At 41.8% G+C, this 271969-nt stretch overlaps 2 protein-coding genes and 2 long non-coding RNA genes across 4 annotated transcripts; 2 read left to right on the plus strand and 2 right to left on the minus strand.

Moving 5' to 3' along the window:
• The first annotated feature begins 86596 nt into the window (after positions 1–86596).
• Positions 86597–91456, plus strand: LOC148981388 (uncharacterized). Its single transcript, XM_089131679.1, has 2 exons — positions 86597–86757; positions 87033–91456. The coding sequence occupies exon 2, from the start codon at positions 87122–87124 to the stop codon at positions 91454–91456; it is 4335 nt and encodes a 1444-aa protein (XP_088987805.1). The 5' UTR covers positions 86597–86757; positions 87033–87121.
• An 8764-nt stretch (positions 91457–100220) lies between these two features.
• Positions 100221–243175, minus strand: acap2a (ArfGAP with coiled-coil, ankyrin repeat and PH domains 2a). Its single transcript, XM_089130965.1, has 24 exons — positions 242866–243175; positions 238431–238488; positions 218721–218840; positions 218341–218394; positions 205442–205500; positions 205169–205352; positions 202608–202652; positions 202404–202499; positions 202239–202313; positions 202114–202125; positions 201504–201616; positions 189712–189763; positions 189527–189627; positions 189331–189439; positions 165902–166107; positions 151541–151610; positions 151359–151453; positions 122130–122323; positions 121885–121986; positions 116514–116600; positions 103229–103446; positions 102960–103069; positions 102259–102369; positions 100221–102141 (listed from the first exon to the last, which is right to left on the minus strand). The coding sequence occupies exons 1-24, from the start codon at positions 242916–242918 to the stop codon at positions 101991–101993; spliced, it is 2475 nt and encodes an 824-aa protein (XP_088987091.1). The 5' UTR covers positions 242919–243175; the 3' UTR covers positions 100221–101990.
• Positions 226994–227645, minus strand: LOC148981389 (uncharacterized). The gene is made up of 2 exons (XR_016168492.1): positions 227483–227645; positions 226994–227376 (listed from the first exon to the last, which is right to left on the minus strand). It is a non-coding gene; the product is annotated as an uncharacterized LOC148981389 (long non-coding RNA).
• On the plus strand, positions 227263–228481 carry LOC120461408 (uncharacterized). Its single transcript, XR_005618158.2, has 2 exons — positions 227263–227387; positions 227634–228481. It is a non-coding gene; the product is annotated as an uncharacterized LOC120461408 (long non-coding RNA).
• Positions 243176–271969: the final 28794 nt, after the last annotated feature.

A 271969-nucleotide genomic window follows, 5' to 3' on the forward strand; every position in this document is an offset into this window, starting at 1 on the left:
ATGTATGGAAAGTTCAAGATCTAGTACTTTTGGGCCAGAAACATGTTTAGTAGGTAAAATATTTTTCTGGCTGAAATGACATCATGAGAAATAAATCTCCAACCAACCAGAACACCCTAGCAACCACCAAGCAACAGCATAGCAACCACCCAGAACACCCTAGAAACAAACTAAAACAACCCAGCAACCACCCAAAACACCTTCGCAACCACCCAGAATACCCTAGCAACCGCCTAGCAACACCCTAGCAACCACCCCGAACAGCTTCGCAACCACCCAGAATACCCTAGCAACCACATAGCAACACCCTAGCAACCAACCAGAACACCTTCGCAACCACCCAGAACACCGTAGCAACCTCCCAGAACACCCTAGCAACCGGGTGCTGAGATTTGCCACTTCACATTTTCTTCAGGAAATGTGCCATAAATGTGTTCATGGAGGTCAAATTGGACCTATGTATATCTAATTTAACATCAGAAGGAGTCTAAAAGTCTATATTGTTTTAAACTTTTTGAGAAACCTTTGACCCGAAATGAGTTCAATATGTCAGATATGGACTTCTCTGTGGCTTAGGAATCATCTGTTGGAGTCTATGAGTATGTTTGGAAAGTTCAAGATCAAGTACTTTTGGGCAAGAAACATGTTCAGTAGGTCAAATATTTGTCTGGCTGAAATGACATCATGAGATGTAAATCTCTTGGTATATTAACCAACAGATCCAAGTACCTGTGGGCCATAAAAGTGTTCATGGAGGTCAAAAATTGACCTATGTAATATAACATCAGAATGTTATATTACATAGTCTGTGAGTATGTGTGGAAAGTTCAAGATCAAGTATTTTTGGACCAGAAACATGTTCACTAGGTAAAATATTTTTCTGGCTAAAATGACATCATGAGAAGTAAATCTCCAACCAACCAGAACACCCTAGCAACCACCAAGCAACAGCCTAGCAACCATCCAGAACACCCTATAAACAAACCAGAACACCCCAGCAACCATCTGGCAACATCCTAGCAACCACCATTAACACCCCAGCAATCGCCTAGCAACGACCTAGCAACCACATAGCAACACCATAGCAACCACCCAGAATACCCCAGCAACCGCCTAGCAACACCCTAGCAACCACCCAGAACACCTTAGCAACCACCCAGAATACCCTAGCAACCGCATAGCAACACCATAGCAACCACCCAGAATACCCTAAAAAAACACCTAGCAACCACCCAGAACACCGTAGCAACCTCCCAGAACACCCTAGCAACCGGTTGGATTTAGCTCTACTAATAAACTAATAACTAATAGCTAGCTAATAAATTCTTTTGTAATATAATGTAATATGATATAAACTAATCAATATGTTTATATTGTTTGAAACCTTTTGAGGACCCTTTTACCATAACAATATAAACTTCTAGAGTCCATCTGATGTTGTATTAGCTATACATGGGTCAATTTTTGACCTATGTAACACATTTATGGCACATTTCCAGAAGAAATTGTGAAGTACTGCTTGCAGTGGCAAATCTCACCACCCGGTTGCTAGGGTGTTCCCGGTGGTTTTTACAGTGTTCTGGGTGGTTGCTAGGTGGTTGTTAGGGTATTCCGGGTGGTTGCTAGGGTGTTGCTAGGGTGTTCTGGGTGGTTACTAGGGTGTTGCTAGGTGGTTGCTAGGGTGTTCTGGGTGGTTGCTTGGGTGTTGCTAGGGTTGGTTGCTTGGTAGGGTGTTGCTAAGGTGTTCTGGGTGGTTGCTAGGTGGTTGCTAGAGTGTTGCTAAGGTGTTCTGGGTGGTTGCTAGGGTGATTTAGGTGGTTACTATGGTAGTCTGTGTGGTTCCTATGGTGTTTCTAGGTGGTTGGTAGTGTCCAAATTACTATAGAGTTTTTTATAATGTTTTTGGCAATTGATTACTATATCATCAAAAGGAGCCCATAAGTTTTTCAGAAATAATTTCAATAGGTCAGATGTGGACAATTGTATATGGCCCAGGAACCATCAAAAGGAGTCTATGAGTATGTAGAAGTTCAAGATCAAGTACACATGGGCAAGAAATACAGTCTTTAGGTCAAATAGCTGTCTGGCTAAAATAACATGATAAGAGGTCATTCTGTATAGTATCCTGATTTTCAAAGAACACCTTAGCCAGAAATATGTTCAGTAGTTAAAATAAGGACTCTTGTATGGCTTCAGTAACATCAAAAGGAGTTAATGAGTATGTTTAGAATGTTCAAGATCAAGTACTCGTGGGCCAGAACTATATTCAGTAGGTCAAAAAGGAACCTATCTATAGCTCATGTAATATCAGAAGGAGTCTAAAAGTTTTTCTTGTTTAAAAACTTTTGAGGACCCTTTGACCAGACATGAGTTAAATACTTAAGATATGGACATTCTATATGCCTTAAGAAGCATCAAAAGGAGTCTATGAGAATTTATACAAAAAGTTCGAGACCTAGTACTCGTCGGCAAGGACTGTGTTTGTGGGTCAATGAGGAACCTCTAGGCCTAGAAAGCAGTCTAAGAAGTAGCATAAGAAGTAGTCTATTTTTTATGTATAGAAAGTTCAATATCAGGTACTCGTGGGACAGATAAATGTTCAGTATATGTTCAAATATCTTCCTGCTCATAAAACATCATAAGTGGTAAATATCAATGTATAGTAACCTAATGATATAGTAACCTATGTTCAGTAGGTCAAATAGGAACCTTTGTATAGCTTATCATCAAAAGGTGTCTAATAAGCTTATATTGCTTAAAAACTTTTGAGGTCCCTTTTACCAGAAATGAGTTCAATAGCTATACTATGCACTGTAAAGCTCATGTGTTGTTTTCTCGTCTGTGCACAAATAAATTAGTTTGTAAAATAGAAATGCATGCAAAATCACGTTATATCTTTTCATTGCAACGAGGAACAAGTTAGATATGTCATGCAATGCGACGAATTACATCTCAGGTGTTTTCTTTTCATTGCACAGAGGATAGTTATTGCATGCATACATAACGAGGAACAAGTTAGATATGTCATGCAATGCACTGAAACACATCTTAGGTGTTTTCTTTTCACTGCACAGAGCGAGTTATTGCGTGTATATGCATAACGAGAAACAAGTTAGATCTGTCATGCAATGCACTGAAACACATCTTAGGTGTTTTCTTTTCACTGCACAGAGCGAGTTATTGCGTGCATATGCATAACGAGAAACAAGTTAGATCTTTCATGCAATGCACTGAAACACATCTTAGGTGTTTTCTTTTCACTGCACAGAGGTTAGTTATTGCGTGCATATGCATAACGAGGAACAGGTTAGATAGGTCATGCAATTCGATGAAACACATCTTAGGTGTTTTCTTTTCATTGCACAGATGATAGTTATTGCATGCATACATAACGAGGAACAAGTTAGATTAGGTCATGCAATGCATTGAAACACATCTTAGTTGTTTTCTTTTCATTGCACAGAGGTTATTGCGTGCATATGCATAACGAGGAACAAGTTAGATATGTCATGCAATGCAATGAAACACATTTTAGGTGTTTTCTTTTCATTGCACAGAGGTTAGTTATTGCGTGCATATGCATAACGAGGAACAAGTTAGATATGTCATGCAATGCAATGAAACACATTTTAGGTGTTTTCTTTTCATTGCACAGAGGTTAGTTATTGCGTGCATATGCATAACGAGAAACAAGTTAGATCTGTCATGTAATGCACTGAAACACATCTTAGGTGTTTTCTTTTCACTGCACAGAGCGAGTTATTGCGTGTATATGCATAACGAAAAACAAGTTAGATCTGTCATGCAATGCACTGAAACACATCTTAGGTGTTTTCTTTTCTCTGCACAGAGGTTAGTTATTGCTTGCATATGCATAACGAGGAACAAGTTAGATAGGTCATGCAATGCGATGAAACACATCTTAGGTGTTTTCTTTTCATTGCACAGAGGATAGTTATTGCATGCATACATAACGATGAACAAGTTAGATAGGTCATGCAATGCATTGAAACACATCTTAGTTGTTTTCTTTTCACTGCACAGAGCGAGTTATTGCGTGCATATGCATAACGAGAAACAAGTTAGATCTGTCATGCAATGCACTGAAACACAGCTTAGGTGTTTCTTTTCACTGCACAGAGCGAGTTATTGCGTGTATATGCATAACGAGAAACAAGTTAGATCTGTCATGCAATGCACTGAAACACATCTTAGGTGTTTTCTTTTCACTGCACAGAGGTTAGTTATTGCGTGCATATGCATAACGAGGAACAAGTTAGATGTGTCATGCACTGCAATGAAACACATCTTAGGTGTTTTCTTTTCATTGGACAGAGGTTAGTTATCGTGTGCATGTGCATTGCAATCCTAAAGCACAAGCATTGCAAATCTCTTCGTTGCACAAGGAACAAGTTAGTGTGTGCATTGTAAAGCGATCGCTCTTTTGATGTTTTCTCGTCAAAACAGAAATTAATTAGTTGTAGAATGGAAGTGCATGGAAAAGCACGCGTGTTTTATCTTTTCTTTTCATTGCAAAGAAAAATAAGTTAGAAAATGTAAGAATTGCAATGAAAAAACACACGTTATCCAGTCAAAGCAGAAGGAAGGGTTTAGTTCTTGAATGCAATAAAGTACATATTACATATATGGTATTTTTGATGCACAACGTTCTTCATTGCACAAAAGCAACGAGTGTTGTTTTATTGCAATGCATAAAATATCGAACTTGTTCCTCATTGCAATGAAAAGAAAATGTATGCATGTGCTTTCGCATGCATTTCTATTTTACAAACTAGATTGTTTGTGCACAGACAAGAAAACATCACGTTATGCCTTTTCATTGCAACGAAGAACAAGTTAGATTGTTATGCAATCCAAGGAAACTAGATATTAGGTGTTTTCTTTTCATTGCACAGAGAAACATGTTAGTTATTGCGTGCATATTCTTTAATGCACAACGTTAGACGTTAGATGTGTTTTCGTTGAATATTGGAATGAGTTAGATATTGAATGCGTTCCTCTGTTGCACAAAGGAACGAGTAAGTTATTGCATTGCACGACCGCTCAAGTGATGTTTTTTCGTCAGTGCACAAAAGAATTAGTAGTAGAATCCATGCGAAAGAGTCAAAGGGTCTTCAAAGGTTTTAATAAATATTAACTTATTGACTTTTGATGATTTGTAAGCTATAGATAGGTTCCTTTTTGTCCTAGTGAACATATTTCTGGCTCACGGGTACTTGATTCTAAGCCATAGAGAAGTCCATATCTGACCTATTGTACTAATTTCTGCTCTATGTTTCCTCAAATGTTTTTAAATAATATCAACTGATAGACTCAATCTGATGTTATATACATAGGTTCCTTTTTGACCTACAGAACATGTTTCTAGCCTATGGGTAATTAATTGATCATTCTCATGATATTATTTCAGCCAGAAAGATATTTGACCTACTGAACATATTTCTGGCCCAAAAGTACTTGATCTTGAACTTTCCATACATACTACATACTCATAGACTCCAATAAATGCTTCCTAAGCCATGGACAAGTCCATATCTGACCTTTTGAACTAATTTCTGGTCAAAGGTTCCTCAAAAACTTAAAAACGATATATACTTATAGACTCCTTCTGATGTTATATTACATAGGTCAATTTTTGACCTCCAGGAACACTTTTATGGCCCACGGGTCCTTGGTATGTGGGTTATTATACCGAGAGATTTACTTCTCATGATGTCATTTCAGCCAGACAAAAATTTGACCTACTGAACATGTTTCTGGCCCAAAAGTACTTGATCTTGAACTTTCCAAACATACTCATAGACTCCAACAGATGCTTTCTAAGCCATAGAGAAGTCCATATCTGACCTATTGAACTCATTTCTGGTCAAAGGATCCTCAAAAGGTTTTAAACAATATAAACTTATAGACTCCTGATGTTACATTAGCTATACATAGGTCAATTTTTGACCTTCAGAAACACATTTATGGTCCACGGGTATTTGATGTTTGGGTTAATGTACCGAGAGCTTTGCTTCTCATGATGTAATTTCAGCCATAAATATATTTGACCTACTGAACATATATCTGGCCCAAAAGTACTTGACCTTGTACTTTCCATTCATACTCATAGACTCCAAAAGATGCTTCCTAAGCCATAGAGAAGTCCATATCTGACATATTGAACTAATTTCTGGTCAAAGATTTCTCAAAAAGTTTAAAACAATATAAACTTTTAGACTCCTTCTGATGTTATATTAGATATACATAGGTCAATTTTGACCTCCATGAACACATTTATGGCACATTTCCAGAAGAAAATGTGAAGTGCTTGAAGCGGCAAATCTCAGCACCCGGTTGCTAGGGTGTTCTGGGAGGTTGCTAGGTGTTTTTTTTAGGGTATTCTTGGTGGTTGCTATGGCGTTGCTATGCGGTTGTTAGTGTATTCTGGGTGGTTGCGAAGGTGTTCTGGGTGGTTGCTAGGGTGTTGCTAGGCGGTTAATGGGGTGTTAATGGTGGTTGCTAGGGTGTTGCCAGATGGTTGCTGGGTTGTTCTGGTTTGTTTCTAGGGTGTTCTGGATGGTTGCCTGGCTGTTGCTTGGTGGTTGCTAGGGTGGTCTGGTTGGTTGGAGATTTACTTCTCATGATGTCATTTCAGCCAGAAAAATATTTTACCCACTGAACATGTTTCGGGTCCAAAAATACTTGATCTTGAACTTTCCACACATACTCACAGACTATGTAATATAACATTCTGATGTTATATGACATAGGTCAATTTTTGACCTCCATGAACACTTTTATGGCCCACGGGTACTTGGATCTGTTGGTTAATATACCGAGAGATTTACATCTCATGATGTCATTTCAGCCAGACAAATATTTGACCTACTGAACATGTTTCTGGCCCAAAAGTACTTGATCTTGAACTTTCCATACATACTCATAGACCACGCAATATAACATTCTGATGTTATATTACACAGGTCAATTTTTGACCTCCATGAACACTTTTATGGCCCACGGGTACTTGGATCTGTTGGTTAATATACCGAGAGATTTACCTCTCATGATGTCATTTCAGCCAGACAAATATTTGACCTACTGAACATGTTTCTGGCCCAAAAGTACTTGATCTTGAACTTTCCAAACATACTCATAAACTCCAACAGATGCTTCTTAAGCCACAGAGAAGTCCATATCTGACATATTGAACTCATTTCTGGTCAAAGGTTTCTCAAAAAGTTTAAAACAATATAGACTTTTAGACTCCTTCTGATGTTATATTAGATATACATAGGTCAATTTTGACCTCCATGAACACATTTATGGCACATTTCCTGAAGAAAATGTGAAGTGGAGCTTGAAGCGGCAAATCTCAGCACCCGGTTGCTAGGGTGTTCTGGGAGGTTGCTACCATGTTTTGGGTGGTTGGTAGTTTTTTTTTAGGGTATTCTGGGTAGTTGCTATGGTGTTGCTATGCGGTTGCTAGGGTATTCTGGGTGGTTGCGAAGGTGTTCTGGGTGGTTGCTAGGGTGTTGCTATGTGGTTGCTAGGGTATTCTGGGTGGTTGTGAAGCTGTTCTGGGTGGTTGCTAGGGTGTTGCAAGGCGGTTGCTAGGGTATTCTGGGTGGTTGCGAAGGTGTTCTGGGTGGTTGCTGGGTTGTTCTGGGTGGTTGCTATGCTGTTGCTTGGTGGTTGCTAGGGTGTTCTGGTTGGTTGGAGATTTATTTTTCATGATGTCATTTCAGCCAGAAAAATATTTTACCTACTAAACATGTTTCTGGTCCAAAAGTTCTTGATCTTGAACTTTCCATACAGACTCATAGACTCCAATAGATGCTTCCTAAGAAGCCATAGAGAAGTCAATATCTGACATATTGAACTCATTTCTGGTCAAGGGTTTCTCAAATAGTTTAAAACAATATAGACTTTTAGACTCCTTCTGATGTTATATTAGATATACATAGGTCATTTTTGACCTCCATGAACACATTTATGGCACATTTCCTGAAGAAAATGTGAAGTGGAGCTTGAAGCGGCAAATCTCAGCACCCGGTTGCTAGGGTGTTCTGGGAGGTTGCTACGGTGTTCTGGGTGGTTGGTAGGTTTTTTTTAGGGTATTCTGGGTGGTTGCTATGGTGTTGCTATGTGGTTGCTAGGGTATTCTGGGTGGTTGCGAAGGTGTTCTGGGTGGTTGCTAGGGTGTTGCTATGTGGTTGCTAGGGTATTCTGGGTGGTTGTGAAGCTGTTCTGGGTGGTTGCTAGGGTGTTGCAAGGCGGTTGCTAGGGTATTCTGGGTGGTTGCGAAGTTGTTCTGGGTGGTTGCTGGGTTGTTCTGGGTGGTTGCTATGCTGTTGCTTGGTGGTTGCTAGGGTGTTCTGGTTGGTTGGAGATTTATTTTTCATGATGTCATTTCAGCCAGAAAAATATTTTACCTACTAAACATGTTTCTGGCCCAAAAGTACTAGATCTTGAACTTTCCATACATATTCATAGACTATGTAATATAACATTCTGATGTTATATTACATAGGTCAATTTTTGACCTCCATGAATACTTTTGTGGCCCACGGGTACTTGATCTGTGGGTTAATATACAGAGAGATTTACATCTCATGATGTCATTTCAGCCAGAGAAATATTTGACCTACTGAACATGTTTCTGGCCCAAAAGTTCTTGATCTTGAACTTTCCATACAGACTCATAGACTCCAATAGATGAACCTGGCAACCGCCTAGCAACATTAGCACCTAGCAACCACATAAAAATACCATAGCAACCACCCAGAATACCCTAACAACCACCTAGCAACCACACAGAACACCCTGGTAACCGGGTGGTGAGATTTGCCACTTCAGGCTCAACTTCACATTTTCTTCTGGAAATGTGCCATAAATGTGTTCCTGGTGGTCAAAAATGTATCTATGTATATCTAATCTAACATCAGAAGAAGTCTAAAAGTTTACATTGTTTTAAACTTTTTGAGGAACCTTTGACCAGAAATGAGTTCAATGACATCACGAGAAGTAAATCTATCGGTATATTAACTCACAGATCAAGTACCCGTGGGACATAAATGTGTTCCTGGAGGTCAAAAATTGACCTATATATATCTAATATAATTGACCAATGTATATCTTATATAACATCAGAAGGAGGTAAAATATTTGTCTGGCTGAAATTACATCATGAGAAGTAAATCTCTCGGTATACTCACCCATAGATCAAGTACCCGTGGGCCATAAATGTGTTCCTGGAGGTCAAAAATTGACCTATGTATAGCTAATATAACATCAGAAGGAATCTATAAGTTTATATTGTTTTAAACTATTTTGAGGAACTTTTCACCAGAAATGAGTTCAATAGGTCAGATATGGACTTCTCTATGGCTTCTTAGGAAGCGTCTATTGGAGTCTATGAGTCTGTATGGAAAGTTCAAGATCAAGAACTTTTGGGCCAGAAACATGTTCAGTAGGTCAAATATTTGTCTGGCTGAAATGACATCATGAGATGTAAATCTCTCTGTATATTAACCCACAGATCAAGTACCAGTGAGCCATAAAAGTATTCATGGAGGTCAAAAATTGACCTATGTAGTATAACATCAGAATGTTATATTATATAGTCTATGAATATGTATGGAAAGTTCAAGATCTAGTACTTTTGGGCCAGAAACATGTTTAGTAGGTAAAATATTTTTCTGGCTGAAATGACATCATGAGAAATAAATCTCCAACCAACCAGAACACCCTAGCAACCACCAAGCAACAGCATAGCAACCACCCAGAACACCCTAGAAACAAACTAAAACAACCCAGCAACCACCCAAAACACCTTCGCAACCACCCAGAATACCCTAGCAACCGCCTAGCAACACCCTAGCAACCACCCCGAACAGCTTCGCAACCACCCAGAATACCCTAGCAACCACATAGCAACACCCTAGCAACCAACCAGAACACCTTCGCAACCACCCAGAACACCGTAGCAACCTCCCAGAACACCCTAGCAACCGGGTGCTGAGATTTGCCACTTCACATTTTCTTCAGGAAATGTGCCATAAATGTGTTCATGGAGGTCAAATTGGACCTATGTATATCTAATTTAACATCAGAAGGAGTCTAAAAGTCTATATTGTTTTAAACTTTTTGAGAAACCTTTGACCCGAAATGAGTTCAATATGTCAGATATGGACTTCTCTGTGGCTTAGGAATCATCTGTTGGAGTCTATGAGTATGTTTGGAAAGTTCAAGATCAAGTACTTTTGGGCAAGAAACATGTTCAGTAGGTCAAATATTTGTCTGGCTGAAATGACATCATGAGATGTAAATCTCTTGGTATATTAACCAACAGATCCAAGTACCTGTGGGCCATAAAAGTGTTCATGGAGGTCAAAAATTGACCTATGTAATATAACATCAGAATGTTATATTACATAGTCTGTGAGTATGTGTGGAAAGTTCAAGATCAAGTATTTTTGGACCAGAAACATGTTCACTAGGTAAAATATTTTTCTGGCTAAAATGACATCATGAGAAGTAAATCTCCAACCAACCAGAACACCCTAGCAACCACCAAGCAACAGCCTAGCAACCATCCAGAACACCCTATAAACAAACCAGAACACCCCAGCAACCATCTGGCAACATCCTAGCAACCACCATTAACACCCCAGCAATCGCCTAGCAACGACCTAGCAACCACATAGCAACACCATAGCAACCACCCAGAATACCCCAGCAACCGCCTAGCAACACCCTAGCAACCACCCAGAACACCTTAGCAACCACCCAGAATACCCTAGCAACCGCATAGCAACACCATAGCAACCACCCAGAATACCCTAAAAAAACACCTAGCAACCACCCAGAACACCGTAGCAACCTCCCAGAACACCCTAGCAACCGGTTGGATTTAGCTCTACTAATAAACTAATAACTAATAGCTAGCTAATAAATTCTTTTGTAATATAATGTAATATGATATAAACTAATCAATATGTTTATATTGTTTGAAACCTTTTGAGGACCCTTTTACCATAACAATATAAACTTCTAGAGTCCATCTGATGTTGTATTAGCTATACATGGGTCAATTTTTGACCTATGTAACACATTTATGGCACATTTCCAGAAGAAATTGTGAAGTACTGCTTGCAGTGGCAAATCTCACCACCCGGTTGCTAGGGTGTTCCCGGTGGTTTTTACAGTGTTCTGGGTGGTTGCTAGGTGGTTGTTAGGGTATTCCGGGTGGTTGCTAGGGTGTTGCTAGGGTGTTCTGGGTGGTTACTAGGGTGTTGCTAGGTGGTTGCTAGGGTGTTCTGGGTGGTTGCTTGGGTGTTGCTAGGGTTGGTTGCTTGGTAGGGTGTTGCTAAGGTGTTCTGGGTGGTTGCTAGGTGGTTGCTAGAGTGTTGCTAAGGTGTTCTGGGTGGTTGCTAGGGTGATTTAGGTGGTTACTATGGTAGTCTGTGTGGTTCCTATGGTGTTTCTAGGTGGTTGGTAGTGTCCAAATTACTATAGAGTTTTTATAATGTTTTTGGCAATTGATTACTATATCATCAAAAGGAGCCCATAAGTTTTTCAGAAATAATTTCAATAGGTCAGATGTGGACAATTGTATATGGCCCAGGAACCATCAAAAGGAGTCTATGAGTATGTAGAAGTTCAAGATCAAGTACACATGGGCAAGAAATACAGTCTTTAGGTCAAATAGCTGTCTGGCTAAAATAACATGATAAGAGGTCATTCTGTATAGTATCCTGATTTTCAAAGAACACCTTAGCCAGAAATATGTTCAGTAGTTAAAATAAGGACTCTTGTATGGCTTCAGTAACATCAAAAGGAGTTAATGAGTATGTTTAGAATGTTCAAGATCAAGTACTCGTGGGCCAGAACTATATTCAGTAGGTCAAAAAGGAACCTATCTATAGCTCATGTAATATCAGAAGGAGTCTAAAAGTTTTTCTTGTTTAAAAACTTTTGAGGACCCTTTGACCAGACATGAGTTAAATACTTAAGATATGGACATTCTATATGCCTTAAGAAGCATCAAAAGGAGTCTATGAGAATTTATACAAAAAGTTCGAGACCTAGTACTCGTCGGCAAGGACTGTGTTTGTGGGTCAATGAGAAACCTCTAGGCCTAGAAAGCAGTCTAAGAAGTAGCATAAGAAGTAGTCTATTTTTTATGTATAGAAAGTTCAATATCAGGTACTCGTGGGACAGATAAATGTTCAGTATATGTTCAAATATCTTCCTGCTCATAAAACATCATAAGTAGTAAATATCAATGTATAGTAACCTAATGATATAGTAACCTATGTTCAGTAGGTCAAATAGGAACCTTTGTATAGCTTATCATCAAAAGGTGTCTAATAAGCTTATATTGCTTAAAAACTTTTGAGGTCCCTTTTACCAGAAATGAGTTCAATAGCTATACTATGCACTGTAAAGCTCATGTGTTGTTTTCTCGTCTGTGCACAAATAAATTAGTTTGTAAAATAGAAATGCATGCAAAATCACGTTATATCTTTTCATTGCAACGAGGAACAAGTTAGATATGTCATGCAATGCGACGAATTACATCTCAGGTGTTTTCTTTTCATTGCACAGAGGATAGTTATTGCATGCATACATAACGAGGAACAAGTTAGATATGTCATGCAATGCACTGAAACACATCTTAGGTGTTTTCTTTTCACTGCACAGAGCGAGTTATTGCGTGTATATGCATAACGAGAAACAAGTTAGATCTGTCATGCAATGCACTGAAACACATCTTAGGTGTTTTCTTTTCACTGCACAGAGCGAGTTATTGCGTGCATATGCATAACGAGAAACAAGTTAGATCTTTCATGCAATGCACTGAAACACATCTTAGGTGTTTTCTTTTCATTGCACAGAGGTTAGTTATTGCGTGCATATGCATAACGAGGAACAAGTTAGATATGTCATGCAATGCAATGAAACACATTTTAGGTGTTTTCTTTTCATTGCACAGAGGTTAGTTATTGCGTGCATATGCATAACGAGAAACAAGTTAGATCTGTCATGTAATGCACTGAAACACATCTTAGGTGTTTTCTTTTCACTGCACAGAGCGAGTTATTGCGTGTATATGCATAACGAAAAACAAGTTAGATCTGTCATGCAATGCACTGAAACACATCTTAGGTGTTTTCTTTTCTCTGCACAGAGGTTAGTTATTGCTTGCATATGCATAACGAGGAACAAGTTAGATAGGTCATGCAATGCGATGAAACACATCTTAGGTGTTTTCTTTTCATTGCACAGAGGATAGTTATTGCATGCATACATAACGATGAACAAGTTAGATAGGTCATGCAATGCATTGAAACACATCTTAGTTGTTTTCTTTTCACTGCACAGAGCGAGTTATTGCGTGCATATGCATAACGAGAAACAAGTTAGATCTGTCATGCAATGCACTGAAACACATCTTAGGTGTTTCTTTTCACTGCACAGAGCGAGTTATTGCGTGTATATGCATAACGAGAAACAAGTTAGATCTGTCATGCAATGCACTGAAACACATCTTAGGTGTTTTCTTTTCACTGCACAGAGGTTGGGTGGTGAGATTTGCCACTTCAGGCTCAACTTCACATTTTCTTCTGGAAATGTGCCATAAATGTGTTCCTGGTGGTCAAAAATGTATCTATGTATATCTAATCTAACATCAGAAGAAGTCTAAAAGTTTACATTGTTTTAAACTTTTTGAGGAACCTTTGACCAGAAATGAGTTCAATGACATCACGAGAAGTAAATCTATCGGTATATTAACTCACAGATCAAGTACCCGTGGGACATAAATGTGTTCCTGGAGGTCAAAAATTGACCTATATATATCTAATATAATTGACCAATGTATATCTTATATAACATCAGAAGGAGGTAAAATATTTGTCTGGCTGAAATTACATCATGAGAAGTAAATCTCTCGGTATACTCACCCATAGATCAAGTACCCGTGGGCCATAAATGTGTTCCTGGAGGTCAAAAATTGACCTATGTATAGCTAATATAACATCAGAAGGAATCTATAAGTTTATATTGTTTTAAACTATTTTGAGGAACTTTTCACCAGAAATGAGTTCAATAGGTCAGATGGCTTCTTAGGAAGCGTCTATTGGAGTCTATGAGTCTGTATGGAAAGTTCAAGATCAAGAACTTTTGGGCCAGAAACATACTCAGTAGGTCAAATATTTGTCTGGCTGAAATGACATCATGAGATGTAAATCTCTCTGTATATTAACCCACAGATCAAGTACCTGTGAGCCATAAAAGTATTCATGGAGGTCAAAAATTGACCTATGTAGTATAACATCAGAATGTTATATTACACAGTCTATGAATATGTATGGAAAGTTCAAGATCTAGTACTTTTGGGCCAGAAACATGTTTAGTAGGTAAAATATTTTTCTGGCTGAAATGACATCATGAGAAATAAATCTCCAACCAACCAGAACACCCTAGCAACCACCAAGCAACAGCATAGCAACCACCCAGAACACCCTAGAAACAAACCAAAACAACCCAGCAACCACCCAAAACACCTTCACAACCACCCAGAATACCCTAGCAACCGCCTAGCAACACCCTAGCAACCACCCCGAACAGCTTCGCAACCACCCAGAATACCCTAGCAACCACATAGCAACACCCTAGCAACCAACCAGAACACCTTCGCAACCACCCAGAATACCCTAGCAACCGCATAGCAACACCTTAGCAACCACCCAGAATACCCTAAAAAAACCTACCAACCACCCAGAACACCGTAGCAACCTCCCAGAACACCCTAGCAACCGGGTGCTGAGATTTGCCACTTCACATTTTCTTCAGGAAATGTGCCATAAATGTGTTCATGGAGGTCAAATTTGACCTATGTATATCTAATTTAACATCAGAAGGAGTCTAAAAGTCTATATTGTTTTAAACTTTTTGAGAAACCTTTGACCCGAAATGAGTTCAATATGTCAGATATGGACTTCTCTGTGGCTTAGGAATCATCTGTTGGAGTCTATGAGTATGTTTGGAAAGTTCAAGATCAAGTACTTTTGGGCAAGAAACATGTTCAGTAGGTCAAATATTTGTCTGGCTGAAATGACATCATGAGATGTAAATCTCTTGGTATATTAACCAACAGATCCAAGTACCCGTGGGCCATAAAAGTGTTCATGGAGGTCAAAAATTGACCTATGTAATATAACATCAGAATGTTATATTACATAGTCTGTGAGTATGTGTGGAAAGTTCAAGATCAAGTATTTTTGGACCAGAAACATGTTCACTAGGTAAAATATTTTTCTGGCCTAAATGACATCATGAGAAGTAAATCTCCAACCAACCAGAACACCCTAGCAACCACCAAGCAACAGCCTAGCAACCATCCAGAACACCCTATAAACAAACCAGAACACCCCAGCAACCATCTGGCAACATCCTAGCAACCACCATTAACACCCCAGCAATCGCCTAGCAACACCCTAGCAACCACATAGCAACACCATAGCAACCACCCAGAATACCCCAGCAACACCCTAGCAACCACCCAGAACACCTTAGCAACCACCCAGAATACCCTAGCAACCGCATAGCAACACCATAGCAACCACCCAGAATACCCTAAAAAAACACCTAGCAACCACCCAGAACACTAATAACTAATAAATTCTTTTGTAATATAATGTAATATGATATAAACTAATCAATATGTTTATATTGTTTGAAACCTTTTGAGGACCCTTTTACCATAACAATATAAACTTCTAGAGTCCATCTGATGTTGTATTAGCTATACATGGGCCAATTTTTGACCTATGTAACACATTTATGGCACATTTCCAGAAGAAATTGTGAAGTACTGCTTGCAGTGGCAAATCTCACCACCCGGTTGCTAGGGTGTTCCCGGTGGTTGCTACACTGTTCTGGGTGGTTGCTAGTTGGTTGTTAGGCTATTCCGGGTGGTTGCTAGAGTGTTGCTAGGGTGTTCTGGGTGGTTACTAGGGTGTTGCTAGGTGGTTTCTAGGGTGTTCTGGGTGGTTGCTTGGGTGTTGCTAGGGTTGGTTGCTTGGTAGGGTGTTGCTAAGGTGTTCTGGGTGGTTGCTAGGTGGTTGCTAGAGTGTTGCTAAGGTGTTCTGGGTGGTTGCTAGGGTGATTTAGGTGGTTACTATGGTAGTCTGTGTGGTTCCTATGGTGTTTCTAGGTGGTTGGTAGTGTCCAAATTACTATAGAGTTTTTATAATGTTTTTGGCAATTGATTTATACATCATCAAAAGGAGCCCATAAGTTTTTCGGTTTTTAGGTCAGATGTGGACAATTCTATATGGCCTAGGAACCATCAAAAGGAGTCTATGAGTATGTAGAAAGTTCAAGATCAAGTACACATGGGCAAGAAATACAGTCTTTAGGTCAAATATCTGTCTGGCTAAAATAACATGATAAGAGGTCATTCTGTATAGTATCCTGATTTTCAAAGAACACCTTAGCCAGAAATCAGTAGTTAAAATAAGGACTCTTGTATGGCTTCAGTAACATCAAAAGGAGTTAATGAGTATGTTTAGAATGTTCAAGATCAAGTACTCGTGGGCCAGAACTATATTCAGTAGGTCAAAAAGGAACCTATCTATAGCTCATGTAATATCAGAAGGAGTCTAAAAGTTTTTCTTGTTTAAAAACTTTTGAGGACCCTTTGACCAGACATGAGTTAAATACTTAAGATATGGACATTCTATATGCCTTAAGAAGCATCAAAAGGAGTCTATGAGAATTTATACAAAAAGTTCGAGACCTAGTACTCGTCGGCAAGGACTATGTTTGTGGGTCAATGAGGAACCTCTAGGCCTAGAAAGCAGTCTAAGAAGTAGCATAAGAAGTAGTCTATTTTTTATGTATAGAAAGTTCAATATCAGGTACTCGTGGGACAGATATATGTTCAGTATATGTTCAAATATCTTCCTGCTCATAAAACATCATAAGTAGTAAATATCAATGTATAGTAACCTAATGATATAGTAACCTATGTTCAGTAGGTCAAATAGGAACCTTTGTATAGCTTATCATCAAAAGGTGTCTAATAAGCTTTTATATTGCTTAAAAACTTTTGAGGTCCCTTTTACCAGAAATGAGTTCAATAGCTATACTATGCACTGTAAAGCTCATGTGTTGTTTTCTCGTCTGTGCACAAATAAATTAGTTTGTAAAATAGAAATGCATGCAAAATCACGTTATATCTTTTCATTGCAACGAGGAACAAGTTAGATATGTCATGCAATGCGACGAAACACATCTCAGGTGTTTTCTTTTCATTGCACAGAGGTTAGTTAAAGCGTGCATACGCATAACGAGGAACAAGTTAGATATGTCATGCAATGCACTGAAACCCATGTTAGGTGTTTTCTTTTCACTGCAGAAAGGTTAGCTATTTGCGTGCATATGCATAACGAGAAACAAGTTATATCTATCTTGCAATGCAATGAAACACATCTTAGGTGTTTTCTTTTCATTGCACAGAGGATAGTTATTGCATGCATACATAACGAGGAACAAGTTAGATATGTCATGCAATGCAATGAAACACATCTTAGGTATTTTCTTTTCATTGCACAGAGGTTAGTTATTCCGTGCATATGCATAACGAGTAACAAGTTAGATATGTCATGTAATGCACTGAAACACATCTTAGGTGTTTTCTGTTCACTGCACAGAGCGAGTTATTGCGTGCATATGCATAACGAGGAACAAGTTAGATAGGTCATGCAATGCGATGAAACACATCTAAGGTGTTTTCTTTTCATTGCACAGAGGATAGTTATTGCATGCATACATAACGAGGAACAAGTTAGATAGGTCATGCAATGCATTGAAACACATCTTAGTTGTTTTCTTTTCACTGCACAGAGCGAGTTATTGCGTGCATATGCATAACGAGAAACAAGTTAGATCTGTCATGCAATGCACTGAAACACATCTTAGGTGTTTTCTTTTCACTGCACAGAGCGAGTTATTGCGTGTATATGCATAACGAGAAACAAGTTAGATCTGTCATGCAATGCACTGAAAAACATCTTAGGTGTTTTCTTTTCACTGCACAGAGCGAGTAAATGCGTGCATATGCATAACGAGAAACAAGTTAGATCTGTCATGCAATGCACTGAAACACATCTTAGGTATTTTCTTTTCATTGCACAGAGGTTAGTTATTCCGTGCATATGAATAACGAGTAACAAGTTAGATATGTCATGTAATGCACTGAAAAACATCTTAGGTGTTTTCTTTTCACTGCACAGAGCGAGTTATTGCGTGCATATGCATAACGAGAAACAAGTTAGATCTGTCATGCAATTCACTGAAACACATCTTAGGTGTTTTCTTTTCACTGCACAGAGCGAGTTATTGCGTGCATATGCATAACGAGAAACAAGTTAGATCTTTCATGCAATGCACTGAAACACATCTTAGGTGTTTTCTTTTCACTGCACAGAGCGAGTTATTGCGTGTATATGCATAACGAGAAACAAGTTAGATATGTCATGCAATGCACTGAAACACATCTTAGGTGTTTTCTTTTCACTGCACAGAGGTTAGTTATTGCGTGCATATGCATAACGAGGAACAAGTTAGATAGGTCATGCAATTCGATGAAACACATCTTAGGTGTTTTCTTTTCATTGCACAGATGATAGTTATTGCATGCATACATAACGAGGAACAAGTTAGATTAGGTCATGCAATGCATTGAAACACATCTTAGTTGTTTTCTTTTCATTGCACAGAGGTTATTGCGTGCATATGCATAACGAGGAACAAGTTAGATATGTCATGTAATGCACTGAAACACATCTTAGGTGTTTTCTTTTCACTGCACATAGCGAGTTATTGCGTGCATATGCATCACGAGAAACAAGTTAGATCTGTCATGTAATGCATTGAAACACATCTTAGGTGTTTTCTTTTCACTGCACAGAGCGAGTTATTGCGTGCATATGCATAACGAAAAACAAGTTAGATCTGTCATGCAATGCACTGAAACACATCTTAGGTGTTTTCTTTTCACTGCACAAAGGTTAGTTATTGCTTGCATATGCATAACGAGGAACAAGTTAGATAGGTCATGCAATGCGATGTAACACATCTTAGGTGTTTTCTTTTCATTGCACAGAGGATAGTTATTGCATGCATACATAACGAGGAACAAGTTAGATAGGTCATGCAATGCATTGAAACACATCTTAGTTGTTTTCTTTTCACTGCACAGAGCGAGTTATTGCGTGCATATGCATAACGAGAAACAAGTTAGATCTGTCATGCAATGCACTGAAACACATCTTAGGTGTTTTCTTTTCACTGCACAGAGCGAGTTATTGCGTGTATATGCATAACGAGTTAGATCTGTCATACACTGAAACACATCTTAGGTGTTTTCTTTTCACTGCACAGAGGTTAGTTATTGCGTGCATATGCATAACGAGGAACAAGTTAGATAGGTCATGCAATTCGATGAAACACATCTTAGGTGTTTTCTTTTCATTGCACAGATGATAGTTATTGCATGCATACATAACGAGGAACAAGTTAGATTAGGTCATGCAATGCATTGAAACACATCTTAGTTGTTTTCTTTTCATTGCACAGAGGTTATTGCGTGCATATGCATAACGAGGAACAAGTTAGATATGTCATGTAATGCACTGAAACACATCTTAGGTGTTTTCTTTTCACTGCACATAGCGAGTTATTGCGTGCATATGCATAACGAGAAACAAGTTAGATCTGTCATGTAATGCACTGAAACACATCTTAGGTGTTTTCTTTTCACTGCACAGAGCGAGTTATTGCGTGCATATGCATAACGAAAAACAAGTTAGATCTGTCATGCAATGCACTGAAACACATCTTAGGTGTTTTCTTTTCACTGCACAAAGGTTAGTTATTGCGTGCATATGCATAACGAGAAACAAGTTAGATCTGTCATGCAATGCACTGAAACACATCTTAGGTGTTTTCTTTTCACTGCACAGAGCGAGTTATTGCGTGTATATGCATAACGAGTTAGATCTGTCATGCAATGCACTGAAACACATCTTAGGTGTTTTCTTTTCATTGCACAGAGGATAGTTATTGCATGCATACATAACGAGGAACAAGTTAGATAGGTCATGCAATGCATTGAATCACATCTTAGTTGTTTTCTTTTCACTGCACAGAGCGAGTTATTGCGTGCATATGCATAACGAGAAACAAGTTAGATCTGTCATGCAATGCACTGAAACACATCCTAGGTGTTTTCTTTTCACTGCACAGAGCGAGTTATTGCGTGTATATGCATAACGAGAAACAAGTTAGATCTGTCATGCAATGCACTGAAACATGCACAACGTTCTTCATTGCACAAAAGCAACGAGTGTTGTTTTATTGCAATGCATAAAATATCGAACTTGTTCCTCATTGCAATGAAAAGAAAATGTATGCATGTGCTTTCGCATGCATTTCTATTTTACAAACTAGATTGTTTGTGCACAGACAAGAAAACATCACGTTATGCCTTTTCATTGCAACGAAGAACAAGTTAGATTGTTATGCAATCCAAGGAAACTAGATATTAGGTGTTTTCTTTTCATTGCACAGAGAAACATGTTAGTTATTGCGTGCATATTCTTTAATGCACAACGTTAGACGTTAGATGTGTTTTCGTTGAATATTGGAATGAGTTAGATATTGAATGCGTTCCTCTGTTGCACAAAGGAACGAGTAAGTTATTGCATTGCACGACCGCTCAAGTGATGTTTTTTCGTCAGTGCACAAAAGAATTAGTAGTAGAATCCATGCGAAAGAGTCAAAGGGTCTTCAAAGGTTTTAATAAATATTAACTTATTGACTTTTGATGATTTGTAAGCTATAGATAGGTTCCTTTTTGTCCTAGTGAACATATTTCTGGCTCACGGGTACTTGATTCTAAGCCATAGAGAAGTCCATATCTGACCTATTGTACTAATTTCTGCTCTATGTTTCCTCAAATGTTTTTAAATAATATCAACTGATAGACTCAATCTGATGTTATATACATAGGTTCCTTTTTGACCTACAGAACATGTTTCTAGCCTATGGGTAATTAATTGATCCTTCTCATGATATTATTTCAGCCAGAAAGATATTTGACCTACTGAACATATTTCTGGCCCAAAAGTACTTGATCTTGAACTTTCCATACATACTACATACTCATAGACTCCAATAAATGCTTCCTAAGCCATGGACAAGTCCATATCTGACCTTTTGAACTAATTTCTGGTCAAAGGTTCCTCAAAAACTTAAAAACGATATATACTTATAGACTCCTTCTGATGTTATATTACATAGGTCAATTTTTGACCTCCAGGAACACTTTTATGGCCCACGGGTCCTTGGTATGTGGGTTATTATACCGAGAGATTTACTTCTCATGATGTCATTTCAGCCAGACAAAAATTTGACCTACTGAACATGTTTCTGGCCCAAAAGTACTTGATCTTGAACTTTCCAAACATACTCATAGACTCCAACAGATGCTTTCTAAGCCATAGAGAAGTCCATATCTGACCTATTGAACTCATTTCTGGTCAAAGGATCCTCAAAAGGTTTTAAACAATATAAACTTATAGACTCCTGATGTTACATTAGCTATACATAGGTCAATTTTTGACCTTCAGAAACACATTTATGGTCCACGGGTATTTGATGTTTGGGTTAATGTACCGAGAGCTTTGCTTCTCATGATGTAATTTCAGCCATAAATATATTTGACCTACTGAACATATATCTGGCCCAAAAGTACTTGACCTTGTACTTTCCATTCATACTCATAGACTCCAAAAGATGCTTCCTAAGCCATAGAGAAGTCCATATCTGACATATTGAACTAATTTCTGGTCAAAGATTTCTCAAAAAGTTTAAAACAATATAAACTTTTAGACTCCTTCTGATGTTATATTAGATATACATAGGTCAATTTTGACCTCCATGAACACATTTATGGCACATTTCCAGAAGAAAATGTGAAGTGCTTGAAGCGGCAAATCTCAGCACCCGGTTGCTAGGGTGTTCTGGGAGGTTGCTACGGTGTTCTGGGAGGTTGCTACGGTGTTCTGGGTGGTTGCTAGGTGTTTTTTTAGGGTATTCTTGGTGGTTGCTATGGCGTTGCTATGCGGTTGTTAGGGTATTCTGGGTGGTTGCGAAGGTGTTCTGGGTGGTTGCTAGGGTGTTGCTAGGCGGTTAATGGGGTGTTAATGGTGGTTGCTAGGGTGTTGCCAGATGGTTGCTGGGTTGTTCTGGTTTGTTTCTAGGGTGTTCTGGATGGTTGCTAGGCTGTTGCTTGGTGGTTGCTAGGGTGGTCTGGTTGGTTGGAGATTTACTTCTCATGATGTCATTTCAGCCAGAAAAATATTTTACCTACTGAACATGTTTCTGGTCCAAAAATACTTGATCTTGAACTTTCCACACATACTCACAGACTATGTAATATAACATTCTGATGTTATATGACATAGGTCAATTTTTGACCTCCATGAACACTTTTATGGCCCACGGGTACTTGGATCTGTTGGTTAATATACCGAGAGATTTGCATCTCATGATGTCATTTCAGCCAGACAAATATTTGACCTACTGAACATGTTTCTGGCCCAAAAGTACTTGATCTTGAACTTTCCATACATACTCATAGACCACGCAATATAACATTCTGATGTTATATTACACAGGTCAATTTTTGACCTCCATGAACACTTTTATGGCCCACGGGTACTTGGATCTGTTGGTTAATATACCGAGAGATTTACCTCTCATGATGTCATTTCAGCCAGACAAATATTTGACCTACTGAACATGTTTCTGGCCCAAAAGTACTTGATCTTGAACTTTCCAAACATACTCATAAACTCCAACAGATGCTTCTTAAGCCACAGAGAAGTCCATATCTGACATATTGAACTCATTTCTGGTCAAAGGTTTCTCAAAAAGTTTAAAACAACATAGACTTTTAGACTCCTTCTGATGTTATATTAGATATACATAGGTCAATTTTGACCTCCATGAACACATTTATGGCACATTTCCTGAAGAAAATGTGAAGTGGAGCTTGAAGCGGCAAATCTCAGCACCCGGTTGCTAGGGTGTTCTGGGAGGTTGCTACCGTGTTCTGGGTGGTTGGTAGTTTTTTTTTTAGGGTATTCTGGGTAGTTGCTATGGTGTTGCTATGCGGTTGCTAGGGTATTCTGGGTGGTTGCTAGGGTATTCTGGGTGGTTGCGAAGGTGTTCTGGGTGGTTGCTGGGTTGTTCTGGTTTGTTTCTAGGGTGTTCTGGGTGGTTGCTATGATGTTGATTGGTGGTTGCTAGGGTGTTCTGGTTGGTGGGAGATTTATTTCTCATGATGTCATTTCAGCCAGAAAAATATTTTACCTACTAAACATGTTTCTAGCCCAAAAGTACTAGATCTTGAACTTTCCATACATATTCATAGACTATGTAATAAAACATTCTGATGTTATATTACATAGGTCAATTTTTGACCTCCATGAATACTTTTATGGCCCACGGGTACTTGATCTGTGTGTTAATGTACCGAGAGATTTACATCTCATGGTGTCATTTCAGCCAGACAAATTTTTGACCTACTGAACATGTTTCTGGTCCAAAAGTTCTTGATCTTGAACTTTCCATAGAGACTCATAGACTCCAATAGATGCTTCCTAAGAAGCCATAGAGAAGTCCATATCTGACATATTGAACTCATTTCTGGTCAAAGGTTTCTCAAATAGTTTAAAACAATATAAACTTATAGATTCCTTCTGATGTTATATTAGCTATACATAGGTCAATTTTTGACCTCCAGGAACACATTTATGTCCCACGGGTACTTGATCTGTGGGTTAATATACCGATAGATTTACTTCTCGTGATCTCATTGAACTCATTTCTTGTCAAAGGTTCCTCAAAAAGTTTAAAACAATGTCAACTTTTAGACTTCTGATGTTATATTAGATATACATAGATCAATTTTTGACCACCAGGAACACATTTATGGCACATTTCCAGAAGAAAATATGAAGTGGAGCTTGAAGCGGCAAATCTCAGCACCCGGTTGCTAGAGTGTTCTGGGAGGTTGCTACGGTGTTCTGGGTGGTTGCTAGGTGGTTTTTTTTAGGGTATTCTGGGTGGTTGCTATGGTGTTGCTATGCGGTTGCTAGGGTATTCTTGGTGGTTGCGAAGGTGTTCTGGGTGGTTGCTAGGGTGTTGCTATGTGGTTGCTAGGGTGTTGCTAGGCGATTGCTGGGGTGTTAATGGTGGTTGCTAGGGTGTTGCCAGATGGTTGCTGGGCTGTTCTGGTTTGTTTATAGGGTGTTCTGGATGGTTGCTAGGCTGTTGCTTGGTGGTTGCTAGGGTGTTCTGGTTGGTTGGAGATTTACTTCTCATGATGTCATTTCAGCCAGAAAAATATTTTACCTACTGAACATGTTTTTGGTCCAAAAATACTTGATCTTGAACTTTCCACACATACTCACAGACTAACATTCAGATGTTATATTACATAGGTCAATTTTTGACCTCCATGAACACTTTTATGGCCCACGGGTACTTGGATCTGTTGGTTAATATACCAAGAGATTTACAGATGAACTGGTTGCTAGGGTGTTGCTATGTGGTTGCTAGGGTATTCTGGGTGGTTGTGAAGCTGTTCTGGGTGGTTGCTAGGGTGTTGCAAGGCGGTTGCTAGGGTATTCTGGGTGGTTGCGAAGGTGTTCTGGGTGGTTGCTGGGTTGTTCTGGGTGGTTGCTATGCTGTTGCTTGGTGGTTGCTAGGGTGTTCTGGTTGGTTGGAGATTTATTTTTCATGATGTCATTTCAGCCAGAAAAATATTTTACCTACTAAACATGTTTCTGGCCCAAAAGTACTAGATCTTGAACTTTCCATACATATTCATAGACTATGTAATATAACATTCTGATGTTATATTACATAGGTCAATTTTTGACCTCCATGAATACTTTTATGGCCCACGGGTACTTGATCTGTGGGTTAATATACAGAGAGATTTACATCTCATGATGTCATTTCAGCCAGAGAAATATTTGACCTACTGAACATGTTTCTGGCCCAAAAGTTCTTGATCTTGAACTTTCCATACAGACTCATAGACTCCAATAGATGAACCTGGCAACCACCTAGCAACATTAGCACCTAGCAACCACATAAAAATACCATAGCAACCACCAAGAATACCCTAACAACCACCTAGCAACCACACAGAACACCCTGGTAACCGGGTGGTGAGATTTGCCACTTCAGGCTCAACTTCACATTTTCTTCTGGAAATGTGCCATAAATGTGTTCCTGGTGGTCAAAAATGTATCTATGTATATCTAATCTAACATCAGAAGAAGTCTAAAAGTTTACATTGTTTTAAACTTTTTGAGGAACCTTTGACCAGAAATGAGTTCAATGACATCACGAGAAGTAAATCTATCGGTATATTAACTCACAGATCAAGTACCCGTGGGACATAAATGTGTTCCTGGAGGTCAAAAATTGACCTATATATATCTAATATAATTGACCAATGTATATCTTATATAACATCAGAAGGAGGTAAAATATTTGTCTGGCTGAAATTACATCATGAGAAGTAAATCTCTCGGTATACTCACCCATAGATCAAGTACCCGTGGGCCATAAATGTGTTCCTGGAGGTAAAAAATTGACCTATGTATAGCTAATATAACATCAGAAGGAATCTATAAGTTTATATTGTTTTAAACTATTTTGAGGAACTTTTCACCAGAAATGAGTTCAATAGGTCAGATATGGACTTCTCTATGGCTTCTTAGGAAGCGTCTATTGGAGTCTATGAGTCTGTATGGAAAGTTCAAGATCAAGAACTTTTGGGCCAGAAACATGTTCAGTAGGTCAAATATTTGTCTGGCTGAAATGACATCATGAGATGTAAATCTCTCTGTATATTAACCCACAGATCAAGTACCTGTGAGCCATAAAAGTATTCATGGAGGTCAAAAATTGACCTATGTAGTATAACATCAGAATGTTATATTACACAGTCTATGAATATGTATGGAAAGTTCAAGATCTAGTACTTTTGGGCCAGAAACATGTTTAGTAGGTAAAATATTTTTCTGGCTGAAATGACATCATGAGAAATAAATCTCCAACCAACCAGAACACCCTAGCAACCACCAAGCAACAGCATAGCAACCACCCAGAACACCCTAGAAACAAACCAAAACAACCCAGCAACCACCCAAAACACATTCGCAACCACCCAGAATACCCTAGCAACCGCCTAGCAACACCCTAGCAACCACCCCGAACAGCTTCGCAACCACCCAGAATACCCTAGCAACCACATAGCAACACCCTAGCAACCAACCAGAACACCTTCGCAACCACCCAGAATACCCTAGCAACCGCATAGCAACACCTTAGCAACCACCCAGAATACCCTAAAAAACCCTACCAACCACCCAGAACACCGTAGCAACCTCCCAGAACACCCTAGCAACCGGGTGCTGAGATTTGCCACTTCACATTTTCTTCAGGAAATGTGCCATAAATGTGTTCATGGAGGTCAAATTTGACCTATGTATATCTAATTTAACATCAGAAGAGTCTAAAAGTCTATATTGTTTTAAACTTTTTGAGAAACCTTTGACCCGAAATGAGTTCAATATGTCAGATATGGACTTCTCTGTGGCTTAGGAATCATCTGTTGGAGTCTATGAGTATGTTTGGAAAGTTCAAGATCAAGTACTTTTGGGCAAGAAACATGTTCAGTAGGTCAAATATTTGTCTGGCTGAAATGACATCATGAGATGTAAATCTCTTGGTATATTAACCAACAGATCCAAGTACCCGTGGGCCATAAAAGTGTTCATGGAGGTCAAAAATTGACCTATGTAATATAACATCAGAATGTTATATTACATAGTCTGTGAGTATGTGTGGAAAGTTCAAGATCAAGTATTTTTGGACCAGAAACATGTTCACTAGGTAAAATATTTTTCTGGCCTAAATGACATCATGAGAAGTAAATCTCCAACCAACCAGAACACCCTAGCAACCACCAAGCAACAGCCTAGCAACCATCCAGAACACCCTATAAACAAACCAGAACACCCCAGCAACCATCTGGCAACATCCTAGCAACCACCATTAACACCCCAGCAATCGCCTAGCAACACCCTAGCAACCACATAGCAACACCATAGCAACCACCCAGAATACCCCAGCAACACCCTAGCAACCACCCAGAACACCTTAGCAACCACCCAGAATACCCTAGCAACCGCATAGCAACACCATAGCAACCACCCATAATACCCTAAAAAAACACCTAGCAACCACCCAGAACACCGTAGCAACCTCCCAGAACACCCTAGCAACCGGTTGGATTTAGCTCTTAACTAATAAATTCTTTTGTAATATAATGTAATATGATATAAACTAATCAATATGTTTATATTGTTTGAAACCTTTTGAGGACCCTTTTACCATAACAATATAAACTTCTAGAGTCCATCTGATGTTGTATTAGCTATACATGGGTCAATTTTTGACATTTATGGCACATTTCCAGAAGAAATTGTGAAGTACTGCTTGCAGTGGCAAATCTCACCACCCGGTTGCTAGGGTGTTCCCGGTGGTTGCTACAGTGTTCTGGGTGGTTGCTAGTTGGTTGTTAGGCTATTCCGGGTGGTTGCTAGAGTGTTGCTAGGGTGTTCTGGGTGGTTACTAGGGTGTTGCTAGGTGGTTGCTAGGGTGTTCTGGGTGGTTGCTTGGGTGTTGCTAGGGTTGGTTGCTTGGTAGGGTGTTGCTAAGGTGTTCTGGGTGGTTGCTAGGTGGTTGCTAGAGTGTTGCTAAGGTGTTCTGGGTGGTTGCTAGGGTGATTTAGGTGGTTACTATGGTAGTCTGTGTGGTTCCTATGGTGTTTCTAGGTGGTTGGTAGTGTCCAAATTACTATAGAGTTTTTATAATGTTTTTGGCAATTGATTTATACATCATCAAAAGGTGCCCATAAGTTTTTCGGTTTTTAGGTCAGATGTGGACAATTCTATATGGCCTAGGAACCATCAAAAGGAGTCTATGAGTATGTAGAAAGTTCAAGATCAAGTACACATGGGCAAGAAATACAGTCTTTAGGTCAAATATCTGTCTGGCTAAAATAACATGATAAGAGGTCATTCTGTATAGTATCCTGATTTTCAAAGAACACCTTAGCCAGAAATATGTTCAGTAGTTAAAATAAGGACTCTTGTATGGCTTCAGTAACATCAAAAGGAGTTAATGAGTAGGTTTAGAATGTTCAAGATCAAGTACTCGTGGGCCAGAACTATATTCAGTAGGTCAAAAAGGAACCTATCTATAGCTCATGTAATATCAGAAGGAGTCTAAAAGTTTTTCTTGTTTAAAAACTTTTGAGGACCCTTTGACCAGACATGAGTTAAATACTTAAGATATGGACATTCTATATGCCTTAAGAAGCATCAAAAGGAGTCTATGAGAATTTATACAAAAAGTTCGAGACCTAGTACTCGTCGGCAAGGACTATGTTTGTGGGTCAATGAGGAACCTCTAGGCCTAGAAAGCAGTCTAAGAAGTAGCATAAGAAGTAGTCTATTTTTTATGTATAGAAAGTTCAATATCAGGTACTCGTGGGACAGATATATGTTCAGTATATGTTCAAATATCTTCCTGCTCATAAAACATCATAAGTAGTAAATATCAATGTATAGTAACCTAATGATATAGTAACCTATGTTCAGTAGGTCAAATAGGAACCTTTGTATAGCTTATCATCAAAAGGTGTCTAATAAGCTTTTATATTGCTTAAAAACTTTTGAGGTCCCTTTTACCAGAAATGAGTTCAATAGCTATACTATGCACTGTAAAGCTCATGTGTTGTTTTCTCGTCTGTGCACAAATAAATTAGTTTGTAAAATAGAAATGCATGCAAAATCACGTTATATCTTTTCATTGCAACGAGGAACAAGTTAGATATGTCATGCAATGCGACGAAACACATCTCAGGTGTTTTCTTTTCATTGCACAGAGGTTAGTTAAAGCGTGCATACGCATAACGAGGAACAAGTTAGATATGTCATGCAATGCACTGAAACCCATGTTAGGTGTTTTCTTTTCACTGCAGAGAGGTTTTTGCGTGGATATGCATAACGAGAAACAAGTTATATCTATCATGCAATGCAATGAAACACATCTTAGGTGTTTTCTTTTCACTGCAGAGAGGTTACTTATTTGCGTGCATATGCATAACGAGAAACAAGTTATATCTATCATGCAATGCAATGAAACACAGATGTGATTAGGATTAGGTGTTTTCTTTTTACAGACAGGATTAGGTGTTTTAATCTTACAGACTAAGATTAGGTGTTTTCTTTTTATTACACAGAGGTTAGTTATTACGTGCATATGCATTACGAGGAACAAATTAGATATGTCATGCAATGCACTGAAACCCATGTTAGGTGTTTTCTTTTCAATGCAGAAAGGTTAGATATTTGCGTGCATATGCATAACGAGAAACAAGTTATATCTATCTTGCAATGCAATGAAACACATCTTAGGTGTTTTCTTTTCATTGCACAGAGGATAGTTATTGCATGCATACAAAACGAGGAACAAGTTAGATATGTCATGCAATGCAATGAAACACATCTTAGGTATTTTCTTTTCATTGCACAGAAGTTAGTTATTCCGTGCATATGAATAACGAGTAACAAGTTAGATATGTCATGTTATGCACTGAAACACATCTTAGGTGTTTTCTTTTCACTGCACAGAGGTTAGTTATTGCGTGCATATGCATAACGAGGAACAAGTTAGATAGGTCATGCAATTCGATGAAACACATCTTAGGTGTTTTCTTTTCATTGCACAGATGATAGTTATTGCATGCATACATAACGAGGAACAAGTTAGATTAGGTCATGCAATGCATTGAAACACATCTTAGTTGTTTTCTTTTCATTGCACAGAGGTTATTGCGTGCATATGCATAACGAGGAACAAGTTAGATATGTCATGCAATGCAATGAAACACGTCTTAGGTGTTTTCTTTTCATTGCACAGAGGTTAGTTATTCCGTGCATATGAATAACGAGTAACAAGTTAGATATGTCATGTAATGCACTGAAACACATCTTAGGTGTTTTCTTTTCACTGCACAGAGCGAGTTATTGCGTGCATATGCATAACGAGAAACAAGTTAGATCTGTCATGCAATGCACTGAAACACATCTTAGGTGTTTTCTTTTCACTACACAGATCGAGTTATTGCGTGTATATGCATAACGAGAAACAAGTTAGATCTTTCATGCAATGCACTGAAACACATCTTAGGTGTTTTCTTTTCACTGCACAGAGGTTAGTTATTGCGTCCATATGCATAACGAGGAACAAGTTAGATAGGTCATGCAATGCGATGAAACACATCTTAGGTGTTTTCTTTTCATTGCACAGAGGATAGTTATTGCATGCATACATATCGAGGAACAAGTTAGATTAGGTCATGCAATGCATTGAAACACATCTTAGTTGTTTTCTTTTCATTGCACAGAGCGAGTTATTGCGTGCATATGCATAACGAGGAACAAGTTAGATATGTCATGCAATGCAATGAAACACATTTTAGGTGTTTTCTTTTCATTGCACAGAGGTTAGTTATTGTGTGCATATGCATAACGAGTAACAAGTTAGATATGTCATGTAATGCACTGAAACACATCTTAGGTGTTTTCTTTTCACTGCACATAGCGAGTTATTGCGTGCATATGCATAACGAGAAACAAGTTAGATCTGTCATGTAATGCACTGAAACACATCCTAGGTGTTTTCTTTTCACTGCACAGAGCGAGTTATTGCGTGCATATGCATAACGAAAAACAAGTTAGATCTGTCATGCAATGCACTGAAACACATCTTATGTGTTTTCTTTTCACTGCACAGAGGTTAGTTATTGCTTGCATATGCATAACGAGGAACAAGTTAGATAGGTCATGCAATGCGATGAAACACATCTTAGGTGTTTTCTTTTCATTGCACAGAGGATAGTTATTGCATGCATACATAACGAGGAACAAGTTAGATAGGTCATGCAATGCATTGAAACACATCTTAGTTGTTTTCTTTTCACTGCACAGAGCGAGTATTGCGTGCATATGCATAACGAGAAACAAGTTAGATCTGTCATGCAATGCACTGAAACACATCTTAGGTGTTTTCTTTTCACTGCACAGAGCGAGTTATTGCGTGTATATGCATAACGAGAAACAAGTTAGATCTGTCATGCAATGCACTGAAACACATCTTAGGTGTTTTCTTTTCACTGCACAGAGGTTAGTTATTGCGTGCATATGCATAACGAGGAACAAGTTAGATATGTCATGCAATGCGATGAAACACATCTTAGGTGTTTTCTTTTCACTGCACAGAGGTTAGTTATTGCGTGCATATGCATAACGAGGAACAAGTTAGATATGTCATGCAATGCAATGAAACACATCTTAGGTGTTTTCTTTTCATTGGACAGAGGTTAGTTATCGTGTGCATGTGCAATGCAATCCTAAAGCACAAGCATTGCAAATCTCTTCGTTGCACAAGGAACAAGTTAGTGTGTGCATTGTAAAGCGATCGCTCTATTGATGTTTTCTCGTCAAAACAGAAATTAATTAGTTGTAGAATGGAAGTGCATGGAAAAGCACGCGTGTTTTATCTTTTCTTTTCATTGCAAAGAAAAATAAGTTAGAAAATGTAAGAATTGCAATGAAACAACACACGTTATCCAGTCAAAGCCGAAAGAAGGGTTTAGTTCTTGAATGCAATAAAGTGCATATTACATATTTGGTATTTTTGATGCACAACGTTCTTCATGCACAATCCACATCTCTTCATTGCACAAAGCAACGAGTGTTGTTTTATTGCAACGCATAAAATATCGAACTTGTTCCTCATTGCAATGAAAAGAAAATGTATGCATGTGCTTTCGCATGCATTTCTATTTTACAAACTAGATTGTTTGTGCACAGACAAGAAAACATCACGTTATGCCTTTTCATTGCAACGAAGAACAAGTTAGATTGTTATGCAATCCAAGGAAACTAGATATTAGGTGTTTTCTTTTCATTGCACAGAGAAACATGTTAGTTATTGCGTGCATATTCTTTAATGCACAACGTTAGACGTTAGATGTGTTTTCGTTGAACAACGGAATGAGTTAGATATTGAATGCGTTCCTCTGTTGCACAAAGGAACGAGTACGTTTTTGCATTGCACGACCGCTCAAGTGATGTTTTTTCGTCAGTGCACAAAAGAATTAGTAGTAGAATCCATGCGAAAGAGTCAAAGAGTCTTCAAAGGTTTTAATAAATATTAACTTATTGACTTTTGATGATTTGTAAGCTATAGATAGGTTCCTTTTTGTCCTAGTGAACATATTTCTGGCTCACGGGTACTTGATTCTAAGCCATAGAGAAGTCCATATCTGACCTATTGTACTAATTTCTGGTCTATGTTTCCTCAAATGTTTTTAAATAATATCAACTGATAGACTCAATCTGATGTTATATACACAGGTTCCTTTTTGACCTACAGAACATGTTTCTAGCCTATGGGTAATTAATTGATCCTTCTCATGATATTATTTCAGCCAGAAAGATATTTGACCTACTGAACATATTTCTGGCCCAAAAGTACATCTTTTTTTTTTTATTTGATCTTGAACTTTCCATACATACTCATAGACTCCAATAAATGCTTCCTAAGCCATGGACAAGTCCATATCTGACCTTTTGAACTAATTTCTGGTCAAAGGTTCCTCAAAAACTTTAAAACGATATAAACTTATAGACTCCTTCTGATGTTATATTACATAGGTCAATTTTTGACCTCCAGGAACACTTTTATGGCCCACGGGTCCTTGGTATGTGGGTTATTATACCGAGAGATTTACTTCTCATGATGTCATTTCAGCCAGACAAAAATTTGACCTACTGAACATGTTTCTGGCCCAAAAGTACTTGATCTTGAACTTTCCAAACATACTCATAGACTCCAACAGATGCTTTCTAAGCCATAGAGAAGTCCATATCTGACCTATTGAACTCATTTCTGGTCAAAGGATCCTCAAAAGGTTTAAACAATATAAACTTATAGACTCCTGATGTTACATTAGCTATACATAGGTCAATTTTTGACCTTCAGAAACACATTTATGGTCCACGGGTATTTGATGTTTGGGTTAATGTACCGAGAGCTTTGCTTCTCATGATGTAATTTCAGCCATAAATATATTTGACCTACTGAACATATATCTGGCCCAAAAGTACTTGACCTTGTACTTTCCATTCATACTCATAGACTCCAACAGATGCTTCCAAAGCCATAGAGAAGTCCATATCTGACATATTGAACTAATTTCTGGTCAAAGATTTCTCAAAAAGTTTAAAACAATATAAACTTTTAGACTCCTTCTGATGTTATATTAGATATACATAGGTCAATTTTGACCTCCATGAACACATTTATGGCACATTTCCAGAAGAAAATGTGAAGTGCTTGAAGCGGCAAATCTCAGCACCTGGTTGCTAGGGTATTCTTGGTGGTTGCTATGGCGTTGCTATGCGGTTGTTAGGGTATTCTGGGTGGTTGCGAAGGTGTTCTGGGTGGTTGCTAGGGTGTTGCTAGGCGGTTAATGGGGTGTTTGTTAATGGTGGTTGCTAGGGTGTTGCCAGATGGTTGCTGGGTTGTTCTGGTTTGTTTCTAGGGTGTTCTGGATGGTTGCTAGGCTGTTGCTTGGTGGTTGCTAGGGTGGTCTGGTTGGTTGGAGATTTACTTCTCATGATGTCATTTCAGCCAGAAAAATATTTTACCTACTGAACATGTTTCTGGTCCAAAAATACTTGATCTTGAACTTTCCACACATACTCACAGACTATGTAATATAACATTCTGATGTTATATGACATAGGTCAATTTTTGACTTCCATGAACACTTTTATGGCCCACGGGTACTTGGATCTGTTGGTTAATATACCGAGAGATTTACATCTCATGATGTCATTTCAGCCAGACAAATATTTGATCTACTGAACATGTTTCTGGCCCAAAAGTACTTGATCTTGAACTTTCCAAACATACTCATAGACTCCAACAGATGCTTCCTAAGCCACAGAGAAGTCCATATTTGACATATTGTTCTCATTTCTGGTCAAAGGTTTCTCAAAAAGTTTAAAACAATAGAGACTTTTAGACTCCTTCTGATGTTATATTAGATATACAGTACATAGGTCAATTTTGACCTCCATGAACACATTTATGGCACATTTCCTGAAAAAAATGTGAATTGTCGCTTGAAGCGGCAAATCTCAGCACCCGGTTGCTACGGTGTTCTGGGTGGTTGCTAGGTGTTTTTTTTAGGGTATTCTGGGTGGTTGCTATGGTATTGCTATGCGGTTGTTAGGGTATTCTGGGTGGTTGCGAAGGTGTTCTGGGTGGTTGCTAGGGTGTTGCTAGGCGGTTGCTGGGGTGTTAATGGTGGTTGCTAGGGTGTTGCCAGATGGTTGCTGGGGTGTTCTAGTTAGTTTCTAGGGTGTTCTGGATGGTTGCTAGGCTGTTGCTTGGTGATTGCTAGGGTGTTCTGGTTGGTTGGAGATTTACTTCTCATGATGTCATTTCAGCCAGAAAAATATTTTACCTACTGAACATGTTTCTGGTCCAAAAATACTTGATCTTGAACTTTCCACACATACTCACAGACTATGTAATAATAATTTCAAATCTCAGCACCCGGTTGCTAGGGTGTTCTGGGAGGTTGCTACCGTGTTCTGGGTGGTTGGTAGTTTTTGTTTAGAGTATTCTGGGTAGTTGCTATGGTGCTGCTATGCGGTTGCTAGGGTATTCTGGGTGGTTGCGAAGGTGTTCTGGGTGGTTGCTAGGGTGTTGCTAGGCGGTTGCTAGGGTATTCTGGGTGGTTGCGAAGCTGTTCTGGGTGGTTGCTAGGGTGTTGCTAGGCGGTTGCTAGGGTATTCTGGGTGGTTGCGAAGGTGTTCTGGGTGGTTGCTGGGTTGTTCTGGTTGGTTGGAGATGTATTTCTCATGATGTCATTTCAGCCAGAAAAATATTTTACCTACTAAACATGTTTCTGGCCCAAAAGTACTAGATCTTGAACTTTCCATACATATTCATAGACTATGTAATATAACATTCTGATGTTATATTACATAGGTCAATTTTTGACCTCCATGAATACTTTTATGGCCCACGGGTACTTGATCTGTGTGTTAATGTACCGAGAGATTTACATCTCATGATGTCATTTCAGCCAGACAAATATTTGACCTACTGAACATGTATCTGGTCCAAAAGTTCTTGATCTTGAACGTTCCATACAGACTCATAGACTCCAATAGATGCTTCCTAAGAAGCCATATCTGACATATTGAATTAATTTATGGTCAAAGGTTTCTCAAAAAGTTTAAAACAATATAGACTTTTAGACTCCTTCTGATGTTATATTAGATATACATAGGTCAATTTTGACCTCCATGAACACATTTATGGCACATTTCCTGAAGAAAATGTGAAGTGGAGCTTGAAGCGGCAAATCTCAGCACCCGGTTGCTACGGTGTTCTGGGAGGTTGCTACGGTGTTCTGGGTGGTTGGTAGGTTTTTTTTAGGGTATTCTGGGTGGTTGCTATGGTGTTGCTATGCGGTTGCTAGGGTATTCTGGGTGGTTGCGAAGGTGTTCTGGGTTGTTGCTAGGGTGTTGCTATGTGGTTGCTAGGGTATTCTGGGTGGTTGTGAAGCTGTTCTGGGTGGTTGCTAGAGGTATTCTGGGTGGTTGCGAAGGTTGTTCTGGGTGGTTGCTGGGTTGTTCTGGTTTGTGTCTAGGGTGTTCTGGGTGGTTGCTATGCTGTTGCTTGGTGGTTGCTAGGATGTTCTGGATGGTTGGAGATTTTTTTCTCATGATGTCATTTCAGCCAGAAAAATATTATACCTACTAAACATGTTTCTGGCCCAAAAGTACTAGATCTTGAACTTTCCATACATATTCATAGACTATGTAATATAACATTCTGATGTTATATTACATAGGTCAATTTTTGACCTCCATGAATACTTTTATGGCCCACGGGTACTTGATCTGTGGGTTAATATACAGAGAGATTTACATCTCATGATGTCATTTCAGCCAGAGAAATATTTGACCTACTGAACATGTTTCTGGCCCAAAAGTTCTTGATCTTGAACTTTCCATACAGACTCATAGACTCCAATAGATGCTTCCTAAGAAGCCATAGAGAAGTCCATATCTGACCTATTGAACTCATTTCTGGTGAAAAGTTCCTCAAAATAGTTTAAAACAATATAAACTTATAGATTCCTTCTGATGTTATATTAGCTATACATAGGTCAATTTTTGACCTCCAGGAACACATTTATGGCCCACGGGTACTTGATCTATGGGTGAGTATACCGAGAGATTTACTTCTCATGATGTAATTTCATCCAGACACAAATATTTGACCTCCTTCTGATGTTATATAAGATATACATTGGTCAATTATATTAGATATACATAGGTCAATTTTTGACCTCCAGGAACACATTTATGTCCCACGGGTACTTGATCTGTGGGTTAATATACCGATAGATTTACTTCTCGTGATCTCATTGAACTCATTTCTTGTCAAAGGTTCCTCAAAAAGTTTAAAAAAATGTAAACTTTTAGACTTCTTCTGATGTTATTATAGATATACATAGATCAATTTTTGACCACCAGGAACACATTTATGGCACATTTCCAGAAGAAAATATGAAGTGGAGCTTGAAGCGGAAAATCTCAGCACCCGGTTGCTAGGGTGTTCTGGGAGGTTGCTACCGTGTTCTGGGTGGTTGTTAGTTTTTTTTTAGGGTATTCTGGGTAGTTGCTATGGTGTTGCTATGCGGTTGCTAGGGTATTCTGGGTGGTTGCGAAGGTGTTCTGGGTGGTTGCTAGGGTGTTGATATGTGGTTTGCTAGTGTATTCTGGGTGGTTGCGACCACATCACTTTTGGGCCAGAAACATGTTTAGTAGGTAAAATATTTTTCTGGCTGAAATGACATCATGAGAAATAAATCTCCAACCAACCAGAACACCCTAGCAACCACCAAGCAACATCATCACCTAGAACACCCTAGAAACAAACCAGAACAACCCAGCAACCACCCAGAACACCTTCGCAACCACCCAGAATACCCTAGCAACCGCCTAGCAACACCCTAGCAACCACCCAGAACAGAACTTCTCATGATGTAATTTCAGCCAGACAAATATTTGACCTCCTTCTGATGTTATATAAGATATACATTGGTCAATTATATTAGATATACATAGGTCAATTTTTGACCTCCAGGAACACATTTATGTCCCACGGGTACTTGATCTGTGGGTTAATATACCGATAGATTTACTTCTCGTGATCTCATTGAACTCATTTCTTGTCAAAGGTTCCTCAAAAAGTTTAAAAAAATGTAAACTTTTAGATTTCTTTTGATGTTATATTAGATATACATAGATCAATTTTTGACCACCAGGAACACATTTATGGCACATTTCCAGAAGAAAATATGAAGTGGAGCTTGAAGCGGCAAATCTCAGCACCCGGTTGCTAGGGTGTTCTGGGAGGTTGCTACCGTGTTCTGGGTGGTTGCTAGGTGTTTTTTTTTTGGGGTATTCTGGGTGGTTGCTATGGTGTTGCTATGCGGTTGCTAGGGTATTCTGGGTGGTTGCGAAGGTGTTCTGGGTGGTTGCTAGTGTGTTGCTAGGCGGTTGCTGGGGTATTCTGGGTGGTTGCTATGGTGTTGCTATGTGGTTGCTAGGGTGTTGCTAGGCGATTGCTGGGGTGTTAATGGTGGTTGCTAGGGTGTTGCCAGATGGTTGCTGGGGTGTTCTGGTTTGTTTATAGGGTGTTCTGGATGGTTGCTAGGCTGTTGCTTGGTGGTTGCTAGGGTGTTCTGGTTGGTTGGAGATTTACTTCTCATGATGTCATTTCAGCCAGAAAAATATTTTACCTACTGAATATGTTTCTGGTCCAAAAATACTTGATCTTGAACTTTCCACACATACTCACAGACTATGTAATATAACATTCTGACGTTATATTACATAGGTCAATTTTTGACCTCCATGAACACTTTTATGGCCCACAGGTACTTGGATCTGTTGGTTAATATACCAAGAGATTTACATCTCATGATGTCATTTCAGCCAGACAAATATTTGACCTACTGAACTGTTCTTGCCCAAAAGAACTTGATCTTGAACTTTCCAAACATACTCGAGAAGTCCATATCTGACATATTGAACTCATTTCGGGTCAAAGGTTTCTCAAAAAGTTTAATACAATATAGACTTTTAGACTCCTTCTGATGTTATATTAGATATACATAGGTCAATTTTGACCTCCATGAACACATTTATGGCAATTTTCCTGAAGAAAATGTGAAGTGGAGCTTGAAGCGGCAAATCTCAGCACCCGGTTGCTAGGGTGTTCTGGGAGGTTGCTACGGTGTTCTGGGTGGTTGGTAGGTTTTTTTTAAGGGTATTCTGGGTGGTTGCTAAGGTGTTGCTATGCGGTTGCTAGGGTATTCTGGGTGGTTGCGAAGGTGTTCTGGGTGGTTGCTAGGGTGTTGCTATGTGGTTGCTAGGGTATTCTGGGTGGTTGCGAAGCTGTTCGGGGTGGTTGCTAGGGTGTTGCTAGGCGGTTGCTAGGGTATTCTGGGTGGTTGCGAAGGTGTTCTGGGTGGTTGCTGGGTGGTTTTGGTTTGTTTCTAGGGTGTTCTGGATGGTTGCTAGGCTGTTGCTTGGTGGTTGCTAGGGTGTTCTGGTTGGTTGGAGATTTACTTCTCATGATGTCATTTCAGCCAGAAAAATATTTTACCTACTGAACATGTTTCTGGTCCAAAAATACTTGATCTTGAACTTTCCACACATACTCACAGACTTTGTAATATAACATTCTGATGTTATATGACATAGGTCAATTTTTGACCTCCATGAACACTTTTATGGTCCACGGGTACTTGGATCTGTTGGTTAATATACCGAGAGATTTACATCTCATGATGTCATTTCAGCCAGACAAATATTTGCCCTACTGAACATGTTTCTGGCCCAAAAGTACTTGATCTTGAACTTTCCATACATACTCATAGACCATGCAATATAACATTCTGATGTTATATTACACAGGTCAATTTTTGACCTCCATGAACACTTTTATGGCCCACGGGTACTTGGATCTGTTGGTTAATATACCGAGAGATTTACATCTCATGATGTCATTTCAGCCAGACAAATATTTGACCTACTGAACATGTTTCTGGCCCAAAAGTACTTGATCTTGAACTTTCCAAACATACTCATAGACTCCAACAGATGCTTCCTAAGCCACAGAGAAGTCCTTATCTGACATATTGAACTCATTTCTGGTCAAAGGTTTCTCAAAAAGTTTAAAACAATATAGACTTTTAGACTCCTTCTGATGTTATATTAGATATACATAGGTCAATTTTGACCTCCATGAACACATTTATGGCACATTTCCTGAAGAAAATGTGAAGTGGAGCTTGAAGCGGCAAATCTCAGCACCCGGTTTCTAGGGTGTTCTGGGAGGTTGCTACCGTGTTCTGGGTGGTTGGTAGTTTTTTTTTTAGGGTATTCTGGGTAGTTGCTATGGTGTTGCTATGCGGTTGCTAGGGTATTCTGGGTGGTTGCGAAGGTGTTCTGGGTGGTTGCTAGGGTGTTGATATGTGGTTTGCTAGTGTATTCTGGGTGGTTGCGACCACATCACTTTTGGGCCAGAAACATGTTTAGTAGGTAAAATATTTTTCTGGCTGAAATGACATCATGAGAAATAAATCTCCAACCAACCAGAACACCCTAGCAACCACCAAGCAACATCATAGCAACCACCTAGAACACCCTAGAAACAAACCAGAACAACCCAGCAACCACCCAGAACACCTTCGCAACCACCCAGAATACCCTAGCAACCGCCTAGCAACACCCTAGCAACCACCCAGAACAGAACTTCTCATGATGTAATTTCAGCCAGACAAATATTTGACCTCCTTCTGATGTTATATAAGATATACATTGGTCAATTATATTAGATATACATAGGTCAATTTTTGACCTCCAGGAACACATTTATGTCCCACGGGTACTTGATCTGTGGGTTAATATACCGATAGATTTACTTCTCGTGATCTCATTGAACTCATTTCTTGTCAAAGGTTCCTCAAAAAGTTTAAAAAAATGTAAACTTTTAGATTTCTTTTGATGTTATATTAGATATACATAGATCAATTTTTGACCACCAGGAACACATTTATGGCACATTTCCAGAAGAAAATATGAAGTGGAGCTTGAAGCGGCAAATCTCAGCACCCGGTTGCTAGGGTGTTCTGGGAGGTTGCTACGGTGTTCTGGGTGGTTGCTAGGTGTTTTTTTTAGGGTATTCTGGGTGGTTGCTATGGTGTTGCTATGCGGTTGCTAGGGTATTCTGGGTGGTTGCGAAGGTGTTCTGGGTGGTTGCTAGTGTGTTGCTAGGCGGTTGCTGTGGTATTCTGGGTGGTTGCTATGGTGTTGCTATGTGGTTGCTAGGGTGTTGCTAGGCGATTGCTGGGGTGTTAATGGTGGTTGCTAGGGTGTTGCCAGATGGTTGCTGGGGTGTTCTGGTTTGTTTATAGGGTGTTCCCGATGGTTGCTAGGCTGTTGCTAGGTGGTTGCTAGGGTGTTCTGGTTGGTTGGAGATTTACTTCTCATGATGTCATTTCAGCCAGAAAAATATTTTACCTACTGAACATGTTTCTGGTCCAAAAATAATTGATCTTGAACTTTCCACACATACTCACAGACTATGTAATATAACATTCTGATGTTATATTACATAGGTCAATTTTTGACCTCCATGAACACTTTCATGGCCCACGGGTACTTGGATCTGTTGGTTAATATACCAAGAGATTTACATCTCATGATGTCATTTCAGCCAGACAAATATTTGACCTACTGAACATGTTTCTGGCCCAAAAGTACTTGATCTTGAACGTTCCAAACATACTCATAGACTCCAACAGATGATTCCTAAGCCACAGAGAAGTCCATATCTGACATATTGAACTCATTTCGGGTCAAAGGTTTCTCAAAAAGTTTAAAACAATATAGACTTTTAGACTCCTTCTGATGTTATATTAGATATACATAGGTCAATTTTGACCTCCATGAACACATTTATGGCACATTTCCTGAAGAAAATGTGAAGTGGAGCTTGAAGCGGCAAATCTCAGCACCCGGTTGCTAGGGTGTTCTGGGAGGTTGCTACGGTGTTCTGGGTGGTTGGTAGTTTTTTTTTTAGGGTATTCTGGGTGGTTGCTAAGGTGTTGCTATGCGGTTGCTAGGGTATTCTGGGTGGTTGCGAAGGTGTTCTGGGTGGTTGCTAGGGTGTTGCTATGTGGTTGCTAGGGTATTCTGGGTGGTTGCGAAGCTGTTCGGGGTGGTTGCTAGGGTGTTGCTATAGGCGGCTGCTAGGGTATTCTGGGTGGTTGCGAAGGTGTTCTGGGTGGTTGCTGGGTTGTTTTGGTTTGTTTATAGAGTGTTCTGGGTGGTTGCTATGCTGTTGCTTGGTGGTTGCTAGGGTGTTCTGGTTGGTTGGTGATTTATTTCTCATGATGTCATTTCAGCCAGAAAAATATTTTACCTACTAAACATGTTTCTGGCCCAAAAGTAATAGATCTTGAACTTTCCATACATATTCATAGACTATGTAATATAACATTCTGATGTTATATTACATAGGTCAATTTTTGACCTCCATGAACACTTTTATGGCCCACAGGTACTTGATCTGTGGGTTAATATACTGAGAGATTTACATCTCATGATGTAATTTCAGCCAGACAAATATTTGACCTACTGAACATGTTTCTGGCCCAAAAGTTCTTGATCTTAAACTTTCCATACAGACTCATAGACTCCAATAGACGCTTCCTAAGAAGCCATAGAGAAGTCCATATCTGACCTATTGAACTCATTTCTGGTGAAAAGTTCCTCAAAATAGTTTAAAACAATATAAACTTATAGATTCCTTCTGATGTTATATTAGCTATACATAGGTCAATTTTTGACCTCCAGGAACACATTTATTTCCCACGGGTACTTGATCTATGGGTGAGTATACCGAGAGATTTACTTCTCATGATGTAATTTCAGCCAGACAAATATTTGACCTTCTTCTGATGTTATATAAGATATACATTGGTCAATTATATTAGATATACATAGGTCAATTTTTGACCTCCAGGAACACATTTATGTCCCACGGGTACTTGATCTGTGAGTTAATGTACCGATAGATTTACTTCTCGTGATGTCATTGAACTCATTTCTGGTCAAAGGTTCCTCAAAAAGTTTAAAACAATGTAAACTTTTAGACTTCTTCTGATGTTAGATTAGATATACATAGATACATTTTTGACCACCAGGAACACATTTATGGCACATTTCCAGAAGAAAATGTGAAGTTGAGTCTGAAGTGGCAAATCTCACCACCCGGTTACTAGGGTGTTCTGTGTGGTTGCTAGGTGGTTGTTAGGGTATTCTTGGTGGTTGCTATGGTGTTTTTATGTGGTTGCTAGGTGCTAATGTTGCTAGGCGGTTGCCAGGTTGTTCTGGATGGTTGCTAGGGTGTTGCTAGGTGGTTGCTGGGGTGTTCTTGTTTGTTGGTGTTGGTTGCTGGGTGGTTGCTAGGGTGTTTTAGGTCGTTACTATGGTATTCTGGGTTGTTGCTATGGTGTTACCAGGTGGTTGGTAGTGTTTACATATGGTTACTAAAGAGTTTCTGTAATATTTTTGGGCATGATTTAGCTCTTAACTAATAAATTCTTTTGTAATATAATGTAATATGATATAAACTAATCAATATGTTTATATTGTTTGAAACCTTTTGAGGACCCTTTTACCATAACAATATAAACTTCTAGAGTCCATCTGATGTTGTATTAGCTATACATGGGTCAATTTTTGACCTATGTAACACATTTATGGCACATTTCCAGAAGAAATTGTGAAGTACTGCTTGCAGTGGCAAATCTCACCACCCGGTTGCTAGGGTGTTCCCGGTGGTTGCTACAGTGTTCTGGGTGGTTGCTAGGTGGTTGTTAGGGTATTCCGGGTGGTTGCTAGGGTGTTGCTAGGGTGTTCTGGGTGGTTACTAGGGTGTTGCTAGGTGGTTGCTAGGGTGTTCTGGGTGGTTGCTTGGGTGTTGCTAGGGTTGGTTGCTTGCTAGGGTGTTGCTAAGGTGTTCTGGGTGGTTGCTAGGTGGTTGCTAGAGTGTTGCTAAGGTGTTCTGGGTGGTTGCTAGGGTGATTTAGGTGGTTACTATGGTAGTCTGTGTGGTTCCTATGGTGTTTCTAGGTGGTTGGTAGTGTCCAAATTACTATAGAGTTTTTATAATGTTTTTGGCAATTGATTTATATATCATCAAAAGGAGCCCATAAGTTTTTCAGAAATAATTTCAATAGGTCAGATGTGGACAATTCTATATGGCCTAGGAACCATCAAAAGGAGTCTATGAGTATGTAGAAAGTTCAAGATCAAGTACACATGGGCAAGAAATACAGTCTGTAGGTCAAATATCTGTCTGGCTAAAATAACATGATAAGAGGTCATTCTGTATAGTATCCTGATTTTCAAAGAACACCTTAGCCAGAAATATGTTCAGTAGTTAAAATAAGGACTCTTGTATGGCTTCAGTAACATCAAAAGGAGTTAATGAGTATGTTTAGAATGTTCAAGATCAAGTACTCGTGGGCCAGAACTATGTTCAGTAGGTCAAAAAGGAACCTATCTATAGCTCATGTAATATCAGAAGGAGTCTAAAAGTTTTTCTTGTTTAAAAACTTTTGAGGACCCTTTGACCAGACATGAGTTAAATACTTAAGATATGGACATTCTATATGCCTTAAGAAGCATCAAAAGGAGTCTAAGAGAATTTATACAAAAAGTTCGAGACCTAGTACTCGTCGGCAAGGACTATGTTTGTGGGTCAATGAGGAACCTCTAGGCCTAGAAAGTAGTCTAAGAAGTAGCATAAGAAGTAGTCTATTTTTTTATGTATAGAAAGTTCAATATCAGGTACTCGTGGGACAGATATATGTTCAGTAAATGTTCAAATATCTTCCTGCTCATAAAACATCATAAGTAGTATGATGTATAGTAATGTATATAGTAATGGATGGATATAGTAACCTATGTTCAGTAGGTCAAATAGGAACCTTTGTATAGCTTATATATAATCAAAGGGTGTCTAATAAGCTTATATTGCTTAAAAACTTTTGAGGTCCCTTTTACCAGAAATGAGTTCAATAGCTATACTACGCACTGTAAAGCTCATGTGTTGTTTTCTCGTCTGTGCACAAATAAATTAGTTTGTAAAATAGAAATGCATGCAAAATCACGTTATATCTTTTCATTGCAACGAGGAACAAGTTAGATATGTCATGCAATGCGACGAAACACATCTCAGGTGTTTTCTTTTCATTGCACAGAGGTTAGTTAAAGCGTGCATATGCATAACGAGGAACAAGTTAGATATGTCATGCAATGCACTGAAACCCATGTTAGGTGTTTTCTTTTCACTGCAGAGAGGTTTTTGCGTGCATTTGCGTCCATATGCATAAGGAGAAACAAGTTATATCTATCATGCAATGCGACGAAACACATCTCAGGTTTTTTCTTTTATTACACAGAGGTTAGTTATTGCGTGCATAATCATAACAAGGAACAAGTTAGATATGTCATGCAGTGCGATCAAACACATCTTAGGTGTTTTCTTTTCATTGCACAGAGGTTAGTTATAGCGTGCATAAGCATAACGAGGAACAAGTTAGATATATCATGCAACGCACTGAAACCCATGTTAGGTGTTTTCTTTTCACTGCAGAGAGGTTTTTGCGTGGATATGCATAACGAGAAACAAGTTATATCTATCATGCAATGCAATGAAACACATCTTAGGTGTTTTCTTTTTATTGCACAGAGGTTAGTTATTGAGTGCATATGCATAACGAGGAACAAGTTAGATATGTCAGGCAATGCACTGAAACCCATGTTAGGTGTTTTCTTTTCACTGCAGAGAGGTTACTTATTTGCGTGCATATGCATAACGAGAAACAAGTTATATCTATCATGCAATGCAATGAAACACATCTTAGGTGTTTTCTTTTTATTACACAGAGGTTAGTTATTACGTGCATATGCATTACGAGGAACAAATTAGATATGTCATGCAATGCACTGAAACCCATGTTAGGTGTTTTCTTTTCACTGCTGATAGGTTAGCTATTTGCGTGCATATGCATAACGAGAAACAAGTTATATCTATCTTGCAATGCAATGAAACAAATCTTAGGTGTTTTCTTTTCATTGCACAGAGGATAGTTATTGCATGCATACATAACGAGGAACAAGTTAGATATGTCATGCAATGCAATGAAACACATCTTAGGTGTTTTCTTTTCACTGCACAGAGCGAGTTATTGCGTGCATATGCATAACGAGAAACAAGTTAGATCTGTCATGCAATGCACTGAAACACATCTTAGGTGTTTTCTTTTCACTGCACAGAGCGAGTTATTGCGTGTATATGCATAACGAGAAACAAGTTAGATCTGTCATGCAATGCACTGAAACACATCTTAGGTGTTTTCTTTTCACTGCACAGAGGTTAGTTATTGCGTGCATATGCATAACGAGGAACAAGTTAGATAGGTCATGCAATGCGATGAAACACATCTTAGGTGTTTTCTTTTCATTGCACAGAGGATAGTTATTGCGTGCATATGCATAACGAGTAACAAGTTAGATATGTCATGCAATGCACTGAAACACATCTTAGGTGTTTTCTTTTCACTGCACAGAGGTTAGTTATTGCGTGCATATGCATAACGAGGAACAAGTTAGATAGGTCATGCAAAGCGATGAAACACATCTTAGGTGTTTTCTTTTCATTGCACAGAGGATAGTTATTGCATGTATACATAACGAGGAACAAGTTAGATTAGGTCATGCAATGCATTGAAACACATCTTAGTTGTTTTCTTTTCATTGCACAGAGGTTATTGCGTGCATATGCATAACGAGTAACAAGTTAGATATGTCATGCAATGCAATGAAACACATCTTAGGTGTTTTCTTTTCATTGCACAGAGGTTAGTTATTGCGTGCATTTGCATAACGAGTAACAAGTTAGATCTGTCATGTAATGCACTGAAACACATCTTAGGTGTTTTCTTTTCACTGCACATAGCGAGTTATTGCGTGCATATGCATAACGAGGAACAAGTTAGATCTGTCATGTAATGCACTGAAACACATCTTAGTTGTTTTCTTTTCACTGCACAGAGCGAGTTATTGCGTGCATATGCATAACGAGAAACAAGTTAGATCTGTCATGCAATGCACTGAAACACATCTTAGGTGTTTTCTTTTCACTGCACAGAGCGAGTTATTGCGTGTATATGCATAACGAGAAACAAGTTAGATCTGTCATGCAATGCACTGAAACACATCTTAGGTATTTTCTTTTCACTGCACAGAGCGAGTTATTGCGTGTATATGCATAACGAGAAACAAGTTAGATCTGTCATGCAATGCACTGAAACACATCTTAGGTGTTTTCTTTTCACTGCACAGAGCGAGTTATTGCGTGTATATGCATAACGAGAAACAAGTTAGATCTGTCATGCAATGCACTGAAACACATCTTAGGTATTTTCTTTTCACTGCACAGAGCGAGTTATTGCGTGTATATGCATAACGAGAAACAAGTTAGATCTGTCATGCAATGCACTGAAACACATCCTAGGTGTTTTCTTTTCACTGCACAGAGGTTAGTTATTGCGTGCATATGCATAGCGAGGAACAAGTTAGATAGGTCATGCAATGCGATCAAACACATCTTAGGTGTTTTCTTTTCATTGCACAGAGGATAGTTATTGCATGCATACATAACGAGGAACAAGTTAGATTAGGTCATGCAATGCATTGAAACACATCTTAGTTGTTTTCTTTTCATTGCACAGAGGTTATTGCGTGCATATGCATAACGAGGAACAAGTTAGATATGTCATGCAATGCAATGAAACACATCTTAGGTGTTTTCTTTACATTGCACAGAGGTTAGTTATTGCGTGCATATGCATAACGAGTAACAAGTTAGATATGTCATGTAATGCACTGAAACACATCTTAGGTGTTTTCTTTTCACTGCACATAGCGAGTTATTGCGTGCATATGCATAACGAGGAACAAGTTAGATAGGTCATGCAATGCGATGAAACACATCTTAGGTGTTTTCTTTTCACTGCACAGAGGATAGTTATTGCATAACGAATAACAAGTTAGATTAGGTCATGCAATGCATTGCAACACATCTGAGTTGTTTTCTTTTCATTGCACAGAGGTTATTGCGTGTATATGCATAACGAGAAACAAGTAAGATCTGTCATGCAATGCACTGAAACACATCTTAGGTGTTTTCTTTTGACTGCACAGAGCGAGTTATTGCGTGTATATGCATAACGAGAAACAAGTTAGATCTGTCATGCAATGCACTGAAACACATCTTAGGTGTTTTCTTTTCACTGCACAGAGGTTAGTTATTGCGTGCATATGCATAAAGAGAAACAAGTTAGATCTGTCATGCAATGCACTGAAACACATCTTAGGTGTTTTCTTTTCACTGCACAGAGCGAGTTATTGCGTGTATATGCATAACGAGAAACAAGTTAGATCTGTCATGCAATGCACTGAAACACATCTTAGGTGTTTTCTTTTCACTGCACAGAGGTTAGTTATTGCGTGCATATGCATAACGAGGAACAAGTTAGATAGGTCATGCAATGCGATAAAACACATCTTAGGTGTTTTCTTTTCATTGCACAGAGGATAGTTATTGCAAGCATACATAACGCGGAACAAGTTAGATAGGTCATGCAATGTATTGAAACACATCTTAGTTGTTTTCTTTTCACTGCACAGAGCGAGTTATTGCGTGCATATGCATAACGAGAAACAAGTTAGATCTGTCATGCAATGCACTGAAACACATCTTAGGTGTTTTCTTTTCACTGCACAGAGCGAGTTATTGCGTGTATACGCATAACGAGAAACAAGTTAGATCTGTCATGCAATGCACTGAAACACATCCTAGGTGTTTTCTTTTCACTGCACAGAGGTTAGTTATTGCGTGCATATGCATAACGAGGAACAAGTTAGATAGGTCATGCAATGCGATCAAACACATCTTAGGTGTTTTCTTTTCATTGCACAGAGGATAGATATTGCATGCATACATAACGAGAAACAAGTTAGATTAGGTCATTCAATGCATTGAAACACATCTTAGTTGTTTTCTTTTCATTGCACAGAGGTTATTGCGTGCATATGCATAACGAGGAACAAGTTAGATATGTCATGCAATGCAATGAAACACATCTTAGGTGTTTTCTTTTCATTGCACAGAGGTTAGTTATTGCGTGCATATGCATAACAAGTAACAAGTTAGATATGTCATGTAATGCACTGAAACACATCTTAGGTGTTTTGTTTTCACTGCACATAGCGAGTTATTGCGTGCATATGCATAACGAGGAACAAGTTAGATAGGTCATGCAATGCGATGAAACACATCTTAGGTGTTTTCTTTTCATTGCACAGAGGATAGTTATTGCATGCATACATAACGAATAACAAGTTAGATTAGGTCATGCAATGCATTGCAACACATCTGAGTTGTTTTCTTTTCATTGCACAGAGGTTATTGCTTGTATATGCATAACGAGAAACAAGTTAGATCTGTCATGCAATGCAGTGAAACACATCTTAGGTGTTTTCTTTTCACTGCACAGAGGATAGTTATTGCATGCATACATAACGAGGAACAAGTTAGATAGGTTATGCAATGCATTGAAACACAACTTAGTTGTTTTCTTTTCACTGCACAGAGCGAGTTATTGCGTGCATATGCATAACGAGAAACAAGTTAGATCTGTCATGCAATGCACTGAAACACACCTAAGGTGTTCTTTTCACTGCACAGAGGTTAGTTATTGCGTGCATATGCATAACGAGAAACAAGTTAGATCTGTCATGCAATGCACTGAAACACATCTTAGGTGTTTTCTTTTCACTGCACAGAGCGAGTTATTGCGTGTATATGCATAACGAGGAACAAGTTAGATATGTCATGCAATGCAATGAAACACATCTTAGGTGTTTTCTTTTCATTGCACAGAGGTTAGTTATTCCGTGCATATGAATAACGAGTAACAAGTTAGATATGCCATGTAATGCACTGAAACACATCTTAGGTGTTTTCTTTTCACTGCTCAGAGCGAGATATTGCGTGCATATGCATAACGAGAAACAAGTTAGATCTGTCATGCAATGCACTGAAACACATCCTAGGTGTTTTCTTTTCACTGCACAGAGCGAGTTATTGCGTGCCTAAGGAGAAACAAGTTAGATCTGTCATGCAATGCACTGAAACACATCTTAGGTGTTTTCTTTTCACTGCACAGAGGTTAGTTATTGCGTGCATATGCATAACGAGGAACAAGTTAGATAGCTCATGCAATGCGATCAAACACATCTTAGGTGTTTTCTTTTCATTGCACAGAGGATAGTTATTGCATGCATACATAACGAGAAACAAGTTAGATCTGTCATGCAATGCATTGAAACACATCTTAGTTGTTTTCTTTTCATTGCACAGAGGATAGTTATTGCATGCATACATAACGAGAAACAAGTTAGATCTGTCATGCAATGCATTGAAACACATCTTAGTTGTTTTCTTTTCACTGCACAGAGGTTAGTTATTGCGTGCATATGCATAACGAGGAACAAGTTAGATATGTCATGCAATGCGATGAAACACATCTTAGGTGTTTTCTTTTCACTGCACAGAGGTTAGTTATTGCGTGCATATGCATAACGAGTAACAAGTTAGATATGTCATGCAATGCAATGAAACACATCTTAGGTGTTTTCTTTTCACTGCACAGAGCGAGTTATTGCGTGCATATGCATAACGAAAAACAAGTTAGATCTGTCATGCAATGCACTGAAACACATCTTAGGTGATTTCTTTTCACTGCACAGAGGTTAGTTATTGCGTGCATATGCATAACGAGGAACAAGTTAGATAGGTCATGCAATGCGATGAAACACATCTTAGGTGTTTTCTTTTCATTGCACAGAGGATAGTTATTGCATGCATACATAACGAGGAACAAGTTAGATAGGTCATGCAATGCATTGAAACACATCTTAGTTGTTTTCTTTTCATTGCACAGAGGATAGTTATTGCATGCATACATAACGAGGAACAAGTTAGATAGGTCATGCAATGCATTGAAACACATCTTAGTTGTTTTCTTTTCACTGCACAGAGGTTAGTTATTGCGTGCATATGCATAACGAGGAACAAGTTAGATATGTCATGCAATGCGATGAAACACATCTTAGGTGTTTTCTTTTCACTGCACATAGGTTAGTTATTGCGTGCATATGCATAACGAGGAACAAGTTAGATATGTCATGCAATGCAATGAAACACATCTTAGGTGTTTTCTTTTCATTGGACAGAGGTTAGTTATTGCGTGCATATGCATAACGAGGAACAAGTTAGATAGGTCATGCAATGCGATGAAACACATCTTAGGTGTTTTATTTTCATTGCACAGAGGATAGTTATTGCATGCAAACATAACGAGGAACAAGTTAGATTAGGTCATGCAATGCATTGAAACACATCTTAGTTGTTTTCTTTTCATTGCACAGAGGTTATTGCGTGCATAGCATAACGAGGAACAAGTTAGATATGTCATGCAATGCAATGAAACACATCTTAGGTGTTTTCTTTTCATTGCACAGAGGTTAGTTATTCCGTGCAAATGAATAACGAGTAACAAGTTAGATATGTCATGTAATGCACTGAAACCCATCTTAGGTGTTTTCTTTTCACTGCACATAGCGAGTTATTGCGTGCATATGCATAACGAAAAACAAGTTAGATCTGTCATGCAATGCATTGAAACACATCTTAGTTGTTTTCTTTTCACTGCACAGAGCGAGTTATTGCGTGCATATGCATAACGAGAAACAAGTTAGATCAGTCATGCAATGCACTGAAACACATCTTAGGTGTTTTCTTTTCACTGCATAGAGCGAGTTATTGCGTGCATATGCTTAACGAGAAACAAGTTGGATCTGTCATGCAATGCACTGAAACACATCTTAGGTGTTTTCTTTTCACTGCACAGAGGTTAGTTATTGCGTGCATATGCATAACGAGGAACAAGTTAGATATGTCATGCAATGCGATGAAACACATCTTAGGTGTTTTCTTTTCACTGCACAGAGGTTAGTTATTGCGTGCATATGCATAACGAAAAACAAGTTAGATCTGTCATGCAATGCACTGAAACACATCTTAGGTGTTTTCTTTTCACTGCACAAAGGTTAGTTATTGCTTGCTTATGCATAACGAGGAACAAGTTAGATAGGTCATGCAATGCGATGTAACACATCTTAGGTGTTTTCTTTTCATTGCACAGAGGATAGTTATTGCATGCATACATAACGAGGAACAAGTTAGATCTGTCATGCAATGCATTGAAACACATCTTAGTTGTTTTCTTTTCATTGCACAGAGGATAGTTATTGCATGCATACATAACGAGAAACAAGTTAGATCTGTCATGCAATGCATTGAAACACATCTTAGTTGTTTTCTTTTCACTGCACAGAGGTTAGTTATTGCGTGCATATGCATAACGAGGAACAAGTTAGATATGTCTTGCAATGCGATGAAACACATCTTAGGTGTTTTCTTTTCACTGCACAGAGGTTAGTTATTGCGTGCATATGCATAACGAGTAACAAGTTAGATATGTCATGCAATGCAATGAAACACATCTTAGGTGTTTTCTTTTCACTGCACAGAGCGAGTTATTGCGTGCATATGCATAACGAAAAACAAGTTAGATCTGTCATGCAATGCACTGAAACACATCTTAGGTGATTTCTTTTCACTGCACAGAGGTTAGTTATTGCGTGCATATGCATAACGAGGAACAAGTTAGATAGGTCATGCAATGCGATGAAACACATCTTAGGTGTTTTCTTTTCATTGCACAGAGGATAGTTATTGCATGCATACATAACGAGGAACAAGTTAGATAGGTCATGCAATGCATTGAAACACATCTTAGTTGTTTTCTTTTCATTGCACAGAGGATAGTTATTGCATGCATACATAACGAGGAACAAGTTAGATAGGTCATGCAATGCATTGAAACACATCTTAGTTGTTTTCTTTTCACTGCACAGAGGTTAGTTATTGCGTGCATATGCATAACGAGGAACAAGTTAGATATGTCATGCAATGCGATGAAACACATCTTAGGTGTTTTCTTTTCACTGCACATAGGTTAGTTATTGCGTGCATATGCATAACGAGGAACAAGTTAGATATGTCATGCAATGCAATGAAACACATCTTAGGTGTTTTCTTTTCATTGGACAGAGGTTAGTTATTGCGTGCATATGCATAACGAGGAACAAGTTAGATAGGTCATGCAATGCGATGAAACACATCTTAGGTGTTTTATTTTCATTGCACAGAGGATAGTTATTGCATGCAAACATAACGAGGAACAAGTTAGATTAGGTCATGCAATGCATTGAAACACATCTTAGTTGTTTTCTTTTCATTGCACAGAGGTTATTGCGTGCATAGCATAACGAGGAACAAGTTAGATATGTCATGCAATGCAATGAAACACATCTTAGGTGTTTTCTTTTCATTGCACAGAGGTTAGTTATTCCGTGCAAATGAATAACGAGTAACAAGTTAGATATGTCATGTAATGCACTGAAACCCATCTTAGGTGTTTTCTTTTCACTGCACATAGCGAGTTATTGCGTGCATATGCATAACGAAAAACAAGTTAGATCTGTCATGCAATGCATTGAAACACATCTTAGTTGTTTTCTTTTCACTGCACAGAGCGAGTTATTGCGTGCATATGCATAACGAGAAACAAGTTAGATCAGTCATGCAATGCACTGAAACACATCTTAGGTGTTTTCTTTTTACTGCATAGAGCGAGTTATTGCGTGCATATGCTTAACGAGAAACAAGTTGGATCTGTCATGCAATGCACTGAAACACATCTTAGGTGTTTTCTTTTCACTGCACAGAGGTTAGTTATTGCGTGCATATGCATAACGAGGAACAAGTTAGATATGTCATGCAATGCGATGAAACACATCTTAGGTGTTTTCTTTTCACTGCACAGAGGTTAGTTATTGCGTGCATATGCATAACGAAAAACAAGTTAGATCTGTCATGCAATGCACTGAAACACATCTTAGGTGTTTTCTTTTCACTGCACAAAGGTTAGTTATTGCTTGCTTATGCATAACGAGGAACAAGTTAGATAGGTCATGCAATGCGATGTAACACATCTTAGGTGTTTTCTTTTCATTGCACAGAGGATAGTTATTGCATGCATACATAACGAGGAACAAGTTAGATAGGTCATGCAATGCATTGAAACACATCTTAGTTGTTTTCTTTTCACTGCACAGAGCGAGTTATTGCGTGCATATGCATAACGAGAAACAAGTTAGATCTGTCATGCAATGCACTGAAACACATCTTAGGTGTTTTCTTTTCACTGCACAGAGCGAGTTATTGCGTGTATATGCATAACGAGGAACAAGTTAGATATGTCATGCAATGCAATGAAACACATCTTAGGTGTTTTCTTTTCATTGCACAGAGGTTAGTTATTCCGTGCATATGAATAACGAGTAACAAGTTAGATATGCCATGTAATGCACTGAAACACATCTTAGGTGTTTTCTTTTCACTGCTCAGAGCGAGATATTGCGTGCATATGCATAACGAGAAACAAGTTAGATCTGTCATGCAATGCACTGAAACACATCCTAGGTGTTTTCTTTTCACTGCACAGAGCGAGTTATTGCGTGCCTAAGGAGAAACAAGTTAGATCTGTCATGCAATGCACTGAAACACATCTTAGGTGTTTTCTTTTCACTGCACAGAGGTTAGTTATTGCGTGCATATGCATAACGAGGAACAAGTTAGATAGCTCATGCAATGCGATCAAACACATCTTAGGTGTTTTCTTTTCATTGCACAGAGGATAGTTATTGCATGCATACATAACGAGAAACAAGTTAGATCTGTCATGCAATGCATTGAAACACATCTTAGTTGTTTTCTTTTCATTGCACAGAGGATAGTTATTGCATGCATACATAACGAGAAACAAGTCAGATCTGTCATGCAATGCATTGAAACACATCTTAGTTGTTTTCTTTTCACTGCACAGAGGTTAGTTATTGCGTGCATATGCATAACGAGGAACAAGTTAGATAGGTCATGCAATGCGATCAAACACATCTTAGGTGTTTTCTTTTCATTGCACAGAGGATAGTTATTGCATGCATACATAACGAGAAACAAGTTAGATCTGTCATGCAATGCACTGAAACACATCTTAGGTGATTTCTTTTCACTGCACAGAGGTTAGTTATTGCGTGCATATGCATAACGAGGAACAAGTTAGATAGGTCATGCAATGCGATGAAACACATCTTAGGTGTTTTCTTTTCATTGCACAGAGGATAGTTATTGCATGCATACATAACGAGGAACAAGTTAGATAGGTCATGCAATGCATTGAAACACATCTTAGTTGTTTTCTTTTCATTGCACAGAGGATAGTTATTGCATGCATACATAACGAGGAACAAGTTAGATAGGTCATGCAATGCATTGAAACACATCTTAGTTGTTTTCTTTTCACTGCACAGAGGTTAGTTATTGCGTGCATATGCATAACGAGGAACAAGTTAGATATGTCATGCAATGCGATGAAACACATCTTAGGTGTTTTCTTTTCACTGCACAGAGGTTAGTTATTGCGTGCATATGCATAACGAGGAACAAGTTAGATAGGTCATGCAATGCGATGAAACACATCTTAGGTGTTTTATTTTCATTGCACAGAGGATAGTTATTGCATGCAAACATAACGAGGAACAAGTTAGATTAGGTCATGCAATGCATTGAAACACATCTTAGTTGTTTTCTTTTCATTGCACAGAGGTTATTGCGTGCATAGCATAACGAGGAACAAGTTAGATATGTCATGCAATGCAATGAAACACATCTTAGGTGTTTTCTTTTCATTGCACAGAGGTTAGTTATTCCGTGCAAATGAATAACGAGTAACAAGTTAGATATGTCATGTAATGCACTGAAACCCATCTTAGGTGTTTTCTTTTCACTGCACATAGCGAGTTATTGCGTGCATATGCATAACGAAAAACAAGTTAGATCTGTCATGCAATGCATTGAAACACATCTTAGTTGTTTTCTTTTCACTGCACAGAGCGAGTTATTGCGTGCATATGCATAACGAGAAACAAGTTAGATCAGTCATGCAATGCACTGAAACACATCTTAGGTGTTTTCTTTTCACTGCACAGAGCGAGTTATTGCGTGCATATGCTTAACGAGAAACAAGTTAGATCTGTCATGCAATGCACTGAAACACATCTTAGGTGTTTTCTTTTCACTGCACAGAGGTTAGTTATTGCGTGCATATGCATAACGAGGAACAAGTTAGATATGTCATGCAATGCGATGAAACACATCTTAGGTGTTTTCTTTTCACTGCACAGAGGTTAGTTATTGCGTGCATATGCATAACGAGGAACAAGTTAGATATGTCATGCAATGCAATGAAACACAGCTTATGTGTTTTCTTTTCATTGGACAGAGGTTAGTTATCGTGTGCATGTGCAATGCAATCCTAAAGCACAAGCATTGCAAATCTCTTCGTTGCACAAGGAACAAGTTAGTGTGTGCATTGTAAAGCGATCGCTCTTTTAATGTTTTCTCGTCAAAACAGAAATTAATTAGTTGTAGAATGGAAATGCATGGAAAAGCACGCGTGTTTTATCTTTTCTTTTCATTGCAAAGAAAAATAAGCTAGAAAATGTAAGAACTGCAATGAAACAACACGTTATCCAGTCAAAGCAGAAGGAAGGGTTTAGTTCTTGAATGCAATAAAGTGCATATTACATATATGGTATTTTTTGATGCACAACGTTCTTCATGCACAATCCACATCTCTTCATTGCACAAAGTAACGAGTGTTGTTTTATCGCAATGCATAAAATATCGAACTTGTTCCTCATTGCAATGAAAAGAAAATGTATGCATGTGCTTTCGCATGCATTTCTATTTTACAAACTAGATTGTTTGTGCACAGACAAGAAAACATCACGTTATGCATTTTCATTGCAACGAAGAACAAGTTAGATTGTTATGCAATCCAATGAAACTAGATATTAGGTGTTTTCTTTTCATTGGTCCTCAAAGGTTTTAATAAATATTAACTTATTGACTTTTGATGATTTGTAAGCTATAGATAGGTTCCTTTTTGTCCTAGTGAACATATTTCTGGCTCACGGGTACTTGATTCTAAGCCATAGAGAAGTCCATATCTGACCTATTGTACTAATTTCTGGTCTATGTTTCCTCAAATGTTTTTAAATTATATCAACTGATAGACTCAATCTGATGTTATATACATAGGTTCCTTTTTGACCTACTGAACATGTTTCTAGCATATGGGTAATTAATTGATCCTTCTCATGATGTTATTTCAGCCAGAAAGATATTTGACCTACTGAACATATTTCTGGCCCAAAAGTACTTGATCTTGAACTTTCCATACATACTCATAGACTCCAATAAATGCTTCCTAAGCCATGGACAAGTCCATATCTGACCTTTTGAACTAATTTCTGGTCAAAGGTTCCTCAAAAACTTTAAAACGATATAAACTTATAGACTCCTTCTGATGTTATATTACATAGGTCAATTTTTGACGTCCAGGAACACTTTTATGGCCACGGGTCCTTGGTATGTGGGTTATTATACCGAGAGATTTACTTCTCATGATGTCATTTCAGCCAGACAAAAATTTGACCTACTGAACATGTTTCTGGCCCAAAAGTACTTGATCTTGAACTTTCCAAACATACTCATAGACTCCAACAGATGCTTTCTAAGCCATAGAGAAGTCCAAATCTGACATATTGAACTCATTTCTGGTCAAAGGTTTCTCAAAAAGTTTAAAACAATATAGACTTTTAGACTCTTTCTGATGTTATATTAGATACACATAGGTCAATTTTGACCTCCATGAACACATTTATGGCACATTTCCTGAAGAAAAGGTGAAGTGGAGCTTGAAGCGGCAAATCTCAGCAGCCGGTTGGCTAGGGTGTTCTGGGAGGTTGCTACGGTGTTCTGGGTGGTAGGTAGTTTTTTTTTTATAGGGTATTCTGGGTAGTTGCTATGGTGTTGCTATGCGGTTGCTAGGGTATTCTGGGTGGTTGCGAAGGTGTTCTGGGTGGTTGCTAGGGTGTTGATATGTGGTTGCTAGTGTATTCTGGGTGGTTGCGAAGCTGTTCTGGGTGGTTGCTAGGGTGTTGCTAGGCGGTTGCTAGGGTATTCTGGGTGGTTGCGAAGGTGTTCTGGGTGGTTGCTGGGTTGTTTTGGATTGTTTCTAGGGTGTTCTGCGTGGTTGCTATGCTGTTGCTTGGTGGTTGCTAGGGTGTTCTGGTTGGTTGGAGATTTATTTCTCATGATGTCATTTCAGCCAGACAAATATTTGACCTACTGAACATGTTTCTGGCCCAAAAGTACTTGATCTTGAACTTTCCAAACATACTCATAGACTCCAACAGATGCTTCCTAAGCCACAGAGAAGTCCATATCTGACATATTGAACTCATTTCTGGTCAAAGGTTTCTCAAAAAGTTTAAAACAATATAGACTTTTAGACTCCTTCTGATGTTATATTAGATATCATAGGTCAATTTTAACCTCCATGAACACATTTATGGCACATTTCCTGAAGAAAATGTGAAGTGTCGCTTGAAGCGGCAAATCTCAGCTCCCGGTTGCTAGGGTGTTCTGGGAGGTTGCTACGGTGTTCTGAGTGGTTGCTAGGTGTTTTTTTTTAGGGTATTCTGGGTGGTTGCTATGGTGTTGCTATGCGGTTGTTAGGGTATTCTGGGTGGTTGCTAGGGTGTTGCTAGGCGGTTGCTGGGGTGTTAATGGTGGTTGCTAGGGTGTTGCCAGATGGTTGCTGGGGTGTTCTGGTTTGTTTCTAGGGTGTTCTGGATGGTTGCTAGGGTGTTGATATGTGGTTGCTAGTGTATTCTGGGTGGTTGCGAAGCTGTTCTGGTTGGTTGCTAGGGTGTTGCAGGCGGTTGCTAGGGTATTCTGGGTGGTTGCGAAGGTGTTCTGGGTGGTTGCTGGGTTGTTCTGGTTTGTTTCTAGGGTGTTCTGGGTGGTTGCTATGATGTTGCTTGGTGGTTGCTAGGGTGTTCTGGTTGGTTGGAGATTTATTTCTCATGATGTCATTTCAGCCAGAAAAATATTTTACCTACTAAACATGTTTCTGGCCCAAAAGTACTAGATCTTGAACTTTCCATACATATTCATAGACTATGTAATATAACATTCTGATGTTATATTACATAGGTCAATTTTTGACCTCCATGAATACTTTTATGGCCCACGGGTACTTGATCTGTGTGTTAATGTACCGAGAGATTTACATCTCATGATGTCATTTCAGCCAGACAAATATTTGACCTACTGAACATGTTTCTTGCCCAAAAGTACTTGATCTTGAACTTTCCAAACATACTCATAGACTCCAACAGATGAGTCCTAAGCCACAGAGAAGTCCATATCTGACATATTGAACTCATTTCGGGTCAAACGTTTCTCAAAAAGTTTAAAACAATATAGACTTTTAGACACCTTCTGATGTTATATTAGATACACCTAGGTCAATTTTGACCTCCATGAACACATTTATGGCACATTTCCTGAAGAAAATGTGAAGTGGAGCTTGAAGCGGCAAATCTCAGCACCCGGTTGCTAGGGTGTTCTGGGAGGTTGCTACGGTGTTCTGGGTGGTTGGTAGGTTTTTTTTTTTTTAGGGTATTCTGGGTGGTTGCTAGGGTGTTGCTATGTGGTTGCTAGGGTATTCTGGGTGGTTGCGAAGCTGTTCGGGGTGGTTGCTAGGGTGTTGCTAGGCGGTTGCTAGGGTATTCTGGGTGGTTGCGAAGGTGTTCTGGCTGGTTGCTGGGTTGTTTTGGTTTGTTTCTAGGGTGTTCTGGGTGGTTGCTATGCTGTTGCTTGGTGGTTGCTAGGGTGTTCTGGTTGGTTGGAGATTTATTTCTCATGATGTCATTTCAGCCAGACAAATATTTGACCTACTGAACATGTTTCTGGCCCAAAAGTACTTGATCTTGAACTTTCCAAACATACTCATAGACTCCAACAGATGCTTCCTAAGCCACAGAGAAGTCCATATCTGACATATTGAACTCATTTCTGGTCAAAGGTTCCTCAAAAAGTTTAAAACAATATAGACTTTTAGACTCCTTCTGATGTTATATTAGATATACATAGGTCAATTTTGACCTCCATGAACACATTTATGGCACATTTCCTGAAGAAAATGTGAAGTGTCGCTTGAAGCGGCAAATCTCAGCACCCGGTTGCTAGTGTGTTCTGGGAGGTTGCTACGGTGTTCTGGGTGGTTGCTAGGTGTTTTTTTTAGGGTATTCTGGGTGGTTGCTATGGTGTTGCTATGCGGTTGTTAGGGTATTCTGGGTGGTTGCGAAGGTGTTCTGGGTGGTTGCTAGGGTGTTGCTAGGCGGTTGCTGGGGTGTTAATTGTGGTTGCTAGGGTGTTTCCAGATGGTTGCTGGGGTGTTCTGGTTTGTTTCTAGGGTGTTCTAGGGTTGCTAGGCTGTTGCTTGGTGGTTGCTAGGGTGTTCTGGTTGGTTGGAGATTTACTTCTCATGATGTCATTTCAGCCAGAAAAATATTTTACCTACTGAACATGTTTCTGGTCCAAAAATACTTGATCTTGAACTTTCCACACATACTCACAGAATATGTAATATAACGTTCTGATGTTATATGACATAGGTCAATTTTTGACCTCCATGAACACTTTTATGGCCCACGGGTACTTTATCTGTGGGTTAATATACCGAGAGATTTACATCTCATGATGTCATTTCAGCCAGACAAATATTTGACCTACTGAACATGTTTCTGGCCCAAAAGTACTTGATCTTGAACTTTCCAAACATACTCATAGACTCCAATAGACGCTTCCTAAGAAGCCATAGAGAAGTCCATATCTGACCTATTTAACTCATTTCTGGTGAAAAGTTCCTCAAAATAGTTTAAAACAATATAAACTTTTAGACTCCTTCTGATGTTATATTAGACATACATAGGTCAATTTTGACCTCCATGAACACATTTATGGCACATTTCCAGAAGAAAATGTGAAGTGGAGCTTGAAGCAGCAAATCTCAGCACCCGGTTGCTAGGGTGTTCTGGGAGGTTGCTACGGTGTTCTGGGTGGTTGCTAGGTGTTTTTTTTAGGGTATTCTGGGTGGTTGCTATGGTGTTGCTATGCGGTTGCTAGGGTATTCTGGGTGGTTGCGAAGGTGTTCTGGGTGGTTGCTAGGGTGTTGCTAGGCAGTTGCTGGGGTATTCTGGGTGGTTGCTATGGTGTTGCTATGCGGTTGCTAGGGTGTTGCTAGGCGATTGCTGGGGTGTTAATGGTGGTTAATAGGGTGTTGCCAGATGGTTGCTGGGGTGTTCTGGTTTGTTTATAGGGTGTTCTGGATGGTTGCTACGCTGTTGCTTGGTGGTTGCTAGGGTGTTCTGGTTGGTTGGAGATTTACTTCTCATGATGTCATTTCAGCCAGAAAAATATTTTACCTACTGAACATGTTTCTGGTCCAAAAATACTTGATATTGAACTTTCCACACATACTCACAGACTATGTAATATAACATTCTGATGTTATATTACATAGGTCAATTTTTGACCTCCATGAACACTTTTATGGCCCACGGGTACTTGGATCTGTTGGTTAATATACCGAGAGATTTACATCTCATGATGTCATTTCAGCCAGACAAATATTTGACCTACTGAACATGTTTCTGGCCCAAAAGTACTTGATCTTGAACTTTCCATACATACTAATAGACCATGCAATGTAACATTCTGATGTTATATTACATAGGTCAATTTTTGACCTCCATGAACACTTTTATGGCCCAGGGGTACTTGGATCTGTTGGTTAATATACAGAGAGATTTACATCTCATGATGTCATTTCAGCCAGACAAATATTTGACCTACTGAACATGTTTCTGGCCCAAAAGTACTTGTTCTTGAACTTTCCAAACATAGTCATAGACTCCAACAGATGCTTCCTAAGCCACAAAGAAGTCCATATCTGACATATTGAACTCATTTCTGGTCAAAGGTTTCTCATAAAGTTTAAAACAATATAGACTTTTAGACTCCTTCTGATGTTATATTAGATATACATAGGTCAATTTTGACCTCCATGAACACATTTATGGCACATTTCCTGAAGAAAATGTGAAGTGGAGCTTGAATCGGCAAATCTCAGCACCCGGTTGCTAGGGTGTTCTGGGAGGTTGCTACGGTGTTCTGGGTGGTTGGTAGTTTTTTTTTAGGGTATTCTGGGTGGTTGCTATGGTGTTGCTTTGCGGTTGCTAGGGTATTCTGGGTGGTTGCGAAGCTGTTCTGGGTGGTTGCTAGGGTGTTGCTAGGCGGTTGCTAGGTTATTCTGGGTGGTTGCGAAGGTGTTCTGGGTGGTTGCTGGGTTGTTCTGGTTTGTTTCTAGGGTGTTCTGGGTGGTTGCTATGCTGTTGGCTTGGTGGTTGCTAGGGTGTTCTGGTTGGTTGGAGATTTATTTCTCATGATGTCATTTCAGCCAGAAAAATATTTTACCTACTAAACATGTTTCTGGGCCAAAAGTACTAGATCTTGAACTTTCCATACATATTCATAGACTATGTAATATAACATTCTGATGTTATATTACATAGGTCAATTTTTGACCTCCATGAATACTTTTATGGCCCACGGGTACTTGATCTGTGTGTTAATATACCGAGAGATTTACATCTCATGATGTCATTTCAGCCAGACAAATATTTGACCTACTGAACATGTTTCTGGCCCAAAAGTACTTGATCTTGAACTTTCCAAACATACTCATAGACTCCAACAGATGATTCCTAAGCCACAGAGAAGTCCATATCTGACATATTGAACTCATTTCTGGTCAAAGGTTTCTCAAAAAGTTTAAAACAATATAGACTTTTAGACTCCTTCTGATGTTATATTAGATATACATAGGTCAATTTTGACCTCCATGAACACATTTATGGCACATTTCCTGAAGAAAATGTGAAGTGGAGCTTGAAGCGGCAAATCTCAGCACCCGGTTGCTAGGGTGTTCTGGGAGGTTGCTATGGTGTTCTGGGTGGTTGGTAGTTTTTTTTTAGGGTATTCTGGGTGGTTGCGATGGTGTTGCTATGCGGTTGCTAGGGTATTCTCGGTGGTTGCGAAGGTGTTCTGGGTGGTTGCTAGAGTATTCCGGGTGGTTGCGAAGCTGTTATGGGTGGTTGCTAGGGTGTTGCTAGGCGGTTGCTAGGGTATTCTGGGTGGTTGCAAAGGTATTCTGGGTGGTTGATGGGTTGTTCTGGTTTGTTTCTAGGGTGTTCTGGGTGGTTGCTATGCGGTTGCTTGGTGGTTGCTAGGGTGTTCTGGTTGGTTGGAGATTTATTTCTCATGATATCATTTCAGCCAGAAAAATATTTTACCTACTAAACATGTTTCTGGCCCAAAAGTACCAGATCTTGAACTTTCCATATATATTCATAGACTATGTAATATAACATTCTGATGTAATATTACATAGGTCAATTTTTGACCTCCATGAATACTTTTATGGCCCACGGGTACTTGATCTGTGGGTTAATATACAGAGTGATTTACATCTCATGATGTCATTTCAGCCAGAAAAATATTTGACCTACTGAACATGTTTCTGGCCCAAAAGTTCTTGATCTTGAACTTTCCATACAGACTCATAGACTCCAATAGACGCTTCCTAAGAAGCCATAGAGAAGTCCATATCTGACCTATTGAACTCATTTCTGGTGAAAAGTTCCTCAAAATAGTTTAAAACAATAAAAACTTATAGATTCCTTCTGATGTTATATTAGCTATACATAGGTCAATTTTTGACCTCCAGGAACACATTTATGGCCCACGGGTACTTGATATTCATATTATACATGGGTATGGGTGAGTATACCGAGAGATTTACTTCTCATGATGTAATTTCAGCCAGACAAATATTTGACCTCCTTCTGATGTTATATAAGATATATATTGGTCAATTATATTAGATATACATAGGACAATTTTTGACCTTCAGGAACACATTTATGTCCCACGGGTACTTGATCTGTGAGTTAATATACCGATAGATTTACTTCTCGTGATGTCATTGAACTCATTTCTGGTCAAAGGTTCCTCAAAAAGTTTAAAACAATGTAAACTTTTAGACTTCTTCTGATGTTATATTAGATATACATAGATACATTTTTGACCACCAGGAACACATTTATGGCACATTTCCAGAAGAAAATGTGAAGTTGAGCCTGAAGTGGAAAATCTCACCACCCGGTTGCTAGGGTGTTCTGTGTGGTTGCTAGGTGGTTGTTAGGGTATTCTGGGTGGTTGCTATGGTGTTTTTATGTGGTTGCTGGGTGCTAATGTTGCTAGGCGGTTGCCAGGTTGTTCTGGATGGTTGCTAGGGTGTTGCTAGGTGGTTGCTGGGGTGTTCTTGTTTGTTGGTGTTGGTTGCTGGGTGGTTGCTAGGGTGTTTTAGGTCGTTACTATGGTATTCTGGGTTGTTGCTATGGTGTTACCAGGTGGTTGGTAGTGTTCACATATGGTTACTAAAGAGTTTCTGTAATGTTTTTGGGCATGATTTAGCTCTTAACTAATAAATTCTTTTTGTAATATAATGTAATCTGATATAAACTAATCAATATGTTTATATTGTTTGAAACCTTTTGAGGACCCTTTTACCATAACAATATAAACTTATAGAGTCCTTCTGATGTTGTATTAGCTATACATGGGTCAATTTTTGACCTATGTAACACATTTTGGCACATTTCCAGAAGAAAATGTGAAGTGCTGCTTGCAGTGGCAAATCTCACCACCCGGTTGCTAGGGTGTTCCCGGTGGTTGCTACAGTGTTCTGGGTGGTTGCTAGGTGGTTGTTAGGGTATTCCGGGTGGTTGCTAGGGTGTTGCTAGGGTGTTCTGGGTGGTTACTAGGGTGTTGCTAGGTGGTTGCTAGGGTGTTGCTTGGGTGTTGCTAGGTGGTTGCTAGGGTTGGTTGCTTGCTAGGGTGTTGCTAGGTGGTTGCTAGGGTTGGTTGCTTGCTAGGGTGTTGCTAAGGTGTTCTGGGTGGTTGCTAGGGTGATTTAGATGGTTACTAAGGTAGTCTGTGTGGTTCCTGTGGTGTTTCTAGGTGGTTGGTAGTGTCCAAATTACTATAGAGTTTTTATAATGTTTTTGGCAATTGATTTATATATCATCAAAAGGAGCCCATAAGTTTTTCAGAAATAATTTCAATAGGTCAGATGTGGACAATTCTATATGGCCTAGGAATCATCAAAAGGAGTCTATGAGTATGTAGAACGTTCAAGATCAAGTACACATGGGCAAGAAATACAGTCTGTAGGTCAAATATCTGTCTGGCTAAAATAAGACAGATATTTGTCTCAGAAGAGGTCATTCTGTATAGTATCCTGATTTTCAAAGAACACCTTAAGCCAGAAATATGTTCAGTAGTTAAAATAAGGACTCTTGTATGGCTTCAGTAACATCAAAAGGAGTTAATGAGTATGTTTAGAATGCTCAAGATCAAGTACTCGTGGGCCAGAACTATGTTCAGTAGGTCAAAAAGGAACCTATCTATAGCTCATGTAATATCAGAAGGAGTCTAAAAGTTTTTCTTGTTTAAAAACTTTTGAGGACCCTTTGACCAGATATGAGTTAAATACTTAAGATATGGACATTCTATATGCCTTAAGAAGCATCAAAAGGAGTTTATGAGAATTTATACACAAAGTTCGAGACCTAGTACTCGTCGGCAAGGACTATGTTCAGTAGGTCAAATAGGAACCTTTGTATAGCTTATATATCATCAAAAGGTGTCTAATAAGCTTATATTGTTTAAAAACTTCTGAGGTCCCTTTTACCAGAAATGAGTTCAATAGCTATACTATGCACTGTAAAGCTCATGTGTTGTTTTCTCGTCTGTGCACAAATAAATTAGTTTGTAATTTTACTATTTAGAAATGCATGCAAAATCACGTAAATATCTTTTCATTGCAACGAGGAACAATTTAGATATGTCATGCAATGCGACGAAACATCTCAGGTGTTTTCTTTTCATTGCACAGAGGTTAGTTATTGCGTGCATAATCATAACAAGGAACAAGTTAGATATGTCATGCAGTGCGATAAAACACATCTTAGGTATTTCTTTTCATTGCACAGAGGTTAGTTATAGCGTGCATATGCATAACGAGGAACAAGTTAGATAGGTCATGCCATGCAATGAAACACATCTTAGGTGCTTTCTTTTCATTGCACAGAGGTTAGTTTTTGCGTGCATATGCAACGAGGAACAAGTTAGATATGTCATGCAATGCACTGAAACCCATGTTAGGTGTTTTCTTTTCACTGCTGAGAGGTTACTTATTTGCGTGCATGCATAACGAGAAACAAGTTATATCTATCATGCAATGAAACACATCTTAGGTGTTTTCTTTTTATTGCACAGAGGTTAGTTATTACGTGCATATGCATAACGAGGAACAAACTAGATATGTCATGCAATGCACTGAAACCCATGTTAGGTGTTTTCTTTTCACTGCAGAGAGGTTAGCTATTTGCATGCATATGTATAACGAGAAACAAGTTATATCTATCTTGCAATGCAATGAAACACATCTTAGGTGTTTTCTTTTCATTGCACAGAGTATAGTTATTTTTGTTAGTAGTAGTTATTGTTGTAACAGTTGTTTCTTAGTTGTTTTCTTTTCATAGCACAGAGGTTATTGCGTGCATATGCATAACGAGGAACAAGTTAGATATGTCAATGCAATGCAATGAAACACATCTTAGGTGTTTTTTTTCACTGCACAGACCGAGTTATTGTGTGCATATGCATAACGAGGAACAAGTTAGATAGATCATGCAATGCGATGAAACACATCTTAGGTGTTTTCTTTTCATTGCACAGAGGATAGTTATTGCATGCATATATGCAATAACGAGGAACAAGTTAGATAGGTCATGCAATGCATTGAAACACATCTTAGTTGTTTTCTTTTCATTGCACAGAGGTTATTGCGTGCATATGCATAACGAGGAACAAGTTAGATATGTCATGCAATGCAATGAAACACATCTTAGGTGTTTTATTTTCATTGCACAGAGCGAGTTATTGCGTGCATATGCATAACGAAAAACAAGTTTGATATGTCATGCAATGCACTGAAACCCATGTTAGGTGTTTTCTTTTCACTGCAGAGAGGTTAGTTATTTGCGTGCATATGCATAACGAGAAACAAGTTAGATATGTCATGCAATGCACTGAAAAACATCTTAGGTGTTTTCTTTTCACTGGACAGGGGTCAGTTATTGCGTGCATATGCATAACGAGTAACAACTTAGATATGTCATGCAATGCACTGAAACACATCTTAGGTGTTTCTTTTCACTGCACAGAGGTTAGTTATTGCGTGCATATGCATAATAGTTATAACGAGGAACATTTTAGATCATGCAATGCAATGAAACACATCTTAGTTGTTTTCTTTTCATTGCACAGAAGTTAGTTATTGCGTGAATAGTTATAACGAGGAACATTTTAGATCATGCAATGCAATGAAACACATCTTAGTTGTTTTCTTTTCATTGCACAGAGGTTAGTTATTGCGTGAATAGTTATAATGAGGAACATTTTAGATCATGCAATGCAATGAAACACATCTTAGTTGTTTTCTTTTCATTGCACAGAGGTTAGTTATTGCGTGCATATGCATAACGACAACGCATTCTCACCCCAAGGCGTCACCTTTGACCATGCTTCAATATTTGACGTTTTAGGCGCCCTTTAGCGTCACTTACATGACGCGATCCTATGGCGTCATCTAACTGACGCTAAAGGAAAGCGTCTGTTAGAGGACGCGGTTAGGTTTAGGTGTGGGGTGGGGGTAGGGTACACGCGATCCTAGGGCGTCATCTAATTGACGCTAAAGGGCGCCTAAAGCGTCAGATATTGAAGCATGTCCAAATGCTTCCCAAGGCGTCAGTTAGGTGATGCCTTGGGAGTGAGAATGGGCTGATAACGAGGAACAAGTCAGATATGTCATGCAATGCACTGAAACACATCTTAGGTGTTTTCTTTTCACTGCCCCGGGGTTATTTATTGTGTGCTTATGCATAACGAGGAACAAGTTAGATATATCATGCAATGCACTGAAACACATGTTAGTTGTTTTCTTTTCATTGCACAGAGGTTAGTTATTGCGTGAATAGTTATAACGAGGAACATTTTAGATCATGCAATGCAATGAAACACATCTTAGTTGTTTTCTTTTCATTGCACAGAGGTTAGTTATTGCGTGAATAGTTATAACGAGGAACATTTTAGATCATGCAGTGCAATGAAACACATCTTAGTCGTTTTCTTTTCATTGCACAGAGGTTAGTTATTGCGTGAATATGTATAACGAGGAACAAGTTAGATATGTCATGCAATGCAATAAAACACATCTTAGGTGTTTTCTTTTCATTGCACAGAGGTTAGTTATTGCGTGTATATGCATAACGAGAAACAAGTTAGATATGTCATGCAATGCACTGAAACACATCTTAGGTGTTTTCTTTTCACTGCACAGAGGTCAGTTATTGCGTGCTTATGCATAACGAGGAACAATTTAGATATGTCATGCAATGCAATGAAACACATCTTAGGTGTTTTCTTTTCATTGGACAGAGGTTAGTTATTGCGTGCATAAGCATAACGAGGAACAAGTTAGATAGGCCATACAATGCAATGAAGCACATCTTAGGTGTTTTCTTTTCATTGCACAGAGGTTAGTTATTGCGTGCATATGCATAACGAGGAACAGAACAAGTTAGATATGTCATGCAATGCACTGAAACACATATTAGGTGTTTTCTTTTCACTGCACAGGGGTTAGTTATTGCGTGCATACACTGTCCGAAAAAAAGGTACAAAAGCTGTCACTGGGGCGGTACCTTTTCAAAAAGGTACACTTTTGTACCTAAAGGGTGCATATTGGTACCATAATTGTACAAATATGTACCATGAAGGTATGCACCAATATGCCTTTAGGTACAAAAGTGTACCTTTTGAAAAGGTACCGCCCCAGTGACAGCTTTCGTACCTTTTTTTCTGAGAGTGTATGCATAACGAGGAACAAGTTAGATTATGTCATGCAATGCAATGAAACACATGTTAGATGTTTTCTTTTCACTGCACAGAGGTTAGTTATTGCGTGCTTATGCATAACGAGGAGCAAGTTAGATATATCATGCAATGCACTGAAACACATGTTAGGTGTTTTCTTTTCATTGCGCAGAGGTTAGTTATTGCGTGCATGTGCAATGCACAAGCATTGCAAATCTCTTCGTTGCACAAAGGAACAAGTTAGTGTGTGCATTGTAAAGCGATCGCTCTTGAGATGTTTTCTCGTCAAAACACAAATTAATTAGTTGTAGAATGGAAATGCATGAAATGCACGCGTGTTTTATCTTTTCTTTTCAATCCAAAGAAGAATAAGTTAGAAAATATAAGCATTGCCATGAAACAACACACGTTATCCAGTCAAAGCACTAAGGAAGGGTTTAGTTCTTGAATGCAATAAAGTGCATATTATGTATATGGTATTTTTGATGCACAACGTTCTTCATGCACAATCCACATCTCTTCATTACACAAAGCAACGGGTGTTGTTTTACAGTTTTTTTTCAATTGTTTACACGCAATTTTGAAAACCGGGTTCTTTTTTTCAAAATATAATGACAATTATCCAAACACCACACTCAATTTGCATAATTCCTAGATTGTTTGCAAAATGACACACTTCTGTCAAAACATACACACTTCAGTCAAAAGATATACACATATTTGTGAAAATGCTATTAGTTTTCATTTAACCAACACAATCCTCAATGATCAGACACTATTGCACCCAGTTTCACACTGCTGTGATAAATAAAAACATATTTGTAAAAAACTATTTTTAGGAAATAGCATGTGCTAGATTTTTTGGCCAGACATTGTAAGGAATAATTGAAAAAAAGATGAAAATGAAAAAAAAAAAAAGTGACAAACTCAACATTCTGATTAGTTTGAGATATAGGGAGATTGTACACGAATATATAAACGTAACAAGCACTGCACAACACTGATGCTGCAGACTGAATATTTCAAGTATTTATTACAATACTTACAGTATTTCTTAGCATAATCAGTTACAGCAATTAACCAAAAATGAAATCAATGAAACAAATAATATCTGTAAACAAATTACAATTACTCCATGAAGTACATACTTGACTCTGAACTAATGTAAAAGCATCAAGAATATTGTAACTATTCAGTTACAGTATCAACCAGAGATTTGGTTGATCTCTTTGTCCAGCTTCCATCAGTGTCAGTCCATGGTTGATAACATGGTCAATAAGTGTTGCACGGATTTCTTGAGTCAAATTTGGTCCTCGTCTTCTTTGTTCAGGTTCTATCAACTCTTCAAGTCATTCTCTATCTCTACCTCTACCTAGGCCTCTTTCTCTATCTCCTTCTTTTCCTCTTCTTCTATACCTCTTTCTCCTGTTCTTCATCCTCTACCCCCTTCTCCTCATCCTCTTCCTCCTTCTCGTCCTCCTCCCCCTTACGAAAAAGAAGTTTATTCAAGTGTGCTATTAGTATACTTCTTTTAAACTAAAAATAAGAAAGTATACTTTCAGTTTATTTTTCCTGTACTTCTCAGAAGTATACTATATGTACTTCTCAGAAATATACTTCAAATTACACTTACGTAAATGTACTTGACTTATACTGAGAGAAAAGCAAGTATATTTGTCCTGTTCTTGTACTCAATCTTTTGATCCAGAAATACTTAAAAGTATAATTAAGTATTCAAAGTATACTTGTATAAGTATTACAGTAAAAAAGTAAACTACTAGTATACCCATAAATTCACTTGCAGTACACATGAGATACAATTATGAACTAGTTGTGCACTTACTGTTACACTTACAGTACACTTAAACATATACTTTTATGTACTAAAAGTGGGCCAATTTAGTCCCAAGTGGACGCGGTATTAAAATAGTACACTTACAAGTTTACTACTAGTACATAGTGACATTAGTATACTTACTACATAATGTATACTTAAAAATATACTTGAACATTACTTAAGTATACTACATAAAATGAACTTGAATATACTTCTTTTTCGTAAGGGCCTTCATGTCCTCTTTGAGCTCCCCCTCTTATTCTCACTCTTCTTCTTCTTCTAGATCCTTCTTTTTTTGTTGAAGACTCATCTGCTGCCTTTTATAGCACACCTGAGTGCTGCGTTTTCAAATTAGCACATCTGTGCTTCCACACCTGGTGGATGTGAATATCCAATTCGTTCATTAGTGTGGTCAATGGCAAACTGGGGCTTTGTTATGACAAGGAAGTAACCTCACAATCCTCATCTGTGTCTAAGGTGTGAAAATGTGTGTAGAGTTTTACAAATCACTGAGTGTAATGTTTTGCAAAAAGGGTGAAGCTGACAATGTGCTTACAATTGTGCAAATCTAGGCCGGTGTTTTGCTCCTTGAGTGTAAGGTTTGCTAATAGTGGGAAAGTTTTAATTTTTAGTGTGTAAGCAATTGAAAAAAATCTGTAACTATAAAATGATGCAACTTTGTTAAGATATTTTCTTTGTTTTATTCTGTTGGCAAGGCTCCGAAATTTGTATTTTTACTATTTTTTTTTTTTTTTTTTTACCAGATGGTGCCAGTTGTCCAGGTTTGGCCTATAAGACAAATATTGCTTTATTCCTGTTTTCTGCTTATTACAGTTTTTTTCTGAATGCTTAAGCGCTAATCGTGATTCTTGTTGCACAATTTCTAAAACTATTTATACGTATAGCAAAACCACTCACTGAGTTTGCAAAACTAAGAGCACAAAAACTGCTTTGCACTCAGTTTGCAATTTTTTAACACACACTTTGCAAAACTGTAGGCAGAATTCACTGCACAACACTCTTTTTGCAGAACTTTAAACACAACTCAATGCTTACACTCAATTACCAAATTTCCAACACACTTCTAGCAAAATTATACACATGTATGGCTATCATTAACGCTATTTTGCCAACTGTCTGGCTCACTTTCATATGTGAAAACTGTTTTAGAAAATGAGTTCACTTTGCAATCAGCCTAAGCACTATAAATAAGCCACAGGTAAGCTGTCTGTGTGGAGTACAATGGAAGGAGCAGTAAGAGTGAGAAGAGTGAGAATCAGAGGAGGCTGAGGGGAGGATGTGGAGGTGAAGAAGTTGGAGGAAGGAGCTAGAAAAGGACAAAGAGGCAGAGGGAGAGGATGTGGAGTTGAAGAGCATACCCGATATGTCATCATATGGGACAATCCGCAACTGGTTTACAGACCACACATTCTTCATGGCACTCAACCTCCCTCCATACTCTCCCTTCTTACGTACAGTAAATCCCATTGAGGAGTTCTGGAAAGTGTACGACCGTCATCCTCATCAACAGGTAGCCCTTTTCCAGGCAATGGAGGAGGCATGTGGAGATATTGACCAGGCATCATGTCAGGCCTGGATACGGCATTCAAGGACATATTTTCCCCGGTGCCTTGGACCGGAGGATATTGCATGCGATGTGGACGGAATTTTGCGGCCGAACCCAGAAAGACGACATGATGTAGGCTGATTTTTTTTTTTTTTTTTTAATTACTATTTTGTGTTCTGACTTTGTCTTAGTTTTTATGAGTGTGAATAAACACCAATACTTGAAGTTTGTATGTTTACATGACACTATGACAAAAGTATGACCTCAAATTGACATCTGTACACAGAGACAGCAAAAGCCAGATGTGTTTTGTATTCATACCATCAGTGTGTAGTTGGCACATTGTGTGCTTAGTAGTTGATGGCTTGTGTTTACTGTTTAATACGAAAACACAATTTTTCCGAAGGTGTTTAGAGTTAATCTCTAAACAGTGTTTGCTTTTACAAGAGAACTACAATGTTTTGATAATTGGGTGAAAGGTTTTCTTATTTGTGTGTAGAGTTTTGCAAAACTAGCCAATAGTTACAAAAAATGTGCTTAAGCAATCAGAAAAAACTGTAACAATAATTGTGAGGGTGGATGTCAGAGTGTGGTTTGTATGTGTGTAATACATTTTTTGTGTGTGTATATGTGTTTGTGTACTTGTAATATTTGAGAGAGAAAAACTCATTTGCAAATCTAAAATCCAATCACTGTGTGGACCAGTGGAGTTTTGCTGGCACCCAATGGGGAAAATCTGTTACTGCACCCAAACAAACTCTTACCGAAAGCTAATTTTTTTTTTTTTGAGATAGGCCCATCCAACTCAAAATTGGAACACAACCTATTCAGATGCATTGTTTTGATTTTGGAAGGAAGGAAGGAAATTATTTATTTGAAACAGGGACAATGCACAATAAACATTAAACTTGTTAAAACAAGAGAATATGTCTTGGGCCAGGTTGTAGCAACATTTGCTAATTTCCACCTGTAGTCCCTGGGCAGGTATAACAAATTAAAATTAAGTTTAAAATTGCACATGATTCTGAAAACACATGATTATGATACAGGTATACAGGTAGCAATAATGACATAGGGAGACCATCTTAACAATGTGTGCAAACTTGCTTACTTAGCAACCAACTCTTTAACAAACCCGTAAATGTGTTAAAATCTGTGCATAAAATAAGTTCCGTGGGGAGCGTATTCCACTGACTCATAGAGATGTTTGAGAAAGAGGAGCTCCCAAATTTAGTTTTACGGTGAGGGAGGTTACACTCCCCTCTTGTGACACTTCTAGTTAATCGCTCTGTTTTTTCAGAGCAAAGTGTTATAAACTTTTTCAGAGGGGGAGCAGTAGCACTATAAATGATTTTATGTATCAAAGACACATTGGAGTGTTTTATTAAATTATTTAGACTAAGTAACTCATATTTGACCAATATATTACAGTGATGATAATGACGAGTTTTTTTGTTTTTTTTACAGTTTTAGATTTTTTACAGTTTTACAATTTTCTTGCAGTTTTAGGGTTCAACCTGTTTTATAAAATATATATTTATAAAATATATATTTTATAAATCAGATTTTTTTTTATAAATAATTTTCATAAACTTATACCTATATAACTTTTTTTTGGATTTACTTATTATTTTAATTAAGCTTTAGTTTACTTCAGCAATAATCTAAATAGGAGTAATAATAAAAAAAAAAAATAAATAAAAAAAATAAATAAAAAAAATTATGACAGTTTTTTGACACGGACATTTTTGTCAATCAATTATACGGACCTCAATATAATTGATGCACAAGGGTTAAACATATTTAATCTACTTAACTAACATAATAATATTACACTGGAGAAAAATGCAAAGGAAAAATAAAAAGTTTTAAAACTTTCTAGATTTGTTTTGGAAGAGTTTTGTTTTGACACAGAAGGGGTAACAGTAGATGGTGGAAGCTAAGAGTTTTTAGCAGCTATAGTGCTATAGTATAGGTATAGAAAGGGGAGCTGGAAGGCAGGTGAAGTTCAGTTTTTTATTTAAAAAAAATATGATTTATGAAATATATATTTTATAAATTATGTTTTTGCACAGTGACATCCTGGCTCTGGCTAAATCTACATCTGTCCACTGCAGAGGCTAATAACCACAACCTGGAGGAGGAACTATAAATGTATACAAGTATAATATAACCTTATAACATTTAGCTACAGTAGATTTTAGTCTTCACTCACCCACTATGCTTGTAAAACATTTTAGGCCATATATGCTAGCGAAAGAGTTGCAATGCAGAGCCCTGCTCATAGTATGGATACGGCATTTTGATACAGCTGTAGGCCCTATTCACCAATGTTTTTTTTTTTTTTTTTTTTTTACAAATGTTTAATTCTCCCTAACAGCCAGAGTTATTATTTTATTAGTTTTAATTTTTATTTCAGTTAACTAAAGTGTTATTCACACCCAGTGCTACTTTAGTTGTACTAAAAAAAGTTATATTAGTTCAGTTTTAGTCTACAATCATCTCTGTAGTTACTTTTATTTTGAAAGTGTTTCCGGTTACAGTCGCTTCCAAAAAAGGAATGGACCACGTGACTTCCGTTTTTGGTTTATAAACGAAAAACGAATTGACAGAAGTTCAAAGACTCTCTTCATTCTTTGTTCAAAAAGGAATAACGATAAAATGATCTCCAAAAAAAAAACCCGAAAAACGGGCAGTTTTTAATTGGTTTTTCGTTTTTTGATTCTGACACCAAAAACGGTTATTTGGTTTTTCTATTTGAAACAAAAAACAGAAAAACGGTATTTTCGTTTTATAATTACAAACGAATTACGGATTATCCAGAGATCCCCTGACCTTGAAGACAGTTTCTGTTCATGTGCGCTATGTTAGTTTACCCTATATAGCCTACCCTACATAGGCTACAGTTAAAGGCTATTAAGGTCTTTAAGGGTTAAAGGCTACCTTTAGGGTGATACAAATGACTTAAATGTCATATTGCCTGCACAGCTCTTGCGTTTCGTTTGGTCAAACACCACAAGGTGTCACTGTGGCCTCAAAGCTTCAGCACTGCCACTCTGAGCTCGATTGCTTATGTCTGAGTTAAAACACGCCCCCCTCATTAACATACGGAGAAAGAAATGTTGGAATAAAGAAATGTTGGAATAAATAAATGTGGAAATAATTAAATGTGGAAATAAATAAATGTAGAAATAAATAAATGTGAAAATAAATAAATGTAGACATAAAAACATAAATGAATGTGGAAATAAATAAAAGTGGAAATAAATAAATGAAAAAATGTAGAAATAAATAAATAAATGTGTGAAAAAATACAATTATACATAAATATGGAAATAAAAGTATAAATACTCATTTATTTGTACTTTTTTACATGTCTTCGTATATTTATTTATGTATTTATTTTTGTATTTTTACATTTCTTCGTATATTTATTTATGTATATATTTATTTTTGATTAAGTCAGCTTTGGCATTCCATACTTATGGGGGTAACAGGGATACCTAATAAAAGAGGAAGGAAAGGGAAGGAAGGAAGAGATAAAACAAAACAAAGCAGTTGAGTATGGGTACTGTTGTGCAGTGACAGGTGTCACAATGTAATGAGAGGTGTTGTACTTGTTGGGTGGAATGCTATATGTTTCCTATATAAAGGGTAGCTAAGTCAGTGTTGCGCTTTCAGTGTCTACATGTGGGGAAGAACATGTTTGTTGAATGTTTTTCATGGTAGATGTGTTTAACTTGTGTATGTTAGTACAGTGTATTTTTGATTTGATTTGATTTACTTTATTAATCCCAGGGGGGAAATTTATATGTCACAGCAGCACATAAATACAATAAAAATAAAATAAAAACATAACAACAACATACACAACAACAACAGGTCTTGTACTCAAATATAAATTTTTCAAAGCATTATGACCATGATTATATATATGACCATCATCTGCATCATCTTATATAGCACTGATTGTAAAATCTAATTGCAGTTGGAAAAAAAGATTTTCTAAAACGCTCTTTGTAACAGCGTGGATGAATTAATCTTGAGCTGTGGGTACTCGCATAGGCTTGAGAGATATTTCATTACGAGGATGATGGTCATGATTAATCATAAGAGAAAGTTTTCCAATCATTCTATCCTGCATTATCTTGTCTACAGTGGGTAACACACTCCCCACGACAGAGCCTGCCTTCTTTATAAGTTTGTTTAACTTATTCTTCTCCTTTTCCAACAATCCCCCTCCCCAACATGTAATGGAGAACAAAATAACAGATGAGACTACAGAATCATAGAATGTCTTAAGTAGTACCTGACGTACCCCAAAGGATCTCAGCCGTCGTAACAAATGAATACGACTCTGATCTTCTTATAGACATACATCGTGTTATCCGACCAAGCTTGTTGTTCAGATATACACCCAGATACTTGTGAGTTGTTACAATCTCAACCTCTGATTCTTTTATGTTTACTGGTACCACTTTCTGAGGATGTCTACTAAAATCAACCACTATTTCCTTTGTCTTACAAGCATTTAGCCTGAGATCGTTTTCAGGCCCGGTGTTGTGCCGAATTTCGACCCCCGCCAAATTATTACCCCCCTAGTATTGGTAGGTTTAGGATTAGTTGTGGGGGAGGGGTTAAGATTAGGGGCGGGGTTGGGATTAGGCAATCAGGTACTGACTTCAACGAGGGGGGTAATAATTTGGCAGGGGGTCGAAATTAGGCACAACACCGGCATTATTCTTCTCGCAGTTTACCGGCCACTTTCTTACATATATCTCGGGAGAAACTGATGATGACTGACAGGACTCTGAACTGCGGCGCAAATAAACGTTGTGTCGTCCATCTCACGTTATAGATCAAGATCAAGATTATTTATAAAGGTTTTAATCGACCAACCACACTCACTTACACATTTTTGACAATCGGAATATCCAACATCAGATAGTCGATGACATGGTAAGCAAGTTTGTGAATATTTTAAATAAAAAAAGGAAAAACGAAATAAAAGCGATACACATCAATTCATTATTGTGGCTATGGTGTCACGTGACAAATATGACGCGTTGCCATGGAAACATTAAGGGGGAACGTTCTAAAATAAAAACTCACTCTGGGGAGTAAGTCAGATATTTTAAACTTAAAGTGTGTATGTCAGGTTAATTTTTTTTTTAGATATATTAAATAATGTTTAGATGTATGAGTGAAAATGTAATTATCATTAAAATTATTACTGTAATTGCCCTACATTAAGCTTTATAGCCATTTCTGTTAAGATCATATTTTTAAATCACAGTGGAGCTGCCTGTGATGTCATAAGAGGGAGATCTGACAAAAACGTTCTATTCAAGTATGGAGAGTTTTGAGTCTGAGGAGATCCAAAATCCCCCTCAAACCTCCGATGGGCCACAACCTTACAATTTTGAGCCTCCCAGGCGTGAGACAGATGAGGAACCAAACAGAAATTTAAATAATTCCTATCGAAGAAACATAAATATCTGGTGTGAAGAGAACCAGTGGAGAGTTGGTCAGGTGTCTTGGTAAGTATAGGCATAACTTAGAGGTGGGACGGTACATGTATTCGTATTGAACCCGAAACGTACGGCCGTCACCGTCACGGTTTGGTGCATGAATTTAAACGGAGAATACGGGGTTAAAATAAATAAATCTCGCGTGCAAATTAATTAATTGCGGTTGGCAAACCTGTTTCCTGCGTATACCTAACTAACTACCTAACTTAAATAACTAAATAAATAAATGTCCTAATCAAATAATTCTCTCGCTCTATCATTCGTACAATTACCAACACAGCTCACTAACTCACTCTCAGCGACCTGGGAAGACGTCTCCCTCTTATGACGTCAAGTGATTCGATTGGGGGGAGGAGCAGTTTTAAGTGAGTACTGAAAATAACGAACTTTTTCATCTTATATTCTGCCTTTAGGTATCGAAAAACATACAAAACAATACACCAACTTGACAAACGTGTTTTTCCCCTAACTATTTTGTGTTAATCACAATTACAAATTTAACCTGACATACACACTTTGAGCATGAAAGAGTTATGAATAAAAAATTATGCTGGCTTATCTTTTTATTACGTGGTTGCATATGGAGTGTGTTATGGAGCACTGCATTTAAAAATCTGTTGTTCCAAAGCGAGGTGTGTATATTGATTGTTCATTGATGGTATAAAGTTAAGCCCCCTTAACAATTTCACATGCCCCCGCCCTCAGTCATTTCATCCTGCAGCCGGGCCTGTTTTTATCACACCAGTCCACGAAACTCTTTATTAGCTCCCTATATTCACTCTCATCATGGTGCTTAATACAGCCAACTATTACAGAATCATCAGAAAATTTCTGGAAATGACAAGATTTTGAATTATACTGAAAATCTGATGTATAAAAAGTGAACAAAAATGGTGCTAAAACAGTTCCTTGAGGGACTCCAGTGCTGCACTTCACTACTTGAGACACACAGTGCATGTGCATGTACTAGTGCATGTACTGTATGTATGCTGTATGTATGTCAGATCTGTCTCAGTCTGTTTTGCTCCCCCCCTTTGCTTGATGGCTTAGCTTTGTCACCAAGATGTCATCATCTTCTGTGATCTGCTGAGGGTCAGTCCAGTAAGGCAGGAAGTTCTCTGGCAGACATTGGGAGGTGGTTTGGCATGGATGCGTGAAGCTGTAGTGCAAAACGTGGTCTCCTTTGTTGCCTTCCTCTTCTGGTTGTGACAGACTTTCTGACTTCTGTGCTTACTGTTGTTGCTGTAGCACACACATGGTTCTTGAGTTTGGAGGTTGTGGTGTGATGGGTAACCAGGATGGTGTTTCCTGGTACCTCTGGGTGTTTGTCAGTGGTTGACTGAGAGACCACTTTGTTCTGTGTTGTTGTAGAAAAGGTGGTCGTCTCAGGAAGGTGTACAAGGTGATCACTGGTCTTCTGTGTTCAGCTTGTCTTCGATGAACACTTGCAGTTGCCTCAGTAGTTGCTCCATGTCTTCTGAGGGGAGACTGTCTTGTTCTTGAGCACACTCAGTGTGGTGTGGAGGTGGGTTTCGTTGTCGCTTACCCACATAGAATGCTTTTGGATGCACTCGTTGATTCCAGGTGTTTCCTTCTTGTGGGTTTCTTGAGAAGCGTGGCTGGTCCCATGACTTTTCCATGCGGTTGGAGTGGTAGCTGTCATCGGCATAGGAGTCACGTTCTCTGTGCTCCTTATAAGGGACTGTGGAGTTGTCATGCCACTGGGCATCTTCCAGTGCAAGGCTTGGCTGGTGGAGTTTGACACTGTGGATGTTTTCAAACCTTTCTTTGAAGTTATCTTTTGTTTGATGTAGGCCTTGTGTGTCAGGTCACGTTGGAAGAAGATCAGCCCGAGACTTACTGAACACCTCCTTCAGGTCCCGATACGTTAGATAAATCCACTGTCTTCTCCTGAAACATTGGAACAGAAACAGATGGACAGGCAGACAAAAGACAGGACTTATGACAAAAACTGATCCACGCCGCCACAGACTTCAGCCGCCAGTCTATTTTGAGGTTGTGACGGGTGAGCCATGGATGAGCAAGAACGATGGGTGCAAGAGGAATGTCCAGAATGTAAAAGCAGATAGTTTCAGTATGATTGCCAGATGTGATGAGGGTGATGTTTTCAGTGATCAGTGAAATGGTGGGGAGTCTTTGACCATTGAGGGCATGTACATCAATCTGGTGTGAAAGGGGTCGGAGGGGAATCTTCGTGCAAATGAGTGGTCCATGAAATTACCTTCCGACCCTCTATCCAGTAGGGCCTGACAGTCGTGGAGGTGAGTTGACCATCGGAGTCTTACCGGAAGGAAGGTAGATGTAGATGAGGTCTTGTCCTCGTTCCATTGGCTCTAAGCTTGCCAGGGTTTGAAATCCAATCGAAAAGTCAGATACGGACCTCTCTCTTTGACGTAATTCAGCCAGCACCGTAGCAGCTTCTCTACCCGTCACAGCCCGTTCAAAGACCCGCCGCATCTCGTCAGAGAGCCACTGGAACGAGCAACAGCATTCGTCTTGGTTTTCCCACACCGCCGTTTCCCATAGTGCCGCTTTCCCAGTCAGAAGAGTCGGCACAAACACGACCTTGGTTTGGTCCTCTTGAAAAGTTCTGGGTTGGAGAGAGAAATGCATTGAACGTCTGGTTAAGAACGCTCGACAGTAGTTGGATTCACCTGAATAAGACTCGGGGACCGGCAGACGAGGCTCAGACTGGGATGGGTCCGCTGGTGGCGGTGGGGGAATTGGCGGTGCGGGTGACACGGTGGGAAAACAAAGATGTTAAATCTGTTGGGTGAGCCCAGACACCTGCGCCACTAAAACCTGGACAGCACGATCAGTATCATTGAGATGCTTTTCCTGAGTGTCCATTCTCTGTATGCTGCTACTTAAGAAGGCATCCAATGAGCTTGAGGAGTCTCCCTCTGGTTCCATGCTTGTTCTGTCATGATTGAACGACGAAAGAAAGTGCAAGTAAACTCTTTTATTGAATAAGTTTCAATTCAACAGGGATTAAAGTTCTCCGTCACTACGACAGATTTCCGTTAATTGCAGCAAGTCTATGACGGATATCCGTCAATTGCAGGGTTCCCGTCTGTCCTTATGTCTTAAATTAACTTTTCATAATTTTAAAGCCGTACATAGGCTTTCATTTTGCAAACAGTGTGATAAATGTCTTAATTTTAGTTTGAATAGGTCTTAAATTAAGGAAAGATGATGCGTATTCACCCTGCTGAGGGGGGATGTGATAAAGCCTGGAGTGGAGCGAAAGCACGTTCCTCTCTCCACTCTAAGCATTCTTTAATCACTTTGCTCATGGTCCACTCCGGTTTTTCAATTCCCGCTCACGGAAAAACTGCTCCCTGGACCCTGTTCACTCAGTCTTGTCAGGCGAGGCCACAGCTCGTTTGCTGCGGTCCCATGATAGAAAACAGAACGCGGGTCAATATTGGTCGTTTCTGAATACCAAGTACGCAAACTTCGAACTTGCGTCCTTGGAAGTTCGGACTTGCCAAGTTCGACTCGGGAGAACAAACTCCCGAAGACGAGAGGACGCTGCTAACAGCGCGTTCTTGATCGCGTCACTCAGCACGCGGCTACTCCGGTTATCAACTCTGCCTTTTTTCATCAACACCACTGTGCCTCTTTTCATTTATAAATGAACATAATTATTATCATAAACATATAAATGGCCACATAAATGTGGTTCAGGCAACGCACATTGATTATCATATATTTATAACAACACGAAATATAGCTAAAACACAAACCTGATTCTTTTTGTTTTCATTTTAAAAATATGAAACATTATTTATCATTAAAACTGACATTTAACAAAGAGACAGGGTTGTATCATTTTATTGTATTATGCACACACATACAGTGAAGAGAATGCATAGTAATATAATATTTTATATATTTTAGAATATATAAAATTACACAACCATGTCTCTTTTTTGTTAAATGTCAGTTTTAATGCTAATATCCCGTTCAAAAGTATAAGTAGCCTAATAGGTAGGCTATAATAAGTTATACAATGAGAAATAAAGCAAACAATTCAGTTAAACATAAGTCAGCTCTCTAATAGGCTACAAAGTTAAAGTTAAATAGCCTACATAATAAAGTTATAAAACTTCACTTTGCCCTCAGCCAAAACAATTTGCCATGGCACAAACTATATATTAATATAGTTTAGCATTGTTTGGTCTCATAAGATAAATAAAAACATGCACTGAAAAGTTATGTATATGGTTGATTATTTGTCAAGATAAGTAATTGTTTTTCATAGATTAAAATAGCTTTTAAATTACACAAACTGGCAATATTAGATCGGTTTTAAACATCTCCCCTTAAAACGCTATTGGTCTCTACTATTTAAATAAAGTTACAGGAATATGACTTGAATATTTCAGTCAGAAGATTTTTTTTCACTTTAATCCCTGATTCAAGAGTTTACTTGAATAAGACAGAGAGGAAGTCCAAAAACAGACAGACAGGTAGCGCAGGGACTCCGATGGTCAGACGAATAAGGTGCAGAGTGCGGTGAAGTGAGTACAATGACAAAATTATATCCAGAGTAATCCACAGAAACAAGAACCGGACCAGGGAAGGCACAAGACTCGAACGCAACTGGAAATACACACACCGGGGAAACCACAAACAACAGTCTGACAAGGAAGATGAGAAGGTGATGATTATATGTACACATGATGAGATCAGCTGCAACTGGTGATAGAATTGAGTCGATGGCTGATGAGCACTTATGAGCGGGCATGCCCATCTAATCAGCGCACACACACAACAACTGTCATGGTGCAATATATCACAGGAAGCAATAGCAAGTGAATACAGTATTTATTGTAAACTCAGTCCAATGGCGCACGGTGACACAGGGACTTTGTGGTCAACCCGATGAAGTGAAGACAGGCGGTGAGACGAATCCACAGGTGACGAAGAACATAAACTCCAAGCACAATCGAACTCCACGAAACTTGAGACGATTAGGAACACGGGACCCAGACACGGATACACCAAACAATGATCTGACATGAGAGAACAGAGGTGAGTATATATAGATATAGTGTGGTGGTGATCAACTGCAGCTGGTGATGAGATGATGAGCAGATCAGGAGATCTGGAGCGGATCAGGTAATGCCATACAGACACACCCCTCACGCACGTGCATTCATACAACAACATAAACACGAGACTAAAAGGAAGCAGAGGAACTGTCCACCGTGACAGTACCCCTCCTCCTAAGAGAACGCCTCCTGGCGTTCTCAGACTCCCTTACCTGTCGATTGTAATCATCGATAAGAGAGTGATCCAGAATGTCTCTAGCAGGAACCCAACTTCTCTCCTCCGGACCGTAACCTTCCCAGTCCACCAAGTACTGGAACCCGCGTTCCCTCCGTCTAGAATCCAGAATGCGATTGACCGAATAGGATGGTCCCCATCTACGAGTCGCGGCGGTGGGGGAACCGGGACTGTAACCCATCAGGAGATTGATTGGAAGACTTATCAATAGCACAAACTGAGCAAGCCAAAACAAAATCGTGAATGTCGCGAGCCATACGTGGCCACCAAAACCTTTGTCTGACTGAAAAACCAGTGCGATTAACTCCTGGATGACAAATTATGTTGGAACTGTGACCCCACTGAATAACGTCGGCACAAACAAACGGTTCGGTGGGCAACCGGGCGGAGGCGTTACCCCTTCTAAGGCTCTCTTGACCTTCGCTTCGATCTCCCATGTGAGTGTTGAAACAAATATGGTTTCGGGTTAAATACACTCGGGAGTTGACGGGTGATCGGAAAAATCAAATATGCGAGATAAAGAGTCTGGTTTAATGTTCTTAGAACCTAGACGGTAAGAGAGAGTGAAATCAAAGCGACCGAAAAAAAGTGCCCACCGAGCCTGCCTGGAGATCAATCTTTTGGCAGTTCTGATGTATTCGAGATTCTTATGATCAGTCCAGACGATAAAAGGTACCCCCGACCCTTCTAACCAGTGACGCCACTCTTCCAACGCCAGCTTGACTGCCAACAACTCTCTGTTACCAATGTCATAATTGCGTTCGGCTGGGGATAATCGATGTGAAAAAAACGCGCAAGGATGCATCCTGTTGTCCGCAGGTGAATGCTGGGATAACACCGCTCCTACTCCCATGCGTCGACCTCCACCACGAACTGACGTGATGAATCAGGGGCTATCAGAGAGCTGGGAAATGAAGCGGCTCTTCAGTTTAACGAACACAGCTTCGGCTGAGTCGGTCCACCTGAACGCAGTTCGAGGGGAGGTCAAGGCAGTCAGAGGTGCGACAAGCTGGCTGAAATTGGGAATGAAACGCCGGTAAAAATTGGCGAACCCCAGAAACCTCAACAGGGCCTTGCGGGAATCTGGACTTGGCCAATCAACCACAGCCTTGATCTTCTCAGGGTCCATTCGCATCCCCTCGGACGACACGATGTATCCTAAAAAGGGAACAGACTGTGCATGAAAATCGCATTTCTCCACCTTGACAAAAAGCCCATTCTCTAGCAGCCTCTGAAGCACTCGACGGACGTGCTGCACATGCTCCTGGAGAGACGAAGAAAAAATCAATATGTCATCCAGGTAGACATATATGAATTGATCGATCATGTCTCGCAGCACGTCATTGACCAGTGCCTGGAAAACTGCTGGGGAGTTGGACAGACCGAACAGCATGACCAAATATTCAAAGTGCCCCCTAGGGGTGTTAAAAGCAGTTTTCCATTCATCTCCCTCCCTGATGCGAACCAAATGATAAGCGTTACGTAAATCCTATTTTGTGAAGATAGATGCTCCCTGCAACCTCTCGAAGGCTGAAGACATCAACGGCAAAGGATAAGTATTCTTTACTGTGATGTTATTCAACCCACGGTAATCAATGCAAGGTCACAACGATCCATCTTTCTTCCCCACAAAAAAGAACCCCGCCCCCGCTGGAAAAGAGGAAGGGTGAATGAACTTGGCTGCTAGAGAATCAGAAATATATTTCTCCATAGCCTCTCTTTCAGGAATTGAAAGTGAATATAACTTGCCTTTAGGCGGAGACTTACCTGGCAGTAAATCTATAGCACAGTCATAGGGACGATGCGGAGGGAGAGAAGCAGCACGAGACTTACTGAACACTTCCTTCAGATCCAGATACTCCGCGGGCATGTAAGACAAATCCCCTGCTTCCTCCTGCAACACAGAAACAGGTACAGACGAACAAGCAGACACGAGACAAGACTTATGACATTCCTTATTCCACTCCAGCACAGCTTTATGAATCCAGTCCACACAGGGGTTGTGTTTGATCAGCCAAGGATGTCCGAGAACGACAGGTGCCAAGGGTGAGTCCAGAATAAGAAGAGAAATAGTCTCGGGATGGTTGCCAGAGGTGATGAGTGTGATTTCTTCAGTACTGTGTGAGATGGTGGGAAGTTCTTGACCGTTTAATGCATGAACTGAAATCCGGTGAATGAGGGGTCGGAGGGGAATCTGAAAGGTGCGTGCAAAATTAGAATCCATAAAATTACCTTCCGCCCCGGAGTCCAGCAGTGCAAAACAGTCGTGCTGATTAGTTGACCATCTCAGTCTTACCGAGAGGAGGGTGGAGGTAGATGTAGCTGATGAGGTCTTCCTGGCGGAGATCCCATCCGACAGTAGCCTCACGTTTACTATCGGGCTTGGCCTTTTACCGGACAGTTGTATGTCCACCCGCAGGGCAAGGTTGATCAACCCGTTGAGAGTGGTGGGAAGATCCAGGGCATAGATCTCCTTCTGGACATGGTCAGCCAGCCCATGCAGGAACATGTCCCACTGCGCCTCCTCGTTCCAGCCACACTCCGCCGCCAGGGTACTGAACTCCATCGAGAAATCTGACGCAGAACGTCCTCCCTGACGGAGCTCAGCCAACGTCCTGGCCGTCTCTCTTCCTGACACTGCTCGGTCGAAGACCTTCTTCATCTCGTCTGATAGGGTCTGGAACGAGGCACAGCATGGGTTCTGGTTCTCCCACACCGCCGTTCCCCAGAGTGCCGCTCTCCCAGTCAACAGTGTCAGCACAAACGCGACCTTCGTTTGTTCGTTAAAAAAAGTGCGTGGCTGTAAGGCAAAATGCATAGAACATCGGGTGCTCACATTGCAGAACAATGCTCTGCAATATGAGGGCTCATCAGAATATGCCTCTGGAACTGGTAACCAGGGCTCTGACTGGGAGGGGCTTCCAGATGGTGCGAGAGGAATGGCTGGTGTGGTGGGCGCAGTGGGAACACGTAGGCGCTGGATCTGCTGGGTGAGCTCGGACACCTGCGTCACCAAGGCTTGAACTGCGCGACTCGTGTCGCCGATCTCCTTCTCTTGGATGCTGTGATGGATGCTTGGATGCTTCTTTGAATGCTGTGATGTACAAATTCCTCGATGTACGAAGCTGATGCACTCGCTGCTCCCATTTGACTGTCAGATCGTTCTGTCATGGTGCAATATATCACAAGCAATGAAGCAATAGCGAGTGAATACAGTATTTATTGTAAACTCAGTCCAATGCAGTAAGCCTGAAGCGCACAGTGACACAGTGACTTCGATGGTCAACCCGATGAAGTGAAGACAGACAGTGAGACGAATCCACAGGTGACGAAGAACATACTCCAAGCACGATCGAACTCCATGAAACTTGAGACGATCAGGAACACGGGACCGAGACACGGACACATCAAACACCAAACAACGATCTGACAAAGATGAGAGAACAGAGGTGAGTATATATAGTGTGGTGGTGATCAACTGCAGCTTGTGATGAGATGATGAGCAGCTGGAGCAGATCAGGTAATGGCATACAGACACGCCCCTCACGCACGTGCATTCATACAACATAAACACGAGACTAAAAGGAAGCAGAGGAACTGTCCACCGTGACAACAACAGAAACACGAGTGTACTGCCCATTGTGAGAAGAGGTATTTGGGTTTTGAGTTTCTTGTGTTTTGTCCACTCAGAGTTTCCGTAGCTCAGTTGTTCTCATAACATTTCCCCTGCAAGTCGATCTCCAGAGTGTTAAAGTTTCTGAACTGTCATTTTGGTCTCTGACGAATATCTGTCTGTAAGTATTTGTTTCTTAGAGATCTTAGCCTACTTTTGTAATCTTTTTTTAAACATTTTAGCATTTTTCTGTTTGTAATTTGTAAGGAAATATGTGACGCTAATAGCGTTAGCTTCTCTATGGCATTTTCTATGTAAATTAGCATTGTGCTATTTGTTTGCCATACAATCGTGATTTGAAAGTTTAGTTATTTCTAGACTACATATTTATTTTTGTATTGTATATTCTTCATATTGAGATTGTAATATGCTTTTCTTTGTTTTTGTATGTTACAGTTTTACAGTCCTTTCAGTAAAACACCACAATACAGCAAGAAGCTTCTGGTACTTTATTGGAAACTGTTAGCTATCTGTAAAGCTAGTTTATGCACACTAGTGAAGGCAGAATAGTAAAAAGACACATGGAAAGTCAGCCAAAAGTCGACACGGAAGACTACACTGCTGTCTCTGATCGCCAAAGTTCAGCCAGCAACGTTGGTGACTTGTGGGAAACGAGCTCGAACAGTTCCAACAACTCACGTGCCAGTCAGCGGTCACACGCCAGTCAGCGGTCACACGCCAGTCAGCGGTCACACACCAGTCAGTGGTCTAATGCAAGCGTTTTGGCTGCTAGAGCACGTGCTAAAGCAGCAGCCGCTCAAGCAAAGGCATCATACGCTGAACGAGAAGCAGAGGTGTTAAAAGAAAAGGCCCACATCAAGGCTGAGGCTACAAAAAAGAAAGCAGAGCTCAGCGCTGACCTCCTCAAATTGCGTCTACAGAGTGCAGCTGCTGCTGCCAACGCCGAAGCAGAGGTCCTGGAAGCAGCCGCTGGGGAAGAAGGTGGAGAACCCTGGTTTCTAGAAAGCAGCGACAAAGTAGTTGACTCCATACCAGCTCCACCTCCGCAGACTATTTATCGCTCTAATTACCCTCAAGCTAGCACAGTGACACTTCCAGCAGCTCAGCGAGTGAAATACAGCGGCGATATTGAGCAACATAAAGATAAAGAGCATAACATATCAAACAGCGAGATTAGTGAATATGGGTTTCAAGAGCTACCAGTGACGCACTCTCCACAGTATGACATCAGCAGCGGAGCAACTCATCCTTATGCCCAAAGCTCGTTCAAAAATGCCCTTTTCACGTCCCACTCACAGTATCCTACCCCAGCTACTACAGACCACAGATTTCAGCAACATCTAATGAACCAGTCAGTTCCTTTGCAGCCTAGGCTGACGTCACCTCGCCCTGTACCCAGTGCAAACGAGTCCAATTCCCCAGCCACATCGGACTTAGCCAAATATTTGGTGCGCAGAGAGTTGGTCAGCTCAGGGCTCCTGACGTTTGATGATAAGCCTGAAAATTATTGGGCTTGGAAGGCATCCTTTTTGAACGCTACAGCAGGTCTCTATTTATCCCCAAAAGAAGAGTTAGATCTCCTCTGCAAGTGGTTAGGCCCCAAATCATCAGACCAAGCCAAACGATTAAGGGCTGTGCACACTTACGATGCCGCAGCTGGTGTAAAAATGGTATGGCAAAGACTGGAAGACATCTATGGGTCCCCTGAAGCGATCGAGAATGCTCTCCTGAAAAAGTTGGAAGATTTTCCCAAAATCGCAAACAGAGAAAACGGCAAGTTAAGGGAGTTAGGTGATCTCATCTCAGAGCTTGATGCTGCCCGGGTAGATGGATTCCTGCCTGGTCTGAGTTACCTAGACACGTCCCGGGGCATCACACCCATTGTTCAGAAACTCCCATTTCACCTTCAAGAAAAATGGATTACCACAGCATCCTACTATAAAGAGCAACACCATGCTTCATACCCGCCATTTCCTGTTTTCGTGAAGTTTGTGTGCGACAAAGCTAAAACTTTAAATGACCCAAGCTTTGCTCCCTTGCTTTCTACCAGTGGTCCAAGTGTTTGTAGGCCTGAAAGAATGATCAAGCCCAATTTCAAAACCGCAGTATCTGTTCGAAAAACTGAAATACTTGCTCCAAAAGGCAATCGTGAATCCTCTGACCAAAAGGTGGTTGACCCGGATAAACTGTGCCCGCTCCACAATAAACCACATTCCCTTCGCAAGTGTCGTGGTTTCAGAGCAAAGACTTTGGATCAGAGGAAAGTCATTCTGAAAGAATTGGCCATTTGTTACAAGTGCTGTTCCTCCGTCAACCACATGGCAAAAGATTGCGACGCAAGTGTACATTGCAATGAGTGCAAAAGTGACCAACACGTTACCGCACTGCACCCTGGACCACCAACCTGGAAAACTGAAACTCCAGGATCTGAATCTCCTAACGTGCATGGCGGGGAGGAAGCAGAATGTCCTATACGCGCCATTGTCTCCAAATGTACTGAGGTATGTGGAAAGGGTAACAGCTCACGCTCATGCTCCAAAATCTGCTTAGTAAACATTTATCCTGTTGGGCACAAGGAAAAGGCAGTGAAAGCTTATGTTGTCTTAGACGAGCAAAGCAATAGGTCTTTAGCAAAAACAGAATTCTTTGAGATCTTTAACGTTAACACAGACACCAAAATTTACACTCTAAAGACTTGTTCAGGCGTAGGAGAGACAAAAGCACGCCAAGCTGACGGGTTCATTCTGGAGTCTCTTGATGGCAACACTAGCGTCCGGCTGCCCACATTAATCGAGTGCAACATGCTCCCAGATGATCGATCTGAGATCCCCACACCGGAGGCTGCAAGACAACACGCTCACCTCAAGCATTTGGCAGCCAAGATTCCTGATTTGGACCCTAATGCTTCAATACTGGTCCTCCTTGGTCGGGACATACCAAGACTGCACAAGGTCAGAGAACATTACAACGGCCCTCACGATGCTCCTTACGCCCAACGCCTCGACCTCGGCTGGGTGATAATAGGTGATGTTTGCCTTGGAGGTGCTCATGTGCCTAGCAATCTCAGTGTTTACCGCACATCAGTGTTGATCAATGGACGCACATCTCTGTTGGACTCTTGCACCAATTCATTCCATGTTAAAGAAAAGATTCTGAGCTCTGACGGCCCATTTAATTCTGGGAACATGTGCAGCTTGATGGACATAGATGAAAATGACTGTCTAACCAACAAATTGTTCAAGAGAACCCCACATGATGACAAACCTGCCATGTCAGTCGAGGATGAACTCTTCTTGGAGATCATGGATGAACAAATGTGCATGGACGAGTCTAACAGCTGGGTGGCACCACTGCCCTTCAAAACGAATAGACACAGATTACCCAACAATCGAGACCAAGCAGTCAAACGTCTCAACTCACTGCGTCGAGCGCTTGACAAAAAGCCCCAAATGAAAGAACATTTCTTGAACTTCATGGAAAAAATGTTTGAGTCAGGACATGCTGAACCCGTTCCGCCACCCACCAAAGATCAAGAGTGTTGGTACCTACCGTTTTTTGGTGTGTACCATCCACGCAAACCTGATCAGATACGGGTAGTGTTTGATTCTAGTGCAACTTACAAAGACACGTCTTTGAACGATGTTTTGTTGAGTGGTCCAGACATGAACAACACACTTATTGGGGTCCTTTTGCGCTTCCGAAAAGAACCTGTGGCAATAACTGCGGACATACAGCAAATGTTCTACTGTTTTGTCATTCGCGAGGACCACCGCGACTTTGTGCGTTTCCTGTGGTACGAAGGTAACGATCTCACAAGGGCAATCAGAGAGTACAGGATGACCGTACACGTGTTTGGAAATAGCCCGTCTCCTGCCATAGCTATATATGGTCTCCGGAGGGCGGCGCTGGCCACACAGGATGAGTACAGTGAAGAGGCCAAACAGTTTGTCCTTAAAAACTTTTACGTTGATGATGGACTGGCTTCTTTTTCTTCAGACGTTAGCGCCATTCAAACTCTGAAAAGTGCCAAAGAAATGCTGGCGGACTCTAACATTCGTTTGCACAAAATAGCCTCCAATAACCCAGACGTAATGGAAGCATTTCCATCTGAGGAACGTGCAAAAGAACTGAAAAGTCTTGACCTTGGTGCAGAGCCTCTGCCCTTACAGAGAAGTTTAGGGCTTAACTGGGACTTGCAACATGACTGTTTCACCTTTCTCGTATCAAGAGAAGACAAGCCGTTCACAAGAAGAGGCATCCTTTCTGCTGTTAACAGCTTGTACGATCCTCTTGGGTTTGCTGCCCCCATCATCATGCAAGGTAAAGCTCTCATTAGAGAATTGTGCTCAGAGAACTGTGAATGGGACACTCAATTGCCAGCAGAAAAAGAGGCACAATGGAAATCTTGGAAAGATTCGCTTGTAGACCTTGAGAAACTTCAAATTCCTAGACAGTATGTGCACACGTCACTGCAATCTACCTGTCAAAGGGAGTTGTGTGTCTTTGCGGATGCTTCTACATCAGCTATTTCAGCGGTTGCATACCTCCGAGCCATAGATTCTGAAGGTCAAGTCCACGTAGGCTTCTGCATGGGCAAGTCCAAATTAGCTCCTAGACAAGTCCACACAGTACCTCGCTTGGAGTTATGTGCTTCCGTTCTGGCGGTGGAGTTAGCAGACATGTTGCTGAATCAACTTGACATAGAAATTCACAATGTGAAGTACTACACTGACAGTCGAGTAGTCTTAGGCTATATCAATAACATCAGCCGAAGGTTCTATGTCTACGTAGCAAACCGTGTTGCTCGCATCAGGAACATCCGATCCCAGTCAGTGGCACTTTGTGAGCACGGAAATTAATCCTGCCGATCATGGAACACGGCATGTGCCAGCTTCCTTATTGAGTTCTACAAATTGGTTCACTGGTCCCGACTTCTTGAGGGAAAGAGATGGAGAGTGTCCTGTGCAGCAGAATGACTTTCAGCTTGTTGAACCCTCCACGGACATTGAAGTCCGCCCACAAGTCTCTACGTTTGCAACTACAATCGTGGCAAATTCACTCGGGTCACACAGGTTTGAGCGATTCTCCAGTTGGAAACGCCTCACTCAAGCTATAGCGAAGCTCATTGAAAAGGCCAGATCTATCTCAAAAGCTACTGATTCAGATGAAGCAAAGATGGACGCTTTAATTCAAGCAAAGTTAGTCATTGTCCGAACTGTTCAAGGTGAGTCCTTTGAAGAAGAATTGAGAACTTTGAACAAAGGCGAGGACATAATAAAACACAGTCCATTGAAGAATCTCAATGTGTTTTTGGACAAGGAAGGTCTGCTGCGAGTAGGAGGGCGTGTGACTTCTGCTGAAATAACTCAAGAACAAAGTCAGCCTATTGTGATTTCGAAGAAGCATCACATTGCTGCCTTGCTGGTCCAGTTCTACCACGAACAGGTTGCGCATCAAGGCAGACATATCACTGAAGGAGCCGTCAGGTCTGCTGGACTGTGGATCCTTGGAGGAAAAAGGTTGGTTTCAAATCTACTCAACAAATGCACAACCTGCCGCAGGTTAAGAGGGAATGTTCAACAACAAAAAATGGCAGACCTTCCGGCTGATCGTCTTTTCCAATCTCCTCCTTTTACACATGTCGGAGTAGACGTGTTTGGACCGTGGAACATATGCATCCGTCGTACAAGAGGTGGAGTGGTAGAAAATAAACGATGGGCAGTAATGTTCACTTGTTTGGTCACACGAGGAGTTCACATCGAGGTTGTGGAGTCTCTCTCTACTTCAAGTTTCATAAACGCGCTCAGAAGGTTCCTGGCCATAAGAGGACCCACCAAACTTTTCCGTTCAGATTGTGGAACGAACTTTGTAGGAGCATGCAAGGAGCTTCAGATAAGTTCAGACCCAGAGCTTCAATCCTACCTCAAAAAGGAGGCATGCACTTGGAAGTTTAACCCACCTCACTCTTCTCACATGGGAGGGGTGTGGGAAAGAATGATTGGTGTGGCTCGACGTATCTTGGATGCTATGATGCTGAAGGTTCATTCTCCAAATCTGACTCATGAAGTACTTGTGACGCTCATGGCAGAGGTAACAGCCATAATGAATGGTCGTCCATTAGTACCTGTGTCATCTGATCCTCAACAACCTGATTTACTGACTCCAGGGGCTCTTCTCACTCAGAAAATCTGTCCCGCTTCTATTCCTCCTGGGGACTTCGATCCAAAAGACTTGTACCGGAAGCAATGGAAACAGGTGCAAAGTCTGGCTAACTCATTCTGGAAACGATGGCGAGAAGAGTATCTTGCTACCCTTCAACCAAGAAGAAAATGGCAAGCAGATCAACCAAACTTAGCCATTGGTGACGTTGTCCTCTTAAAGGACTCTCAGGTCAAAAGAAACGAATGGCCTACTGGACTTATTGTGAACACTTATCCTGGGAGAGATAAAAGAGTACGTAAAGTAGATGTCCGCATAGTTAAAGAAGGTACTCCTAAGGTGTACTCAAGACCTGTTTCGGAAATTGTGTTATTAGTAAAGGGTTAATAGTGTAATAGTAGTATTCCAGGCGGGGAGTGTACTGCCCATTGTGAGAAGAGGTATTTGGGTTTTGAGTTTCTTGTGTTTTGTCCACTCAGAGTTTCCGTAGCTCAGTTGTTCTCATAACATTTCCCCTGCAAGTCGATCTCCAGAGTGTTAAAGTTTCTGAACTGTCATTTTGGTCTCTGACGAATATCTGTCTGTAAGTATTTGTTTCTTAGAGATCTTAGCCTACTTTTGTAATCTTTTTTTAAACATTTTAGCATTTTTCTGTTTGTAATTTGTAAGGAAATATGTGACGCTAATAGCGTTAGCTTCTCTATGGCATTTTCTATGTAAATTAGCATTGTGCTATTTGTTTGCCATACAATCGTGATTTGAAAGTTTAGTTATTTCTAGACTACATATTTATTTTTGTATTGTATATTCTTCATATTGAGATTGTAATATGCTTTTCTTTGTTTTTGTATGTTACAGTTTTACAGTCCTTTCAGTAAAACACCACAATACAGCAAGAAGCTTCTGATACTTTATTGGAAACTGTTAGCTATCTGTAAAGCTAGTTTATGCACACTAGTGAAGGCAGAATAACGAGACAAGAAGAAGATTTACCAACCGATTTACCAACCGTGACAGCATGACCCTAAAGAGTCATCTGATATTCTATCTATTTTCCCATGATTCCTGGATATACCAGGCTTGGTATGCGAGACTTAAAATCTTTAAACATGAAACATATAAATATGAAATTAAGTGCTACTGTTGTTCTCTAGTAACCCAGACTCATTAGGTAAACATGAGTTTCTTCTGTGGTACCTACTTTAATTATCTTTGGCATTTTGTATTTTCATAGCATTATAGACGTTACAGCACCATAAACACAATCACCCTGGTTGACAGTTGTTATGCATTATGATTAGTTTGAATTGTAAAGATTTGTCTGCTCAGACAAAAAAAAAGAAAGAAAAAAAGTACTGCTGTAACATTAAAGCAATGCAAGACTATGTTTAAAGGTAAAGCATTGAATTGGTCCAAAAATTCCTATTGAGTATACTGGTTACCAATATACTGGTTTCTGTTTACTTAACTAGTCCAGCAACTTTAAAGTTTGCTTCATAAAACGAGTATATGTTAGGTTATACAATGACTCATGATGGTTTTATTTACTATAATTCTCAATCATATAACTGTATGTAGGATTACTATAAATGAATTAATTAGTATATCTGGCCAGAGGTTGTGATTATATCGTCTCGGTTACGTATGTAACCCTCGTTCCCTGAGTAGGGAACGGAGACGTTACGTCAGGAGTGACGGAGAATGGGGGTTTCGCCTAGAAAGCAAATCCTCTTCGAGTATTAAAAAACGAGCCAATGGCAAAGAAATGCCATGGGTCTGCGGAATTTGCATAGCGTATCTCCGCCTCACCCCGTGAGTATAAAAGGAGGAAGCGGACGCCACCGCAATATGTCTTCGCTGAGGAGCCGAGACTAAACTCAGGCGTCTACCCAGTGGTACAGCGGAAGTGGCAGGGAGACGTAACGTCTCCGTTCCCTACTCAGGGAACGAGGGTTACATACGTAACCGAGACGTTCCCTTTTGTAGTCACTCCGAGTTACGTCAGGAGTGACGGAGAATGGGGGTCCCCCGTGTAATCACGCCACCTTCACAGCTGTCTTTCAGTGCCCTGCGCAAGTCTGACCCCTGATGCACTTACTGACGAGGAGTCCTACTTGACACAGGAATACCAAGGTACACTGGGGAGCATATCCCAGAGGAAATATGCCGCTGTACGCCTACCCGTGGGGAGGACTTAGGGATACACATACGGCCCAGGGGGCTTCGTATGGAGGAACACTGGAGTCACCAACCCGTAGGGTGGCTAGAATCTTAACTCCAGGGGTGGCAAGGTGGCTTGCCGAGGGAAGACACATGCTCCGAGAGTCTTACAGTGGAAATACACATGTGGGGGCTACTAGCAGGAACCATGCACACGGAGGCACCTAACCGACATCCAAGCAATACACTGGCGTCAGCGTCAACAGTGGTGGAGGAACTCAGCTGAGAAAAATCGCACTTATCCAGTCGGTGGAGTGGAATGGCGAGCAAGCGAAGACACCTGAGCGGGTCCAGTACTGGCCGGGTGAGCAAGTACAAGAGAGGACACAGGCTCCACTCGGAGGTTATAGAATCTAGCGAATGTGTTGGGTGTCGCCCAGCCTGCAGCTCTGCAGATGTCTGCTAGGGAGGCACCATGCGCTAGAGCCCAAGAGGAAGCCACACTCCGGGTGGAGTGGGCTGTCACACCAAGGGGGCACGGTCGACCTTGCTGCTGGTAATCCAAAGCAATGGTGACCACTAACCAGTGAGACAACCTTTGCTTTGAGAGAGTCCTTCCCTTCTGGCTCCCACCAGAACAGACAAAGAGCTGGTCTGAGGTCCTGAAACACCGCGTTCTGTCTACGTAAGCACGGAGGGCGTGTACTGGACAGAGCAGTGCCAAGGCTGGGCCTGCCTCCTCCAGGGGCAGCGCTTGCAGGATCACTACCTGGTCCCGGAAGGGAGTGGTAGGAACCTTGGCCATATATCCAGGCCGGGGTCTCAGGATCACATGAGAGTAGCCCGGCCCGAATTCCAGGCATGCTTCGTCAACGGAAAATGCGTGCAGGTCCCCTACCCTCTTGATGGAGGCCAGTGCAACCAGGAGCGCTGTCTTAAGCGACAGGAACTTAATCTCGACTGATTGCAGAGGCTCAAAGGGAGGCCTCTGGAGGGCGCTTAAAACCACTGAGAGGTCCCAAGAGGGTAAGAGAGGAGGGCGTGGAGGATTCAGTCTCCTCGCTCCTCTCAGGAACCTGATGATCAGGTCGTGCTTCCCCAGAGACTTACCTTCAACTGCTTCGTGATATGCGGCAATGGCAGCCACATACACCTTCAGGGTGGAGGGAGACAGCCTTCGCTCAACCCATCTTGCAGGAAGGAAAGTACGACACTGATCGAGCATCTCCGGGGGTCTTCTCGGCGAGAAGAACGCCAATTGACAAAGAGGTTCCACTTCAGCACATAGACGTGTCTCGTGGACGACGCTCTAGCGGAAGTGATAGTAGCCGCCACCGCAGGTGGTAGGGTACTTAACCCTGCCTCGACCCGTCCAGGAGCCACACATGTAGTCTTCAAGATCGGGTCGAGGGTGCCACAGGGTGCCCTGTCCCTGAGAAAGGAGGTCCTTCCTCAGAGGAATTGGCCAAGGAGGTGCTGTCGCGAGGAGTATCAGTTCGGAGAACCAGGTCTTGGTGGGCCAGTATGGGGCGACCAAAATGACCTGCTCCTCGTCCTCCTAGATCTTGCACAGGGTACGTGCAAGAAGGCTCACTGGGGGAAACGCATATTTGCGTGGGCCCCGCGGCCAGCTGTGCGCCAGTGCGTCTGCGCCGAGCGTGCCCTCGGTCAGAGAGTAATACAGGGCGCAATGGGATGAGTCGTGGGAGGCAAACAGATCTATCTGTGCGTCCCCGAACTGATCCCATATCAGCTGGACCGACTGGGGATGGAGTCGCCATTCGCCAGAGATTGGACGGAGCCGTGACAGCTCGCCGGCTGCACAGTTCCGAACTCCTGGAATGTGGATAGCATGAAGGGACCTCAGGTGCTTCTGACTCCATAAGATGAGGTGGCGTGCGAGTTGCGACATACGGCGAGAGCGTAGACCCCCCTGGTGGTTGATGTACGCTACAGTCGCGGTATTGTCTGAACGGACTAGTACGTGTTGACCCTTGAGCAACGCACGGAAGCGGTGCAGGGCAAGGCGTACTGCCAGCAACTCGAGGCAATTGACATGCATGAGGCGCTGGGGGCCTGACCAGGAGCCTGCGGCTGCATGCCCATTGCACATGGCGCCCCAACCCGTGGCAGAGGCATCTGTGGAGACAACAACATGCCTGGAAACTCGTTCTAGGGGAACACCGGCCCGTAGAAAGCTGAGGTTCCTTCACGGGGTGAAGGTCTGATGGCAGGTCGGAGTCACTGGAACTCTGAGCGTACCGTGATGCCATGCCCACCTCGGGACTCGATCGCGAAGCCACAGCTGAAACGGTCTCATATGAAGAAATCCTAGTGGCGTTGCCGCGGCTGCGGATGCCATATGCCCCAGGAGCCTCTGAAAAAGTTTCAGTGGAACCGCACTCTTGCCCTCGAACTGTCGAAGACAAGTCAGCAGTGAGTGTGCGCGCTCGCTCGTAAGCTGCGCGGACATGGCGACCGAATCTATCTCCATACCGAGAAAAGAGATCCTCTGCACGGGGCAAAGTTTGCTCTTCTCCCAGTTGACCCGAAGGCCCAGACGGGCTAGGTGCCGGAGCACAAGGTCTCTGAGTTCGCAGACCTGATCTCGAGAGAGTGCTAGGATCAGTCATTCGTCAAGATAGTTCAGGACGCGAACCCCTTGTTCGCGAAGGGGAACAAGGGCTTCCTCGACAATCTTCGTAAAGACGCGAGGAGACAGAGCCAACCCGAATGGCGTACTGATATGCCTGCCCCTCGAAAGTAAACTGAAGAAACGGTCTGTGTCGAGGTAAAATGGAGACATGAAAGTAGGCATCCTTCAGGTCTATCGCTGCAAACCAATCCTGGGGCCACACACATTTGAAAATGCGTTTGGCCGTGAGCATCTTGAACGGCAGCCGGTGAAGGGTGCGGTTCAAAACGCGCAAGTCCAGAATCGATCGTAACCCAGCGGTTTTCTTGGGGACAATAAAGTAGGGGCTGTAAAACCCTGACTTCATCTCGGTTGGAGGGACGGCCTCGACTGCACCCTTCGCCAGCAGGGTGGCAACCTCCGCTCTCATGATCGGGGCATTGCCACAGACCACCGTAAAGCGGACTCCCCTGAAGCGGGGAGGAGACCGTGCGAACTGAATCGCATAGCCGAGCCTGATAGTTCGGGCGACCCAACAGGCCAGATTGGGGAGCTCCAACCAAGCCCCCAAAACTGATCCAATGGAATCATCCGAGCCACAGGCGGACGCCTGTGGCTCGGATGATTCCATTGGATCAGTTTTGGAGGGGCAGCGGGGCAGAGAGATTGGCACAGGCGAGGGTGGCATAGCGACCCTGCGCGTGTGCGTCACGCTCCGCACCCTGACAGAGGAGACCAGGGAAGGACTAGCGTTCCCGCAGGGGTCTGCTCTGTCAGGGGTCTGGCGATAGAGGGGGATGAGAGTGGTGTGGTCCGGAGACGGCACGCACTGTCATCCGCGCCCTCAGAGACAGAGGAGGATGAGAGTGGCGAGGCACGGGGGTGTTCAGAGATGGAATGCAGCTCTTTGGAGAAAAGATTCTCCCCCAGCCCTCCACCGGGGGAAGGAGTGGGCCTGCAACCACTCCCTGAAAGAACTGCAAGCCATATCTGAGCTGCCCGTAACGGGAGCGGCGCATAGCCTGGCGTACAGCGGGGCTGCAGGGCTGGTACGGGCAGGGGCGCCTCCCTGCGACCACCTCCACGGCACGGCCCGGCCCTGAATCAGCCCTACCCTCGTGCATGTCACTGAACACCCATAAGGATGCCAATAACATACAGTGAGGTGGCAGTCTGCCCCGCAGCTCTACAGGTCCCCGCCACCGGAGTAGACAAGAACCTACAGGCATTGGAGGGGTGCTTAGGGTTGCCACGCCAGGTGGAGGCGCTGTGGGGACACATAAGTGTTGCCACAGAACACTCCATAGGGGGGAACCCCAGTGTACCCTAGACTGCTGCCTCTACGAGGGCAGGGAAGGCGGAAGAGGCCGCTGAGTGATCGTGAAAAGTCAAAGGAGACTTCCACGATCTCACAGCCTCTTCATGCACATCCGGGAAGAAAGGATTTGGGTTCGCCACCCCCAAAAAACAATCATCAGCCTTAAGTGCTCGGGACATGGCAGAATTTTCCACACAAACCCGACACTCGTGGCAGCCCGGGAAAGCATAGCTGTGAACCCTGAATCAAACTCACTATGCTAGCACATCCGAGGACAGCAGCACAGACGAGCTATCTCCAGAGGACTCCAGCTCACCTTGTGATGCGGCGATAAACATGATTTCATCAGCTGGGGGACCGAATGAGAAAGCGGGCCCGCGGACGGGCCCCGCCCACTCACTCTGGACCACGTGGAAAGACGTGACGTGCAACGTGAAAGACGGGGTGTGGACCGAGGAATTTTCGTCGGTTTAGTTCCAGACCTGACGTCTTTTGGTCACCCTGGCCACTAGCCGAAGTATTATCTCACGTGGAGAAAATAGTTTGGGTAGTGGATGAGGGGACTCTCACTCTATTGAGCTCACGGAGTCTCAACCGTATACATTGCGATGATCACGTCCCCACTGAGAGAACGTGACACACCCACGAGCGCTGTCTGAGCGTGATCAAAGCCCAAACACGTCAAACAGCGCTCGCGCCCATCAGCTGACTCTTTCAGAATACCGCACTCAGAAATATACGGGCAAATCGTCTTTAAAAAGACGCGTCTTTAAAAAGACGTGCCGCGTGCACACTCTTTCAGTGAGAGGAGAAAACTCTGCGGATGTTGAAGCGACCAGGGAGAGACACACACACTGGCAGACCACTGCTCAGATCGCAGGCAATGTGAAACTCGCTGGGTACCGCCGTCAAACCAACACCAGAGAGTTTGCTCGTCTCGAAGAGTCACAATAGTAAACTCAGATTGTGTGGCTTGTGGAGTGAAGAAGTTCTCTTGGCTCCGAAGCGAAAACATACTGCGGTGGCGTCAGCTTCCTCCTTTTATACTCACGGGGTGAGGCGGAGATACGCTATGCAAATTCCGCAGATCCATGGCATTTCTTTGCCATTGGCTCGTTTTTTAATACTCGAAGAGGATTGGCTTTCTAGGCGAAACCCCCATTCTCCGTCACTCCTGACGTAACTCGGAGTGACTACGAAAGGGAACTATGGATATGTATAATCTTTCAAGCACATGCACCATAACAAAACTACAACTGATGGTAAGCATCAGTTCCTGACTGAGCCCATAAATATTAAAGATGCAATTATTATTATTATTATTTTGACAACACATGAAAAACAACTGGGATTTGATGCTGGTTAGTTTAATTTCAGATAGTAGCAGATGCTGGCAGAACTTATCTTTAAAGACCTTGCACATAAATCAGAATTTTCTGAAATTGTGATAAAAGTGTCTTTCCTTGAAATCTTAAAAAACATATTTTGTATTAGCACGAGGTAGTTTTTAAACCAGCATTCACAAGACATGAGACACATTGTAATTTCATATTAAATCCAATCCATTGAATAATAATACAAGTGGAGACACTCGGAACAGAACAGAAATGACAGGTATATAAACTAAATGAAAGTGCACTCAACCAATGTGTACAGTGAATAAATTACCATGTTTACATGCACACTGTTTTAGCTTTAATGTTCATATATGCTTCACAGCTACTGTTATGTTCTGAACCAAAATCATATTCAAATAAACATATATAAAGACAATAGCTTGATTTTTTCCTTCAATAGCTTGATTTTTACAAGGTATTCTTCAATGTTTTAATCTGCCCTCACTCACTGGCCTCACATAGGTACATCTGTTGAACTGCACATTAACACAAATATCTAATCAGCCAATCACATGGCAGAAACTCAATTCATTTAGGCATGTAGACATGATCAATATGATTTGCTGAAGTTCAAACTGAGCATCAGAATGAGGAAGAAAAGTGACTTTGAACTTAGGTAGTAGGTGCCAGACGGGCTGGTCTGAGTATTTCAGAAACTGCTGATCTACTGGGATTTTCACACACAACCTGTTTAGGGTTTACAGAGAATGGGCAGAAAAGGATAAAAAATCCAGTGAGAGGCAGTTCTGTGGGTGAAAATGCCTTGATGAGATCAGAGGTGAATGGCCAGACTGATTTGAGCTGACAGAAAGGTAACAGTAACTCAAATAACCACTTGCTACAACTGAGGTCTGCGGAAGAGCATGTCTGAACGCACAACTCGTTGAAGCTTGAAGGAGATAGGCAACAGCAGCAGAAGAAACACACCGCTGTCATTCCTGTCAGCTGAGAACATGAACATGAGGATACAATTCACACAGGCTCACCAAAACTAGACAATAGAGGATTGGAAAAACGTTGCCTGAGTCTCAATTTCTGCTGTGACATTCAGATGTTAGGGTACAAATTTGGCCTAAACAACTTGAAACCATGGACCACAAAGCTTAAATTATCTAAAACTGGTTACTTGAGCATGACAATGAGTTCACTAAACTCAAATGGCCTCCACAGTCTCCAGATCTCAATCTGATAAAGCAGCTTTGGGATGTGGTAGAAAGGGAGATTCGCATCATGGATGTGGAGCTGACAAATCTACAGCAACTGTGTGACGCTATCATGACAATACGGATCCTAAAGAATTGTTCCAGCACCTTGTTGAATTTATGTCACAAAGAATTAAGGCAGTTCAAAAAGGCAAGTCAAAAGGGGGTATAAACCGGTACTAGAAAGATGTACCTAAAAAAGTGGCCAGTGAGTGTATATGAACTTATTTCAGTGGTTCCATTCTGAATGGAACTCAAGGCCATGTTGATGCACGGGCATGTTACGTTGTCTATAGCACGTGTTTACACACGCCAATCTGTGATTGGCTGAACGTGGTGACTTGGAGACGCGACGTAATACATTACTACATTTTAATATAAATAAATATGGCTTGGATGCTACAAAGACTAAAAGATGAAAAATAAAAGATGCTTGTACAGTCTACAATAGTAACATTCCTATCCACATCAGCTGTGGCAACCAGTGTTCAGTGGTCTGCAGAAGATCTAAAGAGCGAAAGTTTATGACTCCTGTAATTGTAAAGTTATAAATTCTTGAATGCATTTTTTATACTGTTGCTCGGTGTGACTCTGAGGGTGAGGGTATTGACCTGACTGGCCAAGAGCTCCCTCAGACTCTTTCATCTCCTCGTTCATCTTGGCCAAACGTAACCTTAGAGTCGAAGGATAGAAAAACAATATTTGAAGTTAGGATCCATCACACATTTGATTTTATTTATTTTTATTCTTTGATAAAGAAGCAAAAAGCAGTTTATGGTGTGAGACGTACAGAGTGACAATATCTGCATTGGCGGCCTCCACTGCAATGGACAGCGGACTTCTGTTATCAGCATCCACAGTGTTTTGTTTGGCCCCTCGTTTTAGGAACAGACATACTTGACTGACACCACATCAACACAGGAAAAGACTGTAAGTTATTTTAATAAGATAAAATTAGGGCAGTCAATAGATTCAATTAATTGATCATATAGTTTTTTATTTGTACAGTAGTTTTGTTTTTTTATCTATTTATTTATATTAGAGATGTAAAAAGTACCACTACTTCAAGATCCACATTAAAAATGTAAAAAAATGTGATGTTACTGGGACTCATTTCAGTATCCATGTGCTGTCACTGCAGTCTCAAATGCAATCCAGCCATTACTCTAGTGTCCGGTATCACAGACAAGGCTTAAGGCTAGTCCCAGACTAAAATGCATGTTTGAGCTGTTTTAACTGAAAGCAACTTGCACTGACATATGGCAGTGCCTTGGTTTTGTCTCAAGAAGGACACAAGTAAAGTTATTTTAGAAAGCAGTAAACTGCAAAATTTGCAAAGTTTGAACAGTAAAGTATATATTTGTCATTTAACTTTTTAAATAAAAGAGTGTGAAAATGGTCCACAAGTTTACTGCATTATCTATTTTGCATCATAATTATGTTTTTTTTTAGCTTTTAAAAAGTTATAGATAGATAGCTATAGATAACTACCCAGTATGACCCAGTATGGTGGCATGATGCAGTGGTCCTCTGCCACGAGTGTCCTGCTGGTCCACACTGGCAGCATTTTGAAGTAGGAACTCACATGTGATCATAGAACCCTGGACACACAAATATATAAAGACATATTCAGTAGAAGTTTAAGTTCATTCAAGTGTTTAACAGTACTCTAACCGAACTACTGGATGCATGCCTACAGATCCCTTTAGTCTAGACTCTAAATTATCTTTATGTATTGTCATTTGTCCCCAATTACCAACCCCTTGTACGGCTTGTATTAGTGGAGTACGATTGCTGTCTTCCCCATTGACCCAGTTGACATCAGCTCCATGAGCCAGTGCCTGAACCATGTCTGTAAGGCTGCAGGCACAGGATGCCCAGTACAGTAGACTACCAGCAGAGGAATCAGTCAGCTCAGACAACGCAGTAGGACGGTCTGCCTGATTCATGGACATGGGTGACTCAGACTCTTGGAGCTCTAAAAAACAGAAACACAAAATATTAATGGTACCTGTATTTTAAAAAGCATTGACTCCGGAAATGTTGAAATGACAGAAAGAAGAATTGACTTTTTGTAGTCACATTAGTTTATAGATTTTTGTCTACATACATATAATTTTATAAATAGAGGATATAGGATTTTTTAAAGCCACAATATGTATTTTTTCTGCTTTAAAAATAGCAAAAAAAAAAAAAAACGTATCTATGTTATATATTTCTATTAGATGTGTACTTACATTATTCCGACAGTTTCCACCAACTTTCAAATACGGAGAAATTTATAGTTTAATTCGAAGACACGAGACGTTTCTTTTGCTGCGTCCCAATTCGCTTACTTATACTACGCCCTAAAAGTATGTACTCTTTTTGTGAGGAAAAAGTACATACTTTTGAGTGTGTAGCAAAAGAGTAGGCAAGCTTTGGGACATACTATCACGTCATCTTTAACGGACAGCTCTGTCGCGTGCTGCGTGCATCCTGTCACCGTAAACTGCCCTGTCAATCATCTTGTCACAGTTAAAATCCTCCATTCTATCTAATTTTATTTCCTACCGTTTTGGAGAGCACGTTCATCTGCCAGTTGCGGGTCTTTCATGCTCTCCTCATGTGTTTGCAATTTGAATATAATGATGCATTTAAAACGTAATGGCTAAACGTGTCTTTACAAAAGTTCACAATGCTGCTGCAAATGCAATATAATGTGGACAATATTGAATAAATTAATTTTCGTCAGGTTAGATACTGATAATTAAACACTCAAAGCACTTTATCTAAACCTCTCTACACAACCGCGGGCACTCGCGCGTCCTCCGTATCGACTACGTGTCTGTGGTTTTTTTAACACATTTTACTCGTGTTTGTAGTTCTAACCGAATCCTCGTCCAACGCGCAATGGTTTGTGGGCAATATCAGCCGTTAGAGTGTGCATCGATCTACACTTCGGATTCTGACCGGAAAAAGTAGACCATCCGGCTATCTGTGAAACACTCATTTCAACATACTACGATTTGGGACATACTAATTCTATTTTCGAATACTATTTAGGACGGATAGTATGCGAATTGGGACGCAGGCTTTATTTCCGTTTCGTCGCCCGTCTATGGCGTCATATAACCTTTGACTCCTCTATTTTCTCTAACTTCCTTGCGGAACCAGGCGAAACCGCCAAACACAAAGGGGAACACTAGACTACCGCCAATAAAGCAAAGAAAATGACGAAGAAAAAAAAGTAGTACGTATTTTTATGTGTGTAAATCACGTGCCCGCTCACGAGCGCTCACTCTTAACAGACACTGTCCCCGGTGCTGCTCGCGTATAAAGCGCTCCCCGTTCACAGTAGCCGGTTCGTCTCATTCAAAACAGCCAACTGTTGCTGTTAGCGAGCCGCGAACATTGAATACTCATATGAGTCAGGCTGCGAATGTACGTGCCCGCTTCAGCGCGCTCATGCTTAGTAAATAAACGCCTCACCTCCGGCTCCGCGCACTCGCTACATTCCCTTTAGCCCATAGTGGATGCATAACGCAAACCCAGTCAAACGTTTGACTGCAGTATCTTATGTGCTTTATAATCCGGTGCGCCCTATATCAATCAATCAATCAATCAATCAATCAATCAATCAATCAATCAATCAATCAATCAATCAATCAATCAATCAATCAATCAATCAACTTTATTCCAGACACAAAGGTCCATAGAGACAACACAGTACAGATATTTAAATAAATAAATAACAATACAAACAGATAAAAACAATAAAATTGAAGAGGCATCATTTATAAAACACGTACAGGCTTCGAGTCCAATGTTTCCAAAAGCAAGATGTATACCTTGTGTCACTCTTAGAAACATCAGTTATAGACACAATGATCATATTCTTAGACCCTGTCAGTCTGCACATGAAACAATACATACGCTTTCTTAAAACAGCCTTAAAAGTGGGCACATTGTTAGCCACAAACATTTCACTGGTGTAACAGGTACATAAAGTGTACTGTTAAATGTATTTATAGTTTATTAGAATTTCCACAAAATTGTTTGTTGACATATACCTGATATTACTGCCTAAGTGAAGTTGAGTGTCTTTTCCTTTAATTGATGTGATGTCATGAGTCAATATAATTTCCTGTTCTGTCTCCTCCTCTTCCTCTTTGCACTGGTGATGCAGTGAGAGGTGAGGTTATTTTGGGCTCCTGATAATCATCTTTAATCTACATATTATGTGTTGCTTTTATGTCTAAATTTTCATTCTAATTCCTTTGTGCAATATTATTTTATTTATCTGTGTGGCTATTTTCGTAAATTTTGTCCCGATTAAGTGATGTTTTAACATCTGGGCCTAAATGTAAAATGAGAACACGTGTGACAAGTGTACATCATATTTGTTTTATAGAGCTAGAGAGGGCGCTTCTCACTAAGAGGCTGATTATGTTTCATTTGTCTATCAGGTATGTCTTCTGTTATATGTTTATGCATTTTATTGTGATTCTCTCCTCTTTGCACTGGTGATGCAGTGAGAGAGCTAGAGAGGGCCCTTCTCACTAAGAGGCTGATTACGTTTCATTTGTCTATCAGAGTAAACCAGTGAAATCGCCGCCTGTGGTCCAGTGTCTTCTTTATCTACACAACGCAGACAAGTATAACTGGTGTCGCGAGCCACCGGTTACACGTGGTGCTGTGAACCTTCGGATTTCGCAAGATCGGTTGATTGCTGATCGCCGGAGTTGCTGCTTCATCAGATGGCGGTGTGCTGTGGTGAATTACTGGAGGAGTGTCTCGCTGATTGCGGAGGCCGCAGCTCGTTTCATCTCGCTTTCAGCGCTCGTCTCTGCTGCTCATATCACGTATTGAACGCTTGCTTTTTATGAGGTATGATGAAAAACTGTTTTGGTTTCTATTAATGACTTGCGCCGTAGATGCGCTTTGAAGTGTTGATTTTTGAAAAAAAAATTTTTGCACTGCTGCACGGACTTAAATGACGGGATGTTTTTGTGATCATCACATGAGGAACTTTGTTTCGTTTTTCGCAGTGCAACGCTGTACTGGACTGTTATTTGTGCTACTGTCACGTTCCCAGTAGGCAGGGGTATTGGGGCTGTACTTAACCGTCCTGACAATATGTCTGGAGTTTCACCTCAATGTTTTGGAAGGGGGAGGGCACTCTTTAATTCAGAAATTGACCGTGGGCATGCATCTGATTCAGCTATTGGTTCTTCAGGAAGCCCAGCTGCTTGCTCTACTCCTTTTTCACGCCCAAATGTTGATCACATCATTACCCCTGAGTCTCTAGGAGGTATTATTTCTGATTTGGCACAGAAAATTGGTGAGAGTATTTCAGCCAGTCTGAATTTAACACAACATCCCAGCCCAGTGCAGCCCAAGTCAAATGTCCAGCACTCAAGCGATTGTGTTGATGCTTCTAATTTGAACATCATTGTCCAACACGATGTTAAACCCCCACCATTATTTAGAGGTGACCAGAGTGATTCATTTACTGTGCATGAATGGGAAGACATGATGTACAGTTATATGAACAGAAAGAAATGCACTGAGGAAACTGCCTCTGATCTAATCCTGAGCAGGTTAGCTGGAAAAGCGAGGGATGTAGTGAAAGTGTCCTTACGCAGCTTCCCAGGACCGACTGCTGCAGTGCTCCCCACCACAGTGTTTGACATACTGAAGCGAAATTTCAGTGAGTTGATGTATTCAAACATGCCTATGGCTGATTTTTATAACACTCTACCCAGGGCAGACGAGAGCCCAATGGACTACTGGATCAGACTGAACAAGGCGATTGATGTGGCTGATGAGTGCTTGCGTAGGCGCAACAAGTCTGTTGAGGATCCTGTTACTGAAGCTGTTATGATGTTTATCTCACACTGTCCAGATCCTGGTCTTGCTTTGTCTTTTCAGTTCAAGCCTGCTGAACAGTGGAGTGCTGCTGAAGTTCAAGAGCGACTGGATAGTCATTACAGGAACCTGAAGAGAGCTTTTGCCAGACCTGCACGCTCATTGCCTGTGTCAGCTTGCCATCAGAACACTGTGACTGTCTGTGACGATCCTGTACCCAGCCCTTTCAAACAGCCTGAACTCTCCTCAAGCCAGATGTCAAGTTTAACTGGTCAGCTGAACCCCAACGCTGCTCCTTTTACTCCTGATGGTAGTATGCAACAGTTGGTTGGCATGATGGATAAAGTTTTATCTCTCTGCACTGCCTCACTGTCCTCGTCCAACCCAAACTGTCCTGGCAGAACCTCAGACCCCAAGCCCAGTTTGAGCCCAGCATGTAGAGTATGTCGATCTAAAGAGCACACTACACATACTTATTGTATGCGCCAGAGGCTTTGTCGTAACTGCTTTAAACCTGGACACTTTAAGAGCAATTGTCCTAAGACGACGGGCCTTGAGCTTCCTTCTCCTGCCACCCAGTTAAACTAAGTAGCCCATGTGCAGAGGGGGATAGCATGGGCAGTAGCATATTTCCCCTAAAAGATGAGTCAGACCCACAAGAGATTTTTGTAAATAGTTGCAAATTGTTGCCACCCGACAAAACAGTGCTGTATGTGGGATCTCAGAAAATTGATGGAGCCAGTGAACTCTTTTATGCTCCTGTAACTGTCCGTAGCCAGTCAGTACTGCACGGTTTGCTTGATTCTGGGAGTATGGCTTGTAACCTGAGCACGGAAGGTGAATCGAAGTTGTGTGCTGACGGAGTTCTCCCTCAACCCTCAATGATTCCTGGTAACGTGGTCATGGTGGGCTGTGGTGGCCTTACTACTCAGCCTAAGTGCGCGTATGACCTGGAAATCGAAGTCTACGGGTTCAAGTTCATTGTACCAACCTTGGTAGTTGCCGGACAGAGGGATGAGTTCATTATCGGCAGTAACGTCATCAAATGTGTGCTTAAGAAGATGAAAGCCGAGAAGAAGTACTGGGATCTGATTTCCTGCCAAAATAGCAACCCTGAGTGTGAAGAGTTTCTTGAGCTTTTGAGTTGTGTTTCTCGTTGGTCTGGTCCTCAACAGCCTGCTAAGCTCGGCACAGTTAGGCTTTGTCAGGCAGTTACTTTACTTCCCAGATGTGAGCATCTTGTCTGGGGAAAACTACCAGCTAACACTAATGTCTCCCCAGGAAGCTCTGTCATCGTCGAGCCCACTACGTCTCGCTCAGCGCCTCAACATGTGCTTGTAGGACGTCTAGTGACTCCTATGTGGGGTGATCGATGGGTGCCGATGAAGATCTTAAATCCCTCTCCAATAACTCTTAGACGCAACACTAAGCTAGCTGATGTGTCTCCTTGTCTGGCGGTGGAGGATGTTACGTTTTCTCAAGATGTCTGCAGACCTCAAGTTTCTGATGCTACTTTCAACAAGTCTATTCCACCTGTTGACCCTGTGCGGTTACTGCATGAGTATGGTTTGGAGGACATAGATATTGAAGGATGTGAGGTATCCAAGTCATGGAAGGAGGAGTTGGCAAGTCTTATCGTGTCCTATAATGATGTTTTCTCCAAAGACAGACTCGATTGTGGAAAGGTGAGAGACTTTGTACACCGAATTCATCTGAGTGACGAGCGTCCGTTTCGCCTGCCTTATCGCCGAACCCCTCCCGCTCACTACCAAAAGTTGAGAGAGGTACTGTCTGAAATGGAAGAGAAGGGCATCATTAGCAAATCAGTCAACGAGTATGCGTCTCCTTTGGTAATGGCATGGAAGAAGGATGGGTCTCTCAGAGTCTGTACGGACTTTCGCTGGCTTAATGCAAAGACAATCAAGGATGCTCACCCTTTGCCCCATCAGGCGGATTGTCTTTCTGCTCTTGGTGGCAATCTTCTCTTCAGCTCAGTTGATTTGACTTCGGGTTTTTACAACGTTCCGCTCCATGTATCTGATCGTCACTACACGGCATTCACAACACCGATGGGCTTGTACGAATACAACCGTCTTCCCCAGGGCCTGTGTAACAGTCCGGCATCTTTCATGCACATGATGCTCAGCGTATTTGGAGATCTCAACTTTTCCAGCCTCCTTTGCTATCTCGATGATTTGCTGGTGTTCGCCGGTTCTGAGCAAGAAGCCTTGAAACGTTTGGAAGTGGTGTTTTCACGGATGAGAGCTAGTAATTTGAAGTTGGCTCCAAAGAAGTGCCACTTTCTCAGGCGCTCCATCAAGTTTCTAGGCCATGTGATCAGCGGGTCTGGAGTGTCTGTAGATGAGGGCAAAGTTGCAGTCATTTCAGCCTTTCAGAAGAATGACCTGATGAAAGAAGATGGTGTCACACCTTCACCGAAGAAATTAAGATCGTTTCTGGGCATGGTTCTCTATTACCAGAGCTTCATTCCTGGCTGTACGCGTGTCGCGAAGCCATTGTTCGATTTGACAGCCGGTCAAAAACGTTTGATGAAAGGCACAGGTAGTCGTAAAAGATCTGGTACTTACCGAGAGTTGTCTCCCCAGGACTGGACTCCAGCTTGTGATGTCGCCTTTGAGGAGTTAAAGAGAGCCCTTGTTGAGAGCGTAGTCTTGGCACACCCCGACTTTGAGCGTCCCTTTATTCTCTGCACTGATGCATCATTGGACGGCCTAGGTGCAGTGCTTTCTCAAGTTCCCAGTGGTGAGGACAAAGCACGTCCTATAGCCTTCGCCAGCAAGTCTTTGAGCCGTAGCCAAGCCAATTACCCGGCACACAGATTAGAATTCTTAGCTCTGAAGTGGGCAGTGTGTGACAAGTTCAGCCACTGGCTCAAAGGCCACGAGTTTACCGCGTGGACGGATAATAATCCGCTCACGTACATCTTGACAAAACCAAAATTGGACGCTTGTGAGCAGCGCTGGGTTTCAAAACTTGCCCCGTACAACTTTAAGATCAAGTACGTTCCTGGAAGATTGAATGTTGTGGCGGATGCGCTCAGTCGTGACCCGTTTGTCAACCCAGTGAGTCAGCGACTTTTGTCTGAGCCTTACTCTGAACTGTTGAAGTCTGTACACAGTGTGGAAGATGATTCTGTCCAAAAGACCTTCCGTCTCACGTGCCACTCTCAGACGGTTGATAGTGCACTCAATCTGAGCTCTGAGATTAACTTCTCTATGACTACTGAGGATGTGTCGTCTGTCTTGTCTTCTTGTGAGGATTGGGATTCAGGAGCTGTATCCAGAGCAACATCCCTGGCTGATCACTTGACTTCTTTGATTCCTGACTGTCAAGACGTAAACCATGCCTTTTCATTGTCTGAATTGCAGTGTCAGCAGAACAATGACGCAGTTGTTTCGAGGGTGGCTTTCTATGTCAGCAGGAAGCGAAGACCTAACAGGTGTGAGCGTGCGAATGAGGATTTGCGGGTTTTAAGGATTTTGAGGCAGTGGGAAAAACTGTTTTTGCTTCATGGAATTCTGTATAGAGCTGTCAAAGATCCGCTCACTAAGCACAAGAAGTTTCAGTTCGTCCTGCCTGGTTCCCTGAAACAGCAAGCACTCTCTGGTGTTCATGATTTGGCCGGTCACCAAGGTCAGCCACGTACCCTGTCTCTAGCACGCCAGAGGTTCTATTGGCCTGAGATGGAACGTGATGTGCGTGATTACGTTAAGACTTGTACCCGTTGTGTCCTGAGTAAAACTCCTGAGCCAGCAGCAAGAGCGCCTTTGGAGAGCATCAAGACCACTGCCCCATTGGAGCTTGTCTGTATTGATTTCTGGTCAGCTGAAGATAAGCACAATAAATCTGTGGATGTCTTAGTAATTACAGATCATTTCACCAAGCTAGCTCATGCTTTTCCATGCCGGAATCAATGTGCTAAAAGTGTCGCTAAGAAACTTTGGGATGGCTTCTTCTGTATATATGGATTTCCCCAGCGTATCCATTCAGACCAGGGAGCAAATTTTGAGAGTGAGCTGATAGCAGAGCTTCTTGATGTTGCTGGTGTTGACAAGTCACGGACTTCCCCGTACCATCCAATGGGGAATGGTGGAACTGAAAGGTTCAACAGAACGTTAGGTAACATGCTGAGGTCGCTTCCACCCAGATCTAAGCAAAGGTGGCCACAGTTGGTTCAAACAATGACATTCATGTATAACTGCACTGCCCATGAGACAACTTGGTTTGCCCCTTTTTATGTTCGGGAGGGTGCCGAGATTACCTGTTGACCTTATGTTTCAAAGTGTGCTTCGTGATGAGTCAATCTGTGATTACAGTGACTATGTTCAATCCCTTGTTGGTGATCTACAGTCTGCTATGGCGCTGGCTCAAAAGAACTCTACTGCAGAACAAAAACACCAGTCTGATCAGTACAATAAGAGAGTCAAAGGATTGCCTCTGTCAGTCGGTGATCATGTTCTTGTTGCCAACAAAGGCTGTAGGGGTAAACGGAAGCTTGCCGATAAATGGGAACCCACCATGTATTCCGTTGTTGCCTCAGAACCTTCCCTGCAAATTTACAAGATCCGTGACAGATCTGGTCATGAGAAAGTGGTACATCGGAATCTATTGTTGCCAGTTAACTTCCTCCCTTTGCCTTCAACTGACATTTCTGTTGATGACAGTGCTACTGGTGGTCCTTGTTCCACTTCATCTCAATCTGTTTGTGATGTGGCTGAATCAACATTACCTGTCACTGATGATTTGTCTCACATAGCTGTTTCTGATGATGATCGTACTGCTTCTTGGGTTTCGTCCCATTCTTCTCAGTCTGTTTCTGAAGCACATAATGACTTACCTGTTGACCATGACACTGTAGCTAGTGCTTCTTTTTCTACTGTTCCTGTTCCTAGTAGTTCACATGATCCTATGGTTGACAATCACCCTGATGACCGTTACACTACCAGGCTTGGTAGGGTAATTAAACCTGTTCGTAGGTTAATTGAGTCTATGGTTCAACTCGAAACCTTACTTGGGATAGATTCTGTATCTTCTGTTATTCATGTGTAAGTCTATGTATGGTATTGCACAGACTCTGGTAATTATGTGTATAATTGCCTGAAAATGTTTTTTTTTTTCCCTGTGTTTATTAATCCTGTTTGTATAATTGGTCTGAATTTATCAAGGTGTAATGGGCACTTTGCTTATGCCTGCAAGATGTGTGGAAGTTTGGCCAACTTTCGCCATTTTTTGTATCCCTTGGTTGGGTAACTTTTAAGATGGAGTCTTTACGGTAGACCATGTAATTCAAGTGACCAGTGTATTCTCTTGTTCTACTTTTTCAGGATTTTGTGTAAATTCTGGGGGGTGAGTGTAACAGGTACATAAAGTGTACTGTTAAATGTATTTATAGTTTATTAGAATTTCCACAAAATTGTTTGTTGACATATACCTGATATTACTGCCTAAGTGAAGTTGAGTGTCTTTTCCTTTAATTGATGTGATGTCATGAGTCAATATAATTTCCTGTTCTGTCTCCTCCTCTTCCTCTTTGCACTGGTAATGCAGTGAGAGGTGAGGTTATTTTGGGCTCCTGATAATCATCTTTAATCTATATATTAGGTGTTGCTTTTACTGTATGTCTAAATTTTCATTCTAATTCCTTTGTGCAATATTATTTTATTTATCTGTGTGGCTATTTTTGTAAATTTTGTCCCGATTAAGTGATGTTTTAACATCTGGGCCTAAATGTGAAATTAAAACACGTGTGACAAGTGTACGTCATATTTGTTTTATAGAGCTAGAGAGGGCGCTTCTCACTAAGAGGCTGATTATGTTTCATTTGTCTATCAGGTATGTCTTCTGTTATATGTTTATGCATTTTATTGTATTTATATTTAATATTTATTTATATTTATTTATATTTATATTTAATATTTATATTTAAACAATATGAATGTAAGCCAGAGGAGAACTGGCCCCCGACTGAGCCTGGGTTCTCCCAAGGTTTTTTTTCCATCCAATCTGATGGAGTTTGGTTCCTTGCCACTGTCGCCTTGCTTTTGGCTTGCTTTGAGCTTGCTCAGTTGGGGTTATTTAGTGTTTAGCAATGTTGTTGATCTGTGTTGTGCTACTTTCATGTTATCACTGTGAAGCTGCTTTGATACAATCTGTATTGTGAAAAGCGCTATATAAATAAATGTGACTTGACTTGACTTGACTATTGTGATTCTCTCCGCTTTGCACTGGTGATGCAGTGAGAGAGCTAGAGAGGGCGCTTCTCACTAAGAGGCTGATTACGTTTCATTTGTCTATCAGAGTAAACCAGTGAAATCGCCGCCTGTGGTCCAGTGTCTTCTTTATCTACACAACGCAGACAAGTATAACTGGTGTCGCGAGCCACCGGTTACACTGGCACTACTCCCCCTAGGAATTTTAAGCACAATCCTCAGCGCATCATTATAAGCCACGTTAAGTTTTTTCATTTTTGACTCACTAAAATTACACCACAGGTGGGCTGTATACAGTGAAGTGCAATAGGTTATGAAGAGTGAGATTTTAACATCAGGAGTGCACATGTGGAATTTGCATGCCAGCATGTTAGCCTGCCCACACAGTTTTCCACACTGACGCTGCACATCATCATCATCACAGAGGTCATCTCTTCACATGGCCCAGGTATTTCACTTTCTTTACAACCTCTAGGGGTTCACCAGCCAATAAAAAAGAAGGATAGACACATTTCATATCCTCCCTGGTTCTGGCGATCAGTACCACACTCTTCATTAAGTTAAATTTTATATCAAACATTAGACCGTATTGAGAACATATTCCAAGAAGTTGCTGAAGGCCAGCACTGGAGGGAGACAGTATCACCAAATCATCAGCATAAAGCATATTATTGATGAGACTATCCCCCACCAAGCACCCAGTTCCACAGCCCTTCAGCTCCCTAGATAGATTATCCATGTACAGATTAAACAGCAACGGAGACAGAATTCCACCCTGCCGCACTCCATTGGAGACATAGAAAGGTGTTGACAAACTCACCCCCCACATGACTTGCATAGTTTGATGAGAGTACCAAAACTGCAGTATCCTAATTAAGTAAGAGGGGACACCACGCTCAAGTAGTTTACCAAACAGTTTCCCATGGTATACGATCAAAAGCCTTTGACGCATCCAGGAAACACATGAAGACTGTGCTATTGTGAGATCTGTACCTATGGACAATTTCTTTTAGAGCATAAATACACAGATCAGTTCCATGCTTGTTCTTAAAACCAAACTGATTATCTGTTGAAGCTATGTGTTCTGCAAGCCTATCCAAAAGAATCCCTTCCAGCACCTTAGATAGTGTATTTGCAAGTGCAATAGGTCTATAGTTATCAATACTAGTTAATTTACCAGTCTTATTTTTAACTACAGGAACTAACAAGACAGACAACATGGATCCAGGAAGTATGCCATGCATCATTAACCCAGAAAAACATACAGCGAGTAAAACTGAAATACTTTGACTAGCGTATTTCAGATGTTCTGCTGCTATTCTATCTTGCCCACAGGCTTTGTTCATTTTAAGTTTGTTAATAGCATAAAATACTTCCTCTGGCCTAATGACTACATGATCACTGTGAGGTATCTCTCCTATGTTAAACACATCACTCTTCACACAGTTAAAAATGTTCTCATAGTGTCTCCTCCATAGCTCTGCAATGTTTTCAGGTTCAGAAATGCCCTCAATACTAGAAGACAGTGGCATTTTGCTGTTGTTAACCACTTTCACCTACTTCCAGAACTCATAAACATTATTAGTATGTAAATTTCTCGCCATAGAGTTTGCCCTCATAGTCTGCTCATTTCTTTTTATAAAATGCACAGCATATTTAAACCTAGCATTGGACCGTACCTTGTGCTCACAGACTGGGCCATGTCTAGGTTTACCAGCTAAGACCCATCTTCTAAACGCATCTCTTGCCTCCATATGAACATCATGGACATAGTCATTCCACCCTGGTCTTACAATATGATGTTTCACCACTTTACTTCTTAGTGATTGACATCCATCAACTAAACTTTTCACAATTCTATCATACATTACACATAGGTCATTATTGTGACTTACATTCTTACAGCAGCTATCCACACACATAATTGCATCGACCGGTAACTCAATATTTCTCAAGTACACATCAGATCAGTATCACATCAGTAACTTGTAATATTGCAGATCATCTTCTGTAAGCCTTGTCCAGTCCAATATCTCACCTAATTTATGGCTATCACTATAGACAAGCTCAGGTAAACCCTTAATATTATATATATGAAAAATGTTCTAAAATAGGTCATTCATTGAAGGAGCGTAATATAAATATTTATATTCGTCTGTATTATAGTTATGGACCACGATTACGCTTTGCCTGCACGTTCTGCTGCTACAGCCAGCTTAGTAAAGCTCAAACGTACGGGTGAAAAATATCACCCGAGAAGGGTTTGGGACAGGAGAAGCATGACACAGGTAAACATTGGGGTAGCATTTAAAGCTTCTCGACAAGCTAAACCTACAGAGAGATGCCGTATATCCGTATATTTTGTGAAACGATGATGTCATGCCATGAGCTGAGCTGGTTGTCATTGACAGCGACAACAACTCCCGTGAGCCCACGCTCTTTCCCGACGTCATCAAAGTACGTCTTTTGTTATTATTTTAAATAAGTGAAAATATAGCCCTGGTGGCCAAAAATCGCATACTGTACGTTTAAGGTAGCACTTTATTTTATAGTCAAGTCACATGTATTAAAGGGTTAGTTCACCCAAAAATGAAAATTAAGTCATTAATTACTCACCCCCATGCTGTACCAACCCCGTAAGACCTTCGTTCATCTTCGGAACACAAATGAAGATATTTTTGATTAAATTTGAGAGCTGTATAACTACCACATAGACTTCCGGGACTGGCTCTTGACGGCCCAGAAAGTCAATGAAGAAAATGTTTAAATATTCCATGTGACTACAGTGGCTCAACTATAAGTTTATCAAGCGACGAGAATACTTTTTGTGCGAAAAAACAAACAAAAATAACAAGTTTATTCGACTATTCCTTTTCTTCGTCACCTTTACGAATCTTTTGTTTTGTTGAAGAAGATGAGAAGAACTTTGCTTGTGCGTCTTTGCTTTGGCATTGCTTTGGCTCACCTGTTTCACTTGAGCTGGAGGGGGTAGAGGCCAACATCTCTCTGCTCCCATCTGCACTGTTCTGAATCCCGCTGTCTTTACTCCTCACTGCCATTACAAGAACACAATCAAAACATGCATGAGCCATGAGAATATTGCAGCAATATAACCTGGCATGCCATAGTGTTGTTACGGTGGGGAAAATAAAAAACTTAATACAAACCATCAGATATGTAATTATAGTCCATGAGCCAGAGGGGTTGATCGGTATCATCGGGGGACAAATGCTATCATTTTTTTTTTTTTTTTGGCAAGGTAAACAGCCCTCGTATTAGAAATATCACAATAGAGGTGCAGGGGTGGTTGCGAAATCACTTTTTCCAGCTCATGATACTAACAACCTAAAATAAATTCCGTTTTTGAAATCTGGTGTATATCTGGTTTAGGCACATGCTAGGGATATTGTCAATATTCTATACGGAGCTTGGTATCATTGGAAAGGGGACCTTTTAGGCTTTCATTTAAGTCTAGTACTGAATCTGTCTGACGAACACAGAGGTCACATGACTTCTTTAAACCAGAAATAACATACATTTTGGTAACACTTTAGAATACTGTATCTTACTTACTGCATAACTAATAAGGAATTAATGAAGAACTAATAGGTAATTCTTTGTTAACACTTAAGTCACTACTGTTAACTACTAAGGAAGATGTGTTAACTAATCAGTATGTAATATAATTTTATGATTGTGTTAAGTATCAGTTAGTTAATCAATAGCTATGAATTCTGTCATACCTCCTGAAGAACTACTATTAATTATCTATTAATTAAGGTTCAAGAAAAATAACTATGAAGTAACTACTAATTAACAGTCATGCACAGTAGTCAGTTTGTCATTCTTCAGCACTAATAAGAAAGATAAGTGCAGACATTTACCTATAGGCTATGATCTGCAAATAAGCAAAAACATAGCATATATATTACACCTTATTATTATGCTTAGTTCTTATACATTTTAAACTTCTTGTGCACTATTCAAGTTCCGGCAATATCACGGTAGCCACATAAACTGAGCCTGGGTTCTCCCAAAGTTTTTTTCTCCATTCTGTCACCTGATGGAGTTTTGGTTCCTTGCCACTGTTGCCTTTTTCGCCTCTCTTCGCCTTTGTCACCATTGGCATTTGGCTTGCTTAGTTGGGGACATTTAACATTTAATTTTGAATTTAACAATACTATTACAACATTGTTTTCCTGTTATCTATGTGAAGCTGCTTTGAAACAATTTGTATTTTAAAAAGCGCTATATAAATAAAGGTGACTTGACTTAACAGTGATTTGGTGACGCAAGAGCGCGGGCATTTGCATCTTCCAGAGAGTTCTCAGCGCTGCCGATTTGGTGCATTTCTTTAGCGAAATACAGATTTGTGTACGTTTTATTTAATCCATAAAATCATGACTGTGCTGTAAATCATTTTGTTTTATGCAAGGCAACATACAAGGACACAATGTCAGTTACCCTATAGCTAGCTAAATCTATTTACATCAGATGTTAAAATCTGTTCTCAGCGCTGTGCACTGTTATGGGCAGGTTATTGAGTCAAGTATTATTTTTTTTTTATTCTAAAATGTTTGTTAAATGAGTTTTAATGTAGGCAGTATTATACATGTTAAAACGAAATAAAATTTTTGCTGTATTAAAAAATGTTCTCATCTGAAATAAAGGAAGATATCATGTAAACAAGTAATTGTCGTGTATTTTACAAAGGTTCAGATGATTACGTTAATATATATAGGCTATATATATATATATACTGTATATATATATATATATATATTAACGTAATCATCTAAACCTTTGTAAAATGGGTTTTAGATGATTACGTATATATATATATATATATATATATATATATATATATATATATATATATATATATTTTTTTTTTTTACAGTAACTTTGATTTGAGTCAGAAGTATGTGGTAATTCTGTATTAATTACTAATGGGTTCCCTATATTGTCACTTTAGAATACTGTTTCAGGTTCTAAGTAATTCCTGAAGGAGTATCTAATAATTATTTATTAATTACTAATAAGTTCCTTATATTTTCACTTTAGAAGACTGTTTCAGATTATAAGTAGCCTAATTCCTGGATAATTATTTGATAATTCTTTATTAATTATTTAGGGGTTCCCTATATTTTCACTTTAGAATACTGTTCCAGCTTCTAAGTAATTCCTGCAGAATTATTTGATAATTATTTATTAATTACTAATAAGTTCCCTATATTTTCAGTTTCCCTCAGTCGTTGCCTCAAATACATGAATTTACTCAATAGCATTCTATGCTGAGGAAAACAGACACACACAGTACTGTATATAAAATATAAAACTCATCTGAGGTTAGTTTTGTATGACTGTTTAGTAGTTATTTCTTAGTTATTTAATTACCTTAATTAGTAGATAATTAGTAGTAGTTCTTCAGGAGGTATGACAGAATTCATTAGTTATTCATTAGTGATTAACTAACTGATACTTAACACAATCATAAAATTATATCACATACTGATTAGTTAATACATGTTCCTTAGTAGTTAACAGTAGTGAAGAAGTAGTTAATGAAGAATTACCTATTAGTTCGTCAATAATTCCTTATTAATTCTGCAGTAAGTAAGATACAGTATTCTAAAGTGTTACCTACATTTTTTCACAATTTCCGCCTAAACTGTATGCTTTCTTTTGTCCCTGCGGCATGAAAGAACACCAGGGACACAAAACTCAACCACTTCAATACTCAAGGCACTCTGATTACTCAGAAAATGAAATGTATAATATACCCATATTTATTTCTGAGAGCTTTAAATTAGACTTGTGCAACCAGCACAAAAATAGAGTCTTCAATAGATAGAATAGAGCTAATAGCTTGTTTTCATATGACGTCACGCCACTACCACAAGGAGTTTTTATCCTGTACCAAAAGTTGGTGTTCATAAGGGGGGAAAATGCAAGAAATTGACCAAAAAAAACAGCTAGCGGGAGGAGCCGAATTGGAAAATGCCCGTGTGTGTAACGTTAGTGATCACTTCATCAAAGGTGAGTTAATACAACTTAAGTGACTGTTTGTGTAACGTGTAACATTTCCAAACTTTGTAAAGGCAAAGGATGTCTGTAAAACAAGGTTAGTTGCTGATATCTACCGCCTCGATGGCAGGAAAATATTTAAATTCAGTTGAAAAATCGCTCCTCTTTATATCGTAAGATCACAACTAACATTATATTTGATTTTTTTTGTTTATATCTTTCTCTTGTAATATCGTGTAAAATAGTACAGTACGGACTTTCCTCCATCTCGTCCATTGCGCTCTTCACTCCCTGCCCTCCATCTGAATTCCGCGCGTCATCATAATCTGTAACGATGAGGAGGCAAGGAGGAATCCAAATGCAGAAAATAGTTTTAATAATAATAATAAACAAACAAAAAGGGAAATCCACGGTCCGGAAGACAAAGAAACTTCGAAACAGGAACTCAGAACACAACTCAGAAACAAGAACTCAAAACAACGCTACAGTGAAACATCGACCGACCCCCAACAACTGAAACACAGGGGTTTAAATACACAGACAAACAAGCTAAACGAGGGAACAAGGGGGCGTGGTAAATCAGAAACACCTGGGGAAACTTATAAAACAAGAAAGACTACAAAGGACTACAAAACATGGCACAGAAATAGGAAATAACTAAAGTCCACACAAGACAAGGAAAACACAAGACAGGAATCGTGACATAGCCCCCCACCTAAGAAGCGGATTCCAGACGCTCAAAAAACAAAACTGTCCAGGTGGGAGGTGGAGCGGAGGCGGATCTGGGGGCAGGATGGAGGGCCAGGTCCGTGGAGCAGAAGAGGAATGGAACCAGGAGGTAGCAAAGGCGGACCTGGGCCGCAGAACGTGGCCGGAGTAGGATGAGGCGAAGGCCAGGGCGGAGCTGTCAGGTGGCACCCGAGCAGGACCATGTTCGCCATACTCCTCCTGATGGTTCTCCTGCCGGTTCCATAATGAGACCGCCACAGACATTTTGGGCACTGCGGCATATTAAATATATTATAAATAGTTATTCCACGTAAGAAATACAATGTCTGGCGAGAGGGCGTGACAAAAGACCGAAATGAGTAGTTACATAGTTGGTAGTGTTGTTATAACCAGTTAACTGATCCAACAATGTTTTCACGAAACTGACAAAACCTTGTCAAACTGTCAAAATTTCGTGCATGAGCTCCTGTTATGTTGACAACACTATTGAAACAATTACTTTTTATTACAACTGTACATGAATAAACAGGCCATTTGGCCCTGGACTAATAGGGTATTCTATTTGTCCATTCTATTGCCTCTATTCTATTTTGAAGACCTGAGCTGGCTGCACAAGTCTAATTTAATAAATAATTGCTCTCACAAATAAATAGTATGGGTATATGTGGTATGGGGGGCGTGGTGCAGCGCTGTCTGCAGCGGGAGAGCAGGGGAGGAGTCGAGCGGGAAGTAAGCGGGTCAAGTTCAAATGATAAACACCTGTCTGTGATTTCAGTGATTGGCGTTGGGAGAGTATTTAAGCGGGCCAGTTGGACGCTTCAGTGAGAGAGACTGGAGCTTGTGTGCTGAGCTGGAGCTGTCCGTGGATCCTGATCGGAATATAAAAGAAAGCTGTAAAGAGTGGGAAGAGTGCGACGTCGAAGGAAGCTGTGAATCAGCGAGGAAGAGTTTATTTCTGTTGTGACTGAGTATTGTGAAGTGCGCTGAGGCGTCGTGAAAAGAGTATTATTTGTGTATTTAATAAAGCACACGAGCTCCAGTATTCGCCGACCCCTTGTCTTCTTCCATCACCCTCCTTGAACCGTACTACAGTATATTATACATTTTCTGAGTCATCAGAGTGCCTTGAGTACTAAAGTTGTTGAGTTTTGTGTCCCTGGTGTTCTTTCATGCCACAGGGATAAAAGAAAGCATACAGTTTAGGCGGAAGTTGTGAAAAAATGTTATTTCTGGGAAAGAAGTCATTCATTAAAGAAGTCATTCATTCCAACGATACCAAGCACAACATTATAGAATATTGACAATATCCCTAGCATGTGCCTAAAAGGGGTTAGTAACTTCATGAGCTGAAAAAAAGTGATTTCGCTACCACCCTTGCACTGCTATCGTGATATTTCTAGTACTAGGGGTGTATACCTTGCCAAAAATCACTATGAGACTTTGTTCCCCCAATGATACCGATGGACCAAATTTTGGGCCCTGGCTCATGGACTATTAGTACCTATATTCTGGCTCCACAAAGTCAACTCATAATTGACATAAGAGACAGAGAGCACTGATTCATGGAATATGGCACTTACAGCTTTGCAACTTTGAGGATGTATCAAAGTAGGAAAAAAGAGAATCAAGCTCATCGGGGCAGAACAGCGAATCACGTCGTACCTCCTGACCACTAATGGAAGCTGGTCACAGTAGAGGGAAAACAAAGAAGCATTAGTTTTCAGTCAAAAAAAACAAACAAACAAACAAAAAAAACACCTGGCTGAAAGATACCACTGATTCCAGCCAGTATTCTGTCTTTGATCTGCAGTCTCCCAGCATTCACCTGAGGTACAGGAGGCAGTTCGGAGTTTGGGTGTGGGAGGGGGAGGCCGCGGGGGAAGAAAATCCATGTTTCCCTTTATACGTTTGTCAAGTTTTCTAAACGTCATGATCTTTTCCTTCTGCTCCTGGGGTGTAGGTTTCAGGACAAACCTCTTTTCTACATACTTAGCACGGATGAAGGCTTCAATCTCCTGTCTTGGATTATTACAGACAGAAATGCAAACAAGTATTAAGAATATTTATTACACTTTATGTAGATATGATGACTGTAGAGGCCATTTACCTAATAAAGTGGCTGGTATTTTTAAATAATCATGTTAAACAGTGAATTCATTACAGATGATTCTGGACATAAATCTCCACCAATCAGAATAGAAATTAGCAAATTGTGTCAAAAGAACTCCTCAGCACGGGAATGCAGGGGAATGCAGCACTGAGAATCACACATAATCTTATGCTGTTAAACTACTTAAATATTTGTATATTTCAATAAACATTTTTTTTACTTTATTATACACACAAAAGAAAAGAAATAAAAATAAAAGAAATAAAATAAATAAAAAAAGAACATGAACATTGTCCTGAGACTAGGCTTCATATATTATTTACAATCAACAACATAAACAATTTAAGACAAAAGCTTATGTCCTATTTCAAAATGTCAATAAAAGGAAAAACACCTAAATCTTCTTTCAAAAACGGAGGTTTTTAATTGTAGTTGTGCTGTCAACCACTCCATTAAATAAACTTGTCTTATCTTTTGTATCAATTGAGTAACAGTGGGTAGCTCAGGTTTTAACCAACAGATTGTTATCATTTTCCTAGCCGTCATTAAGAGGAGATGGAGAAGAAATGCTTAGTCTTGAGAAAAATTGTCTGGAAATATATTCAGTAAAAATGTTTGGGAGTCAAGAGAGATGTTCACTTTTAATAGATTTTCCAAAATGTCCTTAATGTCGTTCCAAAAGTTATGTATGATGGGACAGCCCCAAAAGATGTGAGTTTGATCACCAACCAAACCACAGTTTCTCCAACATTTGTCATTCATAGTACTCTTGGTGAGGAAAGATTTTAACGGAGTCCTGAAAAATCTAATCTTTGTCTTCCAATCAAACTCCCCTCAAACCTGACTGCCCACACCCCTATGACATCCAGAGAAAATGTCAACCCAAACATTGTCATCCAAGAAAACATTCAGCTCCAATTTCCATTGTTGTTTTATGTGTTGTGTATTATCTGACATGTGTCACAAATCCGGAAGACACAGATGGGTAAGTTCAGTGAGTTTATTGAAACAGATGAATCAGTTAAATCAGGTGAGTAACGGTAATCAGAGATTTGCATAGCAGGGTGAACAGTTTGTAATCAGAGTCTCTTATCTTGATGCAGGATGATCAGAACTGAAGGCAGACTGAGAACGGGAGCAGGAAGATGGGATCTGGACCGGAATGCAGGCTGATGGTTCTGGATGAGGACTTCGAGCAGGTAAGTATAAGGTAGGTAAGGAATCAGGTAAGCGGGAGTCCGTTAGTCTAGTGTATAGATGAGACCAGACACTGACTGAATGAACTGGAGTGACTTAAATAGTGGAGGTAGATTGGATGATGATTGAAGGCAGGAGGTGGTGACAGGTCATGATGATTAGAATTCCGAGCAGATCGAGTGGGCGGAGTGAAGGTGTCTGGCGCTGAAGCTGGTGTTGGTGTGTCCGTGACAGTACCCCCCCCCCCCCCCTTCCACGGCCAGCTCCAGTTGGCCGAAAGGACCGACGACAGGGATGACCACGGCCTCTGGGTGCTGGACCATTCAGATGGGCAGAGTGGAAATCCTGAAGGAGAGCAGGATCTAGGATGTCCTCACGAGGAACCCAACACCTTTCCTCAGTACCAAAGCCCTCCCAGTCGACGAGGTATTCCAGCCGGCCTCCCCGTCGTCGGGAGTCGAGGATCTCGTGGACTCTATAGATGTTATTGTCCTCAGGGTCCACGGGAGGAGGAGGAGGCACATCTTCAGCACCAGACCCTGGGGAGGAAGGAGTGAGAGGATTAGTGTATGGCTTGAGTAGAGACACATGGAAGGATGGTGAGATACGATAGTGAGCAGGGAGTGATAACCGGTAGGTGACTTCATTGATCTGCCTCTGTATTGCGAACGGACCTATGTATCTGGGACTCAGCTTATGACAGGGCTGCCGGAGACGGATGTCCTGAGTTGAGAGCCATACCAATTGCCCGGGCTGATATTGAGGCGTGGAGGAACGTCGAGCATCGGCTTGGGTCTTGTGTCTCCAGACAGCCCGCTGAAGATGGACATGAGCTGAATCCCAGACCCTCTCGCTTGTCTGCAACCAGTGATGGACTGCTGGAACGCTCGAAGGTTCTCCGGACCAGGGGAATAATGGAGGTTGGAAACAGAGTACGCACTGGAACGGGGTGAGGCCGGTGGTGGATTGGTGAAGCGAATTCTGTGCATACTCGGCCCACGGCAGATAGCGACTCCAGCAGTCCTGGTGGTCATGACAGTATGACCGCAGGTATCTCCCGATTTCCTGGATCTTACGCTCAGTCTGGCCGTTGGACTGCGGATGGTATCCTGACGTGAGACTGACCGAAACTCCCAAGAGGTTGAAGAAGGCACGTGAAATGAACTGGGGTCCACGGTCGGATACGATATCCTCAGGGATGCCAAAATGACGGAACACTTGTTGGAAAAGTGTTTCAGCAGTTTCAAAGGCAGTGGGTAACCCGGGAAGTGGAATGAGTTTGCAGGCTTTTGAGAAACGGTCCACCACCACGAGAATGCAAGTGTGAGAGTCAGAAGCAGGTAGATCGGTGATGAAATCCACTCCCAAATGGGACCAGGGTCGTGTAGGTACTGGTAGTGGCACGAGTTTCCCCTCTGGAAGTCGGTGAGGTACCTTGGACATGGCACAGACTGAGCAGCTCTTGACATATCGGGAGACATCTTGGGTCATACTGGGCCACCATTAGCGTTGTTGTAAGAGCGAGAGGGTTTGTTGGCTGCCTGGGTGTCCAGAGCCCGGAGATGTATGAACTGAGTCCATGAGGGACAGACGGAGTCATGATGGTACATATACCCGTCCCTCAGGACCTCCCGGCGGAGCAGGTTCTGTTAGGGTGGCTTCGGCGATGTGATCATCCAGACTCCACTGGATGGGACTGACTACTATGGCTGGAGGGAGAATGGTCTCAGGAACAGAAGGACTCGAGTCCGGTTGAGTCTGGCGAGAAAGAGCATCCGCTTTGATATTTTTGTAGCCTGGGCGGTAGGTAACAGTGAAATTGGAGCGAGTGAAGAAGAGCGCCCATCGAGCTTGGCAAGGGTTGAGTCGACGAGCTTTACGGAGATATTCCAGATTACGATGGTCGGTGATGACCACAAAGGGATGTAGAGCTCCCTCCAGCCAGTGTCTCCATTCCTCCAAAGCAAGCTTGATGGCCAGTACTTCTCGGTTGCCAATATCATAATTCTGCTCCGCCGGGGACAGTTTCTTGGAGAAGAAGGCACATGGATGGAGTCGAGATGGATTCCCCTGCCGCTGTGAGAGGACAGCTCCTACACCAGATGTTGAAGCGTCAACTTCCACGAGGAAGGGAAGGTTTGGATCTGGAAGGACGAGGGTAGGAGCTGAACTGAAGGTCCTCTTCAGCTCTTCGAACGCGTTGATGGCATCCGTGGTCCAGGACAGAGACTTGGCCCCATGTTTGAGGAGTGAAGTGATGGGAGCGCAGATCTGACTGAATCCTTGGATGAAGCGGCGATAGAAGTTGGCGAAACCCAGAAATCATTGCAGTTCTTTACGGTGGAGGGTTGTAGCCAGTGGGTGACAGCGTCCACCTTCCTCTGGTCCATGGCGATACCTTGAGGGGTGATGACATAGCCCAGGAACTGGATGGTGGTTTGATGGAACTCGCACTTCTCCAGCTTCAAGTAAAGATGATGTTCTCTCAGACGCTGAAGGACCAGTTGGACATGATGGACGTGTTCTGATGGGTTGGCTGAGTAGATGAGGATATCATCAATGTAGATGATGACGAATTGATTCAGGTAGTCCCGGAATATTTAGTTCATGAATCTTTGGAAGACGGCTGGTGAGATGGACAAACCGAAGGGCATGACAAGATATTCATGGTGTCCTGCTGGTGTAATGAATGCAGTTTTCCACTCGTCACCTTTACGGATTCTGATCAAATTGTAGGCACTTCGGAGGTCAAGCTTGGAGAAGATACGGGCACCTTGAAGTTGCTCCAGAGCGGTAGGGACCAGAGGAAGTGGATAGCGAAACTTCACAATTGACTGGTTAAGTGTCCAGTAATCAATACAGGGGTGCAAGCCTCCATCCTTTTTCCCTACGAAGAAGAAGCTTGAAGCGGCAGGGGCCGTAGAAGGGCAGATGAAGCCTTGTTGTAGTGCCTCCTGGATGTACTCCTCCATGGCCTTCTATTCCGGGATGGACAATGGATAGATCTTACCGTGCGGAAGAACCGCCCCAGGCAGCAGGTCGATCGCGCAGTCCTATGGCTGGTGAGGTGGTAAAGTAGTTTCCAGTTGCTTACTGAAGACATCCTGGAATGCCCGGTATGGAGGAGGGATTTCGGGTTGAAGATGATCGGTGGAGTTCTCCAACGAAGTGGAAGATACTTCAGATAGATACTTCAGAGTCCGGAGTGTATGAAGGTGGAGAAGTTTTCTGTACCGATTGTACACAGTGACTGAAGCAGTGTTCACCCCATTGCAGGATCTCCCCGGTAGATCACAGGATGCTGGGTGAGTGAACTTCCAGCCATGGGCGTCCCAGGATGATCTCAGCAGTGGAACCCTCCATCACCAAGAACGAGATTTCTTCTTGATGAAGACAGCCGATTCGCATGACAACCTCAGGGCTACGATGTCCAACTCTCCCATGACCAAGAGGTTTTCCTAAAATGGATCGAATCTGGAGGAGGTGAGGAATGGATTTTTGTCTAGTGTGGAGGCATTGAAGTGTGGAGAGTGATATGAAATTTCCAGCTGAACCGGAGTCGATCAGCGCTTGTACTGGAAGAGAGTGTTTGCGGTAAGTGATAGTTACTGGAGTATACTTCATAGATGAAATGGGGAGTGGAAGATGAACTGTACTCACCGCCGGGCGAGGTGGACGAACTGGACAGTTTAGAAGTTGATGACCGGCAGCTCCACAGTACAAGCAAAGCTGGTTAGAAATCCGTCGTTGACGTTCAGCAGAGGATAACTGACTGGATCCTATCTCCATGAGTTCTGGTGCTGAAGGGCCTGATGTTGGGCGAGGAGGAGGTGCAGAACAGTCGAGCTGACAGGCATTACAGCGTTGATCGACACGGATGGATCGTTGGATGATATTTTCTAGACCCACGGCATCATCATAGATGGCTAGCTGTAAACGGATCTCAGGATTTAGCCCGTGTCGATAGATGGTAATTAATGCCGACTCGTTCCATCCAACGGTGGCCGCTAGAGTGCGAAATTGTAGAGCATATGTGGAAACTGAAGATTTACCCTGTCTTAATCGGAACAGTTGATCTTGTATGGAGATAGCATTGGTTGACTGAGAGAAGACTTCTAGAAAATGAGCTGATGAGGCTGAAAAAGTCTGGACTACCGGATCATTATTCTTCCACAGAGCGTGTGCCCAGCGAAGGGCTCGTCCACGGTGCAGAGAAATGATAAACGCTACCTGAGATCGTTCCTTTGGAAATTGATGTGGATTCATCTCCATGTACAGCTCGCACTGTAGCATAAATCCGTTGCATTTCCCCTCCTCGCCTGAGAAGGGTGCTGGCTGGGCCATGGGACTGACAGAGGCAGACGAAGAAGCTGGCATGGTGGAAGTGGAGGGTGTGGATGAAACGATCCGTGGTATAGTTGATGTTGATGGTAGGGTTGAAGTAGCGGTTGTGGTTGGCGGTGTTTGCATTCTGTTGGTCTGGTCTTCTGTCACAAATCCAGAAGACACAGATGGGTAAGTTCAGTGAGTTTATTGAAACAGATGAATCAGTTAAATCAGGTGAGTAACGGTAATCAGAGATTTGCATAGCAGGATGAACAGTTTGTAATCAGAGTCTCTTATCTTGATGCAGGATGATCAGAACTGAAGGCAGACTGAGAACGGGAGCAGGAAGATGGGATCTGGACCGGAATGCAGGCTGATGGTACTGGATGAGGACTTCGAGCAGGTAAGTATAAGGTAGGTAAGGAATCAGGTAAGCGGGAGTCCGTTAGTCTAGTGTATAGACGAGATCAGACACTGACTGAATGAACTGGAGTGACTTAAATAGTGGAGGTAGATTGGATGATGATTGAAGGCGGGAGGTGGTGACAGGTGATGATGATTAGAATTCCGGTGAAGCAGATCGAGTGGGCGGAGTGAAGGTGTCTGGCGCTGAAGCTGGTGTTGGTGTGTCCGAGACAACATGTCAATCAACAATTTTTTGTACATCAAGGACATTTGTTTTTTCATTATCCACTGCGAAGAGACCCCTCTCTGCCCATCCCCGAAAGCTGCTGTTGTCTGATAAAGATGTAAGGAACTCAATATTTCCATTATTTAGAGTTATAACTTGAGATAAAGCAGTCTTTCTCTTCAACTGCTTTTGGACCTTATTCCAAATCTTTAAAGTATGTTTGACCCATACATTTGTAATTTTTATTATTTTCTGAGATTGCAGGTTGAGAAATGGGAGTAGAGAGAGAGAGACTTCTGACACAGAATACTCTTCCATAGAGACACACTGTGACTCTGGATCATGAATGATCCATGCCACCATAGCTTTTATTTGGGCAGCCCAATAGTAGCATTTGAAATTTGGTAAATTTAAGCCCCCCTTCTCCTTAGCGGACATTAAAATTAAGGCACACTCTTGGTCTTTTGTTCTGCCAAAAAAATGTTGACGTTAATTTATCTAGGAATTTGAAAGTAGATTGTGGTATAACAACAGGGAGAGTTTGAAATAAAAATAATAATCTTTGAAGAATATTCATTCTTATACAGTACATTCAATTCTACCCAAAAGAGAAAGCGGTAGTACATCCCATCTATTTAAATCAGTTCTGATTTCATTTAACAATTTATCATAGTTGGATGGAAACGACTGCGTAGTCTTGGGGGTAAGATTTGGCACACATTTGGCTCCCTCCCATAATACTGATGGACTTACGGTTTCATTGTCATTTAATTGAATATACTCTAATAAAACTCTCATGCTATCACGTAACATGCTATCTTTTTCGGATGCAGAAAAATTAGTTCATGCATCATTCATGACCTCGAGACTAGATTACTGTAATGCTTTATTAGCTGGTTGTCCTGCATCCTCAATAAACAAGCTACAGTTAGTACAAAATGCAGTTGCTAGAGTTCTTACAAGGTCTAGAAAATATGATCATATAACACCGATTTTATCATCTCTACACTGGTTAACTATTAAGTTCCGTATAAACTACAAAGTACTACTACTGACCTATAACGCCCTAAATGGTTTAGCTCCCATGTACTTAACGGACCTTCTTTCGCCCTACAATCCACCGCGTTCCTTAAGATCACTAAATTCAAGGCTTCTGGTCATTCCTAGGATATCTAAGTCCACTAAAGGAGGGACGGCGTTCTTGCATTTAGCTCCAAAACTCTGGAATAGCCTTCCCGATACGGTCCGAGGCTCTGACTCGCTGACACAGTTTAAAACTAGATTGCCACTGAAACGCATTTCCGCGACAGTGGGGCTCGACAGCCTTAGTCAAACGGGTCGGCGTGTATGGTTGGGTTGCGGAGAGTTTGGGATGCGGAGAGTTTGTGAGATAGTGGTTTTCTAACACCGACTCCTGTATAATGGAAATCATTATGAACATCAGCTATGCTAATTATTTCCCATCTCCCTTTCTGCTGTTATCTCGGGACACTTGTCCCGAGAAAAATGGCGTTCGTCAGGTCCAGTTCTCTTACGAGAGGTTCTCTCGTATTGCGTAAGCTAGCTTACGCTACGGGAAAGATTCATCTTTGCTGAGAAGTTGAAGCCAAAAAATTATTCCATAATTTTGTAATCATTGTCAACGCAGTCTCTTCTGAGGCAGACCATGAGCGGGCTAGCTAGCGGCTCATTGGTTCGCTCAGAGAGAATGCACGAACCTATGGGAGAGCGGCGCTGAGTCCGCGGCCAATGAGCGGACGGCGCTCGCTCACTGCGTCACAGCCCGCCAAAAGGGGCGTGGCTACAGTGTATAAAGGTAGCTCTCCCAGGCTAGTTTGTCGATTCTTTTTCATTCAGCGAGCTACACGCATCCGCTGTCCTGGGAAGAAGCCGCCGTCGTCGAGAAGGCACCTTCTAGCGAGCTCCGGAGTCTGAGGAAGCCGGCCGTCTGCCACCTTCAGCCGCCCAGCAAGCTAGCGCCATCCGACGCGTATCCTTTTTATTCCATTCCCTAAAAGAGCCGAGCGTCTTTTTAAAAAAGCGGCTCATGCCGCTCTCCACTCGAGGAAGGAGACCGCCACCCCATCTGCGTTCTCTGTCTCGGAGTGGAACACACAGAGCTCGCCCTCGCCAACAGAGGATGCGACCACTGCGAGGACCTGCCTCTGTTCTCCCTGCGGGCTCGACTGCAGGCGGTCAAAACCGCTCCCGCGCCGCCTCTCACTTCGCCGCGGAAGAAGAAACGCCGCTCCCAGAGGCCGCCGGAGCCCCCTGCGGATCCATGTGGTCCGCCGCCGCCGCCCACCGACCGCTCTCCCTCTCCGCCCCAGCCGGACATTCAGTTGTCGCCGAGTGGCCGCTCTGTCGCCTCCGACGACACCGCGGATGAGAAAGACTCCTGTTCGCTGCACGCTTCTGACAGCGAGGATTGGTCGTCGATCGGCTCATCGACGAGAGAGTCTGCGGGAACCCGCGCCGGCATCGAGGAGGAACTAACGCGCCTCCTTTCGCAGGCCGTCAACCGCCTGGGTCTCGAGTGGTCTCCTCCACCCGAGCAACCACCGAACCGCATGGATGGGAAGTTCCTGCAACGGCGCCCGGCCCCTGCCTGCAGCCGGGCTGCACCATTCCTGCCTGAGCTTCACAATGAGCTCACGAAGTCCTGGAATGCCCCTCTCTCGGCTCGTAACCGCTCCGATGTGTCAGCTTCGCTGCGCTCAGTGGACGGAGCCGCCGAGAAGGGTTATGCTGCCATGCCGCCCGTCGAGGACTCGGTCGCCGCTCATCTTTGCCCGCCCTCTGCTAGATGGCGTTCTTCCCCTACGCTTCCTTCTAAAGCGTGCAGAGCGACCTCTAACTTTCATGCCTATGCCGCCGCCGGACAGGCCGCTTCAGCGCTGCATTCAATGTCAGTCCTCCAGGTGCTCCAGAGCGACATCTTGTGCGAAATGGCGAACAGCGGTAGGAACCCGCCCATCCTCTCGGATCTGAGAAGCGCTACGGACCTTTCCCTTCGCGCCACTAAAGCCGCCGGACAAGCCCTGGGGAGATGCATGGCCGCCCTCTGTGTCGCTGAGAGACACTTATGGCTCACGCTTACCGACATGGGAGATTCAGAACGCGCCGTGTTCCTCAACGCGCCTATCTCTCCGACCGGGCTCTTCGGATCTGCCGTCACAGGCATCGTTGACCGCTTCTCCGAGGTACAGAAAGCGACTCAGGCAATGAACTTGTTCCTGCCCCACCGCTCTAGCTCTTCGGCAGGCCGCTCTCATGAGCCACCTGCCAGAACCCCACAGCAGCGCCCGCCTCAGCAAGCTCAGCAGCCCCAGCGTAGACAGGGCGGCCGCCCTCACTCTCGCTCTGACAGCCGCCGCAGACAGCCTCCTCCCCGGGGGCCTCGACCCAAGATCGCGCTGAAGCCCGATCAACAGAAGTCTGCCTAGCACAGCTGAGAAAAAGGCGGCTCTCTCCCGCTGCGGCCAGACCGCCGTCAAAGCTTCGCCCACTGTTAGTCCCCGTCTCACCGCCGACTACAGTAGAGTTTACCGCCACAATCAAGCCGGTTTCCCTGCCCGCTTGCGAGCGACTAAAAGCCGTTTTCACGGCTACCCAGAGAGTTCACAAAAAGAGCATAAAAGCCTCAAGTGTAAAAAATGTGCCCACAAGCATGTGCTCACGTATACACACAAGCACCATATGCCCCGGGTCTCACACAGAGCCCATTCTCACGGAGCGAGGACTGTCCGCTCCAGTAGCAGAGAACATAAGCACGCCCACGAGCCTGTGCGCTTGTCCCCCCTCTGCCCGCTCTGTCACACGGCCCATAAACTCCTCTCTGAGTGTAAGTCCCGTTGCCATCCACATTATAAGCGCGCCCACACCCAGTGTCCAGCCCGCTATGTGCAGCAATCAGGGCGAAATCGCCATTCAACCGCTAGCCGCATGCTGCGAAGCGTGGGAAGCCATCCCCGGCATCTCCCCGTGGGTTTTAAGCATAATAAAGAACGGCTATCGATTACAGTTTCGTCGCTGCCCGCCACACTCGCGCGTGCGGCTCGAATCCACTGTCAGCCCGGCTGCTATGAACACGCTTCGCTTAGAAATAGCCAAGCTACTGCAGAAGGGCGCTATAGTCCCGCCATCTATGACCGAGTCGGGGTTTTACGGCCGTTATTTTCTGGTTCCCAAGAAAGACGGCGGCCTCAGGCCGATCTTAGATCTCAGGGCTTTGAACAAAGCGCTCATGAAGAGACCGTTCAAAATGCTCACAGTCAAGAAACTCCTCGCGCACGTCCGCCAGGGGGACTGGTTCATCTCTCTAGACGCCTATTTTCAGATCCAGATAAACCCTCATCACAGGCCATTCCTACGTTTCGCCTTAGAGGGTCAAGTTTACCAATATGCCGTTCTCCCGTTCGGCCTATCCTTAGCACCCCGTACGTTCACGAAGTGCATTGATACAGCGCTCGCTCCCCTGCGAAGTCAGGGGCTGCGCATTCTGAATTATCTGGACGACTGGCTGATTCTAGCAGATTCCCAGACGGAGCTTCTGTCGCACCGCGCAGTTCTCCTCAACCATCTGGAAGCGCTGGGACTCTCTGTCAACTGGACAAAGAGCTCTCTCCAGCCCAGTCAAACTATTTCATTCCTTGGAATAGATTTGAACTCTGTCACTATGACGGCTCGCTTATCCACACAGCGCGCGCGCCGTGTTCAGCGCCTAGCCGCCTCGTTTCAGATGGGTACCCACACATCCCTGAAATCTTTTCAGAGGATGCTGGGTTATATGGCTTCAGCCTCCGCTGTGCTACAGCTGGGTCTTCTGCACATGCGCCCCCTTCAACTCTGGTTAAAGAGCCGCGTATCCCACCGCGAGTGGACGACGGGCCGCCAGATGATCAAGATTACTCAGACATGTATCACTGCACTGCAGCCATGGTCAGTAATCGAGTGGTTTCAGAGGGGCGTTACTATCGAATTAATTTTGAGCCAATAAAAATGAACGTAACTTTTCAAGAAACGAATGAAAATATAAATTGAAACTGAATAAAATATCTTTGAAACTGAAAAAGAATGAACCGCAAGCAATTTTTTTTACTTTGTTTTTAATACACTACATGTTTTGCTAACTATTCCTCATATTTCGTTTACTGATCTACACTTACAAATGCGCTTCCAGAGTTTTCATTTACGCTTCTGACGTTTTCGTTTACACTCCCTGAGTTTGCGTTCGCTGTTCTGACACAAATCTCTCGTGGGGGCGGGGCTAGTAGCAGTGTATTCTCATTGGCTACTGAGTTTTTGATTGACAGCTTCTTGACCTGGAAGTGAAGACGTCAGTGAGTGTTGTGTTTACACGTTTGGATGTGAGCGTCTGTAAGCGTAGCTTTCTATTTCATTTAGGTGATATTAAGTTTATTTCTTTATTTATTTACTGCTACACTATATTGTTGATATGATTTCTTATAGAAGGAATAGTACAGACAAATAATATAATTTGTCATCGTCGATATCAGAATACTGGATAGCATAGGCTACTCGTGGTAAGTCTGTGATTGTTTTTTATTTTTTTTATTAATTAATACTAAACTAATACTAATTATAATACAGTTCTTGCTTTTTCAGGTGGAGAGGCATATTAGAGCTCAGTGAGAGCCCATAACATTATACAGCAGTGTTGTCTTGATTTAATTGGTAAGTTGTTAGCCCAATCATTACATGTCTTGTTTATCTAACGTTACATACGGTTACAGTCTTCGATTAGATCTTATTTGCTTCAATTAGATCATATTTCCCCTCTGCCACCCCAAACAACATTGTGCTAGAGTACTGTACAGTATCTGTACTGTAGCCTACAGAACAAAATGTACTGTATCAGACAATGACCAATGCCATTGGACCAGAGCCCTGTCAATCACTGCCCGGTTCAACTTTGGCAATGTAAAGCCAATTGCTGATTAATTTGTGATGCAGAGTTTTTAAAAGAAGAGAGAGAGTACTTGACCATTTTCCACGTCTCCATTCATAATATGTAAACACTCATTTGTTTTGAACTATAACCCTGGGCGCAATATTTATTCTGCAAAAGGCAACAAAATGCTTTTTCTGTATCCATATTTTAGTAATAATTATGTTAAAAAAACCCCAACATTTTGGAGAAAAATTTTGAATTTTTAATAGTCTTTAATAATTTATATATATATATATATATATATATATATATCCAAATTCAAAACCTAATATACATGCAAGTAATTATGACTGAAAAAATCCAGCAACTAGTAGTATAGGGAGTAGACGCTACACAGCCATGGATAAATGTTTATTGGGCTATAGAGCCATCTACTGGTTATACAATAGTATTACAGATGATAAATGGTGTGTGAGTCAGGTAAACATTTGGTACTGTAAAATCCCTTAAAACATTTATATAATTTGTTTGAAATAATTATTTTAAGTCTGCAAATGGTTACTGCATGTGGGAGTTCAAAGCAGTTTGTATTGTTAGATTATAATATATTTCCTTTCTCATTTTCCAGGGATTTGAGCAACTTTTCCACAAACAAAATTCTGATGCTGACACAGAGGATGGAGTGATAATACCAGAGATCAGCTGTCTCCATCAGACAATAATGTTACTTTGTTCAGACATATCACCTTTGAACGACTGGGATCCTTATCTTCAGACACCTGTTGTATTTTATTTTAATATTATAAAATAGCAAATATTTTAATTTCTTTGGAGCTCTAGATTAAAACAAACACAGTACACAAGAGGTTGCAGTTTATTCTTATTAGTCTCTGCTGATCATGGATTAGCATACCAACAGCATATGAATGGAATAGTTCATCCAAAAATAAAATTCTCACTTATTTTACTCACCCTCATGCTGTCCCAGATGCATTTTACTTTCTTTCTACAGATAAATACGAATTAAGATTTTAAGGAAAGTAATCCATCTCTGCAAGCCCTAAAGATGCTTTAAAAACCACACACAGTGACCGTGATGTCCATGTGACCTCAGTGGATGAATCAATACTGAAGTGAAACAATAGAATAAAAAAAAATAAATACTAATAATGTAAACTGTTTTAACTATTAAACATAATTTCCGACCAACTGCCATACATGGGTACAATCCACTTGTGTTATGTGGACTCACAGAGATGTATTATTTCATTAAAAATCTTTGTGATTATACATTTTATTATCTATATTATGAGAATACTGTGCAGCATGTATAGTATGCAGTTAATGTTTTGTGGATTCTGGTCTTTTCTGTCATAACTGCATCCAAGACTTTCACTTTGGTACTTGTGTATATGCTGTAGTGACAATAAAGAATGAATAAATTTATTAGATTTTTTATTTAAATTCATTTAACTGATTTTATAAGTCATAATTGAACCTGTTGATGATTGTTCAAATATATTTACCATTTTAAATGTTAGAAAATAATATTAACAAAATGAAATAAATAAAATTATCAGCATGATTAAAAAAAATACCAACAAAAATATTCTTTGTGTGAAATATGTAATGAAATGCCCTTTGAGGTCTGTATCATCTGACAGCAACCCACGATTGTAATTTTCATATAGTTTAAATTCCTCTTATTTAAGTGATCATACATGATCATTTGATGGTGTAAATGCATATAACAATGAGAAATTTGATGGCCATGGTTGCCAACCTTGATTACCTGGTTGAAGTGAAACTTTCTTGACTGCTGAATATATCACACACGTATACTAGTAGGCTATTCTCTTGTAATAGCACAACCTATTCAGAGCCTAACATGCAAAAGAATCATCAAGAATAAACAAATATTCTCCTAAAACATTGGACAAAATATTTTAAGTAGTCATATACAGTGGGCCTACTTTGATGTACAATTACACCTGAATAGACTGATCTCTTGTGAACCTAAAAGCTTCTGTTGACAAAGTAATCGCAGCAGAAGGTAAATACAGATAAAATTAAAAAACAAACATAACTTAATATTACTAAAATTAAATAGAAAGCTGCGCTTACAGACGCTCACATTCACACGTGTAAACACAACTCTGACGTCTTCACTTCCAGGTCAAGAAGCTGTCAATCAAAAGCTCAGTAGCCAATGAGAATACACTGCTACTAGCCCCGCCCCCACGAGAGATTTGTGTCAGAACAGCGAACGCAAACTCAGGGAGTGTAAACGAAAACTTCAGAAGCGTAAATGAAAACTCTGGAAGCGCATTTGTAAGTGTAGATCAGTAAACGAAATATGAGGAATAGTTAGCAAAACATGTAGTGTATTAAAAACAAAGTCAAAAAAATTGCTTGCGGTTCATTCTTTTTCAGTTTCAAAGATATTTTATTCAGTTTCAATTTATATTTTCATTCGTTTCTTGAAAAGTTACGTTCATTTTTATTGGCTCAAAATTAATTCCATACGTTACCATGGGTACTTTTTCTCGCCGGAAAGTCATCTCGACAGACGCTTCCAACTCGAGTTGGGGTGCGGTTTGCGAGGGCTCACCGGCCAGTGGTCGAGCCACGAGAGTTCCCTTCACATAAACTGTCTGGAAATGATCGCGGTCGAGAACGCGCTGCTGTTTTTCCTCCCGCGCATATGTATGTCTGTCGAGATGACTTTCCGGCGTGGTGACCATGTGACCATGTGGTCACCACGTCCTGATTCGCTCCGACAATATAGCCGTGGTATCATTCATCAACCGTCAGGGCGGCGTCAGATCCAACAATCTCTTTCATCTGACACGCCGCATCCTATTGTGGTCCCAGAGTCACCTGCTCTCGCTCAGAGCGACGCACGTACCGGGCCATCTGAACGACGGTCCAGACATGCTGTCCAGGAACCTGGTCTCCCCCGGAGAATGGTCCCTGCACACTCATACAGTCCAAACGCTGTGGCGCCTATTCGGCAGAGCGGAGATAGATCTTTTCGCGTCAGAAGAGAACGCTCACTGCCCAATATTCTTCTCAAAGAGCGAGGACGCGCTAGCCCAGGATTGGCCCCGTCGCCCGCTCTATGCTTTCCCCCCGATTTCTCTGCTACCGCAGGTCATTCAGAGAATCAGGAACTCACGCCACTCGGTGCTCCTCATAGCCCCGCGCTGGGAGAATCAGATTTGGTTCCCGGAGCTTACGTGGCTGTCACAGACAGCCCCGTGGCCCATTCTAATCAGAGCAGATCTCCTCACTCAAGCCCGCGGCTCGATCTGGCATCCCCATCCACAGCGCTGGGCGCTTCATGCATGGGTGACCAACGACTACGCGTCGAATTGCCAGAAGGGGTTCTGAACACGATCAAACACGCCAGATCGGATTCTACCAGAAAGCTCTATGCTGCAAAATGGTCTGTGTTCTCCAAATGGTGCACCGACAAAAATTTGGACCCACGGACGTGCGAGGTTTCGTCTGCTCGTGTTCCTTCAGGAGATGCTGGATAAGGGCAGGTCCCCATCCACTCTTAAGGTTTATGTGGCAGCCGTCGCGGCGTTCGTTGAACCCCGGCGCGCCCAGTCTCTGGGCAAAGACGAGCTAATCATCCGCTTCCTCAGGGGAGCCAGAAGGATGAACCCCCCTCGCCCCCCTACGGTGCCGGTCTGGGATCTTTCTATAGTTCTAGAAGCTCTGAAAGCCCCGCCGTTTGAACCACTCGAGTCCGTGGAGCTAAAATACCTCTCTTTACAAATACATTTCCATTCACGACATTTGTGTGGCTGCGGGATGGGCCTCCCCCTCCACTTTTGTCAGATTTTATAACTTGGAAGTTCCAGCCTTACAGGCTAAAATTCTGGCGGTCTAGTACTATACAGCTCTCCTATTAGGGATGAGTACCGAAACCCGGTATTAAACGGGCCCCGGTGCTGAATTTTGAAAGACCGCTGTATCGATAAGCTCGGACGTTATCGGTTCTGCTGTCGGTACTGGAGAAATTGTTTATCATTCCTATAAAGACGTTATCTTGAACATGTTTATATCGCCAGCCTTTTCTATATATAAACTATATTTTAATTAAACCATTTCTGTGATGCAAATTTAAAATTCGCAGTTCAGCAGAGAGAGAGAGAGAGAGAGAGAAAGAGAGAGAGAGAGAGAGCGATCTCTCACGCAAAGCCACAGCACGCGCAACACGACAGCCCTGTTTAATGAGTGACAATGAGGACAGAACTAAACATTCAACGTGGTTACACTTTAGATGTGGGATATTATTCTAATATATTTTGTATTTCGGCTTCCAAAGATTATAAAAAGAAGATGTTTGAGATAAAACCGTTAAAAAACAAGACGCATGATCTGTCCAGCTTTCACAGCACTGCGGAGCGCTGTCAGTTCTTCCTAAAACCCAAACGTACCGTCAGCACGATCGGCGATTGTTGCAAAATGCTGTCTTCTACTGTTGCAAGATCAAAAAATGGCTATTAAAAACACAAAAGCCTGCGCAAGAGCCTGTTCACAAGGCGGTGCGCGTTCCGAAACGGACTGCAACGAGACAAGAAAAGTAGCCTATACTTTGGGCTTCGTGTGTCCTCCTTAACTATCAAATATACATACAAATGTCAAAATGACCAGCTCTGAGATTCACTTTAACACAGTTTATTCACTTAAACACAATTATGCCTTAAATGGACGTAAATAATAGGGAGAAATTGATGGTGCTTCAGTTACCGGTTACCGATTAGATTTGCTCTCGGTCTTAAAGGGGCAGCAGTCTAATAGCCTAAACCTGCTGACGATTCAGCCATTAATGCAAATCAAACAACAAAAGGCAGAGAAAATAACTCACAGCTTTTGAATAAGTAACTTTAGATTAAATAAGCATGAATCTATCTATGATAAACTAGTGCTATGTTATATTTGATTACTAAATTAGGTTTCTTTTCAGACAGAAACAATTACCTGAAAAGATATGTTAGTACACCTTCCTGAAATTAAAGCACTTTTGTATATAATTTGTATCTTTGATTGATTTTATTCTTGTGTTTGTACTTTTTTCTTATGTGTCCTTTTTTTATATAAAACAAAAAAGCCTGCACATTGCTGCATAACAAAAATACATTTTTCTTTGTTTTGCTTTTTCTATTTTACATTTCAAAATATAGAGTTTAATTATGTTCTTAATTCTTAAAAAAAAAAAAAAACACCAAAAAGAACCGATAAGAATACCGCTAAAGTACCGGATCGATAAGCGGTATCGGTAAGAGTAGTAATACCGATAAAACCTTAACGATACCCATCCCTATCTCCTATAGAAAGCCGCACTATCGGGAGTTCCATCACAACCGGCTCACCCCTTGTGTTCCCCTATGTGCTTATGCATTATACGTCACGGCCCGCTACGCCGGCCGCCTTAGGGCGTTTTGCACTAGATGATAACGGCCGCTATGCTGGCCGCCTTATTATCTTCATCCACTTAAAGATTTCCCCGGTGTTTCCCCCCTTGGGATGCTTAGTGGTTACTTAGCGCGCACGGCGTTGACCAGGTGTTCCCGTAGCGTAAGCTAGCTTACGCAATACGAGAGAACCTCTCGTAAGAGAACGAATCGGTTACCTAACGTAACCTCGGTTCTCTCTAGATGAGGGAACGAGTATTGCGTTCCCGGCCGTGCTTGCGCCACCAGCGTTTCGCTTCATGCTGACAGAATCGACGAACTAGCCTGGGAGAGCTACCTTTATACACTGTAGCCACGCCCCTTTTGGCGGGCTGTGACGCAGTGAGCGAGCGCCGTCCGCTCATTGGCCGCGGACTCAGCGCCGCTCTCCCATAGGTTCGTGCATTCTCTCTGAGCGAACCAATGAGCTGAAAGATGAATCTTTCCCGTAGCGTAAGCTAGCTTACGCAATACTCGTTCCCTCATCTAGAGAGAACCGAGGTTACGTTAGGTAACCGATTCGTTTTGTATCCAGCTTCTCATGTGGATTTCGGATGCCACAACGCCTGTGATGAGAAGACCATCGCCTGTGAATAGACGATTCAACGCCGGCGATATGTTATGGTGCCGTTTTATATATAAACAATATTAATATTTAATATTTATATATAAACAATATGAATGTTAGCCAGAGGAGAACTGGCCCCCGACTGAGCCTGGGTTCTCCCAAGGTTTTTTTCTCCATCCAATCTGATGGAGTTTTGGTTCCTTGCCACTGTTGCCTTGCTTTTGGCTTGCTCAGTTGGGGATATTTAATATTTAATATTTAAAAATATTATTGATCTGTATTGTACTACTTTCATGTTATCACTGTGAAGCTGCTTTGATACAATCTGTATTGTGAAAAGCGCTGTATAAATAAATGTGACTTGATTTGACTCTCCTAATTTGTTGTTGAATCACTTCGTTATTTAGAATAGATACATTTGCTCTCCAGTACTTAAAATTATTATTTGGACTCAGCTTTAACGTCAAAGAGACTGGAGCGTGATCTGAGATGGTAATTGCTTCAATATTACACTGGGTCACTCTATAGGAATCTACACCAGTCATCAAAAACATATCTAATCTTGAGTGACTACAGTGAACATTTGAGAAAGAAGTAAAATCTTTTTCCTTGGGATGTTGGCAACGCCAAACATCTATCAAACCCAGCTCATCCATTAGTGCACAAAGAGTTAAAGACTTCCTGGTCCTTGGACCAAAGTCAGCAGGGTATCTACTGATGCTCTCAGAACACAGTTAAAATCTCCCCCAATAAAAATAATCCCTTCAGCTTTGTCTGCTATCAATGATGCTATATTTTTAAAGAAAATAGGACAATCCTCATTTGGAGCATACAAATTTACTAAAGTCATTTTAATGCCCCCTATACATCCAATCACCACCAGAAATCCCCCCTCCTTGTCACTGAAAGTTTTCTCATGGCAAAAATACACTGACTTGTTAAAGAGAATAGCAACTCCTCTTTTCCTCCCAGTTTGATGTGAGGAGCTATATTGCTGGTCTACCCACTCTCTTCTCAGCTTCATGTGCTCCTTATCTGAGAGATGCATTTCCTGTAGCATTGCTATGGCAACATTAAGTTTTTTCAGATGATTCAGCACTTTTTTCCTTTGAATTGGACTACCTAAGCCTTTAACATTATAAGTAACACATATTAGATTATCCATCAGTTATTATGTTGCATATTCAAGTACTATAACCCCTTCTTGAATCTCATATAAATCACCATAAAAATAATTATTGCAGAAAATAACAGTATAATGGCCAATTAAAGGTCTCAGGACAAAAATAACATTTGCACATGAACATATAACTAACAAATAGAACAATATAGGCTTCCACTCGACTGGATCAAATATAAATCTTTTGACTAGTTCTCGAACCTGAATGACCCAGTCCCCGGTGTAACTTGGACGGAGGTTGGTGAGTGTTTCTTTTGCGACTTAGATGTGGATGTACTTTTGCGACTTAGATATAGTCCTCCACTTAGTGGTTCTCATGTCACGCCCAAATTGGAAATCTTCACTTTTCTTCTCCTAACTATACTGGTTTATTTAGATAGCTGAACTCGGCAAAGGTATGCTAGTTATCGGCGTTGAAAAAGGCTATATATTTCGGCGTAGGCGAGTGTCGCAGGACCTCTGTGGACTCTCCTTCCCACTGTTTTCCACCCGTCTCGGCACAACTCCGTCCCCAGTCGCTCCCTCTCATCTACTCGTCTGTGCACTCCCAACTCCTCAAGTACCAGCGTGGTGTCTGTCAATGTTGGGTAGGTCTTCACGTCATCCTCCATAAAAACTCTCAGCTGTGCAGGGAAAACGTCTCGGTTACGTATGTAACCCTCGTTCCCTGAGTAGGGAACGGAGACGTTACGTCAGAAGTGACGGAGATTGGGGGATTTCGCATAGAAAGCCAATCCTCTTCGAGTATTTAAACACGAGCCAATGGCATGCAATGCCTTGGGGCTGCGGAAATTTGCATAGCGTACTCCGCCCTACTCCGTGAGTATAAAAGGAGGAAGTGAACGCAACCGCAGTATGTCTTCGCTGAGGAGCCAAGACTGAACTCGGCATCTACCCAGCGATACAGCAGAAGTGGCAGGGAGACGTAACGTCTCCGTTCCCTACTCGTAACGTCTACCGTTCCCTTTCGTAGTCACTTCGAGTTACGTCAGAAGTGACGGAGATTGGGGGTCTGTGCCATCACGCCATCTTCAAGCTGTCTTCCAGTGCCCTGCGAAAGACTGAACCCCCGAGCCTTACCTCTTTTTTTTTTTTTTTTTTTTTTTTTTTGGGGATCCGACTTTGACACAGGATTACCAAGGTACACTGGGAAACATATCCCGAAGGGGACATGCTACCAGCTGCCTACCGAAGGGAGGACTTATGAATACACATATGGCCACATAGGGACGCATATGGAACACTGGAGTACCAACCGCAGGTGGCTACTGATTTAAACTCCAGGGGTGGCAGATGGCTTGCCAAGGGAAGACACATGCTCAGAGAGGCTTACAGTGGATAATACACATGAGACGGTTACCATGGGGAACCGTGCGCATGGAGGCACCTAGCTAGCATCCAGAGCAACGCAGTGGTGCCCGCATCGTCGGTGCTGGAGGACTCAAGACTTCAATGGAAGAACTGAGGAAATATCGCACTTATCCAGTCCGGGGAGTGGAGTGGCGAGCAAGCGAAGACACCTGAGCGGATCCAGAACTGGCCGAAACGAGTACGTGAGAGGATACCGGCTCAATTCGCAGATTATAGAATCTGGCGAAGGTGTTGGGTGTCGCCCAGCCTGCAGCTCTGCAGATGTCTGTTAGCGAGGCGCCGTGCGCTAAAGCCCAAGAGGAGGCTACACTCCGAGTGGAATGGGCCGTCACACCAAGGGGGCACGGAAGGCCTTGCTGCTGGTAAGACAAAGCAATGGCATCCACTATCCAGTGGGACAGCCGTTGCTTTGAGAGAGCCCTTCCCTTCTGGCTCCCTCCATGACAGACAAAGAGCTGGTCTGAGGTCCTGAAACACTGCGTTCTGTCGACATAGGTGCGGAGAGCACGTACCGGACAGAGCAGTGCCAAGGCTGGGTCTGCCTCCTCCAGGGGCAGCGCTTGCAGGTTCACCACCTGGTCCCGGAAGGGAGTGGTGGGAACCTTGGGCACATATCCAGGCCGGGGTCTCAGGATCACGTGAGAGTAAGCCGGCCCGAACTCCAGGCACGCTTCGTCAACGGAGAATGCGTGCAGGTCCCCCACCCTCTTGATGGAGGCCAATGCAACCAGGAGTGCTGTCTTCATGGACAGAAACTTTAACTCTACTGATTGCAAAGGCTCAAAGGGATGCCTCTGCAGAGCACTTAAAACTACCGAGAGGTCCCAAGAGGGTACGAGGGGAGGACGAGGCGGATGCAGCCTCCTCGCTCCCCTCAGGAACCTGATGACCAGGTCGTGCTTCCCTAAGGACTTACCTTCCACTGCTTCATGAGAAGCGGCAATGGCCGCGACGTAAACCTTAAGGGTGGAGGGCGACAGCCTGCGCTCCAACCCTTCTTGCAGGAAGGAAAGCACGACACTGATCGAACATCTCCGGGGGTCTTCTCCGCGAGAAGAGCACCAATTGACGAAGAGGTTCCACTTCAACGCATAAAGGTGTCTCGTGGACGACGCTCTTGCGGAAGTGATGGTTGCCGCCACCGCAGGTGGCAGCGAACTCAAACCTGCCTCGTCCCGTCCAGGAGCCACACGTGCAGCCTCCAAAGATCGGGACGAGGGTGCCACAGAGTGCCCCGTCTCCGAGAGAGTAGGTCTTGTCTCAGAGGAATAGGCCAAGGAGGTGCTGTCGCGAGGAGCATGAGATCGGAGAACCACGTCTTGGTGGGCCAGTAGGGGGCTACCAGCAAGACCTGCTCCTCGTCCTCCTTGATCTTGCACAACACCCGTGCAAGGAGGCTCACTGGGGGAAACGCATACTTGCGTGGGCCCCGTGGCCAGCTGTGCGCCAGCGCATCCGAACCGAGAGTACCCCAGGTCAGAGAATAAAACTGGGCGCAGTGGGCTGAGTCCCGGGAGGCGAACAGATCTATCTGTGCCTCCCCGAACTCTTTCCAGATCAGCTGGACCGACTGGGGATGGAGTCGCCACTCGCCGGAGATAGGGCGGACCCGAGACAGCTCGTCGGCTGCCCAGTTCCGGTCTCCAGGAATGTGAACTGCACGAAGGGACCTCAGGTGCTTCTGACTCCATATCAAGAGGTGGCGGGCGAGCTGCGACAACCGGCGCGAGCGTAGACCCCCCTGGTGGTTGATGTACGCTACAGCCGTAGTGTTGTCTGAGCGGACAAGCACATGCTGGCCCTTGAGCAACGCTCTGAAGCGGTGCAGGGCGAGCCGTACTGCCAGCAGCTCGAGGCAATTGATGTGCATGAGGCGCTGGGCCCCCGTCCAGGAGCCGGCGGCTGCATGCCCATTGCACATGGCACCCCAACCCGTGGTAGATGCATCCGTGGAGACGATGAGATGCCTGGAAACTCGCTGAATAGGGACGCCCGTCCGTAAAAAGCTGAGGTTCGACCACGGGAAGAAGGTTCGCCGGCATGCCGGAGTCACTGGGACTCGGAGCGAGCCGCGATGCCATGCCCACCTCGGGACTCGATCGCGAAGCCACAGCTGAAGCGGTCTCATATGAAGCAAACCGAGCGGCGTTGCCGCGGCCGCGGATGCCATATGCCCCAGGAGCCTCTGAAAAGGTTTCAGTGGAACCGCACTCTTGCCCTCGAACTGACGAAGACAAGTCAGCAGTGAGTGCGCGCGCTCGTTCGTGAGCTGCGCGGACATGGCGACCGAGTCTATCTCCACGCCGAGAAAAGAGATCCTCTGCACGGGGCAAAGTTTGCTCTTCTCTCGGTTGACCCGAAGGCCCAGACGGGCTAGGTGCCGGAGCACCAAGTCTCTGTGTTCGCAAAGCTGAGCTCGAGAGTGTGCTAGTATCAGCCAGTCGTCGAGATAATTCAGGATGCGAACCCCGTGTTCGCGAAGGGGAACAAGGGCTGCCACGACGATCTTCGTGAAGACGCGAGGGGACAGAGCTAACCCGAATGGGAGAACGGCGTACTGATATGCCTGGCCCTCGAAGGCAAACCGAAGAAACGGTCTGTGTCGAGGTAAGATGGACACATGGAAGTACGCGTCCTTCAGGTCGATCGCTGCAAACCAATCCTGATACTGAACACATTCGAAAATGCGTTTGGCCGTGAGCATTTTGAACGGTAGTCGATGGAGAGAACGGTTCAAAATGCGCAGGTCCAGGATCGGTCGTAACCCACCGGTCTTCTTGGGGACAATGAAGTAGGGGCTGTAAAACCCGGACCTCACCTCGGCTGGAGGGACCGTCTCGATTGCACCCTTCGCCAGCAGGGTCGCAATCTCCGCTCTCAGGACTGGGGCGTTGCCACCGACTATCGTGGAGCGAACTCCCCTGAAGCGGGGAGGAGACCGTGCGAACTGAATCGCGTAGCCGAATCTGATCGTTCTGATGACCCAGCGGGATACCCCGGGAAGCGCTAGCCAGGCTTCCAGGAAGTGAGCCAACGGGGTCATGTGAACCACAGACGTCCCCCCGGAGGGGCAGCGTGGCGGGTCAACTGGCACGCGTGCAGGAGTTACCCCGCTCGGATGCGTCGAAGCCCGCTCCCCGACAGAAGGGACCAGGGAAAGCGGAGCGTTCCACGGGGGTCCGTTCTGCCGGGGGTCTGGCGAGAGAGGGGGAAGGGATTGGTGTAGCCCGGGGACGACACACGCACCCTTCCGCGCCCTCCGAGACAGAGAGGAGTGAGTGGGCCGACACACTGGGGCATCGGGGGCACTCACTCCAGTCTGTGAGCTCAGTGAGGATGTCAAGTCTTTCTTTAACCAGTTCAGGGTGCTGCCCACCCGTGGGTGAGCCGCGGGGAGCTGAGAACAAAAGATTCTCCCCCGGCCCTCCACCGGGGGAAGGAGGGGGCCTGCTACCGCCTCCTGGGAAAGATTCGAGATCGACACTGAGCCGCCCGTGTCAGGATCTTCGCTTGGCCTGGCGTTTAGCGGGGCGAGCGGCCTGAGGGGGCTGTGACGCCGGCCTGCGGCCTCCTCGACGCCGGGGCCCGGGTGAAGGCTGCTGCTGGGGCCGGGCGGGAGGGAGGGGAGCCGCAGGGGGGCGTCCTCGGCGGCGAGCAGGGGGAGGCACCTGTGCCGACGACTGGGTGGAGGCAGCAGCTGGTCGTCGGGGCAGGATGTGTTTGATGGCCTCCGTCTGCTTCTGGGCAGTGGAGAACTGTTGGGCGAAGTCCTCGACCGCACCGCCGAAAAGGCCAACCTGGGATAGCGGAGCGTCGAGCAGACGAGTCCGCTCAGCGCTCCGCGTATCCGCCAGGTTGAGCCACAGATGACGCTCCTGAACCACGCTAGTGGCCATCACCTGACCAACGGCGCGAGCAGCCACTTTCGTTGCCCGGAGAGCAAGGTCAGTGGCGGACCGCAGTTCTTTGAATGCCGTCGGATCAGTCCCGCCCTCGTGCATGTCTCTGAGCAACTTCGCTTGGAAGACCTGCAAAGTGGTCATAGCATGCAGAGCGGAGGCCGCCTGTCCCGCCGCTCTGTAGGATCGCGCCGCCATAGCAGACGAGAACCCACAGGCTTTGGATGGGTGCTTAGGAGGACCACGGGTGGAAGCGCTCTGTGGACACAGCTGCATCGCAACAGAGCGCTCCACCGGGGGCATCCCAGTGTACCCACGGGCGGCCCCGCCGTCGAGGGGGGGAAAGGCGGGGGAGAGATCGCGCTCTCGAGTGGACAAAGGAGCCCCCCAAGAGCGCGATAACTCCGCATGCAGCTCGGGGAAAAAAGGTATTGGAGTCGGCCGTGGCTTTGCAGCGGCAGCCTTGTCCAAAAACCAATTATCCATCCGTGAGAGGTCGGGGCAGGATGGAGGTTTCCATTCTAGCCCGATACTCCCAGCGGCTCGAGACAGCATGGCCGTCATCTCGGGATCTGACACGGACAACGCTGGAACTCCCGAAGGAGGCAACGCAGCCGGATCTTCCTCTCCCGAGGAATCAAGCCCGCCTAGTGATGCTGTGATAGACATCGCATCATCATCTGGGGCGCTGCTCGAAGCAGCCGGTGCCGCCGAAGAGACAACCGACAGAGTCTAACTAGCGCCCGCTGGCTCACGCACTGAGGCGGGAGGTGTGGCCCGAGGAATCGTCGGGGCTTTATCCCACACCGTCACCGTTAGATCGCCCGGTCCCCGGGTCGACGGGCCCCCTTTCGTGAAGGAAGCCGATCGAGTAGGGGGAACCGGGGCTCTCACTCTAGTGAGATCATTGAGCCGCGACCTCAGTGTGGAGATGGTCATGGTCCCACAGAAGGAACATGAGTCATCCACGAACGCTGCTGCTGCATGCTGAATGCCCAAGCAAACAAAGCAGCGTTCGTGACCATCAGATGACGATAGAAATCTACCACATCCAGAAGGGCACGGGCGAGCCATCTTTAAAAAGACGTGCCGCGTGCAGCTCTTTTACAGAGAGGAGAGAAATTCACTCTTTCAGCGCTGAGGCTACCAGGGAGAAGCGCAAAGTCTGGCAAACCACTGCACAGATCGCAGGCAATGCAGAATCTCGCTGGGTACCGCCGTCACACCAACACTGAAGAGGACGCTCGTCTCGAAGAGTCTTGAATCAGCTTTGAGGAGTGAAGAGGTTCTCTTGGCTCCGAAGCGAAAACATACTGCGGTTGCGTTCACTTCCTCCTTTTATATTCACGGAGTAGGGCGGAGTACGCTATGCAAATTTCCGCAGCCCCAAGGCATTGCATGCCATTGGCTCGTGTTTAAATACTCGAAGAGGATTGGCTTTCTATGCGAAATCCCCCAATCTCCGTCATTTCTGACGTAACTCGAAGTGACTACGAAAGGGAACACAATGTTCTTCACCTTTAGCTGTTTTACTGCCTCAGCCACCAGCCCCCTTTTCTTCTGCAAATCGGAAGAGAAGTCGTGGTCAGAGTTTTCCTTTGTGCATGACTTTTTTCTGTTAGCTGGCCTGTCTTAGAATGAATTATTTTACTGAGAAGTCCAAAAACCTAACGACAAGCGAACGAGGGGCTGCTTCAGGATTCTTGGGTTTGGCAGTGAGCGCTCGGTGTGCCCTTTCAATGACGATGTTAAGTTCGGGAGGTCGAACAGCAGATTTAAGCAAATAATGTACAAAAAGCTTAACATCTCTTCCCTCGCTCCCTTAATCCACTTTATAAATTCTCAGGTTGTTTCGCCTTAGACGTTTTTGTATATCTTCACATTGTGCATTCAGATCCATTTCTCGGTGCAATAAATAACGTAGCCGTGTCTTCATTAGCACTAATACGGTCCTCTGCCTCTGTGGTTATCTATTGCTGCCCAGTAAGTTCTCCTTTCAGTTCAGCGAAAGACGTTTCCAGCCGTGTTAAAGATAGTTGGGTCTGAGTGTGCCTATCTTGGTTGTCTTTCCTCATTTTCTCGAGATCAGCCAGTTTTTTGATTCGGAGTCACACATACTAGAATCTGATTCGGCACTCTGCGCTTGTAGCAGAGTTAGCTGCTTTAAGTTTTTGCCTTTTTCCTTAGTTGAGTCCTGTTTAAATTGTCCTCTGCCTCTAGTTGTCGACATGTCGAATTTGTTAAGAATCGCAGAGATTTATGCTAGTTTTGTTAGGAAATTATTACAATTTTGGACGGAACCAGTCCCTCAGGTTGCTGTCAACATGGCGTCACCGGAAGTCTCCTACAATAAACTTTTAATATGATTCATGGAACCCTTGCAATGTGTTCAAATGGAACACGCCAAGCCCTTGATCACTTGGAATCTGCTATGGTGCTGATTTATTATTTATCCGTCTATAGGCCTGTCTGTATGATTGGACAGTTAAAAAAATGTAATATAATAAATTCCAATATAGCAAGTTGAACACAGTGCTTAGGGAAGTTTGCGAGTGCATGTCTAAAAGTGGAGTTAAAAGTTGCCACAAAGAGCCATGTTTTCCACTAACATTTTTGCAAAGTATTACCAGTCTTACCTCTTAACATAGTGCATTCAATCACTTCCGCCAACTAGAACTGAGCCTGAACTGGAACTGAGGTAAGGTTTGCACTGCCAGATCATTTTGATGGTTCTGCTGAATGTATAATATCAATGTAGAATTTACTTTTCCAATCATCCCGAAGCATTTCGTCAAGATACTACAGAATATAAATTTATGATGACTTTGCTCACTGGAAAGGCATTGGATTTGTCTTCGGCTATGTGGGACAATGGTATACTTCTTTTTAAATATTTTGCTCAGCAAATTTAAGATGTCTTTCAATATTCTGCATAAGGACAGGGTATCTCTGTATAGTTATCTGTACTATATGCCAAGGTAATTGATCAGATACTGAATATGACATCTGATTTATAAAACTAGCTGGTCACAGTGGGAGGAATGTTGTGGCACTTAAAACAAGTAGAGTTAACATTCAAAGATGAAACCATTGACCTATCACAGTTTATCATCATGGCTATTAAGTAAGATAATGTCATTCATAACAACCTCCACTCCAAACAAACCAAAATGGCTCCTTGCTCCAGCTGAAGCTGCTGCTCTCTCAATGCCCCAGTCCACAGAACCCATGCAAATCAGCTATACTAGACTGTCACCAGAAGAACAACATCATCGTCTACATGAGCACTCATGATTTTACCGCAGCCAACCCAAACATCATAGCAATATCTGCATGTCCCAACAAAGCCAACAACACCTCAAGGAAAACTGAGACATTAACATTTCCTTACTGCCCTTTGTCAATATTTCACTCTATCTCCATAGAGATTTCTAATAAAACACAATATGTTTAAGAGCAAGTAGATTCCGGGGCTGCAGTGAATTTAATACATGACCATATCATACATCCAGGAACTTAAGATCCCCACTCTGCCATGCATCCCTTCAATTAATATCACAGCAGTCAACAAAGAATTCATAGGACAAGGCACGTCACAACAGACAGTCCCAATAACTTTACAAGTTGGACTGTACACTGAAAATGTTCTAATATGTTCCATTCTTAATCTTCCAATTCAATCTGACTTTGGAGTAATGTTGCCAGAATCATAATCATACACTGAGAACTGGCCCCCTGACTGAGCCTGGTTTCCCCCCCTCTATTCTGTCAATAATATTGTTGAATATTAATCAATAATATTGTTAAATATTAAGTGTCTCCAACTAAGCCAAAAGCCAAAAGCGAAGTCCATCATGGACTTTGGGCTCCTTGCCACCGTCGCCTTTGCCGTTTGGCTTGCTTAGTTGGAGACACTTAATATTTAACAATATTATTGATCTGCCTGCATTGACACCATTATATGAGAACTGAACTGAGCTGGATGTTACTTCATGCTCCTTAGGTATAAAGAGACGTGTTTTCCTTTAACACTTTGCAAAGTTTCTTGTTATGACCTTTTGGCTTTTTCTTGGCTATCATATTTATTAGGTTACTTTGCCTGACTGTCTATTTTGTTCAGTGAACCGAGGCTGTATCTGTTACCATCTCTTTGACTGTTGATTTGGATTTATTACTCAATAATTCAATACAACTTCTGCAAATGAATTCAAAAACAAAACCGAGCCTGAGTCCGTTACAGCTGTATGGGGACCAGTCATTAGTCATGTCTTTTATTGAAAATGACCTCAGAGGACAACAATTTTACTATTACTATAATATTGTTGCAGTGTTTATTTTGTGGTTCACATCTATCAAAATTTCAGTCAAAATAAGGAGTGGCTAGGAATACCTGGGGTCTCCAGGCTGAGGTTTCTTTCCACCCAGCTCTTCTCTACGAGCTTCATAGATCTGATTAATGACACAATTTCCCAGCTTGCACATCAACTGGAAACAGAAAAAAAAAAAAACATAAAGTGAAAAGACTGCTGAACATATTGCACAAATAAAGAACAAAATGGTATGAACATTTACCTTAAGCAACTCTGGCTCCCATGAATCAAGTGTGAGGGATCGCACCTTTGAATTGTGAACTCCTAAACTCCTGAGAAGAAAATATGGGGAATAACATACAAAATAAGTGGAATGCTGTGAATGCATTTGTGAGGAGTAAAAAACATTTAGTTCTTTTTGGAAGACCTATAATCGTGCATGCCATTACTCCAGTCTTCAGTTTCACACAATCCTTCAGTAATCATTATAATATTAAATTAAATTAAAATTAAAATTAAATATTAGATTAAAAGTGACAGTCAATACATTTATAATGTTACAAAATATTTTTATTTCAAATGAATGATGTTCCTTTGATCTTTCTATTCATTAAGGAATCCTGAATAATCCTGCCAAAAATACTGAACCGCAACAATTCTAATATGCTGGTGGTCAATTATTATTAATTATTATTGGTGCTCAATAATTAATAATGGTTCTTATTACTATATATGTTGACTGTTTTCAACATTGATTATAAATATTTTTTATTTATTTAATGACTATAAAGCTCAAAAGAACAGCATTTATTTGAAATAGAAGGCTTTTGTAACACTATACATGTCTTTATAGTGTTACTGCGGCGTTTGACTTGCGTGCGGCGTTTGACTTTGTTAGTTTTATTTGTTTGATTAATTTAAAGCATCTTTGTGTGTTTTGTTAGTTTTATTTGTCATGGAATTTTCAGTTTGTTTTCATTTGTCTTCCTTGTTCAGTTTTCTTGCTCCTCATTTGTGTTTTTGGTTTCAGCTGTCTGTAATTAATTAGTGTTGTTTGTGTTTGCTATACAAGTTGAACCCTCACATTCATTTTCTGTTTGAGCACCAAATCAGCATATTAGAATGATTTCTGAAGGATCATGTGACAAAGAATAGATCAGAATAGAAGATTTCTTTTAAAGGACAATTCCAGCACAAAATGAACCTTTTGTCTAATTACACATTGTTACCTATTCAACCGTTATCTGAGATTTGTTTTCATGATTGCTGAATGTAAATAGTTTTATCTCTAAAAACAAAGTTTTATCTCTGCTGTCTATAACGCTAGTATAATGCTAATATATAGGGCATAGAGTAATGACAAATAAAAATCGCTTGTTATTACCACTAACAAGGCTCAAAATAGCCCCACACTAACACAATAGCATAATAAGGGTCCTTACATTCAAACCGAAGCATTAAGAACTTTGTCAGTGTCCAAACAGTTTAATAAGAAGATATTTTATACACACAGTAAACTTAGCGAATACAGGAAGAAGCCATCTTTGAAAAATAGTCTCTACCAGTCGATCTACGAACGCCGATCCAGGTGCGCTGAACTGTGCAGAATGGTCCATTGTTTCCGGAAGAAACACAAACACGAACCGTTTCCTTCTCTTCAATATGTACACGTAGCCTACTGTTCGCGCTCACCTTATCACCTTATTCACTCACATCTCACCAGCGCACATGGATCGGTGTTCGTAGATTGACTGTAGAGACTATTTTTCAAAGATGGCTTCTTTCTGTATTCGTGAAGTTGACTGTGTGTATAAAATATCTACTTATTAAACTGTATGGACACTGACAAAGTTCTCAATGCTTCGGTTTGAATGTAGTGACCCTTATTATGCTACCGTGTTTGTGTGGGGCTATTTTGAGGCTTGTTAGTGGTAATAACAAGTGGTAAAAAATAACAACAATTTTTATTTGCCATTACTCTATGCCCTATATACTAGCGTTATAGGCTAAACTGTTTTTAGAGATAAAACTATTTACATTCGGAAATCATGAAAACAAATCTCAGATAACGGTTGACTAGGTAACAATGTGTAATTAGACCAAAGGTTCATTTTGCGCCGGAGTTGTCCTTTAACTTGCAATAATTTTTCACAATATTATTGTTTTAACTGTATTTTTTTATCAAATAGATACAGCCTTGGTAAGCATAAAAGCGTCTCGGTTACGCTGTGTAAACGAGACGCTGCGTCGAACACTATGTCCCTATAGCCCCTGCGTTGTGCTTCATGAAGCACGTATGTAATCAGACCAATGGAGCGACGGAACGTCAATGGCATTGCAGTGTTTTTCTTGTGGACCCTGAGATGGCTGCTATGCTCGAACGGGCGGCTGTGAATGTCGGGCCCTCCACCTCCCTCCACCCTCCACCGGGTCCCGAACCTTGTGTCCGGACACCGCTTCCACTTGGCAGTGTGCTCCTTCACTCCCCTCCCGTGCCTGTAGGTTTTCCTCTGGTCTGACCGGGGATGCCTACATGGCATGGAGATGCCATCAGGTTGGAGCGCTTCATGGCTTGCAGGCAGGTGGTCCCGACCCAGCTTTGCTGCAGGACTTGCATGCGGCGTTTGACTGACGGGCACACAGTCTCCTCCACCCAAGAGGGTCAGAATCGCAGTGGGTGCTGTCTCCAAGCAGCATCTCTCCCATTACCCTCTTCCCAGTCTGCAGATAGCCGACAGGAGCGGCGCTTCCTCGGTTGCATCGGCTGGGCCCAGAGGGGCAGAGACCAGCTCAAGAGGAGGCAGGGCCTTGTACCTCATATCTCCCCCTCCCTTCTCCACAGGGCAGCCCGCAGCGGAAAGCCCACGGGCCTTCCCTGCCATCTGCCCCCCAGTGGAAGCAAGTCGGTGGTGAGCTCCACAGCCAGACCCCGCTTTCGGTGGCTACATTGCCACTGCAGTCGGGTCTCTGTCTTCCACCTCACTGCCCCTCCGCGGGTACGCCGGTGGTTCGGGTGGGTCAATTGGGTCGGTACCTAGATGCCTGGTTAGCGCGTCCGGGTCCGTCCCGATATCTCATCCGCACTATAACTGCCATACATATTATTTCTGTTATTGAACATGTTTTTTGTTATGTTTGCTTAATCTATTCGTGAATGTTGAGTGTTTATGTTGACTGGGAACTAAAGTGCGTTAATTTTAAGGTGTGTTGCACACGGACGCTTTTTTGAGATGCAACAGGAAAGAACGGACTTTGGTCAGAAGTTATTCTCTGCGTGTGGAATAGAAGTTTTACACGTTTTTCTGAGATAAAAGTAAAGATGCTTTTTGTGTTTTCCTTTTGAGCCGGGTGTTTCAAGTGAACTCATTCCTTCTGGGTTAAATGCAGCCAGCGAGGTATGTGTATTATGTTCATATTCCCGAAGTGTTTTTGTATTTACTTCTTTCTAATATTTGTGAATGTGTTTATCTTGTGCATTGTCATACTGTAGTTTGACGGTGGATTTTGATGGTGAATGTGACGAACGAGAGAAAGATGACAACTGTAACAACTGTAATCAGTAACCAGAACCATGGTCTCGTTTATTTCCTGGAGGGAGTGATAGTCAAACTCGGACCTGCGTCAGCGATCCCGAACCTGCTCGTGCCCGGCTCGGACTTGCGTCAACGTTCCCGAACCTGCTCGTGCCTCGCCCGGATCTAAAGTGTCTCAACTCGGCAAGACGGGATGTAACGTTACACAGATAAGCCCACGTTTACCGTTAAGGACCCGCATTTCTCAGTGTTTCATTAAGACGTCCATAAGTCAGTCACGTAAGCTTGTGTACTGAAAGGTGACAATAAGTTTGAACACTACAAGAGAGACTGTGCAACCTTAATAATAATAACTGTGGTTTAAATTGTGTAAGGGGAATTTATTTATTTTGTCTATTGAAGAAAGTAAGTGATAACTTGAAAAAGGGAGAATTATTTGTACACATTAAGCAAGCCAATATTTTTCAGGGGGTTTTTTGTGAAGTTTTTTATTATTTTCTAAGCACCAAGCCTTTACAAAGTTTGTTTCAATTGAAGGATTGATCAAAGGACATTGACCTAATTTAGTTTGATTAACCAGAAAAAAAAAAAGGGAAATTCTGCTGTTAACTTCGCAGCTAATGTTAAGTGTTTACAAGAAATTCCCAGTAAATGTAAGATGTCACAAACAAGTGAAAAAGAACAAGTGGCAGAGAAGTCTATCATTGTAGTACAACAAGCAGTACAGCCTGCAGGATCTCGTAGAAGTGAAAGAGATAGAAAATTAACAGAAAAGGGAAAGGAATTGCAGAAGGAAAAGATGAAAGGATTATCACTTCGCTTTGACAGTATTTATGAACGCTGGAAGGTTTTGACCAAGGTGACTAAGAAATCTGTAATCAAACAAGATCCTAGTGATATCCAAGAACACATTAAAGGCATTCAAAGAGAAGAATCTGAGCTGAACAGTGTTTATGATAAATTCAGAAAGGTTGACAGCCCAGCTCATGACATGAGACGCAAGTTGGACAGATGTGCGTCCATCACAAGAATTGTAATACAGAATGCACAGTCTCAAATTCAAGGAAATGAGGAAGAAATTATTTGGCCTGATGCTTCATCTGTATTCGTGTCTTCAACCTCCAGTGTTTCATTTCAGAGCAATAATTCTAAGTCTAATTCCATCCACTCTTCTGTATCCTCATCCAAAAGACAAGAAGCTGCTGCTGAGTATGCACATACACAGGCTGTATTGAAGATTATGGTTGAGCAAGAAAGCCACCAAGCAGAACTGCAGAGACTTGAAGCTGAAGATAAGTTGATAGTTGCAGACCAAGAAGCAGCAGCATCAACTCGCCGTCTTCAAAGAGAAAAGGAAGAAATCGAATGCAAGATAGAAAAAGAGAGACAAGAGGCTGCTCTGTTAAAGAGACAGCATGAAGAGAATGCTGCAAGAAGAAGGTCAGTTGAAAATTTGAAAAGAGAGCTTGAGCGTTTGGAAGAGCTAAAGAGGTTTAATGCGGCTAAAGCAAAGCTTCAAGTGTACAATGCAAATGAGTTTTATCCAACCCAAGACTTTGTACCGCAAAACTTTGAGGCTACAGATATGCGGATAATCAATCAAGCGACTATTGCTGATCAGCATCCACCACCAAACAGAGATGTGACTCCAAGAGGTGAACTCCAAGATGACATGAGAGAGCTGGTGAAGGTCTTAGCTGAAGCTATGACAGCAAACAGGTTACCCATTCCAGAGCCTTCGGTCTTTAGTGGAGATCCACTTAAGTTTAATCATTGGAAATCATCCTTTCAGACACTAATAGAGAAAAAGAATATTCCAACAGCAGAGAAAGTCTTTTTCCTTCAAAAATATGTCGGAGGAGCTGCTAGAGAAGCCTTAGAAGGTCATTTTCTGGCTGGTTCAGAAGATTCATACAATGCATCGTGGGACCTGCTCAATGAAAGATATGGCCAACCCTTTGTAATTGCCAAGGCTTTCCGAGACAAACTACATACATGGCCAAAAATAGCTTCAAGAGAGAGTGCTGAGTTGAGAAAATTTGTGGACCTTTTACGCAGTTGTGAAAGTGCTATGGCTAACAATGACAATCTCCACATTCTTAATGATGGAATTGAGAATCAAAAACTTACTGCAAAGTTACCCGACTGGTTAAGCTCCAGATGGAACCGAAAGGCCACACAATATCAACTTGAACACGGAAGGTTTCCAAACTTCAGTTATTTTGTGACGTTCATTTCAATGGAGGCAAGCATCGTCTGCAACCCCATTACATCCTTCCATGCATTACGACAAAGTGAGTTGGATAAAGCAAAGAGCAGGAGCCAGAACATTATGACCTCCAAGAACCAAACCATAGGTGCCAAGATCTTCACAACAAACACCAGTGAAAGGAAAATAGTCACATGTGTGTTTTGTAAGAAAACAGGTCACAGCTTACACAAGTGCTACAAATTAAGAGAGAAGTCAGTTGCTGACCGCATTAAATTTATGCAAAGTGAAAAACTGTGCTTCGGCTGTTTAAGCCCTGGTCACCAGTCTAAGAGCTGCAGTAACCGGATGGTCTGCGATTCTTGCTCAAAGAGGCATCCCACATGCCTGCATGAAGAACGTTTAAAGGGGGCCCAAGAACTAAAGAAAGAACGATCTAAGGAAGGAATTCACCCACAAGACGTCACAAAGGAAACAACCTCTAACAGAGTTGTACAAGATACTAACAGTACACAGACATCTGCAATAGTACCTGTCTATGTATCAACGCCAAGTGATCCAGACAAGGAAGTTCTCGTCTATGCTCTGTTAGATTCACAGTGACTCTTCATTCATTCTTGATGAAGTGGCAGGTGTTCTTGATACAAACACTGAACAAGTGAAGTTAAAACTATCTACAATGTCGTCAAAGGGGACAATCATTCACTGTAAAAGACTTAATAGCCTACAAGTTAGGGGCCTATTTTCCTCCAAGAAGTTAACAGTGCCCACAGTTTACACTCGTGACTTCATCCCTGCTAATCGCTCACATATCCCAGTGCCTGAGACAGCAAAGGCATGGCCTCATTTGGAGCATCTTGCCGACTACATTGCACCTCAGAAGGATTGTGAAATTGGTCTGTTGATTGGGTACAATTGCCCACAAGCTCTAATGCCACGAGAAGTAGTTTGTGGAGAGGAAAGCCAGCCATTTGCTCAGAAGACTGACTTAGGTTGGAGCATAGTGAGTTATGGTGACCCAGGGGAACACTACGGTGATGCAATTGGAGTAAGTCACCGCATCATCGTAAAACAAGTCATGCCTGAAGTGAATGCAATGGTCCAGCTTAAAGGAGAAGTACACTATGTTTGCCATACCCAGGTCAGTGAAATGGTCACTCCAGATGACATAATTAAGATGTTGGAATCTGATTTCAGTGAGAGAGGTGGAGAAGAGACAACCCTCTCTCAAGAAGATCTTCACTTCTTGACTAAACTGAAAGACGGAATCAGACAGAAGCAAGACGGCCATTTTGAAATGCCTTTACCTTTTAAACAAGAGAAACCAAATCTACCAAACAATAAATCATGTGCTGTTCAACGCCTAATGTCCTTGGAACGAAAGCTCAGGAGAGACCAGCAATACTGCACTGACTACTTGGGGTTTATGAAGGACATCATTGCTCGTAGTGACGCCGAAAAGGTCCCTGAAGAAGAGCTTGACAATCAACCAGTCTGGTATATTCCCCACCATGGCGTATACCACCCTCAAAAGCCTGGGAAGATACGAGTGGTCTTTGATTGCTCAGCAAGGTTCCAAGAAACGTCACTGAATGATCAACTTCTTACTGGTCCAGAGCTCACAAACACCTTGGTGGGAGTCCTTTGTAGGTTTCGCAAAGGCCCGATTGCCATCATGTGTGACGTGGAGAAAATGTTTCATCAATTCCATGTAAGGCCTGAACACCAAGACTACCTCAGGTTCTTATGGTGGGAGAACGGTGACCTAGATTCTCCACCCTCAATTTTTCGGATGAAGGTCCACCTATTTGGGGCAGCCTCCTCACCTGGATGTGCCAATTTCGGACTTAAGCATCTAGCCGCTCAAGGTCAGGATAAATTTAACCCAAGCACTGTTAAGTTCATCCAAAGGAATTTTTATGTTGATGATGGACTGGTGTGCGCAACATCTGATGCTGAAGCAATCCAACTGATTAAGGAGGCGAGAGACCTTTGCAGCACAGGCAAACTTAGACTTCACAAATTTATCTCCAACAGTAAGGAGGTAATGAAATCAATACCAAAGGATGAGTGTGCTGAAAGTGTCAAGGAAATGGATATGGGTTTAGGTGAGCCACTCATGGAAAGAGCTCTTGGCGTTCAATGGTGTGTATCCTCTGATGACTTCCAATTCAGAGTGACTGTCAAGGAACACCCAAATACCAGAAGAGGTGTACTGTCTACAGTAGCGTCCATTTACGATCCATTGGGGTTTGTAGCACCTTTTATTCTCCGTGGAAAGCAGATTCTACAACAACTGTGTCGAGACAAAGTAACTTGGGATGAGCCACTTCCACAAGAGCTGAGTGCACAGTGGGAAATCTGGCTACAAGATCTTCGAAACTTATCTAATGTAAGGATCAGAAGGTGCTATATCCCAGATAACTTCAAGGATGTCAAGCAGTACGAACTTCACCACTTCTCAGATGCAAGTGTCATCGGTTATGGTGAATGTACTTACCTCAGAGCAGTCGACGTCAACGGAGATGTTCACTGCACGCTTGTCATGGGAAAAGCACGGGTTGCTCCTACCAAGGTAACCACAGTGCCACGGCTTGAGTTGTCGGCTGCAGTTGTGGCAGCAAGAATAAGTGTTATGCTTAGAAATGAGCTTGAAATAGAGGGTCTTCAAGAACATTTTTGGACTGACTCGAAGGTCGTCCTAGGCTATATAAACAATGATGCCAGGAGGTTTCATGTGTTCGTGGCGAACAGAGTCCAACGAATCAAGTCCACTACAGATCCTAAACAATGGCACTTTGTAAGGTCTGAAGATAATCCTGCGGATCATGCGTCGAGAGGTGTCTCCGCAGATCAGCTTCTTGCTTCAAACTGGTTCACTGGCCCAGATTTTTTATGGGAAAAGGAGCTACCCAGAGGAGATGTTATGGTGGGAGAAGTTTATGATGATGATCCGGAACTTCGGAAGGCCCTGGTGCTCAACACCAAGGTGAGGAAGGAGAGGTCATTGTTAGAACGCCTAACAAAATTCTCTGACTGGAAAAGAGCTGTCAAGGCTATTGCTCTTCTAAAGCGCCATGCTAAGCAGATCAAGGGCATCAAAGATAAAGTAAGTGGAGCAACAAGTCTTGAGGAGAGACGGGAAGCAGAGCTGTTTATAATCAAGTTGGTTCAGAGGGAAGCATTCGGCAGTGAAATTAGAGGTATAACGCAAGGCAAGGAAGTAAAACCCAAAGACAAACTACACAAACTGAGTCCGTTTGTAGATGAACATGGTGTGCTTAGGGGTTGGAGGACGTTTGGCAAGATCTGTTCTTCATCCACATGTCAAGCATCCTGCCATTGTGCCAAATAAGAGTCATGTATCATCGTTGCTTATTAAGTACTACCATGAAAAGGTGCAGCATCAAGGAAGAGGAATAACTGCCAATGAATTGCGATCCAATGGAGTATGGGTCATAGGATGCAGCAGTGCAGTTGCCTCACATATTTACAAGTGCACAACATGCAGAAAGTACAGAAGGAGCACACAAGATCCAAAAATGGCAGATTTGCCAGAAGAAAGAATGGAAATGACGCCTCCTTTCACATATTGTGGCATGGATTGCTTTGGACCGTTCTATGTGAAGGAAGCAAGAAAGTACCTGTATGTGTTCTAGAGCCATACATATCGAAATGCTTGATGACCTCACTACTGATGCCTTTATCAATGCATTACGTGTTTTCATCACAATACGCGGACATGTAAGACAGTTGAGATGTGATCAAGGCACAAACTTTGTTGGTGCAAAAGGAGAGCTCATGAAGGCAATGAAAAACTTGGATCATGAACAGTTAAAGGAATATGGATGCGAGTTCGTAATGAACTTCCCATCATCGAGCCACATGGGAGGTGTATGGGAAAGACAGATAAGGACGATCAGAAGTGTTTTAAGCGCAATCCTTGATCAGTCTTCTCAACGACTCGACAGTACCTCGTTGAGAACCTTTCTGTATGAAGTGATGGCTATTATAAATAGCAGACCTCTCACAACTGAGCATTTAAATGACCCAACAAGCCTTGAACCTCTCACGCCTAATCACATTCTTATGATGAAGTCTAACATAATATTCCCACCTCCAGGAGAGTTTGTGAGTCAGGATGTATACTTGCGCAAGAGATGGCGCCAGGTGCAGTTTTTGGCAAACGAATTTTGGACAAGGTGGAAGAAGGAGTATCTCCTTAATCTTCAGCAAAGACAAATATGGCAGAAAGAGAAGAGAAATACGAAGGTTGACGACATTGTCATCCTGCAGGAGGACAGTTCTCCACGTAACCAAGGGAGATTGGCAAGGGTGACAGAGGTGTATCCGAGCACTGATGGAAAGGTTCGAAAGGTGAAACTGTTAATTAGTGACTCGACCTTAGACAGCCAGGGAAGACGTAATTCCAGACCAGTCTACCTTGATAGGCCTGTACAAAAGACAGTTTTACTGCTTGAAGCAGACTAAAGGTTATGGTTACCATTTCACGAAAAACAGTATTTTATGTTACTGTAAGGTTTAAGGTTTATTGTATGGTTAAATTAAAGTGTGAAAGGTTTTGAATTGTGAGGTGAAATGACAAAATAGTCATTTGGTGGGAGTATAACTGCCATACATATTATTTCTGTTATTGAACATGTTTTTTGTTATGTTTGCTTAATCTATTCGTGAATGTTGAGTGTTTATGTTGACTGGGAACTAAAGTGCGTTAATTTTAAGGTGTGTTGCACACGGACGCTTTTTTGAGATGCAACAGGAAAGAACGGACTTTGGTCAGAAGTTATTCTCTGCGTGTGGAATAGAAGTTTTACACGTTTTTCTGAGATAAAAGTAAAGATGCTTTTTGTGTTTTCCTTTTGAGCCGGGTGTTTCAAGTGAACTCATTCCTTCTGGGTTAAATGCAGCCAGCGAGGTATGTGTATTATGTTCATATTCCCGAAGTGTTTTTGTATTTACTTCTTTCTAATATTTGTGAATGTGTTTATCTTGTGCATTGTCATACTGTAGTTTGACGGTGGATTTTGATGGTGAATGTGACGAAGGAGAGAAAGATGACAACTGTAATAAATCCATCAGTAACCAGAACCATGGTCTCGTTTATTTCCTGGAGGGAGTGATACGCACCATTTGGTTTGGCTATGCAATTCAGTTTGCGCGGCGGCCTCCCAGGTTCTAGGGCGTCCACTTCACCCGTGTGCGGTCAGTGGACGCCCTGTCTTGCGTAAAGAGATCGATGTTCTGCTGGCGAAGGACGCGATCGAGCCAGCCCCTCCTGCCGAGATCAGGTCCGGGTTTTACAGCCCCTACTTCATTGTACCCAAGAAAAGCGGGGGTTACAGCCCATTCTGGACCTGCGAGTTTTGCATCTGGGCCCTGCACAAACTCCCGTTCAAACGCATTTTCGATTGCATCCGTCCCCAGGATTGGTTTGCAGTGATCGACCTGAAGGATGCATACTTTCACGTCTCGACTCTTCCTCGACACAGACCTTTTCTTCGGTTTGCTTTCGAGGGTCGAGCGTATCAGTCCAAAGTCCTACCCTTCGGGTTGGCCCTGTCGCCCCGCGTCTTCACAAAAGTTGCGGAGGCGGCCATTGTTCCCATGAGAGAACATGGCAGTAACATTCTCAACTATCTCGACAACTGGCTCATTCTGGCTTTCTCGCGAGATGTGTTGTACAATCACAGGGACATGGTGCTACGGCACCTCAGCCGGTTGGGGCTTCAGGTCAACTGGGACAAGAGCAAACTCTGCCCCGTGCAGAGGATCTCTTATCTCGGTATGGAGTTGGACTCAGTCGCCCAGTCAGTGCTCACCTGCCTCAAGTCCTTTCGAGGCAGGACAGCGGTTCCACTAAAACAATTTCAGAGGCTCCTGGGGGATATGGAAGCCGCAGCCGCAGTAACGCCAGTAGTAATGAGACCGCTTCAGCACTGCCATTACGATCGAGTCCTGAGGTGGGCATGGCAGAGCGACACGTCCCGGGTCAAAGTAACCCCGCACTGTCGCCAAACCTTCTCCCCATGGTTGGATCCTGCGTTTCTTCGGCCCGGAGTGCCCCTAGGGGCCCCATCTGAATTGGCACATCAACTGCCTGGAGTTGCAAGCAGTATGCTTAGCCTTGTGTTGCCTCAAGGGGCTTCACAAACACGTACTGGTCTGTACGGACAGCACTGCGACAGTTTTGTACATCAACCGACAAGGTGGTCTACGCTTTCGCCGCATGTTGCGACTCGCCTCCCACCTCCTCCTATGAAATCAGAAACATCTGAGGTCGCTTCGTGCCACTCATGTTCCATGGGAGCTCAACCGTGTGGCAAACGAGCTTTCATGGTTGCCTCCCCTGCCAGGAGAATGGCAACTCCATCCCCAGGCAGTTCAGCTGATTTGGAGTGTTTTCGGAGTTGCACAGGTGGACCTGTTTGCCTCTCTGGACACGACCCATTGCCAGTGGTTTTACTCCCTGTCTGAGGGGACCCTTGGCACGGAAGCCCTGGCTCACAGCTGGCCCCGGGACCTGCACAAGTATGCATTTCCCATTTGTGTATTGGCCCACCAGAACTTGGTTCACGGAACTCATGCTCCTCATGACAGCCCCTCCTCAGCCGATACCTCTGAGGAAGGACCTCCTTTCTCAGAGATGGGGCACTCTATGGCACCCACGTCCAGACCTCTGGACCGTCTGGTCCCTGGATGGGACACGGAGGTTCTAGGTGGTCTACCACAGGCAGTGGTAGACACCATCACTTCTGCTAGAGCCCCCTCTACGAGGCATCTCTCTGCATTGAAGTGGAACCTATTCGTTGAGTGATGTTCCTCTCACCAGGAGGACCCACGAACTTGCCCGATCAGAGTCGTGCTTTCCTTCCTACAAGATGGGTTGGAGCGAAGGCTGTCTCCCTCCAGCCTCATAGTGTATGTTGCTACAATAGACGCTCATCACAATGTAGTAGAAGGTAAGTCCGTGGGGAAGCACAATCTGATCATCAGATTCCTTAAAGGTGCTAGGACCTCGGGTTTTGCACTCTGTACCCTCTTGGGACCTAGCTCTGGTACTGAAAGCTCTTCAAAGTCCTCCCTTTGAGCCTTTTCTGAAGGTGGAGCTAAACATCCTGTCCATTAAGACAGCGTTACTGTTGGCATTGGCCTCTTTCAAGAAGGTTGGGGATCTGCAGGCTTTTTTGGTCGACGAATCGTGCCTAGAGTTCGGGCCGAGCCTTTCTCAGGTGATTTTGTGACCCCGGCTTGGATATGGGACAAAGGTTCCTCCCACTCCCATCATGGATCAGGTAGTGAACCTGCAAGTGCTGCCCCAGGAGGAGGCAGATCCAGACCTGGCTTTTCTCTGTCCTGTACGCACCCTGCGGGTTTACATTGACAGAACGCAAAGCTTCAGGACCTCAGATCAGCTCTTTGTCTGTTACGGAGGCCAGCAGAAGGGGAAGGCTGTCTCCAAGCAGAGGTTAGCTCACTGGTTAGTGGATGAAGCTGTGGGTGAGCCTTGTCCTCCCAGATTGCACACTCACTCTACTAGAGGTGTTGCTGCTTCCTGGGCTTTGGCTCAAGGTACCTTGCTGATAGACATTTGTAGAGCTGCGGGCTGGGCGACACCGAACACGTTTGCATGGTTCTATAGCCCATGTGTAGAACCTGTTTCCTCCTGAGTACTCGCTATGGCCAGTGGTGCGAGGGAATAGGTTGTGTCGGCTTGCTACGGACCTCGGCATCAGGTCAGCTACCTCTAAAGGAGTTGTTTGTAGACTGGGTGTTTTGTCCAGTGATCTCTTCGGTGACCCATAATGCCACATGCAGTTCAGCCGTGTCTTTGCCTTGACAGACTTGTTCTGTCGTCCCTGTTGAGTACGCTCCCACTTCCCTTGGATTGGGACTACCTCGGGGACTGCCACATGTTTCACTATCCCTATGGGCTAGTACATGTGTGTGTTCCAGGCCTTCATCAGGCTTCCGCAGCGTTCCCTTCCCTTTAGGTCACGCTTTCCCAGTGTTATCCAATGTCCACTGAACGGGTCTTGCGGAACAGCAGAGTGACTCCCAAGCTAGCTCCCGTAATTTGTGGCAGGGTAGCTTAGCTATAGACATAATGAACGACACTCGCCTCATTTGTGGAGGTGGAAAAACAAGTTCTTTGTGACATGCAAGATTTATTGCATTAAAATTTAAATGCAAAAGTAAAGGCATGAGAGTCGGCTGTTTTTGTCAATTTTAAGTTTTAATTTAAAATGTTTGCGATTTTAATGGTTAAATATTTGACCACTTGCTTGAGCAACTTAATATAGAAATAATGCATGGAATTATAGGCCTATATTGTTTAAATTGTGTCTAAACATGCATACGTCCATTCAAGTTTGTATATGTGTGTAAAGAGAATCGCAATTCTGACAAAACTTTTTTTTTATAAAAGTTGTTGCATAACTTCTGGATTTGAAATAAAAATAGTGGGTATGTTTGTGGTAGCCTACATCCGCAGATCAGTTACACACTGCAAATGCAGCATATATGCAAGCACTATAGCGTGTGCTGCTCCTGTACTGCATAGTACGCGCCACAACAGGAACTGCACACGGAGTATGTGTGAAACGGGTGTTAGACAAGCAATTATTATTTAAAACAAATTCTTGGACTGATATTTTGTTAGTATTCTGCAATGACATTCATACATTTTTAATTGTCTATTAAATTTCCTTAACTTTAAAAAAGAGTGAGATTTAGTTAGTTAACTTTTAAGCAGCAGTAAGCAGTGTTGCATTCCAAACAAACAGTCTCTAAAACAACTGTACAGTAGTCTTTACTTTAGTGGACCACATGCAGATCTCATATATAAACACTGTGATAGTACCTGTGAATGCCTGAGCACTCAATACAGAGTGTGATGCCAAGGTTGATGCTAGCCCAGCGAGGATCACTCTGGCTACAGTCACAGCAGAACTCATTCCCAGTGATGGCCAGCACCCTCTGTAGAGCACTCTCGCCTTTAACTGGCTTCACCAACTCACAGCCTGAGTCTAGACTGCACATAGATGCTGATGACTGTCTGTCCAGGTTCTACAGCATGTGAAATATAATCATTTTAGATGAAAAGTACATAATAGTGGTCTAGTAGTAGTGGTCTGATCTAGGTTATTCAATAACAGATACAATCTTATAATCTTGTTGAAAGGATTATACTTTAACTTTCAATTAACTTTCTATATATACACCTGTTTTATTACCATGAGCAAAAAAAATAAAAAATAAAAAAAAAACAGCCTCAAGCTTGTCGTTTGGTTGGTTTTAGAGGGGATTTGGTTACTAATTCGCTGGTTGAAAATGACCTCAGAATAATTTGCTGGAGAAACCAGCTGATGACCCAGTTAAACACTAGCTAGGCTAAGTTGAAATAAGTTAGACAGAGGACCAACTTATTCAGCAGTGAAAACCTGAATAATATTTTGAGATAAACTCTGCTCTGTACCATAAAGCAACCATGTTGAGAATTTATATTGAATTTTATACTCCATGGTTATACTAAAGAAACGTTAGTCACAAAAACAGATAAAACAGACACCCCTCGTTGTGTTTATGCTTCTTTTTAAAATTATATTAAATAAATGTAACTATATATAAAATTACATCTAAACGTATGTACGTTTCATTTCAAAGACTGGAGGACAGTACATTTTGAAGACTCTGCCATAATCCCGTTTTCCTCGGTTTTCCTCCGCTTTAATCTCCACAACCGGAAATGGACGAGCATCCTTGCGTCAAATGCGGAATTTATGCGTGCATATAGCCTTTCTCAAACTTTTTTCAGTCAGGGCACCTTTCAAAAGTGCATAAAATCTCAAGGCACCCCAGTGTAAAATATAATTTAAAAACACTACATAACCCAAATGTAAATGCAAATGTCCTGTTTATTTAGACAGAAATGAACAGAGCATAATATGAACTGTAAATAACAATAATAATTAACAACTTTATAGCACCTTTTAAAACACAGGTTTGCAAAATAATTCACAAAATAATTAATCAGAGACACAAATGCCATAAAACCGTATGGTAGACCGCCCAATACAAGAACCCAACAACAAATCCAGACCTGGAGAACTAAAATGAAGTGCAGGATGCAGTTAAAATAAAATAAAAAGGGGCAGACATGAAAAAAAAAATATATATACACAATACCATAAGAAAAAGATGCATGTTAAAAAATGCACCAGAGATGAGCAGGAATGTTTTTTTCCATATTGTTTTCATCCGTGCCATGCGCATGCACACACACCCACATACACCCACACAAACAATAATCCACAACGAGAGAGGGAGAAATATCTACATGCGCGCACGCAGCGGGCATACGCGCTCACACAAGCCGGGGGTGGGGGTGACCGCAATCAATGAGAGACGTGAGCCTGGTGCGACGCGCACAGCCGCCCTATCCTGGCAGGGATGGATGAGAGGCAGACACGGAGCTCCTGGTCCACAGTCCTCAGTCGCTCCCTGTACTTGTTCTTGATGTACGTCAGGGTTGAAAAGCTCAGTTCACACAGATAAGTTGTGGAAAAGGGTAGCAAAATAGCAACAGCGCTACTTGAAGCCACTGGATACTCTTCTTTCACTGAAATCCAAAACTTGTCCAATTCCAAGTCACCAAATCTCAGTTTCAATGTGCGGTCTTCCCTGATCTCCATCAGTTGCTCCTGTGTGGACAGTGGCCAGTCCTTTGCGCTCTCCAGCGCGAGTGAACTCCAAGGATCACGGACCCAGTCAAACTGTGCATAAGACTCCGATGGAAAATAATGATTAAATCGCTCATCGAGAGATTTCAGATGCTGGATTATGAGATCAGAAAGTGTACTGCTGTTTACATGCACATTGCACAGGGGAAACATATCCAGCCTGCCCTGTCCCACAAAGGAACGCCAGAGCGTGAGCTTAGATCTGAAGCCACGCAGTTTGTCAGATGAGGAGAGGAGGTTTTCTTCTTTGCCTTGCATTTTAATGTTAAGCTCATTGAGGTGCTTAAAGATGTCAGCCAAATACGCGAGTTTTAGGCACCATTGCTCATCTGCAAGCAGCTCTGCATATGCAGATTTTTCTTCTGTCAAGAAAACTCTGAGTTCTTTTCTTAACTCGCACAATCGGCCCAAAACCTTCCCCCGTGACAGCCAGCGGACTGCCGTGTGTAGCAACAAGCTCTGGTGCTCTGCCCCCATTTCCTCGCACAGAATCGAAAACAGACGGCTCTTTAACGGGCGCGCCTTTATGAAATTAACAATGTCCACTGCTCTGTCAAGCACGTCCGAAAGTTCTTTTGGTAGTGTCTTTGCAGCAAGTGCCTCTCTGTGAAGGAAGCAGTGGGTTGTTCGGATGTCAGGGTTTTGCTGCTTTGCCCTGCTAATGAAACCTTTGGCACAGCCCGTCATTGCAGCTGCACCATCAGTACAGATACTAATACAGTTTTTCCAACTCAATCCTCCCTTTTCAAGATACTCATTTGTTACACGATAAATTTCTTCCCCTGTTGTTTTGTTTGGCAGCGGTTTGCAAAATAAAAAATTCTCTCTAATACGGTCCCCATCCACAAACCGAACATTTGCTAACAGCTGAGCGTGCCCACTCACGTCCGTTGACTCATCAATTTGTAAAGAAAAATGTCCACTTGTCTTGATTTTCCCCAAAACGACATCTTCAATGTCCACAGACATGTCATTGATTCGCCTCCCTATTGTACAATCCGACAGCGGGACCTTTGAGATTTCTTTTGCAGCTTGAGGCCCTAGCATTTTGTTCACTAATGCTGTACATGATGGCATAATTACAGTTTCTGCAATAGTGTGAGGCGTCTTTGTTTTAGCTATTATTTCAGCTACAAGGTAGCTAGCTTCCAGTGCCCTCTCCGAGACTTTAGCGGATTTAATCATCATTTGTTCTTGACGGCTTTGTTGACTTTTCATCCTAACAAAATATTCAGGATCCTTGTCAGCAAGTGATGGATGATTGGTGGTCAGGTGTCTTTTAAGTTTGCTCGGAACCATCCCTTGGTTTGACAGTTTCATCCCGCATATTAGACACAAAGGGAGAGGGCATGTTGCATCCCCCGTACTGATGAAGCCAAATTTGAGGTAACTGTCGTTGTATGTTCTGATTTTAGCCTTGTCTGACGTTACCTTTACGATCTTTGGTGCCGACTCAGCGCTGGTGGAGGAAGTAGTAGGCTGAGGCTCCATTTCACTGTAAGAACTGTCCGGTTCTTGTGGGGCTTTTCGTTTCAAAAAACGATCCATGATGCGGTCACTAAAGAGGCCTAAATTTACGTTTATTTTCTGTCAGTCTGTTGTTGCTATAACGCGTTGCAATGGATTGCGTCACTTGCGTCAAGTTGTGTGTGTGTGTGCCTTGCGAGACTGATTTTTTATGCTTAATTTAATATATTGATCTTAATGAATTTACAATTTTATTATTACATTCATATGTTTAAAAGTATGCTTAATTTAATATATTGATCTTAATGAATTTACAATTTTATTATTACATTCATATGTTTAAAAAGAAGAATGTATTTATGTAAATTAAAATATATTTATATATGAAATGTCCTTTTTTTTATTTTATTTATTTTTTTTTTTAGCCTACGTAATTTTTTGGCGGCACCCCAGTCACAGTCAGGGGGCACCCCAGTGTGCCGCGGCACCCACTTTGAGAAACACTTACTGGCTGATGAACGTTACCTAGTTCATTCTGGTGTCTGTGAACGCGCTCTCTCTGCAATAGGGTGCCAGATTTATATAGAGCCCTCCAGGCGAAAACCCGGCTAAAACATCTGTAAACAGGCCTTAATATGTAGTGAAAAAAACCCCCAATCTGGCAACACCAGCCACCAGTATCTAAAATCTTACATAATCTTACATAACTTTGCCCGTTGATAAAATAATTGTTGTCTGTGTTTGTATATGGGCTGTGGAAATAATAATAATAATAATAATAATAAAGCTCGCAACATATGGAAAAAAGAACTATGAATGAACTAGTTAATTTTAAAATGTGTGAACTGAACTTTGAACTAGTTCATGTAGAAAGCGAACTTTCCCAACACTGTTAACGGTGAGTAAAGCGATGTTTCTGTTATTCTAACGTCCGTTTTCTGAGCATCCGAGAGAAGCACTGGCATAACAGTAGCACCAAACTGAAGCACAGAAATCCGTGTTGATATTCGTTGCGGAAGATAACGGTGGTTAAGGTTCCAGTGCTGTATTAGCACCGGGTCTGTCTGTAGCTACCCGCTAGCAAAGCAAAGCCAGCCTGTCACTAGCCTATAGTGCGTTGGTCTCTTTTTTTATTACTTATTTCTCTGCTTTGAGTGACAACCCTCTCAAATATAAGACACACAAACAGAACAAATAAAAGTCTCAGATTCACTCTGTAATTGCAAAATTATTGCTTATTTATTGTGACATGAGAGCCACTCTTCTGTGATAATGCAACTTCATCTACGATCCAAAGTAGCCGAATGCCTGGTCGTTTATTCAGGTTTTTTCTCAACGTTGGCAGTAACATATCAAAAGTTTTTAATTAAATATAAGGGAGTTATACGAACTGAATCATTGCCGTTAGCTTCTTGGGCACTGGATGAGGTCTGCTGCTCACTCGGCTGGAAAATGACTATAGCGGCAGCGCGCGTCAAGCACGGCAACACAAGGCTGCCCACAGATGCGCCTGCCTAATAATCGGCTTGATATACTGGGATATTGGCCGATGCCGATTATGTTAAAAAATTCCAAAAATCGGCCGATTGACCTCTAGTATGCATAATTCAGGACAGTCCCATTTAATGGTCCCTCGATGACCAGATCGCTAAGGCCAAGCAATCAGAGCCAGCTCTGCCGGGGGTCCTGAGGGATGGACATAAGTTCTAACTGCCCTTTGCCAATTCCTCATGGACTCATGGTTCATACATCTCCTTGCACCTTTCGACGTCAGCTGTCAACCATTGGTTCCAGGAGAGCGAGTGGGTCTGGAACTCAGCTCACATCCATCTGCAGAAGACTCTTTGGAGACATAGGACGACGCAAGGAGACATAGTCATACACAAGAAGAGCTGCGACACCCCAATACCATCCGGGACAGAAGGTCTGGCACTCCATTGGGGACATCTGTCTTCGGCTGCCCTGTCGCAAGTGCCCACCATGTCAATCCATTCACCATCCTGAGGCAAGTCACCTACCATCTGAACCTTCCACCTCACTACCGCTTTCATTCCATGTATTACTACTCAAACCTTTCACTAATCCTCTGGTTCCTTCTTCCCCAGGGTCTGGTGCTGATGACATACCTTTTCCTCCTCCAGTGGATACAGACACATCTAAAATGTCAGCATTATCCTAGACTCCCCACGATGGGGCGGTCGTCTGGAATACCTCGATTGGGGGTCACGGCCCAAGGAAAGATCTCAAGTCGCTCATGACGACATTCTGGACCCATCCCTGTTGACTGAGGTCCATACCAACCATCCCAATCGTCCAGCACCGAGAGGTAGAGGCGTTCCCGGCGTCTTCCACTAAGTTCATTGGAAGGGAAGTGAATCACGGAAATAGCACCCACGGAAAATACCGAGCACCCACGTGTGCCAGACTGCCAGTAGGCTACATTCATTTAAAATTAAACATTGCAGTTGGTACTTTGTGAAGTGTCTGTCACACTGTGATTGGTTATGTCACTGGCTCCATATCCTATCCTCCACAGCATGAAAACGCTTCTGATCGTGGTTACATGTCAGTTAAATTTTTTTATTTGAAAAAATCTATATTTTATTGAGCACCAATCATACAAAATGTACTTGATGTTAAACAGTACTGATAAATATGTTGCATATGTGGTTAATTACACTGTAGATCCAGAGGACATAAACATTTCACTCCTCAGGCATGATGTCTAGGGAGTCTATGATGGAAAGCAAGGGGTTCCAAGTTTTATCAAATCTCTTCAGGGAGCCTTTAAGGGAGAACCTTAGCCTCTCAAGTTTTAGATTATGTAGAACTTCCTTAATCCATCTGTCATAAGACAAGCGTCTAGCAAGCAGGGTACAGAAGGCCAACGAGTGTTGTGCTTCAGCTGTTAGAGTGCTGCCATGTGGTATGACAAAAAGGGCAGACAGAGGATTCGGGTTTGTTACACCATGGTATGCCGTGTGAAGTGTGTCAAATATTTTAAACCAAAAGTCTGCTAGCTTTGGACATGACTAAAACATAAGTATTAAGTCTGCAGGAGATTGGTTGCACCTATTACAGGCATCTACAACATTGGTGTAGAACTTGGACAATCTGTGGTTAGTGTAATAAGTCCTATGTATTAATTTACATTGAATCAGACCGTGCCGCGCACAGATGGAAGAGTTATGGACTCCAGAATCTGGTCCCATTGGTCATCTTCGATATGCCCCAAGTCCTGCTCCCATAAATATCTATTTTTTGGGGGGAAATGAGAGAAGGCAGAATCAAGGGCTTTAAAGATATAAGAAATAGCCCCTCTCTGATTGGGGTTTGCTTTGAGAAGCGTGTCTTCCAAAGTCTCTGGGGGTAGATTTGGAAAATCAGGGTAAGTTCTTGGTACAAAATGCCTAATTTGAAAGAAACGAAAGAGGTGTGCAGATGAAAGTTGAAATTTGGCTGACAGGTCATGAAATACATGAAAGTAGCTTTGTCACAAAGGTCTTTAATAGCTGTGATGCCTCTGTCACTCCAGAGTTGAAAGGCAGCATCCATAATAGATGGTTTAAAACTACAAATGTGGGATACTGGGGCATGGCTGGACAGAAGGATGCTTCAGGCCAAAATGCTTTCTGAATTGCAGTACCTGACATTGGAAGTTAGGAGCGTAACCATGACTGTAATGAGGTTTTAGAGAAGGAAAATTCTACTTGGACCCAGGTTGGTTGATTGGCCGCGGTTTTACCTGTCCAGTATATACGTTTTTGAATGTTAGCAGCACAGTAGTAGTGTAGAAAATTGGGGCTAGCCCCCCGGACCTTTTAGGGAGCTGCAATATGTTTTTTTTCCGCATGTGCACTGGTTTATTTCCCCAAAGAAAACGTCTCGGTTACGGATGTAACCCTCGTTCCCTGAGTAGGGAACGGAGACGTTACGTCAGAAGTGACGGAGATTGGGGGTTTCGCATAGAAAGCCAATCCTCTTCGAGTATTTAAAAACGAGCCAATGGCATGCAATGCCTTGGGGCTGCGGAAATTTGCATAGCGTACTCCGCCCTACTCTGTGAGTATAAAAGGAGGAAGTGAACGCAACCGCAGTATGTCTTCACTGAGGAGCCAAGACTGAACTCGGCGTCTACCCAGCGATACAGCAGAAGTGGCAGGGAGATGTAACGTCTCCGTTCCCTACTCAGGGAACGAGGGTTACATCCGTAACCGAGACGTTCCCTTTCGTAGTCACTTCGAGTTACGTCAGAAGTGACGGAGATTGGGGGTCTATGCCATCATGCCATCTTCAAGCTGTCTTCCAGTGCCCTGCGAAAGTCTGGACCCCTGAAAACCTTCCTTAGGGGATCCCGCTTTAACACAGGAATACCAAGGTACACTGGGAAACATATCCCGGGAGGGACATGCAACCAGATGCCTACCAAAGGGAGGACTTACAAATACGCATATGGCCGCAAGGAACACATATGGAATCACTGGAGCACCAACCGCAGGTGGCTACTGGAATTTAACTCCAGGGGTGGCAGATGGCTTGCCAAGGGAAGACACATGCTCAGAGAGGCTTACAGTGGAAATACACATGAGACAGTTACCATGGGGAACCGTGCACATGGAGGCACCTAGCCAGCATCCAGAGCAACAGCAGTGGTGACCGCATCGTAGGTGCTGGAGGACTCAAGGCTTCAAAGGAAGAACTGAGGAGATATCGCACTTATCCAGTCCGTGGAGTGGAATGGCGAGCAAGCGAAGACACCTAAGCGGGTCCAGTACCGGCAGAAGCGAGTACGTGAGAGGACACCGGCTCAATTCATAGATTATAGAATCTGGCGAAGGTGTTGGGTGTCGCCCAGCCTGCAGCTCTGCAAATGTCTGTTAGCGAGGCGCCGTGCGCTAGAGCCCAAGAGGAGGCCACACTCCGAGTGGAATGGGCCGTCACACCAAGGGGGCACGGACGGCCTTGCTGCTGGTAAGACAAAGCAATGGCGTCCACTATCCAGTGGGACAGTCGTTGCTTTGAGAGAGCCCTTCCCTTCTGGCTACCCCATGACAGACAAAGAGCTGGACTGAGGTCCTGAAACCCCACGTTCTGTCGACATAGGTGCGGAGAGCACGTACTGGACAGAGCAGTGCCAAGGCTGGGTCTGCCTCCTCCAGGGGCAGCGCTTGCAGGTTCACCACCAGGTCCCGGAGGGGAGTGGTAGGAACCTTGGGCATATATCCAGGCCGGGGTCTCAGGAATACATGAGAGTAAGCCGGCCCGAACTCCAGGCACACTTCGTCAACAGAGAGTGCGTGCAGGTCCCTTACTCTCCTGATGGAGACCAATGCAATCAGGAGTGCTGTCTACATAGGACAGGGCAAAAACTCTACCGACTGCAAAGGCTCCAGGGGACGCCTCTGCAGAGCACTTAGATCTACTGAGAGGTCCCCAGAGGGCAGGAGGGGAGGGAGGCGGATTTATCCCCCTCGCCCCCCTCAGGAACCTGATGACCAGGTCATGCTTCCCATAGACTTACCTTTCACTGCATCATGAGACGCGGCAATGGCCGCGACATAAACCCAAAGGGTGGAGGGCGACAGCCTACGCTCCAACCTTTTTTTGCAGGAAGGAAAGCACGACTCCGATCGAACATCTCCGGGGGTCTTCTCAGCGAGAAGAGCACCAGCTGACGAAGAGGTTCCACTTCAACGCGTACAGGTGTCTCGTGGACGACGCTCTAGCGGAAGTGATGGTTGCCGCCACCGCAGGTGGCAACGAACTCAAACCTGCCCCGTCCCGTCCCGGAGCCACATGTGTAGTCTCCAGGATCAGGACGAGGGTGCCACGGAGTGCCCCGTCTCTGAGTGAGTAGATCTTGTCTCAGAGGAATAGGCCAAGGAGGTGCTGTCGCGAGGAGCAAGAGTTCGGAGAACCACGTCTTGGTGGGTCAATAGGGGGCTACCAGCAAGACCTGCTCCTCGTCCTCCTTGATCTTGCACAACACCCGCGCAAGGAGGCTCACTGGGGGAAACGCATACTTGCGTGGGCCCCGCGGCCAGCTGTGCGCCAGCGCATCTGAGCCGAGCGTACCGTCGGTCAGGGAATAAAACTGGGCGCAGTGGGATGAGTCCCGGGAGGCGAACAGATCTATCTGTGCCTCCCCGAACTGGTCCCAAATCAGCTGGACCGACTGGGGATGGAGTCGCCATTCGCCGGAGATAGGACGGACCCGTGACAGATTGTCTGCTGCCAGGTTCCGGTCTCCTGGAATGTATACTGGACGAAGGGACCTCAGGTGCTTCTGACTCCATAACAAGAGGTGGCGGGCGAGCTGCGACAACCGGCGTGAGCGTAGACCCCCTGGTGGTTGATGTACGCTACTGCCGTGGTGTTGTCTGAACGGACAAGCACATGCTGGCCCCTGAGCAACGCTCGGAAGCGGTGCAGGGCGAGACGTACTGCCAGCAGCTCGAGGCAATTGATGTGCATGAGGCGCTGGGGTCCTGTCCAGGAACCCGCGGCTGCATGCCCATTGCACATGGCACCCCAACCCGTGGTAGACGCATCCGTGGAGACAACGAGATGCCTGGAAACTCGCTGAATAGGGACGCCGGTCCGTAAAAAGCTGAGGTTCGACCACGGGAAGAAGGTTCGGCGGCACGCTGGAGTCACTGGAACTCGGAGCGAGCCGCGATGCCATGCCCACCTCGGGACTCGATCGCGAAGCCACAGCTGAAGCGGTCTCATATGAAGCAAACCGAGCGGCGTAGCCGCGGCCACGGATGCCATATGCCCCAGGAGCCTCTGAAATAGTTCAGTGGAACCGCACTCTTGCCCTCGAACTGTCGAAGACAAGTCAGCAGTGAGTGCGCGCGCTCGCTCGTGCGCTGCGCGGACATGGCGACCGAGTCTATCTCTATGCCGAGAAAAGAGATCCTCTGCACGGGGCAAAGTTTGCTCTTTCCCCGGTTGACCCGAAGGCCCAGACGGGCTAGGTGCCGGAGCACCAGGTCTCTGTGTTCGCAAACCTGTTCTCGAGAGTGTGCCAGTATCAGCCAGTCGTCGAGATAAATCAGGGTGCGAACCCCGTGTTCGCGAAGGGGAACAAGGGCTGCCTCGACGATCTTTGTGAAGACGCGAGGTGACAGAGCTAACCCGAAAGGGAGAATCGTGTACTGATGCCTGGCCTCGAGGCAAACCGAGAGCGGTCTGTGTCGAGGCAATATGGAGACATGAAAGTACGCGTCCTTCAGGTCGATTGCTGCAAACCAATCCTGAGGCCAAACGCATTCGAAAATGCGTTTGGCTGTGAGCATTTTGAACGGTAGTCGAAGGAGAGTATGGCTCAAAATGCGCAGATCCAGGATTGGCCGTAACCCACCGGTCTTCTGGGGACAGTGAAGTATGGGCTGTAGACCCGGACCTCACCTTGGCTGGAGGGACCGTCTCGATTGCACCCTTCTCCGCTCTCGTGACCGGGGCATAGCCACCGACCACCGTGGAGCGAACTCCCCTAAAGCGGGGAGGAGACCTCGCGAACTGAGTCGCGTAGCCGAATCTGATCGTTCTGATGACGCAGCGGGACAGGTCGGGGAGCTCTAGCCGGGATCCCAGGAACTGAACCAGCGGAGTCATGCGAACCACAGACGTCCCCCCAGAGGGGCAGCGGTACAGGGAGACCGGCATGCGCACAGAAGTTACCCTGTGCGGATGCACAGTCGATCCCCGTTCCCCGACAGAAGAGACCAGGGAAGGCAGAGCGTTCCACGGGGGTCTGTTCTGCCGGGGGTCTGGCGATAGAGGGGGAGGGGAGTGGTGTAGTCGGGGGACGGCACACGCTCCCATCCGCACCCTCAGAGACAGAGAGGAATGAACGGGGCGACGCACTGGACGTCGTGCGCGCTCATTCCAGTCTGTGTGCTCAATGACAGTGTCAGCTTTTCCTCAACCAGCTCAAGGAGCTAGCTAGAACAAAAGATTCTCCACCGGCCCTCCACCGGGGAAAGGAGGGGCCCTGCTACCGCCTCCTGAGAAAAACCATGACACTATCACTGAGCGGCCCGCCTCAGGAACATCGCTTCGCCTGGCGTTTAGCGGGGCACACGGAATGAGGGGGGGGGGGACACACGCTTACCTGTGGCCTCCTCCGCGACGCGAACCGGCTGAAGGCTGCTGCTGGGGCCGCGTGGGAGGGAAGGGAGCCGCAGGGGGGCGACCTCGGCGGCGAGCGGGCGGAGGCGTCTGAGCCGACGGCTGGTTGGAGGCAGCAGCTGGCTGTCGGGGCAGAGAAACCGCCTTCGTCTGCTCCTAGGCGGTCGAGAAGTGCTGGGCAAAGTCCTGGACCGCACCGCCGAACATTTGGATGATGCTTCTGGACCACAGCGGTGGGCATCACCTGACCAAGGGAGCGAGCGACCGCTTCCGTGACCCGTTTAAGGGCAAGGTAGGCGGCAGGCTCGCAGCTCGCTTGGTCCGTCCTCTCCTCGTGCACATTCCTGAGCAGATAGCTTTGTAGGTGCTCATCATATGCAGGGCGGAGGCTGCCTGTCCCTCCGCTCAACAGAATCGCACCGCCATAGACGACGAGAACCCATAGGCTTTGGAGGGGCATCTGAGAGCAACCGCGGGTGGACGCGCCCTGCGGACGCAGCTGCATCGCAACAGAGCGTTCCACCGGAGGAGCCCCAGCGTACCCACAGACAGCCGCATTGCCGAGGGGAGGAAGGGCGGGGAACTGAAGCACGCCCTCGTTTTTTTTTTTTTTTTTTAAGTGCGTGTCAGTTCCGCATGCAACTTGGGAAAAAAGGAAATTGGGGTTGGCCGTGAGGCGGCAGCGTTACCCAAAAACCAATTATCCATCTGCGAGAGATCGGGATAGGGCGGAGTTCCACCCCCACCCGATGCTCACGGAGGCCCGAGATAGCATGGCCATCATCGCGGGATCAGACACGGCGACGCCGACGCTCCCGAGGGAGGCAACGCGGCAGCATCCTCACTTCCCGAGGAGTCAAGCCCGCCTTGTGATGCTGCGATCGTCATCGCATCACTCTCTGGAGCGCTGAACGAAACAGACGGTACCTCAGAGAGGCAGACGTCTGAAGCGATACAGCGCTCGCTGGCTCTAACACTGGAGCGGTGGGTGTGACCCGAGGCTTTAACTAACGTCGGGGGGAGTGTCACACATTCACCGTCATATCACCCTATCCGCGAGTCGAAGAGCTTCTATTTTTAGAAGCAGAACGAGTAACGGACACGGGGACTCTCACTATCAGATCATTGAGTCTCGATCACAGTGTAGATATGCTCATGTTCCCCTTTAGAAGGAACATGAGTCATCCGCGAACGCTGCTACTGCATGCTGAAGCCCAGGCACACACAGAGCAGCGATCGCGACCATCAGAAAATGACATGAAACGACCGCACCCAGAAGAACACGGGCGAGTCGTCTTTAAAAAGACGTGCCGCGTGCAGCTCTTTCACTTAGAGAGGAGGAAATTCACTCTTTCAGCGCTGAGGCGACCAGGGAGAAGCGCAAAGTCTGGCAGACCACTGCTCAGGTCGCAGGCGATGCAGAATCTCGCTGGGTACCGCCGTCACACCAACACTGAAGAGGACGCTCGTCTCGAAGAGTCTTGAACAGTGAGAATGGCTTTCAGGAGTGAAGAGTTCTCTTGGCTCCGAAGCGAAAACATACTGCGGTTGCGTTCACTTCCTCCTTTTATACTCACGGAGTAGGGCGGAGTACGCTATGCAAATTTCCGCAGCCCCAAGGCATTGCATGCCATTGGCTCGTTTTTAAATACTCGAAGAGGATTGGCTTTCTATGCGAAACCCCCAATCTCCGTCACTTCTGACGTAACTCGAAGTGACTACGAAAGGGAACGAGAGACAAATTTATCTACTTCAGCAGGAAACTTCTTTGAGATAAGTACCGGGATGTGTTGGAATAGGTAAAGAAATCCTTGAAATCGATTATCATTATTCGATTCGATCCGATTCGATCCGATCTTCGAGATTTAGATAATTGTTTTTGAAAAAAGCATTTTCCAGCTGTTGCCTGAAATACAGGTCTGTAGTTATGCAACATATTGATACTATTATTATAGACATTCAACTGCAAATTAATGTAGTATTGATTGTTGTAAAGAACAATCCCCCTTCCGTGTTGATCTGCTTTCACTAACTTGCACTGGTGTAGACGGCAGAGGACGCAGAGGTATATCAGCAGGAGGATTGCAAATAATCGCAGGAACCGTGATATTAACGTTTTTTTATAAGGCTACACCCTTCTTGTTTTGAACTTCTTCATGCATGTGTATTGAATGTTTGACAAGTTCATGATGATAACGAGACTGTTTATCGTGGTGATGTGTAGCCTACAGAGGCTTTGCACAGACAGTGAATGAAAGAGATCGGCAGAGCGCATGCGATTACCTGCGTCTGTCTTTGACATTCATCTGATGATGGACGTCTCATGATATTTATTTTAGCACAGCTGGGATGTAGGTTATTGATTCCCGTGATCTTGCTTATAAATTCCGATTCAGCCATTAGCCTACCGTGATCACGCAAAGACCCGTGGACTGGTGGCCCGTTCAGGATAACAATCACGACAACCAAAGTAAAATATAAATAATTACGCTGTGCATGTACAAATGAATGATTTAGGAGGGATATAGACTGCTCCCATGACGTAGCAATGACCATATTTACAGTAATGTTCGGTAAATTTTAACTGTTAGGTATCTTTTCTATTTTGAATGTACTTTATTTTGTATAGTGCTATGGACCATTTAATATGTATGTCCTGAATAAAGATATGATGATGATGATGATGAGTTAATGAGTAAAATATTTGTTCCTAAATATGATCCATAACTGTTGGGATTCAATTCAGTGGCCTCATCCTACCCTTTTCATAGACTAAAACATTCATCAGAAAACACACAAATACATTTATACGAGGTACTATGTATTGCCCCCCCCCCCACATATATATATATATATATATATATACAAACCCAATTCCATAAAAGTTGGGACACTGTACAAATTGTGAATAAAAACAGAATGCAATAATGTGGAAGTTTCAAATTTCAATATTATATTTAGAATACAACATAGATGACATATCAAATGTTTAAACTGAGAAAATGCATAATTTTAAGGGAAAAATAAGTTGATTTTAAATTTCATGGCATCAACACATCTCAAAAAAGTTGGGACAAGGCCATTTTTACCACTGTGTGGCATCCCCTCTTCTTTTAATAACAGTCTGCAAACGTCTGGGGACTGAGGAGACAAGTTGCTCAAGTTTAGGAATAGGAATGTTGTCCCATTCTTGTCTAATAAAGGCTTCTAGCTGCTCAACTGTCTTAGGTCTTCTTTGTTGCATCTTCCTCTTTATGATGCGCCAAATGTTTTCTATGGGTGAAAGATCTGGACTGCAGGCTGGCCATTTCAGTACCCGGATCCTTCTTCTACGCAGCCATGATGTTGTAATTGATGCAGTATGTGGTTTGGCATTGTCTTGTTGGAAAATACAAGGTCTTCCCTGAAAGAGACGATGTCTGGATGGGAGCATATGTTGTTCTAGAACTTGGATATACCTGTAAGCTGCCCATGCCACACGCACTCATGCAACCCCATAGCATCAGAGATGCAGGCTTCTGAACTGAGTGCTGATAACAACTTGGGTTGTCCTTGTCCTCTTTAGTCCGGATGACATGGCGTCCCAGTTTTCCAAAAAGAACTTCAAATTTTGATTCGTCTGACCACAGAACAGTTTTCCACTTTGCTAGAGTCCACTTTAAATGAGCCTTGGCCCAGAGAAAACGCCTGCGCTTCTGGTTCCCGTTTAGATATGGCTTCTTTTTTGACCTATAGAGCTTTAGCCGGCAACGGTGAATGGCACGGTGGATTGTGTTCACTGACAATGTTTTCTGGAAGTATTCTTGAGCCCATGTTGTGATTTCCATTACAGTAGCATTCCTGTGTGTGATGCAGTGCCGTCTAAGGGCCCGAAGATCACGGGCATTCAGTATGGTTTTCCGGCCTTGACTCTGAATCTTTGGATGATATTATGTACTGTTGATGATGATAACTTCAAACTCTTTGCAATTTTTCTCTGAGAAACTCCTTTCTGATATTGCTCCACTATTTTTTGCCTCAGCATTGGGGGAATTGGTGATCCTCTGCCCATCTTGACTTCTGAGAGACACTGCCACTCTGAGAGGCTCTTTTTATACCCAATCATGTTGCCAATTGACCTAATAAGTTGCAAATTGGTCCTCCAGCTGTTCCTTATATGTACATTTAACTTTTCTGGCCTCTTATTGCTACCTGTCCCAACTTTTTTGGAATTTGTAGCTCTCATGAAATCCAAAAGGAGCCAATATTTGGCATGGCAATTCAAAATGTCTCACTTTCAACATTTGATATGTCATTTATATTCTATTGTGAATAAAATATAAGTTTATGAGCTTTCTAATTTATTCCATTCTTTTTTTACTCACATTTTGTACAGTGTCCCAACTTTTTTGGAATCGGGTTTGTATATATATATATATATATATATATGCCTGTATACATTACACAAACACATGCATAACCCTAAACCATTTAAATAAATCAATTGTGTGTATGTATATCTATATGTATATATATATATATATATTGTATATCTAATATTATATATATATATATATATATATATATATATATATATGATGTTATAAAAAAATATTATATACATCAGGTAACCATAAGTTAGCTAACAACATTAGTGAAGTGTTGGTCACGTAAGCTATCGCTGCAATTAACCTATTATCTTCCAATAAACATTTACTAGATCTGGCTATATAACATATAACTACAGACTAGATTCACGAGAGGTCGGCTAATATGTATAACAATAATAAATACAGTAATTTCATTAATTTACCAGCGAGTGTACTTCGGAAGCACTGAAAATGAATGGGGTTCAATGCTGGAACTATCAGTGGTTGGAACTAATGGGCGGGTCCATGACACGCGTTACTTCCGCATTCCTGAGTTACAATGGCGGTCTATGGGACTGTCAGAACTCTCTGAATACATGGCTCTGGTATTACCCAATCAAGCGTAGAATAGGACGAGTCTTCACAGAATGCGGGTGGCATGATTTGCATGGGATCATGCGTTCGGAAATACGGGACAAACCGCGTCCCGTATTGATTCAAAACGGGACGCGCTGTTTATTTCACAAATACGGGACGATACCGTATTTTAAGGGATGGGTGGCAACCCTTTTTACGCCTCCATGGATCAGACACACCCAGCACTTCTGCAAAAGACGCTAGCTTGGCAGACTTTGTAAGGGAATGCGGTCTACAGGAAAATCTGTCCAAATCAGCATTTTGTACAAAGTTAAAATCTCCCCCAATGATAATATGGCGTGTTTCAATATTAGGAATAACAGTAAAAATGTTTTAAATAAATTCTACATCATCGCAATTGGGCGCATAGATGCTAACTAGGATGACTTTGATGTGACAGAGTGTCCCTGATACAATAAAATACAAGACATTTAAGTCCGCAAGAACCTCTTCTGCTTCAAATGGGATATTATTTTGGATCAAAATGGCAGCACTCCTGGCTCTTGCACTAAATTTTGAGTGATATAATTGGCTGAACCTACTCCTTTTGATGCACATAATCTCACCACTATGTAGGTGGGTCTTCTGTAGAAATACTATATCTCCTTTCAAGTTGTCACCGTTGTGGTGCGGGCTGATGAACAGGAGGAGTCCAGATTCACATGAAGATAAATTTAATTCAAAAATACAGGTAAGAAGATCGGGTACAGGCGCAACACAGGGATACATTCAACATCGACCGACAAAGACTGACTGAAACAGGGAGAACTAAATACAAGGAGGAATCAAACATAACGAGGTGCAAACAGGTGATACAGATGAAACAGGACGCTGAACGGGAGGCTGATGAGGGAGTGAGTTTAGGTGTGCAGACGAGAGGATCATGGGAAGTGTAGTGAAGGAGACGCAGACAGGATGGTGCAGACGCAGACTGTGACAGAACTCCCCCCTCCCGGAAGGCGTGGCCTCACGCCGCAGAACAGAGGAAGGAGGGGGGACGATCTGAGGGCTGAGCAGGGCGTGGCCAGGGCGGAGCAGGTTGAGGGCGTGGCCAGGGCGGAGCAGGTTGAGGGCAAGGCCAGGGCGGAGCAGGCTGAGGGCGTGGCCAGGGCGGAGAAGGTTGAGGGCGTGGCCAGGGCGGAGCAGGTTGAGGGCGTGGCCAGGTTGGAGGTAGAGCAGGGAGCAGGTAGAAGGAGGACCCCTGGTGGAGACGATGGAAATGGGGCTGACGACAACAGGGGGCCGACTGACAGGGGCAGAGCAGATGGGAGAGGAGACCAGGGTGAAGCTGAGGGACTGACGACATGTGGTGCTGATGAGGGACCGAGGGAACATGGTGACACCGCAGGCTCAGGTGACTGAAGTGATGCCAGGGGCACAGAGGGACACGGTGAGGACAGAGGGAGTGAGGGCTGACGGGTGACTGGAGGGAGTGAGGAGTCCAACTGAACCGGGGGGGTGACATGACGAGGCGGAGCCGGAGGATGGAAGTCCGGAGGTGAGGGAAGGACGACGAGGGACCACAGGGAATCCGGAGGGACGAGGGAGCCTGGCCGAGCTGGTGGACTGAGGGGCCATGGAGGAGCTGAGGGAGGTAAGAGCCACGGGGGAGCAGATGGGACGAGGGGCCGAGGAAGTGTCCAGGTGGAGGAGGTGGGAGGTGAAAACTGAGGATCTAACGACCAGGCTGGGTTGGGAGGGCTGGCAGACAGAAAGGCTGACGGATGAATGACGGGAGGAGGTGGGAGAGGGAGGCTGGGTGGGATCCTGGTCTCTGGCGCTGGCCGGGGCTGGACGGAACCAGCGGAGAGGAGGGCTCAGGCTGGACGGTCTCTGGCTGGACGGGACTGGGCGGAACCAGCGATGAGGAGAGCTCGGGCGTTGGAGTGGGGCTGGTGCCGTCATCGATGGTGAAAGGTGATCCACAGGACACTAGCACCCACTCAACATAGGCAGCAAAGCTCCCCTGGGGACCCCTCCCAGACAACTGCTCTCTGGTGGCGGTGTTGAGGCCGGCATACAGAAAGCTGCAGAGGCAGTCGTCCGGGAAGGTTGTGGCGGAAGCGAGGTGGAGGAATTCTGCCAGATGATCCTCCAAAGACCGGTCCGTTTGCTCTAAACAGAGCAATTGGACCCCTACGAAAGGGTCCATTTTTTCTTTTTCTTTTTTGATGGTCGGTCGATCTGTCACCGTTGTGGTGCGGGCTGATGAACAGGAGGAGTCCAGATTCACATGAAGATAAATTTAATTCAAAAATACAGGTAAGAAGATCGGGTACAGGCGCAACACAGGGATACATTCAACATAGACCGACAAAGACTGACTGAAACAGGGAGAACTAAATACAAGCAGAGAATGTCTAATTGAAGAGAATAGGCACTGGCTGGTTACTTCCGGGTTCTCGACTGGCTGCAGTAACACGTCTCTGTCCATGCGGGGGCGCTCGCGGTCGAGTGCAGAATGAATGGGAGTCAATGGGGTTTCACCCCCAAAAATCCACGTTTCTCAGGATGTAATTTTTTGTCAAGTAATTTGAAAGTTGCATTCAAAAGGGAGGGCTAAGAAAATACACTCTGAAAATTGCATTTTTAAATTCACTTATCTGTTCTAAAAATCCATTCAAAAATGTGATGACGTCACACAATAGCAGAATGCTAGCGTGTTCCTGCCAACAACAGCCTAACCTGTAAGAAATCAAAAGGACATAAGTACTCGTTCATTCGAACTGCAACCAAGATGATACACAACGGGGCTAATAGGAAGTGCAAAGGCGCGAGTTTGTTTTCAAATCTGACGGACAGTGAGTCAGCCTACGCAGATCTGCAGCCTACGCAGAAGTCTACCCGCAGATCTGCTAGCATGTTAGCTAAAGTAGCATTGTCGATATCAGAGTCCGGTAAAGCAAGTTCTTTATTTGATTGTTAGGCGTTTTAGACATATTGGCTGACTAGGACTGTCTAGTTACTGTTTAAAAGGCAGTTGTAGTGAGGTTAAGGTTAAACCGAGTAAGTAATAGTGAAAAATAGAGGCTGTGTGGCTGGAGCCTAGAAAAACACCGCTACTCCATTCCGCTCGACAACCGGAAGTCTGTGTCAGTTAAACTTTTGATCTCCAATCCTGTCTTTATTTGTGAGAGAGGCGCAGTCCTGAGTTGAAAGATAGACTACTTTAGGGCTTTATTATCAAGTAAATAGGTGTGTGTGTTCGTGTCGGCCGCTGTCCATATCCTAAAAGGGGTCGCACACCGGACGAGAAGCGCAGCACCACATTGCACAGTGCCATGTTTTTTTAAAATAAGAAAACACATTATTCTCTATTAGTGTAATTTACACACAATAGTGGCGCCCAGCTACGGCTTAGGGCCTTGTTCAAAATCCTGCCATGCCACAGAGCACGATTTACATAGTTTTATATTAAATTTACATGTATTTAGTTTTACATTCATTTACTGAAATCAGCTGCTTGAATGAAAATTGCTGATGTTATCAGATTTTCAGGTGATATTCTCAATTCGTTCAGTTAACGGACACTGCTCTGAGGTAAAGTGGTCATACTGCAGACTTTGCATAACACTACAATATTGCTGGCCATAAACTGACAAAGTACACGTCCGGTGACACACACCATTTCACATTGAAAGCTATACCATGTGCTAGTACTGAATTGAGCTCTCTTTCGCATCTGAGTAGACAAATACACACAATATTGTCTAAATATCCGTTTTGGGGAGACAGTCGGTGATTTTACAGAACGTTAACAGTTAAGAGAATATCGGATGTGATCAGTGCAATTGTGTCCCCACATTTGGTCTTAAAGTGACAGTGCATAATGTAGCAAATGCAACATTTAATAATATACATAAAATGTATTTAAGGGGGCCGAAGGCCAATTTAGCTCAAAGGGAAATGATTCATTGATTTGCAATGAATCTATGGAACCGAATCACTGAACCGAGCAAACGACTCGTTTAGAGTTCGGTTGAACGGGACGTAATTATAACCTTTGCAAGGATATAAATACCAAATCTATAGTGAAACACTATGTCTTAGCAAGGTAACTTTAGATCGAACAGTACAAGACATTAAATGTGCAAACACGACACAAGAAGATTTATCTTTTCAAATATATGGAAGGCTTTATTAGCTATTCTCAACACAACTAAGGTCTAAACATAATCACGCACACACACACACACACACATTCATACAGTCGCGAAAGGGAAAGAGTGAGTTGGAAAGAGTGAGAGAAAGTTTCAACTTTCTATATGCACGTAAGACATAACCTGAAAGGACCACCAAGCATTAATTTGAACCTTCGTTTCTTAGAGAGGTTATTCAATTTACATTAAAGCACCAGTTCAGCTATCTGTGCGTGGCTTAGGGGATTGCTTGTTGTTCCGGCGACCATGTTGCGTTGCATCGGTTTCCCGGCCGGGTCCGTTGCGTGGTTGGTTGTCTTTGAAGTGCAGGGATGGAAGTTCCTGGGTTTGCCGGTCACGTGTGACTAGCAGCCGAATGAAAAGTCTTTACGATTTCGAAGCGCGTTGCGGAGAGCCGTTTAAAACGAAGCTTTGCAGCAAACTTAACTTTGAAACGAGACTTTTACGAAAAAGGAAATAAAGGAAAGAAATGAAAGTAAGACAAGTCGGATGGCTTGACTGAGCTGAATTGTAACCCTGATCTTGAGGGGTTATTCGTCTGCTGGTCGAATTTGGTCTAGTCAATGTAGAAGCATGCGAACAGAGAGATCTTTGTTTCAGAGATAAGCACGAACAGAACACTCTCTTGCTGGTTTTAGAGAGAGGCACGACCTTAACAGTTACAGAACTGAACGAACTGAACCTAACAGGCACGGAACATTGAACGGAACAAAAATCATAACATGAGGTCCTTTGTTCGGATCTTTAACTTAAACTCTAGTCCAACCTCCTAGAAACTTCTGGCCTATGAGGTAATGGCATGACTTGAGGAGGTGGATCTACTTCTTGCTTATCATAATTTATGCATGGTCTGTGAGCTGGTCTCCAGCACTTAGCAGAGACAAAAGACCATAGTTTAAACCTTATGATTATTATAATCATAAAACAAAACCTTTTACGCAGATTTCAATCAAGCCATATTTTGATTTACGAGAATACGATTCGTTTAAGATTAAACGAGGCATTCACACTTCTAATGGTTGTATGACAATTACAAGAGTTATTAAGTAACATCAATTACATGATTAATATGTGATCTAAGCATTAACAAACACAATACATGAATTGCAGGAAGCAATAAGAATTGTGAGGTTTGATTATACGTCCCAGAATTGTTCTGTGGTGAGTTTATATGATTTTATGCGTGAGATCTTGGAGAGATCTCAACAGCAAGGTTACTGAGAGTTTAACTCGTAGGGGGACGAGGAGATGTGTTCTGTGGAACATCTCTGTCAGGGGATCAAAGGGGTCTTTGTTGTGAGCCTCTCGTTCCACCATTTTGGAGCCGATTTGTCTTAGTAAAACATTAACATATTGACACGTTCGTCCTGTTTAGTGCCCATCTCTTGGGCCTGCAGGGCAATAAAAAGTCTCCTGAGGGGGTTTTATTATCCCCTAAAGCAAACCCTCGGCGCCGTTCCGTGACTCTGGAATGTGGGCTCCAGAACTTGAAGTGTTGAAGCCATGTGAATTAATCCCATGAGAGATTAATTTGATTAAGTTGTGTTTGATTCGCCTCGATTCTCTACAATAATAAACATAATGCCATCTTTGCCCTTAATATTAATCAAACAACAAAAGAAAAAGTGAAAAGAATTCAGTGCTCTTTAATGAGAATGAATTATTTAATTTATACAAATAAATATGTCTGCTTGACAGAATAAAGAAATATGTATGCAAGTTGTTATAAAGAATGCATATATCATTCATTTAAAGGAAGCCTGTGTTCTTCTTTTGAAGAAGTGGTTTTATTTAATTTTAAGATAATAATTTTTTGTCACAGCAGTTAATCTGTCTGTATTGCATGTTCAAACTTTAAAATCATTCATATTAACAGGTTAATAGATTTTTTTTTTCCGGGAGTATATAATGGGTTTGGAAATTTTAGAGATATTATAAATGAATCCATTACAATTGAACAAATCCATCCTTGTATTTCGGCGACTAAAACAAAAACAATTCAGATGACTAAAATATGACTAAAACAAAACGGCATTTTAGTCGAAAGACTGACTAAAAATTAAAAAAAAAAAAATGTTTAGAGCAGCCGAATGTAGCATCTACGTATACATATGTATGACCCGCCCTGTCTTTTCCAATGATGAAGTTCCATTACACTTGTGTGTTCTGTTCCGTGCATACTTTACTAACCCAGTGAAACATTTCTACTCATGAAACGTGAAATTGTATCAACATATGTATGTGATTTTCATAAGATTTGGGTTATTTTTTTTATAGAAATAAAGGATGTTTACATGAGAAATGCTAAGCAGGTGTAGGTATTAGTTTTTTTCTAAACTGCTACAAAAACATGTATATACCTCATTATATGACCAAAATTACCACATTAGATCACAATATGAAGTTATTACAAACACTAGATGGTGGTTTACAGTGAACTCTGACTAAAAGCATAGAATTAATCAATCTCATAAATTAACACATGTAGCTTCATCCTAATTATAATTCACCATTTACCCAGATAAGATTAAATTTCATGATGCATTTTGTCAAAGAATGTGTGTAAGGTTGTAAGAAAATGTTATGTTTAATTACTATTGCTGCCTCCTGCTATATCAGTAGATTTTTTGTTACATGAACTTTTAATTAAATTCTGTTGGATCTCAACATTTCCAAAGTGCATCTTTACTTTTTGGTTCACCACCTTCCAGTGGCTTGAAGAGTCTGTCTCTCACACCATTGACCTGAATTTGAGTCCCATCTCTGATATGTACTAGAATGATGTGTGTTGAGTTGACTCACAATAGTCGTTTCTTCTCCATTCTCTCTGAAGGCTGTAGCAATGCTGTTCTGCACTGCTTTGATCCATGCCTGCCGCAGTTTCTCTGAGTCTGCCTGCATCATCCAGCTCCTGATATGCAACAGGTCATGTGAGTCAAACTTTCAATACAAAAAATCCCCTCATATTTCTAACCATAGAAGACAGACTCAAACATACTTGGATGGGGACACCACTTCGAAACAGAATCGTCTTTCCAAATCCTCACAGTGTTTAACAGTGCAGAGTCTCAGATCTTCTACTACTACAGTGGGGTTATCCTGAAACATTTCAACACATAACTGTAGAAAAACACTGTAGTTACAGTGCAACAACTTGTTTACAAGTCTTTAAAACAGACTTACCCAGAATCTCTTTTGATAAACCAGCTGACTGTTTTGAATAGAAAACCATCGTCTATTAGGGGAAGAAAATAACTGGATTCAGCCACAGATTGAAGGTTTTAAGAGAGAGTATTTGAGGACAGTAGAAAGTAAGAAGTGTTCACTTTGGTTTTGGAGATACAGGATGTGTGGACAGTAGTGATAGGATCCACCATGTGTCAAAGTGATTAATGGCTTTTTAATTAATGATGATTGATGGTGACCTTTGACGTGGCCCCTCCCCGTGCCCTGTGTTTGACCCGGCCCCTCCTCCCTGCGTCCTTGGGTTGACCTTGTCCATTCGATGACCTTGGCCCTGTTGTGACCTTGTGTCGTATGACCTGGTGTGCAATTGCATAATAGGTGTGGTATGTCTCTGTCCTCGTGATTATAAGGGAATCATTGATATGATGTAAGATTTTATGTTCGAAGGGGATCTCTGGTCCTTGTGATTATAAGGGAATCATTAATATGATGTAAGGTTTTATGTTTCAATGGATTCGTCCCACCACATTCCAGAGCAGCGGTTGGTTGTATAAATGGATGTGTTGTACTCTTGAATCTCACTCATTGCTTCTGATTTTACAAAGTATGGACAATTTATACTCACCTAAATCCCCAGAGGGATCGATAAATGATGATCTGATGGAAAGTCTAGCTATGGCACCAAGAAAGCCGCATGGGCATGTGAGTTTGACAAAGTTTCTCCATGAAACTACGGACTGGTGTAAAGGCGAATTTCTGATGAATAGTGGCCGTGTATTCGAATACATATTTCACAAACCATCTCGAGTTGTTATGCTCTACACCGGTGACGGCGTTGGTGATTTTACACTGGGTGAAGACACATGTCTGGAATTTCCTGAGAAAGACTGGTCTTTATTTTACAGACTAGTGTGGAAGGATCTGAATGACAGTGGTGATGAACCATTGTACATTGCCGAGTGGGATGGAGCCACCCCGAATGTCCGGTACCAAGTAGTCGGCGACCATACTAAAAAGAATCCGGATGATTGCGTATACATATTCTGTTGTAAAGACACGAAAAATCTCGGGAGTCATTCAGGACGCGTACGTCAAAATGAACATCTTGAGTTCTATGAAATGCAATTTTTGTTCAAGTGGTGCGATGTGACTCTGCTGAGCAGTATTTTTTCAAACATAAACAAGATGTTCAAGTGGTGTGACATGCAAGCCGGATACAGTAAAATTAAAGTGCAACTGTTCCACCCTGATGCAACCGAAGAAGCAGATAGAAGTGGCCGGCCCCACCCATTTACTATGGTTATAAAACTCCGTAGTCAGACCCCACCAAGTCTCATTTATAAAGCATGGCTGAAGACGTCGCTTCAGAACACGCACATGTGTGCAGTTGCGGCATCTCTTTCGATTATATTCCTGGACCTCCTGACGACAACGCTACCGACCATATTCTGACCGAAACTCCTGGAACCTCGGACCCCTCACAAAGACTGGCTGGATAAATTTGGCAGAGACCTTGGTGCTCGCAACCTGACTTTCCTGTCTGATGCATGTAGCGGTAGTGAGTTTGCAGTCAAACCCTGTTTCGACGCCACGGATGGATGCTTCACCGAAGTTGGATTCAAAATCATAAAAGCCACTGTCGTGCTGTTGCTGCAACATCTCATCGGAGAAAAGCTGAAGGAAGACTGTGAGGGATGTGCGATAAACCACCCTAGCCAGCTACAACGTTCCTGTCTGTTTGACCCCCCTACATACTACTTAGATACCTACTTTGACGAGCAGTCCAATAGACTGTTTAAACCCAATCTGCATTTCATCATCGGGATTGTCCTAACCCGCTGCGGTTTAAAATCCCATCCTCACCGGATTCAAGGAACAGTCGGAACTATTCTGCACAAATTAAAAGACGAGCCCTTCATCGCTGCTAAGCTAGAAGAAATCAGGGTTAAACTTTTGGACAAACCCTGCAAGGCCATTGTCTACGACGTTGTTGATCTCTGGCAGGGTCTCTCAATCGTGAATGGCTAGGGAACAAGACCCCACCAACATGGGTGTTGCCTGTAGCCTAAAGAGCTGTATGGAATCCATGTTTAAAGAACATTACCTGGAACAGATGGAGAGTCTTATGAACAAGATGGTTTCCGATGCAACCTACCCCGATAAACCAGGCAGTCCAGACACGAGACGCGAAGCAAATCTCAAGAAAATGATGGAACATATAAGAGGGTTGTCTGATATGACTGAAAAATGTATTAATGGACCTGATCCCCCCGGTGTAATGGTAAAAGAGGTTCTCGAAATGATGTGCGAATCACAAAGCGATATTGGTATTATCAATGTTTTGTGCATGTTTACGTATGTTGCGGACGTATGTACGGAGCTGAATGTGAAGTCGAGAGAATATGAAAATGATGTGGACAGAACTTTAGAAATGATGGAGATTCTCAACGACATTAACATAATGTTTGTCAATTATATACTGGACCAAAACCTGATGGTATGTCGTGATTTCCTATTCTGGTTAGATTATCCATGATGTTATTACGTTCTATTTTACTAACCAATATATATATCAAATTTAGTGTGTTGTATTAATACCATTTTACTTTATGTGATGGAATAATTTTACTGGGTGTTGCATCTATTCATTTTACTGTCACAGTATTATTTTTAAATAAAAGATTGATTCATACCTTTGTAAGTGTTATTTTTTCACTGACACGTCAACAACATGACAGAGCTTATGAAAAAGGCGTATTATAGACCGGCCAACCCCGGTTCTTTAGGGGGTAAAAAACGGTTGAAAGACGCTGTCTTAAAAGACAGCGGTGTGCGTCTAAGCGATAAACAGGTTTCGGAGTGGCTGTCCGGAGAGGATGCTTACACATTACACAAAACAGCTCCTATAAAATACAAACGCAATAGAGTAGTGGTGTACGGGGTTGATACTCAGTTCCAGGCTGATCTCGTTGACATGATAGCATACTCCAAAGATAATGACGGTAATAAATATTTGCTAACGTGTATAGATGTGTTTAGCAAGTATGCATGGGTACGAGTGCTGAAGAATAAGAGCGGTCTCGAGGTTACTAAGGCGTTTGAGTCTATACTCGAAGAGGGGCGTATTTCGCAGAAATTACAGACGGATCAAGGGAAGGAATTTTTTAACAAACATTTTCAAGATGTAATGAAAACGCATAAAATTAATCATTTCGCTACTGCCATTGATTTGAAGGCCAGCGTTGTGGAGCGGTTTAATAGAACATTAAAAAGTCACATGTGGAGATTTTTAACGGCTACAAATTCCCGTCGATACACAGACGTTTTACAGGATCTTATACAAGGATACAACTCTAGTTATCATTGGAGTATTAGAATGAGACCCCTGGATGTCGACAAAGTAAACAACGTCGCCTACTTTGTAATTAAATAGAGGATTCTCGCGCTTCTTTATATCACCATACAAGTTTCGAAAGACTTGACCTTCGTTTACTTTGTCTACATCCAGGGGTCGATGGATGAATCAATCTTTTATTTAAAAATAATACTGTGACAGTAAAATGAATAGATGCAACACCCAGTAAAATTATTCCATCACATCAAGTATCCATGTTGATCCATTATGTCTTTCCACCTGGTCTGAGTTCGAGCCGATTGATCTGGACACATGTAATGAAATTGTTGGTCATTTAAAACCTACTATCTGTCCACAGGATATTATTCCACCTTTTTTCCTAAGACAAATCATGGCCACAGTTGGTCCTGGCCTCTTACTTTTAATTAACAAATGCCTGCCAACCGGTTCCTTCCCTAGCAGTCTGAAAGTTGCCGTGGTGACGCTATATCTTAAAAAAAACAATCTCGATCCTTCTGAGCTCTGTAACTTTCGTCCTATCTCTAACTTACCTTTTATCTCGAAAATAATTGAGAGAGTTGTATTGATTCAATTACAATCATACTTATCCGTAAATTCTCTCCATGAAATTTTTCAATCTGGTTTTAAAGCTTTACACAGTACCGAATCTGCTCTCTTAAGAGTTTCAAGTGATATTTTCACTGCAACTGATTCTAGGAAATCACTGGCTCTAGTTTTATTAGATATTAGTCCCACAGGGATCAATCCTTGGGCCGGTATTGTTTATTCTATATTTGCTACCTTTGGCTACTATTTTTAACAAACACAGAGTATCCTTTCATTTGTATGCTGACGATACTCAGATTTACTTCCCTCTAAAACATAATGCTAAACATGGTCTACAACCCCTGCTTACCTGCTTAAGTGAACTTAAACTTTGGCTTTCAAGTAACTTTCTAAACTTAAACGAAAATAAAACAGAAATAATTATCTTCGGCCCCAGGGACAACTGTGCGTATGATGTCGATCGTGGTACTCTCGCACAGTATGAAACCCACTGTGCAAGAAATCTGGGCTTTCTGTTTGACCACAACTTAAAATTCGATAAACAGATCAGTGCCGTCGTAAAGTCATGCTTTTTTCACCTCCGCCAAATCTCTAAAGTGAAACCTTTTCTAACACAGAGTAATCTCCAAACAGTGATTCATGCATTTATAACATCTCGGCTAGACTATTGTAATTCTCTTTATTTTGGTCTATCTCAGTCTTCTCTCTCGCGCTTACAGCTAGTGCAAAACGCAGCTGCTAGACTCCTCACTGGGACACGCAAGTATGAATCGATCACCCCTATCTTATTCAAACTCCATTGGCTACCTGTCAAATTTAGAATTTATTATAAAATTTTACTTTTTGGACAGAACAGAGAAAGGTGACCATTTGAGCTTATAAAACTTAAACTTTGTTGACTTCCGGTGATGGGGTAATGTGACAGACGTGTTTGGTGACCGCTCTCCGAGATTGATGGAAAATACCCACCAAAACTCTGAAGATATATTATCCATTAATAGAGTAAATTAAGCATTTGAGTGGGGTTTAAAACGTTAAAGACCAAAAAGATGCAAAATGCCGAAAGGAGACAAATCAACCGCGGCAAAAGCTAGCAACGCAACCGAGCAAGCAAGCTCGAGCCCGGGCGGAACTAACAAAACCTCAAGCGCGATATTGGAAGCAATAGAAACGCTTAAATCCGAACTGAAGGAGGACAATGACAAACTAAGGAAGGACATCAATGACCTGCGCCAGGAGATGGGTAATAAACTCAACAACCTGACGGAGGAAGTGAGAGGCCTGACGGAAAGAATGAAAGAAGCGGAGAACCGCGTGGGATGTGTTGAGGACATGACACTGGATTTGACTGAAGCGCTGACTGAAAGCATTAAGCGACAGAGGAGTATCCAAAACAAACTGACCGATCTTGAATCTAGATCGCGAAGGAACAACATTCGACTTTTCGGGGTAGAAGAGGGAGAGGAAGGGATGTCGGTGAAGCAATTCGTGACAGACTTCCTCAAACGTGAGTTACCTTTGCCAGCGGACTTGGATCTTAAAATCCAGCGAGCCCACAGAGTCTTTGCCGCTAAGCTCCGACCAAATAATAACCCGAGACAAATTATAGTAAATTTTCAAGAATTTACTACTAAAGAGCTAATCCTTAAGGAAGCGTGGAAAAAAGGACGCATTCAGTCAAAAGGGAGAAAGATTTATTTCGACCACGACTATGCAACTGAGATCGTCCAAAAACGGGAGAGATATTTCTCCCTTTGAGTTGGAGTCACAGGTATTCCCGGTTTTATTGTCTCTACTTATTTATTTTTTTTATTTTTTTTGTTCTTGTTAATAGTTCTTGTTCACTTGTGGGGTCTACAGCAATAATTCACTCAGAGTATGAGTGGGTCATGTAAACTGAAAATTGAGACAATAAATGTAAATGGTCTGGGTAACCCGATAAAGAGGAGTAGGTTGATAACAAAATTGAAAAGGGATAATATGCAAGTTATATTCATACAAGAAACTCATATGTCAAATGAAGAACATGAGAAATTTAAAAAGTTGGGTTACATAAATTCATTTTTTAGTTCGTACAAGAATAGCAGACGGAGAGGAGTTATTACCCTAATCTCAAACAAGGTTAATTTTGAATTGACTGAGGAATGTTCCGATAAACATGGCAGATATGTGATTGTTAAAGGGAGGATTGATAATACTGTAGTTACACTAGTCAATGTGTATGCTCCCCCTGAGGAAGACAAAACATTCTTCAACTTATTGTTTGACAAAATAACAATGAGTGAGGGGATTTTGATATGTGGAGGCGATTGGAACACAATTTTGAATTACACTAAAGACACAACAAGTACTAAAAGATATAAAAACATCAAATCCAAGAATCTTAATATTCTAATGAAAGATGCAGGTCTATGTGATGTTTGGAGAGCCCTGCACCCATTAGAGAGAGATTATACGCATTATTCTGCTGCTCATAAGGTACATTCTAGGATTGACTACTTCCTGATGAATACAATGGATAGACATCGGGTTATAGACTGTGAAATCGGAATAGCAGATGTGTCAGATCACAATGCTATATACTTAACTATACATCTTGATAGTCCAAACAAAACAACATTATGGAAAATGAATGTTAATATTCTTAATAATGAAATTGCGGTGCAAGAAATCACAAAAGAGATTCAAGACTGTATAAGAAATAATAAGGATGAACAAATAGAGCCAACAATATTATGGGACACTATTAAAGCAGTGATGAGAGGAAACCTGATATCAAGGCTAGCTCACATTAAAAAAAAGAAAAAGCTATTACAAGCTGACCTAGAACAAAATTTAAGAAAACTAGAAAAACAACAGCATAACAGATAAGAGTGATAAATTGGCGGGTATGATAAAAGGAATTAAAAAAACATTTATCAGACATGGCAAATGAGGAGACAGAAAAAAAAAAACTGAGATTCACAAAACAAATATTTTATGAATCAGGTCCCAAAGCAACCAAAATATTAGCAAAAAGATTAAGATCACAGCAAATAAGGAACTCAATTAACAAAATCAGAGATCCAGAAAGTAATGTCATAACATATGAACCTGAGGAAATAAAAAATATTTTTCATAAATATTATAAATCTCTGTATAATCATTCGGAACAAGTAGATAAAAAAGAAATTGAAGATTATTTAGCTGAATTAGATCTCCCCTCCACAGGAACCACTCAAAATCGATTATTAAATTCACCCATTACTAAAAAAGAACTAGATAATGCTATCAGTAGATTGAAATGCAAAAAAAGCCCAGGTACAGATGGCTATCTTAACGAATGGTACATCAATTGTTGGACAAACCTTGCCCCTCAATTGTTGGAATCTTTTAATTGGACACTTAAACATGCAAAATGCCCTCCCTCATGGAAAGAGGCCATGATAACAGTCATACCAAAGGAAGGTAAAAATAAAGAGTTATGCGAGTCCTATCGTCCAATTTCCATTTTGAATGTTGATTATAAATTATTCACGTCTATAATCGCTAGAAGATTAGAAACCTTCCTCCCTGACCTGATAGAGGAGGACCAGACGGGTTTTATAAAAGGTCGCCAAAAACAAGATAACATTCGGCGCACGTTACATATAATCAACGAAGTCAATAAACAGAACACTCCTACAGCCTTAGTAAGTCTTGATGCGGAAAAGGCTTTTGATAGGGTCTGCTGGAATTTCCTTTTTGCGGTTTTGAAAAGAATGGGTTTTGATAAAATGATCATTAAATGTATACAGGCTCTATACGATAAACCAGTGGCTAGAATTAAAATAAATGGTAACTTAAGAGACAGATTTGAGCTCTTTAGAGGGACAAGGCAGGGATGCTGTCTGAGCCCCTCCCTATTTGCCTTGTTTATAGAGCCCTTGGCTCAGTATATAAGACAAAGTAAAGAACTTAAAGGAATCACAGTTGCTAAGGATGAACATAAATTAGGTCTCTTTGCAGATGATATTATCATATACCTCAGTAATCCAGATTATACGATTGCTAAACTTTTTACGATACTAAAAGATTTTGGAGGGAAATCAGGGTACAAGTTAAACATCTCAAAAACCCAAGTTCTTTGTATAAAATACAGACCAGCTGACTCAATCAGACGGGCTTACAAATTAAAATGGGATTCAGAAAAAAATAAATATTTTTGTTGTTTATCTGACTAGAGAACTAAATACATTATATGAGGCTAATTATAATAAGATTAATGAAGCTATACAAAAAGATTTGACAAAATGGGCAACACTAGTAATGGATTTAAGCTCAAAGATAGAGGTGATAAAAATGAACGTGTTGCCTAGATTGCTGTACTTATTCATTTCATTGCCAATTTGTATACCAAAAACGCAATTTGATGAATGGGATAAACAAGTAAGCACATTTATTTGGAAGGGGACAAGACCAAGAGTTAAGTTTAAAACTCTACAACTAGAGAAAAAAAGACGAGGACTTGCTCTTCCTAATTTTAAAGAATATTTCCTGGCTGCCCAGTTAAGATATATAATCTATTGGTGCTCGTCAGAATATTACTCCAAATGGTAACACATTGAACTTAACTACGGAACTTGCCAACCACAAACGAGGTTGGGTGAGAAAACATCTAACCAACCTATAGAACCAAATCCTATAGTAGACACAACAATTAAGATTTGGTGGGATATAATGAATAAATACAAATTGGAGGGCAATTGTAAATTGTTGATCTGGCCATTGTACTACAAAATTCAGAAGTGGACAGATGGATAGCACATTTACAAAATGGACAGACAAGGGAATCACCGGACAAGGGCCTGTTAACTAAAGATGATGCTAAAGAGGAAGACATTTATCTACTCAAAGTGATGCTGACAGCAAGTAAGAAAGTTATAACGAGGAATTGGTTAAAAAGTGATCCTTTGAATCTGGACCAATGGAGGAATACCATGGAGGAAATATGCGCAATGGAAAAAATGACCCACGACCTGAGACTGGAAGCACATAAATGTAAAACACGATGGTTGAAATGGACTTGTTATGTAACTCATTCAAATGTATGAAACAAATGGAAGACCTGTATTTGTAGCACCCTACTAGTTGTTGCTGTTATTTTTATTTTTGTTTGTTTGTTCATTGTATAAATTAAGAAATGCAAATAAAAAAAAATGTTTTTTTACTTTTTGTATATAAAGCTCTTAACAATTTGGCCCCTCAGTACTTGACCGATCTGCTCTGTCCGTACACTCCGACTCGTACCCTGAGATCCAGTGACTACTGCCTTCTAATCGAGCCTAGAACCAGACTCAAAAAACGAGGCGACCATGCTTTTGCGACTGCTGGTCCAAAACTCTGGAACAGTCTGCCTGTCTACATCAGACTGGCTCCCTCAGTTTCTCTTTTTAAATCTTCTTTAAAGACTTATTTATTTTCTCTCGCTTTTAATTCTCCCTGATTGTTAATTGATTATTTTTACTGTCCTGTGCATTATTTTTTTCTGCTTTGTACAGCACTTTGGTCAGCCCTGGCTGTTTTTAAATGTGCTCTATAAATAAATATTGTATTGTATTGTATCAAGTAAAATGGTATTAATACAACACACTAAATTTGATATATATATTGGTTAGTAAAATAGAACGTAATAACATCATGGATAATCTAACCAGAATAGGAAATCACGACATACCATCAGGTTTTGGTCCAGTATATAATTGACATTATGTTAATGTCGTTGAGAATCTCCATCATTTCTAAAGTTCTGTCCACATCATTTTCATATTCTCTCGACTTCACATTCAGCTCCGTACATACGTCCGCAACATACGTAAACATGCACAAAGCATCAATAATACCAATATCGCTTTGTGATTCGCACATCATTTCGAGAACCTCTTTTACCATTACACCGGGGGGATCAGGTCCATTAATACATTTTTCAGTCATATCAGACCATGAATCAGACAACCCTCTTATATGTTCCATCATTTTCTTGAGATTTGCTTCGCGTCTGGTGTCTGGACTGCCTGGTTTATCGGGGTAGGTTGCATCGGAAACCATCTTGTTCATAAGATTCTCCATCTGTTCCAGATAATGTTCTTTAAACATGGATTCCATACAGCTCTTTAGGCTACAGGCAACACCCATGTTGGTGGGGTCTTGTTCACTAGCCATTCACGATTGAGAGACCCTGCCAGAGATCAACAACGTCGTAGACAATGGCCTTGCAGGGTTTGTCCAAAAGTTTAACCCTGATTTCTTCTAGCTTAGCAGCGATGAAGGGCTCGACTTTAATTCGTGCAGAATAGTTCCGACTGTTCCTTGAATCCGGTGAGGATGGGATTTTAAACCGCAGCGGGTTAGGACAATCCCGATGATGAAATGCAGATTGGGTTTAAACAGTCTATTGGACAGCTCATCAAAGTAGATATCGAAGTAGTATGTAGGGGGGTCAAACAGACAGGAATGTTGTAGCTGGCTAGGGTGGTTTATCGCACACCCCTCACAGTCTTCCTTCAGCATATCTCCGATGAGATGTTGCAGCAACAGCATGACAGTGGCCTTTATGATTTTGAATCCAACTTCGGTGAAGCATCCATCCGTGGCGTCGAAACAGGGTTTGACTGCAAACTCACTACCACTACATGCATCAGACAGGAAAGTCAGGTTGCGAGCACCAAGGTCTGTGCCAAATTTATCCAGCCAGTCTTTGTGGGGGTCCGAGGTTCCAGGCGTTGTCGTAGCGTTGTCGTCAGGAGGTCCAGGAATATAATCGAAAGAGATGCCACAACTGCACACATGAGCGTGTTCTGAAGCGACGTCTTTTTGTCGTTTTACTGTATCCGGCTTGCATGTCGCACCACTTGAACATCTTGTTTATGTTTGAAAAAATACTGCTCAGCAGAGTCACATCACACCACTTGAACAAAAATTGCATTTCATAGAACTCATAGATGTTCATTTTGACGTACGTGTCCTGAATGACTCCCGAGATTTGTCATGTCTTTACAACAGAATATGTATACGCAATCATCCATATTCTTTTTAGTATATGCATCACGGCCACTATTCATCAGAAATTCGCCTTTACACCAGTCCGTAGTTTCATGGAGAAACTTTGTCAAACTCACATGTCCATGCGGCTTTCTTGGTGCCATAGCTAGACTTTCCATCAGATCATCATTTATCGATCCCTCTGGGAATTTAGGTGAGTATAAATTGTCCATACTTTGTAAAATCAGAAGCAATGAGTGAGATTCAAGAGTACAACACATCCATTTATACAACCAACCGCTGCTCTGGAATGTGGTGGGACGAACCCATTCAAACATAAAACCTTACATCATATCAATGATTCCCTTATAATCACAAGGACCAGAGATCCCCTTCGAACATAAAATCTTACATCATATCAATGATTCCCTTATAATCACGAGGACTGAGACATACCACACCTATTATTCAATTACACACCAGGTCATACGACACAAGGTCACAACAGGGCCAAGGTCATCGAATGGACAAGTTCAACCCAAGGACGCAGGGAGGAGGGGCCGGGTCAAACACAGGGCACGGGGAGGGGCCACGTCAAAGGTCACCATCAATCATCATTAATTAAAAAGCCATTAATCACTTTGACACATGGTGGATCCTATCACTACTGTGGACAATTATTTAAAACTAGAAAAGTATGCAATATGCTACCTGCCATAAGCCAAGAAACACGACGAGGTCAAATAAAAATAAAAAATACTAAAAATGAAATCTATAAAAAAAAGTTAATAAATAAAAAATAATTCTGAAATGAAATGTCAGCTTACTCTCAACACAAACATTTCACTACAACAATGAGCAGCCACACCTGTTCCAGGTTTTGAAGGCATTGCTTGCTCTTTTGAAGAGGTATCCCTCCATAGCTATTCCATTATCAGTGTCTACATTATATTCCAGTTTTGTGTCGTCAGTGGAGAAATCCTTGAAAATCCGCACAGAAAAGTAACAGTCAACTAACGCTGTATTGGTTCATCAAAATTGCTCAAAATTTCAGGGAAAACGTTACTGCTTTAAAAAAACACCAATAAGAACATATTAGTGTCATATTTACACTAAAGTAAATATTTTAGGACCATTAAGATTTGTTTGCACTGTGAATTTGTGATTCTTATTTATTTATCCATATGGATAAAATAAATAAATAAACAAAATAAATCAGTATAAAGGCAATATAAAAAACATTCATTATGCATACATACTTTGTAAATATTCTAAAATATTTAAACCATTTTCACAAAGTTACAATTCTGAATGGTCCTATAAAGGCTTACATTTCTTTCTGCAAAATAGAATTCCTGAGTGTCTTTGGTGAAATATACTTACACCAAAGACATGAGATCTAATACATGAGATCCAAAGCTATTTGTTTAAAATGGCCTACAACAATCTAAGAGAGAGAATTTTCATAGAGGTTTTACCTGCAAAGCAGCCTGATAGTGAAGAAAGAAAACAGGAGTTAGATTTGTAGAGGAAGATACAGAAGACTTTTCTTAAAGTATGTGTTTTCAATGGAATTAAAATTTAGTTTCTGCTCATATTTTACCATCTGTTGGATAGTTGAGTGTTTTTGCTCCATGTCTCTTTTATCCTTTGCTGAATCCACCACCAGCTGATCCAACTGACAAAGCAAACACCCAAAAAAAAAATGAGCTTCACATTTGAACACACATACAATGCATATGTACATTTTTAATTCATGCCTTTGTACCTGACCGCTGAGCTGCTTCATAAATGGTTGAAGCTGGCTAAAGAAATCATATCCTTGATGGAAAAAAGTGAGGTTGGCATTCATATAGGACAGCATCTACAAAAACAGATTATAAAGAATATATTTTTTATTCTGTAATTAAATTGTCCTTTGTAAATAATGAAGCTTATGTTAACTTTAATTTGTTGGTCTTCTAAATCTTACAGATTTTAGGATTTCCAATCTTCTTTTAGACTGAAGGACATTTATCTGAAAAGAAACAAAACTGGTATGAACAACAAATGAAAAGATGGTAAGAACAAAACACTCTACACCGAAGTCTACCATAGGCAGCTGATGTCTGTTCAATTCGGCTCTGGATTTCATTGTCGACGCTGCTATGCTCAGAGGTAAAACTACCCAGAAATTTGAAAGATGGCACTATTGACATCTTTTCATCTTCAAAAGTGAATGCAGGTAATGTGGGTGGGACATTAGTACTCCATTGGCAGACCACTTCTGTCTTGGTGGTGTTGACAGTCGTTCTGTACGCCCCCACCGCCACAGCAACGGCAGTTTGAAAATCCTCCAGAGTATGGGCATTAAAAGCACAGTCGTCTGCATACTGCAGCTCCAGGATCTGCTCTTTACAGATTTTTGTGGTTGCATGTCCCTCCTAATATTAAAGAGGTTAGCATCTAATCTGAAGTCCACTGCACCACACCAATGCTGTTTTCAATTTCATTGTGGAGAAGTTCCCCATCGCCATCAGACTTTAACTATATGTAAGGTCCAGGGGCCTCATGTATAAACGTTGCGTACGCACAAAATGGGCATAGAAATATGCGTACGCATTTTTCCACGCGCACATCGGGATTTATAAAAAATAAACTTGGCGTAAATAAGTGCGCACCGTAAGGATGCTATTGACTGTGCGTACGCACTCTTTTAGAAGAGTATGGGTTTTGGCGACACCGATGGTGAGCTGGAGTCAAATGTCTTTTTGCTCACTATTAGACAGAGAATCTAAAGAAAATTATACATCTACAGAAAGATAATACAAATATAATTTCACAAACCTATCATCACTTGAAGCAAACATCCATCCCTTCTTAAATGACCGTGCCAGCACGCGCGTTCCGTTTAGTGAAACTGACGCACATATAGCCTATAATCTAACGGCAGATGGAGTAAAACCGTAAATCATCATTATGAGTCATCATTATCATCATAAATAGAGTGCATGTTATCAATAATAGTTTAAATAAATAAGAGAATGGTTTAAACTTTGTTTTACTTCTGATATAAACATTTAGATTAAATATGCCATTCTCATTAATGGAGTTAAACTCTTAAACTACATGCAATCATTACTGAGAAGTTACAATATATACAGTATGTATATATATATATATATATATATATATATATATATATATTCAATAAATAGAAATAGACCTATTTGTTGTGGATGCATTGCTTTTGAACACTTTTCTTCTGGCATGCTGTGTTTTAATGTTTTAACTAGAGATTGTCTGAGAAAACTGTTTCGTGCAAATAATGCACAACCATGTCTATCTATTTCCATTAAAATATAAATCAATTAAAAATACTATTTGGCCAGTGGAAAAGATTGAGAAACTTTATCTGAAATGTATTTAACACTATTTGATTTATTCATTCAAAAACAAGGCAAGGATATAGGCTACTAAAAAAAATGTTTGTAATAATGTGACGGCACATCCGCATTTCCGTTAAACTTGGTATCACGTGGATGAATAATCATATGCAAATGATATGCAGATGAGGATATGCATATTTAAACTAGGCGTTGTAATCTCCATATTTGGTTATTTCGGGGAGGAGACGCACGTGCGCACAATCTCCAGTTGACTGGGATTTATAAAGTGAATTCTGCGCAGGTTCTGGCGTACGAACGGTTTTATAAATCTGAAAACTTTTGTGCGTACGCAAATTCTGCCTTATGTGCGTACGCACACTTTAAGGATGAAATCTACGCAAAGTTTTATACATGAGGCCCCAGGTATTGTCACAATGGTCAGAGATTGAGACCTGCGCAAGGAAGATTTTAAAGTGCCAAAGGGGGTGCGCCAGCCACTGTAGCACTATCTTCACCATAATGAGGTAAATCCCGATGGCAAGGGTGGTCCCAGGACAACTGGTCCCCTAACTTGGCTGCAGGAGGCTGTTGGGTCTGTTAAGGCCCACTTATTGCACACCACCAGCACAGACTAACCACAAGGCAATGGTGCTATTTGCCCATAGCTGTGGCTGTGGTTGATGGATGCCAAAGCGTGTCCACGCAGTCTCCGGGGCCCACTGCTGCTCTGAGATCCCCTGTAGTTTCGTCTGGGACCGTATGATTAGTTTCCGTGTGTTGCCCACGAGGAGGCACTACATGAATCTTGTTGGTGGAGTGGCTCTGTACTGGCAGGAGGAGGCCCACTCGGTTCCTATTTTCACCCTCTATCAAGAAGGCTAGCCAGCGGCAACAGCTGTAAGCAGAGAGTAACAAGCAGAGAGCACAGTGTGCGCCATGCAGCATGCACTAACTACCAGCACCACTACACTACGGCACAAGACGCTTCACACACACCCTGTATTGTACACATACACATTAAGCCTATAGTAATATAATATACAGCATAAAATGATAGATGGATAGATAAACAGTCAGGCAGAGACAGATCGATAGATACTATACTACAACCTAAACTGACCGACTCAGAAATGTTTTATAATAAAATAAAGGGCGCTTAACAAACCTGTAGTACATAGTCAAGGGCGATGTGACGGAAGCACTTGCGTGCTGTGGTCAGGATGTTGGTGGCCTCTTCTACCTCGTGCTGCTTGTTACGAGGCACCTGGGCATTTTTCACCAGTGCCACCTCCTTATCTTCACTCACCTTATCAAACTGCTTCTTAGCATCTTTAAACTTCTTCAAGTCTCTGCAAATAAAGGTTTCAAGAGGAGAAATGGTCCTAAAAACTCAGCAGTGTTGAAAAATGTATAAAGCATTTAAAACTTAAACACTTACTCCTTCACAAAAGCCTGAAGCTGAGACTTGATGGATCTCTGGGCTTGATCAAATAATATCTAAAAAGAAATGTAGCAAATATGAAGTACTGCATGAGTTTTCTTACAAACTAAATTACAAATTTTTTGTGAGTTTTCTTACAAATTAAAGTAGATAATACTAATATAACATCAATGTAATAAAAAAAACACTAATATACAATCTAGGGCTGGGCGATATATCACACGATATTGTTATGCGCATCTAATCAGTAAAGCCGGTTCCTTGATTAGTAGTAAATCATCTTCACCTGCTTTCAAATGGAAGATTAGAGTGTTAAATTAACACTCAAGAGTGTTAAAGTTAATGAGATAATTAAGTGATTAATTTAGTGATGATTGAGCATTATTGAAGACACCTGATGATCACAAGCAGAATCACTGAAGGACAAAATCACAAATTGTAAATCACCGTTATGGAGATCAGTGTTTGCTTTAGTTGGGCTCTTGACACTTATACTTTCATTTTAAATTTTGTTTGTCTGCTGCTATTGATTTAATAGCTGTCAAATAAGACATCTGTGATCTGATAGTGTTGATTATGTTTTGACATAATCATGCTTGATCTGAAAAATGAATTCTATTCAGGTGATTTGCTTTAATTTGTTAGCAACAGTTTTGTGGTTGTATTGGCTATCTATATTTTTCTTATAACTTAAAATTTTTAATATATATTCTGATCAAATCACTCTCATCTTTATTTAGAAACACAGCTATCAATAATCAGCCTGTGTATCTCAATTGTGGTGACAAAATTAATCATTGTTGCCACCAATCACAACTCATTAATGGCTCCCATCATGCATTGCGGTTTGAATAAATTACGACCTGAATTGTCTATGTAATTTACTTTTCCTACTTGAATATTCTACTCGTCACCGTTGTTGAGAAGCATTGACTGAATCTTGAGGTCTGTGTGTGCCTAAAGGAAAGTTTTTTTTTTTTTTAAACAACTTTTGAGAAATCCATCAATTATATTTAACATTCTGGATATTTATGCAGAATCTCAGTTATACATTAACCAACAGAAAAAATTATAGACATAAATATCGAATGATGAATATCTTTATGTAACCAACATCATTTTGTAATTGTTTATATTTGTTCATCTGACAGGTAAAACTCAGATGCAACAGCAAATTCAAATACGAAGTTTATATTATAAGGGTCAAGAGCCCAACTAAAGCAAACACTCATCTCCATAACGGTGGCTTAAAATTTTAGATTTTTTTCCTTGTGATTCTGCTTTAGGTGTCTTCAATAATGGTCATCACTCATTTAATCACTTAATTATCTCATTAACTTTAACACTCTTGAGTGTGGACTCATATACACTCCAGGTGTGTTAATTTAACACGGGAGATTTTGTCGTGACGAAGAGCCGTAGTTCACTGACCAGCTGAGCCATATCGCATTAACCCTCAGGTGCTCTTCGGTCATTTCTGACCGAAAAAATTTATGTTTTGAAATGTTAAAAATCACAGCTTCATCGGAATGTTACGAAACTTGGTGACTTTTATTCCATTGGGTATGTGAACACACAAAAAAATTGAGGTCATGATCCGAGCATGCTAAGTGGTCGTAAAAAAAATAGTCACACTTGTGCTCTTCGGTCAAAAATGACCATAGGAAATGAATGGGAAATTGACAAAAACACAAAAACTTTGAGAATTTTTGTGTGTACAATCTACAAATCGGCCACGATGCAGAAAAAAAGTGCTCAGCATTGAAGGGGTGACACTCTAAAATATCAAGAGTGCAAAACAGACATACCCACCCACCCACACACACACACACACACACACACTTTTATACACAAAAACACCAATAAATTGTGATTAAAAAATCTGTTTTGAATTTCTAAAAAATCACTGCTTCATCAGAAAATTACGAAACTTCGTGACTTTTATGGCAACATGAATGTGAACACACAAAAAAAATTGAGGTCATGATTCGAGCACTTTAAGTGGTCATAAAAAAATGAGATACACTTCTGCTCTTCTGTCAAACATGACCGACCACAGGAAATGAATGGGAAATTGACAAAAACAACAATCTACAACTACAATCTACAATCTACAATTTTCAATCTACAAATTGGCCATGATGCAGAAAAAAGTGCTCAACAATGAAGGGGTGACACTCTAAAACATCAAGATTGTGATATTGACACTCACCCACACTCACAAACAGATGCACACACGCACAAATAAACACACACCTATATATTTGTTAGTTCAGTGACACAAATAGACATGCTCATTAAATATTATTTTACATAAAGTGTTATAATTGAATGAATTGCATTGTTTTTTTTGTTTGTTTTTTGTACAAATTCAGAATAAAAAAAATATGTATAAAATTTGCTTCCTAGCATTCTCTTTCTAACACAATGTTTAGGTTTGACTGTAATCATAATGCAAAAACTAACACTTTAAATCAATATTAAAAAAAAAATCTAAAACTTGATAAGAAATAGTATTTGAGATTGTTTAAATATATGTTGAAATCCACCTATAACAAAAAAAAATAAGTAAACGTGTTAATGAACAGCTGTGGAATTCACATGCCTCTCCATAGAGAACTGTACATTTCATCTAGTGGTTACAACATGGTTCTACGCTTTCTCTCCATACTCTTACCAGATGGCGCTAATCTGCCTTCAAAAAATTTTTTTGGAAGGCCTAGTCTCTATTTTAACCTAAAATACTGCTTAAAAAAATAAAATAAAAAATGTATATATAAAAAAAAGTTTGTATTATTTTCAATGGCAAAAATGGACCATAAATATTACATAAATATTAATAAGTAACATCAAATTGGCTCAAAATACAAAATTAAAAAGAAAAAATATAACTGAACAAAAATAAATTGCATTGGTTTTACTGGGATGGAGAAAGTTACGAAACTTGGTGAGTTTTATTCCATTGGGTATGTGAACACACAAAAAAATTGAGGTCATGATCCGAGCATGCTAAGTGGTCGTAAAAAAAATAGTCACACTTGTGCTCTTCGGTCAAAAATGACCGACCATAGGAAATGAATGGGAAATTGACAAAAACACAAAAACTTTGAGAATTTTTGTGTGTACAATCTACAAATCAGCCACGATGCAGAAAAAAAGTGCTCACATTGAAGGGGTGACACTCTAAAATATCAAGAGTGCAAAACAGACATACCCACCCACACACACACACACACACACACACACACACACACTTTTATACACAAAAACACCAATAAATTGTGATTAAAAAATCTGTTTTGAATTTCTAAAAAATCACTGCTTCATCAGAAAATTACGAAACTTCGTGACTTTTATGGCAACATGTATGTGAACACACAAAAAAATTGAGGTCATGATTCGAGCACTTTAAGTGGTTGTAAAAAAATGAGATACACTTCTGCTCTTCTGTCAAACATGACCGACCACAGGAAATGAATGGGAAATTGACAAAAACAACAATCTACAACTTCAAACTACAATTTGCAATCTACAAATTGGCCATGATGCAGAAAAAAGTGCTCAACAATGAAGGGGTGACACTCTAAAACATCAAGATTGTGATATTGACACTAACCCACACTCACAAACAGATGCACACACGCACAAATAAACACACACCTATATATTTGTTACGGTTCACACAAATAGACATGCTCATTAAATATTATTTTACATAAAGTGTTATAATTGAATGAATTGCATTGTTTTTTGTACAAATTCAGAATAAAGAAAATATGTATAAAATTCTCTTTCTAACACAATGTTTAGGTTTGACTGTAATCATAATGCAAAAACTAACACTTTAAATCACTATTAAAAAAAAAAATTTAAAACTTGATAAGAAATAGTATTTGAGATTGTTTAAATATATGTTGAAATCCACCTATAACAAAAAAAATAAAATAAGTAAACGTGTCCATGAACAGCTGGGGAATTCACATGCCTCTCCATAGAGAACTGTACATTTCATCTAGTGGTTACAACATGGTTCTACGCTTTCTCTCCATACTCTTACCAGATGGCGCTAATCTGCCTTCAAAAAATTTTTTTGGAAGGCCTAGTCTCTATTTTAACCTAAAATACTGCTTAAAAAAAATAAAATAAAAAATGTATATATATAAAAAAAAGTTTGTATTATTTTCAATGGCAAAAATGGACCATAAATATTGCATAAATATTAATAAGTAACATCAAATTGGCTCAAAATAAAAAATTAAAAAGAAAAAATATAACTGAAAAAAAATAAATTGCATTGGTTTTACTGGGATGGAGAAAGTTTCATTTTTAGGTGTCCGGTCACTTTTGACCGGGAAGATAACAAGTGTGACTCCGAAACGAAGGCTAGTGATAACACCATGATTCTACGCTTTTTCTCTATACAGTAACTAGATGGTCCTAATTTTCTTCAAAAAATATTTTTTTTCTGAAGGCCAAGACTCTATAGTATACTAAAATACTGCATTCATAATTTTTTTTTTTAAAAATTATATGTATATTTAGAAAAATATATATACTTTTCCATGGCAAAAATAAACCATAAATATTGCATAAATATTAATAAGTTCAATCAAACTGTCTCAAAATACTAAATTGAAAAGAATAAATATTATAGAACAAAAATAAATTGCATTGGTTTTACTGGGATGGAGAAAGTTTCATTTTTAGGTGTCCGGTCACTTTTGACGGGAAGATAACAAGTGTGACTCCGAAACGAAGAGCACCTGAGGGTTAAATATCGCTGTCGATATGTCCTCAATATTAACGCGATATGGCTCAGCTTGTTAGTGAACTACGGCTCTTTGTAGTAAATGCCGGTCCATCTGAAAGCAGGTGAAGGTGATTTACTGCTAATCAAGTAACCGGCTTTACTGATTAGATGCGCATAACAATATCGTGCGATATATCGCCCAGCCCTAAAAATGTGGGTTTTTATTTTAGAAAACTATTTTATATTAATGCCATTGTTGTATTTTAATTTATTAATATATATGATGATCATGTTGACAAGACAAACTGGAGGAAACTCCAGTTAAGTTACATCACTTTAACACAAATATTCCTGATATGTGCTACAAATGTAAACAAGAAAAGGGAACTTTATTCCACTGTATGTGGGAATGCACTAAAGTTAATTGCTTTTGGATTAAAATGTTTAATATTATAAGCCAAATCATTAGTAAAGCAATTGACCCTTCGCTAAGCCACGCCCGAAAACCGCCAATGGCCAATCATGTCTTAGCAACCGTAACTATGCGCGGGAGGTCTGGCAAGCTTTCGAACGAGGGAAACATGCTGAAGCAGTGTGCGTATGGATTGTGCAAATCTGATACCGATATACTAAAAGTTTGGACGGGGGAGAGGAATTGTTTTCCTTCCAGAAAATCTAAAAAGCCAAGGGGAGAAATGATTGGCGTGATCTAGCATTTCCTATCTTGGACAGACACTGTTCTCCTGACTTGGAGTTTATGTCGGTGAGATGCAGACCCTTTTTTCTGCCTAGAGAGCTAGCCGTTATTGTCATCACTGCAGTCTACATACCACCAGACGCTAATGTAAACACGGCTCTCTCTCTGCTGCTAAACGCCATCAATACTCACCAACGCGCCCACCCCAGTGGAGTCCACATTATTGCAGGGGACTTCAATAAGGTAAATCTCAAGACTGTATTACCAAAATTCCACCAATATGTAAAATGCCCTACAAGAAGGGAAAACACTCTGGATCATGTATATTCCAACATCAAGCATGCGTACAGAGTTGTACCCCTTCCCCACCTGGGCCGGTCAGACCACCTCTCCCTGCTCCTCACTCCAGCATATATCCCCCTCAGGCGACAAACAAAGCCCACAAAAAAGATCATCACCACCTGGCCCGAGGATGCACTCCACCGATTACAGGACTGCTTCGATAACACACAGTGGGAAGCCTTCTACCACAAAGACCTGGAAATATTCACAGACACAGTACTGTCTTACATCAAGTACTGTATTGGGAATGTCACTGTGGAAAAGAGCATCTGGGTGTCCTCAAACCAGAAACCCTGGATGACGCGCCAGGTCTGCATGCTCCTCCGGGCCCGTGACTCAGCCTTTAGGTCAGGTGACAGATCATCGTACAGCGCCGCTCGTGCCAACCTGAGGAGAGGCATTAGGACTGCTAAAGTCGAATATAAGAGGAGGATAGAGGAACAGCTCAACAACCCCAGACAAGTGTGGCGGGGCATACAGACCATCACTAACTACAGAGGCTGTGCTGTGACACCCGGGAATTTGGATGCGGGACTGGCAGAGGAGCTGAACAGCTTCTTTCCCCGCTTTGAGTCTCAAACACAGCATCCAGTCTCATCACTTCAACAACCATCACAACCCCAACTAGCTCCCCAGCGCCCCTCCCCCCCACTTACTCTTGACGCACAGGATGTGTGGCGGGCGCTCTGTGCAGTGAACCCCAGAAAGGCTGCTGGTCCAGATGGAGTACCTGGGAAGGTGCTCAAGGCATGTGCTTGGCAGCTATCACAGGTCTTTACAGACATCTTCAACCTGTCTCTGGAACAAGCTGTCATTCCACCCTGCTTGAAGTCTGCTATAATCATCCCGATCCCTAAAAAGTCACCCACGACCAGCCTCAATGATTTTCGCGCCATAGCACTCACCCCAGTTATCACCAAATGTTTAGAGAAACTGGTTTTGAAACACATCGAAGCCTGTCTACCTTCCACACTGGATCCGCATCAGTTTGCGTATCGGACTAACAGATCCACCGAAGACGCCATAGCCATCGCTCTCCACTCAGCGCTGAGTCACCTGGAGCAACAGGGGAGCTACGTTAGGATGCTCTTCGTTGACTTCAGCTCAGCTTTTAACACAATAATACCGGACATTTTGATCCCCTAGCTAACCAACCTGGGGGTGCCACCACAAACCTGCTCCTGGATAAAGAACTTTTTGGTCAACCGACCCCAGCAGGTGAAACTGGGTCCTCACCTCTCTTCTTCCCGCACTCTTAGCACTGGCTCTCCACAGGGCTGCGTGCTGAGCCCATTACTCTACTCTCTATACACATCCGACTGCAGTCCCGCCCACCCAGAGAACATCATCATCAAGTTCGCTGATGATACAACGGTGGTGGGGCTGATTACAGGGGGAAACGAGGCGGCCTACAGAGATGAGGTCCTGAAACTTAGCGAGTGGTGTGCATCAAACAACCTGGCACTAAACATCAACAAGACCAAGGAACACATCCTGGACTTCAGGCGGAACAAAGCCGCTCCTGCCCCCCTGTAAATCAACGGCAGATGTGTAGAGCGAGTGGAGTCCTTCAAATTCCTCGGCATTCACATCTCTGCAGACCTCACCTGGTCGGCCAACACCACAGCTCTGGTCAAGAAGGCCCAGCAGCGGCTACACTTCCTGAGGGTCCTCAGGAAGGAACAACTAAAAACTCAGCTGCTGGTGACCTTCTACCGTTCCACCATCGAGAGCCTGTTGACCTATGCTGTGACAGTGTGGCACTCCAGCTGCACGGAGGCCGACAGGAAGCGACTGCAGAGGGTGACAAACACTGCGCAAAAAATAATTGGCTGCCCTCTGCCCTCTTTGACTGCCATCTACAACTCTCGTTGTCTCAGCAGGGCTAGAAACATCCTGAGGGACACCACCCACCCCGGCTGCCATCTCTTTAACCTGTTGCCCTCAGCAGGCGCTTCAGGTCAATACGGGCCAGAACAAACAGACTCAGGGATAGCTTCTTCCCCAAAGCTGTCACCATACTCAACCTACACTCAGACTTGCACTAATGTATGTATGTGTTATTTATGTGTGCACTTTTAGAGAGTTGCTCTCCAAATCTCATTGTACTGTGTACAATGACAATAAAGGCTTTCAATTCAATTCAATTCAATTCAATTCAATTCAATTCAATTCAATTCAATTCAATTCAATTCAATTCAATTCAATCTATGTGCGAGACCTATTCACAACTACTGGTAAATGTGGACATGCTTAACAAAAACACTTATTGCTTGGAAATATTGACGGTTCTTTGGTCATAATAATAACGTAAAATAAGACGATTAAAGAGACTAGACAAAGGCTCACTGACATACTTTAAAATATATTTCAGCATTTTATTAATCGACGTCCTACTAACGTTACCCCTTACTAAGTAACTTTACCCAATCCGATCGCGGCTCTCCCGGTATTAGTGTTATTCCACAAGATTTATTGATAAGCTGTTTGATTTATAATTATTAATATTATTTTCACATACCCTGCTGTGTATGAATAGCTGTTCCTCAATGTGTGTGTTTCCCATTTGAACGTTCAGCGTATGAGGCGCTGCTGCTAGCGCTGGTACTATAACGTTAGGCTTTAACTTCAATTTTTAAGAAATTATTCTCTAATCGGTTGCATATAATGTCGTGAATATATCCCTCGAATGCATACTGTAGTCCCTTTTGTCTTGCTCTCTCAGATATTTCACTTGTTCACCGAAAATTACTAATTATCTCATTGGGAATGTCTGACACCGGTGCATCCACACTATAATCGATGGGCCAGCCGCGAAAGCTTGACAGGTGTAGCAACAGTAACTAGGGAGGGCGGGGCTTAGCGAAGGGTCAATTCCTCTTGTTCCATAGTTCCAATTGTTCCAATTCTTTGTTTATTAGAAGCTAAACGTGTAATAGCATATACTTGGAAAAAAGAAGAAAGTCCCGGCGTGTCTCAATGGATAAAGGGGATGACCTCACATCTTGCCTTAGAAAAGATTACCTACTTTTTGAAAAACAAGCCAGATACCTTTTGGTCCATTTGGAAAGTGTTTTATAACTTTTTGGAGAGTCTAGATGATGACTCATTCGTGGAATTGATGGACATTGAGAGTATATAGACAATTAGCCTATGTTATCGCTGTTTTTTTTTTTTAATTGTTGTAATGGAAAATGGAAATGTTGTTCAAACTTGTGTGACAATTTTTGACAAATAAAATTGTTGTTTAAAAAAAAAGATATGGTGATCATTATTATAAGTACAATAAGTAAAACAATGTATGTTAATTAAAGTAAAACAATGTTATGTTTTGTATGATTTATAGAGTACTTATGTAATGATGAGATAACACTTATGTAAATAAAATAAAAGATTTCAGAACTAGAGACACATAAATGTAATAAAAAACACTAATATACAATCAATTTTAAAGGTGGGTATTTATTTCAGAAAACTAACTAATGCCATTTGAGAAATACAGAACATGTTTTGAGTTTCATATTGTTGAACCCAATAATTTAACCTAATAATTAGAACTGAATGCATTAAAATAGATATTAAATATACTTAAAATTAATAATTATTAAGCATAATCAACCCTAATTACTTTATATTAATGCCATTGCTGTCTTTTAATTTATAAATAGATTTGATAATCTACCCTAATTATTTTATATTAATGCCATTGTTGTATTTTAATTTATAAATAGATATGATGATCATTATTATAATTACATTACGGATTTTGCATAGCGTATCTCCGCCTTACCTCGTGGGTATAAAAAGGAGGACGCCGCAACATGCAGGTACGTTTCTTCGCTGAGGAGCCAAGACTGAACTCGGCTGTTCCGGTACAGCGGAAGGTGGCAGGAAGACGGAATGTCTCCGTTCCCTACTCAGGGAACTAGGGTTACATACATAACCGAGACGTTCCCTTTCGTTGTCACTCCGAGTTCCGTCGGACAATGACGAATGGGGATACAAGTCTAATTACACCACCGTCACAGCGGTCTTCCAGTGCCCTGCATAAATCTGAGATCCATGACGTGAGACTGGCACGGACGAACAATTCCTATTTAGCACAGGAATACAAAGGTACACTGTGGAGCATATCCCATAGTTTAGAGGAAACATGCAATTACTGCCAACCCAGAAGGGGGGGGGGGGGGGGGCGACTTAAGAATACACATATGACCCGAAGGAAGCATATGGAGAAACACTGAGGTGTCCAGCTGCAGCTGCAGGGTGAATATTCAACCCCAGAGATGGCAAGGTGGCTTGCCAAAGTAAAGACACATGATCTGAGAGACTTACAGTGGAAATACACATGTGGGGGTCGCACATGGAAGGCACCTAGCCAACGCGCAGGCAATATAGACACTAGCATCGGCATCACCAGTGCTGGAGGAACTCAGTGCTTATAAGGCTCACCTGAGGAAAATAATTGCACGTATCCAGTAGGTGGAGTGGAATGGCGAGCAAGCAAAGACACCTGAGCGGGTTCTAGTACCGGATGGTTGAAGCGAGTACATGGGTGGACACAGGCTCCACTCGGAGATTGTAGAATCTGGCGAATGTGTAGGGTTCAGCCTGCAGCTCTGCAGATGTCTGTTAGCGAGGTGCAATGTGCTAGAGCCCAAGAGGATACCACACTCCGGGTATCCACTGAGTGGGCAGTCACACTAAGGGGTCATGGACAACCTTCCTTCTGGTATGCCAAAGCAATGGCGTCCACAATCCAGTGGGACAGCCTTGCTTGGAGAGAGCCTTTCTCTTCAGCATCCACCCATAATAGACAAAGAGCTGGTCTGAGGTCCTGACACTGCGTCCTGTCAATGTAGGCACGAAGAGTGTGTACTAGACAGAGCAGTAGCAAGGCTGGGGCAGCCCTTGCAGGTTCACTACCAGGTCCCGGGGGGAATGGTAGGAACCTTCGGCACATATCCAGGCCGGGGTGTCAGGATCATGTGAGAGTAGGCCGGCCCGAATTCCAGGCACGCTTTGTCAACGGAGAATGCATGCAGATCCAATACCCTCTTGATGGAGGCCAATGCAACCAGGAGTGATGTCTTCTTGACAGGAACTTAAGCTCCACTGATTGCAAAGGCACAAAGGAGGCACTCTGCAGGGCAGTTAGAACCACTGAGAGGTCCCAAGAGGGAACGAGAGGAGGCGAGGAGGATACAGTCTCCTCGCTCCCCTCAGGAACCTGACGATTAGGTCGTGCTTCACCACCGACTTACCTTCGATTAGATCATGGTGTGCGGCAATAGCAGCAACATAGACCTTCAGGGTGGAGGGAGACAGCCTTCGCTCCAACCCATCTTGAAGGAAGGAAAGCATGACGCTGATCGAACATCTCTGGGGGTCTTCTCGATGAGAAGAGCACCAATTGACGAAGAAGTTCCACTTCAACGCATAGACGTGTCTAGTGGACGACGCTCTAGCGGAAGGTAGCCACCATCGCTGGTGGTAGGGTACTCAAACCTACCTCGTCCCATCAAGGTGCCACACGTGGAGGTTTTAAGATCGGGATGAGGGTGCCATAGGGTGCCCCATCCCTGAGAAGGAGATCCTTCCTCAGAGGAAATGGCCAGGGGTGCTGTCGTGTTGAGTACAAGTTCGGAAAACCAGATCCGATTGCGCCACTTTGGCGCAACCAGAATGACCTGCTCCTTGTCCTCCCTGATCTTGCACAGGGTCAGTGCGAGAAGGCTCACTGGGGGAAACGCATAATTGTGCAGGCCAGCTGTGCGCCAGTGCATCCGTGCTGAGCGTGCCCTCGGACAGGGAGTAAAACGAAGTCGCAGTGGGACGCAGTGGGACGATTCGCGGGAGGCAAACAGATCTGTGCGTCCTGAAATGATCCCAAATCAGCTGAACCGACTTGGGATGGAGTCGCCATTCTCCAGGAAGAGGCTGAAGCAGGACTTCCGGAACATAAATGGTTTGAAGCGACTTCAGATACTTCTGACTCCATAAGAGGTGGCGGGCAAGTTGCGACATACGGCGAGAGCATAGACCACCTTGTTGGAGATGTATGCTACTGTCGCGGTATTGTCTGATCGGACTAGTACGTGCTGGGTCTTGAGCAGCACATGGAAGCGGTGCAGAGCGAGACGTACTGCCAGCAACTTGAGGCAATTGACATGGCATAGAAGCTGGGGTCCTGTCCAGGAGTCTGCGGCAGCATATCCATTGCACATGGTGCCCCAGCCAGTGCATGGAAACTCATTCTAAAGATACTCCAGCCCTTAGAAACTGAGGTTCAATCACGGGGTGAAGGTCTAACAGCAGGTCGGAGTAACTGGTACTCGGGAGCACGCCGTGTTGCCATGCCCACCTCAGGACTCAGTCTTGCATAAACCACCCACAAACGCAGTCTCAACATGCTTAAGCCCAGGCATGTGAAACAGTGATCGTGGCTGTCAAATGAGGACAGGAAACAACTGCATCCAGAAACACACGGGTGAAACGTCATCCTGAAAAGGACGCAATCTTCACCCGTGTTGCTCTTTTTACAGAAAACGCTCTCTTATCGTGCTGATGCACACAGGGATAAACAGCAACACAGCAGGGAAACTGCAAGCCCACTGTGCGCACTCAACCGAATACCAGCTGTGACAACAGCTCTTTGAAAAAAGGCAGATCGCACGAAGCAGCAGCTGGTACCCGGGAGATCGTGAAGATCACGAAGATCGCTGAAGTGCCATCACACCAACAAAACTGCAGACTTGTTGAGTGTGAAGATAAATTACTAATCTTGAAGCTCATCGACACAACCAGTCGGCTCCGAAGCTAAAAGCATATGTGAGTGCGCTCGCTTCCGCTTTATACCCACACTGGCAGGCGGGGTGCGGAATGCAAGTCCTGCATGCCAATATTCATTGGCTCGTTTTAATTCACTCGAAGGCAATTGGTCTCCCTAGCGTGATCCCAAATCGTTGGAAACTCCTCTGACGAGATGTTTTTTTATGTGTACTTTTGAAGTTTGAAAATATTATACCTTTGAGGTGATGAGGTCTCCCCAAAGGGAGGTTTGTCACAAACATACATAAAGATATCTAATACTTTCAGATGACTTACTGTATGATAGTTGTTCATTTCCTGCAGAGTCTCAGAAAATGCTGCTAAACTGGACTGAAGAGAGAAAGAAAACACAGTACACACTGCACTGCGTCAACATGTCAGTGCTTCCAAAAATAGTCAAACAAAGAAGCAGAAAATCATATTTGACAACTCGCAGACTGGACTTAAAAAAAAAAAAAAAAAAAAACAAGGACCCTGTCCAATGTGGCATTACATCACCAAATTGTGGACTTAATGGAAGAATGTTAGGGCTTAGGCATAATTTAGGACAGGGCCACAGTTTGTGAGATTAATTACTAAAGAGTGTAAATTAGAAATATGCAAGCAAAAATAACAAATATAAACAAAAAGGACAGCTGTTATGGGCTGTGTCTTACCCCGATGACCTCATCTCTGGTGGACTGCAAAGCCAGTTCTCTGATTCCATTCACAAACTGCTTGTTAGCCTGGTTATAAACTCTTCCAGCATCTATCATCCCTATACACAGCTTCACCAGCTGTAAAACAGTGTATTCACATGCAGTAAATACCACCTCACTACATGCAGGAGTAAACACAAACACTTAAGTTTCCAAGTTGATACAAAGTTTGCAGTTATAAAGATGGCTTATTTTATTAACAGGAGGATCATTTTTAAAGAGTGATCTGATTGAATAATAATGTATTATTATAATTATGCTTATTAGTGGTTGTCATCTTGTAAATTATGCCAACGTACAAATGCTAGAAAAAAACATTTTTCACATTAATACATTTTGTTTATTTAGAATAATATATTTTTATTATGATTTTAACAAAATCCAAAACAGACAATGACAGCAGTACAACAAGAATCTGCATTGTATTGTACCACACAATTGTACCACACAACTGGCCCAACCTGATATCTTCCCCCCCCCCCCCCCCATGTTGTGGTTCTTGACTCTGCACACTATCTTCTCTCCTCCAGGGCTCATTCAGGCATGCAAATCTTACAAACCTCCTGCCTTCAGCTGTGTTATGTGAGGGCAAAAGAAATACTTCTGGTGGGAGTGGTAGAATTGTTTCATTCCCACAGCAGCAGAACAGGCAGAAAGAGAAAACAATCCCTGTTCTTCTGTTGTGGGAGATGCCCCAATAAAGATTGTTGATAACCATTGGCTTAATCCCCCAAGCTCAGGCACAACCACTTGGGTCACGAGAAAGGGTACAACAAAGGCAGAATAAAGATTTGGGTGATAGGTGTTTATTGTTCTTTGTTCTTTTGCTTGTGAATCTAAGGTTTTCCTTTTTCATGTTTGGTGTCATTTTAAGTGTCTCAAATTGATTGGTAAAATGGTCTTAATTTCATTGCAGTCATTGGAAATAGGAGAAAGATTGAGAACTTAGGAGAATCCTGTTCTCCTCCATGGGTGATGTCTTTTCAAGATATCTTCCCTCTCCCCCCGAGACCAGGTGTTACCCCCTGGGGTACAGGAATTGACCCAAAACAAACTCTGAAAGATATTGGTACAACCCTTTTGTTCTGGTCTGGGTATTTAAGGCTAGGTAACAGAGCAGTCTTCAGGAACCTGTAACCAGGAAAACCATACAGTGCTGTGTCAGTGTTTTCCCAGTGGAAAGCACTCACACACTACTGTGTGTCTCTGTCATGAATGCATTGCTTACTTTTAGAATAATCTTTTGAGTGATTGATGTCATGTATTTATTATTTCTGAATTGGCTGTTAATTGCTTGGGTAATTGGCATGACACATTTTTTTCTGACAAATAAATGTTACATCTTGATTTATTCTGAAGTATTCTGACATCATTATTTTAGTAGATTATAGGAGGCTGGTGCTACCATAAATCTTGCAGGATAGTTCAAACTAGAGGTCGACCGATTCATCGGATTTGCCGATTAATCGGCACCGATAGTTGACTGGTGGAACTATCGTTATCGGCAAAAATCCGCACCGATAGTTATTTCCTGGTTTCGTCCTGGTTTCGTCCGTTGCTGGGGCGGCTGAGAAGTGCGCGCTGTCATTCATTACACAGTACGAGAGAGCTGAGAAGGGTCTGCTGGCATCATGCAGTACAAGAGCGGCCTCTAGAGGTGTCATAAAAACTATCAACTGATGCCTCGTGTTGTTTATTTCGACACGTGACACTGCGCGCTGCACTGAGATCGCGCGCTGTGTGGAAAGCGGAGATCGCTGACATCTGATGCGCGTGCTAAAGCACGGACAGCGAAAAGGTACAGGGAATTTTGTCATATCATTATAAACGGATGAATTTGTTGACTAAATGCTGCATTAGTAGAGAAAGAACCGCACAACAGTATGTTTGTTTGCCTTCGAGAGTGGCTGAGAGGACGCACATTAGTAGTACCTCAAGCGGTTAAAACACTGACACAAAAAGTCCGACCCGAACAGGGGCGATTCTAGGATTTTTTCAACTGGGGGGCACAAGAGGGGCCACAATTATTACAGAGGGGCCATTCTTATGTTGTGTATTTATGTAGAACTGTAGATATCCAAATCATTTCAAGTTCAGTAAGCTTTAAAATCAGCAATAAACAGTGATACCCTGTAATCTTTTAATAGCAGTTATTTACTGCTCTAAATCAAAACAATAAAATACAATTTATATTAACTTTTCACTTTACAAAAGTGATAGAAAAACTGTAATAAATAAAATAATCCAATGAATTAGTGTCCAACTCACAAATAATAATAGAACAGCCTTATTTATATAAATGCATAATTATATTAATCATTCATATAATAAATACACAATTAATGAATTCATAAAACTGTAATAAAATTGTATACATCTTTTTCCCCACATCCTATTCAATTTGCATTTCAGCAGTTGCAGTAAATTTGCATTGATGAATAGACCAAATCTGCTTATTTCGAGGAAGGCTAATTAGTCTTGAGCATATTGATTGTAAAATATCACATATAATACTTTGTTAGATAGCTACTTTTTCAAAAAGGTATGATTAAGTTTAATGTAATATATGTGGATCATAGAAACAGTGACTTAATTATCCAGTAGTATTAATTATTTATTTTGCTATTTAATCATGCATTTTTATTTAATTATCTTTTTTATATTTTTTTATTTGAGAATGTTTCTGGATGCAGGGATTAAATTAAAAATTCTTTTGACTGATTTTTTTTTTTTTCAGGCCAAGTCATATTCCTGTAACTTTATTTAAATATTCGAGACCAATAGCGTTTTAAGGAGAGATGTTTTAAACCGATCTAATATTGCCAGTTTGCGTAATTTAAAGCTATTTTAATTTATGAAAAACAATTACTTATCTTGACAAATAGGCCTAATCAACCATCTACATAACTTTTCAGTGCATGTTTTTATTTATCTTATAAGACCAAACAATGCTAACTGGCTGAGGGAAAAGTGAAGTTTCATAACTTTATATATTTAACTTTTAGGCTATTTAACTTTAACTTTGTATCCCATTAGAGAGCTGACTTATGTTTAACTGAATTGTTTACTTGTTTTCTCATTGTATAGCTTATTATAGCCTACCTATTAGGCTACTTATACTTTTGAATGGGATATTATCATTAAAACTGACATTTAACAAAAGAGACATGGTTGTGTAATTTTATATATTCTAAAATATATAAAATATTCTTTATGTGTATGTTTTTACTATACATTCTCTTCACTGTGTGTAATACAACAAAACGATACAACCCTGTCTGTTTGTTAAATGTCAGTTTTAATGATCAATAATGTTTCACATTTTTAAAATGAAAATAAAAAGAAGCAGGGTTGTGTTTTATATTTCGTGTTATAAATATATGCAGTGAAGATAGTCAATGTGAGTTAAGGTTACCTGAACCACATTTTTGTGGCCATTAATCTGTTCATGATAATGTCCATTTATAAATGAAATGAGGCAGAGTGCTGTTTTATATGTATTTCGTTTTATTGTTGATGAAAAGAAGCAAAGTTGTGTTTTATACCATATAAGAGATAACCGGAGTAGCCGCATGCTGAGTGACGCGATCAAGAACGCGCTATTCCATTGGCAGAATGACCGGACTCGCGTCATCTCGTCCTCGGGAGTTCGTTCTCCGAAGTTTGCGTTCTTGGTATTGAGAAACGACCAATATTGACCCGCGTTCTGTTTTCTATCATACGACCGCAGCAAACGAGCAGTAGCCTGACATGTACTTCTCAAAATCTAAGACTAATTGAGTGAACATGGAGCAGTTATTCCTTGAGCGGGAATTGAAAAACCGGAGTGGACCATGAGCGAAGTGATTACAGAATGCTTAGAGTGGAGAGAGGAACGTGCTTTCGCTCCACTCCAGGCTTTATCATTTTCCCCTCAGCAGGGTGAAAACACATCGTCTTTCCTTAAAAAATAATAAGCTGTATAAAATATATCAACTTACCGTGTGGTTTTGAGAAGCATCGCGCGACGCGGAATCATGAATTATTCTACAAGCTGAAAGATTATGATTTGAATTTTTGAGTGACAGACAATTAGAAGGGTGGGGGCACACTGGGGGGCCAATCAGTTTTCAGGAGGGGCCAGTGCCCCCATGGCCCCTCCCCTGGCTACGCCACTGGACCCGAATGTTTAATGTCACAAATTGTTACCATCTATTTGCATTAGTTTATATCCAGCTGGTCACTTTGATGCATTCATTATGCAGCGACGTATAAGCTAGAGACGTATGATAGCAAACTGATATGTTCATACAGCCGACAAAAACAAACGAATCAGAGAAGCATTCGATTTCGGTTCTTTTTTCACCATCACTTTAATACATATTTATTTTTTATTAAATATTCATTAAGTTCTATAAAATACAGGGCTCCAGTCCAGACTGTGACCAAATAGTCGCATTTTGCGACCAAAATTTGAGAGTGTGCGAATGAATTTTACACCCAGTCGCACGTGTGCGCCCGGTAAATTTGCCACACGTTAAATGCATGGTAAAGCGTGGAAGGGACGCGTCAATGAATCCGTGACAAGAATAGCGCGATTAAACGTCTGTGGGAACATGAGAGACGGAGTGAGACGGAGACAAATAGGCTATCACAACCTGATGTGCGTCTGAGAAATAAGCGATCTATCGACACGTTACCTAGCAGCGAATACAAATGAAGTGAAAGTGGAACTAAAATACGCAACTCATATAGGCTATGCTTCACGGACCATTGGCGTTTTTATTAGGTTGGACCAATAATAGACAGAGCAGCGCATAGTGGAGCACCCCGAACCACCGACAGTAATAAAGCCCCGAACTTGCCAGTCGCTGGTTAACACATTAATTAACATTAACTAAGGTTAATAACTGCTGTTCATTGTTTGTTAATTAACGTACTACATTTTTAAATTAAGGTTTTTATTTGTTAACCATAGTTAAAACTCTATGAACTAACATGAATGATCAAGGTGAAATTGTATTGCTCAAATATTAATGCTGTAAACATTTATATTGCATAATGCACATAGTTCATGTAAACTAGCTAATAAATCTTTGTTAACAAATTGGACTTGCAACATGTTATAGCTAAAGAAACACACATTTAACATATTTTAATGTTTAAATTATTTTCAGATGGCAAATTTAGTAATTATTTGAAACGTCTTTTTTATTCATTAGGTTGGCTTGAAAAAGAACAGTTAAACAGTTACATTTGGAATGTTTAATTTGTTATTTAGAATATTATTTTTTGTTTGTTTGAAAGAATGCCTTTTATGCCAGTTTTTTAGTATTTTTATAATAAAGTTCAGCACTGTTTTACTTGGAGTGTTATGTTTGTTTTTATCCAGTATCAATTTTAAAAACTATCGGTTGATTAATCGGTTATCGGCAAGTACAGCCCAACCTAGCTATCGTTATCGGTAAAATCCAATATCGGTCGACCTCTAGTTCAAACTAAAGGCACAGATGTGAATGGAGCAGTAGGCACATCCTCTGGAGACCTTTTGATTTCTGTCTATCACTGATTTAGCAAGTTGTATGGAAATGGCTAAAGTAAACTACATTCTTTGTACGAGTGAGCAGTAGGCAACCGAATTAAGAAGTAATAACTAACCCTGCACCCTCTGACTAAATTCAGAACTGACAAGGTTTGTGTCCGTGTGAAACACGATGCGGCCGACGTGATCTCTGTGCGGCATCGGGTCCATAATGAATTAATAACTGAAAGTGTAAGAAACTCTGAATAATCAAAGAACTAAATTAAATCATAATCAATAGTTATGGTTATTTTCTAATAAGAAACACAATCTAAACTTGATCATCAGTAAAAATTGGAGTCAGATTAAGCGTAGAGCTAAAGTAATATTAAACGTAAGTTTAATAAATTAAGTGAACTTCGCTGGAGCGCTGAAAAGACATACACGCATTATCCCTTCGCCCAGCCGTTGGATTCCGTCTTTGGGCCAATGGGTGGTCCTTACAAAATAAAAAACAAACACAAAGAAAGAAAAAATGAAAACAAAAGATCATATTTTCTTACAATCTGCCAATAGTTACTGGAAAAATCAATCAATCAATCAATCAATCAATCAATCAATCAATCAATCAATCAATCAATCAATCAATCAATGTCAGCTGCCTCCGGAGTCCCACAAGCCAACCAGGCCCGATAGTACTTCTTCTTCAGCTTGACGGCCTCCTTTACTTCCGGTGTCCACCACCGGGTTTGGGGATTGCCGCCTCGACAGGCACCGGAGACCTTACGGCCACAGCTCCGAGCAGCCGCTTCGACAATGGAGGTGGAGAACATGGTCCACTCAGACTCAATGGCCCTCATTTATCATTGTTGCGTAGAAACGGGCGTATATTTTGGCGTAATATTATGCTTACGCTCCTCTCACCGCCTGATTTATAAAGCTGTACGTACCTTTGAAATCCAGGTGTACACAATGCTTGCCCTTGATAAATCCCGCGGCCGAAAACGATCGTCATTAGAATAACACGCCCCTAAATATTCAAGTCTCCGCTCCCCCCACACCCTCATTTTACGCCATGGACACACGGAAGACGGCAAAGAAGAGAAATTTCTCCGACGTGGAGCCGAAATGACCTATCACAATGCATTATTTTACAGCACGTCTTTTGAAATAAGCATTCAACTTCGAAATCACGTCACATGTATAATAGTGATGATGATAATGTGATGTGAAGTACCATTCATTAACATTAATAATTGCATGACAATTTGTAATATTCTTATTATTATTAGGCCTATATGATTTGTATTAATGACGCTTATTGTTATTTAGAAGAAGGATGTCGTTATTATTATTTGTATTATTACACTGCAAAAACTCAAAATCTTGCCAAGTATATTTTTCTAATTTCTAGTCAAAATATCTCAGCTCACTTAATATAAGACAAAATTACCTAAAGACCAAGATTTAAGTAAGATACAGGAGCTTGTTTTTAGACAGTGCATCTTGAATATCTTGTTAAGTGAAACTGTCTTAAAAATATCTTGTTTTGAGTCATATCTCAGATGAAACAAGCTTTTTTGACATTTTGACAGTTTTTTAAGCTGCTGTGTTATTTGTAAAAGATGAATCGTCTTGTTTCAAGAAACAGACTTAACTTGAATTGAGACAAATCTGCTTCATTGAAAACTGCAGGCCAACATGCCCAACTCACAACAACTCACAATGACATGACAGCAAAAAAAAAAAAAAAAAAAAAACGTAATTTATTTACGTATAAACAACTTTACCAACATACAAATTTATATGTATTCCTATTTAACTTATGCATATTAAAATCGTGGTTTTGACTCTATTGCATTCAATTGTCTTATCAATTAAATTTTCAGTCTCATTTATTAATAGTTTAACGTTACTCATAAATAATAACATTTCGTTCTGTTCGTGCCTTTTGCTGCAAACTCGCTTTGAAGCATTAGCCTACATGGTGTTTAACAATAATATACTTTAAAACCTTCCCATATGGAAAAGGTTTGCTAAAAACTCCTGTGATTTGTATATGTTCCAACAGAATATTGTAAGGGACATATGCAAAAACCACATATATAAATTGCATAATATTAATGTATTTTTAATCATATTATGTAATATGTGTTCTACAAACAACTAAAGCAATATAGATTTTCATGAAGTAAAAACAAAAAAATGCAAATTTAATATGAATTTCCAGCATGGATGTGTATAAACAGAGGACAAGATAAGAACCAGCATGAGGGAAGTACAGCCTACTGATTGATTTATTTACTGCACTGAGTCGAGGGGCCTATGCCTGTATCAGTCTGGTTACATACTGTATAATCTGTCTTAGATTAAAAACACAACATTTAAACTACTCACACGCAAGCACACATTTTAATTACAAAATTATTTTTATTAGAATGTGTTCTACAAGATGCAGTTCCATATTTCACATATCAATAGTTTTCATTTTATATCCTGCATCGATTTCATTTTCATTTGTGACAATTTCTCTAAACTTTATCACAGTACTATGGTACAACCTACAAACAAAAAACTTTCCTAAATGTTGAAGTGTTGAAGTCTTTATTAACTAAACTGAATATAATTTACTCAATAGTTTGAGTTGAACATACCGAAATAAATGACTAAAACTCCAACAATTAATTTTGTCTGAAATTTACAGTTATATTTAAGTTTTTCACTAAAATAGGCTAATTTAGTTTTTGACTAACCAATTATTAATTTAAAATACACTTAGCTAATATTTGTGAAATTTCCATCTCAATATTTGAGACTGGATAATTAAACTGATCTGTCTCAAGAACCACAAATATTTCTAAAATAAAATCAATATTATTATTTAACACGCATAAGAAATTAATTAAGTTTACTCAATTAAAATGTATTTTACTGTCTATGATTACAACAACGCACCCCTCCCCACCCTCTGACGTGACGACATCTCAACGGTTGAACTTGAGTGAGCGCTGTTTGAACTTGCGGTTGCGCGCTGTTTGAACTCTCCCAGTCCAGAAAAGAACAGATCTCTTCTCCTCTTCTCTTCTCATCGGCGCAGAATTGGAGCATTTCCACCTGACATTAAGGTTTGTTTGTTTTATTTTATCTGTATAATCATTAATATGCTTTAAATAATTTTATTTAATGAAAAAAGAACATACAGAGACGCAATGTTACTCACCTTAAACGAGTGTCGACTTGCGCCTGCCTTTTCGCGTGATTGTAAGGCCTTGCATAAAAAAAACACACGACTATATTCTTAAAGATAATGGATATAACTAATTTGGATGATAAAATGTCCTCAGAACTGTGCACTGGTTGTTTATTGGCAGGTTATGGAGTCAGTCGCGTCGCAGCATTTTTCGGCTGTGAGTGACGCAGGAAGGACGGCGGTCTAAATTTAGAAGTTTCCCCGCAGAGGCGAGTCCATCTCCGGCATGGGAACCAGCGCTGACCCGGTGAATACTGAATAACAGACCGGTTATTACACTTGAATTACTTTAATGTTTAGGCCTAAATGTTTAATTTTTACATCGAAAATGTTTCTTACATGAGTTTAGATGTAGTCAATATTGTACAACTTATGTGTTAAAAATAGAATAAAATATGTTTGCTGTAATGTTAGGATATTAATTGACAATAAAGGCCGTGTCATGTAGTTATGCTGGTGGTTGTATGGAATATTTTATAAGGTTTAGAGGAAATAAAAAAAGTTAATATTACTGCCATATAAACACAGTTTATATTACTCATAATTATTTGTTTTTAAATGTTTCCCCCCAATTATTTCTACTCAAGTTTATTTGTTAATGTACCAAATGCAGTTACTCAGATCTATTTAATTTGTTTTACTAACATTTACTCAGTTAATACAGTGTAAGTAATTGCTTTCACTGCTTAAAAATTTAATCAATATTCTAAGTTTAAAAAGGTTAGTAAATCATATTAAATGTTTTTAGAGTGCATCAACACCAGAGTTCATGTCACATACTAAAACATATTCGAGCCAATTTTAATCACTGTTCTAGAAACATATTTGATTCAACTTTGTTCATTTGCAATAATATGTTGTTGTTTTTTTATGAATTTTTTTCTTCTGCTGAACAAGAAGAAAGATATTTATTTGGTACCGGTTTTGACATTTTCTCACTAAATAAATTATTGCGATTTAAACATGTAACGTTATGTTTGTTGTTTTTATTTATAATTGTAACGTTAGTTACATAGTTTTAAGAAATGGGTTAGGGTAGGATTAGTGGCTCAAACTATATTTTAATGCTTTATTGTTAATAAAACTGCCATTGCCCTACACATTATGTTCATTACGTTTTATCCTTTTAAAGGGATTGTTCACTTTGAAATTAATTTTTGATTTGTTTTCGCTTACCTCAAGGGCATCCAAGATGTAGGTGTCTTTGTTTCCACAGTATTTTCAACTTTGACATTTTTTGGTCGAACCTGTGTTGTCTGTCAGTCATATAATGCAGGTTTAGGGGGTCCACCTCAAAGAGCATGCACAGAGAAGTCAAAATTAAACATGATTTAATGACTCTTGAATGTAAGTACACACTGATGGCCAAAGACACGAAATGAGCGGAGGGGGTGGGAAAACGAACAGTATTTATATAGTTTTTACCTCTTGTAAACAGCCATGTCGAACTGATCTGAATCAGATGTTGCTGACGCGCGAGAGATCACTTCTGGCGTAATGTTGGACACGGTTCGGTTCAGTTTGACATCTGATTCAGATCAGTTTGACATGGCTGTGAACAAGAGGTAAAAACTATATAAATACTGTTTGTTTTCTCACACAAAACGCTCGTTTCGTGTCTTAGGCCATCAATGTGTACTTACATTTACGAGTCATTAAATCATGTTTAATTTGGACTTCTCTGTGCATGCTCTTTGACGTGGACCCCCATACCTGCATTATATGACTGACAGACAACAACGGTTTGACCGAAAAATGTCAAAATTGAAAATACTGTGGAAAAGAAGACACCTACATCTTGGATGCCCTTGAGGTAAGCTAAAACATCAAAAATTTATTTCAAAGTGAACTATCCCTTTAATATTGTCTATAAAATCGGTATGTTTAGGTGTGGGAGTAGGGTAAAGAGATTTTTCATTTATAATCTATAAAATATTCTACTATGTTTTTATATTGCAGCTCCATAAATACTTTTACCGTTTTGTGCAGTCCTCTGGGAATTTTTGCGGTTTAAAAAATTAAATAAAAAAGGTTAAATGTAAGTCTATTTTTCACTTTTTCTGTCTAGTAAACAGTAGTTAATGTCTTAAATCTAGTAGGTAAAATGTCTTGAATCTAGAACCATGTCACTTTTGTTGAGCTTACAAGAAGGTATACACTTGAGATGATTACAGTATGGTAAATTATGGCTTATTATGGCAAAAGAGGACTGCCTAATATGAGTCAGGAATGCTAACTTCAAGGCATTTTGTCTCAAAATGCCAGTTTCCAATCTTATTTCAAGTTGGTGGTGACTTATATCTAGAAGAGTGTAACAATTATAGAACTAAAAATTAGTTAAATACACTTGAAACAAAGAGGATGACAAAAGAAAATGCTACTTTTGAGGGGAAAATGCTATTTTTGAGCATGACAAGCTTATTATGAGACACAAAACATCACAATACTAGTAAAATATAGCTAAAAATGAGTTTTCCCTGCTAATTTCAAGATCACTCATATCTTTTAAGGCTTAAATATAATGTCTTATTTCAAGAAATCTTACCAAGAGAATTTTCACTTGTTCCATTGGCAGATTTTTTTGCTTATTACAAGCAAAAATATCTTGTATTAATTTTTTTTTTGCTTATTTTTGGAGGGGCATTTTTTCCAGTGTATTATTATTTAAAAGAAGAAGAATGTAGCTATTTTTATTATTTTGTCAGTCTGAATAATTTTTTTGGTCAATGAAAGCCTTTCATTACCGAACCGTGTCCGTGCGCACCTGGCGGGATAATCCTGAAACAGCAGGGTAAAGTCCACAGGCTCGCAACTGAAGGAATACATGCTTACAAATCAAATGCTTTGGTAAAGTCACACAAATTAAACATTGAAGTCCACTTTGCACAAAAATAAACACCGAAGTTTATAATTACTATGTTGTTTTTTTTGTTTGTTTGTTTTTGTTTTTTTGTTTTTTTACAGTGGGTCATAATCATATCTTTTCAGTGCGTTAAGTGGTGTTAGGAATTTTTCTCCGCATTTCCTCACTAACTCAAAACGTGCGTACACCACCTCCTGAGCTGGTGTAGGATTTGAGCGTGCCGTACGCCAACGTCCATATTGCTAAATCTCAAAGTAACCGTGGTTTTGGGTGTACGCAAGGTGTACGCTGGAAATTTGGTGTACGCACTTTTGAAAAATGAGGGCCAATATCTCCAGCCTCCCTCTGCATCTGGTCGTAGCTCTGCCGGAGGTGAGAGTTGAAGATCTCTCTGACAGGAGATTCCGCCCAAACGTTCCCAGTAAACCCTTACAGTACGCTTGGGTCTGGCGAGTCTGCCCAGCCTCCTCCTCCGCAAATTGGATCCAACTCACCACCAGGTGGTGATCAGTTGACAGCTCCGCCCCTCTTTTCACCCGAGTGTCCAAGACATACGGCCGCAGGTCAAATGAAACGACCACAAAGTCGATCATCGACCTACGACCTAGGGTGTCCTGTTGCCACGTGCACTGGTGGACACCCTTATGCTTGAGCATGGTGTTTGTTATGGACAAACTATTCCTCCCAATCACGCCCCTCCAGGTGTCTGGTGTGTCTGAAGTATGTCTGTGAAATCAGTCCAATGGTGGAACGTCATGGGCGGGTGATGTCAGGATTAGGAAACTATAAAGCGCACCCAGACCAAACATTGTTACCTTTTAATAGGCCTATGTAAGTCAATCACATGGATACAGGCAGTATGGTAGGGAGAAGCAGCGTCTAGATCTTTTCTCATGGAACCAGGGTTATAGTTGTAACCCGAGACGTTCCCTTTCGAAGGAACTTGCACTGCGTCAACGTCATTGACACTTTGGGAACAAAGAATACCTTCAAAGTGCCTGTCTGTGTGAATCAACGCAAGCACACAAGAACGAAATCAACTGTGAAACTGGTGTAGTATCCAGGTCCAGGTTGTAGAATCTCACAAACATAAGCAGGGGAAAAAACACCTGAAGCCCCAAACCATACTCGTTGTTGAGTGCGCTCTGACAGCCAAAAGTGAGGGCTGTTCAGAGGCCCCATGAGCAAGAGAGATTACCTTGACTATCCACTTGATTAGGGCTGCAACAACTAATCGATAAAATCGATTATAATCGATTATGAAAATTGTTGTCAACGAATGTCATTATCGATTAGTTGGTCTGATTACGTCACGGGGATTGTTTACATGGAACATGCGCTTCTTACATGCGCTTCATGAGGCGCACATGCAGTCTCTCTCCCTCGCCGCTCTACCCTGTCTCGCGCGCGCAACACGGACGGTTTGGAGCACATTATCTTCTGTCTCGCATGCGCGCTCTTGATTCCGTGAGTTTGAACTAATTTGCGGGCATCAGGAAACCGCTATCAATATGCAGCATACACGAAAATCAGTCACCTTTCGGCAAATTCGCCGTTTTAAAACCAAAATAGGTGACCTACGTTAATCGTGTATACTTTATGAAGCCATACTATATAATGTGAGATAGAAATGTATATTTAAGTCATTAAATTCAAGTTAACCTAAGCTTTTCCCTCCACTGCGGCTGTCAGTCATTCTCTATTCGGTGTTCAAACAGCGCGTCGCGTTACAACAGTTAACATGATGATCTCTTTCCAAGATGATTCAATGTTATTATTATAATTGATCCGTAGATAAAGGTCTATGATGGTTTTTCTATCTTGCTAGACTTGTATTGCTGTAACTTAATCACTTTCTACTGAGTGTCTGTTAGATCACAACACTATAGTAAAGTCGGCGCAGTATATTTGTTCTTCACGTGCACAGTAGCCTAACTGAAATTTAAAACTGTTAAAAGAAAAGGCTTAATAAACTATTGCATAGATACTGTATAATACACAGTCAATATGCCTTTCTCTTTCCTTGGTGCTTTTAACTTTAATGCGGCGGACACTGAAGAGCTGCGCGCCGCCCTGTGACTCCGTGTTGCTTCAAGCGCATTATTCAGCGCTCGCGATGCGCATAAGCACTTTGTGCAGCTCTTTCATGATCATGTCATAATACTTTTGCGCAATGAAAGCTTATTAATAGCCTTTCTTGTTCTGTCCTATCTATTATATTTTGCTTCCTCACTAAACAGCTGTGCTTTACATTTAAAACAGTTGTGCATCTGATTTTTTACGATGTTTTTCATGAATGTATAACAAGAATACAAAGAGCAATGTGTACATTTTACCATAGTTAGTGCTACACTTATTGTCTCTTATTTGTTCCCCACTAAGGAATGTTTTTTTTCACTAAATGTTCAGATTTTATAAAATTATTGTGCACTTGTGATTTTTCTAGGCTAAGTTTTGCTGACTTATCCACTAATCTAGTTTACAATAGCATTTTTGTCATAGGTTATGGTCATATATATATTTTTTTATTTGTTGTTTTTCTTTATAATGAAGTTTAACACACAAAAGAGTGTGGTTTTTAGGGTTTTATTTTGTTATAATAAACAAAAAAAGGAATATAATTTTTTATCCGATTAATCGATTAATCGAAAAAATAATCGTCCGATTAATCGATTATCAAAATAATCGTTAGTTGCAGCCCTACACTTGATCAGAGTCTGCTTGGTGCCGGCATTCTTTTCTTGGGGGAACCACACACAAACAACTGATCGGATTTTCTCCACAGGGCAGCTCTGTGGACATATGCGTCGTCCAGTGCACTCACTGGACACACTAAATTAAGCATCTCCTGGTCTGAACTGCTGTAAGTAGGAGGACAGAAGGCCATGGCACATTAGTAGGTACCTTGGGCACATAACACAGTCTAGAGTACAAGAATGCCTTGAAAAATCCCCAGTGCAAACTCAAGGCACATAGGGGACACCAACAGGGCCTCCCAATCTTTTAAAGGGATACTTCACCTCTGGGAAGATGAATGTGTATTTAATATTGGTCATTTATATAGTAAAAATGTGAAATTATTTTTTAAATTGAAGCATTCTAGACTGAGAAAAGGCAGAAAATTCATTTTTTACTCATGTGGCTGAAAGACCTTGCACCACGCCCAAACCACGCCTACCGGTTACAGATGGCAGAATACAAAAAATGGATACAGCTAGGCTTGCTTTGATACATTGTGAGTTATTTGATAAATTTCCATCGAAATGGTGCTAAATGTACTGCCTAATGTATATAACACAACTTAGACTTTCACATAAAAAATATGATGCAAGGCAGGACCATGTCAACAGAGTAGCTTAGTAGCTGTGCTTATGAACTGTTTTCCTCCTATTGAAATCACCATTTCTCTAAACAAATACATTATCTAGGCTAATCCATACTCTAGTAACACTAAAGGTTTATAAAAATAACCACAAACAATGCGAGTTACAACTTTTAATTTAAAAAAAATTAATATCACTTTTACACTCATTTCAGCGATCTCGGATTCAACGATCTCGTCCAGAAGAAAATGGCATCGCTGAGATTCGCGGCAGCAATAGGACTCTAAATCTGTTTCCACAGGCGCACAGCGAGAGCACTCACACAGCCAGTTCGCCCCAACTCGAGTCTGGCCGGGCTCAGGTCTTGCTCCGGCCGCCTCTTGTTCCTCTATCTCCCACAACTGTTTATCGCTGTATTGCTGCTTTCATGGTTGCCTCCCCTGCCAGGAGAATGGCGACTCCATCCCCAGGTGGTTCAGCTGATTTGGAGTGTTTTCAGAGTCATACAGGTGGACCTGTTTGCCTCTCCGGACACGACCCATTGCCAGTGGATTTACTCCCTGTCCAAGGGGACCCTCGACATGGATTGGACCCTGGCTCACACCTGGCCCCGGGACTTGCGCAAGTATGCGCTTCCCCCAGTGAGCCTTCTTGCACAGACTCTGCACAGAGTCGTCCTCCCTGACCTTGCACAGACTCTGTGCAAGGTCAGGGAGGACGAGGAGCAAGTCCTGTTAGTGGCGCCGTATTGGCCCAGTAGGACTTGGTTCACAGAACTCATGCTCCTCGCTACAGCTCCTCCTTGGCCAATTACTCTGAGGAAGGACCTCCTTTCTCAGAGAAGGGGCACTCTATGGCACCCGCGTCCAGACCTCTGGAAACTCCATGTCTAGTCCCTGGACGGGACGCGGAGGTTCTAGGTGATCTACCACAGGCAGTGGTAAACACCATCACTTCTGCTAGAGCCCCCTCTACAAGGCGCCTCTATGCGTTGAAGTGAAACGTATTCGTCAAGTGGTGTTCCTCCTGTCAGGAGGACCCTCGAACTTACCCGATCAGAGTCTTGCTTTCCTTCCTACAAGATGGGTTGGAGCGAAGGTTGTCTCCCTCCACCCTCAAAGTGTATGAAGCCACAATAGCCGCACATCACTATGTAGTAGAAGTTAAGTTTGTGGGGATGCACGACCTGACCATCAGATTGCTTAAAGGTGCTAGGAGGTTAAATCCACCTTGGGTTTTGCACTCTGTACCCTCTTGGGACCTAGCTCTGGTACTGAGAGCTCTCCAAACTCCTCCCTTTGAGCCTTTTCTGACGGTGTAGCTAAACATCCTGTCCATTAAGACAGCGCTCCTGTTGGCTTTGGCCTCTTTTAAGAGGGTCGGGGATCTGCAGGCTTTTTCGGTCTACGTATCGTGCCTAGAGTTCGGGTCGGGCCTTTCTCATGTGATATTGAGACCCCGGCTCGGATATGTGACCAAGGTTCCTACCACTCACTTCGTGGATCAGGTAGTGAGCCTGCAAGCGCTGCCCCAGGAGGAGGCAGACCCAGCTCTGGCTTTTCTCTGTCCTGTCCGCACCCTGCGGTTTTACATTGACAGAACGCAAAGCTTCAAGACCTCATACCAGCTCTTTGTCTGTTACGGAGGCCAGCAAGAAGGGGAAGGCCGTTTCCAAGCAGTGGTTATCTGAGTGGTTAGTGAATGCTATCTAGGGTTGGGTATTGGTTGGGTTTTATCCGATACCAGTACCTACTCGGTATTTTTTAAACGGTTCCGGTGCCTAAACGGTTCTTGAAACGGTACTTAAGAAAACGGAAAGGCACACACTTTGTCAAAAAAATAATAATACCCCTTTATTTACAGGGCCAAACATGACACGTTATTAACAATATAAATACAAGTAACATATGGTAATAATAGGCTAAATAAACCAATATAAAATAAAAGTTCATATTTACATATAATATCAAATAAAACAATATTATATTAAACAATGTTATTATACTTGAGATTAATGGAGATTACTACCAGGGTAATATAATATCGACATGGCTACATGTTTCCATGTTTTGTCTGCTTTAACTAGTCATGTAGGCTAAGTTATGCTCTTAGCCAGTTTGATATTTCGTTCCCACTGTGTCTTATACGCAGCTTTGAGTATATGAAAGAGAACGTTTCTGTGTAACCCATGTTCTCTGAATAGGGAACGGGACGCTGCGTTCGCTGCCAAATATCTCTCGCTGCCGACAAGCTTCCTTTTTTGGCAGAGAACTCTGAGGTGCAGATGATGCGCGCACTAATATAATATGATGACGGGAGCGTCAACGCGGCGCGAATGGTGATTCTTCTATATCCATAGACAATCGTTATTCTGACGCATAATTTTACACGTGAAATGCAGCCAAACATTTCACGTGTACATTTCACATGTGTTTAATCTCCTCGCTATCAGCAGACGTTCGGGGAGTCTCCCGCATATTGATAACGGCTCCCGGATGATCGCAAATTAGTTAAAATCTACCGGAATCTAGAGCGAGCGAGCAAGAGCAAGACAGATCAGTATAGTGCGCGCACATCGGAGAGGGAGAGGGAGACAGCGAGAGACTGCGTGTGTGCGCCTCATGCCACAGACTCAGGCATCGAAATCAGGCACCGAAATGTTCATTCTAATTAGGTCTGGTTACTACCGTTTACGTCAGAACCGGTTCCCTATTGGCACCGAGTTTCAGTACCCAACCCTAAAGCTATCACACGAGGGTATGAAGCTACCGTGAGCCTTGTCCTCTCAGGTTGCACGCTTACTGTACTAGAGGTGTTGCCGCCTACTGGGCATTGGCTCAAGGCGCCTTGCTGACTAACTAATCCTTTCTTTCTTTCTAACTAATCCTTTCTTTCTTTCTTTCTTTCTTTCCTTCTTTCTAACTAATATAACTGAATTCTCTTCTTGTTAAAACATTTTAGCATGATGTTAGCAAAATGCCAATCATGCTAACAATAATGTAGCTACATTTGCGAGACATTTGTAGAGCTGCGGGCTGGGCGACACGAACACGTTCGCTACGCGTGGAACCAGTTTCCTCCCGAGTACTCGCTACGGCCAGTAGTGCGATGGAATAGGTTGTGTCGGCTTGCTACGCCACTCCATGCCTCAGCCGGATATGTGCGTCTTTTTGCTCCGTTGGCACCCTACATTGGTTAGCCTTGTGAGTTCCTCCATCACCCCTTCGGTGCCAGGCGTGGCGGACCGCCGGTGCCAGGTCTACTACCTCTAAGGGAGTTGTTGTGTAGACTGGATGTTATGTCCTGTGGTCTCTTCGGTTGACCATTATGCCACATGCAGTTCAGCCGTGTCTTCCCCTTGACAGACTTGTTCTGTCGTGCCTGTTGAGTACGCTCCCACTCCCCTTGGATTGGGACTACCTCAGGGACTGCCATATATTTCACTACCCCCCTGGGCTAGTACATATTTATTTATTTATATCTTTATTTGACATGGACATACAATTACATTGGACGAGCCATATGCATTTGTTTTTAGTGATTATAGCATACATGCTAATTTTCAACACCTGTCCATGGGAGGCTTTTGAAAATAAAAAATAAAATACAGTTACAAGGGAGAAAAAATAAGTAAATAAAAAATAAAAAGTATCAGAATCAGAAAGTATTAGTAATAGACTATACATGTGAGCACTGTTGTTTAGTTTTCAGCCATTGTTTCAGTCCTTTTCCACCTGTCTCTAGTTTTAAATTAGTGGGCAAAGCATTCCAGAGTTTTGGCCCCTTTACAGAGAAAGCAGACTGACCAAAAGAGGTCTTACACTTTGGAACTAGACAGTCACCTCTGACAGTGGCCCTTGTGTTCGCCCTCTGAGAACTTTGGCGTCTGCTTACTAATTCAAAGAACATTGGTGAAACATGATTATTTAAACATTTATAGACCAATTTGATATAATTAAAATCAATAAAACTGTCAAAGCCCATAAGCTGATGCTTTGTTAAAACATCACAATGATGCCACTTCATAGGTTTCCGGTCCATAATTTTTATTGTCTGTTTGTAAAATAGGTTTTAGTTTGGATGGGGATGCTTATGACCATGATGTAATGCAATATGATAGATGTGAGAATATCATCGCATGCATGTAGAGTTTTGCAGTGTGACAAGACAGATCTGGTCTTTTCACGATTGAATAGCTAGCCGATCAAAGAAAACGCATGAAGTGACCAGGTGTAAACAGCCTCTTTGAATCCATCGTTTACTTTTGTGGAAAGTTGACTAGAGTTGTGTCGCTCGAGTTGTCTTCTCTGATACGGAGAATGGCAGCGAATACACTACCTGCAAGACATAGGCACATAGCCAGGCGAGCGTGAACGCGCATGACGTCACGGCCAGTCTCAGATTCGAGCCCGAATCCCTTATATATTTCACTGTACAGGATTATAGAGGTGATCGCAGTGATCAAAGAAGGGCTCATTCAGCTCATCAGGCGATTGTTTAAGCATGTATGGGTTAGAAAACGGCTATTTTTAACATGAAATGTTGCGCAATGCACCTTTAATGAACACGGGCCCTGATGTATCCAAATATGATACTCAAACAAATGCAACTTTTTAAATATTTATTTTTCATATTTTGTGCAAAGGTTCAATGAACTGTTTTATTTTTTTATCTATTTTTTTTTTACCTATTTCATATGCCAAGCCTTTACAGGGTGTAATAAAAACCATACCTTGTCGAGTTTTGACTCCAGTTCTCCATAGTCTCCCTCCACTTCCTCTATTGTGGCCCTGCAAAACATCATACCAAAAAATTCAAATCTTCCATTTATGTCTAAAATATTAGAAAAAGTTGTCTGCTCAATTGTGCTCTTTCTTTGCAAGAAAATTGTATCGATCGCTTGTTACTAGTTTTACTTGATCTTAGTGCTGTGTTTTATAGATCATAAAATACTCTTAGATCGACTACAAAATTACACTGGTATTCGGGGAAAGGCATTAAGCTGGTTTAGATCGTACCTATCAGATGATTTGAACGGGGACAAATTTAAGATACTGTAACTTCAGTAAATTATGGAGTGCCGCAAGGATCTGTGTTAGGCCCTCTGCTATTTTCAATATATATGCTGCCACTTGGTAATATTATAAAAAACAAACTTGGAATTAGTTTCCTCTGTTATACTGATAAAACTCAGTTATATGTTTCATCACAACCAGATGAAATCTCTAGATTATCCAAGTTGACAGAGTGTGTTAAAGATATAAAGATTGGATGACCTGTAATTTTCTTCTATTAAATTCAGATCAGACCGAGGTATTAATTACTGGACCAAAAAGCTGTACACAAAATCTCTTAGAATAGAATTTGCATCTAGAAGGATTTATATTACTTCATCCAGACCTGGGTGTTATTTTAGAAAGTTTCTGTTTCTGATGCAGAAAAGTTAGTTCATGCATTTATGACCTCTAGACTAGATTGCTGTAAAACATTACTAGCTGGTTGTCCTGCATAGTCGATAAACAAACTACAATAAATCCAAAACTTAAACTCGGGTCACTCGAGCGGCCCACAAGGCTATAAGAGCAGGTGATGGGACATTATTTTCAACTTGACCGCAATGTTTTATAATCTCCATCATTCAATGCATTTTGCTTGTATACTGTAAATTAACCTTTATGTTAATTCACTGCTTTTAAAAATCTATAAATTAAAATATGTATTGCATTTATGAGGAAAAGGCTCAGCACCCAAGGCTCTATCATCTATTGCCTCAGTGGTGTACAGTGCCTTTGGGCAGATTGCTGAGGCAGATTTGTGATTTGTTTGTGATTTGACTTACAAGTCCTCTTGACTACCCCTAACTTTTCACTAATTTAAAGGTACGATATGGAATAATTGAGGTAAAAATATCAAAAAAATGAGCTACACACATCAAAAGAATGAGAAGAAATAAGTGCAATGATGTCATTAAAAAACTGACAAAATATAACCTAAATAAGCATGCTAAATTATTAGCCCCGGCCCGGCAGGTGTCGTAATACCAGTTTCGGCCATGGGAGGCGGTATGCGGGCGGGCAACGTTACCACCAGCCAAACTGCAGTAACCACGAGTAAGTCGCGCCGGCTTGTGTGTACTTGAACAAACTTGAACCTGATGTCATGTCGTGTGGAAATACAGCCCACTACTAAATTTCAGTTCAGGGATGAGTTAAATAAATGATTGATCGATATTATGCATGAGGAATACATTTTGGTAAGTTGTAACATATCTTTCAACAGTGTTCGTGTTCTTTTACCATTAGCTAGTAGAGATGATCGGTTCACGTGCGCTAGGGATCTGTCGTCTAACATTTACAAGCGCCAAAACTGCATTTATTGTTTGAATTGCGTAATAAAATGAACAGAATCTGAGAGCTGAGATCGGTCTCTGTGTCCTTTTCTGTGCATGACAAAATGGATGTGGCGTGAGAGTGTGTGAAAAGTTGTGTGTCTCACGGTGAATTTGTGAGAGTTGGCAGCTCTGAAAGGCGCTAGCTTGGTCCACATCAGGGAATGCTGTCTGTCAAATTAATTCAAACAAATGATAACAAATGTAACATGAGCAAAACGAATACCATAAACTAAAAATGCCTGGGCTTTAATTTTCCCATATCGTCGAAATGCACCGGCTTGTCTATGAGACGGCCTTAATAATTTAGTATTGAGATGTTGTTCATTTAGTCTCTAATCTCTGAAAATCTCCAAATGATCCACGTGAAACTGCGGTCTTCCAACCTTTTACTATTAGTTTTACTGACTAATATGCGCGTGGGAGACCCGCTCGCCCGTGTTGTTTGAAGACATGAGTGCGCGCGGCCGCGGAGGTATTTTTCTGGAGGTATACTACCCCCATCTGGTATGGAATATGGTGTTTGATTAGATTTTTTTATCCCAGAGAGGGCACCTTTAAAAACTGGTTTTAGTGCTAAAATGTTTTGTGAAATACTCTTAGAGCAAAAATGTGAGTCCTAAAAGTAGGACTGACACGCCCATTATGTTTAAGAGTTTCTCGTAAAACTGCAAGTTAGGAGCTACTTTCAGCCTTAAGATGTTTTGTGAATTCGGCCACAGGTGTATTAAATAAGGGAGACATACAAAATGTGCCGAGCAGTTGGTCCCCAGGACCAGGATTGAAAACCACTCCATTTAAGCCTTTTACTACAGTGGTTCCCAGCCCGGATCCTGGAGTACTCCCAGCACTGCACTCGATGTCTTTCAAATGGCCTTCCAGGGATCCATGCTTTGAATACTGATAAGGGGATATTGATCAGTTCTAAAATGTATTAGGTGAGGTGTACAGTGTGTCAGGTCTGATTTGACAGGCCTGTGAATCAGAAATTGAATCTTGATCTAGGTCTTGAGACCACTGGAATATTGTTTCCAGGGGTTTGAGCTTTGCATGTTATTTGCATGTTAATGTACTATGTGTGTGCTTTTCATACTAAATTACTTTTATTACTTAAGTCCTTGTTATGCGATGCTAAAATTAATAGTTTGCAATTATTATGATTCTTATTTATAAATAATTGTTTTAAGAATACATTGCACAGATGGATTTTTAGTATAGGTTTCTTTAGACTACTATATTGCTGATGTAACATCAGAAGAAGTACAGGTATATACGATTGTAAATATGTTCAATAAGTAAAATATTGACTACTTTCTGGCTGTTGTTACATCAGAAGGAGTATATGATCATGTATAGACAGTTCAAGATCGATGAATCTTTGGACAGAAATCAATTGGTCAAATATGAACTACTGTATGATCGATGTACTGTAACATCTATGAGTATATGAGTCTATGAGTATATTTAGAAAAAAAGTTCAAGAACTATTTGGCCAGAAATATGTTCATTGGGTCAAATGAAAAATTAAAATTAACCAAGAACATATTTTAGAATATTTCAGTAAAAATAAATGATCTAAAATGATTAACAACAGTTCATTCAACACTACCAGTGATTTGAAAATATGCATTGATAGTCCAGTAATTAACTGGATGTCTCCATTTCCACACTGTAAGTTACTGCACATGAAGAACACTTGGGATAACTTTGGCAAAATATACTGTTGATCTGGCAATTTGCACATTGCAACAAGGTTATTTAGGCTACAGTAGTCAGTAGTGTACTTACAGTGTAGCCTAGCCTACTTAATATACCGGTAACGCTTCCTTTTACAGTACTTACAGTGTACTTATGTACTTACCTAGAAAGTACTGGCTAAAATAAGGTAAGTACATGGAACAGGGGTAGGTTTAGGGGTAGATTCAGGGTTAGTACTGGTTATTACCCAGTAATTGTAGTTACTAAAATAAGTACATAGTATTTGCATGGGTAACTGGACTGTAAAAGGAAGCGTTACCAATATACCTAACTACATGGGTTAAGAGGAGGTTCAGGGTTAGTACATATAGCTATTGTGATAACTGTAATAAGTAGGCTACATTTAATATACATGGCAACAGAATTGTAAAATTAAGTGCTACATTAAATTTTAATTGAATGTACATTTACTGCATTTTCAAATATTTATCAACAGTATTTATCTGTAGGGACTAGAACTGGGCCTTGTACGGATCTTGTTGCTGGTAAAAAGATCCACGTGTTGGGAATGCACAGAAATGACATCACACAACCACAATATTCAGATTCATAAACGTGTCATTAATGTCACGACTATTTTTAGAATTCTAAACCGATGTGTAGCCTATATCATAGCATTCATTATCAAACACGCAAGGTTACAGATGTCAGAATGTCATATGGCAGAATGTAACACAATTAGCCTACATAAAGCACTGAGAGAGCCGCCACAAATTAGCCAAGTTCCCCGCTTAAGAAACAGAGCCCCCACCCCCAGTTCTCTTTTCGGATCTCTTCATTGATAATGCGGCAGGTGAGGTGAGACCTATGGGTGAGACTACAGCTGTCTCGAAAGCTGGTGAGCTGACTACCTAGTCCGCATGGGCACATGCTCATAATAATATGATGACCAGCAGAACTGTCTAGTTAGGCAGCTTACTAGCTTTTGAGACGCAGCCCGTTGCATCCATAAGGAGAGAGTGATACAGAGCTTTTGTGCATCTTTTACGTGTGTATGGATTTATATCCGCATCAGACTCACCGGAAACGTGGCGAATCTTTCAGGCATTCCTCAAAATCCACCGTCACTTTCATTTTGATGAAACAATGATTGACTATTAGTATTCGCACTGATGTCTGGAGGTGATCCCAAGAGCGCACGGATATTACAAACAATACAATGATTTACAATACTTTTGCGTTTAACGAACGAAATGAAAACGAAACGGTGGCATTTATTGCTGATATGGTCATGTTATTTATTTATGTATGTGTCCTTTGATAAAGCATCCGACATAGGCTACAGTTGCGGTGCGCCCCATCCGACTAGCGGAGATACCAGTCTTACTACAGTGAAGTCTTCTCTCCCCAATACAATCTCATAGGCTACATTATAATTAGGCAACGTGACGTTAGCCTATGGCAAGCCGTTTTAGCATCAAATGCCCCTGACTGTACTGATCGTAATTTAGTTTCACAAGTCACAATTCCAGTTCCAGATATCTATTCTGTATTTTAAATAATAAGTAATTGGATTTAAGGTACAAAGTGATTATTGCCAAGTCAACTCTATAGGCATATAGTGCTTTTTGTCAAACAGATTGTTTCAAAGCAGCTTAAAAGTGATCAAAGGAAAATAATGCAATAAAGATTGTTTCGGCTGTACAGCAGATCTAGGAAAGTGTATAAGACAACGCGTTCTGTCTAGAGGTGCCTAGCAGAAAATCACTGTTAAGTAGCTAAGTTCAGTGTTGATTAATTTTGGTTGTAAAAATCATTAGACATTAATTTATCTATAGCCCACAGCAGCTCTGGAGAAAACAGTGATGTCATCGTCCATCTCAGTTCAGTTCTCATACAATGGTGTCAACTTATTAAGGCACACCAATTTGGAGTCGACGACACAGTTATGTCACTGCAGTTGTGTGCGCAATGTGGTGGCAGATAAACAGCGTATTCACATATGCAATGCATACCTTTAGGCCCAGTAAACCTACAGCATGAAATATTTACCCCAGGCCTATAACTAGAAAACATTTACATACATCTAGGTATAGCAGCAGTAGGTCTAGTGTTTTACATTGTCATTGGTCACATTAAACAATGAAAATGAGTTAATTCTAAGTCAGCCATCAGTATATATTTGTTTGACTTGTTTACAATATCCCACATCTTGCATATTTGTGTAATGTCCAGCTGGCTATGCAGCACGTCAGTCCATACACAAAAATCATTCGACAAATGTCCTGGCCATGACAGCAAAGGGATCATTCTAAAATGTGTAACATGGCAAAGAATACAGTGGTATTAAAAGAACAAAATCAGTAAACACCACCTAATAAAGCATTCTGTCACGGCGCATTGCAGGCAGAAGAGAAGACAGAGTCCAGAATTCACACGAAGATAACTTTACTTACAAAGTAACAGGCAAGGATACAGACAGGAGCAACACAGGGTAACATCAGAAATTGTTTGACCGACAATAACTGAATGAAACAGAGGGAACTAAATACAGGGAGGAATCAAACATAATGAGGTGCAAACAGGTGAAAATGATGAAGCAAGACTGAACGGGAGGCTGATGAGGGAGTGAGTACAGGTGTGTAGACAAGAGGATCATGGGAAGTGTAGTGCAGGAGACGCAGACAGAACGGTGCAGACGAGACTGTGACACATACTATGCACAGCAAAGCAGATGAGCCCAAAATATAAACGCAATTCGCTTAATTACAGGTTAAGCATTTTCCTCCCATAGAAACTGTTAAAAAGAAAACGCTTAATGAGCCCAGAATATGACAAAATAATAATAATATGTTAATTTTTCATAACGCCTTTCAAGAATTTCACAAAATAATACAAACAGTTGACAGACAAAGAGACAAGCAATCTGCTTATTATAACAATTAAACAAGCAGAAAAACAGATGGAGACACCCAATAATACAAATAATTAACATGAGAAGAAGTTATATAATCAAAGAAAACATCATTTTTGATAATGAAAGCATGTAACATAAAAAATGCAAGAGTGAAGGACAAAGAAATAGAATGGGAGATAATTATTTATTGAGCAAGGTATGAGTTTTAAGTTGAGATTTGAAGGTCTGTAGGTTAGGGATGTGACAAAGATCAGAGGGCAGCTTATTCCAAAGCTTTTGAGCCCTACTATCCACAGTAGAGAGTTTATACCTTGGTGGTACGACAAGCAGATTGTCATTGCTAGATCTAGGGGTCCGAGCAGGAACATTTGGTTGCACTAACTCAGCGAGGTATTTAGGTTTGGGGCCATGACAGGCCTCATAAACTAAGACTTACAGTTTAAACTGCAGTTGACCACTGGAGGCCAGTAAAGTTGGTAAAGGATTGGAGTGATATGTGCAGAATTTTTGTTAAATGTAAGGGCATGTGCAGCAGAGTTCTGTACCATTTGAAGGCGATAGCTTTGGTGGGCTGCTATATAAGGAGTTACAGTAGTCCAATCTGGAGGTTATAAAAGCATGGATAACTGTTTCTGCAAAAGAAAGCAAATTTGTGTTAAGGGTGAGAGACCTTGTTGGAATAGTTCTCCTATATGTTTATGACAATCTAAGTCTGAGTAAACATTTGGTTTTTACTAATCACTTAACCTGCCCGTGTTTTATTAATAATGTGTAGTGAATTTTGTCTCTTTTTTTAAATAACAGTTGGTCCATTAAGCCTCATTAAGCGGGTTTTTTTTTTTTTGGTTTGCTATAGGAGGAAAACGCTTAATGCGTTCATATTCAAATTCAATTCACATTTATTTGTATAGTGCTTTTTACAATACACATCATTTCAAAGCAGCTTTACAGAAAATGCATGTCTATTACAATTTAGAGTGATCTGTTATCAGAGAAGACTGTGTCAAGTTATGCATTTGAGAAATGTACATATACAAATCACAATTAGCTGAAAATGAATTAATTTAAACTAATAATTTAAGGCAGACACAATGAGCTCATTGGTGAATGAATACTTGTTTGTTAACAAATGATTATGACATATAGACAATTGTAGCATTGGTACTTGTTGATTCAGAGTCTGCATCATCTGAAGTCTTCACAGGAGTTGGCAGTGTCCTCTTTACAGGTATTGAGCATCTAAAGTCTTTGCAGGAGTTGGCACCGTCTCTTCACAGGTATTGGGTTATCGGAAGTCTTCACAGGAGTTGGCACTGCCTCTTCACGGGTATTGGGTATCTGAAGTCTTTGCAGGAGTTGGCACTGTCTCTTCACAGGTATTGGGTATCTGAAGTCTTTGCAGGAATTTGTCTCTTCACAGGTACTGGGCATCTGAAGTCTTCACAGGAGTTGGCACTGTCTCTTCACAGGTATTCATACTTTGCATGTGACGTCACAAGTACTGGCTGGCGGGCATGAACGCCGTTCTCCAGCAACGAAACCCAGTAAACTAGTCAAGGATCTTGCCAGGACGTTGCCAGTTTTTATACAAAAGTTGGTGTTTCGAGGTGTAAATGACACGCCAGATAGTTGTTGTGTGATTGGTTGCACTAACCAGATGAGATAAGCAACCTTCACAGTATAACGTTACACGTCTGTGCAGTGATCATTCCATCACTCAAGGTAATTTCAACATTTGTTTGAATACAATGGGTGTATGATCATGTAATTAATTGTGTTTTTAAGTTAACCTGTAGTTTCTTCAATCAACACCACCAACTGGTTAGGCAACCCAGATAGCAAACTGACATTGAATCAACGTGGAAATATGACATCGAAACAACGTTGATCTGACATTGTTTTGCTCATCGAATTAACGTTGAACCAACGTCAGATGCGTCATTCTTTCAAAACTAACGGAAAATCAACTTGAAATCAACGCGTTGTTTCAACGTTATGAAAGCAAACCAATTTTCGATTTCATTTAGCTTTGAAGAATGCCGCGTCTGACGTTGGTTCAACGTTAATTCGATGAGCAAATCAACGTTGTTTCAATGTCATGAGAGACGTCGTTTCCACGTTGATTCAATGTCAGTTTGCTATCTGGGAAGTCAGCTGTTTGCGTTATGAGGCTAACTATATGTTCACACCGCCGCCACAAGAGCAGCAAAATTCATTGAAAAATGAATGGCTTCTGTGCACTTTGACACTCTTGCCGGTGGTGTAAACACAGCGGTCGTATTTTGCTAACTACAACAAAAGTGTGTGATAGGTTGTTTTGAGGTTTGTGATATCTATCTATATGTATGATATCTATTTGTGATATCATCTATCTATCAGTTTTTCAAACAGAACAGTAGAGCTAGATTATTTACGGAGGAATTATTACTGCTCGATTATCAAAAATAAAACAACCTTGTCTGCTTTACACAACTACATACACCTTTTAATCCTAGTCCATAGTTATGCAGCTAGCTCGCTAACAGACTTTGATAGCTACTAGAAAGACCTGGAACTACAGGACTCTATGTTAAAAATACCCGTTGTTGCCCACCAGGCATGGTAGTCACGTGACTGCAAAGTATATGAATTGGGCATCTCAAGTCTTCGCATGAGTTGGCACTGTCTCTTTACCGGTATTCGGCATCTGAAAAGTCTTCACAGGAGTAGGCACTGTATCTTCACAGGTATTGAGTATCTAATCTGAAGTCTTTGCAGGAGTTGGCACAGGTATTGTAGGGTGATACAAGATCAGTCAAATACAAAGGAGCTAAACCATTTTGGGCCTTATAGTTCATTAGCAATACTTTGTAATTGATACAGAACTTAATAGGTAACAAGTTTAGAGATAATAAAATTGGTGTCATGTGATCATATTTTCTTTATCTGGTAAGAACTAGCAGATGAATTTTGGACTAATTGTAGCTTGTTATATTCTGACTAATCTGCTTTTCTGTACAATGCTTTATTAGTATGGCGTTTACTAACTCTTTAGCTGGCAAACCATTAAATTCATTTCAGAAGGCGTCTGGATAATCTATATCCCTGTTTTGAATCTGATTTTAGAGCTGATATTTGACACCACAACTACAGAACTGTCACTTTCTGCCAGCAGTTCGGCTCCGTCCATGCACAAAACACGCCATTGCTGTTTACAAAAATAAAATAGGTCTGCACTCTGCAGTCATAATATGCATTCAAGATATCTCTAATGCTTTTTTGATTAGTCATTTTTTTCTCTGGACTTCTGTTGGAAAATATTTTGGGTATCTAGTTTTGACTAATTGTTACTATTAAAGATAATGAAGTTACGGTATTAAAAACATAATTGATTTTGTACTAGGCATCATTTTAACAAATTTTACTAATAATAATTATATTAGAGATATCTCTAATTGAATTACCACTAGTAACAATTATAATTGAAGATTCTCCAACTGGTGTTTGAAAAGTCATAATTGGCCTTATGCACAGCTGCACTACTTCCTGAACTTAAGCCAGCTCATTGTTTCCTATCTGCCATTATTGGTCAAATTGATTAATTCAGGTGTGCCTGACCTCAGTAGGCACGGCAACAATAATCAGACACACTTGAATTAATCAAGTATGGCCAATAATAGCAGACAGGAAACAAGGAGCTGGCTTAAGTTCAGGAAGTAGTGCAGCTGTGCATAAGGCCAATTCACATTCAAAATATCTTTAATTAATCTTAAAAGGTTTCCTAAATACATCTGAAAGTAATGTAGCCTACTACTAGTGAAATTACAACTTTAGATATCTTGAAAATGATTTTTTACCTGGCAAAAAATAATTAGAGATATCTTGAATTGGAATTCTTCAATCAAATCTCAATTTAAAGATATCTACAATTTAATTATTGTAAGGATTTTGGCCAGGCGAATCAAGCCCACCCCCAGGGGTTTTCTGAAACACACACACGCACACACAAACCTTTCCCTTCCCCCACACATAGGAATGTGTGGAATGTTTTTGAACAAAGAGAAGGACTTTTGGTGTTTAAAAACATTCAACAAAATGTTTTCAATGGTTTTTATGTATATGTGTCTTCCCCATGTCACAGTGAAATAACTTTTTTTGGTCACAGCGTAAATAGAAATTAAAAATACCTTCGTCATGCATTTTAAACATAAGTGTATATTCCTTTGATATAACATAATGTTCCTTGATATCTCTAGAATGCTTATTGAATGAAACACTCGAATATGCATAGAGATGTAAAGTAAAGTGTATTTTTAATTCGTTTTACTGAAGATCAAATTGTTCACTAAAACCCTCATTGAACACACCCCTGTCACGGAATAGTCAGGAAACATAAGTAAGGACTCAATTGCAGGAAAACAAAGGTGCAGTTTTAATTAACCAAACAAACAAAATACAAAGTACAAACAAAACTCCCACGTGGGGGAAAACCAGAACAAATACTAACAAGGAAAACCACTAGGAATCAGAAACATGAACTTAGACAAACGAACCAGCACTGGACTGAAAACACAAAGGAGGCTATAAAGGAAACACACACAGGAGGGTAATGAGACAACAGGTGAGGAATGTTAATACTAAACAGATAACAAGAAGGGAGGAGCTAACAATTAGACAAAGCACATGGCACAGGAATAATCAGCAGCCATGTGCTCACATGAAACTAGACTAACATAAACACGAGACAGACAGGTAATGTCACAGCTCTGTCATCACACAGAACTAGTAACAAAAGTGACAGAACCATGACATTACCCCACCTCAAAGGGGATGCCACCTGGCGTCCCCAAATCAGGGACATCATACAAAACCAAAAACACACAAGAAAATAAACAGACCAGACAACATCATCAGAAACACAAAAACAGGGAGGGAACCCAAACCAGTCCATAACTGCATAGCGGTAAAAAGTCCAAGCAGGCCAGGGAGGGATGGGAGGGTTAAACCAGGTAGTGCAGGCCTACAGGGCGAAGCAGGCTGTGTTAGCGGCCAGGGCGGAACAGGTCGTGCAGGGGGCCAGAGTGAAGCAGGCCATGCAGACGACCATGGTGACCCTGGTTGTGCAGATGACCAGGGCGAAAGAGGCTGTGCAGACGACCAAGGCGGAGTAAATTGCACAGGCGACCCGGGCGAAGCAGGCTGTGCAGACGATGAAGGCGGAGCAGATTCCACAGACGACCCCGGCAAAACAGGCTGTGTAGACGACCAAGGCGGAGCAGATTGCACAGACGACCCCGGCGAAACAGGCTGTGCAGACGACCAAGGCGGAGCAGATTGCGCAGACGACCAAGACGGAGCAGATTGCACAGGCGACCCGGGCGAAGCAGGCTGTGCAGACGATGAAGGCGGAGCAGATTCCACAGACGACCCCGGCGAAACAGGCTGTGCAGACGACCAAGGCAGAGCAGATTGTGCAGATGACCAGGGCGGAACAAGCTGTTTGGGCAACCCTGGTGAAGAAACCCTCTCGGACGGCCCAAGAACAGTCTCCAAATCGGTAGACATAGCATGAACAGTCTCTCTATCAGCAGGTATGACAGGAACGGTCTCTAGATCGGCAGCTGTGACCTGAACAGTCTCTGTATCAGCAGACCTGACATGAACGGTTTCTGGCTCATCAGATGTGACAGGAACAGTCTCTGAATCCTCAGCCGTGACGGGAACAGCCTTTGCATCCTCATACGTGATGGGAACAGTCTCTGAATCCTCAGACGTGACGGGAACGGTCTCTGAATCCTCAGACGTGACGGGAACAGTCTCTGAATCCTCAGACGTGACGGGAACGGTCTCTGAATCCTCAGACGTGACGGGAACGGTCTCTGAATCCTCAGACGTGACGGGAACGGTCTCTGAATCCTCAGACGTGACGGGAACTTTCTTCTTCCTTCGCTTTCGTAAGCGGGTAATCTCTACCAGCTGCTCTACAACCCCTGAGGTCTTAGCAGGGAGAGTAAAGCCCTCTGGAACCCTTGAAGTAGGATCATCCAGGACCACCGGGGTTGGTACCGTCGAAGTCGAAACCTCCAGGACCACCGGGGTTTTCTTCCTCCTGCGTTGATCAGTACGAGACAGTGCAGGCAACCCTGCTTCTGGGAATTCAATGACTGGCCACTCTGGAAGTTTCCTCTCGGGATCCAGAGCATTGATGAAACCCCAGAAGTCGAACTCTTTCAGTACCCCAAATCCACTGCACTGAGTGGTCCTTGAGGGCCATCTTCCCCAGGCTCAGTCCCTCAGCCGCTGAGCTGAATCTTAGGGCAAAGTCTCGGATATTCATACCATCCTGATGGAGAGAAACCAACGCATTGAATTTCATAACCCGTTCATATTGAGGGCAAGTAATCGTTGGGCCTGATGACTGGTATGACGTTTTCCGCTGAGTACTCATTCTTGGCTGGTTCGTTCTGTCACGGAATAGTCAGGAAACATAAGTAAGGACTCAATTGCAGGAAAACAAAGGTGCAGTTTTAATTAACCAAACAAACAAAATACAAAGTACAAACAAAACTCCCACGTGGGGGAAAACCAGAACAAATACTAACAAGGAAAACCACTAGGAATCAGAAACATGAACTTAGACAAACGAACCAGCACTGGACTGAAAACACAAAGGAGGCTATAAAGGAAACACACACAGGAGGGTAATGAGACAACAGGTGAGGAATGTTAATACTAAACAGATAACAAGAAGGGAGGAGCTAACAATTAGACAAAGCACATGGCACAGGAATAATCAGCAGCCATGTGCTCACATGAAACTAGACTAACATAAACACGAGACAGACAGGTAATGTCACAGCTCTGTCATCACACAGAACTAGTAACAAAAGTGACAGAACCATGACAACCCCCTTCCACGAGGAGCGCGCGCTGAGGAACAAAGGACAATAAACCAAGAGTTCCCGCGAGCTACGACCATCTCCCCGATTGGCTCAAGCCAACAGGAAAGGGATGGATTCCGCCAAGGGGATAAAGGAGTGCGCAGGCTCCGCCTCTACGCTTCTTCTTCTGACCTCCCTCAGAAAAACATGTAGCTAATGCTTTCGAGATCTCCTCACGGAGATCTGATCCGACCATGGATCTTTTCTTTTGTTCGTCTAAGGCCCCGTCCACACTACTGCGTTTTCGTTTAAAAACTGAGAATTAAAACGAAAACGAGCTCCGTCCACACTAGCGTTTTACCTGCGTATTAGAATTTATCTCCGTCCACACTAAAACGACTGAAAACGTGGATCACGTGACCATTCACCAACACTGGGCATGCGCGCGCCGGTGTAAACAGTGGTTGGCGAATCAGGGAAAGATACGTCATGACTGATGACACCCAATCATAGAGCCGAGCGTGAGCCTCTGCGTCATCGTTTGTAAACTCCTCCGTTTTGTCTCGTCCACACTAAAACGCCCTCCGGAGATTCAAAACGCAAAACGCAGCTGCAGCGTTTCTAAACTTCTCCGTTTTAGGTCTTCGTTTTTCCCGTTTTAGTGTGGACGGGAGGTGCAAACGTAGCAAAAGGTCTCCGTTTTTAAACGAAAACGCAGTAGTGTGGACGGGGCCTAAAAGTCTCGTCTTTTCCTCAAATGGACTACCAAGTTCGTCTCACAGGAAAGGAAGTGGACTTTGCCGAACTATTTCCTCGGGTAACGTCACCTCAAAGACTCTAAGCCTTTCAAACACTCGCGCTAAATGCCGAGTCGACGAACGCCACGTGACTCCTCACGGAACAAAGCAGCCATGAACGAGCCGGGATGGGCCGCGCAAACACGCTGCGGTCGCGCTTCACGTGATGCATGTAGAGTTAAGTGCTACTAACTTAACTAATAACACGGAGAGAGGTTTTCCACAAGTGCTCTCATAGCATGACTTTATTGAAGTTCCTTTTTCCCAGCCCCCTTTTCAACCTCCACTTCCTCTCCTCTAAAACCCCTTAACACCACATCCCCCTTTCTAAGATCAGTTGTACTGATATAACACTCAAGATTAAACTAACACCTCTATACAGTACAGACTATATCCAAACGTTAACTGTCTCTTATGAACAATAAACATATGAACGTTAACTTAATATCTGAACTAAGAAGGTGGGGTAGACTGCCCAATCCTTCTACTGAGTGTGGGGGTTTATTCTGCCCCGTAGAAATCACTCAGTCTCACCCTGGGTACCTGCTATATAACCACAAAGTCCTTCAGGTACCCCGGAGGACGTCTTTCTCTTGCAGGGTAGCGTGCTGGAGGCTCAGGACTGCACGGCTGAACTGGGTCCTGCTCTGTATGATCTGGCCCAACTGGCTGACCAGAAAGTTGCTCTGGCTCTGGTAGGATGGTCTGCGCTGCTGGCGCCACTGGCGTAGAGACGAGGTGGTTTCGGTTGCGGCGCAGATTCCCTCTGGGAGTGTCAATGACATATGACCTTGGTGCTTCCGCCTGTCTTATCACTGTCCCCTTTTCCTTTGTGTCCTTTACCCAGACATGGTCGCCTGGTGTCAGTCTTTTGAGATGTTGAGATCTGTGTCTTTTGTTGAAGTTCCAGCTCAATCTCTGTCTCTTCTTCTGTTCCTCCTCTTTAAGTTTAGTTATGTCAGTCCAGCCCGGGTTGAGAGATGACAGAGTGACTGGAACCGTTGTTCTGATCTGCCGGCCCATTAACAGCTGTGCTGGGCTGTACCCGTTGGCGAGTGGTGTGGCTCTGTAAGCCATGAGTGCCAGATACGGGTCTTTCCCTTTCTGGAGGAGGCCCTTAACTGTCCGTACGGCACGCTCTGCCTCTCCATTGCTCTGCGCATATCTGGGGCTGGACGTTGTGTGTGTGAACCCCCACTGTGTTGCAAACTGAGTGAAGCATTCAGATGAGAACTGGGGTCCATTATCTGTCATGACCTCGGACGGTATGCCATGCCTGGCGAAGATAGACTTGCAATGTTCCACTACTGCTAATGAGGTTGTTGATGTGAGTTTAGCTACCTCAATGAAACGGGAAAAGTAGTCTACCACCAATAGATACTGGTTCTCGTTCCACTGAAACAAGTCAGCACCCACTTTTTCCCATGGTCTATCAGGGAATTCTGTAGGCAGCAATGGCTCTTTGGGGTTGATTCTTTCTTTTGCACATGTGTCGCAGCCTTCAACCCCTTTCTGAAGCTGTGTACACAGACCCGGCCACCAGACAGATTGTTTGGCTCTTTCACGGCACTTTACAATACCTTGGTGTCCTGTGTGCAGTTTCTGAAGGATGTCAGTCTGTAGCAGCTTTGGAATAACTATCCTACATCCTTTCAGTAATAAGCCGTTCTCCACTGATAGCTCTTCCTCGACATGTGCGTACGGTAGGTAAGCTCTGTCTATTGTGGATCTGTCTGGCCAGCCCTTAGCACAGTAAATCTTCACTTGGCTCAGTATTTCATCCTGTTCTTGGTGTTCCCTTATTTCTTGTAGCCTCTTTTCTGTAGCTGGGAGGTTTGAGATGATCATGTTTACATATAGGTTGATTTCCTCCTCCTGCTCCGGCTGCCCTCTGTCTCTCAACGGCGACCTTGACAGCACATCTGCCGTGGCCAACTTCTTGCCGGCCACATGGGAGATGGAGAAGCTGAAAGTCATCAGTCTCATTCTGAGTCTCTGAATGCGTGGCGGGAGCTCATCCAGGCTCTTGGAGCCTAGTAACGGAACCAGAGGCTTGTGGTCCGTTTCGACGTGGAACTTGATGCCCACCAGGAAGTCTGAGAAGCGCTCGCACGCCCATGTGATTGCTAGAGCCTCTTTCTCAATCTGTGCGTACCGTTTTTCAGTGTCTGTGAGTGCTCGAGAGCTATATGCGACTGGCTTTAGGTGGCCATCCTCCTGTCTCTGGAGTAACACAGCTCCAAGTCCAAATGATGATGCGTCAGCTGAGACAACCGTATCCGCTTTTGTGTTATAGAGCGCAAGCCCTGGTGTCATGCTCAGCTCCTCTTTAATGCTGTTGAACGCTCTTTGTTGTTCATGCCCCCACTGAAACACGTTTTGCTTCTTTAACAGGTCCCGGAGTGGCTGTGTCTTTTCTGCCAGATGGGGTAAGTACTTTCCCAGGTGATTCACCATTCCGAGGAATCGTCTCACTCCACTTGCATCCTCAGGCTCCTCCATGTCTGTCACTGCCCTCACTTTGTTTGGATCTGCTCTCACGCCGGCTGCATCAATGATTTGTCTGAGAAATTTAATACGGTCTTTTGAGAACTCACATTTCTCGCCTCTCAGCGTGACTCCTGCCTCCTGCAGCCTCCTCAGCACTGCAAGCAGATGTGTGTCGTGCTGGGCCTGTGTGTCTCCGTACACGAGCACATCGTCCATTTGGCATAAGACACCATTGAGTCCGTCCAGTATCTGGGACATCCTCTTCTGATAATGTTCAGGTGCAGAGGATATGCCGAACTCGTCGTGGGGTCGATATGGAGAATGGTTTGGCGTCTGCTTTAAGCTCTATTTTATATTCCCCCTCCATCTTGCCTAGCCCATGGAACAGTGCAGGAAACTGCTTCTTGACTCTCTCAAATGAATCCAGTGCCACTATGTCTGCTCTAGCCACTAGCCCTAATGTCTGGATAGCTGGACGTCCCAGTAGGCTAAACTTCAGACCCGGAACTACATACACTTCCTGTGTGGTACTTTTACTGTCCGTTCCTAAGGTAGCTGTGAACTTCCCCTTCACCGTGATAGGCGTCAGACCTGGACCATGCAGCACTCTTTTTGCTCTCTCTAGCTTTGGAAACTGCCCATTCTGAAATACCTCTTCTGCTAGCACTGTTACATCCGCCCCTGTATCAATTTTGAATACAGCTGTGTGCTCATTTACTTTAAGGTCTATTAGCCAGGGTTCACCATCTGAACTAACTGTGCCTAAGAAAGCTATTTCCTCCTCATCTGAAACTGCTGTATTAATTTCGCGGAGAGCCCCTGACCTGCACACTTTGGCATAGTGACCCTTTTTCAGACACTGGTTACATGCTACTTCTCTAGCTGGGCATTGGTTTTTGCTGTGTGCTGGCGTTCTACCACACCACATGCACCGTGTCAAGTTACCTGGCTGTGTCTGATAACTGCTTTTATCATTTGTTCTACCCTGCATTTTCTGCTGTCTTCCTTTGCCTTTGTCAAACTTGTGTTTTGTTTGAATGCTAACCACGTCTGTGGCCTCTACCTTGAAGTTACTCTTCAACAGGTCCTGTTGTTTTTTCACATTTTCACTCTGACGCGCGCGCGTCACCGCTCTCTCCAACGTTAGCTCCGAGTCCAGCTGCAATTGCTCCGACAGTTTTTTATCACGCAAGCCTACCACAAGTCTGTCACGGACCATTTCGTCGTGCAACTGTCCATAGCCGCAGTGCTCTGACAAGCAGTGGAGTGCGGTGATAAAACTGTCTACTGTCTCCCCTTGTTCCTGCTGTCTCTGGTTGAATTTTGCTCGCTCAAAAATAACATTTCTCCTCACCACAAAATGTCCCTCTAGCTTCTCTTTGACAGTGTTGTACACGCTTGCTTCCTCCTCCGTCATACGAAGTGAAATCACGATATCTTCCGCCTCGTCTCCCATAGTATAAATTAAAGTGTTCACCTGGTTTTCATCCGGCTGTAGCTCTAGACCCGATGCAATTCGGAATCTCTCAAATCTCTCTGTTTTCGTGGTGTTCAGAAAGGTTAACTGACTGTTGTGGCAAACGTAACCTACTCTCTCTCACTTTCTCTACAACTCACTCTATCTCACTCTCTCTCTCTCTCCAACTCACTCAACTTACGCGTATGCATTGTCTAAACGCTCTGCGTCGTCTTAGTTTGTGTTTAATGTTTGTAAATACATGTATCATTGTAACGTAGTAAATGCTTAAGTAGTAACTTTATTAAATACAAAATATGCTTACCTTGACTGATTGTCTTGCTCATAATATGGGTCAATGAAATGTCAATTTAAAGCTACACGCTTTACAGAACTATAAATACCTAAGACGGTATTTGGTTATAGAGCAGGGAAGGCAAATTCTAGTGGCCACAGAATTTGTTTTCACAAGCTATATAACTTAATTGAGCTAATTGATTTTGCCTGTCTTGTAAAACGTGGTCCTTGCAATCAATAACAATTAATTTGTGGTTTTAGGCCCTCTGCTATTCTCAATATATATGCTGCCACTTGGTAATATTATAAGAAAACATGGAATTAATTTCCACTGTTACACTGACGACACTCAATTATATATTTCATCACGACCAGATGAAAACACTAACTCATCTAAAATGACAGAGTGTCTCAAAGATATAAAATGCTGGATGACGCGTAATTTCCTGCTATTAAATTCAGATAAAACGGAGGTATTACTTATTGGTCCAAAAAACTACTCACAAAACCTCTCACAATACAACTTTAATATAGACGGATGTCAAGTCAAGTCAAGTCAAGTCACATTTATTTATATAGCGCTTTTCACAATACAGATTGTATCAAAGCAGCTTCACAGTGATAACATGTAAGTAGCACAACACAGATCAACAACATTGCTAAACACTAAATAAATAACCCCAACTGAGCAAGCTCAAAGCAAGCCAAAAGCAAGGCGACAGTGGCAAGGAACCAAACTCCATCAGATTGGATGGAGAAAAAACCTTGGGAGAACCCAGGCTCAGTCGGGGGCCAGTTCTCCTCTGGCTTACATTCATATTGTTTAAATATAAATATTAAATATAAATATTGTTTATGAATCAAACGGCGCCATAACATATCGCAGGCGTTGAGTCGTCTCATCACAGGCGTTGAGTCGTCTCATCACAGGCGTTGGGGCATCCGAAATCCCCGTGAGAGGCTGGACACAAAACTGGACCTGACGAACGCCATTTTTCTCGGGACAAGCGTCCCGAGATAACAGCAGAAAGGCAGATGGGAAATAATTAGCATAGCTGATGTTCATAATAATTTCCGTTATAACTCACAAACTCTCCGTAACCCGAACTCTCCGCAACCCAACCATACGCGCCGACCCGTTTGTCTAAGAGGCTGTCGAGCCCCACTGGTGCGTTAAGCAGTTTCAGTGGCAAACGGTTCCGTATGGCATAACAGAGGACTAGAAGGTAAGCATTATGTGAATGCTTGACTAAAGAGATGCGTCTTTAATCTAGTTTTAAACTGTGTCAGCGAGTCAGAGGCTCGGACCGTATCGGGAAGGCCATTCCAGAGTTTTGGAGCTAAATGCGAGAACACCCTCCCTCCTTTACTGGACTTCGATATCCTAGGAATGACCAGAAGCCTTGAATTTAGTGATCTTAAGGAACGCGGTGGATTGTAGGGCGAAAGAAGGTCCGTTAAGTACATAGGTGCTAAACCATTTAGGGCTTTATAGGTCAGTAGTAGTATTTTGTAGTTGATGCGGAACTTAATAGGTAACCAGTGTAGAGATGATAAAATCGGTGTTATATGATCATATTTTCTTGACCTAGTAAGAACTCTAGCAGCTGCATTTTGTACTAACTGTAGCTTGTTTATTGAGGATGCAGGACAAACCAGCTAATAAAGCATTACAGTAATCTAGTCTCGAGGTCATGAATGCGTGAACTAATTTTTCTGCATCAGAAATAGATAGCATGTTACGTAGCTTAGCAATGTTTCTAAGGTGGAAAAAGGCTGTTCTTGTAACATATGAAATATGATTTTCGAACGACAAGTTGCGGTCTAGTATAACACCCAGGTCTTTTACTGTTGTGGATAAAGTAACAGGACATCCGTCTATATTAAAGTTGTATTGTGAGAGGTTTTGTGAGTAGTTTTTTGGACCAATAAGTAATACCTCCGTTTTATCTGAATTTAATAGCAGGAAATTACGCGTCATCCAGCATTTTATATCTTTGAGACACTCTGTCATTTTAGATGAGTTAGTGTTTTCATCTGGTCGTGATGAAATATATAATTGAGTGTCGTCAGCGTAACAGTGGAAATTAATTCCATGTTTTCTTATAATATTACCAAGTCCTGTTGGACTTCCTCGATTCGCGAGACAACAGGAGTTCGATTCGAGTAACAGGATGTCCTGTTACTTTATCCACTACAGTAAAAGACCTGGGTGTTATACTAGACCGCAACTTGTCTTTCGAAGATCATATTTCATATGTTACAAGAACAGCCTTTTTCCACCTTAGAAACATTGCTAAGCTACGTAACATGCTATCTGTTTCTGATGCTGAAAAATTAGTTCATGCATTCATGACCTCGAGACTAGATTACTGTAATGCTTTATTAGCCGGTTGTCCTGCATCCTCAATAAACAAGCTACAGTTAGTACAAAATGCAGCTGCTAGAGTTCTTACTAGGTCAAGAAAATATGATCATATAACACCGATTTTATCATCTCTACACTGGTTACCTATTAAGTTCCGCATCAACTACAAAATACTACTACTGACCTATAAAGCCCTAAATGGTTTAACACCTATGTACTTAACGGACCTTCTTTCGCCCTACAATCCACCGCGTTCCTTAAGATCACTAAATTCAAGGCTTCTGGTCATTCCTAGGATATCGAAGTCCAGTAAAGGAGGGAGGGCGTTCTCGCATTTAGCTCCAAAACTCTGGAATGGCCTTCCCGATACGGTCCGAGCCTCTGACTCGCTGACACAGTTTAAAACTAGATTAAAGACGCTTCTCTTTAGTCAAGCATTCACATAATGCTTACCTTCTAGTCCTCTGTTATGCCATACGGAACCGTTTGCCACTGAAACTGCTTAACGCACCAGTGGGGCTCGACAGCCTTTTAGACAAACGGGTCGGCTCGTATGGTTGGGTTGGGTTGCGGAGAGTTCAGGTTACGGAGAGTTTGTGAGTTATAACGGAAATCATTATGAACATCAGTTATGCTAATTATTTCCCATCTGCCTTTCTGCTGTTATCTCGGGACGCTTGTCCCGAGAAAAATGGCGTTCGTCAGGTCCAGTTTTGTGTCCAGCCTCTCACGGGGATTTCGGATGCCCCAACGCCTGTGATGAGACGACTCAACGCCTGTGAAGAGATGACTCAACGCCTGCGATATGTTATGGCGCCGTTTGATTCATAAACAATAATTATATTTAATATTTATATTTAAACAATATGAATGTAAGCCAGAGGAGAACTGGCCCCCGACTGAGCCTGGGTTCTCCCAAGGTTTTTTCTCCATCCAATCTGATGGAGTTTGGTTCCTTGCCACTGTCGCCTTGCTTTTGGCTTGCTTTGAGCTTGCTCAGTTGGGGTTATTTAGTGTTTAGCAATGTTGTTGATCTGTGTTGTGCTACTTTCATGTTATCACTGTGAAGCTGCTTTGATACAATCTGTATTGTGAAAAGCGCTATATAAATAAATGTGACTTGACTTGACTTAAGACCGGTCTGATCCAAATCTGTATGAATAATTATTCATTATCAATTATTAATTATGATATGCAAATTCCTCCCCTGATCAGACCGACCTAGAGTCTTTACATTATGGATATCTCAATCTGATTTTTGACTAGGAATATCTTTCTTTGGGGATATCTGCATTAACCTTTGTGACAGGGAAGATTTTCAATGTACATATCTGGAATTAACATTCAAAATAGTCAAAATTACTTTATAGATATCTAAAACATGCATGCAAATACACCTTGGCTAAGCTTCATACCTTGAAAACGTCTCGGGTTATGAGACACTGCATTGTTGAAAACGACCATTTGGGGGACGCTCCCTTAGCGCCCCTGAACATGTGACGGCATAACCGGATGCATAAAAGTAACGCTGACACACACACATCAAACATGGCGCTCCCAACACTGGCCCTTGGGACAGGAACCAAGGTTTCTTTCATATTTGTAGAGAACAAAGGCATCTGCACATTACTCTGATCATACGAAATGGATTCCACTAGGGGGAAAACCCCTTGGCTTTCAGCCACCACTGGAGGGGCCTCATGTGTACAAGGCCCAAAGGTACAATGTTGGATGCCGCTGCCATGAGGCCCAGCATTCTTTGAAATTGCTTTACAGTGATGGCCTGGCCTAGCTTTACCCCAGAAACCATTGTTACAGTAGGATGGACTTGACACATGCGGGAGACATGTGTGCCGGTATTGTAACCGAATTCCATACCATGCCCAGAAACATTGTTTCCTGAGCTGGTTCCAACACCCTCTTTTTTGTGTTGAGTCTCAACCCAGATTCTGAATGTGGCCAAGGACAACATCTCGATAACGAACCGCCATTTCCTGAGACTGAGCCAATATGAGCCAGTCGTCGATATAATTCAGTTCATGAATGCCCTGGAGTCTTAAAGGAGCCAGAGCTGCATTCATACACTTTGTGAATGTGCGGGGAGAGAGTGCTTGGCAAAGCAGTCCTCGGACCTGATTTGATTCACAATGATGGGAATCGTAAGCATCTTGAACCTGAATCTCCTCAGAGGCCGATTCAGGTGCATTAAATCCAAAATCGGCCTTAGCCCGCCATCCTTCTTTGGAACTATAAAGTATCGGCTGCAAAACCCGGACTATCTGTCTGGCAGGGGAACAATTTCTAAGGCTCCTTTGACCAGTAGAGCCTGTACTACTTGTTCCATAAACTGAGCCTGTTCTGGAACCACTGTGGTCGGTACCACCCCTGCAAATCTGGGAGGTCGGTGACCGAACTGCAGTCTCTACCCTTTTTCTATTATATTTAGGATCCATATAGAAATATTTGGAAGAAGGCGCCACCCCTCCACAAAAATTTACTATGGGAACCAGCCTCTCGAGGCTGGCTTTGGGTGTTTCACGAGCACTGTTCTTGACCTTCTAAAGCAGCGAACTGGCAGGAAGCGGACGAGACCGATTTTGTGACCATAGTCGGTCCTACAGACCTTAGAGGTCCTACCAATCTGGCTAGAACATCTTTCCTGAAGCCCTCTTTGCCTGAATGACAGCCCTCAGGTCGCCCTTCTGGCCAGAGGATTTAGAATGAGAGCGTTTCCTCTGTTGTCAGGCTCCCACAGGAGGGGCTCGAGAGGAAATGCTCTCCTTTTTCTCCAGGCGAAGGGAGGAGCTGGCTGACGGCCTTTGGCTACTCTCGAATAGCTCTCGCGGTACTTTGATAGCATACGTCAGTTATGTGGAGTAGGGATGGGCATATTAATCGATCACTTGAATACTCGAACGTGACAGCGACGATCGATCTCAAAAACGATGATCTAAATTTAAAAAAATATTTTTTTTTGATTGGTTATAGCAGCATTTTAGGCGGCACCGATTGGTTAGCATTGACAGAGCACGCGGTCCAAAGTCCAAACACAAAACAGAGAAAATGGCGTCAAAGTCACATAGTGATGTCTGGCTTCACTTCGACAAAATAGATGAAAAAACAGTTCAGTGCAAAATGTGCAGCACCAAGCTGTCACACAAATCTACAATGAGTACAATGCGTTATCATCTTGTATTTGTACATAAAATGTCTTCTAATATCACCAAAGACGCAACTCGCAAGACGAGCATCGCATCTTTTACCGTCAGACAGAAATGCACCGCAGCCAGAGGTGAAAAGATGACACAACTAATCATTGAAATGATAACGAAAGATTTGCTGCCGATTCGTTTTGTCGAAGAAGAAGGGTTTAAAAAATTGAGGAATTATGTTGAGCCCCAGTATGACATCCCATCGCGCAAGACGGTCACGAGACGAATAGAGGCTCTATATGAAAAGACTGCTGCTTCACTGAAAGACAGACTGTCAAAGACAATGAAGATGGCTATCACTACTGACGCATGGACCTCGCTGACCACTGAGTCCTACATAACACTAACTTGTCATTACATTTCTGAATGGGAAATACATAGTGCAGTGTTGGAGACGTGCAGTTTCGACGAACGACATACCGCTACGAACATAGCCAACTACCTAAAAGGAGCTACAGAACAGTGGCTGTCAAGCTCTGAGAAAGTTATTGCATGCGTTCATGACAACGCTAGTAACATGGTTCTCGCGAATCGAGGACTTTGGGAATCAGTACCCTGCTTTCGCACACACCCTGCAGCTAGCCATCAACGAAGGCTTCAGTGTTGCTTCTGTTAAAAGCGTGATAGCTGCCAGTAGCCGACTGGTGGCACATTTTCACCACAGCACCGTGGCTACAGCAGCACTTCGTCAGAAACAAAAGCAGCAGAACGTACCTGAACACAAACTGATCCAGTAGTAACACACAGATCGGTGAGTCTCCAAGAGTTTCGGAATTCAAAACAGCAGTGACAGAATCTCTGAAACGGCACTGAGGATGCTGAGAAAGTTTCTCTACCTCTGATTGCAGCAACATTGGATCCAAGACACAAACTTCTGAAGTTTCTTGACACAGAGCTTCGAGAGAGAGTAAACGAGAGTCTGAAACAGCTTTACGACAGCGTTACAGATTCTGTCACACCCATTCAAAATGACCCTCAGCCTGAACGAGCAGCGGTAACTACTGCGCTCGACACTCTTTTCGGTGAGGATTACGGCGCCAGCGCGAGTGATATTTGTTCGCGTGACACTGAAATAGAACGCTACTTCAGTGAGCCATGCATCTCTGTAAACCAGGACCCTCTACTGTGGTGGAAGGTAAACAAGAATCGGTTTGAAAAGCTGAGCATCATTGCCCAGTGGTACTTAGCTGTTCCTGTGACATCTGCGGAGCGTGTTTTTTCCACCGCCGGACTAATTGTGAATAGACTCCGCACACGCCTCTCACCTGAGCACGTACACCAACTTATTTTTTTGAACAATAATATGTAGGCTGTAGCTTGTTTAAGTTGCATTAGGCGTGGTAAAAAATAGGCCTATACAGGATTTTTTTTTTGTGTGTGTGTGTGTGTTTGTTTCAATAAATGTTTCTGTAGCAGTCGTTTATTACTTTGTTAAACTTGTTAAGTGAAAATTAAGCTGTTTGTTTTTGTTGTTTCATAAGAACAGTTGAAATATGCTGCTGAAGTAGCCTAACACTGAAGAGAATGTTTTATTTACTGTTGAATAAAGTAGCCTAAAAGTTTCAAGTGTGTTCATTTTTATGGCATTTCCTCTAAATTGTATTCAGATATCATATTCAGTCATGTGTTGTTCAGTAATTTAAGTCAGTTTTACTCTGACTAAAGTGTAATGTTAGTAAATATAATGTAAAATAACATTTTGATTTATCAGAAAGTGCTAATGTAATCCAAAATATTGCTTAAATATTAAATTGGTATCATTGTCTCCATGACTGACACACCCCGCCACCTACCCCGAATAAGCCACGCCCCCAAACAGGCCCCGCCAGCGAGTAATCAAGTACTCGTTTTTTGAGACCTATCAATGATCGAAATAAGAAATTGACAAAAATGCCCATCCCTAATGTGGAGTCAGCGCTGCATCAAGTCGGACAAAATTTCTAATCGGCATGCACTGTTTCAAGTCAGCCAAGTCTGCACAGAGCTGCATGAAGTCGAACAAGCCTAAATTCAGACGTGCTACGCTGAAGGGTGTCCCCTAGTGCCGTCACCGACGCAGTTTGAGGTCCCTCGAAAGGGAACATCACTCACTTTCTCAAAACCTTAAACACAAAAACAATTTTTCAAACCACATGCAGAGAACCTCCTACTATTCTGGCATAATCAAACAATTGCCTTCAAAACCATTTTATCAAAATAAAACAGTGCTTCAGATCATACACACAGTGAGCCAAAATTATAAACACTTCAGAGATCATTTGTTAGACACTGAATCCAAAGCATGCAGTTACAGAAAAAAAGTCTATCCACAAGTTTCCGAGGGGCGCTCCTGTAAAAAATAAAGTGGGTGAAACTTCCGGTGAGGCGGCGGAAGTAGCATTCCAATGGTATTTTGTGTGTTAGTTAGCGAAGAGGCTAGCTGTTTTTCGGAGAATTATTTTACTATTTAAAGACGCAAATCTTTATGAGAGATGTCGTTACTGAGCTCATGGACAACATGTGCTGTTCGCGGTTGTATGTATAACCTGACTAAACTAGTTCAGTGGCTTAAACGTGATTGTTTTGAACATAAGCTGAAAACGAAATCAGAGTGTTCCTGCCAACGACTTTAGTTTCCATCACCTCCCAAAAGACGACGAATCTTCCTGTGTACATTTGTTTAAATTCTTAATATTCTATAAACTTTTATCAGCATGTGTTTGGCTGTTCTCTACTGATGTTGCGCCTAAACTCAGGATCAAAGCCTGAGGTGACAGAATACCAAATGTGGCAGTTAATGTATTCAAGTAGCACATTCATTTATAATTTTGAATAAACTCCAAAGCACAATGACTAAGTGTGTATTTTTTATTTTAATTGTTTGTCAGCTCGCACAACTGTCTGTCACCATGCCTTGATGAGTATTGATTATTAATAATGTTATTATAATACTCCCAATCAACTACTGTGGAGGGTAAAGGTACTGTTATTTCACCTTTTTTAATTTCGTTGAGGTTGTGTTCCCACATCGTTAGCTAGTTTGGATCGCTATAACTTGAATGACTGTCAACTGTTGAATGAACGAGTGTCAAGCATGTCAAATCGTGCTTTGTTTACTTCCAACCGGAAGTCGCGCCCACTTTTGACGCAAGGCCTCATGGGGCGTAGGAAACTTGTGGATAGTAACAAAGTAAACATTTTGCAACTACGCAAAAAAGTAATGACAACGTACAGTTGTAATATGAAATAACTTGTATACCGTATCCACTGCAAGTATAGGATTGTAATGAATATTGAATGTTTGTTTATTCAGCACTTGTGGCCCAAAATTTTGAAAAACTCTAAATGAAAATGGTAAAAATATGGTAAATGGACTGCATTTATATAGCGCTTTCATAGACCCAATGGCCACCAAAGGGCTTACATTTGCCTCACATTCACCCATTCATTTGTAGCAAATGCAACATTTAATAATATACATAAATGTATTTAAGGGGGCCGGAAAGGCCAATTTAGCTCAAAGGGGATGATTCATTGATTTACAATGAATCTTGACGAATCACTATGGAACCGAGCAACTGACTCGTTTAGAGTTCATTTGAACGGGCCGTAATTATAACCTTTGCAAGGATTATACCCAATTTATAGTGAAACACTACGTCTTAGCAAGGTAACTTTAGATCGAACAGTACAAGACATATGCAAGCACGACACAAGGCAATTATCTTTTCATATGTATGGAAGACTTTATTAGCTATTCTAAACACAAAACTAAGGTCTAAACATAATCACACACACACACACACACACACACATTCATACAAGGCGCAGAGGAAAAGAGAGCGAAAAAGAGTGAGTTGGAACGGGAATGAGAGAGAAAGACTCTCTATGCACTTTACAAGACATAACGTGCGTACGCACTCTTTTAGAAGAGTAGCCGGTAACACTTTAAAATAATGGTCAGTAGTTAACAAGTAGCTATGCAGGAAGTAATAGGTAGTACTGCATTAACACCGAAGTTAATACTATTAACTAATATGGAAGCAATATTAACTAAGCATTAAGTAATAGGTAATTTAGTACAAAGGTAGTTCCTTGGTAGGTATTTGATTGTTACTAAAAAAAATATATCCTCATTGAGAACTACTTGTGAACTAAGAAATAATAACCAATTAATTACTAATCACAAAAGTAACATGTCTAAAAAGTGAAGAATTGTGGGGGTTTTACTCTTAACATGGTCATAACATTTCAGAAGCACGTGCCTCAAATGGGTTCTTTGTGGAAACCAGTTTATGAAGTTTATACATCCCTCCAAATACATTAGCTAGGTTGAGATTGTGACCACTACTCTTGCCAGGATGGACGCATGTTCTCTGTTTATTTAAAACTTAAACATAGAATAATCCTAATAAAGACAGTTTTTAAAAATAAATCTTAAATAATTAGGAAGTGATGCTGACACTCTCATGATTGGATTAGTTCACTATTATGAGCTCTATTGAATGTCAGTCACATATATCTCAGACTCCAAAAACCTATAACTTTATGTTACAGTAGCTGCCTGAGGAGGACTTCTCTTTAGCACATGAATATAAACATTGATGTTCACTTGTCAAAAACAATTAGCATCTTTAATGAACAAATTGGCTGCATTTATGTTACGATAAGCGCAAAACCACATCTTCCAGATTACAGTGTTTGTTAGAATATTAGTGCCTCACAGAACCTGTACAGTATGTGTCAAATATAAAATTAAATTACTTGTATCATTTGTGAAAAACATGTTAACTCCTCAATAACTACTTAAGCGTTACCTTGTCATCCCGCAGGAACTACTAGTGATGTGGCCCATTATTTTAAAGTGAAAAACATGTTAACTCCTAACTAACTACAAGCGTTACCTTGTGTGAACATTGCGGGATGACAAGGTAACGCTTGTAGTTAGTTAGGAGTTAACATGTTTTTCACTTTAAAATAATGGGCCACATCACTAGTAGTTCCTGCGGGATGACAAGGTAACGCTTAAGTAGTTATTGAGGAGTTAACATGTTTTTCACAAATGATACAAGTAATTTAATTTTATATTTGACACATACTGTACAGGTTCTGTGAGGCACTAATATTCTAACAAACACTGTAATCTGGAAGATGTGTTTTTGCGTTTATCGTAACATAAATGCAGCCAATTTCTTCATTAAAGATGCTAATTGTTTTTGACAAGTGAACATCAATGTTTATATTCATGTGCTAAAGAGAAGTCCTCCTCAGGCAGCTACTGTAACATAAAGTTATAGGTCTTTGGAGTCTGAGATATATGTGATTGACATTCAATAGAGCTCATAATAGTGAACTAATCCAATCATGAGAGTGTCAGCAACACTTCCTAAGATTTATTTTTAAAAACTGTCTTCATAAGGATTATTTTATGTTTAAGTTTTAAATAAACAGAGAACATGCGTCCATCCTGGCAAGAGTAGTGGTCACAATCTCAACCTAGCTAATGTATTTGGGGGGATGTATAAACTTCATAAACTGGTTTCCACAAAGAACCCATTTGAGGCACGTGCTTCTGAAATGTTATGACCATGTTAAGAGTAAACCCCCCACAATTGTTCACTTTTTAGACATGTTACTTTTGTGATTAGTAATTAATTGGTTATTATTTCTTAGTTCACAAGTAGTTCTCAATGAGGATATATTTCTTTAGTAACAATCAAGTACCTACCAAGGAACTACCTTAGTACTAAATTACCTATTACTTAATGATTAGTTAATATTGCTTCCATATTAGTTAATAGTATTAACTTCTGTGTTAATGCAGTACTACATATTACTTCCTGCATAGCTACTTGTTAACTACTGACCATTATTTTAAAGTGTTACCGCTATTTGTTTTACCTGCATTTAGATAAGCCAGCGATTAAAATGCGTGTTGCACGTTGCGTTTTAGTTGGGTCGCGATGATCGAGTGCACGCCTGTAGGTTAACAATAGTTAAAACTCGGGTGATTTTACTACACTCTGTCGTCAGGGTAACGTACTGTATGCCCTGTTCGGAGTTGGTGTTTTCTGTAACTCTTCTCTGTCACGAAACCTAATGTTTAACGGTGCTGATTTAAACAACATCTAGAAACTGTCTGTTTCAAAAGAGTCGTGCATAGTCCGTCGGCCGTTGAGGCTTACATGCCTATCTCAGATTCCTTTAACTTAGTAAAATTCTAATTCTACAAACGCAGAGTCTTGCACGGTGTTCGTGCTGTGTGTCTTCTGGTTCTGCAGTTCAGAGTAATTTGGGGTTTGAGGAATTTTTACTGGGGGCCTTCACGCCTCGTTGAGTGGGCATGGTGTGGGGCCGAGAGAACTATGGTGACTGACGGGTTTTTGGAGGGAAAGTTTCTTGAAACTGGCGTCCTCCTCAGTTACAGGTTCGTTGTAACCAGGTTCGTGTTCGTTCCACAGAAAACTCGTTCGGAGCCGGTGGTGATGGTACAGGCCCTCCGGGGTCTGTCTTGCTGGGTGTCGGTGTCGTGTTCACCGGTTGGAGACAGCAGGTGAAAAGTCACTATCTTGTACATTGTCAGAGATGTTGTGGAAGGCGGGCTTTTCCACCCCCCCTTTTTCAGCTCTTGTGCATTGGCTGAAATGTGCAGACTGGTCAGGGGAAGCTTGTGGTGTGTGTCCTCCCCTTTCCAGTCATGCTGCAGTCTATCAGAGTGTTGCAACTCTGTGGGTCAAGTTCGTGTTCGAGATCTTGTCTCTGCTGAACGAGCTTGTGGGTGGTCGCACGGGCCTCTTGCGCAGGCCGTGGCTTTTGAGTCTCTTTCAGTTCAGTCTCTGCTCTTTGCAAGAGACTTCACTTTGTCGGAGTTTCTCGTTGAATTCTTTTTAGTTCTTTTCTCTGACTATTCTTCTTCAGTCTGTGTAGAAAATTAGACAGGGCAGTTTGAAGTCTTTCCACTTCCTTCGGTAGCTCGGGGTCGTTGTCATCCTCGGCGTTACAACCTTGTGCTCCAGGGCGATGCGGCTCCTTTCGCGGAGGCGTGCGTGTGCGTTGAGCTGGTGAGCGAGGTTGTGACGTGTCTGGCCCAGTCTTTGTCAGCTGCTCTTGGCTCGGGGCTCTGAGTCGCTGGTGGCTTTGGGCAGGGATGGAGATGTCATGAATCTCAGCCATGTCTCCAGGTTGTCCCAGGTCGTCCCAGCGGGTTGTGGGACTGTAGGACTGGAACATACTGGCTTCACTGTGGACGAGAGGAACACAACACACACAGACAGACCAATGCCAGTTCGACTACTTTTAACGAGCTGTAATACAGGCTAAGCCGTGTATGAGAATTTTGATTAACTGATGCAGACAGTTAAACCGTTTGGTGGGACAATTTGGGTAGGTCATCATGGGTCTGAATGAAGGTTTTTGACAGGGCGCTAGCTTAGGGGTCACCTGTTGGTGCTAACGACTTGGTTGTCAAACTATTCTTCAGCTTTCCTTGGTGTGTCAGAGAGGTTCTGTCTCTAGGTGAACTGAAAGGAACAGAGCACCACAGAACAGAGCAATGGCAATCTAGCAAAGTTTGAAGTAACATGCAACCATCAGAGATGGGGAGGTCTGTACTAAAATGGCAGTAGTACACCAGCAGTGTTAGAAAGGGGAAGAAGAGAAGGCCTAAGCCTGTTTGGAGCCGGTTTGTGGCTCGGAGAGGAGGAAGCCAATCACTTCAAATTACCAGGGGAATCTCTAGATTCTGTGGCAAATAGTAAGTGGATGGGTTTTAATACCTTTTCTAGTTTGCCTGGGGTGAAATGAGGTCATTCTGGCCGGAGTCAGCATCGTGGTTGGTCCTTCTGTCGCCCCACACATGACAGCAGTGTCCCGGGCCTTTCAGTGCATCTGTACCGAGGTGCGCCCTCTCAAGCAACTTGACCTTGAACACAACCGGCGGTGCCAGATTGGTGATATCGTGTTGCGGGCCGCACCAACAGAAGATACAGAAAAGTCCGAGACTCGCGCTCAGTCAGTGATGGTGACGCAGATCAGACGAACCAGCTCGCTGGACCCCAGGCAGAGATGACTGTCAAATCATCACAGCACGAGAGAGATTTCTACTTGCAAACACAAAACTGGATGAAGAACAAGTGTACTTCAATGTGAATTAAAGCTCCTTTATCTAAATCAAATTGAGTGTTTTTTTTTGTAGAAAAATCAAAGGCAACAGCTTTACTAAAATTATGGTATAAACAAAAAGGAAATTATGACAATGTTACTTATCAGAATAACCTAGCCTCCATTCAGGAAAGGGATAGAGTGCAGCAATGAAGAACACAGGAGGAAGCGAGCTGTAGTGGCGGGTTTTGGCCACTAAGGGTTTTGGGCCACTTCCTGCTAGTGTTTCACCGGGCTGACAGAGAGCTTGATTTAAATTGCATTCAAACTGATTTAAACACAATTCAAATTGAGCAAATGCATAGGGGTTAAGTAACCATTAGATTAGTAAGGATACAGTTGTACCGAGACCAGATCAAAATTATTAAAAATAATTTGAGGAGGAAATATAGAAATAAAGCCATAAACAATTCCCAATGGGAAATGAGAGAATTAATTCAAATTAACTTCGAAATTTGTCTGTTTCAAACCAAACTTGAATAAGTGTAGGAAATTAAAGGTTGGTGTCATATTTGATGAGAATCACGATTACGGTGAGGGATCAGTGATAACCAGAATACAACCAACAGTGAGAGCCATGCAGAACAGAGTGATGTTAGCTGACGACTTAGCAAAGGGACGGCCACAAGGGGGCGCTTTCCTCTAAGTGGTCATCAGAAGCTGCTAAGACTTAATTCTGAATTTTAAATTCAAACGTGGTTTGAACCAAATTCAAAACAAGTGCACACAGTCAAGGTAAAGAAAATCATGTTATTACAACGAGGCTGTAAATTGCACATGCATTGAAAGTTAGAGAAACTAGTTCAAAATTTCAGTAAGAAAATAGAAATTTTCTAACAGAGAATTTTGAGGAAAAGATGACCTAGCTGTTAGTGTCCACACGATGGCGCCACTGCGCTCACACGGGGTAAAGTCAGGACACCGGTGGAAATTTGATACTGCAAAGCACTCAAGGGCGAACCCTAGTGTCTGGCAGTAGTATTTCAACCACCCTGCTGCCCCTGTGATTTTCTCAGAGGGAGAATAATCACAAATATTACGGAATTTTAAATCTCGACGGATTTCTTTCCGGTACGATATTTTACAAGCACGTTGGCAGGATTTTTTCCTTTTCGCTGCGTTGTGCAAAAGAAAACAGGAATTAGTCGTCTGTTTCAAAACTCCAAATAACATTTATCACAACTAGTATTAATGATTGGAATGTTTTCAGTTTTGGATTTTTTTGGTGCTATATTTGTTTAAAACACGTTCGCAGGTTTTCTTCGCTGCATTGTGCAAAGGAAAACAGGAATTACTCGTCTGTTTCCTGCTCCAACAGGCATATATCAAATAGCACTTATGATAATATGCTTGGCGGTTTTATACATTGAGTAGCTAAGTCAATGTTTTTTCAACCAGGAGCTTATCATTACTCTAACGATTATAATATAGGCCTTTTAAGAATAGTGAAAGAGCATCGTTTCACTATCTTGTCTTCCACTCTTTCAGAAGATTATCGTTCATTCAGAGGAGTTATAATTATTAAAAATGTTGTTTATGCGCAGAGGTTTCTCTTCCATCTGTGCCAGAACAAATTTAATACTATGGAAACTGCAGTTTATTTTTAACAATTAACAGTGACTAAAATGTTTGAACATTTAGCAGCTTGT

Source organism: Pimephales promelas, chromosome 5, assembly GCF_988280905.1.
Source record: "Pimephales promelas chromosome 5, fPimPro1.hap1.1, whole genome shotgun sequence".
In the NCBI taxonomy this organism is placed as follows: domain Eukaryota; kingdom Metazoa; phylum Chordata; class Actinopteri; order Cypriniformes; family Leuciscidae; genus Pimephales; species Pimephales promelas.

Excerpts from the sequence above, each read along its gene's own strand:
- acap2a (XM_089130965.1), bottom strand. The coding sequence starts at position 242,918 with ATGAAAGTGACGGTGGATTTTGAGGAATGCCTGAAAGATTCGCCACGT. Across the intron at positions 122,324-151,358 it reads CCTCAGCCTGGAGACCCCAG|ACAGGAGATTGAAGCCTTCA; the intron begins GTATTCCTAGCC and ends TAATAATCCAAG. Across the intron at positions 121,987-122,129 it reads AACTGCCTCCTGTACCTCAG|CTTCCATTAGTGGTCAGGAG; the intron begins GTGAATGCTGGG and ends TACTGTGACCAG.
- LOC148981388 (XM_089131679.1), top strand. The coding sequence starts at position 87,122 with ATGCACACTAGTGAAGGCAGAATAGTAAAAAGACACATGGAAAGTCAG.